Raw genomic sequence first — 288358 nt, 5'->3', positions numbered from 1 at the left:
AGAACATCATAAGCACTTAAGTGTTGAGATTAGAAAAAAGAACTAAATAATATGCTAGTACTCCAATAGATTTTAAAAAATAAAATCTTTTAAGCCTTTAATATTTGACAACAGCCAATCATTCAAATGTATTTCTATTGTACTTAACAAATTGTCGTTATACCCTCTATAGAAGGTGGAAAGGGATGGTATTAAAACTTTGTGTAGGCTGGAAATGTATATAACAGGCAGAAAGAGGCATATCCGATACTACATACAAAGTATATATACTCTCGATCAGGGTCGACGGACGAGACGACATAGCCACTTCCGTCTCAGATCTGAGAGAAATAAATATATTTTTTTTCGACAGCACTTGTTCTGTTTGCAGGCTGGTCAAATTTTTGCCAAAAAAAAAAAAAACGAATACTGCACTATTGGATGTTATTCAAAGTGGGGTAGCTGGTATCTTCCAGTCGAGCGCACTCGACTGGGGCTTTCTGACTTGTTATTTAAATTTACAAATAATATTCCTAGCATAATCAAATTATTGTCTTCTCCTTAAATTACTACAATTATAATATTATTTATGTGAATTAGCATTTTTAAATCAAATCCACAAATTACGGAAGAATAATTATATTTAAATAACATAGGACCATATATTTCCTAATTATGAAATAATCTAAATAAAATATTTCTTAAATCCAATTAATTCAAATTGATATGACCTGACCAAATTCGCAGAAATGCAATATGCTTAATTGTATTTATATAATTTGTATTTGAAAATGATTTCTATATACACACGTAAAACTAGAATATATAAACTATTATCATTTGACACTCACCCTTTCCACCAAGGCTCCTGAGCATTGCCGAACCCGAAGCCACCGAACGAGTTGAAGAATTCATTGCCGAAGAAGGGAAACGATTGCTGGAAGAACACAGCTGGATTGGGAGAGTTTATATCCGTAGTGATGGTGTCGACATCTGTACAAGAAGACATATCATTACTAAAACATTTAATGGCCTGAAGAATCTGAGACCTACTGAAAGGTTTCTGAGCCGAAGTGTGCTGCTGCGATGTGACGGCTGTGGTAACTGCATCCTGACGTCCTTGTGGTTGTTGCTGTTGTTGCTCCAGAGGAATGAACTCGGTGTCGGTGATCCCGTCGCTGCCATAGCTGCTACTGTAGGGTGGTAACAGTGGGGCATTAAGTTGCGCTTGCGGGCGTTGCTGCTGGACCATCAGCGAGGCTGGTGGTGGTGCAGTCCAAACGCTTGCAACACGCTGAGATGGCTGAGCACGTAGTGGTTCTAGCGGTGCAAATGGAATGGGCCCAAAGAGCGTGCGATGGAGTGGCAATGGTCGTGTTAAATGTTGCATAAAGCTGTCGAGGAGGAGAATGAAGTGGGAGTCGGGTGTTTGTTTAGTGTGTGTTGCGTGTGGTGTTTCCTTTGTGGTTAGATTGTGTTTAGTTTTTAATATGTGTGTGTGTGTGGTAAGTTGTGAGCTGTTTCATGTATGTAAATTCAAACCCACGGAACTTAACCCTAAAACGGATTCCGCTCATAATTCATATGCCTTCCATTGTTTCTCTCATAAAAGCAGAAGCTCCGGTCTGACTTAACATTCTATCTACATATATATGTATATACATATACAATATATAGCAGTATAGTATACAGTATATGCTCTGATCGTGCCCATTGTTTAGCAATTGTTTCGCGCAGCATTTCCATGTGCTGCATACCAATTATTTGACTCCATTAACTGTGAAGCTAACATAATAAAAATCAAATGAAAACTAATTTTTTTCAAATTCCCGAAACAAAGTTGCAAAATTGGCAAACAAAATGCGTTGCATCCCCGTGTCATTTAACAAATGGGATTTATGTCTCTTGTTTTTAGGAGTATAAATATAACTGCTTCACCAAAAACTCCCATTTATGTACATATGTACATATTATTATACATATTGTTTCCAACTTTATCGCAGGTGATTCATTTGAACGCTTTAGGCAAACTAATTTTTTTTACCGCTTTCTATTGACTTTGTCACTTAACTTTTCTTATATCTCAATGTACGCACCCACATACAAGTATACACATATTCTTGAATACATAAACAATACACACATCGCTAATATATAATATAAATAACTTTTGTTTCTTTGTAACATATTCGGGACCTTCTTTGTTGATCACCCTCATTATAAATGCGCGCCACGGAAGTTCATTAAAACAAAAAGACGTTAAAAAACAACTGAGTAAAAAAAAGTAAATACGCTTTAAATAATATGCTGGAAATGGCAAACATAACAAATTTTTATAGTATCCACGGTCGGTTTGCTGCGATCTTACTTCTGCCTTCTTGAAATGTTTTCGTTATTTTATGACACCTTCATCTTGTACTCAAATGAGTCATGTTTTGCGTCGCGACTCGCGAACAAGGGCTTAGGCTTGAGTTCGCTTGATTCCAGTGTTTTTTACTGTTTTTCATGAGCTTGGACACGTCACGACCAAGATTTGAGATGAGGGAAATAATTGGTTTGAACTTGCCTTGGACTTGCTTGCTAATCAAGAGTTGAATCTACTAAATTTCATCAGGCTGTTGAAAATGAAAACCTTATTCACATAGCTGAGACATTTAATAAATTTTGAAAATTTTCCATTTACTGAGAATTTTTTTTTATATATTTCTTTCTATTGAAACCAAACCATTCGAAGAAACTTTTAGAACTTTCCGTTGGCCATTAAAAAATGCATATTATACCAAAGCGAAAGCTATTGACCACAACAGACCGTCAATGAGCGATCGACCCGAATCTGGTTAGGTCTAATTGGCCATAGCTGGGTGATTTAATTAAAAATGGACCATAGAGCGCAACGTGTAGAACAAATCAGTGTTGAATGATTATTAATGCATTAAATTGGGGCGAAACCTAGTCTGAAATTGCATCTATGGAGGTGTTAAAAGATAATTGGGTTTGTGCTTAGCAATTTGCGTGGGCAAAGTTATTATTGTCACCCAAAAATGTGTCAAAACGAAAGTTAACTATCATTAAGTTAAGTTACACACTGTACTCTTAGGGTCTACAGCTTGTGTTGCCACGTTTGCTACGTGGTTAGCCATGTGGAATAGACTTACGTATGCAACCGACGATCTGAAAGATATACTCATCATCTATCAGACTCCATCTGCATCGCTAACTCCATCGCAGTGCCTTGTGGATGCCCTTAAGTCGATGACCTACTTTTAGTGGGCATTGTTCTCATCGAAGTTGTTTTTACTGTTGTAATTTGCCTTTCGTAAAAACTTGAACTGTGGGGTTAAATGATCTTTGCGGCGTTTTAGTGTGCCACATTTCGATCGAAATTCTCTGTGTTTATAGTTACAAGTATGTGCAATTTATTTCCATTTGCTTTAACTATCTCTTTTTGGGCCCTAACAAAGAACTGGCTTTTTGATTTTGACGTTGAGATTTGTAAAAGTCAGTCTAAATAAAAGAAGTTGTAGTTTACGGTGTGCAGGGTATGCTTATAGTCCAACACCCTTATGTCAATTCTTTTTTGGATTTAGTCTTTAAATTGAGGTCAACAAAATTCGACTTTCTTTCCGCGATTTCGGGGGTTTCATTTCTGTTTGTTTTGTTCTCTGTTGCTGAAGACTCATTTTTTTTTGCTACACTATATTTGCCTTATCATTTAGCGCTTGTTTTTTGCAAAGTCAATATTGTTGTAAATGAGAAAATTTCTCTGAGCAAGCACTTAAAGTGCTTGTACAAATATCATAAACAACTGAACTCGCATTTACCTCAGTTTTATGTTGTGTCAATGGGCACAGAACTATAAAAATGTTAAAGTTACCATTTTCTTATTTGAATAAAATGTTAATAAATATAGTCAGTTGATATGGTTTGTTTCTAGATGGTTAAAAATGTCGCATTTGGACTGCACCAAACTTATGATAATAACCAAATAAATGTTAAAAATATTATTGCTTATATTTTTAATTAGTGTGATATCCAAAAGAAAATGTATTTCTAATTTAGTGATTTGTAAAACTCTGAGCAGCTTTATAATTCTGAAGTTAAACTACTGAAAGACAAATACCAAGCTATGTTAAATTGAATGTACATGAGCTATTATAGGGTGCAAACGGTATGGTATGGTACTAGATACTAAAGGTCGGACACAAAAACCACACAAAGATTTCAAAATGTGAACCCATTTAAGTTACTTACTCGCTATAAAAAGGCCCAGCTTGCACGAAGCTGACCAACAGCAGACATGCCCACAGCTTTGGCATCCTTCTCTTTGTGAAATATAAATAAATTACCTTCTTTGAAGCTAAAATTAAATAAATATAATAACAGAAAGTGATATCAATGCATCTAGCAATCTCTGGATCGAATGGTAAACTCGAGATATGAGACTAGACTCAAACGGAAAATACTGGTTTTCCACGGTAATGTGCACTCTGTCTTAGAGTTGGGTGAATACTCGTATACAACATTTATGTAGGTGAATGTGGACAGTTGGTCGGAAATTATAAAAGAAAAATTTCTACAGTCTTCATACATTAATTATACGTTTATCACTATGCGCATCTACAATGCTACATTAATTGCCTTGCAAAATTGCCACACATATAACATTTTCATCGAAGCAAGTCGTATTATCCAGTGGCATTTGTATTTATGTATTTATGTACATACAAAATATAAAATACTGCCTTTGAGTCCTCTTCACTAAAACGCAAAAACGCTCACTCACGATTACTAACAATTTGCCGTGTTTCCCGACGATGTTCACGTTTTGAGCGACAGTTGAAGACTAACTGACATAGAATGCGCACTTCTCTTATTTATAAGCTGCGATCGGATGTGTTTTAAAACTCAAGAGTATTGCCGGCTTGAGCTTTGGCTCTCAGTCTCTCTCAATAGAACTTTCAGTGTAAGCTTAAGAGAAAAAATCGTGTTTGAATTGTGAAAGTGCGCTACGGTGATAAGTACTTACACTGTCGAGCACAATATGAGACGAGTAAATAAATATTTACTTGTGTGATATTTGATAAATAATTCCACACTATAAAATTTAATAAATGGCATAGAAAATACACTAATCATTTATTTTGAATACCCCATGTATAGTATATGGATATATCCATATCTTTTATAAAACTTACCATTTTCGGAAATATATAGTTGAATAGTTGTTATTTAATTGACACAAAAGTTTTCGATTAATGTCTACCTAACAACTTTCTACAAAGAAACAAGTAAGAAAGCTACAGTCGAGTGTACTCGACTGTGAGATACCCGCTACCCATTTTAAATAAAAGCAATATATTTTGTGGTATTATTCTCAAAATATACCAAATATATTGCAAAAATACTAAAAATATACCAACTGGTATATGTGGTATATCGGAGTAGTACCGCATTTAAAATATACCATAGACGGCGCAATATACCAGATTGTCAGCCAAAGCAACTAAGACCCCTAGTAAGTAGGCGTTTTTGCCCATACAAAAGTATTTCTTTAAAACCTTCCACAATTTTTATCTGATCGCAACCAAATTTTCAGGAATCATAACTACTACAGTAATTATTGCATATACCAAAATTCGAAACTCTAGTTTAAAAATTACGCTTGTTATTCGATTTTTTTGATTTGCGGGGGCGGAAGTGGGCGTGGCAAAAATTTGAAACAAACTTGATCTGCGTGCAAACATAACAAATGCTTTCGAAAAAAAATTATAGCTCTATCTCTTATAGTCTCTGAGATCTAGGTGTTCATACGGACGGACGGACAGACACACAGACACACAGACGGACAGACGGACATGGCTATATCGTCTCGGCTGTTGACGCTGATCAAGAATATATATACTTTATAGGGTCGGAGATGCCTCCTTCTACCTGTTACATACATTTCCTGTCGGCAGAAAGTTATAATACCCTTCTACCCTATGGGTAGCGGGTATAAAAACAAGTATGAAAGGTACAGTTGTTTGTGCTCGACGGTGAAATACCCGCCACGCATTATAACTTCATGCCTCTAGGAAATTTTTGTATATACATATCTAACTTTCGAGCTCACTCCTTGCTTGCTTGTTATTAATTGTTTGGGTTGCCTACCTGATTTATCTGTTTTCAAGCAGAGATCGACTTTCTTCGAATTTCATTGCTTATTCTCTATTCTTATGGTTCGACCTTAGTTAGCTGAGGTTTTTATACCCTCTATCTAAGGTACATAGTAAATATAACTTTGTTGTGTGCTGGTTGAAGGAATCGTCGACTCCATCATGTACATATGTATATGTATGTACATATTTATGATGATCATCAACGGCTGAGATGGTATGACCTGTATCTACTTTATGATACCTAAAAATTTAATTTAGCGATGAGAAGTTATATAATCAAGCCGCTACCTCTTTCGTATAAAAGCAAAACTGTGCGATATTATTCTGAAAATACATCAAATTAATATGCCGCAAAAATACTGCAAATATACCACTGGCTATATTTATATAATACTACATTAAAATATACCATAGAGTACAAAATATACCTGATTGTCAGCCAAAACTACTGCTGCTGTGGGTCTTAGTTTCTTTCGTTGATAATATGCTTTATATTGTACTCTATGATAATATTATGAATATAATAGTATATCTATATACCAAATATAGATCTTAGTATTTTTCCAATAAATTAAATTGGTATATTTTCAGATATTTAATTTTTGTCTTTTATTAAAAATGGGGTCTAGTTTGTTCTTTATGTAATATGTAATATTCATGGAACCTTATACGATTCTGCTTTAAAGTTATTTTTTTTTTTTTTAATTATTTATTTCTTGCTGGTTATTTTAGCATATTTTTTTTTAAATATCTCTTATGTTTTTTCATAAAATACAAAAATAGTTTAAATTGAGTTTTAAACTGTTTGTTTATTATAATATTTTTGTTTTTTTTTATTACCATTCAATATTTACAATAATAAATTAGTTGTGCTGTAAATATAATAGGTCTTTTATATTCAGTATATACCATTTATATATTTTTACCAAAAATTAATTGAAAACAAATGAAACTTACATACGTTTTCGGGAAATATATTTAAGGTACATATTAAGATTTAATTTTGATTAATTTCATTTAAATAGATTTGTAAATAATTTAATTTTGTTTTACATGAAGCTAAGCCCCACAAAATGTGATGTCAATTTGATTTACATTACTCTCGTTAACATTACATCAAACTATAGAGCTTATGTTAGATAACAGAGAATACAGAGTCTAAAGATGAATGTACGTAGTTTGTGTGTTGTGCTGTGTATATTAAGTTTCAAATAATCCCCAGCCCAGTGATTATTTAAACATTTATACAAATTTTGCCTAGTTTAAAAGGAACTTCCGACTATCAAATGTAAATGAGGAAAGCGCTCGCCTATCTTTGCCACCAGTTGTGTTTACTCCTCAATGACTGCATTTGTGAAAGAAAGAAGGAAGAAATATTACGTGGTTTATTTCAAAATGATACTAATACTAAATACAGAGGAAAAAGTTTGATAAGTTGACAACAAACCTGGACGTTTGCCCCTCATGCCAAGAAAGCCGTTGGGCGCGCGCTTCTCTCCGATCAGATAGACCCAAGGGTGCACCACATTTGCTCCAAGTCGTCGTCAATCATCAGATCACTCTTCTTTCCGCGCACAGCCACAAATTTGTTGTTAAGATCCGCGTACCGTTGTTTTTTTCCTCGGACATCGTAAGCCTTTTTAAAGAGTTTGCGCCACAACTGGCCACAGTTAGTTCCATAAATGTTTCAAATTATAGTAAGTGAGGTGTTTGTGATGAACAAATGACAAATACACGTATTTTTTATAATTGTGAATTTGGAATTTTCCCATAGAATTTAAAATCGGTCCAGGGCTACATTAGATTTGCTTACCTCTGATAGTGCAGCTCGCTTGTAATGTTGATGCGAGACATCCTTTTTTCCGCGTACACCAACAAATGAGTTGACTGGAGCGCGTTTTTCAAGCAACTCTAATGCGTCGACCTCATCATCAGAAACTTCACCATTAGCCATTGTAGGTCGTTTGCCTCTCATGCCGGTAAAGCCCGTCGGTGCTCGTTTCCCCACATCCCCGCCATCGATCGCCAAACGTTCAAGAAAGTCTTGCAGGAATGATTCGCGAATGCGTTCCTCCTCCATGTTTTGAATTAAGTCTCGCAGATGACTGTTGCCAGTCGAGAACTTCTTCCCGCGGACCCCAACGAATGCCATTGGTGCTTTTTTCAATCTCTGCCCATTCTCATTGTAAAAGTTGCTTTCACCGTCCTCACCATAGTCTATCGGATCCGGGCCCAACCAATTCACATCAGTTGCCGCCTCTTGTTCTTTTTTACCTCTCATACCAATAAAGCTGGAGGTCGGTGCACGTTTAACCAAATTTCTTGGCAACTGATGTATGCCAGGCGTCGATGTGCTGATTGTGTTACCATCTGAATATGCTGCTTCCACATCAACATCACTACTAACAGCGGCTGCCGCTGTTAACAACAAGAATAACACAAACAGTTTTTGATTATGCATGGCCGAGTTTTTCGAGAGTACCGATAGATGGCGTTTAAATCTGTAAAAGTGGATAAGGCAATATGAGAGTTTTATTAAAAAGGAATTAAAACATGTTAATTACTGGGTATCATTTAATCTTTATTATTAAAAAATGTATATATATTAAGTAAATAAGTTGACGGTATATTAAGTGAAGAATCAGAGCAGATATAACAGTTCCTAATCTGAATACTAATGTGACGAATTAATCGACCTCGAATCGTTTTGGCAAATCCATACCGACGTAAAGATCTTACAGGTAGAAGTTCTCTTACTGCTGGAGTGAATCCCGAATTTATCATATTGAGGAAGTATGTGGAGTGAGGAGCCACACACATACCATGAACAGCTTGTGATTTCAAATTTTCGTATTTCGCTCGCCCCTGACTGCCAGACAGTCCAGTAGTCCACTGGATGACTTGATATGCCTGACGGTATACGCTAGAGTGACTACTGTACGCCCCTTTTAACTCAACGCTTAATTTCCCAAACGCCTATTTTTTGTCGCTTGGACAACTCAGTGGTTGTTTATCAGTCATTTCAAGTGTATACACAGGATGCCATTGCGCATTGTCCCTTCTTTTTGCCTAATATGCGGAACTGAGATTTTACCAGACTCGTCATGCACGATGTCTGTCAGAGGGAAATTCGAATTGCCGATTATGCTTGGAGAATAAATGTAGCCTACTCTTAGGGCGGGACTTTCCCGGATAACAGATAGTTGAAGCACCATGGTTAGTGGTCAAACCGTTTCTGAATTAGTAGTTTTCATCGATATGAAGTAGACTTCGGTTATAGCGACTTTCAAGGGACCGACGATTTTAACCGAAAGACGCACTAACCAAAAGGAGTAAAAAAATTAATTTTTTTTTATTTTATGGTTGCTAAGTTCGTGATAGGATTTTAAAATAAAACAAATTAATTTTTTAATCAAAACAAAAAATGTAATAAATTTAATTCAATAACATGATTTTTTTATAATAAGTCGTAATATGTATGTATATTAGTAAGCATAAGTTAAGGCGACACCTAAAATTAACAGAGAGTAGTGAGAATGTAAGAACCTTCGTGCCGTTATCACTGATAAATACTAACAGCGTCGTTTGATGCTTAAATATGTTGGCATTATTTCGCTGTATTTGTTTTTCGTCGCAATATCCGGTTGAATTTTGAAAAATTGGATAATATTTTTTAGCGTTGAACAACAAGTGTGAAAAGAACACAGATAAAACTACATCTTAAGATATAACACCTTAGAGAAATGTTATTCCACTTATTTTCCTGAGCTGCTTAGTCAATAATTAAATTGCATGTATGAATTGAAAATAACATGTGAATAAGAAACTTTTCTTTTAAGAGGCATATTGAAGTACAAATTACCGGAGTCCAACATAAATGTTGTGTAGAACTTCTCAACAAATTGAATTGTGCTCTACAGAAGAGTAGCATAACATGCCTTAGATGTTTTGTATATTTTAAAGTTGCTTAACTTACGGATAACCGATAAATTGCGCGAAGGCAGCACCGATTATAAACGTGTAAGGGCGTTGTCAAAAAACAACAAAATGCAGTCCACCTTATGGGTTGAACTTCTAATGGATAATCGATAGATGGCGCTGAATGCTGTGTTGGTTAATATACGGATAAGACTATTCTCAGATAATACTTGAACATCTACAAAACTGTTAGATTAGAAAAATTTTATATATCCATCGAATATAATTGGTAATTGGTAGTAATATAGTAGTAGTAGTAAAAAATTTAACAGTTCCTGACAAAGATTTGTATAGTCGTAGGCATTGTATTTCTCCAACAGGACGCATTAGAATGATAACGACAACTATAGTATTAAATAATACTCACAATATTGTTGATTTAATTTTTTTCTAAAATCATGGCGCTGTTAACGATAACAGTATAACAAATAGCTGCTGATTATGCTGGGGAGAGAAAAAGTTTAGCATATTTTAAGGGTTGCGGTTATAACCGATCGATGGAGAGAAATAGTGAAGTATATCTTAAGGGTTGCGATTTTAATAGTTAACTGGCAGATGGCGCTGAATTTTGCGATAGTTTATAAACAGATGAGAATATTTCAAGATTAAACAAATTATAAATCTCCGCTGCTTACCATAATTACATAAATTTGATTAGCAAAATAGTATGTATTAGTCAAATAATATGGTATGAAAGATTTTTTATAGTAACACGTTTAAGTTTTAATAGTCACAATGTTTATAAAATTTCTAAAAATTTCAAGGTGTTGTCAATGCTGGATAAGTCTCTTGTCAAACGAGGTCTAGCATCTACAGAACGGTAAACAAATTGTAAATCTGGGCTGCTTAGAATTATGTTGGACAGATAAGTGAGCGGTTCTTACAGGCAGTCAATAGATGGCGTTGAATGCTGCGATCGATCAGATAATGCAAGCGCATCTATATAACTGTTAAACAAATTAAATAACTGCGCTGCTTACGCGAGTTACAAGAATTTGGTGGCTATCAACCGCCCCATTATCAACCGCCCCATTATCAACCGCCCCATTATCAACCGCCCCATTATCAACCGCCCCAAGATGAATAACATTTTCAGATAAGGCTGTTAAAAATGTTGTGCATCTGTCAACAACAGAACATTTAACACTTTTTGATAATGCTGAACGGAAGACTATTGAAATTTTTAGGGATCTTCTTGTAATAAAAATATCACCAATAGGAGGCATTATTAGTAAAAATAATATACAACCGAATAAACATTCTTTAAAATTAATTTACATATTCTGATTATCGCTATCAACAAAAAGTAGCATTAAATAACATTCAGAATATTGTAGATTTGACTTTTCCACAATCATGCCGCTGTTAACGACAACATCGTCGATTATAGCTGCTGATTATGCTGGGGTGAGAAATAGTGAAGTTTATCTTAAGGGTTGCACTTATAATGGTTAACCGGCAGATGGCGCTAAATTTTGCGATGGTTTATAGACAGATGAGACTATTCTCATATAATACTTACGGGTCTACAAAACTGTTAAACAAATTACATTTTAGGGTGGAATAAATGCTGGATAAGTCTCTCGTCGAGGTCACGTATCCTCAGAACGTTAAACAAATTGTATATCTGGGCTGCTTAGAACTATGTTGGACAGATGATAAATACGAGGTTCTTACAGACAGTCGATAGATGGCGCTGAATGCTGCGATCGTTAATAAACGGTTAAAATAACTCAGATAATATATGCGCATATATAGAACTGTTAAACATATTAAATAACTGCGCAGCTTGCGCGAGTTGCAAGAATTTGGGGTCTATTAACAGCCACATTATTAACAAGATGAATAACATTTTCAGATAAGGCTGTTAAAAATGTTGTGCATCTGTCAACAACAGGACATTTAACACTTTTTGTTTATACAGGACAAAAGACTATTTAAATCTTTTGGGTTCTTCTCTTAATAAAAAAAAATATATCACCAACAGGAGATGAGTAAAAATAATATGCGACCAAATAAACATTCTTTATAATTAATTTCATATATTCTGTTTATCGCAATCAACAATAAAGGTAGCATTAAATAATATTCTCAATGTTGTAGATATTTCCACAATCATGCCGCTGTTAACGACAACAGCATCGATAATAGCTGCTGATTATGCTGGAGAGAGAAATTATGTAATATATTTTAAGCGTTGCGCGTATAATTTTTAACCGATAGATGGCTCTGAACTTTCGAATGTTAAACACATAAGACTATTCTTCGATAATACTTGCGTATTAACAGAACTGTTAAACAAATTCTATATCTGAGCTGCTGACAAAAATTACACGAATTTGATTATTAAAATAGTATATATCAATCGATTACATGGTGGAAATAAGTCACTAGTTTTAATAGTAACAAGGGTCAGCAGTGCTGACTCAGCACCCCCACCATTAAGATGATTAACAACATTTTCAGGTAAGACTAAGAAAAAAATAATGCATCCGTTTAAATTTTTAAAAGTTATGTTAGAAAATTAGTGCTCCTAATAAAAATAAATATAATTTGGTTATCACCAACATTAGAGCATAAGTAAAAACAATATGCGACCAAGGCAACATTCTTAATAATTTCTAAAGTTAATTCTGATTATCGTTATCAACAACAAAAATAATATTAAATAGTATTCACAATTATGTATGTTGATTTGATTTTTCCCAAATCATGATGCTGTTCACATTAATAACAGTGGCTGATTATGTTGGAGAGAAAATTAGTGTAGTATTTTTTTTTTTAGGGTTGCACTTCCAATGGATAACCGATAGATGGCGCTGTATACTGCGATGGTTAATTTACGGATAAGGCAAACAAAGTTAAACAAATCGGGGATGCTCACAATTATGTTGGACAGATGATAAGTGTAGACTATTTTAAGGCCTGCGCTTCTTACAAGTATTACACGAATTTTATTAGCAAAATCGATCAATCAATCAAATAATATGATGTGACCAAGTCAAAATTTCTTATAGTATCATATTCAAGTTTTAAGCTTTAAGTTTATTTAAGTTTTAAGTTAACAGCTACACTATTAATAAGATGAACAACATTTTCAGATAGAGTTGTTGAGCAAATTTGACACATGACATTAACAGAATATTGAACAGATTCTGATTCTGAAGTATTTACGGTTTTGCATTTAATGTATAACTAAAACTAGGCATTCGAGGCACTCACAGATATTGATCGGATGAAAGACTTCTTGAAATCATATTTCAAGGTACATATGGTATTATTGAACTCATTTATCTGAGCTGTTAAATCTTATGTATCTTGTAAGGAGTAAAATTAGAACTAGTCAGTGTTAACTAATTCTGTAATGACGACATCTACAAAAAACACTCGGATTAAATAACATTAATAGAATTTCTTCATACTTTGTGCTGCTAAAGATCATTAGGCGAAGCATTAGTATAGCCTGTTTTTAGGGATCTCACGAAAATAAACAGACGTGTCATTGGAAATTTGTAGCTGAACAATTTAGAATTTATGAATCAAGTCAATATTATTATAGTTTTAAATATCAAATTCATCAAAAAATCTATAAATAAATAACATAAACAAAGTTGTTGAATAAGATTATTTCGCAAAATGAGCAGCTATTATCGAAAAAAGCATCAATTACAGATGCTAGTTTTGTTAGCCAGAAGAGTCTAGTATATGTAGCCTGCTTTTTGAGTTGAGCTTCGTATGGATAACCAAAAAAAAATGGAGTTGAATGTTAAGACGGTTATTAAACAGATGTGTCAATTATTTTCATTGATCATAATTCTTTTACAAATTTTACCGCTGGAAGAAATTTCAAAATTAACAGTTGTTTTTTATGCTGGAGAGAAGATTAGCCTGCCTTTTGGGATGTGTTTCTAATTGATGCCTGATAGATGGCGCTGAGTTTAGTGACTCTAAAACTATTGTCAGATAAGTCCCGCACACAAATTTAACAAATTAAACAATTAATTTTATTATAAAAATATCATATCCCACTATATATTAACTGGGACGCCTCTAGTTTGGGTTTCTTGTGGAAGCTTAAGTCGCTTGAATATTTTATATGTAAATATACAATAAAAGTTCAAACAAACATTTACACTTCTTTGTTAAATTACAGTATTGCATTGGATATAGGCATAAACATATTGAGGCCAAATTGAGCACAGCAACAACAAAAGTTGCTGAATATAACAGAAGATTATTATAACTTGACTTATAGTAGTAATTCTCTTGGCCTCAAAAAGTCGTTAGATGGCGCTTAATGATGTGATAATTTATAAGAATTACAGTAGTCTGATCAGATTGTCATAAGTTGAACAGAAATGTTATACTATTATTTATATCACTGATAATATATGATAATATTTATTAAAAATAAGATAAGGTTATTTTTATAGCTCTAGATAAGTACTTTAATTAGAGCTAAGAATGGTTTTCGAATTTTCTTTCTGTTTTGTTTTCTGTTCTGATAATTTCAAAAATTAACAAATTCGTACACAAAACCAAAAAATGATCGAATTTATATATTTTATCGTAAAACAGATCTAAATGTAGTGCTTATCTAAAGCTTTAAGAATAACATTCACTTATTTTTAAAATTTTTTCAGTTTATGTTATTTTTACTGTAAAGAGTCTCACACGGGACAAATTCCGTCCCATATACATACATCCTTATACTTTGTTAAACTGTTTTATTAATAAACCCAATTAGTTATTAATTGAGATTTAATTATAAGGGTAAATCATACAAGAATTTTTGAATATTTTTTAATATACAATATACAATATACAATCTTACGGAGTCTCCTCTTATGTAAAACGAAAACCCTCAAAGTGAACGCTTTCAGAGCGCATATACGACTGCGATAAAAAACGAAGGGCTGTTACAATAATTTATAGCCACTAAAACAAATATTTACAAGCAACCATACACACGCGAACCCACCTTGGAGTTGAAATGGGTTGTTGCAACGATGCAACTGCTTGTGATTGCCATTGCCATTGATTATGCTTAGAAGTTGTCAACACCCTTCGGCTCGTTAAGTCAAATTGCCAAGCAAATGCTTTGGCAATGCCTCCGAGGCACTCTCGAGAAGACATCTATGCATATCCAAAGATAGCTAGGCAAATGGTGTCAGAGCGCACAAGACTGGCAACAGCAACAAATGAGGATGCCATCGTCCATCACGAATCGACTACAAAATACCCTGAAAACTACACAATGAAACGGAAAAATGATGAATTTGCTACATAAAGAGTGTCATAATAGTAATATAAATTAAAACTTTATCTCATCCTATTGCATACCTTTTCAGTTTATTCTTCTATGAGAATATGTTCCAACTTAGTACCGCAAGAATTGATCTTAGCGTGGAAGACGCTTTCTCAAGTAAGTGCCCTGGATGATGTTTGAATTTTGAGGGTATCTTAGCACTAACGATGCGCGCAGAGAAAACTGGAAACAAGTAATTCAATTGATTGTCGCTGGCGACGGAATGAAGCCGGCAGAGAGAGAGAGAGAGAGAGAGAGAGAGAGAACGAGACCGATAGTGTATAGGAAGTGCAGACGCCAAGTGGCAATTGAATTGAATGCAAAAAAGTATGCATTTGAATTGAATTGATGTTGAATTTGTGGCAATCAACAGGTTGGCGAGGAAACCGACCACTAACAGTTTGTACACTGTTCGAGCATGTAGTTTTTGGTTCTGGTTTTGCTGGCTCTCAGCTTAAGTGCTTTGTTCTGGCAGTTTTTAAATAAGCAACCCAACACTAATGCAATGGAAAATGTCAAAGCGTCTTGCTGTGGCAGGCGGACACTCAAACCCCAAGTATTATAGGACCAAAAGTTTCAGGCGCAAAATTAGCAGGCAGCAAAGTGTGAAGCTTGAAGCTTCCTGTTTGCGCGCCGCTGTCGTCTCTTCGGGCGCCTCTCATCATGACATGAAAGTGACAGCAGTCCGTAGACAGCAGAGAGCAGCCGACGGACGGTAGAACAATAGCTTAGAAATAGGACCAGACTTTAACGGTCCTTAAATGTGTATGTGCAATATGTGTGTGGCCTAAAGCTAAGCTGTTAACATGAGCTTGTGGGTGAGTGTGTGTTTGGACTGTCTAATTGTCTATGCGCAGAGTGTGTGTGCGCCTTTCTGTGTGTTTGCTTTGTGCATCCCAGCGGACATTTTAAACTGCCATCGGGCGTGTGAGCATTAAAGTTGTGTGAGAAGCTGCCGAGTGAGATTTACATTTTGGACTAGAACGTGCCTTGTCCATCTCTGTGCAACTGTATGGGTAATAAAAGCCCATTAGCCCAGCTGGTGACCCGCAATACAAGAACGACGACGACATCGGCAGCAATAACAAACATACAAAATTAATAATAAAACAACACAGAATAGAATAGTCACTTTTTGGCCAATTGGCCCATCTGCTTTTCCGGCTCCGGCTCCGGGTCCGGGTCTATCTCGCCCTGTTTCAGTTTGGCCTGCGGCTGCATTGTCAACTCGTCATCACCCTCAACAACAACAACAGCAACAACAACTCGGCGAGGGGAAACCAATACAACATTTATTTGAGCAACAGTTAATGCATAGAATATGAAGCGCGTCCGTTTTGTTTTTTTCATATCCTTGCCTTTTCATGGCTACCCTGCAGCTGCAGCCTATTTTAAATTTTGTTAGCATATCAATCAGACTCATAGGAGTTATTGTATGAATACCCGACCATCTTATCACTGAGACATTTGAGTCAATCGAAATGTGTTTACATAAACACAGGATGGCATATGTGTCTAATAAAATATCAAATTATTCTTAATTTCTTTTACAAACGTAACGCATTCAATGCTAGCTTTCAAGAAACTCTGACAACGACTGAGATTATGAATAATGACGGTTATTAGCGTCATTAATGCAAATAAGGAAGTATTTTTAGAAAAATTATGCATTTAATTAGAATTTCTACATTTGTTCTTTTATCTGAGAATCGTCAGTTTTAACAATCTGATTGCTGATTCGGTCACAAAGAGATTGATTATATATTATATATTTTTTTCGTCATATTTCCCATTCGAATACAAATTGAATGCCGAACACGCTTACACACACAAAGGATATTTCTATACACTTTTTCTAAAATCCAGTACAAACCGTAGCATTTCACTCTATGTATGTTCACATTTATGTAGTCCAGAAATATATGTACATACATACACACAAACGTAAGCAAGCGCATTCGGCGAACAAGTAGGTCGAGCCCACAAATACGAGCACTCAAGAATACCGACACATGTTGTCTGTCGAATAATCCATATATAATCATACATACATACATAAATGTTTCTTCTGTTCGACTTCTAGCTGCATTTATCAACAGCTCGTAGCCAACGATCGTTCAGTGAGAGCTTAGCTTCGAGGCAGAACGCACACGCTTGGCTTGCTTCGTGAAATGTGCCCAGCATTTATGCGGAAAAACAACATATGAAGAGCACAATACAATCTGTTACCAATAGAATACAGTATATAAACAAGAGCTATCCTGGTGGACATTCTGTGACGCGATTCAAAGGAAACTAGAGCGAGAGGTGAGCAATTGTTATAAGTGTGCCATTAAACTGCAAAGTAGGCTCTGCTATCATTAATGGAATTTTGAAGCGAACCCAGCGTGAACCCTCGGCGTGAAGTACCGACTACTACTAAGCTGATATTCCATAGACATTTCGCTGATCTTTAGCACCTCGCAACAATACGAAGACGAACAAGAACGAAAACAAAAACAAAAACAGCGACAATGGCAACAAAGTGAATTTCTTAAGCAAAACACAACAAATTACTTTCTTCACTGCCAGTTCAGAGTAGGGGAAAACTCTTCAGGGAACTGGGACTGTGCTGAGGCATGCAAAATAATTGAATTGGATCAAATACTTAAAATGCTTGTCTCATGTTGTGCGATTGCCCGACACTGAATAACATTCGAAATGTTCCTGAGAATTTATTGTGGTTCTTCATACACTTACTGCACGGAAATGACGAGCTTCGTTTCGTTTCATTTCGGCATATTGTACATACTTATATGAATGTTATGTTTGTATGTGATGTAATGGAGTCCGAGTACATAAATGAATATACATATGTATGTACATATAGGGGCAAATCATTTTAGTGATTGCATTAATTTTGGACAGGTCTATGACATTGGCCCAAGTTCACGGACGGAAGTTCACAGATCATTTAATTTAATCTCAATTAGGCACAAGCATTGCATTAGTTCTGATACACTTCAGCAGATCCGTCCATAACACCACTCTCAAATGTACGTATATGTATAGGAAGTAGAAGGTGGGATTTACAAAATGTAATGTACTTAATACGTTTATGGTAACAACACAGCAGCTATTTGTAGACGGATCAGATTGAATTCTGATATAAGAGCTGTCGACACAACTATCAGTAGCTAGTCTAATCATTTTCATTCTAATTGTGAATTTTAGGTTTTTAAAATCAATTAATGTTTAATAATTTGTAAAAACACAAAGAGCTCACGCAACGAGAAAGAGAAAGATGAATAAAGTTTTCATTCTTTATACCCGCTATCCATAAGGTGGAAGGGTATTATAACTTTGTGCTTTAAGGAAATGTACGTAACCGGCAGCAAAAGTCACCTCGGACCTCATAAAGTATATATATTCTTGATCAGACGAGACGATATAGCCTGTCTGTCTGTCCTTCTGTATGAATCACTCAGAGAAATAAAGTAAAGCTATAATTGTTTAATTTGCCTGCACTCAGATCAAGTTTGTTTTTTGGAATGTTGAATACAACGCGTAATTTTCATATTTGGTTGAGATTAGTTAGATAAAAATTATTGAAGTTTTTGTATGGCAAAAAACGGAACTTAGTCGTCGGTTTTATTGACACTGGGTATCGGTTTTCTCGAGCACACTTTCGAATATAGCTTTCTTACTTGTTTATAGTTGTGGCGATATAGTGAACGCAATAGCCCAATTTTGTAATCACCAATATTTGCATTCCTAGCTGATTAGCTTATTTACTTGCAATAATGCACGTAATTTTCAGTTGGATTGTCAATAATAAACAAGAACGTATTTGTGAAAGTGAGAACTCGATTCGCTTTATTTTTTTTTTTTTGGTTTTTTTGGTTAGTGCGCCCATTAAAATTCCGAAAAGATATACACAAATTATGTATATGTTACATATAAATTCTTTGATTTTTATTGTGGTCTTAGTAATTATATGAAAGAAATTAAGTACATTTACGAGATCAATTTAAATGTATAGAATGTCAGTGAACCATGTCCCGAATATGAGCCAAGTGGCAATTACAGTGAGGCATAGCTCACGTACCTAATCGTCTGCCAAATTGGGAATATCAATGTGAGTACTCACTCATGTTGCAATAAAAATTAATCTAAGAATTGCCGCAACTTGATGAAAGTAGACTGCATTGTAAGCTAAAACAACAACAGCTGCCTAGAAATGTTCCGTGCTCAAAAGCAAACAATAAATATTTAACAAATAAATATGAAATATGAGTACGCATAAAATTAGTGCTGGTGAAAATGTCACATTCTTCTTTCTTATTGAAGTTATTAAATAAACAAAAGCCGCATAAATTCATAATCGAGCTTATCAATCGAGACGATGTATTAAATTTTCCGATTTTATAAGCAAGACAAACAGCAATTTTAACAGTTTTCCGACTTTTTGTCAGGCCGTCACTCATTTAGTCAGGAAAGCGACATTGTTGACACATTACTTATGACGACGACGACGCTAAATAACTAATTGAACCATGAACTTAAATTGAGGCATCTCTTCTCAACGTAGCTCATTTGGTCTCGTCTCAACCCATCTTATCTTAACTGTGAGATTTACGGAAGTAGCTGAATACATTCACTGCATTCACTCGGACTCAGGAAATAAAGTGACTTTTATTTCCGAGTGTGCACACGGATATTTCTAAGTGTTTACGATTACATTGTAGGCCAAACAATGGTATTATGACATGTATATAAATCACTTACGTGGAGGGGCTGCATTGCAACTTATCGACTTGTTTGTTTTATTTGCTTTTATACTCAAGTAATTGAATTAATAATAAAGGGTTAAATATGACTCAAATTAAACCGTAACTCAAATGGTACATTGTTGAGTATCGGTTTGGGTGTCAACTTGATTTTAACTTCTGTTATTAATATAGATTAGCTTGTAATCATTATTCTCTTTCTAAACAGAGATATATATGAATACTCATATTTTTTGTTTCAGGACATCATGAACTTAAAGCTAAGTTTTACGGCACTCTTTTCGCTGCTTTCGCTTGTAAATATCGTTACGTCTAGTCGGACGTTTGAGGTGGATTATGATAATGATCAGTTCCTAAAGGATGGACTACCTTTTCGCTTTATATCTGGTTCCTTTCACTACTTTCGCGCACATCCAGACACCTGGTCACGACATTTGCGAACAATGCGTGCCGCCGGCTTAAATGCTGTCACCACGTATGTAATATTACTCAGAGGGACGCCCCCTTCGAACGTTATTTGATTTGATTTAATCGTACATAATGCAGATACGTTGAATGGTCGCTGCATAATCCACGAGACGGTGTCTACGTTTGGGATGGCATTGCAGATCTGGAGCGCTTCATCCGTCTGGCGGTGAGCGAGGATCTGCTGGTGATACTACGCCCGGGTCCCTACATATGTGCCGAGCGAGACATGGGCGGTTTTCCCTATTGGCTTCTCACCAAGTTCCCAGGCATTCAATTGCGCACAGCCGATACTAGTAAGTGAGGACTACGTTAATCCAGTGGAACATAAACTAACTATCTCTTTGCAGACTATCTGAGCGAAGTTCGCATCTGGTACAACCAGCTGATGACCCGAATGGTGCCATATCTATATGGCAATGGCGGACCCATTATCATGGTTCAGGTCGAGAACGAATACGGCTCGTTCTTTGCCTGCGATCTCAACTATCGCAACTGGTTGCGCGACGAGACACAGAGCTATGTGAAGGACAACGCTGTCTTGTTTACCAATGATGGACCAACAGTGCTGCGTTGCGGCAAGATTCAAGGTGTTCTGGCCACAATGGACTTTGGTGCCACACGCGATCTTAAGAGTATTTGGGCCAAATTGCGTCGCTACGAGCCGAAAGGTCCGCTTGTGAATGCAGAGTACTATCCTGGCTGGCTGACCCACTGGACCGAACCGATGGCCAATGTTAGCACGAATTCAATAACTGGAACATTTATGTAGGTGTTGCAAATGCTAGTGCCAAACTCAGTCATAAGTTTTAAGTTAAACTTATTTCAACCTCTTTCAGTGACATGCTGAATAGCGGAGCAAGCGTCAATTTCTACATGTTTTATGGCGGCACCAACTTTGGCTTTACGGCGGGGGCTAATGAGAATGGTCCGGGCAACTACATCGCAGACATAACCAGCTACGACTACGATGCACCCATGACAGAGGCGGGCGATCCCACGCCCAAGTATTGGGCTCTACGCCGCATCATTGGCAGGTATTTGCCTTTGCCAGATGTCCCAGTGCCAGATCCGGTGGCAAAGCGCGCTTATGGATCTGTTCGATTGACTAGCTGCTGTACTCTGTTCTCCAGCGAGGGGCGACAAAAGCTGGCAACGGGTGTGGTGCGCTCCAACAAACCAATGACCTTTGAGGCATTGGAACAGAACTCCGGACTGGTGTTGTATGAAACCTGGTTACCGGCCCACTTCCAACGGGATCCGAGCGTCTTGTATGTGACCGGACTCGCTGATCGGGCATATGTCTTTGTGGACAATGATATCGTGGGCATACTCGCCAGAGAGACGCCTATCTATGAAATGCCGCTGAGCGCAAGCTCCGGCAGACTTTTGCAAATACTTGTGGAGAATCAGGGTCGCTTGAACTATGGACGCCAATTGAATGACTTCAAGGGTCTGACAAAGGATGTACGATTGGACAAACAGGTGCTGAGCAACTGGAATATGACCAAGTATCCGTTGGAGTCATACGAAAGTCTGGAGCAGTTAATTCTTGAGTCAACTGAGTCGGCACACTTTGGCTTCCAGGACCTTAAGAAACCACAATTATTGCTCCGATCCGGCCCTGGCGTCTACCATGGTGTACTGAACATCAACAACAGCGATCAGCTGGCTGACACTTATTTGGACACGACAGGCTGGGGAAAAGGTATCGTGTTCATAAACGGCGAGAATCTGGGACGATACTGGCCACTTGTGGGACCCCAGGTAACCCTCTACGTGCCTGCTCCAGTGCTTAAGATGGGTGCTAACCAAATCGTTCTGGTGGAGTATCAAATGGCACCCACCTCAATGGAACTGCAGTTTCGCGATACGCCCATCCTGAATGGCAGATCTTAACATTAGCTTAGCTTAGACTAGAATTAGTGAGTGCGTTGTGCATCATGTAAATGTTTACTGGATTAAGTATTTTGTGAGGCATTAAAGTATGGTGACAGCGTCTTCATTTCTTTTGTAAACTTGTCGCCAAAAGACTCATTACAGCGGCAGCAGCAAAAACATGTGTGGCATGGGGCACACATGTGACCTTTGTGCGTGTACCGTGTCATGGCCTGTCACGGAATGCTTTGCCATGCTGTACCGTACCGTGCCGTGCCGTGCCGTGACTCCTTTTGCCAAATTAATCCCAAATGATTGAAGTCCACACAACAGCTCAAACGCTGATGAACTGAAATCAGTAAAAGTCCAAAGTCAACGTCTTGGCTCGTTGGTTTTAGGGCCCAACTTTTAATATGTAAGTATGTTCACTCCCGTATGTTTGTATGTCTTGACACCACACACACACACATACTTTTAGGACTTTTAAGTCATGTCAAATGAATATATAATGATGTACTCCTTAAATGCAGCGCAAATAAAACATACATTTTTTTATCAAAGCTATCCCCTTTGGTGAATGTAGGAAGCAATATTAATGTAATATGTAGCATAATAAACTAATTTGTCTGTAAGATTTTATTGAACCAATGCAGAAAAATGTGCTTTTATTTTAGAATTTGTTTAAAAAATTCTACCGATTATACAGACGCCTGGAAACTCACAAAGTTACTTAATATGGTGGAAGAGTCTTTTTGTGAACATTTCAATATTTTAAATCGAGACGTTAGTCTCAAAATATGTGTTTTGGGTTTCTAAAATTATATTTTAGTAAATTGAATTAAAATATATTATCTTTTGTAGAAATTGAAGAAATGAGTTCAGTTTCAACCAAGAGGACCCTAAAGAGGTGTGTAAAATAAATCAAGAGTATTTGCTCGTACCGTAACAACTCCCAATTTGATCATATTGCCTCTGCAATGAGCCCTTTAAGAACAATTATTGTTGCCCTTGATGTTTAGGTTAATTAGGACGCGCTCAAATCCGCACAGTCCATCACATATTCTCGTTTACTATTGGACATTCATTTATTTTATTTTTTTAAGCATCTTTTATGTTAGGAGCATATGCGACTCGAGTACTTCCATGTCACATGCATGTGTGTATAGGCGAAGGTGTGTGTACCGTGTACATACTTAAATATATTTCATTCTGCTGCTTGCTACATATGTACGAGTATTTATATACTAATTGTGACTGTTTGTTGTCCGTGTTGTTCTTGTTGTTGTTGTTGTTGCTGTTTCTGTTGCTGTGTCCAAGTTGACATGAAACAAGTAGAGGCCCTGGGGCAGTTTAAAAGCTTCGCCTGATGCTTAGTTTACACAGCGACTCTGGTTTTTTGGTCATGTTCCGAGAGTCCCATAATAGACTCCGTGCTGCATGCATCACATCATAGCACCGGATGCGAGTGACTTTAAGTTGTGACAGGCGTGCCAGAAGTGTGTCTTTACATTGATGTGGCTTTTTATTAGCTTGCCGCCGGCGTGAGCTCAAATGCCAGCAATGTAATGAACAATATTACAAACTATCTATCACATACTGAATGAACAATGAACATTTCTTTATGGCTCTTAGTTTTATTTCAATTTTATTTGTTTCGACCCTATACTCAATTTTTAAAATCGCTTTAATTAGCATACTCTTCTTTTGGACATCGATATGTAATTCGATTGAAAAAAAATTATTAACGTTAAGATCATCGCCAACATTATAAATACCATAATGTGAGCATGGTGTTTTTTCCTGGGTAATCTTGGTTAGATCTGGCTCTAACAGTAACAGTAAATAAGATAATTTGTCTAAAATAAATTACAACTAAAATAACCATTCGCACCTTTAATTATTGACTTGAAAATGTTGAACCCACTTTAACTTTTTATGTTATGTCGATGTGATAAACATTTCATAATGAAATGCTTTGAAACATCCAAAAAATAATTTAATGGGTTTCACTAAAATTTCGTGCAAAGTAACTTCAGGAAACACAAAATTATATGTGTTGTTGAAGCTTGAAAATCTAAATTTTAGTATATTTAATGACTCTCATTTCGAATGGACAGCTTCTTAAACAAAACATATTTTCAAACTGTTAACATTTGTGCAACTCACCAATCGCATACAATACAAATTATTGTTGATTAATATTGCACTTTCAATTAAAAATAGTTTAGGTTAATAATTGAATTGAGAGATTTGCTGAACTGTTGAGTTCAAGCTCGATTTTCTGTGGTGCGCGCCGAACGAACACGCCGAGAAGTATGCAACAACTGAGTGACAGATCAAAGCGGGAATGGACTTTATAACTGCTCGACAGGCGGCCAGCGAAGAAGAATACAAGTACAACCACAATTACACGTTTCTGATACGCTACGCTTTGCACACACACACACATATACACACACTCACACACACGCCGAACAGGAAACAACAATCACGAGGCAGTTCGTGGGCTGTTCGGCTTTCGCTTTCTCCATCTGTGTGTTCGTGCATATCAACAATTGGGCGAATAGAAATTCAAGTGCGCCTGTATTGGTAACTAGTATGTGAGATTGCGTAGTGTATGCGCGTGTATGTGCTGTGTATAGATGCTGGCATGTTTTCATGTGGGCGCCACTTTGTTGCAAAAACAGGCGAAATAATATGGGATGCATACTTTTAGGTCGCGGCGCGCAATTGAATTGAACGGAAATTCTGTTTGCATATGTGAATAAAACATTAAACGGGAAAAATTGAGGCTACTCTTTATGTGAAAAAATTATGCATTGCGGCAAAGTTACTTTTATTTTTAAATTAATTTTACAACTGGCGACTTTTTCTGGCGAACTCTTCACGTCAAAAATATTCATCATATTTGTTTTTTACTTGAATACAAAATGCCTGTTTACATTTACCATTATGTATTTACATTATTTTCATTTGTTTAATAAATCTTTTTATTGCGATGAACAGCAAACATTTATTGCCACTTTCGACTAAGTACATGCGTTTATGGTAATTTTTATTATTTTTTAGTATCTGCCTCAAATTGTTACATCCGTAACAGCTTAGTAAACTTAAACAGAGGCATCTTCCATGTACGTGCGCTTGGACTGCATTTAAACGCTGCTCGGCACTTGAGTCGAGGCCAGCTTTGAGAACTGCAACACCAAGACATAGACCGAATAACTTGAAGCTAAGATAAGATATACTGTGGCAAACCACTCATAAAGGCCAAGTGTACTATATGCAAACACATCCGCGAACTTGCACAACATCCCCCGAATTCACATCCACATCCACATCCGAGCATCCTTTGCCTTTAGCCGAAAGGCATACGGTTATTACTGAACGCAGTGGCAAACAAGAATAGTTGAAAGCAAACCTTTAATATTTATACGAGTATAAATAATAAAAAGCATATCATGATCAGTTAATAAAATCAGAGCAGTTTCAGTTCTTCCCATGCCATTCCTGATATTTTTGTTGATTCTTTAGTGACCACTGTAGACAATAAAATTAAACGAGCAAAATGGAGATGTTTGGCGCTTCCGTAAGGTAGCTTGTCGCTCATCCGCATACTTGAATCTGGCATCCTTTGAATTCGACGATTTTCGCGGCCATAAAACTCGATTGTGCAGAACTGCAATTTGCATTTAAATTGCCCAAGATACGCTATGCGATTCCGTGAAATACACAGATTGTGTTCTATTATAGTCGCAGTTGGAATTAACAACATTCAACGCATCATTCCGAAACTAAACCCCTTCGGTCTTTTAAGCACCCTATTAAATATTTACGCAGGCCATGACAAACATAATTAGCATTTAATTAAAATAAAATTGCGCAACGCTTTCGCCAATAGACAGGCAATTGGTTGATTTGATTATTGAAATCAAACAGAACTGCCGCAAAGCCTACGCGCCTTTGGTTGTGTAAATATAGTCATATACTCTAACTATATCGGGAATACAGATAAGAATCGCATGATTTAATCATGGCTAGGCTTGATACGTCGAGCGCACGCCAATTTTCTGATGTGTCATTTTATCTTTGTATTGTTAATTACATTATGGACTCTGCAAATGTTGCTTTGTTTTCTGCCTGCGATAAGAGCAGAGCGACCAACTAAACTTAAACGTGGCGCCACCTGTTGTTCGAGAAAGTATTCATTTTCCAACTGCAGCAGTAGGTGGCAGAAATTCAATTTAAAATTGCATTGCAGCACTCATCACATAGGAATGGGAAGAAAGCGAGAAAACGAAAAAGTTCCACGCTCTCGAGGGACACTTCAAAAATTCAATTCTTAATCCATTTAGAGTTGAATTGTTGTGCTATTATGTAGTTTGTATATAATGATCCAATCTCTACTTCAATAAAAAACAAATAATAATCATACTTTATCAAATGATAAATTTAACTTCAGATAAAATCAATAATATGATGGCTAAGTAGCTAATAAAGGTAGTTTCATATATTAGTTTTTATATTATTTAATATATATAGCAAAAACAATTTAATAAATGTAATTATGTATATATGTAAATGCTTATTAAGCAACAAATACAATTTTTTATTTATTTGTGATTATTGTAATTTCAAATCAACCCATGTCGAAGATAGATTGTAAACTCTTGGAGCAACTCGCTACATCGAAAAAAGTGCAACTGCTGGTTGCATATATTTGCAGTGTTTGCCAACCGTATACATTGTTGAACAAATAAAGAGCATTTGACGCACATATGGAGAACAATTGATTTATACGATACGCGGCGATATCAGATTTATGTATGGGAAACTGGGACAATTGGATTACACACGAAAGCAAATGCAATCTAAATCTACAAATATAAGTTACACAATTTCGAGGTATTCATATGTCATTGTATTCAGTTTAATGAGTATTACAGGATATGGTTATATTACGAACTAAACAAAATATACAATTGGAATGATAAACACTTAACAATCTGGATCTAAACGAACAATTTAAAAATAGAGCTGTGACCTAAGGACCACTAAAGCTTAGTTGCAAACGCGCATATACTATAAATGTATGTATAAGACCACTACACAGATTTACTAATCAAATAACTAGGAGCGAATTTTTGGCTAGTCAAATCAATCAATACGTATAACGCCGGCTCCGACGCCTCCACTGTGTGCACACATTGGAGGCATAAAAGTCCATTTGTCTGTCTCGGGATCGTACACTTCAACAGTTGACAGATTCGATTCACCATCGTACCCGCCAATGGCCCACAATTTTCCCATGTTGGCAGCTAAAGCAACTCGTGATCTCTTGCAGTTCATCGGCGTAACAAGCTTCCAAACGTCTGTCAGCGGATCGTAGCATTCCACAGAACGCAAAAATGAATTGCCGCAGTAACCGCCGCACACATAGATCTTGCCATTCAGCGTAGCTACGCCCAAACGACAGCGTCGATTAAGCATCGGTGACATCTTTATCCAGACGTCTTCATTTTGATCGTATCGCTCTACAGAGTCAAATATGGACAATCCATCGTGCCCACCTAAGGCATAAACGTAACCATTAAGCTGTGTAACTCCGCCCGCTGATCGATACTTCATCATTTGAGCAACCTAAAGAGTTACAGACAATGAAAATTGTAACCAAGATTGGGTAAGGTGTAACGCACCGTTTTCCATGTATTTGCTTTGGGATAGTAAACCTCAACAGTATTAAGCGATGTAACGCCGTCGTAGCCACCGCAAACATAAATGCAATCATCTAAAGCAGCGACCCCAACGGCACTGCGTTTGCACAGCATAGCACATCCCTGAGACCATTTGTTCTTACGTGGATCGTACACTTCGACTGTGGACAGACGTTCAGTGCCATTAAAGCCTCCAAAGGCATACAGTTTGCCATCTAAAACTGCAACACCGACTCGCGAACTGCAAGTAATGTGAAACGTTCAGATAAAGAAGTACAATTAATTCATCAATGACTCACCGCATCATGGACATTTGTTCGCCCATTTTCCATTTCTTGGTGATGGGATCATAGATCTCTACAGTGCTAACAGACTCCCCGGTACTTGCAAGACCACCAACGGCATAAATTTGACCTGTAAAGAATTCACCACAACGTTGACGCGTGCGAAAGCTCTGCAATAAGCCACGACGCTCAGGCATTAGATGAAAGTCCTTGGCTTCATCGAGGAGATCTCTGCATTGATGCGACGAGCGTATTAGCTCCTCTCGAGCAACACGATCTGCTAGGAACTGCGGAGACAATAGCGGCAGACGAACTGCGGCCAACACTTGTGGAAATAGTTCAGAGCGTTTCTCCTCGGCATATTTAACCCAACGCATGCACGCCTCAAAGATAACTTCCTCGTTGCGCACGTTAAGCTCATCGCGGCGCATCAGCTCCAACAGCTGCTCACAGTCTAGGGAAAGGAACTCCTCGGACTGTGACACTTTGGCAAAGTTCTGATCGATATATTTATCGGCAGCATCGATCAACTGGCGGCAGATCATGGAATCGGCAAATGTTCGAATGCCCAGAACATTATGTGGATGGAATCGGGATATCAAGAAAGTGGCGCATGCATCTCGCACATTGGACAGCTGCAGAAAAGAGGCGCCTACCATAAGGCTTTGGACATTCTGGTTATCGATGCGCACTTGTCCACTATAAACATAATTGATAAGACTCTCTAATGCACTAGGTTCAATCTCCTTCATGGTAATTTCCTTGATGCGGCTCTCTGCCATATTATTCGTAAACATCGCATAAAAATATGGTACAGTGGCAGCAAGAACAACTCGATGCGCTGAGAATGTTTGATCTTCAACCTATTACGATTGCAAAATGCAACAAATTAATTGAAAGTGTGTTTATATTTAGACACTGACTGACAATAGATAATGATAATACTAAGATAGCTAAATTATTAGTGACCAACCTTCAGGGTGACATCACAAAGTTTACCCAGTCTCCGTATCTCCTTGAACAATGGAAAACTTTCACTAAATAGCTGTTCGTGTTTGTATACAAAGGATTGATCCTCCAGTTGGTTATCGCTCAAATCCATGTTTATGGTCGCAGGGCACAATGCCAGCAGCAAACGACCAAAAACAATTTTTCTAAACAAAATGCTTCACAGGCAGGGTGACCGCAAGTGAGATTTTAAAATGAACTATTTAATGTCGACCAATATACATACGTGTGTAGCATAGAAAAATATACCAAAATAACAAAACCATAGCGATGCGCACAAATGCGATTAGTCAATGGTGATTCTGAAATATTAGTGATTCAAATAAACAACACACAATCTATACATTCATAATATTAATCATTTTTTTAAGAGCTTTCACAAATAATAGCATAAAATTTTTATGTTTTACATAGTTCCATCTCTAACGAAAACAGCTGATTACCCTTAAGATAGCCAACACATTCGATATTTAACGTAAATGAGGAATTTTAGTGGTGTACTTTGGCAAAGTCAAGTGAATTTATCACGTATTAAGATAATTAATATAACAAATCATTATTTCGAAATTTTTGAATTGCCAATAGTGTGCGAATTGCATGCTTTAACATCGATAAGAATAATCGTCAATCGTTAAATTATTCATCTGACTACTTGTTCTATTTGTATTTGCCTAATTTTTTGAAGAATAAAGGCAATAGGAAACCACTGAATATCGCCTGATGATAGAACGTTCTAATATTTAGCTTATAACAGTAGGAAAACAGTATTGAAAATGGACACATCACATAGTAGAGACACACAGGTATGTACGAAAGTGAAACGAAAGCAAAGCAATGACGTTTCCACCACTGAACACCTTTATGCTAACGTGTATGTGTTGTGTGTGTGTGTGTTTTATGATTGCAGAAGAATCCAATCGAAGCTCTGAGCAAAGATGAACTCATTTCCAAATATAAAGGTTTGCTTGGCATTGCCAAAAAAGCAAAGCTAGCAAAAGATGGTAAGCCTACTACGAGATAAAATGAAATTAAATGTTTAGTTGTATTTAATATCATTGCTATGTTTAGAGCTTACCGAAGAGAACCGCCAGTTGAAGGAGGCGTTGGCAAAGCTGGCCACCAAACAGAGCAGTCTGCCCGCGATGCAGGAGATGCTGCAGGACTTTACCGACAAAAACCTGGTATTGATGGAGCAACTTAATAGCTTACAGCGTAGAACCAAAGAGGACGCTGAGCGCTTAGAAATGTTCCAGATCGAAAATGAGAGCCTCAAACGTCAACTAGGACGCTTAAGTGATGAAAATGATGATCTACTGGCAGACGTAGAACGCATGGAGCAGGCCATGCACCAGGTGAACAGTCTTAGCAATGAACAGCGAAAGAATCTTGAATTTCTCGAGGAAGACATTGTTAAAATAAAGGAGGCCGAGTCTGAAAATGGAATATTAAAGCAGCAGGTTGAGAATGCTGCAGAGGAATCGAGACTGCGGGTCAAAGAGCTGAATGAACTGCAGGAGAAGTACGAGTCAGTGAAGCAATTGAATTCGGAGCAACGCAAGAAGTTCAATACGCTCAAGGATCGCTTTATCGATGTGCATCGCAAGCTGAAGAACCTCAAGGAATGCAAGTGTGTTTTGTTGGAAACGCAACATGAATACGCAGCATCGGTTTCCAAGTGGCAGCAGGAGATTATCAAGGCTTCTCAGCTACTTTGCGGTAAGATGACAACGTTACAAGAGGAGAATCTACTGCTTAAGCATCAACTTAATGCGGCAAATGCAACTCCCAACCAAGTGTCATTAAATAGTCAAAAAATATTGCAGAAAGTATACGAGATGGAACGTTTGGCCACGCTAGCAAAGCAGCAACAAGCACATAAGCAACAAGCGCAGCCTTCAAAAATCCCTCTAGACATAGACAGCTTGTTGAATAAATTAAACAATGTGGAACGGTTGACAAATATAATCAGGGAACAACAAATCACAGCAAAAACACCAACTATGAAGCCAGAAAACTCTTCTATTAACGTGTCCCACATCAGTGAGAAAATTAATCAAGTGCAACGCTTGGTTCACGTTATACAGAAGGAACGGAGTGATCAGCTGAGTACACAGACCTTAATGCAGCAAAAATATGAGCGCGAGAATGTGCAACTGGAGACGAGTTGTGTAGAGCTACGACAGCATAATGACGATTTGCAGTCGCGCTATCAGCTGAAGGAGCACGAACATGCTGAACTCTTGGCAGAGATGCGAGAGCTTAACGAGGCGTTGAAGGCACGAGGCGATGTCATTTCCCGTATGCAGGAGCAACACGACAAGGGCCACAAAGAGTTACAGATTTTGACCGAAACTCTGACGGAAAAATCACAGCAACTTCAGCAAGCACAAAACAGAATTGATGAACTAGAGCAGCACGAGCAGAATGCTGATGCCCAGAGTGATGTGTTGTCTACATCAACGATTTCACGCGCCGAGGAATTGAGTCGCTTGCGCGAACTCGACGATGGATACGAAGAAAAATATAACAAGCTGCGAACGCTGACTGTTAAGCTCAAAAAGAAGCTTCAAGAGCAGATGCAGCAAATTAAAGACATGGAACAGGCTGGTTCAGCTAAACTTGAAACTGAACTAGAAGCTATTAAAGTAGCACGGACGCAGCTTCAACAGGACTTAAATATGGCTCGTGCAGAAAACCAAAAACTTAAGTCTAAGGACAAGGCGAAAAGTTCAAATGTATTGAATTTGGAAATTGAGGCTGCTGAGAAATCATTGGCGGAAGTAAGTAGTAAACTCTTGGCAAAGACATCGCAATTAGATGCATTGACGGAAACACTTGTTAGCAAAGAGAACACCATAACGCAAATGCGGCAGGAGATCAGCATAATGGAGGAAGCGCAAAGGGGCGAGGCAGCGCATAGCAAGCAATTGAAGCAACAAATCGACCTGATGCAGGCGCAAATTAAAGACGCTGTCCATGGCAAACAGCAGACACTGTCGGACAACAAGGAACTCGAGCAGAACGTGGAGCAGCAAAAACAGCAAGTGGAACAGATGCGTCTTCAGTTGGCCGACAACACGAAGCAATACGAATCTAAACTTAAGCATTCACAGGACATGCTGCTCAACTGCACTCAACAACTGGAGATGCGAATGAACGCACTTGCTGAGCTGGAAACATCGTTGCGCAATACTAATCGAAGCAATGAACAACTGCAAGCTGAGTACTCGGAGTACAAGATTAAAGCACAGTCGGTGCTGCGCAAGCAACAGAATCGAGACACTGCTAAGGAACAAGACCTCGAAACAGAATTAGCTGCGATGCGTACAATGGAGCAACAATTACGCAACAGCAATGAGGCAAGCACCAAGCGAATCACGCAATTGGAAACGCAATTAGACGACATACAACGCGACAACTCGCAATTACAGCAACGCAGACAGGAATTGGTGACGGTCTCCGACGACTTAAGGGAGCAAATAGATACTTTGACTCAGGACAATCAACGGCACCTGCAACAACAGCAACAGCAGCTACAACAGCACCGCCAACAGATTGAGCAAATGGATGATGTACACCAACTGCAAGTTTCCAAGCTGCAGCATCAAATCGAACAGCTCGAGAAGACATCATCCACATCTATTCAGACCGTGGCTCCAATTGCTGCGCCAATTTCTAAGGCAAGCGACGATCCCCCAAGTACTGAACAGAGCAAAATAGATTATTTACTCGACCATGACGGCAGTGGGGAGACTCTTGCACAATTGGCAGCACAACGCAAGATCTCTACAGCGTCACGTCGGTCTCACGATTTTATACCATTGGATGAGCTGCTAAATACATCCATACATTCAATCCACAGCGATAAGGTAACTACGTTTTCTAATTTCGGACGCAGCGTTAGCATGCAGGACGATGAATCAGAATTAGATGTGAGTGGCGAAGCGCAGGCAGCGCTTTTGGCCACCAAAGAACGATTGAGCATACAGGAAAGTCGTGTCCGTCATCTAACCGCTCTATTAGCCGAGAATGAACAGGATCTGGCCAAGCTGACACAAATGAATGATATGCTCAAGGAAGAACTGCGTCGTCAGGAACGTTCAGAGGAGCGGGAGCAGCACATGCACAACTCGGAATATCTTAAGAACGTATTCTTGAAGGTATACCCAATGGTTTTTTTTATTTGTCAATTTCATACATAGTATGTGTTTTGCAATACAGTTCATCACACTAAGTAACACGGATGAGCGACAACGCCTGGTGCCGGTGCTAAATACAATTTTACGTCTAAGTCGCAATGAAATGGAAATGCTAAATGCTGTGGCAAAAGGACAGAAAGGTAACCACTTTACCACTCCAACTCAAACCTTTCATTTCTGATCATCTCTTTTCTCCGATGCAGTTTCCAATGATAGCAGCAATCGCAGCTGGAGTGGATTTCTTAGCGCTTGGAGCGGAAGTGGCAGCAACACGTCAGGCAATAACAATTAACTGCCGAACTGTCTTTTCGGGTTCATTGGTATTAAATATAATATACCAGTTAACCAGTTTGTGTATATTGTATAAATCTTGTATATGGTTATTGTCCCCAAAAATTGTTTGTGTATTTTCCTTTCAATTAACTAAGGATGCCACTTATCTCATGCTTTATCTATTTACATCAAAACACAGATGTACATAATTAATACTGAATAATATATGGAGCGCCCTATACAGCATTCCAGCCACAATATATGTATATGTAAATATGAGTGTGAAAATAAAAATACTATACGTACATTTTATCCAACGGTCTTTCAATGTTATAAAACGAACGAATTCAATCTTGGTATTGTGATGAAAATTACATGTATTGATAAATATTTATTTAGTTCTATTCCCACAGATATCAGACTATAAAATCAATGTTCGCGTTTTATCTATGTTTAAACGGTAAACTTAAATTGTAATTACATGTCAATTGTATGTATAATTTTAAAATTATATAAATACGAACTGTAATTGGCTAAGACTATGCGAAGTGAATGCATAAATTTACACTTAAAATATTTATAAAATGATGCAATGTATAAAACTATAATAATTGAGAAAACAAAATTCAAATTCAGTAAAGAAATCAAGAATCACAATTTCGCACATCGCAGCAAACGAAGGCAGGGACAAGTCTAAAAAAACAAAATACATACTATTGCCTAGTTACTCTTACTAATCAGTATCAATTTTGTGACAGAATCAGAGATAAAATGCTCTGTGCTCAGATTCTATTGCCAGACGCCCGCATAGTTGCCCACCAGAGTTGCAGGAAGCGGCCCACCAGCCGCAAACAGACGCATCCTTGTGCTATCATAGCAATGCGTGTAAATGGCGGGGACGTATTTCACCTGCTGGAAGCCGTCCATTTCGTCCTCAGGATACTGAAAGATATATGCATTTCAATGCATGTCGAATTTTATACAATTGACGCTAATTACATACCACAATTCCTTTGCTGCACTTGAGTGCCACAGTTCGTGAAGCATTTACGCTACTCTCCAAATACTTGCCAGCACGTATATCATAGAAGAGAAGCATGCCCAGACCTGTGCCTACGGTTAAGAGATTGCCCTCAAACGATGTGGCACGGATTCCGCAGCCACTATATCGTGATGTGATCTTCTTGATGGTCTGCAGTGTTCGTGCATCCAATAGTATTGTGTAGGAGCGACATCCGACGGCATAAAGACCATCGCTGTGGTATGCGATGCTCACATTGTCCTGGCAGTTGGGCAGTTTACGCGAGAGCGTTTGTTTAAAGGTCTCTGCGTTAAAGATGTGAATATACCCGTTCAAAGATAGTGCTGCGATTTCTTTGAACTCTTTGTTAAAACATAACGAACGTATCTGCAAGATTAATATTAAAATTATGATTAATAATTCGAAAAAATAGTCCGTTCTTAGCATACCCTTTGCGCTGTCCGCACTTCTTTAACGCTAAGTGGATGAATGGTGGCAAAAGTCGGGCAAGACTCTTCGCCGCCATCAGGAAAATCCATATGATCCTCGTTGATACGCCACAATGCCATGCGCGAGTCCTTCGAGCCAGAGACGAGGAACTGATCGTCTAGCCAACACATACCCATTATCAAGTCCCGATGACCGTTCTCGCCCACACAAACTGGATCCAAAGTTGGCAACCGATAGACTGCAATATCCGATGAATTTCTTGCACCTGTGGCCAAAAACGAACGACTGGGCGACAATTCAATGGCATGAAGGCCGCCCTGAATCTCTGGATGATTGGCACGACTATTCGATAGCGTGGGTATGGCGTCGACACGACGCATATTCACATCATACACGAGCAGCTTATTGCACTTGGTTCCGAACACCACTTGGCGATTGCTGAGCCATTTGGAGCAAAATACTTTATTAATATAGCCTAAATTGATTTGAGTCTCCCGCAACATGTCGTGGGTGAGAACATAGCGACTAGTATACTCCACATTAACGCTGCGGTGCTGCAATTCAAATAAAGCATTCGTGTTTTTAGCGAGAACAAAAACAATACGTATGTGTTTTTTACTTACGTCGCGCAGTTCACTTTCTCTGCTGCGTAGGTAGTCACATAGATTGTAGGATGAGTTAAGGACCTCGTACTGCTGTTGAGGCGTCTCCTCATCGCTGCCTGAGTCTTCGTAGGTAACAAAATCGTCGGGTTTGTCGGGTTTTCGCCTTCGCTCCTGGCGCATTGCTCGATGCTTAGCCCGACGCTCTTCCAGACGGGAACTCACATGACAAGAGGGATAGGTGCCTACTATGCTATCACGTACCGTCTTTACCATGCCGTTGAACATTTTTGCGGCGGTGAATAAATTTTATCAATTCTAAAAAATTAGTGAATTCTCCATTAGAGTTAAACTTGGTGTGGCTACATTTATCAAAAAAATATCTAAATGCTTGTTAGCTAAATTTTGGTATTTTTTTAGAAAATAAATGATTACACTTGAAAAAAAAACTATCGTATGGATCTAATGGATCTAGTTTTTTTGCGCTATTTACTTTCAGACTTTGCTTAATCAATATTTAGAAATACATATTTGATAATAATAACAATTTTTAAATTATTCAATATGTTTTCTATTCACTAGTTAAACACATCAATACACAATATTTCGCTGGCTAGTTTAAAAGAACAAGTTCAAATGGGCAAAATGGTATATTTATTCATTTTCAAACTGCGGTCACACGGTTACACGGAGTATTGCAATTTTTGATTCTTTTATTTAGGAAGGATTTTAGTGAAAAATCCTGGCAATGAACTATCAAGTCAAGCGTACTATGCGGCAGAATTCAGTGTCGGTTGCAGCCACTGATATTGGAGGAGTCGCATCACCCATTATGGCTACCACATCATCGGCGCCCAGCACACCGCAATTGCAAAATTTGGAAGACAACAAACCTCCAGTGAACGTTCATCGTCAGGTAATTCTGGTGCAGAGCGGCAATGTGTCCCAGACGCAGAATCAGGTGCAACTCCAAGCTGCCACAACTGCAGGAAACCAAAATACACAAATAATGGCCGCCATTCAAATGGTAGACGATGCGCCTGTTTCATTACTCACTGAAATTGCTGACATAATGCGTAGCTTTGGTGACAGTGATCAGCCACGAACGACAAGTGTTAAACTGGTGGAACAAATACTGCAGCAGCAGCTACGTGGCATCTTCAATGAAGCCTCACTGGTTGCCATGCGACGCAAACAGAATCCATGTCCTTCGCAGGCAGATTTTGAGTTCCTAATGCGAAATCATCCCGTGAAAATAGCACGAATGCGGAAGCACTTAAAGGATATGCGCATTTTGAAACGATTTCTTAGCATACGCACTGGTCGACCCCAGGACTTTATGGACGATCTTGAGCAGCAGGAAGAGGATGAAGAACTGGCTATTGAAGTTCATGAATTGCACGACGAGGATCGCATGCGTCGCTTGTTTCGTGCCGATCGCATATCTCAAATACTCACAGGACAGCAGTACCTAGAGTTTAACGAGGCGCGAAAGACATCTTTTTACTGCCGACATGGCGAGAAAATTAAAAACAAATTCAGACGATTTCTAGACTTACCTGCCGATCTCCGCATTCCGACGCCCACAATGAATATTTTGGCGTACCTAGCGCACGAAACAATTGCGGCCATTGTCGACTACTCGATACTAACGCGCCTGAATTCAGAAAATCGCGCCACCGAACCGTATAGTCGCGTCACCTCAGCTGGGGGAAGTCCTGCAATGATGCATGTCTGTCCAGAGGTGACACAAGGCCGCGGCATGGAAGTTGTCAAGCCCATTAGTGTTCAAGAAATACACGAAGCAATGCGACGTTTTCGTCAAATGAGCAATCGTAAAATAGGTCGATATCGTAACTCCTGCGACATTGACTTTAGGCGTAGTTTTCTTGCCATCTAGATTCGTCAAAATTGGGAAAGATGTTCCTCAAGATTGAAAAAGGGAACTAGATTGAAGTATAAGCGAAAAATCTATGTAGCTGGGGCACAATAAGATATGTCGGTCTTTTCTGAGTATATTAATTAAATTAAGTTTAGAAAAATATGTATCTACATATATACATATATAAACATTAATGTAATGTAAATTACTAATCACATTAGTAAAAAAAATTGGTAACGACGCACAAAAAGCTTTTCAATAGATTTTGGCCTGTAAGACTTTATAAATTTATTCATTATTTTTAATAATAAAAGCTCGAACATTAAATTATTTACAATTATGATCTACAAAAAAAGAATTTGGAAATTTTCTATTTGCAAAAAAAGAAATCCCAAAATATTCCATATTAAATTTGTGTGAAATTCTGGGTACGTTGGAGTAAAAATTTATTTTAATCTTAAAAAAAATGACATATCCAAATGCATTGATAAAAAAGTTGTATATTCTCAATTTCATTTAATTAAGAATTTTATTAGGTACTCTTAAAGTTGCGATTAGTCTAAGAATATGAAATGATAAGACAAATTGTGAAATTCAACAAACATATTGATAGCTTCGCTTAGCTGCAATTGTAAAAGAAAGAAATATATTTATCAAAGTAAATATTTTGAATCTAAACCACAATATTGAAATGTTATTTACATAAAAAGCTTTGCCAAGAAAAAGGCAAATATTAATTTATTAAACTTGTTTATAGTTTGTTTGTATTTTGTGACCTATGTGAGAGTTAATGAGAAAGAGAACAGAAATACAAAAAGCTTTAGCGAGTTGGGGCATTTAACAATATTTGAGTGAACAACAAACAGTCTATGTCTAACAATCAACGAGCGCAGAACGAGTCTTGTCAAAATGCTGATAATACGCAATTGTATGAGCATTATAAATAGACAGAGAACGGGCGTCGCTTTATTCGCAAATGGAAACGCACAAAATGTAAACAAGGCACTCATACATATATATAGCAGATAACATCGGAAAATTAACTTATTAGTTATAATTGTAGCGCTCTCAAAGTAGTACTAACGCTGAAGTTAAGGAACAAAGGGTAACAAGAGACGATGTCGAGTGGCAAAATGCTCGCTCCTTCGATAGTATTCCAGCCGCCAGTGGATTATCTCTTATCTATAACATGGCGTTCCCTGGTGGAAAATATAAGAACATGGACTTGACACAACTGGTATTGGGTATGCGTAACGACTACGGTGAATTCTTTAGAATGCCAAAAATTTTCGGAAGCGATGCCATGGTGATTACATATAATCCAAAAGATTTTGAAGCCGTCTATCGGCATGAAGGCATATGGCCGCACCGACCCGGCAGCGATACTTTGAGGTATCATAGAGAGTCATATCGAAAAGACTTCTACAAAGGTGTAGAAGGTCTGATTCCTAGTCAAGGAAAATCCTGGGGCGAATTTCGCAGTATTGTGAATCCAGTGCTGATGCAGCCCAAGAATGTGCGACTGTACTACAAGAAAATGTCGCAAGTGAACTGTGAATTTGTCGAACGGTAAATACAAACAATTCGTAATGCCCTTGTAAAATAAATGATATTCCTGACTTCCTATACTAGGATCAAGACCATTCGAGATGCGACTAATCAAGAAGTGCCGCATAACTTCATTGAGGACATTAATCGATGGACTTTGGAATCTGTGTCTGTTGTGGCATTAGATAAACAGCTGGGCCTTCTCAAGGAATCCGATAAAAGCGACAATGTTATGTTGCTTTTTAAGAGCTTAGATGAATTTTTCACATATGCCGGCGACCTGGAAGTTAAACCTTCTTTATGGCGTTATGTTCAAACACCCATGAAGAAAAAGCTAATGAATGCATATGATAACATACAGAAGGTGACGTTGGAGTTTGTAAATGAGGCTCTGGTTCGTCTTGAGGCTGAAGAAAATAAGGGAATTGTTAGGGCAGAGAACGAAAAGAGTGTCCTCGAAAAGTTGCTGAAGATAGACAAGAAGGTTGCCACAATTATGGCAATGGACATGTTGATGGCTGGCGTTGATACAGTAAGTTTTGTTAACGTATTTATACATTCTAAGGCCACGTTATGTATCCCTTTAGACTTCGAGTACATTTGCTGCTGCAATGTTGTGCATTGCGACTAATCCAGTGAAGCAGGACAAGTTAAGGGAAGAGGTAATGCGTGTGCTACCCAACAAAGACTCGGAATTTACGGAAGATTCTATGAAAAACGTGCCTTACTTACGTGCCTGCATTAAGGAATCACAGCGAATGTATCCTCTTGTGATAGGCCACGCCCGGACTACCAATCGAGACTGTGTTCTCAGTGGTCACAAGGTGCCAGCAGGCACATTTGTGTCGATGATGCCCTTGAGCATGCTAAGTAATGATGAATACTTTCCAAAAGCATCAGAGTTTTTGCCTGAACGCTGGCTGCGAAGTGATGCATCCACGTCCAAATGTCCGGCTAATCCGTTAAAAACTACAAATCCATTTGTATTTTTACCATTCGGATTTGGGCCTCGTATGTGCGTGGGTAAGAGAATTGTGGACATGGAACTAGAGCTCGGTATTGCTCGGATTATTCGAAACTTCAAGGTTGAGTTCAACCATTCAAGAGAAAATGCTTTTAGATCAGTGCTGATCAATAAGCCTAATATTCCACTAAGATTTAAGTTTACGGACTTGGACCATTGATGTGATATGTGAGTTTAAAAATAAAAGTTTGTCTATACATAAATATATTCAATAATACAATGATTAAATATTTAAAGTGAAATAATGTTATGTCAATGTGATCTATGATATTATTACAATTTATGTAAATTTATATGTTCAGAAATGATTAATAAAAATTGTCTTCTATAACACTTTGGAGTCTTGATTTAATAAACCAAGAGAGTTTATTTATAAACTAGTAAAAAAATTTCGATCCTAATTCCAAATTAGGTAATTTTACGGATATACAACTGTCAAAATATAAACAACTTTAATAAAAAAAAGGAAAGGGGTTCCTTTTCTTCTTTAATGGTTCACAGTATTAGAAAACTTTCCTAATATTCCAAACATGTTTAAATTAAAATATATCACCTTAGCCAATGAAAGTCAACAATATTTATTTTTTAAACATTTAAAGCTATATTTCCTTCAGTTTATTACACACACACTATAAAGAGTACATGGGAGAATGTTAAAATATTTGTATGTGTGTATGGTAATTAAGTATGTATGTATATATTCATATATTTTCATATGTATGTATATGGACATCCAATAAATATTTGAATCTACGCATATGTTGGAATAAATTCAATATGCTTATAATAATGTACAGTTTAAACATTGTACAGTAAATAGAAATTTTTAAATTTTGCAATTAGTTATTGGCCAATTTCAACAATAAATAGATTGTTGTATTTTCCATTTTGATTAATTTAGTTTAACAGGATTGTAAATTTCATTAGAATCATGTAGATTAAATCTTCATGATAGTTTATGCATTTATTTATATTTTTCAGTTAAATGTTATTTTATGTATACAGTGTATTTATATCCAAGTAACAGTTGACTGCAAAACTCTTTACAATATACAAGTGTAGATCAAATTCTATTTTTTTCTGATTGATGTTTTTGGTCCGATTGCCCAGAATATTGATATATCATTGAATTGGTTCCTTTTGTTTTGTTTTTGTATTTTTCAAATAACATTTAGTAATGAATGTTTTTGTGTTAATTTAGTTTTAAAATACTAAACATTATTTAAGTTTTTTAATACGGGTAATTTAAATTGGAATTTAACCAATATATTATTTTTGATTTCTTTATGGAAATGATTTTAGTTTCGTTTTAAAAATTTATATCAGTTTACATATTTTGTTTATTATCATTATTAAAATTTATTTATTTAAATGATAACAAATTGAAAGAGTTTTTTATTATAACTGTATATATAAAAAATGTAATTCAGTCCTAAATGCGGATATGAAAAGTTGGTGATAATTTGCAGAAAACATTTTTTAAAAAAATTAACACTTTAGATCATAATATATTTAAGAAGACCAGTTAATGAATTATAATTGAAGATTTCTGTATATGTTTCATGTTTTGAGTGGTACTCCTTGGTTTGTCTACATAAGCACATATGTAGTTAAAAAGCTCAATCAATATGTGAAGACATACACCACAGAGAACACAACAAGCTGTATAATCTAAGTATAACAATGCAAAAGTTTTACAGCTGCTCCAAACATACATACTATGTACATATGTATGTATGTATGTACTGTAAATGGTCTATTTGCCTAATGCATCTCGTCCTTTGCCATATAATGTGTATAAGGGGGAGACGCAATAAAATAATTTGATGCATGTATCAACACTCAATCTAATACACACACACACACTCGTACAAAAGTCGTTAAAACAGCAGAACAAAAATGTTAAATATTACGGCGAGACTGCAAAACGACGGCAAGTTACGAAAAAAACATTGCCTACTTTTGGGGCTGAAACAAAAACTGAAAACGTGACCGGAAGTGGTGTCGAGGCTGAACTTCAGGGCGTACACGGTACAACCAGAAAAAAGATATGTAGGTAGGGAGATTAGAAGGCAAAGCCGCAGATAACGCGGCAATAACAGTAAAAGAACATGTAATAAACATGTGCAAAAAACGTCTGCCCCAGGACCTCAAAAGGCACTTACCGCTGTCTACGTTGTCTGTGCCGCTTCCTGCTTCGCGTCAAGTAAGTGTTTTTATGTGTATGCGTGAGTTTGTTTAAATTGTGGGTACGGCGTTAATTAGTTTTCCTTACTTGTTGTTTGACTGTGTTTTCTGTTTTATTTTTGGTTTTTTTGTTTGTAATTTTTTTTTGCTTTGCGTTTTTTAGCCAATTAAAGTTTAATTAGCAGCTGCCAGAAGTACAATTTGTAATGCAGTGTGTTCAAGACTGACCTTTAGACACCACTTGACCTGCTTGAGCCAGGCAGACCTTCAAGGTATTATGCATAAGTATATGCAACTATAAATTTCAATATCCAAGGACATTCGGAGGGCCTCACAGTCAACGTTCTTGCCTGTAACTGTCGCTGTTTCCCTGCACGGTTTTGTAAATCAATTGTCGCAATGCCTGCAACTGACAGCCGCCAGGGCCATCCAACAAATTGTAAATTCACGAACCTCCACGAAGTGTGTCTATCCGCGTGTTAGTGTGTCTATGTGGGAGGCGGTACTTGTGTGTGTGTGTGTGCTAATTTTTCAGTTAACTTCGCACTCCACAACGAAATAGACGCATACATACAATATGTACATACGTACATACATATATCAACAAATAGTAGTGATGATTTCAGATTAATGCTTCAAGCAAAAAGCAACACAGTGTGTATGTTTGTTGGCACTCGCAAAAGAAAAGATATAATGAAAAAACATAATAAATAGGTGTCATCATTTTTCAAAAGATCCAACAATAAACCAAATACAAAACAAATAATAAAATAAACAAAAAGAATTCTACAATAGTAGTACATACTGCTATCCATCATCAATTATGGTGCGTCCCACTGGGACGTTGTCACAAATAGATAGATGTTAACCATAAAGATAGGCGTACCTTAAACTAAGCGCAAGAAATATGCAAAAGGACTCTGTGCGCTACAACCGTCTCAATATTTGCGGTTAAAGTTTGGCGTGCCCGGATTTAGCACACGACAATAATGCGAACTGGTCACGCAATAGTCCGTTGGGGCAACTTCGGTGTCATCATTGCCGCCAGTCGACATTTGGCGATACTGCTGCTGCTGATTATGTTGGATTTGCTGGTGGTGTGGCTGCTGCTGGTATTGTTGCTGTTGCCGGCGGCGCATCGACATTGGTCATTGACGCTGTTCGGCGCTGCTGATGAAGTCACCGTGTTTTTGTACCTGCAAGTAAATGGTTGCGAATAAGTTGCCTTTATTATGGCCATTACACAACTTACCACATCGGCCACAATAGGCTCCTCTATCTCTAGTCCTTGCAGCGCCTGCTCGCGACTCAAATGCAGCTCATAGGAATCTGTTGGGGTTACAAACACAACCCGATGTTTGCGTGTCTGCAGGACGTTGGCAATCACCAGCTGCATATACACATGAATCGTGAAAAGATGACAGGCAAAATTGTTTTGGTAGCTCACCTTGTGCTTGTATTTGTTGAGGCTATCACGTGCCTTGACGATCAATAGATTTTCATCCGTTTCAAGCTTGAAAGACACCACAAAAGCATGTGGCACCCACAAGCTGGCCAACGGAGCCAACATTTTCGGCACCAATTGCAGTGAAATCGTTGGTGCGCCATCTCCCGATTGCATTTTGTGGGTTGGCTGAAATGGCGGCAGTGGTTTAGCATAGTAATGAATTGAAAAGCCAGCGATGCGTAAACGCTTCGCATACAGATTGTGCCCACTGCACAATGGAGCAACGGATTCGACATCCACACACACACACACACACAAATAAGAAGACTAAACAGACAACCCATGTGTCCTTGTCAATAGGCAACCTGAGCGAAAGGCCAGGGTTGTCTTTTGCGTTGACTGTTCTCATGACGTGGCACCCAGCAAACACACTATGGAACTAAACAACTAATTGAAAGCATAACTCAGACATAATGAGATGGATGATGGAAAAGAAATCTCGTTGCGTACGCGAGTTGCCTTAAAGCTTTAAATATCTCACATACAGCATGTGCACTTAAGTTATGTGCTAGTGCCTCGTGGATGCTACTTGTTGAACATCGCACGTCAACGTTGATTTGCTGCCCACGCTCTAAGCTAGAAGCTCACAGCTGACCAGCTGACCATATTCATTTATTCAGGGCACAAAGTTGGCCAACACACGACGGGCAGAAGGACGCGCATAAGTAGCTGGCACATTGTGAGAATGCTGAGAGAAATGAAAAACATAGCTGCAAAGCATTAAGCTGACAACGAAGACAAGCTAAAAGGCATTGACAATTGTGCAACGCCAACGCCAACGCCGACGTCAACGTCGCGTCGTCACAATCAACATTGCTGCTAATTCAAACTTTAAGCTTTTGAGGCAATAAGTTTTTATGCCCTACACTTCAACCAAATGGCAAAAAAAAGCATATTGACTTTTAAGCACCATCGGATTTGTTATAAACTAATGCTTTGGAGAACATTAAAATAGCCCAAAAGACATGCAAATAATTTGGCGGATATATAATAAAGCCAGTTTATATTCATATATCTTCAGATAAATGCATACTTTTTAAATTATCTAAATTCTTTTCTAAGCTTATTGCATTTGTTACAAAGTTGAAATTTTGATAACAAAATAAAGCAACAAAGCTTTAGCATTAATATATACTTCAAACAGTCAGAAAATTAGCTAGAATATAGAGCGTTAAAACACTTTATATATATATTCTTTTCTAAATTCCGAGATAGTGTAGGGTATCTTCTCGTCGATCAATCGCGACTTGAGCATTTAAATTTGTGATTTCTTTTAAGAATTGCCAGCAGCTGTTGACATTGAATTTGACTTCTCCCATTAACTGTCTCGCTCACTCTCATTGCCCTACAGTTGGGTCATTGTACTTACTAAAACAGTATGAGCTTGTGCTAGTGCGTGTATTTGTATTAGTGCTATATAGTGTTTCGATATTAGGGGATAAATTGGTGTCTTTTTATGCGAGCCTTCATTCGTGCTCGTGTTGAGTCTTTTGGTTTGATTTAAGGATTTCATCACGTCGCTTGCTTTGTTTGCTTATTATGTTCTCTTGATTTTTCTCTGCGTTGCTGGTTGTAGTTTGCATTTATAATTTCTTGTTGGTTTTTTGGCTTGTTCGAATTTACTTTAGGCACGCTTTTTATCGTCCTAAATCCAATATTAAATTTCAGCTTGTTTGCATTTCTTACTTAAATATATTTACCCAAGGAATATTTAAATTGAATTCCTGCCCTTTTCACAGGTTTGCATAGTTTGCAGAATTTATAAAAATGATCTAATTACAGATACAACAGTAAGGAGCTCTGAGGACATGAGAAAAATACATGGTTAGAATTTCGAGTAAATGGAGCAAAGATTTACGAACAACTTTAGATATAAAACTCATCATCACCATCAAGAACAATTTTTGATTGTTGTGGCGAACCAAGAAAACTGGAAAAACGTGCCATCTAGCAATTCAATCAAGCCAACGATTTGTTGCTAACGCCTCACAGTCTACAACCATTGACACTTAGGACACACGACTTAAGCAGGAGGCCGAGTGGAAATGCACGAGCTGAACGGAAATAGAGCGTTGAATGTGCCAACCCGAGAGGCTGAGAGACCGAGAAGCAGAGGCGACAAGTGGAAAACTTTGTGTGTTTACCTGTCATACCATAGTCCAGGTGTGCCCAAGTACACTATGTGAGAGTGTGTGTGTGTGAGTATGAGAGATATGGTAGTGGGGGTAGAAATGACGCGGCGACAAACGCCCCCAGCAAATGAACGTTTGATGTATGTTCTTGAAAGCCTTTTGCCGCTGAGCTCTGAATATATGCACCAGTAAGTCAGCTGACAAGCGACGGGCGAAGGGCGACGGATAACGGGCGATGATATAGAGAACGAGAGCGAGAGTGAGAGAGCGAGAGAAAGACAGAGAAAGGGAGAGTGGCAGGGGGAATTTTGACAAGCTCAGGATGCAACCAGAGCTGCATGAACATGTAAATGAGTCTAGAAGTGAAGTGAAGTGAAAATGAAATGCGGCAAAGCGAATATAGGTTGGCATGGGGACAAAAAACAAGCAAAATTATGCAAATCAAATTAAAGGCATAATGAAAAAGAGCCCTGTTAGTGATGTGGATTTATAGATACCGTAGTATGCCTTGATTACACTTGACGCCTAGAGTGACGAATCATTACATCGTCCGAGCCAATGGATAGAGATTTTGTTCATTGGACTATATAAAAAAATAAAACCAAACTCTCAATTTTGATAACTGACTGTCGACAGTCAAATTTATAGACTGATTATTTAGTTTACGCATCAATAATAAAACTAATTTTAAAGTTATTTAACCGTCTTCATCGCACATGTACGCTTATACATTGGAATTAGTTCATTTTATAAGATAATTCTAGACAAAATGGGATTATATTTGAGTTGCTTAATTTCACATTTCCTCACTTAATGTCTTATTGAACAAACCTTAGTAGACTCTACTCAATGGATTTTGAGAGGCATTTGAGCTGAAGGACTTTGCTCAGCTTGTTAGTAGATAACCAAAGCCTTCCGCTGCTTCCTGTTGCTACCTTCTTCTATAACTCCTCCGCAGACTAACGTCAATTAACGGAAATTATGACAAACTCTGAAGCGGAGATAAGATGAGCCGACGGCGAACGCAGCCGGGCCAAGAGAGGCAATCAACATTGCAAATCGATAAAAAGCAATTTTCAGACAACTTGAACTGGCGACGACGCCAGTCATTGAATGACGACTGCAATCAATTACAAGATTTCCCACAAGACTGCTGCGACGTAAAGGGGAGACGACAAAGCCAGGTCAGGCTCAGCAAACAACCGACATATATACGCATAGAATTGGGGGAGCTGACTCACCATCATATCCTCGGGTATGTAAAAATCCGAGACAGCAGCTGCCAAATATAAAACTGCACGCTCATCGAACGCAGCCAGACACTCGCAGGCTGCGCGTAGCAGCCACATGTAGTCGACCACGCTGGTGAAGTTCACATAGAGAATCATTTGGGTCTCCCTCGCTATTTTGTACTTGGCCAGCACCGGCGCAAAGACATCGACAGAGTCCGGCTTGATGGCTATAGTGGAACTCTGGCTGTTGTCCGCAATATCCAGCATATCGAAGAACTGCTGACCAGTGAAGTGGCGCGTAAAAGGCTCCAATGATTTGTGGCGATGCATAAAGATGACCGCATAGTCGTGATCCAAGAAGTATTCAGCACTCGCGGAACCTCGTGTTCCGGCGCTGAAATTATCCACAAAGCGCACCGTATTATGCTCTAAGGGAACCGTGGTGCCTCCAGACTTTAATAAAAAAAGTGTTAAGAAGTTGTCAGTTGGATTGGGAAGTTGTTGTTGGATGGGAATTTTAGGGATAGATTTACCGTGACGAGGACAATGCGATTCTGTAGCTTATTGTGTCGCTCGCAGAATTCCTTGAGCAACGAGCGATTATCCTCGAAATCTGCTGGCGGCAGATGTGTATTGTAGAAATCCTCCCAGTGCGTCATTCCGTTAGTTCTAATGTCCAGGGATGGGATGGGACAGGGCGCGGGTCCAACGTAGGAAAAGGAAGCACGCAAGGAAGCACAAAAACAATGGCACCGGAAACGATGCTATGCTTTTTACGTTAATTGATATGACAGCGCACAAACACCTATTCACACAGTTACCTCCAGCTACGCACACAGACGAAGCGGGCGGCAAGTTTGGCAAAGTAATAACAGTGGCGGCGACTTTAACAGTGCAATAACAGCAACAAAAATAAGCATAAACTAATGAAATCACAAAGTGGGCTGCATGCTGCGTCGTCTATAACAAAATATACATACGAATAGTCTTCGCACTATTCAAATACACGCAACGCGGCGTCAATGCAGCGACGTTGACAAGCAATTGTGTACTGAGCTAAACCGAAACCAAAACCAAAACCAGCTCGAGACTTTCACTTGCCTTCTTATCAATGAAACTCTGTGCGGCAAGAGTGCGCAATCGCATTCTAACGAAAGCCTTAATTAACTGAACATTGAGAGGAGAGAAGTATACTCTCTCGACCCTGTTGAAGCGCAAAATGGATGGTGACTTGAACGACCAGTCAAACTTGATAAAGGCTAAAAAAAATCCGCAAGTTGAGCAATTCTAATATTCTGTGAACCCACAACACGTTCACGTGCTCTTCACAAAGTTGGGACGAATGTAACAGGAAAAATGCATCTACCTTTGCAGGCATGCGTGATTATGTGTGTGTTCATAAAACTTGCGCTTTTTGCCGGTCATACCAAAGCTCTGCACCTACTTACCCAAAATCAGAGAATTCTACGAGATTTCTAACTCGAATCTGAATGAAAAATTGAGCGCAAGCACCACTAAATTGGGTCCAGGACACGCGCACTCAACTTTGACACAGTTTAACAAACCAAGTACAAGTTCAAAGTGTAAATTATGGACATGAACAGCTGATGTGAGGGTTTTCTGTGAGGAGCTCAACATTTTGGTGAGGAGTAAATCTATTCAATGAACAGCAACTTTAATGCCATTCACAACGAACAATGTAAATTTCATATATTTACAGGCAGCGCTACAATACTTTTGTTAAAGCGTATGGATTTACTTTAAGATTGAATAAATATATAATTTCTAATATACCAAACATGGAATTTTCGACAATGTGACAATTTACTTTTGTTATAAATATACTAAAAAGTACTAAAATTGACTTTTCGGTATTTTTCGAACTTGAAAATAATGTCTCAGATTGGAAAATGCCGTTACCTCGGTTAAAAAAAATAGAATTTTGGAACATATTTTTAAAAATTTTGATGAAGGTGCTCCAGATGTTTAATGAATCAATATTCTATTTATAATTTACAATTCCAGTTCCAGTCCCCTATACAAATAAAGAACATTGTTTTTATGCAAAACATATTTAGAAAAACACTACCAAAGAGGTTTTTACTTTGCAGTTTCAAGGTAAATACATCGGTCCCCAGAACTTGTATTAGTAGTTTATGAAAATAATAAAATATACACATACATATGTAGATAAATTTGTTTATTATAATATATTTTAATTCTTGGCTCTTAGCATTTTGTGCAAAGAGCTTTTATTTAGAACAATATCACAGACACTTATAACTAATTGGCATGTTCAGTTGATCAAGTATTCTAAAATGACCTTTAATATTTGTTTTGATGTGTGACTGTATGTAGTTAATTGAGAATTTGCAATGCACATGAGAGAACATGACAATACACAGGTGTGTGAGTGTAAATTAATTCATATTCGTCATACGCTCAATTAACGGTTTTATCAAGTGCAATTTAAAACAAACTTAAGCGTAACTGAAACTCTGACAACAGATTATGCGACTACGAATGAGTCGTTGTAGTTGTAGGTGCGTAGGGGCTAAGTGTGTGGGGATATACCACCCGATAGTCCGTATCTTCAACGCCCTCCACGTCATCCACATCCCGGTTGACAAGTCTCTCGCGCATGCCATAGCGTTGCCTGTTAAATAATGTTAGCATAAATTAGCACTTTCGAAATTAACTTCAATTATTAACACCATATTAAAATGTCACTCACTCCAAGTGCGATCGCCATATAACCAGTCCAGCATAGAGACAAACCGATACCAGAGCTACCACCACAAGTATAATGCTAAGCAGCATATGGCTTTCACTAATAGCACTTGCATTCACATCCACGGATGTCATCTCAATGTTTTCGGCCACAAAAGTCTCGGGGTCTGGGTTGAACACACCGTGACCCTTAAAGCGCTCCTCTCGTTCCTCGCTGCTGTCACGTTCTGTATCTTCACTCTCATCGTCTCCAGACTCCAGAATTTCCACATCATATTTGTAGTTTCCCGCTAGCACTAGATTGGTTGCAGTGTTTAACTGAAAAATTACATAACATAACATAATTAAGAATTTAATTTTAATATTTATAATTAATAAGAATAAGAACTTTTTCTTGGTTTGTGATTTTATACCGAAATAATTTTAAAAAAAATGTATATATATACTGTTTGCATAATACCCAAGGTAAAAAATTATGCACTAATTTACAATTAATTGAGATCATCTGCATGTAATACATGATATAAGCTATTTGTTATGTATCTGTATATAATGATATTCAATATCCGCGGCACTAGTGCTTATACTTTCTAGCCATATATCGGAATTTCGTTATTGTCGTATAAATCTTAAATGTCAAGCATAAACAACTGCCTTTCATTATAGCAAATTAAATGTCTAAGCCTTAAGTTACAATAGACGGGGAAAGTTTAACGAGTAAATAGTGTTTGATCAAGTTGGATAGCATTCCACACGATGACAAACAAACCTGGCAAGTATTAAAACGTCACAGAATTGCTTAGAATTTAGATTGAGATTTTCATTGCTCCAGCATGAGTCACAATCAATGACGACGAGTCAAATATTGCGGTTAAGGTAAATACGCGGGGCATCCACCAATATAAAAAATCCCTCAATACGCTGGCTTGTTGTCTGTCTGACGATCGAATTGTCAGTTTCAATTATAACCCCATTTTTTGGAATTTCGTGACTAAGACGCTATAATCATTTTTAGCGAGGCCTCTTGTCACTTGTCTTTAATTTTATGCAAATGTTGCGTGTGTTTGGGCCTCAAACTCGTAAGGCAAACAACGCACGTGTCTTTCTTATGGTTCTTGCATTTAATCAAAGTGAAAATAAATACAAATTTCCGGTTCTGTTTATAAATAAAAATGCCCCAACTGCATAGCCATCGTCTCGTATTTCATTTTCGGACCCTTTTATACATATGTACTTGTATGTATGTGTGTGTGTATGTACATATGTATGTATATGCATTATGTATAAAATTTAAGGTGGAATGCGTCATTGATTTTGGGTGACAACCGAGTTTTGTTAAGATTTTCTCTGTTTCTCTTGAAATGATTTGCTTACCTCTTCACCAGCAGTGACAGCTGTTTTATTTTTGGGTCCCTGGCCACTCGGAAGACTTGGCACTGCATCAGCGTTGCTTAACTCCTCTTTCAAAGACTTGGCATGGGCTATAAAAAAACAACAACAACAAACGCAAATATGAGGATCATGACTTCAAATTTTGCTGCTTTTCAAATACGTCTTCCTGTTAACTAATGTGTTTATCTATATAATTAATTTACTGATGACTGAATTATTTGATCAATTTTGCGGCGTTAATAAACCTCACACCTTTATTTAGTGGGTCAGTCAAATGTTTACCCTTCCCCAAAATTACGAAACTCTCAACAAGATACATTCCCAGCTGCTTATCAGAAGCTATCATTTTTATTTTTTAAGGCCACTTGACAGCAAACAAATCAGCTAAATGTGTGGAAACGACAAAATCAACCAGGCAAGCTTAAAGCCTAAAACAACAAACAAGACTATTACTCACACTTGCATACTGCTCACATACAAAGTCGCAAATAAAACTCGCCAGTAATGCGCAAAAATTAAGTTTTTTTTTTTTTTTTTTTGCAAAAATTCCATTCTTTGTTTAAAGTTTCCCTAAAAAAGTGTCATTTATTTTCGTAGAAATTATGTTGTTTGCATTCATTATCAATCTTGTACCTTTCAATTTACTTAAAAAATCTATTTTGCTATCAACGTTATTGCCATGCGTTATCACTTGCAATTCCTTATCAAACCTAAATTGGAGTAACTTTAGAAGAAAATTGATATAGCTACCATACTTGGACATATACTGTACAAACACAATATTGTTCAATTTGGCGAATCCCTTATTCCACAAAGCAGACCTTGAAGAGTCGATTTATAGTTTTATGACCCCTCTTCTTATGGTTGTTTGCATTCTAAAAACCGTTATTTATACGCTATAAACTTGTCTTTCGCAGTGGCTTCGGACTCAAGCCAGGCCGAGGCACTTAACGCTTAAGTCAACAGTTGAGGCAAAGGGTAACTCTACATGACCATCAGTTCGTCCAACAGTGTCATTGCTGGCTTTTTGTTGTCTTGCCTCGCTTCAGTTCAGTCTGCATTGAAAACTAGTTTTCAATGTTCGCGTCAAGCCCCAATTTAAAACTGAGACGCTGTATCTCCTTTAGTCAATTAAGTAGTCAATTCCTCTTGGATTGTACTTATACATAGAGACTCATATGAGCACTTGAATATACTTACAGAAAACAGAGAGCAGCACCAAAATTAACAGACAACAGAATGATAAACTTTTATGGACACGCATTTTGATTTTATTTTGCAGCACACTTTTTACCATCAACAGTGTATTAATTCGCTTATCACCCGCACGTAAATTCAATATACTCAGCTCTGTCGTTAGCTACAATTTTAGCCAGGTGAGTAAGTGTTGGAATAACCACTCTCTCAAATGAATTTATGTATAAAGCACTTTATGAGTAAACCAACACGTTGAAGTCCGAGAAGTTCACGACGTGTGCGTTTCGATCGAGTTGTGTTTTAAGACTGAGCAAAAACTCTCTTAGCGAGCAATGATAAAGCTTTTGCAGCACAGAGAGCGTGCGTCAAGTTCAAAGTTAAATCCCAGTTGAGAGTGAGTAAAATTAAGAGACATACTTTACTCTCTGGATATCTTAACCGGTTCAACGTCGTTTATACCGACTATAAATTGATTCAGTGCATGAACCAGTAGTAACATATAAACTACAATTATTTGACATTGCGATTTCATACATTTTTTGTACATTTTTATTTGTTGCAAGACTATTAACGTGTAGCAACATTTTACGTTCTGGTTTTACAAATTTATTGTGTGGCTGTTTTGTGAATGTGGCTTCTTCGTTTGTTTTAGCTTTTCGATACACTGAATTTATGTTCAGAACCGAGATAGTGGTTAGACAATTTTTATATATAATGTATATACAAATAGTTTAAAATACGTAACAAATCTTCTATACTCAACAATTTGACTTAAAAATTACTAAATTGCTTTCACTTTTAGCTTTAACGTTTTAAATTTTGGGCCATACACTTTCGGTTCGGTATTCGAGCGCCGCCAGCCACACTGCACACTGAGGTCCGGCCCAATCTATCAGGATCTTATACAGCAGATAACTAGATAATTTAAAATATACAACGAATATAACAGCCCGAATGGGCGGTCAGTCAGGGTGAATTGTGGCTGACGATGACCGATGACTGACGAGGTCCGCCAGAGTCGCATGGTCAGGTCTATTAGCAAGCAAGCAACCAAGCCAGTAATCTGCTGAAACACAGATGAGAAGAGAAGCCGATCAGCAGCTCTGGCTCGGCAAGCTTGCAAAATAAAAGCAGAACATGCCAGCGACTTCTGTCTTTCTAAGTGGGGTTGGTTATGGTTATAAGAGCGAAACTTGTGCACGTATCTAAAACCTACTTCTACGGTTAAGTAGTGTTTGTTCTGTCGAGAGTCTGTCTAGTGTCTGGGGGGCAGGGGATTTATGAGAAACTTAGAAACTGCTTACGAGGTAAATAGGCGCACTGCGCATGCTACTAAACAAACTGCTCCTGACTGTTTGCCGACAGTTCCATAAGCCGCCAAGCAGCCTTGGGATTGAGCTCATTCCGATCGCGGCAAAGCACCCAAACGTAGTGGACACGCATCACTTTCTCAGGGTGGCCTTCGACAACTTGAGCCTTCTGGTCGCGCACACACATTATTTGCTGCGCTTGGAACGTAATAATTAGCACTGGGCCCTGCTCCATGACTTTGCCCATGGCGAGCTCAATGTTCTCAATGTCCAGGATTTTCGAGTCCAGATACAGGCCAGACTTTTTCGCTTGTGTTATAGGTGTAGCAATTATGTTGTACGTGCTCTCGAAGCACCAATCCTTAAGGATCTCAAGATCACCGCGTACAATGGCCTCTAGAACATTGGGTATGATATCCTTTTCGCAGTCATGCAAAAACTGTTTCTGATCAAAGTTTGGATCGATTTTAACCAGTTCAGTCATCGTCTCAGACAGTTCGGTCTTTGAGAATAAACCTCCCATTACATCAGAGACCTTGTCAGTAAGTAGACGGGAGGCTCTGATGACAGGATTTTCAGATTCATCGTACTTAACTTTCCAGTCGAGAACTTTGTTCACATAGGTGTTATTGTTCTTAAAGTTCTCCCAAGACTGGTAGAATTTTGAATCCTTGTGAAGTTCCAATCCTGCAAATTAAATAATTCGTTATTTTTTTTTTAACCTAATTGAATGTAGCTAGTGAACCTGTTGCTTCCGTATTTGCTTCTACAACACGAGAACTGTCTGCCATATCGATTTGGACACGTTTCCGCAACTGAACCGGCGATCTATAGACACGACTCTCTATACTCGTCTCGTTCATTTCCTTTTTGATCATTTTTGTCGTATCCGAAATAGCTTGAAAGGCGCCGGATTGTCCCAGTTTACCGCTCGTATCTGTTATCGTATCACTGACGCCTTTCGCAGTTTTCGAAAGCTCTTCGGAAACCTTTTTGGCCAAATCAGATTTGGAAGCATCATCAATGACATCGCCAACTTTCTCCTTGATTGCGCCCAGTTGCTCTTTCAATATGCTAGATGATTTTTGAGCCTCCGACTCGACGATGTTAAACTTTTGCCGGGCTGACTTAAGGGCATCCGATTGTTCCAGTTTCTGGGCTTCTTCGCGAAACTTTTTGATGCTGTCCTTCATCTCCTTGTTTTTATCCATTTCGGTGCGCACATTATCAATGAATTGCGAGAAGAAACCGGGCCGGCGTCCAGGGGCACTGTAGAGGCGTTGCTATCAAGGGGAAAGCACTTTGAATAATTCTGATACTAGTATAAATGTAGATATGTAGGTGTGTATAACTCACCGGCTGTTGCTGAAGATTATATGATGCCAATTGATACGTAATGTAACAGGCGCGCTCACGCGCTATAGCCGACAGCTTATACTGCAACGGGAAGAGGATTTAAACGCAAAAGATTAGCTGGACTTGCTTCCAAAAGCATAGTTTTAACCTCGAAACGGTCACATGTGAAGTGCAGGCTATTTTATAGGTAGTTCTGCTCAATGCGTTAGCCCAAAATGTATGAACCTACCATGGTAAAAGGTTTTGCAACTAAGTACGATTTTCGTCGGACTTTTGCTCTGTGAATAATGCGTTAAAAACTAACGACAATACTTCGAAATTTATGTAATTCGCACCCTGAAACACGCACGTATAAGAATCTCAACATCAGCTGTTTATCGGCAATCAGTGTTGGCAAACGATGGCAGAACAGTACGTAGTATTGCGCAACGCAATTTGAATGGACAACGATGGCTGCTTAGCGCAATTCAATCAATTCGAATTGTGAATTGAATAGATTTTTGTAATGTATGCAATTTGTGGTGTACTTATTGTATGATGGTCGATGTAGTCGCCACAACTGTATTTAGAGGATATATTTAGAATTAATAATATAGTGATAAGAAAGTCTGAGCTGCTATGTTGATTTTGTTTTTGGTGCGCATACACTTCAATTTTGTTTTTTTTTGTAGTTAAGAATGCAACCATCTGGCAACTCTTAAGAGCGTGTCGCGCAGTTGCAAACCGTTACTTGGGCTTCCAGGAATTCAGCTATAAGAACGATTGTATGTATTCGGATTTCGTTTATTTGCTTTTGTAACTGGCGCCAGTGTCTATCCTTTGGGCTTTGACAAATTGATCGCGCCAATTTTTTTGCACAAGTGAATTGAAGTAAATACACGAACAACGTAAATCAAAAGAAGTAGCGCATATAAATACTTCAAATAATTCGATTTACGCAAAACTTCATACATATTGTGTAAATTTATGCCAAAGTTTGTGCACAACGAAACGAAAAGAGCAATAACGGCATTTGGCACTTTTGACATTCCAATAACAATTATTTTTGGCAATCGTCATGTTCCGTAGTAATAGCGTCAGCAGCAGCAGCCTGGAAGGCATTGGACCAATTGTTAGTGAACGCCATTGTTAATTTTATTAATATTTCCAAACTATACGAATTTCTCTGATTTTGTGGTTTGATTTCGCGTACAGGATAATTTTTCAGCCTTTCATGGTCTGGCGGGACTCAATATGTACCTGGATACAACCACACAAAGCTTATCGCCACCCGTCTCATCGGCGACACTGAGTCCACCAAACACGCCATTGACTTCAGATCCAACTGCGATGTCATCGACTCAGTTTCCTCTCCTGTCGGACAACAACAATGCAAACAAGCTTAACATGGAGGCTGCCAGCACACTGTTGCTTCAGCGGCAGTATCAATATCATTTGCTGCTACAACAGCAACAACAACAACTTGCCTTGGCTCAACATCAGTTGGCTTTGGCCGCTTCGGCAGCTGCTGCAAATCATCATCAGAAGGATGAGATAGCGCATTCCCTAAAAATGTTTGCACTTCTTACAGCTTGCAATGCAGGTGAGTAAGCGGGACGGTTAGAGACACTTCGCATATTTCTGTACAGTCATCATTACGAAATTGCAACTTACGATTTGAAGGCTAGCTTGGCCAATCGATAACTTCTTTAGTGATCGATATACATATGTATATATTTTTTATGTTTTATTGTCTACAGATAATGGCACTGGATCTATACAGGATGCAATGCAGGAATTTGCTGCCAACGGCTTTGCGAGCGATGAGAGCAATCCGTATCCGTATAGTAATCCAAGCTCAGTCTCTATGCCAGCACCATCGCCATTGCCAGCACAACAGTTTACCATTTCCGCTGGTAATTCGATGGCAGCAGCAGCAGCTCCAGTACAGCCGTCCTTGGCTGCTGTCCACTGGATGAGTCTCAACAACTATAGAGAACAGTTAAATAATATGTGGCGCAATATGTCTATGTCCTACATACCGAATGTGACAAACAATGCTGGACAAACTATGACTACCACCAGTCAAAAGTGTGCAGCGGGTTTACCTCTGCCACCGGATCAAAATGTTGTGCATAATAATTTTGCAAATAATAAGGTGAACAAGCGCTACGTTAATGCGAAGGCCAAGGACTCGGTAAGATTTTTACCTGAAGCTACGATAGTGTCATTTACAATCTCGCCTTATTTCTGAAGGTCTCCCGACACTGTGTTTTCTGTGAGAACAATAATGAACCCGAGGCTTTGGTCAACAGCCACTCAGTGCGCGACACATTCGGACGTGTGTTGTGCCCCAAGCTGAGGACCTATGTGTGCCCAATTTGCGGAGCTTCGGGCGACTCGGCACACACCATAAAATACTGCCCTAAGAAACCCATCGTCACAATGGAGGATGCCATTAAGGCAGAATCATTTCGACTGGCTAAAAGCAACTACTACAAGCAGCAAATGAAGGTTTAAAAATGTGTCAGAAACTCTGGCAGTTTCTCGCAAGCATATATATGAATATATATGCGCAATCGTCTAAGAAACCACAATTTATCTAGTTTATCATAAGCTGCAATCACTTAGCGCCTGGGGCGCGTATTCGTTATATGGAAAATATTTTTTTTTTTAAATCTTAAATTAGTAGTTTCCATAATGCTAACTAATTCGATATTTTAACTTCGAATATCGTTTACACAATCGTGTAGTTCTATAGCATTTAATACTTACAATATCGTAACATTTGTAAAATCGCATCGTTCGATGAATACGTCTTAATACTGGCTTTTTGTTTTCTGCCAGCATATTTGCAAAATTGGTCTAGTAATTTTGAAAGAAATCAATCTTGAATTTCGATGCCAATAGTTTAACGTTTAATTTGAATATTTGATACAGAAAAAAAATGAATATTTTCGTTGGCAACGTTTTCACAGTATAAGTTTTTAAAATTGTTGACACATATTTGATTAACAAAGCATTTTTTTATATATGTTCTTTTTTAATTTTGTTAAAAATGGTAAAATGTATATACGAGTTTATATATATTTATTAGTTCATTTCATCAAAGCGTACAAAAATCAACCTCGTATTTAATTGAATAGATAAAGATATATATTTTTTTATAAAAGTGCCAAAGAACATAGTAAATGTTCACGATAATTATAAATTCATATAAGTTGAAGTTGAAATTACATGTAAAAAACTCTCGAATAAAGTTTTTTTGTAAATTTACAGTTTTCGTTTACATATTTTGAATGTCTTTAATCCTCATTAACCTTCTCAAACATTGCTAGGAAGATGCCGTCAGTAAGGTCCTGATCCGGAAGGCAGTACAAACAGTTTTTACCGATTTTAACGTACTCTTTGTCACCAACATTTGTCCACTTGTTGCGCAGGGCTTTCTTGCAATTGAGTAGCTTAAATGAAGGATTTAATTGGAGACAACGCTGAACCACTTGCTCATTCTCCTCCTTCCAAAGCGAGCACGTACAATAAACAATACGCTTAACATTGGGAAAAGCACTCATTGCATGGCTCAGGATTTTAATTTGTAATCCGGCGAGCTTGAACAGACGTTTGTCATCCTTCTGTTCCTCACAAACTTTAAAACGATTTTGCATTCCGTTGCCCGAGCAGCTGGGATCCACAAGAATATATTCGACATCTGGACACTGCTCAGGACCTAAAAATGCTCTTTATTTAGTCATTCTCTATAGTGTATAATGTGTACAACTTACCAATGGTAAGAGCATCTGCAAGTATAGGGTTAACTATCTTACAGCCAGCTAGCTCTGTTATATCGCAAAGAGCTTTAAAGCGGTCTTTGGATTGCTCAACGGCATAGATGCGACCCTGGTTCTTCATTACATTGGAAATATGCAATGTTTTCATGCCTGGAGCGGCGCACATGTCCAACACAGTGGCCCCAGATGGTGGTGCTAGCAGTTCAGCAGCCAAACATGTGGCCTTGTTTTGCAATATAAACATTTTGCTCTTAACTAGATCATGACAAGCCCAGTAGTGGCTAGTTTTATGATGGAATATTAACACCCCCTCCACGTTGAGGTCCATCATGAATTCATTCTCTTCCAGTGTGCGTATAGCAGCTAAGAAATCAGCATATGAAATATCGGAATCAAATTCCTTGCGCCTCCACTCGTTGCGTGCCAAATACTCCAGGGCTTCGGGCACGCTGTGCAGATTTGTATTGATGCGTACATAGCGTGGATTGAGTTCTGTGTTTTAATTGAAATACGAGTATTAAGAATCTTCTGTGTGTGGTTTTATTACATTTGTTAAACTCTATATATATATTTCTTGCTCCTACATGCAGAGCAGAAGGATCTTTTCTTAATCGCTTCTTTTAATAGAAATACAAAACGATTGTTGCGAATCTTTCGTTTGTATTTATTACATTTGGTAAAATCTACTGATCTTTCTTACTTTCCTGATTTTCTTCAACGGGCAGAGGTGGAGGATCTTTTTCACGAATGGCCTTGAGCACATACATAGCTACAATGGCATTGACAACCAGTACAGCTGTCAACACGGAGTAGCAGTTCTTTTGAAATGTGTCAAGGTCGGGAAACGATTCATCCAGCCAGTTCCGCACTCCATAAAAGCCCAGAAAAGGCAGCGTAAACATGAGAACACTATATGCAAATAGCCATAAAAATACCTCTACACTCTTGTCTATAGATTGCTCTTCCACTGCAGGCGGATTCGATACTTGCAAACCATCTGGCTCTGGCTTTACTTGTTGCTCGTTTGGGGGCAATGTCTTAGTCTGACTTTTAGTTTTCTTACCCATGCTCTCTTAATATTCAAGTTAACACTAATACTGTTACAGATACTAATACAGATACAGATTGAGTGGACCTGCCTTTCTTCTGGAATCCGGTGCCACTTATCGCCTGCTGTAGTCGCTCTTTAAAGGTGCGTACTGTTTGCACTGGTCTGCTGTCCCCGTTCAGCAGTCCGCGTCCAAAAATCAATTCTGTAACTAGCACTTTGGCCAGAATGGAGTCCAGCTTGGGGTTTTCTTTCAGCAATCCCGATTCTTCAATAGCTCTATCAACTGCGCCTCTGTTCTCGCTATAAATCCTTAGCACCGCGTGTAAGCTGCCGATACGCTATGATTATGTGGGAAAACACGGGTAGTTTTTCTAAATTGTAATTTAAAATAATTGTTTGATTGCGTACCGCATGCTTTTCCTCAAATATGAGCGACTTTATTGATTTTTGTTTCTCAAGAGCTGTTCTCAAGATTTTAGCTGCAACTTTATATTGTGTAGGCACTTTCACAGAATGATTGAATTTACTCATGTTGTATATCACGTGTGTATATTAGAGATGGTAGTAGTGTTGGATTGCTCAATGAGTGTCCGAACTAGAACAAGTTGTGTTCGCTGAACATGTTCTCTGTGTATTGCTCACTGGTTCAATTCAAATGAGCAATCATATGTTTTATTTTGGTACATAGTCAAAATTATTAAAATTTATACATTTATATAAATTTTATATATTTTATTATATTAAAAATATATCAATAAAATGAGCAAAATATTATTGATTTTTTATAATTTATTACAGCCGAATCATATGTGATGAAAAAATGATTCTGAAAAGGTGGCCGTATTTTGGTAAATTTATTGAAAAAAAGTGCTGATCTTTAAAATCAACGAAATTGCAATAAAATGTGCTTGGGATATTGTCGCCATAGAAATAGGCAATTGCATTTATTTAAATGGCAAATGTTTGAGTGGCGTGCTCATACATTTCTGGTTTTCACCATTTCCGTGCCAAGTTTAATGTCGTTGGTAAAACGGTCACTCTAAAAATTGTGGAACTTGCGAAAAATATTCCATTTATTATTTAAAGTTTTTTTGTTTTTAGTGCCTTCAATGTTCTTCTTCCTGGGTACATAGGATATAATTTATATCATAAAAACATGGTAGTAATTGTTGTGGTGTGACCATACGCAATTTGTCTTAAAACGTTCATTTTAATGATGATGGTATATCCCAAAATAAAGAGAATGCTACTTGGTTACACTTCCCCCGTATATAATCAAACTTACGAGAATATGGGCGCCTAATTTCAAAAGGTTTCTAAATAATTGTAATCATCATAAAAATCTTTTCGGTAGAATTAGTATAAAAACAAATGTAAATTTGGTGAGTTGTCATAAAAGGAATATGTACCAAGACTAAAATGCTCCTCACAGATACTCAACTCCATCTATAAAAAACAGCCGCAGTTTCCAGAAAAAAAAAAATTTAGGGATTGTGTGTGGATGCCAAATCAGCAGTTTCACACGCGAAAAAATAGACAACCTATTATTCCGCTCTCATATCGGCAAAGTGAAGTATCAGTATGTAGAACTTAAACAATTTAAAAAATTGTACAGTTATAAAGCAATAAATAGGACATTTTCTATGCATAGTATTTTTATTCCATAGGCAACGACTATAATGCAAATTACACATAAACATAGCTTAACTAGTCGTGTAAGTAAAATTGTTGGTTGGCTAAAATTTAAAGCGTCAAATAATAAGTTTTATTAGAGAAGCTTATATCTAAATACGGATTGATTATTGTATATTTATGTATGTTGAATGGTTATGAGTATAAATTCAAATGGTAACTGCTTGCAGTTAAGAATGCTTACCTAATCAATGAATTAAACTATTTTACACCTGTATGCCCAACTCTACGTGCTATTCTTGTTAATATCGGGCTTAAGTAAGTGCAACTTGGTTGATATGGGTCGAAGGGATGATGTTAATGGTGGTGATGAGGGCGATTGGGTTTCATATGGGCTATCTGCACCAGGAAGCACAGAAGTACTGCTTGCACCAAAGGCAACCCTATGATCGTTTGTGAGGTCCGTCACTGGCTGGCCCACCGGTTGCAATGTTGAAAGGAAGTCCTCTGGTAATTCTCCACGATAAACACCAAGTTGAGGGGTGGTGCGAACCAGCTTCTCTGATGCTGTAAGTCCGTAGTCTGTGTGCCGTGATAGACTTACATCAGGTGCATCCAGTTTGGGTGGCAAAACAAGAGTGCTGTCCACCACAGACTTGCCATCGAAAGTGTACACAGCCCCACTGGGGATGCTGGCATGCGGGATCTTTCGATTATCTGGTGGTAAATAGTATGTGTCAATGCGTTCAGCAGCTTGCGCTATCTTGTCATCTGGTTCAGTTTCATTATCATCAGCTAATGAATCTTGTGCCTGTGCATGCGCTTGCCGGTTCTCTTCTTCCTCGGTAGCGAAAAGGTTGGCCAAATCGTCGTAGTCTGAATGTGCGTCGAATAATTCAACCGAGCTTTGCTCCTTTGAAACCACAAATGGCGGATTAGTAGCTTGTAGTACGTCTTCCATTTGGTCCGCGGCATCGGTTAGAGTCTCCGCATCATCACTATTCTCTTGGAAGAGCTCTTCTAGAGAAGGTTTACGCAATTGAGCCGCCGATGGCAGTGAGTGAGTCAGTGCCGAGGAGGGTAATTTTAAAGGCGATGCAGAAGCAACTGGATCAACAACTGCTTGGGGCATATTGGAAGTAGTCAATCGGGTGGCATTGGTGCTGTCAAGTGGCGATGGTATAAAAATAGGCTCAAAGCTCTGAGTCTCACTGCCACCCTGCTGGGTGGTAAGGAAAAGTGTGTCTGTTTCCATGACCTCATCGATTTCAGTGCCAGGATCTTCGCGCCTATGGGCCACCTGTTCGATCAGCTCTTGCGGTAACTGCACTCCGGTGCCATCGTTGCGTACGATTGGACGAAATCCACTTTCTACGACGACTGAGTCTGGTTTGAAGCCCTGATTGATTGCTGGGCGCATGCTGGCAATTTGTTGAGGTGATGGCTCATCCGGTATTGGGTGTTTGATAAGTGGTATTGTTATCGTGGTTGTGTTGCTCATTGTTAAGAGTGGCTTCTGGTCCACTTTGCCATTTACATTAAAGAGGGAGGTACTCTTATAAGATCCCTGTGGTTCGAGGTCAACATATGGGACTGCGACTGGGACGGGAACAATGGGTTTTGCCTTAACATTAAAACGATCTATGGCTTCTTTAATGCGCTGACCTTTTCCGTTAAGCTCGGTGGGCTGACCCAACAGAAGCACTGAAGCGGCTATCGGTTGTATGGGGAAATGTTTTTCTTTGAGGAACGGCTTCAGCAGTCCATGCACTGGCTTATGATAATGATTGACAATTACCGATGACTGTGGCAGAATGCCACCTATTGGAGAATGCTGCTGTGATAGCACAGGCACAGGCACGGTGCCAGTGCCTGACCCTGGCCCAGGCAGAGGGCGGGAGGCGGGCACCTTCTTAAGGGGGCCAGGGTATGGTCGACGTCCCGGTAGCTTAACGGGGTGGAACAGCGGTGCGTTTTGAGGAGGACGAAGATACTCCGAGAGGCTAATAGTTTTCTGTGCTAGTGCTGGAATATTACTAGTAAGATTGTGATGGTGTATGGTCAAATGGGTATTGTGATGGTGATGATGTGCATGTGCGTATGCATGAGGCAGTGGAAAATTTGCATGGTGCATATACGGATATTTGAGACGTTGATGCAAATGGGAGTTGACAATGACAGACGGTGAATGTGGAGCAGCAAAGATGGGCAGTTTTGGATGGACCGATGACGAAGATGGGGATGTTTGAGATGATGATGATTTCAATGAATGAGTTTGAGTTTCACCATGTAAAATCTCGGGTCTGGTTTGTGCCAGCAATGGTATCGATGGTATTCTTGTAGCGGCATTGTTGTTACTAATGTCACCGTTGTTGTTAGTGCCGCTTTTATCGTTATTGTGAGTCGGTGGTTCAGCGGCTTCAGAGGCGATGGACTGGTTCCTTAGTAGGCTCTCCTCGAGAGCTTCAGCAGCGCGGATGCCATCTGAAATCAATTTGGTTATTTCCGAAGATTTTGTTATTTCAAAACTCAGTTTAGGCGGTGTTCCGTTCATATTGTGATTCTTAATCAAATCGGTTTGGTGCTTCAATAAAAAATTATCGTTGGGGCTGACCTTGGTTTCGTGACGTATCGATGACTCGGCGGTGTAGTCTTCTCGGATGGGCGCCGGTTCACGTATCTCGTACCGATCTGAAGCAGCACCTATACCATCACCACCACTAATGCCATTGCACGAGTCGTGCACATGAATCTTCCAGCCCAGATAGCGATGCGTAAAACAGTGATAGTAAACGGTGTCCGGCGTATTTTTATCCGGCTTCCAGCTGATCACACCTGGTTCTCCTGCATCGCATTTTAGTGTAAGTGTACGCTGGTACGCGCCAAATGATTGATAATCATCGGCTGGTGGTCCTTCCACATCAGGAGTCCAGTTGCACAGACGACCCACTCCGGTGGGAGTGACCTGTCCGGATCTGGACCTATGTACACCAGCAAAGATGCGAACGGCCTGCTCATCAAAAAAGGTTGGATATATTCATATTGAAATTAAATTCCATTTTGAATTACCTTTTTTTCTTCCTCTCGCTTATGCTCGTAACCTCCAACAGGATCGTCACTGATGTAGAATGGATGATACTTGGCGGGTATGTCAGGATTATTGCCGCCTTCCACCACGAATGTGTAAGTCCTGCCTCTCACTACATGGAGCTCGGGAATGAGCAAACCATTAATGTACCACGAGATGCCCCACCCAACGTGACCTGATAGCACATAAATACGATATAATGTTGATTATAGTTGCAGATGTGAACAACTTAAGGTCTACGCACCTGTTATTGCCGGATAGCCATGCTTGCCTCCTGTTGGACCCATTTGGGCGTAGAAGACGCCATCTTCGGGTTCGTGGCACTGAATAGCAGGAATATCCCAGGCATCCTTACTGTTGACCGGCTTGGGCGTAGGCACTGAGCGATGTTGTGTGGATAGCGCGGTCACCTGCTGTTTTTGTGGAGCATGTACGGGAGTTGTGCGATGAAGTGCTTGGGCCCGATTCTCATAAAACTCCTCGTCGGGCTCAACGTTCAAGGGACGGCCGGCGGGAGGATATCCAGCACCACCAGCGAAGCTGTGGGGAATTTGGGTGACTTCATCCTCCTGTTCGGCGGAATTGATGCCCGACTTGGCTCCCTCAGGCAAAGGACAATTCCATTTAGGTTGACGACCAAATTCAATATGATGTAAATGTTTGTTGTAGTAGGTATGGAAGGAGACCTCTCTGTAGTCATTCAGTGGTCCAATGGCCCAGACAGCGGATTCTGCATCAGTCACTGAGATGGGCAAGTCCAGACTATCCGTGGCAGCAAGCGAACGCTGATAGGTAACAATTGAGTAGCCATTTACCATAGCAGCATTAAGCAACCGAATAGAGTTTGTGTTTGGTAAAATCTTGACATCTGGGCAGGCACCGCGTCCACCTGAGCATTGTGCCTTTCCTTCCAGATAATAATCCTGAGCGAAGCCGTTGCCAGTTTCAGGATCAACCCAGGCCACTGCAACGTCGGCGCCAATCATTTGACTTATATTTTTATTGGGTGAAATGCCAAAGGACATGTAATTGTTGGGATCTGTGGAGAATCAACAGGGGTACTAGCATTCATGATCAGAGTTCTCAGAAATCCAAAAGCTATTGCGATTATTGCAATCAATGAAAGTTGTTAGCCCCATTTCTGGTCGCCGAACAAGGTGCTCATAATTGGGTGGCCAATCAAGACCAGGAATTTCCTGTTGGCATTCTTAGCGGTTCCAAATTGCCCTCGCATCCCACATCCTCAACAACGTCTACATTCAAGCATACAACATAAGACCAGTAGCTTTTAACGCGTGCCATCAGAAGAAAACGCACTCGTATATGGGCAAGCTCCAAGACTGTGTGTAGAATGCTGAATGCAGATGCTTGCTATCGGCAACAGCAACAACCGCAGCAATAGTCGTAGTAGCAGCATCCACATCCACATCCACATCCATATCCATTGAATACCCCTCGGTATGTTGGTTGCGCAATAAACCAGTCGTCATATTTTGCAACTTGTTATTCTACTAACGATGCTGCTGCGGCTGCTGCTGTTGCTGATCGGTATATTCAGAATTGCTGCTAACTGGATTTTTGTTGTCTTCGTGGTGATACTCCTTTATTAAATTAACTGTACTCGCTAAAATGTCAAAGCATCATAAATCCGATGAATATGCTGGTTTTCAATCAATTCGTGATCAGGAATAGAATTGTCTTCAAAAATGTAACTATAATTCTTGGATTTTATACAATTTAAACACTTACTTATCCGTATTTAATAATTTACATTTATAAAAACTACATCGATTTTGTGACAATATCACAATGACTTTAATGAATCGTGTAATCATGTCTGTTTTTGGACACAATCGTAGTCACAATCACTTCAGGCGCTGCAACTTGCGAATTTGCCAATCAATCTTAATTAGTCTGTCACTTTTTTAAAGCTTTAATTTAACCACTTTTCGGCAATTTGTGCTACAATTTGTGTGACTTTTTGAGTGTCAAGATCGTAGTAAACGTTTCCGCATCGCTTTTAGCGCTAAAAACTTACCCAATTTAGCAACCAATTGCACGACGATGCTCTCACCGGCCACGGCCCAGCGTACTTCAAAAGCCAGATCATCATAAAGCACCTCACAGTTTAGCTTCGACTGGAATAGAATTATTGTGCTTTTGTATTGCAGATAGAAAGGCTCTGGGATAGACTTGGAATGGACGTGGGATGGAGTTTTTACGGTCGGAATATTTATGATGTTGATGATGAGTGTACTTGTATGTGTGATATGGAATGTTGTAGGGGGTAAGGGTAAGGATCACGATTCACGCTTGCCAAAAAATTTTGTGTATCAAATTTAGTAGAGTTCGACTTTTCAATTATGTACTTAAAAATTTAGCATTTCAAGAAGATTGAAGCATATACAAAATGAAAATGTTTTCGGCTGGTTCCAGGATAAAAGTAACGGCAAGGAGAGGAAGGATGAAAGGCTAGCTCATATATAAGGTTTGTCAAAAGTAATCAAAATAAATATAGTAAGGCTAGACTTTGAATTTTTTCAGAATGTTCACAGTGTATGCATGTGTGTATGTGTTGTATTGTGTGAGTGTTATTTGTGGTTGTATCTGTGCCTGTATTAATTAAGGGTTTGGGTAAAAGGAGAAGGGATTTCTTGGGATAACCCAATAAAAGGTATTGCACAAATTTCATTTCATTTTGTATAGGCGCTGCTCTTAATGAAGAAAGCAAAGTTTATCAGTCAACAAAATACAGAAAACGGATCAGTTGAGTATTGTATATAAAAATGTGCTGCACATATATTTTATACTCGTATATTAAACATGAACAAATTCGTTATATCAATCAAAATTTTATATAAAGAAATGCATACTTAGAGACTAGAATTTTGAAAGCAACCAGAAAGTACTTGTATTCGTATTCGTAATTAGATAAATATGTTGCATACAAATAAATATGAATATTCAATATTAATGTTATTAACTTTTATTAGAATCCTCGTACACGTAAAATGCTTGGCAAGTGCGTATGGCGATCAGGATTGCAACTCGCTTAGTATTAGATTTATCGGCTTCTTTACCTGTGGACTTATGCCCAGCATTTTTAGCGAGGGCGGCACATTGAGACCTTCAGGCAGACGCACATGACCGAAGTCAACGGTGAATGCCTCACACCAGACACCAAAATGACCGATATCAAAGATGGTCAAATCTTCGGGAAGCGTTAATACAATTGTCTTCCGGTCGTAGCGACGCAACGGATTCTCCTTACCGTTCTCGTCCGGTATTCTTAGGCCATCTGATGTCGGACGCTGACCACGACCTACCCAGAACTTAGCATCTGCAAATATTCAATTGGGTACCAAAGTTGCACCACATTCACTATATTTCGCTGCTCTTTGCAGTAAATCTCCAGTTGTAATACTTACCTGGTGCTTCACCATCGTAGCTAAAGTTTGGAACCAATAGAGTCTGGGCATCCACGATGACAATGTTGTCAGAGGAAACGCCATGAACACCTCTCAGGGCGCTTATTTTTTGCGGGCGTGGAAAGTCCAGGCTGTTTGGTATAGCCACATCTCCGAAATTGACTGCAAACTCATCGCACCACACCGAAAACCACTTGACGTCACGAAGCGTCTTGCCTTCAGGCAGCGATAGAGTAATGTCCTTGTTGCGATAACGGCGCGTCAGTGCAGCGGTTCCGCCCTTTTCGTCTCTAAGGCGAGCAGCGCCTTCGTTGCTGGGACGTGCTGTGTTGCCGACATAGAAGTATGCAGCTGGAGCTTCGCCATCGTAATTAAATTTCTTTATGAAAATAGTACGCGAGTCGACGGCATAAACGTCACCGGAAACGCCATGGTGAAGTCGTGTAAGTGCGCCGATCTTTGTGCCATAGTATGGGTAGGCGGCATGACAATGAAGCTGCAGTGCTGATTATTTTACCGAGAAAAAATCAGAAAACAAAAAAACAATGTCCGACTATTAGACAAATTAAAACAAAAGACTTAGGCAACAAACTTGTGGCGGCATCTGCGCACAACTCACACGAACTAAGGTGAGCTGCACTGTAATGAAAATAATAAAGTAATAAAGAAACAATTCTCCAGCACCACTTAGCAGCCACTTAATTATTCGCATTAAATTTACATATTAACAGCAGTTTGGCTTCGAGTTTGAGTAACAACAATCGCGCCATATTCTTGCCTGGCAATTAATGTTAATCCCCTAAGATGAGAGCAGAGCAAAATAGAATACGACAGAACAACAGAAAAGAACAAGAATAAGCTAAACAAAATAGAACACAAGAGAACCGAATTAAAGAGACGAAACTATGGCTGACCATTATTAGTTGCTTTGGGATTTATTCAGATAGCTTTATATATTTAAATGCTGCCTGCAGCGTAGCTCTGACTATTATAGCACTTTGTTGACGATCAAATAGACTATAGTTTATTGATGTTAGTCATAAACTTGCTAGCGTACAGGAAGTTTTCGCTTCATGCCAAATAAAGTTTTCACAACAAACTTTTCAAACAATGCCATAGCGTATGATATGAACAAAGTTTGTGATGCGTATAACACAGATCTTTTGTATTTTGACATTTGGGTAAACAAAGCAGAGCAACAAATCTCAAATCGCTAATTTCAAAGAAGCTAAGCTAATGGTTTTTGATGTGCTAATTTGAAATAAAAATGAATAATGAATAATAATAATAATAATAATAATAATAATAATAATAATAATAATAATAATAATAATAATAATAATAATAATAATAATAATAATAATAATAATAATAATAATAATAATAATAATAATAATAATAATAATAATAATAATAATAATAATAATAATAATAATAATAATAATAATAATAATAATAATAATAATAATAATAATAATAATAATAATAATAATAATGATGATGATGATGATGACAAGAAAGGTCTTCATAATAGATCATATATTTTGCTTTGCTCTGATAATATATCTTCAGCTTCGATCTTTACCTTCGATCTTGCCTTTGACCACAGTTGCCAAAGTTTGGCAGCAAAATTATCGTTGTCACCGTTTCAGTTTTTTGTTGTTAAAATTCAATTAATTTTTTTATTACTATGGTTTGTCTGGTTTTCAGGGGCTATAAACACGTTTCAGTTTACCAGTACTGCCTCTACCAGACCAACTACAATACTACTACTATAAATACACACATGAACACTCGAACTACTAAGTTGAGGCGGCCACAACGGGCTGCAGGCTTGGCATTAGAGTTTACTGCTGCTATACTCCGTAGAGCCAGCCCACCCGATTGATCGATAGGAGCGTGGCCGTGGCAATTGTTGCTCTACTTTTTGAAAACTCACGCCGACAAGTCTTTCCTGTCTGCGAGTTCAAAAATCTTGACAATAGTTAAATTAACCAAACTTAAGTGCCGCTTGGCATCATAAAAAAGTATATCAACAACTAATACAAATAAATAAATGGTGCAATTTGGCGAATATTCATGTCTTATAAATCAAACAGGTCACTGGGCTTTGGACGCCCATTAGACAACACGATTTCGATCCTGATTAGCATTGAGATGCCGATTGTCATGTCCAATCCCAAATTATTTACTTTCAGAAGTGAAAAAAAAACATAACATAGAGGTAAGACAAAAGCCTCAGAGTCTGACTCAGAGTCAGCAATTACCAGTATATGCAAAATGCCAAAGGTGTAATTATAAGTTAAATAAAAGCAACGCAAGCACTCTGCGGTCGAGTGTTTTATTAATGATGCTCGGGCCAGAGTTAGACAGAGCCATTAGGTAGGCATTGGTGGTAGCCAATTGAATGCCGATGTGATCAAGCAACTAATCACCAAACTTCATATGAAACTGTGGGCTCAAGTGGAACTGGTTGTCGGCGATTTTGAGTCCGGCCAGTATTGGGCCGATCAATAGATATATTCGTAATATGTACATACATGTATGTATACATGTGTATATGTGCATTTGCTGGTGATGCGAGCTCATGATACTGGATCCATGTGTGTAATTATTCGCGAGTCCCAACAAGCAATATTCAACCTAGAGACCTACTTTCACGATGCACACACAAATTCAAAAGAAGATGGCGATAAAGAAGAAGAGCTCCGGAGCAACACAGCGGCGGATCACCAGACAGCAACAGCTAAAAAAGTCGACATTTTCATTGAAGCAATCGCCTGATGGAGGTCTCCGAATTGTATAAAGGAAACGCATACACATAAATTTATGTTAATCTGTCAGGCAATGCTAATGCAGTCAGTCCGTTCAGTTGGCAGTGGGTTACTCTGGCAGTTAGTCTTTCAGTCAGTCAGTCAGTCAGTCAGTCAATCAGTAAGTTAGGCAGTAAGTCAGTTGGCTAGTTGGCCAGTTCAATGGTCAGCGCCAATCATAAAACGTGGGCAGACAGTCGCCGCAAACTGTTGAATATTCATTTAGCTTACTTTGCATACACATACAAGAGATGATATATTTACTTTGTGCTAGCGAACGTTAGCTGGCTCATTGTCTGCGCCGCCCTCCGGGTCATTAAAAGATACATTTATTTACACCATACAAATGAATACCACTAATCTAGTTTCTTTTTTCTATATATTTTTTGTGTTTGTGTTCGTATTTGTTTTTTTTTTTCATTTTTGGCTAACCTACATTAGCATTACAATACATGACGTTTGTTTCATAAATCAGAGTTTAATCTACTTACAGCTTAATGCGGCCAAAAAGGCGACAAGCAGCAGCGATGATTTATCCTTCGTTGTTGTCAGCATGGCTGCTAACTGAAACTCCAAATGGAGCTGAGGTTATGCTCTTGTTTTTCTTTGGCAATATCGGTTGAGGATCCTTGCACTTTGCTCACAATTCACAGCTAGTTGATTGAATCCCATCAAAGGCTAATACTAACACACGTTTATTTGTATTCACACAATAACTAAAACACTCACACACACGCTATTGGACGAATTGCTCGGAGTTTGGGGGATTGGTTTTCCGACAACGGCACGATCACGACCAGAGACTACGAACTCCAAAACCGCACTGAACGACGTTGCGTCTGCGCTGTGCTAGTGAAGTATTCCAACGCTTTGGGTCGAGGTGTCTCTGTTGAAGTTGCTGTCGATGTCAGCAGCGACAGTGGCAGCGATAGCAACAGCAACAGCAATAGCGGCTGGCTGGTTTTTGCTGTTGCTTCCAAGTGCTTAGTTGTAGTTGTTGTTTGTCCATAGTTGTTGCTTTCCCCGTAGTTGTTGCTGTTATGGCTGTTATTATTAATGCTATTGTGGTACCCGTCTCATCAACGTCGGCAATAATTATCAACAGTCAAAAGCCTCATCTCAAAAACTTCAAACGGCGATCGGCCGATGCCTTTTGGTTATGCTCAATTTTGCACATCTTTTTTCGCATTTGTTTTTGGTATTTTGCCAATTTTTATGTGCTTATTCAAATAATCTTTTGCGCTATGAACTTGTTTATTGTTGCAATGGTTTCCTTAGCTTTTATGTTGCGTCAACAAAAGCAATAAAATAAATAAAAGCAAAAGCAATAACAAAAGCAAAACAAAAAGCAAAAACTTGGACACATTCACACTACTTTCTTAGAAACACCGTGACATTGGCTTAAAAAATGCTAAATTCAAACCAACAATAATCATTTCAATTTGGCTCATTGACTTTCAGATCATTTGTTAGAGTTCGACTTCGTCTTCGACTTTGACTTCGAGTTTGAGTTGTTCCAATTTATTTTCGTTATACATTTTGTGTACAACTGGACGTCATGAAGGCATTCATGGTATTGGGTTAGATAATAAGTCTCTATCAATTTTAATTGTGAGATGAGATGCAATGAGATGGGAAGAAATAGCATTAGCAATAACGTTAACGTTAAAGTTAGGGCTAACATTAGGGTTTGTGTTGGTGTTGCTGTTGCGTTTGGTATTGGCAATTCGTGAGTTTCCATCTCCAAGTTCACTGCTGGTGGTCGGTTCGTGGCTGCCGTCTGCCCCGCAGCTGCTTTACACAATACAACTCTCTCGTGAAAAGGGTTCGCAAAAGGTCAGCCAACTGTTTGAAGCTATCATTTTATGTTGCTGCTCGTACTATAATCCGTTGGTTTTGCTGGTTGCATAATTTCATTAACATGAAAGTTATTATTGCGTTCCAAAAGAAAATCAACTTAAGCGTAATTTGGCAGAGGGAGACAGCTACATTCTGACTTTGAAATTTGTTCGCATTTGATTTGCATCTTCCTAAATTTTGGATCCCAATTAAATTAATAACACATCAAATAAGTCGATTACATCATTTTGCGGACCCATCTAAAATATTTGTGCCTGTAAAATATCATGTAGGTCAGTCAATAGATGTATTGACAAATACCAGAATATTTTAATAATTTCAGTACTGTATATTCAACGTTTTAGAGTCCCTTCATCTACTTAAATAATGCTGAAAAGCTTTTCAAACCACACAAAATGAAATTTCATAATAATGAAATAATAAAACAGAAAGTTTGAGCGCTTCTGACTTCACTTTTTTAAAAGATCAATCACGAATAATATAAATTGTTTATTTGTTTTGAAATATTTAATAAAGATCAAGCTGTGTGATCTAATTAACATCTAGCAGCATTCTTGCCAACTGGCCAAATCTCTTTTACCCTGCTAAATTCGTCTTGTCAAGCCTTATTTGAGTACTTTCGCAGACGCATATATAAGTATACCGCTGACAAAGCACCAGCCGGTAGATTTATTGGTCGAGTAGCTCAGCATGCAAATGCGTTGTTTGCTTCGTTGAGTAGATTCGTTGGAATACGAGTAATAACTTCATGAGATTCAAAACAAAACAAAAAAAGATAAACAAGAGTGCAAAAGACTCTAAAGCTTATAACCGGTTTCAATATCTATATCTATATCTATATCTATATCTATATCTATATCTATATCTATATCTATATCTATATCTATATCTATATCTATATCTATATCTATATCTATATCTATATCTATATCTATATCTATATCTATATCTATATCTATATCTATATATCTATATCTATATCTATATCTATATCTATATCTATATCTATATCTATATCTATATCTATATCTATATCTATATCTATATCTATATCTATATCTATATATATCTATATCTATATCTATATCTATCTATCTATATCTATATCTATATCTATATCTATATCTATATCTATATCTATATCTATATCTATATATATCTATATCTATATCATATATCTATATCTATATCTATATCTATATCTATATATCTATATCTATATCTATATCTATATATCTATATCTATATCTATATCTATATCTATATCTATATCTATATCTATATCTATATCTATATCTATATCTATATCTATATCTATATCTATATATCTATATCTATATCTATATCTATATATCTATATCTATATCTATATCTATATCTATATCTATCTATATCTATATCTATATCTATATCTATATCTATATCTATATCTATATCTATATCTATATCTATATCTATATCTATATCTATATCTATATCTATATCTATATCTATATCTATATCTATATCTATATTTATATCTATATCTATTATTAATTTTCTTTCTTTCTTATTCATTTTACAATTATCATTACATTTGTATGTGCTCTTACTTGGCACCTCTTCCTAGCATTAATGAAATAATCATATCAGGCTTTTCGAATGGTTTCGGATGGTTTGCAAGCAAGTCGGACACACATTCGACTTGCTAAGGTCAACAAAATTGCACAAATCCGGGGGGCGCGTCTATAAAAAACACTAATCAAAATTATACATATATGAAGTGAAGATCTGTTAAACGTGTCAAAGTAGCTCAGTGAAGGATGATGAACCATTGGTTACCCAGTCTTTAGTAAGGCATCCATCAAATATTTAAAGCAGAAATGATAATATTTTACTATTTCAAAATGCCCGTTGAGGGTATTGCTAAGGGTATTTAAAGTGGAAAAGCAATAAATAATATTTTGTGAGTGCATGACTAGGCATATTCTAATCAGCAATCGGCATTAACAAAATAATATTCCGATTTTGCCGAAAAACAAACAACTTTCGAAATATTATCAGGTTGTTGATGTTTCAACGAATCGCGTGCCTTAAATTTTTAATTAAGTTAATTAGTCGCACAAAAGAGCTCAGCTCTGAGCACAATCGGCAAAGGTGGCAACAGCTAAGATATCCCGTCCCTACCGCCTCCCCCTCAGACAAGAAGAGCCCAAAGCTTTCTGACCTTGGCTAGACATCTCATTGTTTTTGCTGTTATTGTTTTTATTGCTGTTGTTGTTGTTGTCGTATTTCTTGTTGTATTTGCAAGCACTTTGGAGGGGCGTCTATTGGCCTGTTGGGACCTCTCGGCTGCACATTGTTTATGAGTTGATTGTTCAGCTACGGTTGCTTGTGCGACTGCGACTGTGACTGCGACAGTGACGGCTATTGCAGCTTCTGCTTCTTCAGCAACAGCTGAAGCCATCGTATTCTACAATTCAAGGGCACGGGAGCTAACACGGTCATTACGTGAATATTGCTGAGCTGCTGGCACATTTGATTAAATTGAATGGTTTACGTTGGCTGCCCGTGCGGTGGCCGCAATGATTTCTAATTTAAATTTTTACTACCATGCATTTGCAAATAATGCTTCGGCTCACGACGTCTGTCGTCTCGCGTCTGTCGCTTGCCGCTTGCCGCTCCCAATAACTGACTCTTGTACGATACAGACTTGTACTCGTAAACATACTCGAACTACAAATGTAGGTATGTTGTACTATGTTGTGTGCTTTGCTTGTTTGTTTTATTTATGGCTAGCGCCTGTGTAATTAATCTTATGTAAAGCTGTAATACTTAAATACAAAAGCTACTAGCCAACTCAAGTCTCAGTGTCACATTATCCATTTGTGCCATTTGTTTTAGCCGCCTTAATTTGCATGCATCTCCAATGTAAATCTTTATGACACTTGTGTCTCACAACTGAGATTGAAGGTGTCGAGAAGTTTTGGATGACTGGATCTGTATGCTTAGTCAAAAGCATTAAATATTTAATGACTAGCATGTTGATTGCAATACTTTGGGAAATGCTTCAGATTAATACATATATCCATTTACATATTGATAATCTATTAGTCCCATATAAATATTATTTGAAATATCTCCACAGTCTGTAACTATTATTGTCGTAGAAACTATGTTATTCATTCAGATAACGTCCATGAATCTACGACAACCAGGAATAAATGTAAAAAGTTAATAAGGAAAACAATAGCTGCTTGAAATTGACGAAGCAGTATTTTGTTTTGAAATGCACTGCTTTAAAGTAAACGCACTGCTTTCTGAAAATTTAGGGTACGTCAGAACTGTAATGGCCATATTGGTTTATACCGAAGTAAGTAAGTTGTAAGTAAGTAAGTTGTAATGCAAATGAAACCTAATTACTAAAGCAAATTAATAACTAATGTCTTTTCAGGCGTTTCTGAGTTTCACTCAAATTTTTTGGTATGGTGTAACAACAACATTGCAACAACGAGTGTCTCGACGAGCACCCACGCATAGACAGTAATTAACTATACCCATGGCAACACACTAACCAAATCAGTGAGAATAATGCGCTTATGACTGCGATATACCATGTATAAAATGACTAAGTCAATTATATTCCCATGACAGTTTCAAAACTATCTAAATGTAATGCGAGATATTTGAAATTTCTTACATTAAACAGTTCTTACATACATATGTACATATGTATGTACTGAGTAGGCATGTTCATAATATGCATATCAATATGTGCCTGAAGTGCCATATGTATCGTAAATTTTCCATACTTTATGTCAGTAGTCATTGATGCGAAAATTTTTAAAGTCCATTGTGAAAACCCTGAACCATCTGGAAAACTCTACTTTTATTCGTCTTATTCGGCTTAGTAACCATGTTACTTTTGATATTAATATTTGCCTTTATTAAAGTGATGATGATTATAGGAATGCAGTTTCATCTCAAGTTAGTTTTAAAATTTTTTTTATTAATGTGAGTTATGCTTTTCGTAATATATGAATTTTAATCGTATTAGTTAGCTTAAGCAATGTAAATTTAGAGGGAAAATAGCTAAATTAGCAGCACTGTTAAGAGTGCCGGAGACCGAAGCAACAGCGGGAGAGCGATCGAGAGCATATTCTTGGAACATAGTCCATGTGCTTGCGCTTGTGTCGGAGAGTGTCTGCTTATGATATAGTCGGCATTTTAGAGAACTTTCTGAAAAGCAAAACAGTTTCGAATCACCCGTGAAACAGAGCAAATCGTGGACAGTCGACGGATCTACGCGTTGATTGAAAGTGTTTAAAACTTGGAGAGGAAAAAAAACACTACAAAAAACATTTGCTGATTTATTGAAAAAGAAGTGATACGAAACGAAATCAAAATGCACAACAAAATATTGGACGAGGTATGTACTATGTTGAATAATTATAGAAAAGTTTCTTTAATAATGCTTAGCGATTGTTATTATACTGTCGGCATCTGTATCTATTTTGGTGAGCAAATGTTTTACCTTCACTTGGCAATTGGTAGTCAAGATGGTTCCCCACGTCAGAGGCTGCCGATCCCATTGTTAGTTGTGTACTTAGTCATCATCTCATGCTTTCTCGCGCATCCAGTGTCATCGTTTTATTTACATCCAAGCAATTCATAAACATTGCCAGCCAATGCGTCGCCTTTGGTTTTCCGACTCTTAGCTAACTGCGGAAAAGCATTTCTTTATTGTCAACAAAGCCTATAAGGAAATGCTTTTGCTTTCCGTTTTCATATAAGCTGGACATTAATTTGACTGAATATATACAAAATTTACATGTATGTTATGTACGTATGAATGTTTAACGAAATATTTGGAAAGAAACACGAACTTATCTTAGCATTCATTCTAGACGAGTTGTACTTGGAACTAGATTATACCTATGCCGTGGTCAGACTTGTTGAGAACTGAACTGGTTATATGTATTTATAATCGTATGTATGTATGTGATATGTATGTAGTTTGTTTTGTTTAAATAGAACTCGTGCTCAGTTTCCGAGTATTACTTAATTTCTAACTGTACGTGTGTTGAACTTTTGCAAGTTCATTTTCTTTGTGATTGGCTGTCTGGGACTTATGCAAATTCTAGTTCAATACACGATTACTTAACAGCCAGCGTTGCTGTTTCTGTATCTGCCATTCCGCACTGCATCCCTTGCCTTCATGCCTTGTACACGAGCGTAATTGCAATTGCTATTATCACATGCTGAGTTTGCTGTCGATTATAGAATCAGCTGCACGAGCATGTTATACGAGTACTCGCACTTACCTTCAATTGTTCTCCTTACTCGTGTAACTGAACTGTTATACCACTGCTGACCCAAGCTGTCGTTGTTGTTGTTGCTGCCGCTGTCGCTGTAAATTTCCATGGGCTCCTGTGCACTAGACCCACAAATCAGCAACAGCTGATTACAATGATGCTTTCAATTTGTCCATCCAATGACTGATACATGTGCAAACGTGCCATTTATTTTTGTAAATTTGTTGGCGCATTCGTCAAATGGTGGGGAGCTGACCCCTCTACGATCCAATCTATGCAGGTGCAGGTGTGTTGGTGCTTTTGAATCATTGCGACTATTTTTACTCTCGATTTTCATTTTGTTACTCAAGCAATTCGAAATATATCTACCAAAATAAACTCTAAGAGCGCCCACAACAATAACATAAATACAAATCATTTTTCGTTTGTCGAAAGTTCTATACGCTTTCAATGGTTTATAGCTGTCAATCTATACAGAATGTTTTACTAAACGCATTACAAACTGCTAATGCTCTCATATGGTACATAAAAAAAAAGAAAAATGTGTGATTTTTCAATTTAACGTTGAATGAATTCAATGAATGAGCACGAGTAGCGGACTTTTGCATGTCAATTTCAAATGGGCACTTTAGCATGTTGAGGAATTCGTTAATTAGCTGACAAAGGAAAACGTGTATTAACAAAGGAGTGACTTTGCGCTTGCATGATTAGCAATCAGACCCAAGGGAGAGTCATGCCCACAATTGAGCGCGTGTTCCCATTAAACACACTGTCGATTAGTTTATCGGTCAGTCAGATAATGTACTCTACTATACAGCTACTACGGAATTCTCAATGTACTGCACAACCAGACATTGTCGCAGACCAGACGTCGCGGCTATAGACGATAGGCGATAAGAGTCGTAATATGAAATGAAATGAATGAATCACTTCAAACCTTCCCCCGCTCAATTAATACAACATTAATTTAATTTTGCTTCATTTTATTGTTTTTAGTTCAACGAGAATGGCTACCTTGTAATAGAAGACTTTTTAACTCCCGAAGAGGTAGACACTCTATATCAGGCAGGACGCACTCTCTGCTTGGATGCGCCCCAGTCGAATCGAAAAATATTTAGTACTCTCAAAGCAGAAGATGCTCACAGTAAAGAGCTGTACTTCATAGAATCTGGCGACAAGGTTCGCTACTTCTTCGAGCAGGGCGCAGTCGGTGATGAGGGTGAGTTGATCGTGGATCCGATGATTGCACTTAATAAAGTGGGACACGCACTGCATGTGGAGCATCCAACTTTCAATGCCGTAACCTTTAGCAATCGAGTGCGAGAGATTTGCTGGCAGTTAAACTATAATCGCCCTGCTGTATGCCAGAGCATGTATATTTACAAGAATTCAGGCATTGGCGGTGAGGTGACACCGCATCAGGACTCTTGGTTCCTTCACACAGAGCCCAACTCCGCGGTGGGATTCTGGTTTGCGCTCGAAGACTGTACGCTTCAGAATGGCTGCCTACAGTTCATAAAGGGCTCTCACAAGAGTGGGGTACATCGACGTTACCTCCGCAATCCCGACAAGGATGCCAGTGAGCTGATGATATACGATCGCGCGGCGCCTATTTATCCGAAGTCCAGCTTTACACCTCTACAAGTCAGTAAAGGTAAGTCGTGAGTGGCGAGAGTGGCAACAACACATCACACATCAAAACAACAACAATAGTTTAATAATGATTATTATTTTTGACAGGCACATGCATAGTTATCCATGGCAATGTGGTGCACAAAAGCGAGCCAAATCGCTCACAGAAGAGTCGCCATGCTTATACCTTCCACGTAATAGAGACTGAGAATAATGTCAAGTATTCGGAGGGCAACTGGTTACAAGCGCCACAAGATAAGCCCTTCCCTTTGCTGTTCGATCGCAAGGCTTAGAAATTAACGGAATCGGTTCGAGATTGTAATCTTGTTACTACTGTTTTCGGTATTTTTGTTTATAAGATTTGAGTGCATCATTTGTCATTGAAAATGAGACCGCCATATGTTTTAAGTTCATGTACATGTCGAATTTTATAAAATTATAATAAATAAAGTTGTAAATTAATGAATACCATTTTAGAAAAGTAATGTGGGATGTTGGTCAAATTTAAGACCAAAACTATTTAACCGGATTTCAGATTTCTTAGAATGCTATGTATTATTATTTGTTGAAAAACTCCATTTGCAACATCTATTAATATATTTAAATAATTATAACAATCATTCTCCTTAATTTGTGTGTTGACGTACGTTAAGAATGGGTGCTTTCTTTTGCTTGACTAGTTTAGTTTCACACTCTTCTACATATAGACGAGTGGTATAAGAACTATTTTAAAAACTTGTATATGATTGTGCATTTTACTAAACTGAGTTTCCAACCACTGTTCCAATTTCTTTGATGCGCTGAAAAGTATGCAACGTTTAGTAATATTCGTATTTATGATATATTTTGCATAATCCAAGCCATCGCCAGTTTTCAGCTAAGCCGAAAAGTAGGCAACCATATATATGCAAAAGGGATGAAACAACGCTTGGACCAATTTTTGTACAAGGATGTTTGAATAAGTTTGGTTTAATTATTATATTAACACAGATGAACAAATTAACTTAGGATACGTGATAAAATATATTTGTAAACTTTTGTAAGCTACCCTAACTTAAATAAATGTAAATTTTATAATTAATTCGTTAAATTATATTGTCATTGTATATTTGTTCAGTAATTATTTGGCCAATTTCAAGCATCCCTTCCATAATATACCTTTATTAAAGCACACTGATATAATTAATGTGACTAATTTGTGAAAATCGACATGGAATCTTGTTTATTAAACGTTTTGGGAAAAAGAAGCAAAAAAACAAAAACCCGCAGCGCCCATAAGAGAAGCTTCCACATTGTTCGGCATCCACACACAAGCGCACAGTTTTTGCTCCTTAGAGAGTTTTTTGTCTTTTCTGTAGATGTTGTTATTGTCACTGGTTATATGTCTGTATGTATATATGTATATATGCATGTAATGTTCCTTCATGTTGCAAAACGATTTGTTGGGCGCAAGATTTATGAACTTGTTTTCCCTGACAGCCGACAATGGTTAAGGTAACACACATACATATACACTCACACACAAACAAACATCGCTTGTTTGGGAGTAAGTGTGTGTGTGTGCGTGAACATGCCGCTAATTAGAAGATTTTAATTATCTGTTTTCAATCAGCTTCCACTCAGATAATGATAATGCTGCCTTGTTCTCGTTTGGATTTTTTGTAGTTTGTTTTATTTGTATACGCGGCATTTAAGCCAAGATGCTGTTGACATTTGCGCGGGTCGACATTGTTGTTGGTCAGCACGGTTATTTTCGAAGGTGTTTTTGGTATCGCGGCCACGCGAATGCTGCCAATAAATGCTGTCAAAATGTCCTAAATCGATTAGAATTGATTTTGAGAAGCTCGCTGACAGGCCAAACGAGCTTAGGGGCAACTCAGACCCTGATCCACATTCACAACACAATCCTGGGCTTCTACAAAATCACAATAGCAGATTACAGTTGTATTTCGTGTTCTGCGGCCAGCCCCGTGTTTGACGGCCTTTTTTGCAGAGCCCCTCGTTGCGTGTTTAAGGCCCAAAAGGAGGCGATGTCGCTGTCATTGACGATTTATGTCACTTGCCGCCGCGGCACAATATTCAAATTCTTTGCATTCACTCATCACTTGTCGTCAGCTCGTTGCCTGCTCCGGCTCCTGTTCCTGCGCACTGCTGGCTGGACCGTGGACTGCAAGCTTGGTGGTTGATTGACAAGAGGGCAAGGGGGTTATCAGTTCACGAAGCGCTGAGCTGCAAAATTATGGGTCCGGTATGAACTACCTGGCGAGGGTGACTCGATCATTCGCTGATGTTATAGTAATAGTTAATATTTATTGATTAAAATATAATGTTAGAAAGTAATAAAAAAAAAATGTATGATGAGAAATGAACTATCAATATTTTATATAAAGCAATTAGAAATAGAAAATCAAAAGAAAGATCCTGAATTTGTTTCATAAGTTTCTAGAAGTTGTCTAACCACCTATTTGCTTCACTGACATTTGTGTGTAGTAAGCTCGCAACTCAATTCGCTTCGCAAACACATAAATTAAATTCAAAAATACAAAATTCACTTACCTCTAATGCATTTGGGCATCTCGAGCGGTTCACTTAGCTGTCCCTTTTGTATTTTGATTACTGTCGATGGGTGTTTGGAGTGTAATCTCACTGGACCATTCTCCAGCCTTATCTGGTTGTTTTTTGCCACGTCGTGCTGAAGAGCGTTGTATTACTTGTTTGATAGGATTCATTGCCTCCGCCACTTGAATGACTTCAAGCTTACGCGCCGCTGCTTAAGCCTCCGTCTCTGTCTCTGACTGTGTTTCAGTCTCAGATTCAGTTTGAGAGTCAATCTCAGCTTCAGTCTCAGTTGCAGACTCAGCCTCATTTTCCGTTTTAGTTTCAGTGTCAGTCTGAGGCATGGCTACATTGTTCGCATCGTGGAATCCATCGCCATCCGAGGTCTGAAGTCAATGCGTATTGACATTTTAAATGCGTCCATCACTTTAGGTAGACTTTGGCTTCAAAGCTCGCAATGCTCGTTGTCAGAATTGATTTAAATATATTTCGGTCCCAAGGGGCCAGAGTTTCGTGGTCGCGTCAGAGGTTTAGTGGGCATGAAAACAAAATTGGTCGTAAGTTGGACACCAAACTAAAGAGCAACCAAGCGCAAGAGCAATCGTCAAACCAAGGCGAAGACCAAGACGAAGACCAAGTCCAAGAGCAAGAGCAAAAATATGGGCAATGGAATTTATAAGTGACGCGCATTTTGGATGCTTTGATTGACTTGTGTCACTTTGTCTCATTTGTCAGATGAACGCCTTCATCCAGTTGCTGGATGTGGCGCTTGGCACTTGGCGCTTGGCGCTTAAGTGTCAGGTGTCTCATTGGCCACTCAATTGAAATGTTTGCCATACTTTGGTCATCAATTCAATTGGCTCTGAGGTCTGTATACTGGAAGAGGATAACACTCTGCCATACCGGTTGCCACTCAAGGCTTTTGTCCTAACTAAATGACATGCGGCTGCATTCATATGCCCATCAAATCATTACACCGTTGAGCAGGCAGCAAGCTGAAAACGGCAGCGCATCCTTTTGGCAATATCCTGCCGCAAATCCCAACAGCAAATCATACATGCGATATATGACAGCTATGTATATATGGTGGCCAGCCCAGCCCAACCCAGCCTAGCCTTCAGCTTCAGCCCCTACCTTACTTAACATGCGCTCAGGAAATGTCCTGCCTACAGACCGGAGATATGTTTCATATCCTGCAACACTTTGCCGACTATCATGATACCGTGTGAGATTCACGCTCATTTCACAATTGAATACCACTGCTGAGACCGTATGACAGCCAAGATTTGTTTGTTGCCTTTCCCCTCTATCCTCCTCCTCCCTGGCTCTATTACAAATCAAATCCTACTACTCCCCCTCGCCTTGTCCAGCTTTGAGTTTTCTATAGAGAGAAGGGTTTGCTGCTCCTATAATGAGCCATCAAATGAATGCCTGAATTGGTTTGGATAAATTGAATTTCCAACGCATATAACGCTTAGGGATAAAATACAGCCCGTAGCATTAAATTCTTACTGAATCGACATCGTATAGTCATTCAATTTAAACCATCTTGAAAAGTTGAACAAGGAGAAGTATATTTTGGACTTTTATTTATTTCGTCAATCATTATGCCTCACGATGGCTGAGCGCAAGCAAAATTTTTATAAGAACAATTCAATCTCAAAGTCGGAGAGAAAAACAATTATTTTGCGATCGCACGAATCGGCCAACAGTTATTTGCAAGCGATTATTAACCAATTTAACCAAAGATGAACAAACTCGGATTATGAATTAGTTAGTGTCTTCTTAAATTTAAAGTTTTTTATATTATTTGAAATTATGGATTGTTCAAAAAAATATTTTGTTTGCCGTCAAAATTGAGTCTCATGATTTACCAATGTTTATATAATATATATAAATATATATATATGTATATATATTATATATACATATAAATATAACCAGAAATTAAAATGTGTTTTATTTCACCAATCTTTGCTAGAGGAGTGTCTATCATATTCGCAGCAAGAGGAATTAGAATTGCTTAAAAAATATGTAACTATGTTTGACAAGATATTAGGATGGATTTATTTGTCTTGTCTTTGCACCAATGTACCTGAATCTTGGTTGTAGCGTTTCGGAACACAATCATGTTTATTTAATATTTCATGTGTGTTTAGTCTTTCCTTTGAGTCTTTCCTTTGAATAAACGTTTTTTCTCTGAAAGTCTAATCTTTCCCTATGACTCTCGTAAAACGTTCTTAAAATAATAACAAACTTACTATAGTTTACTTAATTGTTTTCCTTGAATATAATGCCACCTAAACTTCTGATTTCTCTATATCAAATATCATGAATGACTGGGCACAGATAGTCCTCCTTCTAGTTGCAAGGGAGAACCTCTTGCAAATATGATTTGTTTAAAACTCTTGCTTGCTTTTGCCAGCTGCATCTGCATCTGGAGCTGGATTTGGCGGATTGGCAACGCCCAGAGGTGTAGTCAGGTCGATTGTAAATTGAAAGCCAAAGACGCCCCCGAGCAACACGCCCATGTGCTGTTAAAGATTGCAACTGGGAGCTGAAACTCAAGCCATATCCCGCTTTGGCATTTGCCACAATTGTCTGGCACTTTGTAACTGTCGGCGGCTATTAAGAGGCTCATTTTTTGCGACTGCCGGTGCGCTATGTTCGTCGGTGTTGGCATGCAAATTCAGATCCAAAAAATGCTACCGGCAACTTACAACTGGCATCTGGAAATATTACAACTGGCAACTGGCAACTTGCGGCAGCTGTAAACTCTTTGCGCCTTGTAACAATGTGGTCAAAAACAAGAGCTGATCTCGGCAAGTTGCGTAATTTGCAAAAGGCAACAACAGCGTCGAACAACTCACAACAACAACGAGAACAACAGTAACATCAACGGCAACGGCAACAGCTCCAGCAACAGCAACAGCAACAACAAGTAAGTGCAGGATACGTTGTCGGCTGAGTTTTTGATTTCTTTCAAATTGGCAAACGGCGCGCAATCAATTCGGCCAATCCACCACCACAGTTACTTCGCCCCCTCGGAATGGCCAACGGCCTTTTGAATTCAATTCAAATTTCAATGCAATTTTGCATATCCAAGCGCATTATAGCCGCTTGCCAACTTACTCTTACTCTTACTCTTGAGGCCAAGGCCCCTAATCCCCAGTCGCCACTTGCACGTCCAAGTCTACAGTCCCGACACAAAGCCTATTGAACTGTGAGCCATTCGAAGCTTTTTGATCTGCCGCCGCCGGGCGGATCGCTTGCCTTTGTGCCCAAGTAAGATTGAGCCTCACTCGGAGTGATGCCCGCCATTTGTAAGTGAGTTCCTCGATTGCAAGTGCTGCCATCTGCAATAGGCTGCAACTGAGTTACGCAGGATTCGTCGAAGAGCTACGAACATTGCAAGGGTCTCTCCTGGAGATGAACTGTAGACATGCCTGTATATCCATCCCTTCATTTACGTGAACATTCACATTCACATTCACATGCACATGAACAACCAAAGCCACGTCGTCAACGAGTTGGGATGTGGATGCATTTGGCTTTTCGTGGAATCAGAGTATTGACATTTTTGTTCAACAACAACAACATTTGCTACAATTCAGCAGCACCAGCACCAGCAGCAGCAGCTTCCAGTATTGCTTGGCCTTCGTCGCGAAGAGAACAATGGAGCAGAATATGCCAAAGTGGGCAGGCATCATGGGGAAACAAAGCTTAAGCTCGAACTGAAGCTGACGCTGAAACTCTAGCTTAGCTTCAGAACAGCTCCGGTCCGTTATGGTTTCATTTAATGCCGCCAAGGGAAGCTTAGGCTTTTCTTTCAATTAAGATGAAGATCTGTAGTTAAGTTGAGGAGCCGAACTTGTATCGGGCAAGTCAGCCCAACTTCACAGCTGAGCTATATTATCCGCAAGCATTAGCCAATTCAATAATTGATCACATTCTTAATATACTTAAATATATTATTATTAAACCCGCTACCCATAGGGTGGAAGTGAATATGTAACAGGCAGAAGAAGGCGCCTCCGACCCCATAAAGTATATATATATTCTTGATCAGCGTAAACAGATGCGACGATATACCCATGTCAAGATTGTTTCAAATTTTTGTTATTTAAGAAACGCCCTTTATAGATCTTAGGGCTGTGGTTGTGGTGCTGACTGTGACTGCAGATGCTTTTTATGCCTGATTGGCTTTTGTTGCTGCAGTTGCCACTGAGACTGTATGTTAGTCAATAGATTCATGTCCATGTTATAAGCACTTAATCTGATCTGAGCAACTGGCCTTTGCTTGCCGCAATCAAAGTCGAACTTGCAATCGCAGTATCCGTTCTTCTCGTTTGGGAATCTGCTTAAATTCGTTGTTGATTGCAAAATTATTTGGCGGCTTTGACAATCGTAAAGCGACTAATTTGTTGAAAGCAAAGCTACGATTGTGCATCAATTAGACGTAAAACATTTGACTGAAAGCCTTCGGACCCTACTCAAGATTTCTATCTCTGTATAGGTAAGGCTCATGAAAAATCAGCACAGGATGCTCTTAGGAAGTCGTAAATCGCCTCACAGTTTGTATCCCCAAAACAAAATCAGAGCGGTACAGAGCCTACATACATTTTAAAAGTATTAATTTGTGTATGTATTTGTTTGTTGGTTTATACAAACTGCGGTAGGTTAATGGCTTGCTCAAGTGCCCGCAATGCTTTCACTCGCATGTGCATTTCGGGACCGTATGATCGGAGACCACACACCGTTAGTGTGTGGCACACACTCGTGGTATATGTCACACATAAACACATCGAGCAGCAGCGAAGGCGGCGTAGGCTATCATAATATTTAGAGAAAGGCGAGGAGCGGTCGGACCAAGACATAGACTAAAGTGAAAGCAGTAGTCAAATTTTGAACGCACAGCAGGAGCTGCCTAATCTTAGTCAGCGCAAGCGGCATGCGGCAAGCGGCAAGAGGGGCAGGCAGAAGAGGCCGAAGTCGACAGGCGGCATTGACTTTGCGGCCTAAACACAAAGGAAAATCCACTGTGACTGCGAAAGACAACAGACGATGGACACTGGACTTCAGTTCCTTTTGCCCACCATTTGCATATCAGGTCATGTCACAGCAAGAACTATAGATGTGTAGTATAGTACTTGCCTACAGGATGCTAGGTAAAAACCAGCTTTACCATTTTGACATGCTTGATATTTGGGTGCTCCTATTTGAGCGAAGCTGGACGACTGATCGGTTGTATGTATATGAATAGTCAAAACAGTAGCCGAAGTCAAACCAATATGCACAATATTTACAACTATTTCCACTAATTAGTTTATCCAAAGTTATTATTCTATTTCCCAACAGATCATTGTCTAATTGTTCCAATTTAGTTTAATTGAGGAAACTCAATAATAAATGTAGTCTCATCTTTCCCTGAAGATTTTGTTGATATCGGATGAAAAATTGTATTCAATAATACAATAATAACTCACTCTCAAATATGAAAATGCAGAGATGTTTCGTACAGAAGAATCGTCTCCTAGAAGAATGTAGAATTCAAAATTCTTATTGTATTGACAACAGTGGTCAGTGGTTCCTCGATGCCAATTTCAACATCTCTTACCCCAAGCGAATGCCCAAATATGGTGCAGCAGTAAAAGAAACGGCAACGGCAACGGCAACTGCAAATGCAACCGCTACGGTAGCTGCAATTGGAGCTGAAACTGATGCCGCACCGACTGCTTTGTTTATTTCGCTGACGAACGATTGCAATTTATGTATTGTTGCATTGCCGGCATTTGGCAATGCATTTTTGATTATGTGGACTTATTTTGGAGGCATCAAATGGCTTTTGCCGACGAAACTTTTGCATGGGACAAGGAATCGATACGGATACAATAATATTAATGCTGCTCAATCGAGAGCTATAGCTAGAAATTGTTGGCCCAATTTGTTCAGCATGCCTCGTTGTTTATTTATTTACATTCGAAAAGTCCGCCAAGCGTCTTGCTTCTTGCTTCATGTTGCATGCCTCTTGCTCATGTTGTCTTTAAGTGGTGGCGCCAATGACCACAGCGCCAGCTAAGGGTCTGCATCCCACTCCCAATCCATACGAGTATGTATGTATTGTATGTATATGCTCCTAGAGGGACTGGCAATGGCTTTTGGCTGCATGGCGCAATTTTGTTTAGACATAAATTTTTCATTTTTTTAAATCAATAAAGTGAAAAGCGCCAAAGCCAAACAACGCCACGAGACCAAAAGCCACAACAAAAAAGATATTTACACCAAAATCAGTTGTATGCGTACGCGCATGCATGTGATTGTGATTGAGATTGAGATTGTGGTGTGTATGCGTTTCTAATTGAGCTTGACTGAAATTATATAAATAAACAAATCAGTCGCAGTCGCTCTGCACTGCGTTGCCTTGCCTGCCTTGTTGCCGTCATCATCGACATCGACATCGACATCGTCATAGCCATCGACTTCATCTCCATCTTCTCGTCTTCAGCGGCGAAGTCGACATTGTAGTTTCTGTACGCATCTCACACAGATTGATTCTTTGGTTCCAGTTGCGTCTCTTCTGCAAACATAAACAAAAATGAACAAATTAGCCAACACTCCATTCTTAACTCACACATTTCGAAGATCTCAAGTCCCAGAGTCCAGGGTATGAAACAACAATGATAGATTTGTTGTTAACTGATGGATTGTTAAAGTGCCATATGTATTCTAATGCGATCAAGTTGCTGGAGAAAGAAACGATTTAAGTTTGGTGGTATAGACTAAACAAAAACATGATTATATTAATGACATGTCAGCAATTTATTTAAATTCACTAGCTTTCACTTGAAGTACACTTTTATTGACAATAAGTCATCAATTTGAATTAAATGCATTTATTTTTCAATTTCATAGGTGATAAATAATAACAAAAATCCGCATCAATTTCCATAATTTACTATATACTTATATTATTCAAAAATTAGGCTTGAAATTTCTACCATCGTTTTTTGACAATTTAATGAGATTGAAAATACTTTTGAAACTACCATTATAAAAACTTAATTGCTAAAATATACCACACATTAATATACAAAACAAGTGAGAAAGCTCCAGTTCAGTGTGCTTGACTGAGCGATACACGCTACTCATTTGCAATTAAAAAGCAAATATGTGGCATTATTCTTTTTATATACAAAAACAAATTTTATAGAATAACATTTTTAAATATATCGAAGGCTATATTTGATATATAAATACTCTGGTGTATTCAAAACATAACATAGAGTATAAAATATAACAGTTTGTCAACAACTAAGACCCGAAAGCTGAAGACTTTTTAGCCATATACAATTATTTCTAGAGTAACTTCTATAATTTCTATCTAATCGCAACCAAATTGTATATGTAGCAAAAATCTTGCGCTTACTCGATACCATTTTTTTCGATTACAGGTGCAGAAGTTCGTGTAGCACAGATCTAAAGCAAATTCTATCTACGTGCAGCAACGACAAGTGTTGTCGAAAAAAATTATAGATCGATCTTGTATAGTTTCCGAGATCTAGGTGTTCATACGGACAGACGGACATACTGACAGTTGGGCATAGCTATGTATATCGTTTCGGGTGTTGACGCTGATCAAGAATATATATACTTTATGGGATCGGAAATGACTGCCATGTTACATATTTTTGTTGAAGAAACAAACATGTAAAACGGTTTTATCCTATGGGAAGCGGGTATAAAAAATGAACACAATTAAGTATAAATAGTAGAATTGGTATATTCATTCTTGATTGAAAACCAAATCAACTAATTGTGTCTTTATTAGCAGGTTCTTATAGTATTATAAAGTCCGGAAAAACTTTAAGTCGGCCAATATCTAACCTACTATAAACAGCTCGATGTGGATCTTACTGTAGCTCTCTCTACCTTCGTAGTTTTTCAAATCAAGCTGTTAACGATAACGTTCCTAAAATTCTATATATATTATACATATATAAAATAATGTTTTCTTTAAATCATTATTTGTGTAAGGTAAGCCGCAAGGTGTGTGACAGTTATCATCAATGATAGAACTAAAATGTTTGGATTATTTCATCTTTGATTAATTATATTGAGTTAATATTTTTTTGTTGCTACTTTTTTTCATAAATATAATATTTATATTTCCTCCTTATAACTTTAAACTTACTATATTCATATCAACCTTTATTTCAACTGTTATGAATATGCCCGTAATAGATGAAGTACGACAGTATGCGTGTTCTCTAATCGTGTACAATTCGCTTCGAAGGATAGCAAGCGAATTTTTAGTATCGGGCAAATTCCATTTCAATTTTCACTTGCACGTAACATGGCATAATTATAGCGTAACGTTTATATGCGCAATTTATCAATTTTTCAGCGCCGGGGCATTTATCAGATAATTGCTGTTTACACACACTCGAACGCACAACACACAATTTTTCAGAATGCTGGGGGAGAGAGCGTGCAGTGCGGTGTATTGTATTGTATGATGCAGTGTGAAGGGGGCATGGGTATTGGACATTGAGAAAACCGCAAAATCATCGGTCGAGTCTTGGGGGCAACTAAATTGCAACAGCAACGGGAACATGCTAGTTAATTGGCCCAGAGAGCAACTAACTGACAGCTAAATTGCAATATCACATTGCGTTGTGTTGCCTACTCAAGTTTACTTTATATAAGTTTGTATGTTTGTATGATCTGCTTGACTGTACTGTACTGACTGACTGATGCCTGTAGGCATGTCGTTGGGGTCAATTTGATTGAACGCAGATGGCAATTCAAAGTTATTCAATGGCAGTCGACGAGATTTGAGATATTTGGATTCGATTTCATTTTCGAAAAATCCCTTTGCTATATTAAGCGCACTTGTTGCTTTTGCTCAAGTTTTAATTTGCAATTCAAAGCTTATTCGCCGGCACGCCAAGTCCCATGCATGACCACCAAAAGAGCAGGCACGCCCCGCGTTCGCAGTCAGCCAATCAAAACGGTCGCCATATTTGAAGTGAGAGGCCATACGTTTGTCAGTTGCTAAACGCGAGCGAGAGAGAGCGAGATGGAATGCCAGAGAGAGAGCAACCACCAAGGCGAAATCGAAACAAATGCCGAGTGGGAGCATGTTATTGCTGAGAGTACTCTCGACTCTCGTTGCTGTTGCTCACTGTATGCAGCCTGTGGCTGATAATGATACCGAGAGGAAGACTGAGACCAAGTCTAGCTTGCCTAGTTCTGTTGCATAGTACTACTACCCGTCACTTGATGGCGCTGCTGCGTGTGATCTGTTAATTACCTACAATACAATGCAAATATTGAGTATTTGTTTTTGCCACTGCGCTTATTTTAAAAACTGTATAATGAAATACTTAAATATAGAACTTTCATAAAACTCGAGTTGTCCATCAAAAGCGTTGACAAGGTTGTGAAGAATGTCAGCAAAAAAAAGAGCAAAGTGGGTAAAATTGGGGAAACGAAGAAACGGGAAAGCGCTAAAACGCTAAAATGCAGCCTGTTACTGAAGCTATTTGAAAATTAACTACTTGAGATGTGTTTTGGCGATAAGCGCGCTTACACGAATGCTTACCAGTCCCGATGATTAATTGCGACAGAGGCCGACAACAACAAAAACACAAGAATACTCGTAAGGCTGGCAGCTGGGTTTTTTCTTCTCCATTTTCCGTTTCTGTTTTTGCGGTGTGGGACAACCTTCTAAATTAACTTGCTAGTTGCAATGGGCTTACTGCAATGTAATGCAACGCAAGGCAGACAAAGTAGAATGCAGCAAATGTCTCGTGTCTTGGCTGGCAACATGACGACAACGCTAAGGGCACCTGAATGGTCCGTTGCCGTTGCTATTGCTGTTGCTGTTGCCGTTGCCGTTGACGGCAAGACATGCAAAAAATGTTACGCCATTTACAGGGCTCAACTACCCCAAAAAATAGGGTCAACATCGGAGCCAGCTCAAAAGCTCGGTCTGCCCATTGTTGCGTGGCGAAGGCTCATTGGCCCGAACCCGATCCCAATCATTCCCCGCTCCGTTTCCCACTTCGAGCTGCTCCCCCACTCACATAACTCAAAAGAGCGCGCACACCGTTAGTTTGGTGGCTGCAAAATGCGAAAATTGCATTTGCATATGGATGCAAACAAAGCTAAAGAAAAGTCGAAAACAAAACAAAACTAAAAACAAACCGCGCCCAGTGTGCAGCAATGGTGGCGGCAATGCCGCTGCTAATGGCGATGGTGATGGTGATGGTAATGGTAATAGTAATAGTAAAATGGTAATAGTAAGAGTAACAGTAATACCAATGCTAGTCGTATTAGTAATGGTAATGGTAGCATGCATGCATGCATATAGAAAATGCAAAGAGATTGCAATAACTTTAGCTCGGCCTCAGGCCAAGAGGCCTAAGGCTGAAGCGTGGCCGGGGAGCCGAGTTGGGTTGGGTTGGGTCTAGGCGCAATGAACGACGACACAATGGCCGACGGAAGTGATAAATTAAAATTATTTTTCGCAAGATTTTCCCCAATCTAAAAACCTCCCCCTTGAACCGTCCATTCTTGCTTTAACCTTTTTTGCTACTGCGTCTGCGGTCACCTCACAAAAGATACGTTAAAGGTGCTTTGATTGCATTTGATTTTATATAGCAGTTGCATGGGTTGTCGGTGTTGGTATCAGTATCGGGATCGGTTTTGGTCTCGGTGGTGGGGGATAGTGAGTAGGAGGGTTTCTATGCCGGCGCATTTTCAAAATATTTTTATGCACTGCCGCACATTGCGCTCGCCTCGACTACAACAATGCTTTAAATTTTCGATAACAATTTTTTTTATTTTAGTAAGACTTCAACTCATTTTCTTTTGAAAATGTTGTCGAAAAAATATCCAGATTTTGATTGAATAAATTTAAATGAGGTATATTTTTAAAAATACTTAAATTATTTTTTTAATAAATGATTTTAATATTTTATATTTAATAAGAGTCATCATTACGCATATTACTAAGGCAATTGTGAACTTTAAATTCATGTTTGGCAAATAATGTAAAATTACATCATGAATTTGTTTTGGTAACCAACGAATATCTGAAATATCGACCATTTCCAATTCAATGATATCATATTCTTTCATTTAATTTTGTTCTTTTTTCACCATAGACTAATATCTATTTATGTATTATGAATAAAATTAGAATAATGTAATGGTAAATTGACACATTTTGCAATTCGCCGATAAAAATTTTAATGATAGGTAAGGAAAATTTATTGAACTCTGCTGGGAAATTGAAATAAATTGCCTATCTCCTTGTATATGATCACTCATAAAAACCTATGTCAAAATTGGTTTAACCATTTATTAATAGCATTTGCGACAGTATCCATTCTATGATTCGTTTAGAATGTCAATTCTTGTTAAATAACTCTTATCGTTCACAGTGTGTTGAGTCTTTGAGTAGATGCACAAATCAGATTTGATCAGTAGTATATAGTAAGTGGAAGTATAACACTGGAATTTTTAAATCGAAGGTGACTCTCTTGATCATAACTATGGCAGTCATGGCCATTTGTAGGCGTTAGGAAAAAAGTGGCATAGTCAGCTTAAATCGTGGCCTCGGGCATTGGGTCAGTGTCAGAGGCAGTGTTAGTGTTAATGCTAGTGTCAGAGTGGGACTCGGAGGAAGCACCAAAGTCTGAGACAGACTCAGTCTCGATGCGAGCGTTGGCCTTGGCTCTGGCCGAATGTAGCCTAATCGCAGTTTATACGTGCTTGCGGTGCACACCTTCTGTCGAGTTTTGAGCGCAGTCAGAGGCAGAGATTCGCAGTCAAATTTGAGAGTTGTCTGGGATGCAGCAGCTCGATGGCAGTGCAGGCGCGATTCCAGCCACTGGTTGGCTACATAAATTCGACGATTTAAGTGCCGCATGCGAATATTGCACAACAACAAACACTACTACTACTACTGGACTACTGCTGCCTACCGTCTTGCCAGACCGACAGACAGACATACAGAGAGACAGGCGGACAACCAAGGAACCAAGCAGCCGACCAACCGGCTGACGGAGCTGACCGGCTGACCGAAGCTTGGGTTTGGTTGGTGCATGAATTTATGGCTCAGCGTCACATAACTTTGCTGGCGCGCGTAACAAATTGCTAAGGAAGTAACGAGATTTAGTGGAAATTGTTTAATTGTGAATGCAGATGCAGTCGACGTCGACTTCGAGTTCGAGTTCGAGTTCGTCGTCGTCGTCGTTGTCGAGGCGACAAAATACTCCTCGTACTTGTTGCTGCGTCCCATTGGCCACATTGGCGACCCTTTGCCCGAAAGCGGCCCGTAACGCTGCATAAATTAGGCTTAAGTCTAGCAAATTTATGCCTTATGAGTGTCGCACGAAATGAAGTTGTTAGCTGAGGCAACATTATTCCGCCGTTCTTGTTGCCGTTGTTTATTTTTCTCTTCGTTTTTTTTTTTGTAGTTTAAGTTGGAGCTGGAGCTGGAGTTTCAGTTGCGACTCTGGCATAATATACGATTTGATTTTTCTATAACTTTTATGGCCGGGTGTTTGTCACCGCATCGTAGGTGGCTTGTAAATTGAACATGCAGCGACATGTCGAGAGTTTTCTCTTCCATTTTATCCATTTTGTTGTTGGTGTTTTTTACTTACGCTTTGCCTACATCGTATTCGCTTTATTAATTACTGCAAATTTTCCGTGTGGGCTGGAGCTGGGAGCGCACATTGACATAAATTGCGTGTTGCTTGTCCAATTTTTGCTTGTCGCACAGCTGCATAGTTTGCGTAGTGCCAATGGCCATCGGCCATCGGGCATCGGGCATCGGCCAATGGCCAGCCTTACAAATGTTGGCCAGCTCATTTGCTTCAATTCCATTATCGCCTTAATTTTTTATCGCATCAAAGCGCAAGGCGAACTGCGGAGGAAAGCAAGAGACCCCACCATGGGTCCTCCACATCAAAGGAGGATACACGACACAGTTGGCGGCCTCAGCGGGCAGCAGTCACTCATAAGACCAACACGCAATGCAATCCCCTCTCGATCGATGGGCCTCTTGGCCCGTTTTGTATAAATGGCAATGGAGCAACAGCATGACGTTATACAGCCTTAAATTATCATATGGCCACGGCCTCGGTTTCGGTCTCAGTCTCGGTCTTGGTTTCGGTCTCGGAATGGGTCTAAGTATCGGCCCCATCCTCATCCCCAGCCTCATCCTCACAATACAACAACAATTGGGAATCGGTTGGTCGGGTGGTCGGCGGGTCGTCTGGCTGGGATCGCCAGGAATTGAAATCAAGAATTTAGCCTTAAGATTGAAGCCTTCTCTTTTTCTCTCCATATTGTCTCTCTCACTCTTTTTCTCGCGTGTGCTTACTGCCTCTCTTGAATACTCACGTCCTGCTGTGCGCCACATTTACGTTCGATTTTTAATTTGAATAGTGCCGCGGTATTTTTTTGTTCCCTTCCTATATTTTTGCCTCTCCACTCCTTTTTCCATTTGGTTTCTTTTTTAATTATGAGCAAAATATCAACTTAAATAATATTTATGCATATTCGTATTCATTTGCATATGAGCTTTCGATTTAAATAAGTTTCCTCATATCGCTGTCCACCAGCAGATTATTCTTTTTGGATCAATCCGTTTCAGTGGTTGTAAAACTCATCATTAAGTTGTCTTAAAAGTTCCAGTTGAGTCACGGTCGCGAGCAGTCTTATAATTTTCGTAAATAAATTTTGTTTAAGTTCTTTTTATATTTTTTTGTTCAATGCAGAAATTCTCAAATACTGAATGTTTGAAGGGTTTATCAACGGTTTATTTTATTAACCATATAAGAGCTTGGTAAATTAATATTTGAAGCAGGAGAGTAGAAATTATGCAAACTGTGTTTTGTATAAATTGCAACCTCTTAGCCCTTACCATGTTGGGTGTGTGTTATTACAGACAAAAACTTGTATATATATATTGCAATAAATTAAAAAAAAAACTTTAGTATTATTTGTTGAGTGTTGAAAGTTTTCTATATTTAAGCAAAGATCATCTACTTTTTTGAGAGAGCTGTCTATAAGGTATTTGCATAACTTAGTTTTATCAGCAAAGATCGTCTCACTGCGTATACTCCAATGCAGTGTTTTACCAATCTATTTATCTGCCAAGATGCCTCAACAATAAATGATAAACAATAAAACAGAAAGAATAATAACTTTCTATGCGCTGATCTGAATTGATTTTTAGATTGCCAACTGCAAAGCTATTCCTTATTCATTCTATATCACCTGCTGACCGTCCACTTATCATGGTATGCCAGAAGCTCTCGTAATCAGACTGTTATCATGATTTAAGCTAAGCATCTAAAACTCGAAAGCGCCACGCCAGCCCCATGCAAAGATCAAATGCGACTCAAATATGTCAATAAATGCATAAGTGCTATTTAAACATCTTGTACAACAGTGCCTACTAACTGCCATTACCATCAGCATGGTAATTGGATCACTGATGACCGACAATGATGCACCGAGGAGCGAGACCTCAGGGCTTTGGACCCCAAAGCGCTCGCAAACCCGCCACATTAACATAAATACAAAACGAAACGAAAAATTGTTGTTCGCTTTTTTCTTCACTTTTTTTTTTAGTTTTATCAAATTTGAAAATATCAACATAAACATGAAATAAATGTGTTCGTTGATAGTCTTATACACAATTCAGATGCGTATCTGAGTGTCTGTCTCCAACTGTTTGGTCTGTCTGTGATACCACACAAAAGGGGTCGTCGTTGAGGTCAGCTACGGTCTGATTCGATCCAACTTCAATTCCAGATCCCACTTGGATTCCATCTTGAGGCACAGCACGTCGTTCAATGTGGTCGACTAGTCGACTGGTCGAGTGATCGCTTGGTCGGCCAATTTGAATTTCGTTTGTGACCACATTAAAATACTCAATGTGTAAGGTCTTAAATTTAAATTTGAAATCCATAAGCGATTGAATGCCACATTCATAGTTCGCTTATCGTCAGTGTTCTCGAGTTCCAACTTCGAGCTGAGAGACGCGAGCCGCGAGCGTCTCTGGGTCTTGTATCACCAATTGTTTCGGCATTTTTCCGGGTCTCGATCTTAGTCTCGGTCGCTCTTGATTTGATTTGCATCTAAATCAGTAAGTGAAATCACACGCACACATTCTCGTTGCTGTTGTTTTCCCGGCCATCCATCGATCCATCCATAACTCTTGCCACTTGTTGCCGTTGAGTTTTCAACAGGGTCGCGTCAGTTTTTCCTTAGCTGTTCTGAATTTTAATACGTAATTCTGTGCTTTGATTTTAAGTGTTGCTATGATCACTCTGCCTTTGCCTTTTGCCTCAACTCCATTGAATCATTAATATTTTACGCATAGCCACAGAGATAAGTTATGGGTTCCTCCTGTTCGCCCCACAGTGCTAGACTCGCCTTTGTCTGCGTTAACTGCATGTTGAGTGCATTTTGGTAAATGGTAAATACCACATACAATTATATACATATATATATTTATATATATACTTAGCATGTATGCCTACTTATTGTTATGTTTCGATTGCAGCAGCTGTGCCTGCGCCTTGAAATTTATTTCGATATCGCCGCTCACCATTGAAGCAACGACATTGGCAATGTTATGGCGATAACCTGCTGTTTGTAGCTCTTATGCTGCGAATGCCGATGACCCTTAGTCCTCCGGCGCCTTTTACAATTGATGCACATGTGTCTAAGCTGTTTGAGAATTGCGCAATGTCAAAGAAAATGTCGTACAAATGTGACGGAAACGTTGCTATGTCTTTGACTCGGACATCGTCGCATGTTTTAGGCGCACTTGAGAGATTAAAGCGATTAGTACCATGTCGGACGTTGAAAGTTGGAAGTTGTTCCATGTGTCATGTCCAATGTCCGAAGTCAAATGTCCGACGCACATTGCCCTGCAGGTCGCTGCGCATGCGTCGACGATTGCTCGAGTTCTTGGTAAGCGTGCGCATAAATCACACTTGCTGACACTTGTCCAAAAAGTTGTCAGTTTATGGCTTGGGTCGACTCGGCGGCTCGGTGAACTGGATCCCAATCCCTGCACCTGTCCAGCTGCCTTCTTCCAGCGTGCAGGTTGAAAGTTCATTTGCTTTACGTTTTAGTTTACTTTTGATGTCTTACATGGCCCATTACGCCTTGTTTCCGTTCGTAAAGATAGCTCGGAAGCCCAAATTCTGAATAGTAATAGTTTTAATTGCCATTTAAGTTGAATTTCCGCCATTCGCGGCCGGAAAGTTGGTGCCCCACGAGTGTCTGTTCAAGGGTGTGTTACTCTGAGTGTTATCATCTCTGTGTGTGTGTGTGTGGCCTTCCCATCCCATTCGATCTGAGTCATGGTGACATTTATGTGAGTTTTATGAACTGCTTCCACTGAAAGCTTTTGGAATTGGCATTCTAATAGCCACAGCACTTCTCAAAACAGATACAAATCGTTTGAGTTATGGCCATCAAGAGACAACCAAAAGCCATCTGATACGGTCAAAACTCATAAGCATTCTTATTACTCTTTGTTGTGTTTTGTCTGCTTTACGAGAGATTAAAGCATTACATCGTATCTAATTTAATCTCTACTCCAGTTGGACTTTTTAATTAATATTATGCACTACAGTTTTTATGACATATTCAATTGATGTAACAGCACATACAAAAATATTTCTAATATTACATTTATTATACCCACTACCCATAGGGTAGAAGGGTATTATAACTTTGTGCCGGCAGGAAATGTATGTAACAGGTAGAAGGAGGCATCTCCGACCCTATAAAGTAAATATATTCTTGATCAGCATCAACAGCCGAGACAATTAGCCATGTCCGTCTGTCCGTCTGTGTGTCTGTATGTCTGTCCGTCTGTCCGTCTGTCCGTATGAAACACTGGATCTCAGAGACTATAAGAGATAGAGTTATAATTTTTTTCGACAGTATTTGTTATGTTTGCACGCAGATCAAGTTTGTTTCAAATTTTTGCCACGCTCACTTCCGCCCCCGCAAATCAAAAAAATCGATTAACAAACCTAATTTTAAAGAGCTAGAGCTGCGAATTTTGGTATATACAATAATAACTATAGTAATTATGATTCCTAAAATTTGCGATCAGATAAAAATTGTATGGGCAAAAACGCCTACTTAGTAGGGGTCTTAGTTGCATTGGTTGATAATCTGGTATATTGTGCCGTCTATGGTATATTTTGAATGCGGTATTATATAGATATACTAAATATACCATTTGGTATACTTTTAGTATTTTCGGTATATTTTGAAAATAATACCACATTATTTTGCTTTTATTCAAAATGGGTAACACACTCGACTGTAGCTTTCTTACTTGTTTTTATTTTGAGAATGTGTATTGCAATTGTAAATTTTAAAAGGTATTGGTAATATAATAATATTATATATTTGTTTTAAATGAATTATTGTGATTTCATTATGCATATCATAATTATTTTAATATCTAACAGTCTACAGAGTTATTGAGGTGTGATAAATAAATAAATTCATCAAGTAACACACATACATACATATATGGATAATTCTCTGGTGAAAATATCACTTGCGAAGAAGAACACACCATAGATTAGCCACGCCCACTTCCGCCCCCCAATTTGCTTGCGATCAGACAAAAAATGTCTCTTTTTATAATTTTAGTGTTATATTATTTTTGTATATTTTTAAATAAATGCCGCGCTGTTTTGCTTTTATTCAAAATGCTTACAGTAGCTTTCTTACTTGTTTTGAGTAAAGATGAATCTCATAGCACTTGATTAGCATTTCAAGAATGATTTTGAAATTATTTTTTTGCTTTAAGATAATTCCAAAAATGAATATATTTTATCGCAAAAACAGAAAGGTTCCTAAAATCAATCTTAGCTCCCAATATAGTGTTAATCCAGAGCTGGAAGAACAACCTTTATTTATTTTAAAATTTTTGTGGTTATTAATGTTTTTTCACTGTGAATTGTGTAGCACGAGACAAACTCCGCTATAAAATTACTCATATTTTAATTGCGTGTGCTTTTTAATACTTAGTGGATTTCGAAGTATTATTATAAATGCGGCCTTAAAAACTATATACTGAAATCATTTATGTTTGGCACGAATCTTATTTTCTATGTCTCAATGTGATTGAACTTATGTTCTCACTTTGATTTTGTGGCATTTGTTTTTTTTTTGTGTTAATCTGCTAAATAGCTGAAAACAATTTAAAAAGAAGGACGACTATATTTGCTGGTGAACGAGTTGATCCTCAATTCTGTTGCTGTTGTTGTTGTACCTGTGAGTATATCTGTACCTGTGCATCTTGCGGCCTACACATGCAGGCACGCAAATGTATCTAATGGATACACTTTGTGAGCGATCATATAGACAACGCAGATGCCGCTTAGCCTTTTGTCGAATTTGTCTGTCCCAGCGGCTTTTCTAGAAAACAATTTAAATTGATTTCAATCAAAAAATGCCTTTTTGTTTTCTGGATTTTTAAATTTTTGGTTTCTTTCTGCCACTATTCCACTTGGCGCGGCAATGGATTTGGATTTGGATTGGATTGCTCTCTTTTGTTCGGATTTTTGGGAAAAAAGGGACACACACTTTCAGCGTAAAGATCGCATTTAAACGAAACAAAATTTGACTTTATAATAATGCCAGTGCCTGTGCGCATGTCAGCCTGCGTCTCTCCGTCTCTCCGTCCGTCAGTCAGTCTCTCTCTGTCTGTCTGTCGACCAGCCTGTATGGCTGTGTGTACCACCTAAGCCAGCGTGTCCAGTCTGTCAGTCAGTTAGCGAGCCAAACGAACAAACGACGATCCGTAGATACAATACCGGATTATGTGCCTTTGTAAGTTGTTTACTGTTGTTGCTGTTGCTGTTGTATGTAGATATGGCGGCACGAAGCTCCACGGCTCTGCGACTCGGCGACTCTGCGGCTCTTTTTGACGGCTTTGTGGGCATTCATTCTCCTTTTTGTGTGCGTGTTTTGTCTTTTTTCGTTTTTGACTTGATTGAAAATCTAGAAAATCAGGTTAATAGCTTAGGTGACAGCCAGCAATGTATATGCGGTTGAATTGTTTAGAACCAACACATACACATGAACGAGAAAACAAGATAGACCGAGGGAGACAAACACAGAGTAGGCGAGAGAGAGAGAGAGAGAGAGAGAGAGAGAGAGAGAGAGAGAGAAGGTTGGAATCGCCCGAAATCGAAATGCATGTGTTATTTTCTTTTATTTGTGTCTGATAAAATTGATTTGAGCCAGAGATACTTTTGCAATGGGGCTCAGAGTATGCGTGTGTGTGTGTGTGCCGTCTGTCTATAAAAGCGTCATATGCTCACATTAAAGGCGGTGTTGATCCCAGAAGAGATCTCTGATCTGGAGCTGTTGCTGTTGCTATAGCTGGAACTGGTACTGTAGGGCTCATTGTACTCGCCACTCAATTAGTTGGTTTGATGTAACTTTTGTCAGGCCGAAGCTCGAGTGCTGGGGATCACTCGGGAGCTCGGGAGCATTAAAACGGCAAACGACCTCAAAGTTGACGATGACAAAGACGACGTCCAAAGTTGTCGAAGGCGACAGACAGTGTGTCAGTGGCGGTGCTTTTTGAGCCTTTGTGCTCATGTCTACAGCATGAATACGCAGATTTGCTTGGGATCGACAATCTCGGCACATGGCTTCATAGCTTTGGACTGCATATTCAATAGCCAAGTTAAATTGCGCGCTTGCTCTTATTGTTATCAAGAGAGAAATCGTAGTTTAATTGATTTTGCTGTTTGTATTTTGTATCATGCCATGCTTCATTATTATTGTGAGGTCTTTTTTTCTATCGAAAATATTATTGGCATCTATTTGATATCTGTTTGTCGGCAAAATTCGTTTTGTCTTGGCGATGGTATGTGCCGAGTTACAAATATATTTGGTCATTAAAACGAAAAAAAGTAAAGCGAAATAGAGTGGAATGTAGTATGGTGTGCATTAGTTAATGCTTCTCAACATTACTGTGATTGACAAATATTTTCATCAGAAACACAAAGAGGACAAATCATTCCCACTTCTGATCAAACATTTAACCAATATAGTCGTTTTTCATTTCAATAAAAAATATAATGATTAGAATTACTCAGGAAAAAGGGTATACTTTACTCAATAGGTTTTGTCTTGTTCCATAACCATATCAAAAATGGAAGTATGTCATTTGGCACTAAAACCATTCTTGACATAGTTTCCTTTAAAATTTCTCGTCGTGGTCAGTAGTCAATGCAAATTCGATGTCGATGCAAATTTGCAGAGAATTCGCAGAACAGATTAATAATATAGAGAAGATCAACATGTTAGAAATAGTCGGCGAATAACGCTACTTACCGGGTATCTCACCACCGAGGTTGATTAAAATTAAATTAAGCGTAATTTTGAAGATAGAGTTGTGCATTTTGGTACAGACATAATAACTGTAGTTTTTATGATTCCTGAGAATGTTGTTGTAATCGAATATAAATTGCAGAAGTTATTAAAGAAAAACTTTTGTGTGGCAAATTACGCCTACTGATATATTATTGTGATATATTTATTATTTAGAAATAGTAACACTCTATTTTGGTTTTATTCAAAATGGGTAGCGGGTATGTTATAGTCGACCAACTTCGACAGTAGTTTTCTTACTTGTTTCTTTATGAAATTTATCAATATTGAACGACGCTATCTGAAGACATATATGAATATTTGAAGTGCTTCATAGATTTTCAATCAATCGATGCTGTGAAGATATGAGCAGGTTTTCATTCTCCATTAATTGATTAATACAGCTAGAAAAGTGCACATGATGAGTATTATGGTATGTGTGGGCATGCTGATTACAGCTATATTTTCTATATGCTAAGCTGAGCAATTACTGTTAGCCAGCGGACATATTTCGTATACTAGTTTCCCATTAGCCATTAGCCATTAGCCACAATATCTTAACAGGCAATTAGCAGGTAATGCAGTTTTCAAAAACATTAAGACCCCGGACGTCTAAGTATGTAGGCGCTGAATAGTTGTTCTCTATGTGTGTGCTTGTGGTAGTCAAGCCGAGGCGAGATCTTTCACTGCATTTAAACACATTTCTAATTATTTTTCATTACTTTGGCTTGTCGCGTTGCCAGAGTCAAATACATAAAATCGTTTAGTTTATTGGCCCATCAGTCACTTTGTTGCTGCGCTTTTGCGGTCGCCGAGGCCATTACATTGAGTTATGAAATGAATTTCAAATTTCGCGCTAGAGAGTTGAAATAATTACAACTAGCTAAACCGGGCACAGCACAGCACAGCACAGCACAAAAACAGTAGCCCCAATGCTGGAGGCCAGTCACCAGTCAGCAGTCAGTAATGCCCCGCCAGGGCTCCTCTTCGGCCACTCTCTGCCAGACTTCGCCTCGCATTGATACGCGCTCAAATGCCTCTGTGATTTATCAACCGGGCAGGCGGGCGGACGGTCATTTGGCATACAGCATACAGCATACAGTATAATACATTTGGTATTCGGTGTTCGGTTGCCTGTACAGCATCTGACCACCAGTAGCTCATCTGCCATGGCCAGCTACTGGCCCACAGTTGCAGAAAACATGGCTAACATGGCCACTTGGTTTTGGTTTTGGTTTCCACTGCGTCGCTCAGCGTGCATTCTTGGCGTTTGTTAAATTGAAAACTTTTCGTATTAAGTTTATTGCATGCTCAGAGGCGTGGCAAGAAGGGGCATCAGGAGATTGCTGTAACTGTTGCAACTGTTGCAACTACTTCTGCTGCTACTGCTGCAACAGAAACAGTTGTTGTTGCGGATGCTATATGCGATATGTTTTCGCATATGTTTTGTGTGCCAAGTTACAAATCAGTTTTTACAAGAATTTGCTGTGTTGGCGCTGATATGATCAAATGTCTGACATTATACACTGCACCACAAATTTCGCTTATTTTACTGCATTCACTTGGGAAATATCATTTCCAAAAGGGGTAATTTCGAGCATTGCTTCATTATTCATCTTAGCTTAGCAGCGATTAATTTGATATTTATATTCTATCCCGAAGTTAATTTATTTATGTTTAATTATAAACATTATATTTGTCTTCAATGCCAAGTTCAACGAATAATACGAGTATAATATGAATTCTATTGTATATGTCACACAGTTTTGTTATTTGATTTGGAATATAACATTATTTGTTGAATGTGCGATTACATTAAGTAGAATATCTATCAAAACTTTAAAGTCAGGCTTGGCAAGTTTAATAATTTATCCTAACTGTAATACAAGTAATTTAAATATTATTATAAGAGTATATTACAGATTGTACGTATTCTCTTTTCTACCATTAAATAGTCTGACATTATATATAAGCTACAATTTCTTTAATTACGTTGACCTTCTTTTGTTTGAATTAGCAAGATTCATTATTTCTCTTAATATTAAACAACAATTATGAAATAATATAGATTTTACTCATACTTCTTTTATTGAACACAGTTTAAATTTGTCAGAATTGAATATAAAACGCATGAAATTATTTGCCAAATGGGTAACTATAATTTCTTGTCTCAGACCCTGGCTCAGCCTCAGTCTCAGTCCAAGTCGAAGTCCAACATGCAGTTCGATGCAAAATGCGCCCCGTGGAGAGTCAAGGCAGCAAACAGCGACATTATAAAAGGCAGTTGAGATCTTTGAATTCAGGGGTTGGGTCTGACTCGGCTCGGATCGCATCGGTCTGTTCATGAGATGGTTGAAATTTATCCAGTTGCCTGCAATTTTCATGATAATTAAATGCAAAGAGCGCGGAGAAGAAGAATTTCAAAATTATTATAATTAAATGCACCCGCCAAAGCGCATTTCAAGCGAATTGTTTTATAATTTCCAAGTGTAGCAAAGTCAGCTGGCCAACTCGCAATTCGTGATGCCGATGCACCTGATCTCTGGAGATATCCATGACAGGACTCAGTTGCAATAAACTAAATATTTCCGCTCTTAAATTATTTGTATTTTGATATTTGCTTGAGACAAGGCAAACAAATGTTTAACAATATTTTGATAGCAGCCGTTTGGGCATAGCAAATTAGCATCAAAAGGCCAATGACGCAGTGTGATCTCGATCGATCCAAACGACAATGATGATGATGATCATCATCATCGTCATCATCATCGGTGGTAACTCTTGCATAAATGCATGTCATGACAGCTCGCTTATGGCACGGGCATGACGTGTAACACCTTACGCAGTTGTCCTTTTGGCTCTTCAACTCGAAATGAATATGTCAAAATTTACAATTCTTATGAGAGGATCGCATCGCATTGGATCACATCAAATGATTACACGATGACAGGCACAACATTTTGCGTGTTGCGCACCGAAAACAGGGCGATTTTCTTTTGAAAAATCCTTCACAATTATTTTCTGTTGATTCATAATACTTGTGAGCCGCAGCTAGAGACATAGTTAACGTCACAGCCAGTGTCTGAGCCAGAATCAAAAAACCGCAGCCACACTTCAGAGCCAAAAGAGACGATGATAATAAATCAAGGCGTATTAAAAGTGTTTTCAATTTTGTCGTAACTCAGCTGCGGGGCATTCGTACCGTAGAACGGGGAACGCAACCTGACGACGACTCTCTGATTAAGATAAAGTCGCTGATGTTGATGTGGCTGTGATGTTCTTATGGATCTGTGGCTGTGGATGCGACTGAGGCTAAGGCTCAAAATGAATATGATTTGCTTGGTTGTCCCACGTCATGTTCTACATGTTTGTGAGCATCATTTGAACGTTGCCGCATACCGAACCAAAACGGCCCATGATTTATGCCTATTAGCCAGAGCATGGCTAAAAAGTCAAGTAGCCTAACCATACACCATAGAAATATTATGCATGTTGTTTTTATATTTTTCGTGGAGATTTTATTTTATTGATTTTGTCATGGGGCAGAGGCTGGCGCTGGCGCTGGGGTTGCCTTTTGTTTAACGCTTTAACGTTCTGCCAAAGTTTCACAATTAAACAGCGATGTGTGGTGCGGCTGCCTCCTGCGGCTTTTCACGCATGCGCCCAATTTTATTTGGAAATTTCCCCAAGTGAATTCGTCACGCATTCCACTGTGCGCGCCATTTCGTTACGCAAAGTCGTCGCGGCGTCTCGGACGGACATCAGTTCAGCCATCCAGATGGGCCGGTGGAGGGAAGAATTGATGGAAGGCCGATTGACGAGTTTAAGATGGATCGTGTGCCTGCCAGCATTGCCAGACCTCGAGACGACCGCCAGAGTAGCGTCTGAGGCCATTAAGGGAGCCCATGACGCCCCTCGGCGGCAACTGCTTCCCATTGCTTGGATTCTTCGCTTAGCTAATTAAACGATTGACAAATGATTTGACATATTCATTTGAGCAAATGCTACAATCATTTTCATTTTCATTTTCACTTGCATTCTCGTTTCCACGCTTTCACGGCATTAGGATTAAGTAGTTCTATTCAAGCAACAACGCTGACAGCGCATGCGGGCCCGAGCCCGAGTCATTAAATTGGTCTAAGCGCCCAGTAGTTCTGTATGTCGTGCAAAAATATGATGGTGCTGATGATTCTCCGCTGATGAGTAACAAGCTGTTGCTTAGATCAGCTTTAGATTGACAGCAATTTAAAATAAATTAAGCGATTAAAACAGCGAGATTTGAATAGCTTCTCATCTTAGGATGAACTTTAAAATAGCGGGCAATAAATATTCATTCATAGTGCGACTACATCTAAGCGACTAATATGTATTATCCAAGTTAAATCATCAGCAATGTCGTTTAAAGTTATTTACTCTTAAAAATCCTATATTGTCTTATTGCGTTCGCAGCAAAAGAAAGTCTTTCTATTATACCTAAATTCTCACAATAAATTTTTCGTAAAAAGAGGATTGAATAAACACCGATGTAAAATGTTCAAACATTCAATTTTTATGTTTAAAAACTAGTTTTACTATACTAGAATACATTTGAAGATAACTTTTTTTGACCTTTATTCAATTTTTTGGGCGGACCTTCACATGCAATGTAATGGCAAATCAAAACGAATTTTTTAAATTGATTGCGGAATTTTTAATTAACTAAAATTTTTAGTGAAATTTTGACTTTTTTCTCCAAACTCACAAAAATCAATATTTTCAAAAATCCGTTCGACATTCTCTAGATATACCGATTAAATGAAGATATTTTTTTCTTCACCCGATAGGTTTAAATTAGCACCACTTTTGGTGCGTGGCTCGGAGGTCTTCCAGCGAAACATTTCCATATCGCCGCCATATTTTTTTTTTTTTTATATTGAAAAAAAAAATCGCAAAAAAGTGCTCTAAAAACAAGTCTTACTGTGATGTTACCCCTTAACATACAACTGAATAACTCAATGCGCAAATTAAAATAAAAATAATAAATGAAAAATATACAAAACTAAAATATAAAATTTTTTTTCTTATTAACGTGAGTCTTATGTCAAATGTACTTGAAATGTTATAGATGTTTTTTAATTTTGAGATTTTCAAGTTCTTGATGCAATTTTTAGACCAAAATTTCTTAATAACATACTAAGTCAAAAACCTTGATTTTAGTACTTTTTCAGTGTAAAGAAAAACGCAATGTGCAGGACAAAGCCAATTATGGGTGGCTGTGTAATATGGGTAATTCCAAAACGGAATTTGTCCCGTGCGAGACTCTTTACATTGAAGATAACATAAATTGAAACAATTTTGAAAATAAGAAAAGTTTATTTTTATAGCTCTAGATAAGTACTTTAATTAGAGCTAAGAATGGTTTGGGAATTTGTTTTCTGTTTTGTTTTCTGTTGTGATAATTGCAAAAATTAACCAATTCGTACGCAAAACCAAAAAATGAACGAATTAATATATATTATCGGAAAACAGATCAAGTTCCTAAAATCAATCTTAGCTCTAAATATAGTGCTTATCTAGAGCTTTAAGAATAACATTCACTTATTTTTAAAAATTGTTTCAGTTTATGTTATTTTCACTGCAGTGCACTGTAAAAAGTCTCGCACGGGACAAATTTCGCCATGGAATTACCAATATATTGTAACATATATTCTGTATTAATATATTGCCTTTGCAATAAAAAGATAGTTAAGTCATTAGAGTAATCAAAATTGCTTATATAAAAATACCTTCAAGTTTATTTTACCTCAAAGCTACCACTCTTCCAATCTACTGAAATCGAGATTTGAATTTTGGTACACTTGTTAGTACACTCTGAACTATTTCTGCAATTTGATGTATCTCAATATATTTATTTTATTCCTTTTGCAGTTGTCTCGCAATCTGATCTATGGCAGATATTCTCAGTTAAAGTAAAATTTAATTTAAAAAGTAAAACTGTGCCAAACAATAATGCTCAAATGGTTAGATTGAAAATGAAAACTGCAAGCAATGAGGAAATACAGACCATTTAAGTTGGGTGAATGAATGGGAATTGGACCGCGAGATGTTTGTGTACCAGAAAACTATGAGTACAAGTCCTATATACGATAAGAACAGAAGGCGTCATGTCCCTAATTCAATGTGTCAATTGTGTAGCATCGTCGTCGTCGTCGTCGTCGTCGTCATCGCCATTTGGTGTCTGTCGGTGGTTCGAGGGTTTTCTCTACAAGCTGCCGAAGAAAAAGGGAGTTTGATTAATGTAAAAGCTGCCACTGATATGTCACACGCATGTCAAATTCTGACATTTGACATTTTGCAAGTGAGAGACGCCAACGCCGCTCACACGGTGGCTGACTGGTTGGATGGTTGGATGGCTGGCTGGTTGGATGAGCACCACACACATTGTCAGGCACAGAACGGCAGGCAGCATGTCCAACCACCAGCAAAAAAGTAGCTTGAGTGCAAGCGACGAGTTTCTCGTCTGGTTGCTTATTTAAAAATACATCGAATACGCGGGGCGTTAATACATCTGTTAGAGTGCCATTTTGTTTGTCAGCCCTTACCCGACCGAGAGTCGAGTCCGTGACTGAGGCAGAGCTGACCTCCTCCTGTTTGCATCCCTTTTCCATCAGCAGATCCACATCCTGCGTTGTTGTTACTGCTGCCTGCCACTTGACAACGACGATATTTGCGCATAAAAAATGCAGCATTATTTGACTGCGAATTAATGTTAAATTGTTGTAGGACGCTCTTCAACTTGGTCGGAGCTGTTTGGCTTGTTCCGTTGATGTGGGAAATGTCACTTTGTGACAGGCGACGCCGACAAGTGTACGCATTGTTGTTACTCTACATTTTTATAAATATTTAATTATATTTTGTTTCCATTTTCGGCTGCAGGTCAGAGAGCCCGCCCTGCTTCCATTTCCCATTTCCCAACTCCTATCTTCCTTCCTCCCCCTTTTGCCCTCTTTATAAACATTTGATTAATCACACGCGCACAATTACAATTGCACTCACACTCACACGCACACGCGTTTAATCACATCACACTCTGGTAAAGATCAAAGCACTTTGGGCCTTCGGCAGACGCTATAACAGTCCGTCAATTCGTCCAGAATGAGGCCCCAACTAGTCAGTGAGTGAAACTATTCGCGCATTATGTCCAAATAAACAAACAAATCGCGACCCAGCATCGAAGAAGACCAATCGAAGAGGGAAAAGGAAATCTATTGAAATCGTTTGCCATCTTTCGATAGTTTCTTGTGGAGCATCCGAGGCGTCTACTTCTCTGTTAGTAAGATGTATGGCGCTGAGAACAACATATGTGGGTGGAAAATTTATTTGAAAAAGAATTTTCATGAAAAGTATGCGCATACAAAACTGACAGCTTTTGCTTTAAAGAAAAATCAACAAACCGACCGCTCAGCATTATATATTGCAATCTACTGACCCAAACATAATATTGTTTGTAGAGAAACACATGGGCGGGTTCTGTTTTGAGGCGGTCTTCAACTTGAGAGGCAGCCATAAATAAATGTTAATTTTCTTCATCGCTCCATTTAGAACATGCATGTATGAATATGATCAGGCTCAACAATAATAAAACATGCACTCGAAAGGGTATTTATTTAGTTTTAAACAATGAATACATGGATGTCTAAACAACATAACATATGCTTATATGTTCTGGGTAAACTGAAGTTGATAGAAAATTATTAAAATTTGAATAAAGTGCAATTATTAGCAAAATATTTTAAATGTTATTATATTCAATTTATTTTGATTTTAGTATTCATAAGTTGAACTATCATGAGAAAGCTAATTACATTTTGCGGTTGTTATATTAGTAAATATGTTTAAATGTAACACTTAATACATTTTTTACTTTAAATACAATATAAAGTCAATAATTACAGAGAGAAAATAATATAGATTGAAAAGTATATATTGAGTTAAGAACTTTTTAATTCTAAAATTAATATTTTAAAAAGAATTTGAGATTGGAATAATGTTCAAATTCGAGAATTTTGTTACTGTTTCTTAAAACAAGAATTTGAAATATTAGAAGTGTGAATATTCTGGTTGCCTTTGCATAAAATTAGAAACTAATTTCCGGCGTTTTTGCTGTTACCTAAGACAATATATAAAAAAATCATAAAAAATATTTGTTGTTATATGTTATATAAAAAAAACATGAAAAACATTTAACAAAAATCTAAATTTAAGATCGTTTGATCTTAGTTGGTGATTTTGGTTTCTTGGTTCAATTTTGAGTTTTTCTATTCTTGAAGCAAGATTGCAATCGTGTACTTCAATAATAGGCAATCTTTGATTTTTGTAAGATTTTAATCGTGATTTAAGAATTGTTCTTATTTTTTCAATTATTTTATCATTTAATTTTAATTCTAGATTTTCTTCCTGACTTCAACTTTTTTTTTTTTGTGTATACAATGCGCAATTAAAATAAATATATTTGTAAAGAACCGACAACTTAAGGCCGTTTGCATATGTTGTTAAATAAAACTCATTATAAAATGCATCAATCATACAATATATGATATTTTTAAAATCTATTTCACAACTGTTGTGCAATAACTGGGTATTTATCATTAAGAAATAAAATCAAAAAACAATGACTCTTTAAAATTATGTATGTAATAATCAGAAAAAACAGTGCATTAAAGTAAGAAGATTTCGAGCTCATAAACTACTAAACTATTTGTAAAATAATAAAATTATAATATAGACACTAGACCCTAATTATGTTATACAAGAAATATTAATTACAAGCCATCTTATGCACTTAACGTACCCTAAAATAATGTTTGCTTTCGTCTAACACGTAAGTATATCATTAAGAGTCAATTTGGCAGTCATATCTGGTGCCAGAGCATAAATTTGCATCTACCGCAATCCAGAACCGAAAGCAGTCGAGGACCGGGCAACCATATTCACTGGCAAAAATGTTGAGGTGCTGAAAAGTGCCAAAAAGTGCAGCCATCAGGTATATGAGTATTTACGACTTCGATTGTGGTACTTCCACTTGCTCCCCAAATGAGTTACGGACAGTGCACAGTAATGTGGCTACCGCCATCGACACCATCGACGCCAATGAAACCATCGGACTCCATTGGGGCGGCTGCCGCAATGGGAAATTTATGTGATACGCTGCGCCAGCCGAAATCAATGCCAGCTAATATGAAGTGCTCATAAATAAATATCGGTAGTGGTGGCTAAATCAAATTTGATTGCAGTCGCGGGGCAGTCGCTGCCCACGTCCCTCTTTCATGTCTAGCATCTGATGATGTATCTGCTCTTACTGATTAGCTGTTCCTAGTTTTGGATGCCATCATTTTAGACTGGTCACACGTGCAAACGAAGCACCTTTCGTCTTCTTCTTCCTTTTCGCTTAGCCATCCATGTAGTATGCGAAGTGTTTGCGAGGGTGTGTTTCTCTGATCTTTGTTTTATTTTATTTTATTTTTTTTTTTTTGGAGAGACCTACAAAATGTGAATGTGTCTCGGCATGCCGCAGCTTATAATTTGCATATTAATTACATTACCGGTGAACTGAACTGTGCTGAACTTTAACTTCGACAGCATCTAATCGGTAATGCCGAGAAATTAAAAAAAGATTAATTTAAAGCGATCAGTGAACGCCATTTGCTCATTAGGTAGCTGTAGCTGTAGTCCGTAGTTCGTAGTCTGTAGTCTGTAGTCCGTATTCCATAGTCAGTAGTGGATCGGCAAACAAGCTTGCTGCTTTTTTGGAAGGCCAATCAAAAATTTAAATGAAGCTGCAAAGTTCCGAAACTAAGTTGAAATGCTTAACTCTTTTTGTTTTCTTTCTGAATTTTTTGTATTTCGTATTTTTAAATTAATCCCAACAAAATTAAAATACGCAGCCAGCCTCAACCTTTGAGAACCAAAATAACAAATACCAAAAACTTTGTTGAGCTATTTCCGAATGCTGACGTATATATTTGTATGTCTAACTTATGTATATATACGCATTTATATATACATCTATGTTAGATATATGTGTATCAAAGTCACATCTGCAACACTGCTGTTACTGTCTCCTAACATACAATTGGAGGGTATTCACAAATTATATAACATGTTGATTGGCATGTTGAAAAACTAAAGCAAACTAGATTTATGAAAGATAAAAATAAGACAAAAACGTTAATCCATTTTGTAGTATTTCCTAAAAATAAATTAAAATTTCAGTTTTCTCTTGGTTGTTTTTAGGCAAATTGAAATAGCAATACTGCTGGCACTTTAATTCAAAAATAATGCTAGTATAGTAATATTAGTAATAATAATAATTTAATTTGTATAACTTGCTCAGTTATGTTGAGATCTGTTAACCTCAGTAGCTATAAGAGTCTTCAAATTGGGTATATGGATACCAAGCACTCTTGACAAGGCGTTCGTTCATCAATGTTTTACATTAATTTCAAATGTATCTTTGTTAAAAAAAAAATAGATAAATGTTTGTTGAAAAACGAAAAAAGAGTCCATGTTTTAATTAGCAGATTCATGGCATTAGAAAACATTTGGAGCAAATGGCAAAAATAGTGTCAACAAAAGAAAAAAATCAAATGTTCATCGACCTTGGTTATCTATATCGACATTATCATCCATAACGAACGCTTCTTGAATAGTCAAATGTCGAATCAAGTTAAAGTTCCTAAATGAATTTATTGTAAATGGAATGGAATCGCGCGAGTCAAGAAACTTTTACATTTGACTTTTAAATGATCATTTGGCTTAAAAGCTAACTATTTATAAGACTGATGCATAAAATATAAAATATATTGAGAAGAAAACGGTGACGAAAGATTGATTATGTTATTGACTTTAATATTCCAAAGTTTGAGATCTTACGGATTTTTTTTCTGTGCATGTGTAACAAACGAAATTGGCTAGTTGATTTAATATCTTCATAAAAGCGATAACTTCACTCTAATGCATTTGGGGATTAAACTTAATTCTAGTATTAATATAAAGATAATAGGCTTATGAACGTACTTACTCATATTGAAAACCTTTCTTTATCTTCAATCGTTTTCAATATTAGCATTTTTGTGACCTCTTGCAATGTGATACCCATCTCATATTGCATTTCGGATTACATAAAATGGATGTGTGTTTCCTGAGCTAAGAAAACCGCATAATTCGATCAACGCTCGCACATGGTAGGGATGCGGATGCAAAAGCTGACCCTTCTCGTCGTCACCCAAGAGTCGACGTCGTGATGAATAGCGTGCTAATTGTTGACAGACAGGCAAGACTGTCGCTTGAATATCAAATGCATAACAAATACATTGTAATGCGTTGCGAGATTTGATTGAGATAGTTGTGGCAGAGGGCCAGCCGCTTGGCGAAAAGGATATTGTGTATGCTCGAGGATATGAGAATAACAACTAACAATACAATTGTCGCAGAGCTTCTTCCTGTTTGTTGTTGGTGGTGGCAGAGTTAACTGTGACACAGAGCCGGCGTAACTCGTCATCATCATCAGCGTCATTATGAACAGAGAATTTCAATTTGTTTTTTTTTTTGCTCTTACTCATTCACTTACCCTTTGCTGTACATCGTGAGTCTGAATCCAAAATTGACTTTGACTTTTCTGACAATTATTAGTTTAACGCATGTTCTGCCTCTCTCTTTTATTTGACTTTTCAAGCGCGAAATTATTTGTTGTTTTTACTGCTGGCACTTTAATTCAAATGCATATGGCCGGATTGCCCTAAACCTGGGACCTGGGACTGGGTATGTGTCAGAGCCTGAGCCTTCCAGGCTGTTGTTCTTTTTTGTTGTTGCTCGAACTTCCTGCGATTGTTCGCAGTCTCGCTTTTCTGACAGATCTGTGACAGGCCAGGCTTCACTCGACTCTTTGCGGCCCCATGGATCATGTGGGGTGGTTGCTTCCTGGCTGCTTCTGTTGCTGCTGCGTTTGATGGATGCTACTTTAGCTATTGTTTGTAAAGTGTTAATGTGATGCTGTTTGCTGTTTGTCATTTGTTGTTTGCTGATTGCGGAAATGTAACATTTTCTGCTCGGCTTAGTCAACTGAATGTGGCCCACTGAAATTCATAATTTTTGGCATGCCGTGACTGCTGCGGTTCTCATTTTACAGATTGAAAATGTGTTGATTGTTGAGGTATTAGCATACTACCATATCTATTGTCCTTTATGGGATGGTGTAGCATGCGATGGGATGGGGTACTAGAGAGAACTATCTGAACAATGCGCCTTCCTCAGTAATCCCGGAGACATGTGCAATGTGCCCATCATGTCGCCGATTGTGTGAAAGTCAGTGCGAAGAAAGAGCAACGAAATGAAAGCAAACACAGAGGGAAAGAAAAAAAAAAGAAAAAGGAAAAAGAGAAAAAGATTTAATGTCGACTTTAGGTGATTTATTACCAACAAAATTGCGTCCAGAGAGTCGTTGTTGTTGTCGTCGTCGACGTCGTTGAGTGCAACGCGGGGCTGCAACAAAATACGAAATACAAAATAGAAAATGGAAATGTATGGAGAAAATAGAATGGAATAAAAGGCGAACGCAAAAGGACTCACAACGAGTGAAAGAAACAGATAATTTGGTTCACTTTAAATGTCAGGCAATTGGAAAGTAGAAGGAAAAATACTATAGAAAGGGAGAGCGACGAAGACCACGGCGATGAAGAGAGATGGAGACGGGGCTGGGATTTTAAGATGGAACTAATAGCATTAAAAACTTGCGTAAATGCACAAAGATAATTTCTATTTTAGAGGGTGTGAAATGTATACACACACTCGCACTCGCTCTCACACACATACATACACATACACTCAAGCATTCACTCGTACAAACACTCAGATTCAGGCCACGGTGAAAGTCATTTCGGGGTCGAGATTCAGAAAGATTCGAATAGATATTCATAGATACACATATACAGAGCGAAGTCTCGCAGTCAGGCATTCAGGCAAGCAGCGTGAGAAATTTGTTGCTGTTTTTAATTTCTTTTGTATCGATGCGACGATTTAGATTTCGATTTCGTTGTTGTCGTTGTCTAAAATTGGATTTGTGGACTTGTGTGGGGGGCTCCACTGTATTAGGCTGAGGCAATAGATCAAAATCTTTGCCGGCAGTCGTAAGGGATGTCGTCTCTTTTGGGGAACGAATCCGATTTAGGGGATACAAATACATTCATACTATATAGAGGATTACCATTTTAATAATTTAATCACCAAATTGCGACCAAGCGAGCGAACTAACGCTTTGGTCATATTAAATATGCATTATTTTTCTATTAGGAACAGTCGTTGCGTATCTGTAAGATACATTTTGCACTTTCCACATTGCCATCGACCTACTCAATTATTTATGCGGCTTAATTAGTCGGGAAATTTGCTCCATTTGTTGAATTAAACTAATTAAATAAAAGGTAGCTAAAATATAAATTTTTTGCTCCAAGCTCTGAGTTTAATGCATGCGACAATTTAACGCGCTCCTGTTGTCCATTTCCCGAGAATTAAATCTTCTTATTTGTGGACTGATTTATGTGACAAGAGCGTGACAACTCGGACAAGTGGTTAATTAAAATGGATTCGATTTAATGCAATGACAAATATTTGGAATGAAGTTACTTCTGGTTCTAAATTCAAAAATATATCAGATTGTTATGTTGAATATATTTTTATACTTACCTGCTACCCTTAGGTTAGAAGGTGTATGAACACACAGATCTCAGAGATCAAAAGAGATAGATATGTATATACTTTTTTCCGACAGCATTTGTTATGTTTGCAAGTTTGTTTAAAATTTTTGCCACGCCCACTTATGCCACCACGAATCGACAAAAATCGAATACCAAGCGTAATTTTTAAGCTTGAGTTTCGAATTTGCGTACATACAATAATAAATACAGTGTTGTTGATTCCCGATTTGGCTGAAAATCTGGTATATTTTGCACTCTATGGTACATACTATATTTATACCCGCTACCCATAGGGTAGAAGGGTATTATAACTTTGTGCCGGCAGGAAATGTATGTAACAGGTAAAAAGAGGCATCTCCGACCCTATAAAGTATGTATATTCTTGATCAGAGTCAACAGCCGAGACGATCTAGCTATGTCCGTCTGTCCGTCTGTCTGTCTGTCTGTCTGTCCGTCTGTCCGTATGAACACCTAGATCTCAGAGACTATAAGAGATAGAGCTATAATTTTCAACAGTATTTGTTATGTTTGCACGCAGATCAAGTTTGTTTCAATTTTTTGCCACACCCACTTCTGCCCCCCGCAAAGCCTAATTTTAAAGCTAGAGTCGAATTTTGGTATATATAATAATAACTATAGTAGTTGTGATTCCTGAAAATATGGTTGCGATCAGATAAAAATTGTCGAAGTTATTAAAGAAATACTTTTGTATGGGCAAAATCGCTTGCTTACTAAGGGGTTGCTTTGGCCAACAATCTGGTATATTGTGCCGTCCATGGTATATTTTGAATGTGGGACTATATCTATATACCAAATATATCATTTCGGTATATTTTTAGTATTTTATGGCATTTTTGGTATAGTTTGAGAATAATACCGCAATATTTTGCTTTTATTCAAAATGGGTAGCGGGTATCTCACAGTCGAGTACACTCGACTGTAGCTTTCTTACTTGTTTTTAATGTAGTATGGCCTTTGGTATATTTTTAGTATTTTGTGGCATATTAATACGGAATATTTTCAGAACAATATCGCACTGTTTTGCTTTTATTCAACATAAGTATTGGGTTTCTTTCAGTCGAGCACACTCGACTGCAGCTTTCTTACTTGTTTTAAGCTTGCCCAACTATTGATAGGTTTGATAGCTTATTAACTTCTTAATGTTCCGTTCCACCTACGCTTTAATGCCTACAGAAGAGGTTCAATCAATTGTAAATTACATAGAGTCAAGGAGATCAAATGCCAAAAAGGCATTCGAGGGGAATTGCCAAAGTTAAGCAGTGGGAAGTGGTGGGGCAGCAGCTGTTGACCAGCTGCTCAGAGAACTTACGAACAACGTATGAGAAGACAGAAAGCAGAACGAACACGGGAGCAGCAGCGGATGGCAAAAACCAAATCCCACTAATGTGCTTAAATAAATTTTGCCAGCGTTTAAGCCAATTAGTCCGTCGGACATTTTACTTCTTGTCAACTTTGGTAGCTGGCCAGCCGCTTTTGCCCGCTTTTGGATGCTTCTGGGGTCGGTTTGGTTATCTTGCTGAACTGTTGGTTACTCGTGGGTTGGCCCACTTGCTGCTTCATGCGGTGCGTTGGCTGCTGTTTCTGCTGACAATATAGCTCGGGGTTTTTGATTTTGTTTCTTTTTTTGTGCGTTGTGTTCTTCTGTCCTATGCATGTGTGTATGTATGTGGATCTGTAGTGCTTATGCAGCAAATATCCGTGGGATTAAAGTTGTATGTGCCTCTTGGTCTTCGGCTACGTTGTTGTTGTCGTTGTCGCGGCTGCCGCTTTTCATGCCCTTTTACGCATTTTTGCCTTTTTGCCTTTAGCTTTTTTCGGGATTATTGAAGTGCAATTAAGCTAAAATGTCAACGTGAAAAAAATCGTTATACTACCCTTTTTATGGCAGCCCCTTGGAGCCAAGTTGCCAGCTATATTCCTCTCTCTCTCTCTCTATCTCTCTATTTTTTGGTTTCTTCGATCTTTGCTTCTGCTTATCTGCTGCGTTTTATCGGGAGTTTTACAAGCAAACTCATTTACCGGCAAGTCGCCGCCGCGGCGGATTGAACCTGAAGCTGCGTCTTCTCTTCAGTCTTCAGGAGACTGTCCTGCAATTGCATGTGGACAAGTTTTTAAAATCTAATTCATGTACATGTCAAAAATGGACTTGCATTATGAGGCAGCAGTCCAACCTAAATTGACTGTTTGTCATCCAAGCGGTCGACGTCGCAGTCGCCGTCGCCGTGGCCATAATGATTTGTAATTTATGAAATGCGGTCGCAGCCAAAGGCTATCTGTGAGAATGTTTCCAGTCTTGAGCAATCTTATCAGACAAAAAAGAAAAGAAACACAACGCAACGAGACTGCAATTGTTTGCCCACTGCACTGCATCGGCAATGCAGACAAATTTTGCTTTAGTTTGTTGTTCCTTTTGGTTAGTTAGGGGCACATACGGTCAGTCGGACACACTTCTACGAGTATCTGTATCTATATCATAAACAAATGACAACGGCAAGGCAACGTCGCTAATCGTCGAGTTAACATTTTATCGCTACTGTGCTGGCACTAGGCAAATATGTGCTCTGGAAACTGAAAACTGAAAACTCCAAGCTGAAGCATTTCAAATATTTTCGTGTTTACTGCGCGGATTAGTCTGGTGACAGATTTGCGGCCCACACCAACAAGAGCAGTAGTAGCTACGTCTCCAGTTTGTAGCTCAGTTGTTGGACTATTTTACTATTTTGAAATTGTATACGCTTCCAGCTAGTGTTCACCACTTTAACTGTTACTATACATACAATACACAACTCGTATATTTTTATCACAATATCTGAACAGAATGTTTAGTACGCAGTAATATTGTTATCTTGGCAGCGCACCACAACCGCTATTTGTACAATACGAATCCGAGAGTATTTTTGGGCAATCTGGATGACATCTGTTGGCAGCGGGAATGCCAAGGGGCCAGTGGGGAAGTGGCTTGATGAACCCCGTTCATATCTAGCAATCTGACAGTTATCTCAAAAGCGTTCTCTCTGTTGTCGCACTCACATTGTCGCATTATGCCAATGACGACAGCGACGCCAACAGTTCCATCAGATCCATCAAGACTGCAGTGATTGTTTTGCGGGCATTTATTGGTCGATCAGCGTCGTGGTGGATTGATGGTATCACACGAGTCAATGGGTTTATGCTTATGTGAGGTGCAAATATTCATCAAGTACTTGATATAAGATTACTCAAATATTTGGAAATTTGCAATGACATTTGTGAGTGAGTCAGTAAACTGTTCTATATACATTTGAGGTATATTTATGAGTATTATTAGATTTATGTATATAAAATATATCTTATTTCAAATATATCAACGACGCCAGCAAAATAGTGCTCATTATATTTTGGGGATATTTAATACAAAACTCGTATTTTATGCAATATAATTGATTTATACTTAAATACATATATTATATGTATATGACACCACTTAAATTTATATTTCAAGTGAATGATAGTTTATTTGACAATATTTGCATATTAATTTGAGTCTAAAATAAAGTGTAGCAATATTATCTTTATTTACATTTTTCTGCAATAAATAATAATTCGATAAAACACCATTGTATGTAAATATAAGTAATTACTTACACTCCACAAAAATATTTGCACAAACCCGTTTTTATTATACAATATATTATTTAATTTACTTAAATTTTTTAAATGTATGTCTGTTTTTCGAATTTGTTTAAATCTTATTTTAAAATATTACGTTGAGCGAAGGAGGTTATATAATATTAAAACAGGAAAGAAAGCTACAGTCGAGTGTTTTCGACTGTAAGATACTTTTTACCCACTTTCAACAATTCGAAATAATATAAATATATTGAAAAATATTAAAATACACCGAAGGCCATATTTGGTATATCGATAATGGACTACATAAAAAAAAACACCATAGATAATTCTTTTTTTCTCTTCCTTTATTTACAATCTGTCTGTTTAAACAATAAATAAATTATTTAATTAATATTAATATAACAGAAACATCAGTTTTCTAATGAGCCCTGCTTGGTTGGATTTATCTATCGGGGAGATCGATTATGTGGTATCTTTTCAGTCTTCTTACTGTCTACTAAACTTAAGGCTAAATTATTTTCGGGGTTATGGAGTCTATCAATTTATTTCTTACTAAATTTATTCATTTCTTCTTTTATGATTGGAATATTTACAAAGATCTGAATATTTGGATTAGATACGTAAAACGGAGCATTAACAATTTGTCGAAAAAATATAACAAATTGTCAGCTAAGGCAGCTTGGACCCGATTGCAGTAGACGTATTTTTTTAATAACTTCTTTAATTTTATATTTAATTGCAACCGAATTTTTAGGAATCATCATTAATTTTGGGCGTGGCAAAAATTAGAAAAAAACTTGATCAGGGTGCGAGCATCAGAAATGCTGTCAAAAAATATATAGCTCTATCTCTTATAGTCTGTGAAATGCAGTGTTTCAGTCAGACAGACGGACATGGCTCTAAGGTCTCAGATATTGATGCTAATCATGAATATATACTATAAGGGTTCGGATATGACTACTTCTGCTTATTAAATTATTCCCATTTCCACTTTCAGGCACATACATACCCTATGGGTAGCGGGTATAAATATATAAATTTGACTATATTTCTTCCAAAAAAGAATAAAAATCTTTAGACCATCTGGCTTCCATTTCGCATTAGATAGTCAATAAAGAACTTCACCACACATGTCTCAACCGCAACGCGTACGTCACAAGTTAATTTCCAGAGAAATATAGCCATCAGGCTAAAGTTAGAAGGATCCGTAATCGTAATCACGCTACAGATATGAATGCGTACTTGGTTGTGATGGATTCGTGCTGTCCACTCGGACAGCAGATATAATTTTTTTTGCACCTAACAAATAACCCCGAACACCACATTGCCAACGTCTCTTATCAACGGATCACCATCAGCTTGTAGGCCAGGCGCACCTCGGCCTGGCCTATAGAGTAGTCTGACCTGGCTTGGGTGATGATATTTGGTTGACATCAGTCTGGCACTTTAGCTTTTGCCGAGACGCTTTGTCTTATGAGTGGCAAGCACGCATATTTAGGAGAGCACGGCACTTAAATCACGTGTCTCAATTGTTTTTGGCGATTTTAATGGGCCCAAACATGGAAATATCTATTAGGCCACAAAACGAGTTGGACTTTGTTGTATGGAGGGCTGAGCTGTTTATGCTTTTGGCTTGGCATAAATTTAATTTAAATAAAAAACCAATTCATCTTCGTTAGGAAATGCGTTGCCGACTCGATTTTTACTGGGGCCGAGGCGACCCAGAAAGTGGTTATGACATTTGTGCGACACGACCGAAATGAATACAAATGGCAACCTGGTCAGCCTAAGTGGCCACAACGCCCACACCATACACGATACACGATGCGAGAAATGGGAAAATATGAGAAAAGGCAAATAGGTAAATGGGTAATTGCTTAATTATGAAAATTCATTTTGCAACGCCTGCCCTGTCGAGGCTGAGTCTTTTTTTCCGTGTCGGTGTCCGTGTCCGTGTCCTGTCGGGTGCGTGCGTTGAGGATTTCCAAGGAGTGAGTTGAGCTGGGATTGGGCATTGGGGCGTAACGCATTTTTACAAGCAATTGGTCAACCATCTGGCCGGCACTCTAATTAAATTATCAAAAATTCATAGTAAGAAGGTGGAATGTAGAATGGGTTCACTGTTGATATGATGTGATGCGAGTCTGCTCGACGCCTGCTCATTAATTCTCATGTAATTTAGCTCATCCAGGGCGACACTGTTCCCTGTCTTGTGTGACATTTATTTGCCAGCTAAATATTTGGTGACATTGTTTAATTGCCATGGTGCGATCCAAGTTCCGGCGACGCCATCGGCTTATCTGCTGATGAACCCGATGGACATTTGATAAATGAACGTGTATCGTCCACTCTCTTTGTTGCATGCTTCCTCCTGCTTGCATTTTGCATTTCAATTTGTTTACCTGAGTTACCTGTCGCTTGTCTCTTGACTCTTGTCGCGTGTCACAATGTCCCCTGCCCACGGTCCATCCTCCATCGTCCATCGTCCATCGTTCGTCGTCCGATTGTCAGATTGTCACTGCTGCTGCCGGTCTTTGGGCCCCAAAGTGTCATCGCTGGCGTGTTGACAGCTGTCAAAATGCAGCGCTTTTGCATGCGCATTGGCGGTCTGAAAATCGATAGGCGGTGACGTCGATGGCGACAGCTTTTCCCTGTCGCGCACGTTCCATAAAAGCTTCGGCCGCAGCTTCATGAGGGCGCGATGCGATTCAATGCGATGCGCAGTGAGTACGTCTCTCAGCATCTCGTTGGCAGCCCTGAGAGCATCAAAGTATCCTTTGTTTACAATGATGGCACAGCACAGAGTTTCAGCTGCTTCGCTCTGGGCTGCAGGACATACGTTGCCAATGGCCCCGAGCGTTCTCTCCAGAGTGTGCCAATGCAGGAGAGCAAACCAATGTCCTGACACAGCTCTTTCTCTTTCTATGTCTCTGTCTCTGCCTACGAGTGTCGAAGTGTGTGTCTGTGTCTGTGTCTGTGTTGGTGTCTATGTATATGTAGATGTGTTTGTGAGTGTTGAGCGCAAAGTGTCAACGCGTGCTTTGGCATTTTTTCGTTTGGCTTTAGACAAATATTTGATTGAGCATATGGGCTAGCTAATACTGTTCTTTAAATTTCTGCCATATAGGAAAATGGCACTTTTTAATTTTCTTATTGATATAAATAATGATAATTTTTTTTATTTATTTTGAAATTACGAACAATATTTAACATAGTTTGTCGAGTTTGATGACAGTTAATAATTTTCAGACTGTTGTCCTTATTAACCATTATTAATTATTAATTTCAAGAGATCATATTCTCATTAGAACGCTTGAATGTATTTGGCACTTAATAAGTATTGATAAGTTCATAGAATTTATTTCGGGATTCGCTTGTGTAGAGTATAGACAATGGCCACCATTGCCTAAGCTCCAGTTAGAGCTTTTTATTGTTTTCGGTTTTTAGACGCAGCAGCAGCATCAGCATCAGCAGCCATTGAAGAGCGGCCCACCGCAGAGGGGTTACGCTGGATTGGGGTTTGGCTGCTGCGCCGAGGCGCCACCTCACCTCACCTCACCACACCGTACCGCATCGCATTGTACATGACACTCAAACGATGTTGGTGGGCTGTTGGTCGGGTTGAAAACTATTCTGTCCCGTGCGCTTTGATGCTCACTTCACTTTTTCTGTTTTCTGTTTTCGGTGTATGTGTTCATGTTCTTGTTGTTGCTGTTGCTGTTTTTTTGCAATTGCTTTTGCTGTGCTCGTGGATTTGTTGTTGTTGCTGCCTTTGGTACGCTCGATGGCGGCAACGTTTGGTCCTTGTGTGGCAGCCTGTTTAGCTGCTGTGTATGCCCCCGGTCTGGTGTTGGTCGATGCTCGCTGTGAGATGCGAGATTTTGGCTTTTGTCGCTCGCTGCTCTGCTCTTTGACAAACGCGACGCTACGCGAGTGAACAGTCAGCCAACTTTTTTGTTGTGCACCGCATAAAAAATAATAAAAAAAAAAACCAAAAACACAAGAGCAGCACGCAACTATTTTTCTAAATTTTTCTAATCAATCGTACCGAATTCGCAACTCAAGGCAATCATGTTAATTGGCCACAAAATGTAACGTTGCCAAATCAAAAAAAAAAAAAAACTTAGAACAAAAACAACAAAGCGCTTGTCGTGTTTCTCGTGTCACAAAATCGAAGTTGTCGCGAAATTAAAAAATTATTGGTGTCTGTCGCCAAACCAGGAAAAGGAAAAAGACCAGGACCAGGCCCATAAACAGACTGAGAGACGTCACCAGGGCTGGAAAGGAACGTTGAGCAAGCCTGCCATGCTGGGGACCTCTTGTTGTTATTATTGTCGCCGCCGCCACGTTGCAAACGATGCCGTCGTGGTCATGCCCAGGATGCTGATTTCACAAGGACGAAAATAGTGTCGATAGACTCAAGTTGGAGTCTCGACGCGGATACCTGGGTTGCTGGCCCCAGTGGGTGCCATGTGGGCATGGAGCTAAGATTCACGCATTTAAGTATTGGACTTGGATGGCTCTGATGTAAAGGAAAGGAAGCGCGCGCGTGCAAAGAAAAGTAGCGTAGTCCGCCAGCCGTGTCCCGCACTTTGCCCCCACCCAATTTTGATTCCCTTCTCGCAACTAACGTATTCATAGTGCCGTAGTGTTTTAATTTGAGAGAGATTCTCGCTCAATCGCTCACCCGCCCGCTCTCTCAAAGTGTCTCTCTCTCTCACAAGGATAAGTTCACGCGTGTCTATGTGTGTGTGTGTGTGCGCGTCCTCTTACTCTCCTGCTAGTGCGTGCTCGCTCTCTAACTGTCAGCCGCTCTCGCAGTTGACATGTTTATGTTTTGGCAACAAACGGCTCTCTCTGTTGCAAACTTTGACAGCTGCAAGTGTCAGCACAGTGGTACAAAATGATGAAAATCTAAGTGCAACTTTAATATGATTCGATACAACTTGATTTGTTTTGCTTATTCAATGTAATCAAATGGCTAAATAAGACTAACTAATGGTTCCTAGCTAACACTACACTGAGACATACAAATATGCTGTTGACACAAGAGGACTTGGAATGATAAATTGATTGGTAAGTTTTAATGATATATGTAGATTGTATAAACATACTTAAATGTAGGTTTTGGAACTGTTGGCGTCACTCAGAAAATATATTCGATATAAATTAGACATATTCCTTTCATTATGAGAAATATTGTAAATATATATACTAAAATAAAATTACTATTATAATAAAATACATATATATATATATATATATATATATATATATATATATATATATATATATATATATATATATATATATATATATATACTATAAGTATATAAAATTCAAAAATATACCAAAAGGTATATTTCTTTTATCGATGTACTATATTACTTCTTGAATAATTTTCAAAATTTTGTTTCATCGCAACCTTGCTTCTTTTTTTCGATTTGGATGGGCGAAAGTGGAGATATTAATAAACTTAATTTGAAAAATAAAACAAAAAAAGTGTGTTACATACATTTCTTATCGACACAAAGCTATAATACCCTTCAACTCTATGTGTAGCGGATATAAAAAAAGTCCGAAAACAATTCCAAATGTTACTAAGGAATCTACGAGTATCTGCAAATATACACTCAACTTTCCTTATCAAATATCCACAGTAACGAACTTTTTATACCCGCTACCCATAGGGTAGAATGGTATTATAACTTTGTGCCGGCAGGAAATGTAAGTACCAGGTAGACGGAGGCATCTCCGACCCTATAAAGTATATATATTCTTGATCAACGTCAACAGCCGAGACGAAATAGTCATGTCCGTCTGTCCGTCCGTCCGTATAAAACACTGGATCTCAGAGACTATAAGAGATAGAGCTATAATTTTTTTCGACAGTATTTGTTATGTTTGCACGCAGATCAAGTTTGTTTCAAATTTTTGCCACGCCCACTTCCGCCCCCGCAAATCAAAAAAATCGAATAACAAGCCTAACAATAACAAGCTAGAGTTACGAATTTTGGTATATATAATAATTACTGTAGAAGTTATAATTCACGAAAATTTGGTTTCGATCAGATAAAAATTGTGGAAGTTATTAAAGAAATACTTTTGTATGGACAAAAACGCCTACTTACTAGGGGTCTGAGTTGCTTTGGCCGACAATCTGGCACATTGTGCCGTCTATGGTATATTTTGAATGGTGTACTATATCGATATACCAAACATACCATTTGGTATATTTTTTTAGTATTTTTTTTTAGTATTTTCGGTATATTTTGAAAATGATACCGCAATATTTTGCCTTTATTAAAAATGGGTAGCGGGTATCTCACAGTCGAGCACACTCGACTGTAACTTTCTTGCTTAAAAATGTAGTCTGCAGAAAATACTATAACAACACAATGTAGTATAATAAATAGGTTATTTTTGTATTGCACAATCTCTTAAATAGTTCTGGAAAACATTAATTTCAAGTAAGGGATCACCACTCGTCCGCTTCCTTTATCTCAATTTGAACAACTCAACTCCAATGTAGTCTTAAATGTAATCGCCCACTTATCTAATATTGATAGTCAAACCACACGAAATCTAATTTAAAAGCCACGCAATGCTGACAATTTGAAATCAATTTAGCCCATTAGAAATGCCCACAGGCCCCAGAGCGCCCGCCCTCGGTGATGTGGGCCAAAACACAAAACACTAAGGATAAATCCGCAAATGTGCAATTTTCCAGAAATGCTCGTTGATTTGAATGCAGTCGAGCGAGTTTTACATTTAATTAAAAGTGCATTATTATTATATTATTGCCATACCCGTTCTGTAAAACAACACCAACAGACAACAAACTCGAAGTGGGACTTTAGCCGGCTCGGCTCGGATTGGTTGGATAAGGCTGGCTGCCTTATTTGACAGGCCAGACATTCATCAACACAACGAATGGCGCACAGCTCGTAACATTTGCACGAAAACTCATTATTTTAATTAACTTTCTCTTCACAAAACCATTCGGTGCGGTTGCCACGGACATCGACATTGCCACCAACACCGACATCAACTCCGACTCTGACTCCGACTCCGACTCTGACTCTGATTGCGACTATGACTGAGACAGCGACTGTGGCACCGACAACGTCATCGACACCGGCAACTACAACAGTTACGACCGAGATGAGGCGAGTGTTTGCGATTCTCTGACACTAGGCAAGCTTCGGGAGAGCAATAGAGATAGATAGTGTGCAAGTGTGAGGGACAAACAGTGCAGCTGCCTTAAATGGCTCAGAAGCCTGTGGCTGTCCTTTATCCTGCTAAATCGCATTACTAAACTGTCATGTGAAATGTCAACCGTAAAGCGCTCAGTGATTGTTAATTTCACTTTTATTACCTCTCTCGTATACCCTGTAGAGCATGTTGCTGCTGTTTTAAGAGACGCCATCGACATCGCCATCGCCATAGAAATCGTCGTGCTGTTCGCCATTGAAAGCCACTGCCCAATTGCCAACAGCATCAGCGAGAGCATTGTCTTGAGACTTATGGAGCCGCTGCCACTCTGCTAGAAATGGGTCTGTCTATGGTGGACAATCGCTTAAGCCGCTCTTTGGCACTACGATTTCGAATATTGTTGGTCTATTGTTTGGTTGCCTATCTTATGCCATGATTGTGGGTGATAATCCGTTTCAGAGAACTCTTAATTGATACTATATATGACGAGTTACCAATCCAAATATATTAAACCGTCATTCTGGATGATAGTCGATAAATTTATTTATTATGGTATGGAATGAACGTAATTTAGGTTTACATTTTGTATTGATTATTCTGAAGTTTACACTCTTTGCAATGACATGTCTTGATTCAAGTGAATTGATCTTAAGAAAATTATTTGGTATTTTCTTACTTACTTACTACTTACTACTCCTTTAAGTATACTACTTTTAACGCATCCATTTAGATTAAATGATGGAGAAGTTTACATTTTAAAATAACATTCAGTCAAGAATAATTGGATAAATATTACACGGTGCTAATTTGTTGTTTATGACTCAATCCACCTGATGCCCTACAAGAGAAATGTTGTTTCAGCAATCAAGTCACAACAAGCTCTGGGCAACATTTGGTCAATTGTTTCGTTAACAAATTGCACGACGCAGAGCTGCAGCTCATTTTCATAAATGCAAACCTCGTTTGTCTCGCTCCTCTCACTTCCTCTCGCTTGCTGTGTTGCATGCGACCGTTGGTCCGTTCTGTGGGTCACTTTAGTGGCGAGTAGCGAGTAGTGAGAGTCCTGTATGTTCTTCTGATGCCCGCTCTCTCCTCTGTAGCTAGAGCTAAGAGCTCTGAGCTCAGAGCTCCACTCATGCGACGGCGTCTGTCACTGGTTATTCCCAAAGGTGCAAACAAAGTGATTATACTTGGCCATTGTTCCGACTCTTTGTGGCATGGGTCGTGGGAGTGTGCTGCGTGCTTCTCGTACTGACACTTGTACTTAGGGGAGAGAGGGGCATGCGTATGATGGTGGTTTATTAATTGAAACGTTAGTGCAGCAGCTACAAAAGCAGCTCCTAAATAATAGATTTGTATCGAGAATTGTGGCAAGCAGATATTTGATGCTCATTAAGTAAAGTGGTTTTAGTTTTCCCTTCTCCCAGAGCTCGTTGTGCAATTTATATGCTCGTGCACTTGTGGGCCAAGCACTGACAAAAACAACGGCGATGACGATGACGACGACGGCGACGACGACGATGGCGGTGTGTAGAGCTTGGTGCTGGCGGCTCAACAAAAAAGGTCCAAAGATGAATTGGGTCTCGTTTATTTTAATGCCCTGTCGCCGCAGTGGGTCGCACAGATGTCTCGGCGCAGATGAGCGGCTCAGTTGGGCTCACTTATTAGACATTAGCTCAGTTGAAGTTCGTGACTTTGTTGTGAGGCGCTTTTGTCCCCCATTCAAGCTTTGCGATCCCATCCGATGTGATGCGATCCAATCCACTCTCATTCGAACTCGGCCTCCGACTCCAACTCCGACTCCGACTTCGAGTCAGTTTTTGAGGCCTTTGTGTAAGGTGCACATTAGTAGTAATTTTTAATGGTTTACTTTTTCGTCCACTTTGTTCGAATGCTGTGAACGGTTTTCTATTTAAATTGCTTGTGTTGTTTCTGTTTCTGTATCTGTTTTTATTTTCGTCTTCTTCTAAGGTTTTTAGTGGTTTATTATTTAAATGAGTTTTTAGCTCTCTTTCAAGCTATTGTCTCCACAATTCCTAAGTCCCTCAGCCGCTCAAAGACTTCCCCAAGCTAGATATCATTTTTGGTGTGTTCGAATTTAATCAATTTGATTTATTTTCTTCGTTCATTTTGTGTTGAAAATATTGTACAAAAGCATTGTGCCCATGCGTATCCATATCCACAGCCACATACACTCATAGTATCATATAGCATTCAGGAAAAACAGATTTTAAATTTTTGAAACTTGGAATTCGGTTGGCCGTTAAGAGGGGAACCGAATTAGCATAAACAGTTGAGGGTAGGGCAATACTCCGATATCGATTGCGGACAGACTCCTCCTACCAGAAATTGTGTTTGGGTTATTTGAAAATGAGCGACTTTGGTATTAACTAGATTCTTCAGTTTGTCTTTCCTTCAGAATATTTATGAAGACTTTGAGTTTCCTTTGCATGAAATTTATAATAAGAACAGTCTGCTCCCAAATATTGAACATGGCTCGTGTGCTCGACTCTGAGATACCAGCTTCCCATTTTAAATAAAAGCAAAATAGTGCGGTATAAAGTATATATTTTTCGACTTTTGTCCACTAAACTTATTAAAATTTATTTAGCTTACACTCTTCTTTAATTATTGTATTTTAACGAAACCACTTCTAGATTTTTAATAGAAAAAACGTATTTTTTCTATTTAGCCACACTTTCTCTTATTGATTAGTGAGTGGCCAGAAAATGACAAATTAGACTTTGGTAACAAGCTGAATCGGCTACCAGATCCACTTGCCATTTTACTACTTTACTATTTTCATCAGAAACCCCAGAGCCACCCACTATTATTTAAAATAGCATATCTATCTTGATGACCAAATACGAGTACAATTGCTGAGAAGAAACATATCGAGGACCAGAACCAGAGCGAGGACCAGGACCAAACCCAGATTATCCAGAGGCACAACACACCCAGTCAGCCCAGTTTTGTTTATGAGAAATTACATTTGAACAGCAAGCAGCAGATGCCAATCTTATTAATGTTGCTTGCTGCACTGTCTGTTTGGTTGTGTGTTCCGCCTGCCCGTCCGGCCGTCTGACCGTTAGTCCATCTTGTTATTGCTGGCTTGGCATTTGGTAGTCTCAGCCGAAGTCTTGTCGACTAGCCAACATTTTTGCATACAGCAACAACTACAACAACATGTTGCCTGACATCCCACTCCGTTGAGGCTAAAATGTATCAAATTTCAATGCACAATCATCACAATCAAAAATAAAAATTCTGAAATCAACTTTTGTTGGCTCTGCTCTGTTGTGCTGCTGCTCCGGCGATGACTGCAGCCAACCATGTGACTGCTTTTGTTGTTGTTACTGTTGTGGTTGTTAATGTTGGTGTTGGTGTTGGTGCTGGTGCTGGTTATGTAGCTGTAGCTTGTTGTTGGTAATATAAGATACGAAATCAAAAATACATCATTGCCAACAAGCTGAAGCTGAAGCTGGCTGGCCCAGCGATCTGCAGCTACGACTGGCCATCGGCATCTTCTTCTGCTCCTCCTCACTACTCTCTCTCTCTCTTTCTCTGCCTCTCTCTCTCTCCTGATCCTCAAACTGTTGCTCCTCGATGTTCATTTGTCTGACCAGCGCTGATTGTATGCATGTTTCGCTTTTCTTCTGCCGCACGCTAAATGAAGTAAGCAAACGTTGATTACATGGCCTCAAGTGTGCGCCGTGTCTGCAGTCGTCTTGTCCCAGGATCGTCGATCTGCTCCATGCTGCTGGGAACGCTGAACGGGTATATTTGTCCGTCTGTCGGCTGGCTGTCTGTCTGACTGGGAATCTGCATGTTGGCGCATCGCGTCGTCGTTTTTAATGATGACTTCAAATGAGACGCTGTTTCTCTACACGTTTCTCATGTGGCCAATCTGTGGTGTAAGCCTGGCCATAATAGACTTGATTTTAGCCTGATTAAACGAATGCTCGTCTCTGCCCGCATCGTCGTCCTACGAGAAGTGTGTTAATTTTTAATTAGACCTGTACTGTTATTTGTTGTCGCTGTTGCTGCTCTTGCTGAGTTGCGGTGGGTTGCAGAGTTTTGCTGGCTTGTTGCGCTGTTTGCTGGTCGATCAGCAGAATGGGTTAAGAATGCAATTGACTTTGTCTCGCCCTCTTGACTTTGGCCGCCACAAATTTGCAAATGGGAAAACGAGACACGAGTCAGAAGACAGGAGACAGGAGACAACCATATAAGGTGGGGCCCTCGATGAGATGCGACACAAACAGCTACGACGACTCCTCTTTACAACTTACATGTTCTTAATTACAATAAAATGTTACAAGCTTAAGGTGAGGTGAGGCTACGAACAACACGGCACAACAAGCGAACACAACACAACAACAACAAGAACAACAACGGCCACGACGCCAATTCCAGCTTCAATTGCAGCTCCACGCTTCGGTTCACTTTGATGTAGGCAACAACAATGGCCCTCAGCCAGAACCTCAGCCAAAACCCGAACTACTCCAACCATGGCCATGGAACTGTGCGACGCGATGCGGTGCGATGCGATGGTGGCAGGAGCTGAAGTGAGTGGGACCAGCCCACGGTCCATTTTCAATATTGTATTCTTATTATTATGAAATCAAGCAAGCGGGCTCAGTGCCCCGGCCAGGTATGATATGCATATAAATAAATAAAAGGAAAATTGACAAGCTCATAAACTCGCTCGCGCCTCAGAGAAATTCAATCTTGTAGATACAAATGAAACGCAATCATATTTTATGCATGAGCCTGACAAAAAAAAAAGACGTGAAAATAAAACCGAGAGAAAAGAAAAGAAACCAAAATGAGAACAACAAAAGTGCAAAGATACTTACGAGCTTATTCGTTGACTATACAAAATTGTGTGTCCCTCACATGTCTCCATGTGCATTTGAGTATATGGACATGTGCAAAATATAGTTATTTGTGAGGTGAGGGTGCTTCATAATCGAAGAAAAACAAAATATCGTATAGTACATTTGATAATGATAAGAAATGGCAATTAAAAAAGCAAAATAATTAAAATAAATTTGTTTCATATTTATGCACTTTTCAAATCTATTATATTATTATTATTATTATTATTATTATTATTATTATTATTTATTTGTGTTAATATTCCTTGGTCTACAAATGAAGTATAAAATGTTTGAAATTGCGATACAATAATAAATTTGATTTATATAATACTAGTTAAAATAATAAATTTAATATTAACTATGAGACCAAATTGGCATTTAAAAAATCGATTTGATATCGTAATTTTTATATTTATAGAATTAACTTATCTTGAGCAGCCCTCTTGTATACGCGTGTTGTATGTTTTCCCTTTGCGTTTGGGTGCAATGCCACAGAGTCGAGCGAAGGTGTTAAGTTATGGCACAGTCCTCAGCTACACACAGCTGGGCATCCAATTTGCTGGCCAGTGGCCACCACGCTCGAGCCCCGTCTCCTTATCCACAAATTAAGCATCAGCATCGTATTTCACTCTTCTAGTTATTATTCCTCTTATTTTTTGGTTTTTGTAGATGATGTTGTTGCATGAAACATACGTGAACATATGTACCTCAAAGGGGGTTCGGTTAGTTCTCCTCCGCTGGAAGTGCTCAGTGTCACCAGTCGCTGGTCACCGTCACCGTCACCGTCAGCGTCAGTGTCGTTGTGAGAATGAGAAGCGAGAGAGATAGAAAGAGAGAGAGAAAGAATGAGGGAGAGACTGAAAACCACACGCCCTGTTTGATTTATTGCGCATTGTCAAATTATCCTTGATAAGTCATTAATATATTTTTTGGCCACTCTTCGCAATGGTCTCTTGGCCAGGCTTGGTCTTGGTCTCTTGGTTGTCGTCATTAATGCCGTCTGTTTGCTTTTGTTTTGACGTTGACTTTTGTGTAGTTGTTGTTGCTCAGTTGCACAGTTGCACAGTTGAACTTTAATGCTCAACACTTTCGGGATCGTAACGCCCAATTCACATTGCCATAAAAAGCGCTAAGTAACCATGGCTACCAAGGCGCCCCACACACGACACACACAAACACACACGCACAAACAAAGTGTGGTATAATTTATGTCTTTACAAGCTCTCGAATGAAGTGGCAAATTCACACTTTTAACCAGCCCGTAAAAATGTAATAGTTGGCTCATATTGTATTGTAGGACAGGCCACAGCCACAAATAACATCATCATAAAACGCAGTTCACAAATCATAAATATAAATAAAATTCGTGTGGCGAACCAACAGCAACACCAACACCACTACCAATCCCATTCATCCCAATATTCCTGGCAATCCAATTCAATCCAATCTAATTGAACGCTCTGCCCAGTCCAGCCCAGCCACGATTGCCCTCATCTCGCCACGTCGCAACGATCATCATCGATCCATTTCGCATACAATAAAGCAATCTGATTTTCGTATCATAAACTTAAAATGTTCTCAGTCCGGCTTCAGCATTTGCGTTTGCCAGCCGTAAATCTTCTTTAGCCTTTCTGGCTCTGGCTCTGGCTCTGACTTGCTCTTGGCTCTATCAGAGCCAGAGTATGCTACAACATGCAAGAGATACCATGCCACCAGACCTTGCAACCGATACCTCGCATCGCGCCGCTCTCCAGGCTCTGCTCAGTGTTTGCGCATGCGCACGCGCGTTTGCTGCGTTGATAGATTTATGGCGCCAAATAAACTGCCTTAAGACAACAAGGCAAATCAGCAGAGAGAAAAAAGAACTAAAAAGGCAGCAGTCAAAGGAAAATCGGCAGGGGCTCTGGGATCTACAGAGTTTGGTTAATCAAATAGTAAAAGCTAAAAGAGATCACTAATTATGACCATTTGGCACTTTATGAAAAAAATAAGATTGCCATTTGTTATTCATTCTAATTAAGAGGTTATTATGAAATAATTGTTTCCTTCAATCTCATAATAGTCAGTTGTGAAAAAGATTTACAATACTTTCTACAACAGTGAACATTCAGATCGATATACGAAATACGTAAATAGAAAAAAGCTAAGAGAACGAGAATGTTTTTATTAGATATGTCATTTTATTTTTATAGTTTATAGCTCAAGTTCATAGCTTATTTAGGAATATCTATTACCGAAAAGGGATGTTGAGTCCCAATTTTCAAGCACTCGAACAGTATTTGGCAGTCGACCAATTCCAACTCGGAAACGAGTCGAAAACTGCGAGCACGCGATTTGCAAATCGCGTTCATAATAATTCTCAGATACGATAATTAGTCGCAATGCGATTATAAGAGGTGGCTCTTGCCGCTCCGAACGCTCAGACTGACCAGACCGACCAGATCAGGCCAGCGGCTATGAGGACAGTGCGCAATGCGCATGAGTAACGCCACCTAGGCAAGAGATTTATGAGCACACAGGACAGGCACAGGCACAGTACAACAGCCTAGACGAAGGCGAGGGGGCAAGTGCAGAGTTGACGTTCATTTGAGCAGCTAAAAATCTGCGGCCGATTCAATCCGAGCGCGATCCCTTGCTCTTGGCTATGCGCTAGCCCGCTGACATAATTGCGGCAGGAGAGTAGAGGAGGAGGAGAAGGTGGGTGAGAAGGGGTTGTCTTGCAAATTGATTGAAAACTTACAACAACTGCAGCACAAATTATGTCGACGGCATTGAGCGACATGCGACGATGTTCGTCGTCAGTTGGCAGCGAGAATTTTATTAAAAATAATTACACCTTTGTAGTTTGTCAATCAAACCGTAAACGGGGCCAAAAATAAGCCACACCAAGAACCAGGCCAGGCCAGGCCAAACGAGCAGCCAAACATCGAATCGACCAACATGTTGAAAAATCGCTACAACTTTTCGCTGAGTCAACACAAATGTTGACCAACTCAGCAGCGAGCGAGCGAGCGGAGTAAATCTCATTTGAGCCTCTACTGACGTGTCGCAGGATTAAGTTGTCAATTGGTTCAGCCATGGAGCTGGCAACGCCTCTGTTGTCGTTGTTTTAGCATTGCGAAAATATTGAAATTATTTTGTATCTCAGTATCTGTATCTATGCGCAAGTGCGTGTGTGTGTGTGTGTGTGTGTGTGTGTGTGTGTGTCTGTCGGCTCTGTCCAGCTTATTTACAATCTCAATACAATGAGCGCATTTTGATGGATTTTCCATTGATTTACGATGCAGTTGGCCCCGCCCGCCTCCTGCCGACACCTGACACCCCGCTGGCCCCCAGAGCTGGGAATGGAGCTCTTCGAGACCCCGCCTGCAATTAACAAGAATCATTTTAGGCTGCGGTTTCCCTGCGCTGTGGCGTGGTGTTAATAATGCCACCGAGTAAACGCTGATTGAATGACTCGATCTGGCCAACGAGAAGTTGCTCAGTTGTCAGACGGACAGCAGGGACAAATCGGGACACCTGGACAACAAGCCAGTAAAGATAATTTATGTATATTCAAAAGTGTGATGGGACGGCTGCTTGAGCTGCTTGTGACTTGGGCTAAGGTTCGAGATTGGTTTAACTTTGAACGGAGTGTTGCTGCGTCACTTAATAGGCGACAGTGATTACTGTACAAGTTTGTGTTGCTGTTGCTGTTTCTGATGCTGTGGTTGGTTGCTGCTGCTGATGTCTGATGTCTGACAGGGCCTATAAGTCAATTAGTTATCCGAGTCTAGTGCTGAGCTGTGTGGTGCTGGGAAACCGATTTGAGATAAGAATTCCGAATGATATGCAATTGATTTTATGGTCGATAAAATCACTCAGGAAAACTACACAACAGCAGTGTTCATTGCCATATGTAGCTCACGTGACTTGTTTCGAGTTGTGTCCTTTCAATTACGCCAATTAAAGCTCTTTGAAGCCAGTCCGAAAGCTGTCTTTAAAAGTATTTCAATCAATTCATTGGGTATCTAATAATATCTACGACCATTCAAATTTAGCACTGAGAAAAAAAGTGGATTGCAAATCTTGATTTAAGAACTTTTTCATAAGTTTGAAACAATCATCGTTTTAAAATTGAATAGTGTAATAGTCTGTGAAATACCCGCTACCCATTTTTAATAAAAGCAATATTAAGCTTGATATTCGATTTTGTGGGGCGTAAAGTGGGCGTGGCAAAACAAACTTGATCTGCCTGCAAGCATAACAAGTGCTGTTCCAAATATCTCTATGTCTTAGAGTATAAGAAGGGTATAAGGGTATAAGAAAAATCAAAATTTTACAACGTTTGATCTTGATTTAATATTTTGCCTTCTTGGTTACATTTTTGAAAATCTTCGATTCTTGAAACAAAAATAATATCTTGGCAATCTAGATTTGTAGATTTGTGATCTTGCTTTAAAAATGTACCTTCTTGGTTAAATTTTAACATCATATAATCTGGATTCAATATTTTATTCTTGATTTTAGAGTTTTTTTTTCTGAAAAGGTGAAGAAAGACATTATAGAAACCTATCAGAATGCCTTTTAGTTAGAAGACTGGATTAAACATAACCTACTAAATTTTTAAAATTAGAGTTACAATTGAAATGCATCCAGATCATTAAGTAATGATTAATGATATTTAAAAGTTTAAATATTTATTTTTTTAAATTGCTTTAAAGACTTTAAACATTGTATTTTACTCAAGGTATAAATATCGTGTGTCTGAATCCTTGGCAAATTTGAATGCTATTATTTTTCAATTAGAACTATGAATAGCATTTGAAATAAACGCTTCGTTTAATCAACTTTGCCTCCATCGCAGTTGAACACTTGGATCTCTGACTATTTGGAAAACGCCAAGTCGCAACAGACTCTTTGGATCACAGATGATTGATTGCAATTTAAAATAAAAATAATTTCTTTGAGAAAAGTTTCGACGAACGTTGTTGCAGCTTAAATGTGCGTTGCCAAAATGTGCAACACGTGAACATTTGTCATAATCAAATCAAATTGTACACACGTGAAAATGTATTACAAAATTTCATTTGCATGTTGCCGTTGTCGTGCTCTCAGCTGCACGTTGCACGTTGTTGTTTATGCTATAAAAATGAATCGAATTGATGATGATGACGATGACGATGGCGATGACGATGATGATGGGTCGATACCAATAGCCATATCCATATCCATATCCATATCCATACACATAATTGGGCACGCGATGTAATAAAATTGGCAAACCAGCCTTGTTGTTATTGTGTTGTTGTAGTGGGCGATAGACTGGCAGCACCCCAGACTTGGTGGTGTGTGGGGGGGGGGGGAGGAGCAGGGGTAGGGTAACTGCATTTACAGTTTGCATATCATGCCCATGACGCAAGCTGTCAACTTCCCGCGGTGTTCATAAAAGTCTTGTTTTGTTTGAATGTCGCATGGCTCACATAGAGTCGGACACCCACAAATACACACACACACACACACACACACACTCACACACATGCAGAGTTATTGCATTCGCATTGTTATCGCATAGATACGGATGTCCGACCGCCAGACATCCACATCTATGGCCACAGCCAGCGGTAGAGCTCTTCACATTCCCGTTGTTGTGCGGCTGGTGTCGCTTGGGTTTCCAGTTCTGTTGAGTTCGGTTCAATTCAGTGCAAATATCTATCAACTGCACATTCCTGTTGCTTTTGGCTCTCATCTCTTGGCTGTCGGCTGTCGGCTCTGGGCTATTGCTGTTGCTGTTGCTGTTGCAGCGGCACTTATCACTTCATTGCAGTTTTATGGCGCGTCAAAATTGATGCTTAACGGTTTTTCGCGTTTGCCACATTTAGAACCCGTCCCGCAACTGTCGGTCATGCCCCATGTGGCATACAATGAATTTGATTTTGATTTTGATTTTCATTTTGATGCTGCAGCTGATTTGCATGGAGGGTGAACGCAACTGTTGCACATCCAGTAATCCAGTTATTATCACGTGCTGCATGTCCACTTTATGACACTGTGTCCGAATTTTTGTTGGATAATGCTTTGATGCAAATCCATTAGATAAGGTGAAAGTCCAAAGAATACGAGCTAATGATGCTTTTCACCGAAAATGAGACATGCATTTCATTACTATGTGGTTAAAATACGAAAATATATTATATTAATATAGTATTACATTCAAAATATACCATAGATTACAAAATATACCAGATTATTGGGCTGTCAGGCTAAGACGCGTAGTAAGTTGGCGTTTTTTCCATACAAAAGAATTTCTTAATTTTTATCTAATCACGAGGAATCATGAACACTGTAGTTGTTATTGTTAAAACTAAAAATTGAGGCTTCAATATTGTTGTTATTTTTTACGTCTTACTGGGGCGGAAAATTTGAAACAAACAAGATATGCGTGCAAAATTAAAACAAGTAAGAAAGTTACAGTCGAGTGTGCTCGACTGTGAGATACCCGCTACCCATTTTGAATAAAAGCAAAATATTGCGGTATTTTTTCAAAATATACCAAAAATACAAATATACTAAAAATATATGAAACTGTATATTTGTTATATCAATATTGTACCACATTCAAAATATACCATAGACGGCACGATATACCAGATTGCCAGCCAAAGCAACTAAGTCTATACAAAAGTATTTCTTTAATAACTTCCACAATTTTTATCTGATCGCAATCAAATTATTGTATACATCAAAATTCGCAGCTCTAGCTTTAAAATTGCGCTTGCCATTCGATTTTTTTGATTTGCGGGGTCGGAAGTGGGCGTGGCAAAAATTTGAAATAAACTTGAAATGCAAACATAACAAATGCTGTCGGTAAAAATTATAGCTATATCTCTTATATTCTCTGAGATCTAGGTGTTCATACGGACAGACGGACAGACACACAGACGGACATGGCTAGATCGTCTCGGCTGTTGACGCTGATAAAGAATATATATACTTTATAGGGTCGGAGATGCCTCCTTCTACCTGATACATACATTTCCTGCCGGCACATAGTTATAATACCCTTCTACCCTATAGGTAGCGGGTATAAAAATATATCTGTATGTCTTATAGTCTCTGAAATCTATTTGTTCTTGCGGACGGACGGCAGACAGACAGAGCAACTGACATGACTGACTGCTCAGGAATATATAAGAATATAAAAATATATTAGAATATTAGAATATATATATATAAGAATATATATTATTTATAGGGTATTCTGCCTGTTACATACATATCCTACAGATGCTAAGTTCTACCCGGGTGTAATAAATATTTATTCTAAAACACATTTACTCGCATGTTTTTTAGTGAGTTGCATTAATTATGCTGCCCAGTTAAATTTTCGACGTGACTAAGTTACAATTTTTCGAACAGTATCGAAATCGCCCACGCACGTGATAAGACTTATCATATATATGTTATTGTTTGGCATTCCCTGTCTCCCTTCTTCCACGATGAATCCCTGTTGCGTATTGTATCTCAATCGATTTGAATCGAGGGGAAGACAGTACAGGTTCGATTTTATTTTGCGCCGCTGATTTTATTACCGATTTTAGATGATTTTTATGTTCTAACAACAATTTGAGAAGTTTTACGAGCATACGAGTAAAACTTCAAGCTATTTTTTATGGTATTCCTCAACTGAAGTCAACTTTCCAGCGATTGAGTTTTTACGATCATTTAATTGAATCGTGAACATTTCTATTTGGTCAGTTATATGGCGTCAGTTGATTGGGGGAAATGCACATAAAAATGCCCAAACAAATGAGTCTGTGAAATATGAAATGGGCTTGATAAAAGGGCATTCAAAAACGAGTATTTATAGGCATTAGTACTGACTTTAATATCAATTAGAATTATTACTTATTTCGCTGGTTATTGAATTAAATTGAGTCATTCTCTTGCTTCGCTCCCGGGGGAAAAGTGATCGAATGAGATGAGATGGCAGCTGAAAGTCAAAACTGTACAACTGTCGGTCGAGCCACATGGTTTCCTAGTCCTAGTTGTCCTACTTGATCGTCCTGGCGATGCGCATCAGTCACCACACACAACTCAACACACACACACACACACATGTAGAGGCAGCCGCAGGCCTGAAATTACTCAAACAAAATGGTCGTAAATCGAGAGGTTGACTTCTTGTCGTCAAAAAAAGGAGGACAGTAACAACCACTAAGCGGATTTTCAGGTACCGCTGAAACCGCCGAACAGGCAAAGCCAACCTTTTTCCTTTCGTTCTCGTTTTCGTTTTCGTTTCGTTTTCGTTCATTTTGTTTTCCTTTGAAAAGTGCAGCTGAACTGTCTGTGCTTCGGGGAAATAGCACATGTAGAAGAAGTATTGGAAGGAGGCAGAGGACAACCAAAAGAACAACAACAAGCCGACGGCACTTACAGGAAAACTGTGCCCAGATAAAGTGCGAGTATCTGTTTTGGATTGTCTCAAACAAAACAATCAGCGAAGCGCAGCAAACTATGCGTCCTTAATTTCATTACCCAAGAACTCCAACTGTGCGTCACTTTCGCTTTTCCCTTCAGCCCAGCAGCCCGTGGAAGGAAGAAGGGTCCTCAGAAGGATTCAGCAGAGGGCGAGGCGAGTCAAGTAGATCCTTGCCAGAGCTGTGCACATGTAAGACGACACCTTGCACATTTTTGACTAGCAATACATCGAGTCTCAAAGAGGATCAGGCAGTCAGGCAGTCAGCAAGCTAGTTAGTCAATTTGCAGCCTGCGCCTGCTTTATACTGAATCCAATCTGGTTGCGGCTGCCACTGCGAATGGGTCGCGAATTTAATGCTTGCGCATTAAAATAAATTCTTAAAATAATCAAAATTAAAGCGTTGCCTCGTTGCGACTGCATTTTATGTTGGCCCATTCACGTTTTTCATGTTCGCATTGTTGTTGCAGGATCGCGGCAATTTAACACGTGATAGTTTATTTTGCTAATAGAAGCCAATCATAAAAGCCAACTTTTATATGCAATTTAAATGCCCTCTTCTCTTCTGTGGCAAGATATCAGTATTTTAGCATCAAATTAAAAGTTAGCCTCACTCCACATGAGGGTTTTATTATCGAGGTATCGTCGGATCGCGATCGTAAAAGTTTACACGGTTTGATGGGATTTATATGGGCAATCTTAACAGTAGTTTTATCTGAATACTTCGATTGTGAATAATACAACGTTGATTGCGTTTGCAAAAAACGAAATAAAAAAGAAAATGGGAGAGATTCTCTTTCCCTGCTCCTCTTGATTTAAGCAAGAGCACGAGTCAAGTACTTGTATTTTGAAGTGAACAGCACTTAAGATTCCGATTATCGCTTTGAACAAACGAAAATAGCTTGGAAAGTAAGGTAAAATTAGCTCTTATTTGATTGCATTTACCACCATTCTTAATTGATATATGGTATATGACACGATCTGGCGCCGAATGAAGCGTCTGTCACAAAATATTGAATGATGATTCATTTGCGAGTGTTTGAATCTTTTGACACATCGCTTTCATTATGAAATTGATGGGGTTTCTACTTATCTACGACTCGCTCTCTCTCCCTCTCACTCTCTCTCTTTCGAATAAGTGGGTTAAATAATTGTAATGGGTGTGATTAACCGCCACATACCTGCAAATAATGCGGTATCATTGTTGCTTTCCAATTTAACCGTCTTAAGAATAAGATGATGAAAGATCAATTGGCAAACATGGAACATGATGGAATTCAATTCTACTAACATATTTATGTATTTCAAATTTAAAATCCAATCTTATTCTAGTTATATAGACAATAGAAGCCATTTATGTTGACCTTTTCTTCGCTTGCTCCCATTGCTGCTCATCAATAACCATTAATCTGAATTTGATAAATAATTCTTCTAGGGGTTGCCTGCTGACCTCTCGCTGGCAGCTTATCAACTAGACTGACAATCACGTGGGTGACTTTAACACAGTCATGAAACTAACTATCTCAAACTGAATGCAGTAGGTTAGTTCGGGCTAAATGCTAGAAAGAGGCCCCTTGAGGTCTAGGGAAAGAGGGGTCTGGGGCAGTTAGGCAGTGGGGGTCTCCTATCATATGTCTCTGGGTAGCAGCACCTGAAAACTAAACGGAACATGAAAATATCAGTGATTGAGCGATCAGTTAAAACGTTTATGAAGTGAACGGGAATGATTGAGTGGATATTGTAGAGCGGCGCGCCCGATTGGACTCGACCCGACACGACTCGCCTCGCCTCGACTCTCCTCTTCTCTCCTCTAGCTGTTGCAGTTTTTGGGTTGGGTTGGGTATTTTGTCTATGCGTAGTACACTCACTTGTGGCCCCCAATGATAAACGTCAAGCGTCGAACGCCGAACGGCAAGTGTAACGACTGAAACGAGAAAATACAAACAGCGGCATTATGTGGCATTAGGTTGTGTCAAAAAAAGCATTTGCAGAATGTTGATTTCTGTTTACCTTGTGGCAAGCAATTGATATCAATTTGGTAACGATACACGCATGACATGTCCAACAGTGCGGCTCAAGGGGCTTAGGGACAGAAAGGCCCAAAGACGAACGCTTCAAGTTGCTCTGAATGATCGCCTCGTGATGTGGATGGGGGGAATTGATTGCGGGCGTACAGAGAGGGAAGGAAATACAGACAAACAGAGAGAGAGAGAGAGAGGGAGAGGGAGAGAGAGAGAGAGAGAGAGTTGCTCAAGGATCGCGACTGGGCCATCGAGTGGCGAGTTTATGTGGAAATGGTCGATAAGTTGGATGAGTTTATGACGGAGCACTTGTCAGTTTTGACAAGCTTGTTAATGGGCCACGTTTGCATCTACTCCTTTTGGGCCAACAAGTGCAAGACGAGCTGAGCTCAGCTAAAATGAGCTGAGCTGAGACGAGGCGTGAAATGCTCAATTAACACGAAATTTACGAGCCTCTCGATGCTAGTGCGATTGGGTCCTCAACCCATTACGGCAACCTGTTATTAGGAAAGGTCCTTGAAGTCTCGCCGAAAAAGAGTCGAAGCAGCGAGCAGTGAGCAGTGAGTTTACCTACAGCAGCAAGGCAGCGAGGCAGCAACATTATTTATGGCCATTTTCTCGCCTAGTTCAGCTCTGCGCTCTGGCCAAGTGTAAAAAGAATGCTCGTAAAAACTTTCTTTTGTTTCGACGTGCGCAACTTTACGACTTTTCCGATTCCTAGAGAGTGTTTTCCCGCTAAGTAAATACAAGTATTCCATTTGGGAAAATGCACAGAGATGGAGCAGAGAGACGAGGCGAGGCGAGGCAAGGCAAGGGCAAATCACAGTCGTAGACACGACGCGTCGGCAATGAAATATCAATAAAAGGAGCAACAATTTAATTTACACAAGCAACTTTGACAGCTTGTAAACGGGCCGAAAAAAGACAACTCAGCGTTGTCATAATGACAACACTTACTGGGCCATCAAACAGACGCATCGGGAATTTTTACGAGCCTCTTTCGTGTGTCACGGCCGGTGAAAGGGTCGACAGCTATGTATGGAGAGACAGCTAGATAGATAGATGGATGGAGTGTTGCCCGGGGTCGATGATGGTTGCTCTAGCTGTTCTCGGTTCCCAATTCTGTTCTGAGTTCTCGGGGGTCGAAGTTTTTGTGGTCGCCGTAGACAACAGCCGTGGATTGTCATAATTTTGTATTTATCGTGTAATTTGTAGCGCAATTTGTTGCTCGTAAAATGTTCAAGTGAAAATATCATGAAATGCCGGGTAATGTGCTCGTTCATAAATGTAATGCACACGATGGGCCATATAAAAATCGTAAAATATTCCAAAGAAAGTTGTGTAAACATCAGCAGATGACACACCGCAACGACCAATTTATAGACTACTTTATGAACTCACCAAAAACATTGCTTTGGGGGCAACTTTATAGTCGGTTAATCAGGCGACTTGAGAGTTCTTTAAATTGAGACAGAGATTGAGTTTTCCCTTTAGATGAATCTGTATTCGAATTTATGATTTCTTTGAGCTTTCAATGAATAAGATCATTGCATTCACCATATACATTTTGTACGATTTTCAATACAAGTCGTTTTTCTTAACTAACACATCAATAAATAGAAAAAGATTTTAATTTAGTTTGACAGAGAATGTTCTTAGATGCTCTCGCTTCTTTGCACATGAAATTGGAAATAATTCAATGCCAAACTGAACAATTCAATCTACAAATTGTGGTCCAATTGCTCGCATTATTTATTCACAATTTTCGTAATTTCTTTGGCCACTAAATCACCTGCAGCTGCATACATACATTGTATAGAATATATTGTAGCTCAAAGAGCAAGTCTGGGGTGGTGAGGAGAGGAGAGGTGATGCTGAGCAATGTCAATTTCGAAAAGTGCCTAAACCGAGAATATAAAACATCTAAAATTGCGGTGACTACGTGGCGTATGCGCAATCGAGTGCCCGTTTTGGGCATATCCATCATCATATCTGGCCATAATCGCCCACACACACACACACACACACACACACATACACGCACACAAAGAGCCATGGCAGAAGCATTCGAGAAGAGGCGCAGACACATGAAAGTATTTTGCAAATTTGCGCTCAATTAATTGCATATAATTCATTTGTTGTTTGGCAACGCACGCAGGCTTGACTCCCAGACTCCCAGCTCGCCGAGACCCTTGGCCAAGGACCTGCACCCAACATTGGGGTATTTTATGGCATTTTGATTTGATTTTTGTCAAGCGTCGACGCTGCCAACCACGACGGCGACGACGCAGCTGCCGTCGCTGCTGTTGCCATAGTCCAGCCAATGTCCCGTTTTTTCTTGCTGCTGTTGTTGTTGCCGTTGCCGTTGCTGTGCTGTTGGTTTTGTGCAGCGCCTCCCCTCTCTGCCGCTGGCCAACGTTTGATTTATTGCCGACCTTGTTATGTGCAGGCGCATTAGCGATATATCCATTTCACTTTCCATAATGGTGGCGGGACCCAAAGTGACAGACCCCGTCAGCTCGTCAAGCTTCAGCAGACAGAGCGAGACGACGATAGTGGCAATGGTTTACACTTTTTGCTCGCTGTAAGCTCGCTGTCTTGTAATTGGCAGGGGAAATGTGTGTGCGCTCTCTTTCGTTTACCCCTCTCGGTTTATGGCAACTGGAGAGTGGAGAGCGAGAGTGCAATGCGACGGAGGGGAAATGGCGATGCCATATTTATGGCTTGCGCAATTCGCTTCTCCTCAAGCGGCGGCGGACAATTAATCGCGATTTATGGATTTCGATAATTAGGAAATGCAGTTGAGAGTCATCTGCCGAAAAAGGAGACGTCACAATCTTTTTGCATTACTCTTAAATAAAACCCTTTTTCGATCTGCGTCATTCGCCCCGCTGTCGTCTTAAGTTCATATTTATTGACGTTTATTATGTGGCTCGAAATGAAAAGAAAGGAAAGTCAAAAGGAGAACAGAACCCGAATAATATTGTATTTATTTCTCGACTGCAATGACAATTAAATTTAATTTGACGTAAATGCCAGCATTCAAAATGTAATAATTCGCCGAAAAGTCGCTAAAAATCGCCAAGTCGCAAACAACTCAAAAAGCAGCAGCAACCACAACAACAACAAATTGTCAACCCGGACCAGACTTGCAACAACACCAACAACAACAACAAGTCTGAGAGCTTTTCCCTTTAGCTTCGCTTTGATCTCTGCTTTGTTTTCCATTTGTTGTTTTTATTTATTTTTAGCGAGCAACATTTTTGCATTTGCCAAATAAAATCAATTTATAAATTTCGATGCGAAGCCGCTTTTGTGATGCAAATTCGCAGCGCGAGCACAGCTCCAACAACAACAATAAATGTTACATTTTTGGGGGATTAGCAGCAAGTTAGTCAGAGAATCAGAGAATCAGAGAACTCGGAGAATTCAGAGATTCAGAGCTCTAGCCGGTTTGGCAGCATTTCCGCGCTTCGATCGCATGTGCGAAATGTAAGCTGTCACAATAAAGGTCAATCGGGTCACTGCTTTGGTTATCGTTGTTGTTATCGTTATCGCTCAGCTATATCGATAGCAATCTGTATGTGACATCACCAGAAGTCTTCCTCACCCCTCTCTCCCTCTCTTAAAAGTATTAAATTACCCTGAAATATATATTTTCTGACAAGCTACATTGATTTTCACTCAGCAAACGAAAATAGCAATAAAAGCAAAAGATTAAACATCAACAAATTCACAGCCATAAATTGTGCAGCAATGAGTTAACAAGATTTCAAAAATGAAGTGCACAACATTTAAATAATTTATGTTTGATCCATAATTTTCTCATTTTTTAAACTATATTAAAATCAAATATGTATTACAAATGTTTGGTGAACTTGTTTAATACGAAAATGAGGCGTGAGAAACATTAATCAAATTAATATTTACAATCAAATATAATAACACTTTAGAAATTCATGTTATTTGTGCACGCACGTCAAGTTTGCCCCTCCCACTTCCGCCCCCGAAAATCAAACAAAAAGAATAGTTATCGTAATTTTAAGACTAATACCATATAATAATAACTACAGTATTTATGATGAAAAGTGTAGAAGTTATTTAAGAAATACTTTTGAATGCAGTACTATATTACATATGTTCTAGTATGTTTGCGATATATTAATTTGGTATATTTTGAGAGTAATACTGCACTGGTTTGCTCTTATTCAAAATGGGTATCTCACAGTCGAGTTTACTTGTTTTACTTGTTATAACAGAAATTGGATGAAGCGATTAGATTAATCCTATTGTCTTTTATACTGGTTTATATTTCGAAAAGTGAGCCTTATATTATATATTTATGGAAAGTAGCTCTAATTGTCAGTCTTTTTTGAAGTATTAATCAGAATAGAACTTAGATCGACACAAGGCTTTTGTGGATTCTTCTGAGTGACCTTTAAAAAGAGAATTTGTATAAGTGGAGCCTGACCTTGAGCTGCAAATAGAATTTGTTGCACATTGATTATCATCTGTGTGTCGCTGTCGCTGTCGCTGTGTTGCTGTTGTTGTTGCTGTGGCTGTTGCAGCTTTTGTTTTCATTGTTTGGCTTATGGCTAAACAGATTGAATTTTTGGCAAGTTTTAACAAGCCAAAGGCCAGCGCCAGTCGAGAGTCCAGAGTCGGGAGTTGAGAGTGGAGAATTGCGAGTTTCCACAATTTGGTTGCCCCACTGCTGTTGTTGTTGTTGCTGTTGCTGCAGGCGGGCAGATAAAGGGCAGCCTCGCAGGACTGGACTGCGAAGTGGAGTGGAGAGGAGAGGAGTGGAGTGGAGTGGAGTTGACTCCTTATCGAAATGCCGACACACTCGAAACAACGTTTAATTAGAGTTTGTTGTTTATTTATTTATTTATTTGCGTCCCTCGCTTTGCGTGTGTGTGTGTGTGTGTGTGTGTGTTTTGGCCGTGTTCAGCTCCTGGTCTGCTGACCATTTGGTGACCAAGTCGCCGTCGCTGAACTGAACTCGAACTCGAAGTGAGCTGCAGTCTTCGACCATTAATAATTTCATTGAGTTGTTGTTGTTGTTGTTGTTGTTATTTTCGTTGTTTGTTCTGTATGTGCAGACCGCAGTTGTGTTGTTGTTGTTGTTGCTGCTGCTGGCGTCGGCTTCCGTTCTGGCTACCAGCAGACTCAGCACCCCTCCCCCTCACCACGCTAGTTGCCCCCAACTGGCACCCGGATGGAGTGTTTGTGTGTGTGTGTGTGTGAGCCGCCTGTCGATGTGGATATGAATGTGGTTGAGAGGAGGGGGGAGGAGACAGGGATGGGAAAGGAGGGCGATGGGGATGTTGATGTTGTTGTTGTATATTTTTGAACATTTCATAAGAAATCGTTTGTGGCATTATTTAATTTTGTTGTTGTTTGGCTTGGCTTTTCTCATTATTGTTGTTGCTCTTCCTCTTCCTCTCTTTGTTATTGTTATTGTTGTGCACATTTTATTTACTTTGTTGTCGCTCAACTGACGAACTATTCTCAACTCTCAATTCTCTCAATGAGAACTTGGCTGGGTTCCATTGCACAACATTCCTTCTTTATTCTTCCACCATCCTCCTTCCTTCTTCCTTCTTCCAACTCGGCCATGGCATGTCCTTTCTTCCTCTGCTTCTTCCCTGTGGCTCCTGCGGCTCCTTTTGGCTTCCAGCATTTCTTTGGCTGTGGCCAAGCGATAATAATATTTGTTATTTACTTTAACGGAAGGAAAAAACAAAAACGGAAATGCACATAAATTTCTTTTTCGTAGATTATTATTTACTCTCCCTCTCTCTCTCTTTCTTTCCCTATTTACCGATTCGTTGCCAAAGCTAAGGACAAGACCAAGGCAAACTTTCATGTTACCTTTCTTAGAGAATTTATTATATTTCAACCAATAAACTTCAAAATTAAAACTGCATATTTGCAATTCCAAGATATTTGTTTTGATATTCAAACTGTCTTAATTGCATCATTTCAATCCAAATATCCAAAATATAGATTCACCCATTCTAGTTGCAAGTTTTAAAAATAGTATAAAATATGTTTTAAATAAAAGTATTCATTTTATAAAATAATAAATATTAACATGCTGTGAAATACAAAAACAAATTAAAAGTATTGGTCGATAAAAATGAATTGTAGTGTTAAGAACTGTTTTAGTTTTGTTCAAAGAGTAACAAATATAAAATGCTTAGCATAGTTCGAAGAAGAAAATTTAATTTGAAATACAAAATATCAACATCAATTATAAATATTGAGGAATTCTCTAAAATAAAGTTATTTTGTCGAGTATTATTCCTTTCAAAACTAAGTGAGATTTATTTATAATTCTGTTTGATACTTAAGAGAAATCTGAATATCGCATTCAAATTGTTGTTCCCCGGTCTCTTGCCCCTAAACTTAATTTAGTCATGTTGTGTTTTACTTAGAGTCAGAAGAAGAACATCCTGGAGTATCATGCGTAAGTAGTTTTTCAATGGAAATTCCCTTGTGCGAGTGTGTGGAAGTGATTTTCACTTCATTCGCTGTCGAATATCCCAATACCTCCTCTCTTTCTCTGTCTCTGTCTCTGGCTCCTGCTCTAGCATTCCAGCATCGGCCCGTGACAGTTTCAAGTGGGTTTTCTGGGCAATCAATCAAAAACGAAAAACATTTTCTCTGTCCGTCTGACCGAAAACAAAGCAGAGAAAAATGTGCTGTGGAAGATCATTTAACCGAGAGTGGGAATGAGAATGAAAATGAGAAGAGGCTAGATGGTGGAGGGGCTTGACATCGACATCGACATCGACACATGTGGCCAGGCTGCTGAATTGTGGCATGCATCTTAATCCCGCCTCGAAGGCTGCAGACATTGCCAAATTAAAACTCAATTCTTTTTCCTCCTCTTTTGTATTTGCAGGTAAAGTATAATGACGAAATGACAATGCCATCTTAGTTTTAAACCCAGAACATGCAAGGTAAGTGATATTCTACAAATTCAAACTTGGCGCTTCAACTTAGCACAATTTTACCACATGAAATTGCCACGCAGTGGCTTAAAGAGTCCTCTCAAACAATTTTTGGGGGATTTGGGGCACAACTTTAATGACGCCAGCCGTCGGCAGCTGAACTTGGCGCCGACGGCGACGGCGGCGTCGACGTCGTGCTGTCAAAAGCAGACGTCCCAGTGACGAGACGACAAGTTGTCAGCCTGTTCTCAGGGATGGGATGGGATGGGGCGTGTGTATTGGGCGCCGTTTCAATGACCGGCATATTTATTTGAACATATTGATCGAATGCGGCCTAAAATTTGCAGTTTGTTGGGCCACAGAAAATACATAGAAGGCAGCTAGGAAATTAGCTGGAAATCCTTGGTCAAGTCACATTTGCATTTGTGAGTTGAATGACTTGGCCAACATACAGAAAAGGGTCTAAATCAGGTATAAAGGCAAACAGAGCCTTAAGAGAGTCTTAAGCCATTTATGGTTGCACGTTGAAAGCGTTGAAAGTCACAGAATTTCGCTGTAGTCTCACCTGAAGGTAACGTATGAGATCTACCATAAGCAGGAGGCGTACAGGTAAATATGCAGGTAAATGCAGGTAAAATGTGTAGCGAATATTCGAATATGTACATAGAGTAATCAATGTTAAATACGATGTGAGAAATGTGACAGTGAAACGTGCGTTAAATATATGCTAAAATGTTGTTTGTTCCATTTGTGTTGCGATGACTGCGAAACGAATCCAATGCCTCTCAAACTGTACGCGCCTCGTAAACAGCTGTTCGCGATGCCGATGCCGATGCCGACGCCGTTGACGTTGCTATAAAAAATAAAGCGAGTGCGCGTTTATCATGCTTGCCCATTCGCGCAAATGCGGCGAATTTATCATCACATCGTGCGTTGCTCGTTTTTCGTTTATTGCTTGCTCTCTTGCTCGTGTGCGCGCAACGAAAACAAAAACAAACCATTAAAATTGCAGCGAAATGGCCGTTTGAGCGTGAAATACGAGCGAAAACAGTGCGGCGAAGAGCGGCGTGTGCTCAGAGAGCGAGAGAGAGTGAGAGAGAGAAATAGAGCGTGTGTGTGTGTGTGCTTGTGTGTGAGAGAGTGTGCACTTGTCTGTCAAGATTATGGCGACTTTTCAGGAACGCCGAAGACCAAGTTGGGGGTTTGCCGTCGTCGTCGTCGTCGTCGTAGTCGACGCTGTCGCCGTCTCTGTTGTTATTGCTGCTGATGTTGTTGTTGCCTTCTCGGTCGCCGACGGCAACTCCTATATTTCTTCATGTGCCATGTTCATTTTCTTTTCGTTTTTATTTGGCGCGGCAGCGACAGCGGCTTTTGCATTGCACTCGACAGCGCTCAGTTCTACTTGAGCTTAAGCTTGAGTGAGTCTCGTCACACACACACACACACACACACACGCGCGCAGCTTCAATTCACACACACTCTCACACACAGACAGAGAGACAAAAGCAGCCACATTCGCATCAACTTGATATCGTGTCGTCGTCTTCATCTTTGCTGTCGCTCGCTCGTCGTTTTCATTTGATAAATTGCGTTTATAAGAAAGAGATGAATTGTCATGCACAGCAGCAGCAGCAGAAGCAGAGAAGCAGAGAAGCAGCAGCGCCAGCTGTCGTGGGGGATGTCTACTTGTGTGTGAGTGTGAGCGAGCAACGGTTGGCGCTCATTTGGGGCTGCCGCTGCCGCCGCTTTAAATCATATTGGCTGTGCCTCGGTCTGTTTCTCAGTGTGCCACTGTCTGTGTCTGTGTGTGTGTATTGCTGTGTACGTACGTGTGTGTGTGTGTGTGTGAGCTTTCTCATCGCCACATTTTTCGCTCGCACACAGTGTTTTCTTCGCCTCGCCCCTCCCCCCTCCAGCAGAGTGTCGCCTCCACTCTCAGCGCTCGTCTGGGATTGGAAGTTTCCAAATGCAATTTTGCTGCCTTGAGCTTTTCGTCTTATTATCAAGCTGCCGTTTCATTTTTTCTCCTTTTTTCACTTTGTTTTTTGTTTCGTTCTTTCGCCTTGGTGGGTGGAGACCTTAACTCACTTTGCCTTTGCTCCTGATGCTCTTTGCTTGGGGTCTTGGCTGATTTAAATTTCATGGTCTCCTCTATTTGCCCAAGTTGTAATGTGAAATTAAATTAAATTCCCTTTGCATGCTTCTCGTTCTTAAAAATGCAATATTCCGATTCTACCAATCGGAGAACATTTCAAAATACATTTTTGGAAAGATAAATTTCTGAATTTATTATTTCTAATTTGTAGTCGATAACTGAGAATAAAATATTTCTTTTTATTATTATTGAATTTCAAATTATCTGCATTTGTCTCTTTAATGTCCATTCCCGTTTAAATTCACTAAATAAAAATAATTGTATATCGTCTGCTATAGATTAGTTAGTTAGTCTCAAACTATTCACTTGTTGTATAAAAATAGGATTTATTTTTGTTATTTATTCTCTTATCGGATCGAAACTATTTAAATCGTTTTAAATCCTTGGGATGCTGCTCACAGTGCAACATCCTTGAACTTGGGTAATAAATTAAACGCATCGCATTTTCATCGGCTTTCGCGTTCAACTGAATTTGGCAACCGTGGCCCGTTAGTTGCTCTGTTGCCCCCTCGACCCTCTGGCGACCTCATGCGATGGACAATTAACGAGCTCAAATAAATTAGCAATTTATTACTTTAATTGAATTTGCAGATGAATTCAATTGTTGTTGTTTTGCTTTCACTCCCATTTGGCACATCAATTTGCAGTTGCAAGATTTAAATTTAAACGCCTTCGCGTTGCAAACAGCAGCAACAATACCAACAACAACAGCAGCAGCAGCCTCAACAGCAACATGAGCAACAGTTTTGCTGGGAAATCGAAACAAACAAGCAAAACACAAAAAAAAAAAAAATGCCAAACCGCAAATCAATCAACGTCTCATAAATTTGTCATGTCGGCGACAGTTAGACGATAGCAGCAAGGAGAAAGAAAGAGACGGAGGCAAAGAAAAGAAGACAAGTGCCTCTCGAAAATAAGAATAACAACAATATTAAGGAGAAAGGAATATGAACAAATTATGATCAGCTGTTTTTGAAATGGAAACCAGACTAAGTGCAGCATCATCATCACTGTTATTATTGTAACTGTTTGTTCTGGTTGTTAGCGAGCACAATTGGCAACATCTCAGCCAGGAGCAGGACTTCGACAAAGTCCAAAACCAGTAGCGGGTGCCAGTTTGAGCTTAGGTTCTTTCTAGTCCCAGTTCCCGTTCCGAAATCCATCCAAACAAACAACAGGATAATTTTTCATTTCTCATCTCTTTGCAATTTTTTGGTTGCTTTACTAAAAGCGGCGCAAAAACGGCGGCAACATTAAAACGAGCGCAGTAGCAGCAGCAGCAACTGTTGTTGCCGTTGGCTCGCCAAAAATGAAAATGGCGCCGCTCGCCGGTAAAAGCACGAAAATAAAAAAAGGCGAAAGGGGCAAGAGAAACAAAAGGACGCACAGCCCAAAAATGCGTTGTTGAAAAATTGCCACGGAATATGTGTTAACTGCTTTTTAAACTGCCACGAGGACGACGACACGACGACGACGTCGCCAACAGCAGCAGCAGCAGAATCAGCAACAGCAGCAGCCACAGAAGCGGCAGCAACAAAAACAGATATGAAAGGATATGCATTTTGGGCAGTTGAATTTATCGGCGCGCGATTTATTGTTGCACACAAAGTTCACGGTGCGAACAGCTGTTCTCCTGTTATTGTTATTGTTGTTGTTGCTGTTGCTGTTGTTGGTATTTTTGCAGGATCATTGCCTAAGTGGCTGGATCGCAATGACGTCCAACGACGACAAAGCGAAGAAAAGAACAACGAAGACGAAGACAGTGATGGGGACGAAGATGAAGATGAAGAGGGCGATGGCAACGTCGTCGTCGCTGCAGCTTTTGAAGGCGTTGCTTATTTGAATGCGTTTGTATGCGTGAGCTTCTCTTGGCATGCGTGTGTATGTGTGTGAGTATGGCGAAAGAGCGCAAAAAAAGTTGAGCGAAAGTTGAGCGCGCTTGCAAAGTGACGGACAAGCAGGAAAGTCAAAGCAAGGCGAAGTGAGGCGAACGTCTAGAATGGGTAAAGACTAGAAAACACCTGAAAGCACTCACACACATACAGACAGTGTATTCACTCAGCCCCAACCCCTAGCTGCAAACCCACCCAATGCCGAATGCCCAATGCCCAATGCCTGCGCACACAGGTGGGGCGGCCAAAGAAGACTGAATGGCAAACTGATGCAAACTGCCACTCACTCAAGCGAAAATAACAAATGGGATTGGTTTTTGCTGATTTTCAACGCACGCACAGCGACGTCAACGTCGACGTCGACTGCTGCTGCTGTCGCTGAGGCAGAGAGAGGCGATGCGACGGCAGCAGCAGCACAGCGGCCAAAACCTATAAGCCATCTCCTTTTTGGCCAAAGCCAAATAAATTTCAAACGAACGAACGAACGTTGAGCGAACGCCAACGACGATGACGACGACAACGACGACGACGTCGTTGCGCAAAAAGAGTCGAAAAACAAATAGCAAAAACAAAAACAAAAACAGAAACAAAAGCAAAAAGGCAACACAACTGAGTTGCGCTGAGCGCAGCAGAGTAGCACAGCAATGTAGATTGTGACAAGTGTGTGTATGACAGAAAAGGCGTACTAACAAATCAGTCATCATCCTTTGCGCTCTGCCTTGCCTTTGGGCCCCATTTTGTTGTAGCTCGCTCAGAAGAGCGCGCCTGCGCTCTCACAGGCCAATTCGCCGCGTTTACACGAACAGAACTAAACACAGTACACACACATGCACGAACGCGTACCCACCACAAACACGAACACACACATACATGCGGAGAAACACACTCGCATTCACATTCACACTCACACAAACGCACGCACCACAATTCGCCGGAGCCAAATCTGTATGTATAGCTATCGCAGTCGCACTGCTGCGAAATTTATGAGCCTCCGCTTTGTACAACCTTTTTTAATGGCACAATTGTTGCGTCGCCGCCGTCGTTGTGCACGAGTGTGTGTGTGTATGAGTGAGTGAGTGAGTGTACGATCGGGCAGACAGTGGCGTGCAAGCGTGCATGAGCATGATTGACAGTGTGTATTTGCCTTCGAACCGCGTACGACGTGCTTGTGCTTGTGCTGTCTGTGTTGTGTGCGAAGCGAGAAGCGAAGCCGAAAACGCCGAAGCCGTCGCCATCGCAGAGCCGTTGAGAAAAATTATTATTATTATTATTGCTATTACTATTATTATTGCTATTACATAGCGCTATTATTGTTATTGCCGCACAACAACTACAGCTATCACAATTCTCTGCGGGCAGTAAGCGCAACAAACTAGGACGTCGCCAACAACAAATAAATATTTCCAAAAACAAAAAAATAAGAAACAACTCGTCGCGATCTTTGGCAACGTTAGCTGCAAAGAAACCAAACCAAAACGGACAAACAAATCACAAATTATAAAAACGCGCGCGCGTCTCGATACGCGACATTCGATCGGTCGTTACGTCGTTACGTTACATTACGCGGTACGAAGCATACGTTAACGGTAATTTGTGAATTCGTGGAGCCGCCGCCGTCGCGTTGCCGTCGCTAAAACAAATCTTTTCATTGAAACATTTTCTCATTGCTTTGCACGTTTCACGTTGCACCAACAACAGCAACAGAAACAGAAACAACAACAACATCAAACTCAAACTCAACGTGCAGCAAAAACGTTAGTTTAAAGTTGATCATTCGCTGCAGTCTTCAGATTGACAACAAGTTTTTGTTTTTGTAGTATATTATAGTATGTAGAAGCAGCTGTGATAAATAGTGCGCATATTATACGAAGATTATACGAAGCAAGAAGTATACGAAAAGCAAACAAGCGAATATAAAGAAAGTTAAAAAGTCCTCGAGCTGTGGAAGAAGAAGAAGAAGACGAAGTCTAAAGCAAAGACGAAGAAGCAGCTGCTGCAAAAGGCTCGAGCAATGGATTTATGACAACGAAAACGACAACGAGATCAACATCAACAACAACTGCAAACTATGTTGTCTGGCCCACACAAGCAGCAGCAACAAAAACAACAACAACAACAACAACAACTCTATAACAACAACTGTATACTAAGAAGAGCAGCAACGGCAACTCTAACAAAAACAAATTGTATACGATTTTTATAAACTACAAAACAAAACAAAAAGGAAGAAAATAACATCAAGTTATATGTAAATATTATATAAACATTAATTTATATATCTAAATCTATATATATATATGAATATATATATATGTATACAAAAATACAACAAATACAAAAAGATCTCCCGCTAATAACAACAACTAAAACGCGCGCGTAAAAACAACACCAACAACAACAACAAAGTATACCAGCAACAACAACAGTAACAAAAACAAAATAAATACATAAATCTAAGCAAAAAATAACAACAAATTTAATGCGAAGATTTTAACAAATGTGCCTGTGTTAAAACCGAAAGCAAGAAAGAAGAAGCGAATTGGTAGTGCAAGAGCATTCAAAAGTACTTCGTCTATACAAAATAAAAAATAGAGAGAAAAATATTACAAATAAAAATACCCGTATTCTAATAATATTTTTGTGAGTGTCAAGCAAAAAAAAAAACAAAAAAACAAATACAGCAACCGACAAACTAAATCGTCAAGCGTAGCAGGAGGCCCCAACAGATTGACAACAAATCTAGAGATCCACAGATCTTGAGAGATCAACACAAGACAACACAACGACGACTAGGACGAGGACGCAAGGGACGCGGGCCCCTCGTTTTGTGTTGCGCCGCCAACTGTCGTCTGTACACCACTAAAAGTGGCACAAATCGGGTTAGACGTCGCTCCCAGAGCATTAATGGCTCAGCCTAGGGTAAGTAATAAAATAATACCAATAAAACCCCATCCCCAACCCCCTGTCCAAAACTCTACACTCAGCGTCAGCTTTAGCTTAGGTTTTCAGTTCGAATTAAATTTCCTCAAAGATACCGTAAAGCGGCGGCATTTTTTGGCGACGGTTTTTTGTGTGGTGCCCAAAAATGAATTGGGTAAATTGTGTTCAATATGTTTGTGCTTTGATATCTTTTGAGAGATTTTAATGAAATACAATTCTATATTGTTTTGTGTTCTCTAATGTGAGATTTGAAAAGTGATTCCAAGTGAATGCCGTCGGCAATTGTGTGTCGCTACTTAATCCTTCTGAAGTGAAACAAACATTATATAAATTAATATAATATCGTACAGTCGCTGAGATAGTTCTTTTGTTAAATGTGATTATTCGTTTTTAATTCACACGAATAAAATGCTAAATGCTGCAATTGAGCAACTCTGTCTCTCGTTCAGTCTCAGTCTCAGTCTCGGTCGCAGTCGCATACCAAGATAATTTCAAAGATTACGATTATGAATTGATTAGCACAGATGTGTGAAGCGAACTTGATTTTTCCATGGATCGTTAAACGAGAGCAAGTCCGTAGAGCTCCAATAGCGTCGTCGCCTTGTATAAGTAATGCTATGTGTATGTAGTTAATTAGCAACCATTTGAGTTGAGTTTCGACCGACTCACAAAATGTACACGTTCATATGTATGTTACACATCACATACGGCATACATCGGCAACGAATTTAAGTAGGTTCATCTATTGGTAGGCCCCGTCTCTCCAGGGAGAGAACAGTTAAAAGCGCGATAAAGAAAAATAATACAAACTGCCCGCGGGAATTTTGTGGTGATTTTAATATGTTACCGTTCCGTTTCGTTCCTTTCCATTCCGTTCTCCACTCTACACTCTATACTCTACACTCTACACTCTACACGACAAGTCACAACGATGTATGATAGTTGTTGCTGGTATATAAATTTACGCTTGTGGTTTAATACGCAAAATTCTCGTGTTCTCTGTCTGTATCACAGTGGAGATTCTCCATCCTGCGCTCGCATTTGCCTTGAAGTGTGAGTCTCAGATTCCAATTTGTCTATGAAAGGCCCATTCGGATGCGCGGATACGGGCCCAGGTTCATTGTGTGTGTGTCTGTGATTGTTTGATGCGATGCATATAATTTTATTGCACATTGGCGAGGCCATGCAAAGAGAGCAGTATAGTAAAATGAAGAGTCAGAAGGCAGGCTGGCATTCATTGAGCATTTCAGCAGCAGCAACAGCAGCAGCAACACGCTGTGGTTTTATTATTTACAATTACAATTACACATTCTCTGTTTTATTTCATTTCATTTTATTCAACTATAATTTTCACTTTTGTCCAAGAACAACAAACGGTCGAGGCGACAAGCCATTTAAATATACAAAATACAAATATAATTTGATTATTTTATGCCTCGCAGTTAATGAAAAACGATGCAAAAATGATCGCAAAAAGCGAGCAACATCAACAGCAACAGCAATTGCAATTTGTGCAGCTGCTGTGCACACACACACACACACACACACACAAGCGACGCTGCAATTCAACATTCAACACAAAAATTGTTTTGGTGTTATTTTAATTTAAAGGTTAACCGCAGCGTAATTTGTGGCATAAAATATAATTCGTCTAGTGTGCGGCGTTGTTGCTGCTGCTCGAGAGAGCGACGAAAAAATAAATAAATAAAAATAAAAACGCAAAATGCGAGAAAAACAAAATGAAATGAAAATGCACACACACTCTCGCAAAATAAAAATAAAACTCGAACTGAAAATCAAATAAAAGTGCATTGCAGAATTGGCATTCGCCACTCCGCCCCTCCGTCTTTCCGCCTTTCCGGCCCTCCGTCCCTCCGTCCGTCCGTTCGACATTTTACCATTTGTTTGGGGCTTTGGGACTCGAAATGTGCGGCCGTTTTTCGATTTGACTTTAAATTGTTTCGCCGCCTTTGTGGGTTTTTATAGTGCAGTTCTATAGTAAATACATAGACTCGGTCTTTGTGGTCTGCCTTACTGATCCGTTGACTTTTCGAATTGTAAATTGCGAATTGCGAATTGTGAATTGTAAATTGCAAATTGCAATCTGCGAGCTGCAGATACTGTGTGAACTGTGAGCACAATTACTATACTGTATTTTGCATCTTCTCTAATTAATTTCAACATTAATTTTCGACCGTGTATACATATGTAGATTTATCGCGATAGCACTGTTATCACTACCATGAATCATAGTTAATGGCCAACAAAAGATTCCATGACTCACTCAGGCTGTAGTTCAACTTTAGCTTTGACCCCCTCTCTCTTTTCTTCTTGAATTCGGTTGTACGACAAACAACTTTTGAGGAATTTATAAAGAAATTATACAACTCATAAACTTATGCGTACACTGTTCTCCTCAGTCTTGTTATATCGGTATCGGTATCGGTAGAGGTATCCACTCTCCATAGCATACTCTCCACTCTCCACTTTTACTCCTTTTCTACTCGACGCTAGGGTTGTGTTTATGTTTTTCGTGTGCTAAAGAGCTTCATGTTTAATGATCAAATTGCGTGCCTCGTTTGGTGCCTGGTGCGTTTTTTAGTTGCTGTTGTTGTTGTTGTTGGTGTTGTTGGTGTTGTTGTTGTTGGTGTTTGGCAAGAGGCCTTTTGGCATTGCCATTGCCGTTTGCCAGTGGATGTGTTTTCATTAGTTTCATTTCTTTTTACATTTGCGCGCTCTCAAATCGTCTTTAAATTTTGTTGTTTAAAAATTATTTCGCACAATGTAATTTCCCCCGACATTAGTGCTAAGCGAGCGTTAATTTTCGGCAAGTTAAGTGAATTCCATTACATCTCTTTGGCGCTTTTTGACTTACGCCAAGCACAAACAAAGAGTTTATCCCAAGTACATAAAAAAAAGCGAGCAACGAAGAAAGACGGAGAGATAAAGAGAGAAAGAGAAGCAAATCTTCCTGATACAAGCTGAAAATGTTGCTGCCGCCTTCTTCCATGGGGGCCAAAACAACGAAAAGACGAGGAAAATCATTTAGACAAGTTGCACGCCGCTCATTAAATTAAATGAGCCATCAGCACGCAATTTATTTTAGTATTTTTGAGTAACTTTTGCCATGCCAGACGCAGACGCAAACGCAGACGCAGCTAGTCAGCTACTCAGCTCAGCTCCGCTTGATTCTTGTAGCCGCTTCTTCTTCTACCGCTTCTTACAATTTCTAGCTAGTTGTTATTGTTGTTGTTGTTGGGCCAGCCAATTTAATTAAATAGACGCCGCGTGCTGTTGAAAATTTGATAGAAAATGTGCGATAATATTAAAAGTTGTTCTTTAAATATATATTTAGAAATTAATACAATGTATAGATACAGATACGGATGCAGATACACACTATAAAAATATACTTACATATGTATGTATGTATGTATGTATGTTCAAATATTCATATGCTCTCATATACATACAACATAACGAATACAACATTGTATAGCAAAGTGCCTTGAAAACGTGTCTAAAAGCGCCAGCAGATAGTTAATGATATTCGTATATTCAGATTGTAGCTACAGATAGTTCATTTCATATGTATTTATACATAAATTAGTTAAGAGCCAAATGACTAATCTAATTTGTATAATTTAGCCAGCATTTTTTCGACTTTGCCTTTTGCTTTATTAGTTTTGTTATTTGAGCATCAATAAAATTAAGACAGAGAAATATAATGCAGTATTAATTTTTCGAATCGCTGATCGCAGATCTCAGATCTTAGACATAAGTTACACTTCGACGGAAACTTCAATTCCAATTTCATGGATTTTAATTAGCTATTGATAATAAGTTTCTGGCAGGTGGTAAATAATTTAATTTCTCTATAGAGACTGTTTGCTATTTTTTGCTTGTTTTATTTTTATTATATAAATCGTCATACTGACGTCATTTCATGTCATTTTGTGTTATAGTAAATGCTAAAGAGGCAAAACTTTTTAGTTTTTATTTTATTCTTTTCGATTTTTTCGTTTTGTTCTGCTTTAAACATTTGAGTTGTTGGTTTTTCATTTGATTAATTCAAAGTTTAGAAATAAATGAGCGTGTGCGAAGAATTTAAAAAGAACTTCACAGGGTACGGAATACCAAATTGTATTATTATTATTATAACTATTACTTTTACTATTACTATTACTGTTACTATTAGTAGCGGCAGAGTAATAATAATACCAATAAAAGCGAGCGTGTTTGAATCGACTTGGGCTGCAACTGTAAATTAAAACAACACCAAGGCACGCAACAAAAATTAATTGTCTAACACCAAATAAACTATACGAAACATCGGCTTCGACCCCAAAGCTAAAAGAGAGATTGATAGACGGGGGAGAGAAGAAATAAAAATGGGCGTGTGTTCGGCTTAATGAAATACTCCGTCAACGGATCTAGGCTACGGGTATGAAAATATTTGGAGTGGACTGCAGGCTCGGGATTGCGACAAACTCACTTCTGTGGCGACTCATTGACACACCTACAATAGCAATTCAAATTCCAATCCCAATCCCAATCCTTATCCCAATCCCAATTCGCACTCCAATTCCATTGGCATATCTCAGGGTCATAGTTTTTTTTTTTTTTCTGCGGCTCGTCTGTTAATTAAGCAAGCAAAACACAACGAAAGGCAATAATAAATAAAAAGAAATTCAGATACGACATGATAAACAATTAATTTTGATTAGGAGGCCAGTGTAGTCGCAATTAAGAATGTGAAAGAATATGGAAAGCAAAAGTGTTGCCCGAATAAGAAATCAATAACACATTGGGCGCAACTCTATGCATAACATTGGCGTTGTTGGTGTTGTTGTTGTTTTTGTTTTTGTTGTATGTGGAGCAGACACATGTGTGGAGAGTTTTAGGGCTCGCTAAAATGGCGGCCATTGTCACCCACACACACTAACACTAACACAAACACCGACTCACATACGGTCACACTCATAATTCTTGCAGTCTGGCGCTGGTCAGTTTTAGGCGCCGTTAGATAAACTCCCCACCGACAACACAACAACAACAACAACAATTGCCTATTCTTCTATCTCCACTACATTGCACTGGTTTCTCTCTCGCTCTTGCTCTCGGTCTGTCACCGTTTTAGCGTATGGTTGTCTCTGTCCTGTGCGCCGTTTTGTTGCGTTGCATTTTGCTACAGTTTTCGTTTCAAGTTCACGCCAAAAATGTTTGTGCAAATGTTTTTCGGCCAGTTCAGTTCAGTTCAGTTTCAGTTTTTGTTTGCCGCCCACATTTTCGGTGGGCAAAAGAGGTGGAGCAGGCTTTACCCGTTACCAGTTAGCTTGACATATGTGGCTGGAGAATAACAACAATGGCAGCCATATCATCTGGTTGCTGCCGAGTTAAAGTGCTGCCCAGACTTTTAGTAGCATTTAAAGCACAATTGTGTTGAGTGAGTTGTCGTTGTCGTTCTCGTTGAAGTTGAAGTTGTCGTTGTCGCTAGCTCGATGACTTAATGTTTCGTAAGCACGACATAAACACACACACACATACAGACATATATATACATATATACAGATTCATAACAAGGACAAGGCCTGAAACTCTCGAGCCCTTCTAGGTGGATGTCCTGGAGTCCTGTTGGCCATGTGCTCGCTGCGCCTGTCACTGACAGCTAGTAATATCCCCTCACTCTCCCTGTGTGTATATGTATGTATGTGTGTGTGGCCCACTCGTATGTACATAAATTTTTGAAGGATTTCGGCGTTGAACTTGTCAAAATCAGACGACAAGCAACACAACAGCAACAGAGCCATGTTTGCTGTTGTTGTTGCTGTTGTGTTGTATTCGAGTCTACATTCACGTCCAGTGATTGTTGGCTGTGGGTTATTGATTCACAAAAGTGATGTTGGGGGGAGATGGGGGGAAGCATAACAGAGCATGCAGCAATCGAATCGACATCGCGTCGCTTCAACAAGGTCATTGGCTCGGTCTCGTGCCCGTGCCCGGGCTCAGTCTTGGGTTCGGTCTTGGGTTCGGGCACAGTCTCAGTCTCAGTGTCGGGCTCCACAGCCCGCAGATGATCATCAATCAAATGGGAAAGCCTTAGGTCTTCAGTCTCAGGTCTTAAGTGTGTTTGCCTGTTCGATTTTTGGCGCGTTCAGTTACAAAGAAAGAAAAAAATAACAAAGCTAAAAACCAAAAACCAAGTAACAAAAGTCCGTTCATTTGGGGACTGGGACAGGCGCTCGCTCAATTCCCACATTACTTATGTACAAGTACAAATTGTGGTAATTTTCAGAGATCGCTTTGTTGCTTTGCTTCAGTTTTATTTTGTTTTGTTTTGTTCGCTTTGCTTTGGTTTGGTTTGGTTTGGCTTGGTTTGCTGCTCCACAATTTCCTCATTTCTAAAAGCAAGCGCTGGGCTGCTCGGCTTCGGCTTCAGCTTCAGCTTCGTCTGTGCCACCAACACTAAAATTAGCATAACAACTTTATAGTTTAACTGCTCGACTGTGTGTTGGCCAGGTCCCGGCTTGGCTTGGCTTGGCTTGCTCTTGGTCCGGTCTGACTGTATCTATAAGTTTGTATCTTTGCTTGCATGCACACTGCGCACAGCACATTGCATATAGACGCCAACGCCAAGAATGAGTGACAAAAATAAAAGCCAAAAAGAACTCAACCCGAAGCTCGAAAGTCGATTTGCTTGCTCTGGGGGTCTCTCAATAGCTGCTGCACAGTAACTAATCTGCTGTGTGTATCTTTGGGATTGCAGCAAACCCAAATGGCAAAAGGTCTTGAAGCGTTTTGCAGGTGGCAGTCAGCCATACAACAACAACCTGCTAACCTGTCAACAACAGCAGCTGCTCTCAGCACTCATATTCAGTGCAGAAAGAGGGCAAACAACGTCAGCCATTGATAGACCCATTTCATCATACAATCGCTCGCCTGCAGATTCTCTGGGTTCTGCAAGTCAAGAGCCCAAAACACTTGCCGTGTATAATACAAACTTCAGCTTCACCATCAGCTTCAAATTCAGCTTCAGCTACAACTTCAATCTCAATGGCAATCCCCAGTCGGCGAGCGTCACTCAGTCAATTGCTCATTTAGTGTCAAAGATTTTTCCAGGCTGATAACGAAATCCGAGGGAAAACTTCAGTTGAGTGTTCGGCAGCAAAAAGTGCCATCATTTCTTGACGCTGCACAAAAATCTTGTCAACTGATGGTGCTGCTTTACTTTGTTTTGCTTTGCTTCAGGTTCAGGTTGCCAGCCAGATCCTCGGCTCCAAAATTATGCAGTGTGAAGCGTTGACGACGCCACTTGAGTATAAAAATGATAAAAATCTTACACAAAAACACCAAGCACAACAACAACAACGCCAACAACAGCAACAACGCCAACGACAACACCAATAACAGCAGCAAGAATCACAAAAGGCAGTAATCACATCGCGTTGAACTTTAAAAAATATTTGTGTGTACTGCTTGGCGTTGTTGTTGTTGTTGCTTGTAGTTGTTGCCGTTGTTGCTGCCGTTGCTGTTGCCGTTGTCGTTGTCGTTGTCGTTGCATACAAAAAACCAGTTTGCAATTGCGAGAGAGACGCAGCTAGCAAAAGAGATACGCTGCTATTCATTCTCACACAGTCACACACACACACACATACACACATTGAAACAGATTAACTGATAACATTAAAAATTACTTTTTTCTGCGCTTCTTTTAACTGTATTGCTGCTGCTGCTGATTTTGGCGCTTAATTAATATGCAAAAAACGTTAAAAGAAAAGAAGCAACCGCGACAACAACAATAGCAACAGCCTCAGCAGCAGCAAAAGCAGCGGCAATAATAAACTAAAAATACTTATATCTGTATATAAAATATATAGATATGTTTGTGTGTCTGTATATATCTATAGTCGTGTATAATGCCGCAGCCAAAGTAATCACAAGGTCAAACACAATGCGCACCGTATTATTTCTTTCTTTCAGTATTTTTTTTTTTTTTTTTTTTTGTGGGTCTTCAATTTTGTTGACGTGCTTGGAAATAATATATGTAAATAAGTATGTACTGTATGTTGTGCTATATACACAGGTACAATTCGTAGCTGACGCTGAGCGTAATTAAAATTTCTCAAATATGAATTGCCATTTTTGTATGTTGAATCTAATTTACTCTCTCCCTCTCTCTCTCTTTCTCTCCAGTATGACGACGGCCTGCATGGCTACGGCATGGACTCTGGCGCCGCAGCAGCGGCGATGTACGATCCACATGTCGGCCATCGGCCGCCGGGACTGCAAGGCCTCCCCTCGCACCATTCACCGCACATGACGCATCCAGCGGCAGCGGCCACAGTTGGGATGCACGGCTACCATTCCGGGGCTGGAGCGCATGGTACACCTAGTCATGTATCACCGGTTGCTAATCACCTCATGGGCGCAATACCCGAGGTACACAAACGTGATAAGGATGCGATTTATGAGTAAGTTTCTACTAACTATGGTAACTTCAAGTTATAACTGCAGAGACCCGATTGATGAAGAAGTCCGATTGACGTCAAAATTTGTGAAATCAACTGTGAATGAACCAGTTCAAGTTGTTGTTCTTGATATTGATGTTGTTATATTGGCATTTTGTGATAACGCGTAGATCGTAAACTCGCGCGGTCATTCATAATGTGGAATAGAATCTAGAATATAGAATCTAGAATCTACATTGTAGATTCAAGTGGATCGAGCAAAACAAGCGATTAACACCAATATATATCACGTGTGTTTCCCAAACTGATCATCGCTTTTATAGCTAATCAGTGATCGAGCCAATTGCTTGATTGAGAAGATCGCTCAACAAGCAGCCGCTATAATGAAATCTAATAATCACTTCATGGCTTATAAAATATTTCGACACTATATTGAACTCAATCCTTAATTTTGATCTTCTAAATTTAATTTAATTCGCTTGGCTTTTATCTGCCTAATCCCCTAAGATCACCATTGCAATTTGGGTTTGATCAGCCCCCACTCGCATATTGAATACCAATTTGTTGTGATCGATCCCTGGGCAGAACCTGAGGCCACCTGTTGACGCCTGTTCGCACCTTTCAAGCATCCGAGAAACAAAGATATTTCAGGCGAGGGAGTATCATAAATTAAATGCACACGCGACTCAATGCCTGGCGATTCTTGGGCGCAGCAAGAAAAAAGGCTAACCAGTCAAAAAATGAACAGCTAATAAAGTGAGGGCCATGTTTTTCCCTTTCCACTTGGGTTTTAGTTTTTTTCGTGTTCTTGGCATAAATGGGCGTGACCTTCTTTGTTTTGAGCAAAGTACAAAATTATGGGTTTCCTTTTTGGCAACAAAATTTCTTTTTCAATTTTGTGTGCGTTGCCTCACGATTATCGGGGGGTGTTGCGCGTGTTTAGTGACGGACTGATGGACTGTCAGACAGAAGGATACGGATACGGGACTTGAACGTGCTTAGGCATTAGGGAGTCAGTCCATGTCAAATGAGCAGTCTTCCTGTTGCTTGGTGTTAATTTGCCAAAATGTGGTTTCGGCTTTTTGTTTTTTTAAATTGATCGACCTGTTGATCGTGATCGTGTCATTCGTTGTTCGGTCATCTGCAGTTGCGTGTCCTGGGCAATGGACTTGAGCGACTGCCAATTTTCATTTGCTGCAACTGACGCTGATGACGATGACGATGACGAGGACGATGACGAGGACGCGGACGCTCCCTTAGGGACAGCTGCTTGAATCTTGTTTGTCTTTGGCTTTTTTGCGCATTTTAATAAGCAAATATTTGTTTTTTGCTTTGTTGTTTACTGCCATTTTATGAATGAGTTACGTTGAGTTTGAGCTGCCGTCAATCAGCTGTTGTTTGTTGGTTTTGACGACTTGTTTGATGAGTGATCGTCAGTCTTGTGTTCGTCATCGTCGTTGTCTTCCTTATCATCGTGTGTGAGTCTTAGTCTCAGTCCCAGTCTCAAGTGTATGAGTACACAAAAGTATGGCGCATGACTTCATTAGCACACTTTTGGATTTGGACTCGATTGCTGCGTTACTGCGATGCCACCTGCAACTTGGTTTCGTGAATAAGACTCGAAAATGCGCTTCTTATTTGTACAATTCACACCTTGAGAGAGAGAGAAGCAGCAGTCGGAGGGGCACAACAACAAGCAACAACTACAACAAAAGAGAGAATAACAATAATAATAAAATAATAATAATAATACGAAATAATCGAAATGAAAAAGCAGCCGCTACAATAAACTGAGCAGGCGCAGAACTCTCTTAACACCTTCTCGACTCAAGTGCAACACCAAACATAGCAGCAGCAACAACAACTTCAGCTGCCTTTCACAAATGCCAAGTCATGGCAAATGAGTGCACACTTTTTTTTCGTTGTGGCTGCTTGATCCTGGCCAACAGCAATGAGAATGGGAATGAGAATGGGAATGGAGGTGGAAGTGGAAGTGGAATTGGAGTAAGAATGGAAATGAAAATGGAAAAGGGAACTCGCCATTGCGCACTAGAGTGTAAAGAGTGCGAGACCCCTTGGCATTAAGGTAGTCGAGTAGTTCAGGGTTTTAGGGTTTTAGGGTTTCAGGGGCTTCGGGACATGGTTCGCTTATAAATAGTTGTTAAGCGCATGGCAACACCCTCAACTTCGAACAGTTGATGGCCAGTTGTGTGCCATCTAATGGCTAAAATGAAGTGCCTGGGCAGTTCCTTGGCAGTTCCAGTTTCAGTTCGAGAGGGTTCTTTGCCTAATTTTGTTCAGGTGCAATTTGTGCTTGGAGCGTGAAGTGCCGAATTGCCATCAACAGCAACAAAAAAGGGCGAAAGAGAGAGAGAGAGAGAGAGAGACAAATGAGAATAGAATAAAAATGGTCAAATCATGCATACTTGCCAGACTAATCCGTCAAAATGTACGGCTGTGAGATTAGACGTAGATGTAGATGATTCTTTTTTTCTGCTGTTGCCCTGCCCAGAAACGAAGCAGCTGCTGTCCATTTGTGTGGCAGGAAACCAACCGAAGTAAAAAGGTCAAGGAATAAACTGAGACTGAAAACATGAAGCGGAGTTTCAAGAATAAATTTAGTTAGTTTCATTTGAAGTGGAGGTTTAGCATATATATGTATATATATAAACATGCATTGTACTAACCAACTTTTTTCAATCCATCTCTTTCCTTTGCAGACATCCGCTATTCCCGCTCTTGGCGCTAATATTCGAGAAATGCGAATTGGCCACATGTACGCCGAGGGAGCCAGGCGTCCAAGGTGGCGATGTTTGTTCGTCGGAATCGTTTAACGAGGATATTGCAATGTTCAGTAAACAGGTAAACAGAAAATACTATACAACATATCGCTCAGCTGGTAATTGGAGCTACTGCTGCTGATGTTGCCGCATGCGGCACAAGCTGTTCTCTCAATGCAACAACATGGCACACGATTCTAATGTAGCAAGCCGTTAAATGATCGGATTACGTAGCTCTTCATCTCGATTTCGCTCTTGATGCTGATCTCTCTCTCTCTTATGTTAATTACATTTGCCGCTGACAACAACAATGCCTTGGCTTTGCCACATGTCGTACGCATGGGATGCCACAATTGACACTTCCCCTACCCTACCACCTAAAATCCCAAAACACAAAACCAAATGACAGCCAAAAGCTGAGCTCATAAAAAATAACAAGCATCCGAATGCGAATATGCTTCACTGACATTTAAATAATTTACGATGCTTTAACATACAAATTATATTGTTGCAAGTCGTTCTCCTCGCTGCCTCTCACTGGCTCTCACTCCAGCCTCATACATCCTGTCTCCCGGTTGCCTCTTCCCCTTACATCTGCTGCTATTTTTATGAACGCGATGACTTTAAATGCACAGATGCTTCAAGGCGCAGCAAGAGCAAGCATCGCAATATTTCTGGAGTGCAAATAATAATTATAACAACTGGAAGAGACACCCACTTTTATTTTTGTCTTTTTTTTTTTGGCATTTTGGCCAGTTAAAATGATGTTTTTATTTATGGTTCATGTGCCAAAGAGCAATAAATGCGAAAACGACAACCATTCATGTTTATCAAGATGCAGTTTGAGGGCCCTTGAGGCGAGGCGAGATTTTGATTAACTTCTGCCAAAACTGCCAATGAAATTGCAATAAAGTTGAACTTGCAAAGTTGCCAAGCCCAGCTTTAACTTTTGCAAATGGTTTCCTCTTGTTATCAGTCACTGCATTATTAGTTCACACTTTGCACTGTGAATGAGGCACCCCAACAACCACATAAACACATAACCAAGATGCAGATGCAAATGCAGATACAGATACAGATGCAGATACAGACGCCATCAACAACTAAGTTGTCGCTTGCAGTTCATTTGATTTGATTTGAAGTTGTTTCTTTTTTTAGGTAACATTGCCTACTAAATTGATGCAGCTCTCAACTGCAACTGCAACTGCGACTGCGTCTGCGACTGCACTTGGGGTCGTTCAATGCAGGCAGTTTTCATGTGGTGCCGTATCTTCGTCTTCGTGTGCTTTCGGCTGACAAAAATAACTCAAAAATGTCATTCGCCCATCGAATTTTAACAAACGAGCAAAGCGCAGCCAAACCTGAACAGAGGGTGGGGACGGGGCGAAGAGAGTCAGATGGAGAAGAGCTGCCAACATGGGCGCTAAAAATATGTGGCGATACTTTTTTAGCTGCCCCACTGTCGATGCATTTTATATAGATGGATGGATAGTTTGCATCTACAAACACATGCATCTGCCTCTATGTATATTTGTATCTTTGACTAAGCAACTGCGTAAAATGCGCCAACGCCAACGCCACAGAACGGGAACCAGAACAAGAACAAGAACAAGATCGAGATGTGAACAATCTGTGAACGGTCGTCGAATCGCTTCGTATCATATCGTATCGTTTGGCATATGCTTAGTTAAGGCGACTTTTGGTGTTGGCGCTGCTAATGATGCAGCTAAGGAAACACTTTATAATTTCTCTTTAAAAGCAGCATTCATATAAGCATGTATTCATATATAGTTATATGGTATATATTTATATACATATAGAATATACATATGTGTGTACTTATAAATAAGCAACAAAAGCTGAAAATGTTGTTGCTCCCAAAACGACTTGCGACGTCTCTTCAACTGTCTGTTCATCTGTCTGTCTGTCCTTCTGTCTGTGGTTGATGTTGTTGTCGTTGATTTCTCCCCATACAAAAATTGCTTAATGTGCTGCAGCCTTTGTCTCCCGATCTCTCGGTCTCTCTGTGTCTGTTCCTCTGTCTGTTTGTCTCTGCGTGGCAAAGACAAAGAATCCAAAAGTCAGCCAGCCCCATGCTGATTGCCCAAATAATTTTTATGATTTCATTTTAAGTAATTTTTAATGAAAATCAGTCCCCTCACAATGGGACAAGTACAAGGCGAATAACTCGTTGCCTCGTTCCTCTTGGCCAGTCTTTTGCTGCCTGACAACTTTTTGGCGTTTTGGCTAATAGTTTGAACATGCGATGAGTTGATCTTTGTTTCGCTTGGCGTTGACAACGTCCCTCCATTGTCTTGCTCTTGCTATGGCTCTTGCTTTTGGTTTTGTTCTTGTGGTTGATCACTCTGACATGGTTGCAGCATCGCAGTTGAAGTCGCAGTCGCACTCATGCGTATGCCTCTCGCTGCTTCTAAGTTGTTGTGTTTGTGTGTGCTGCACACTCAGACTCAGATACACCACCAGTATGTTTTGGGGCTGTCTGTTTTGGCATGATGATTAATGAAGTGCGGGTAAACTGATGATCATGATGCTGCTGACGATGGCGATGATGATGATATTTCAGTTTTCTGCGTCAGACCCAGCATCTCTATTCGATTCGCCTTTGCTGTTTTCCATATGAACAACATGCATCAGTTGTCTGTTGTTGTTTTCAGCTTGTGTATCATGTTGTCAGTCCTCTGTAAAAACAAACAGCAGATTTAATGCGACTGTCCTTGACATTACAATTTGAGCAACTTTCCACAAGATGAATAACTCAACTAACTGGCCAAAAATAGTTGGAACAAACGCCTCTGGCTTTGAATCTGGCTTTGGCTCTGGCTCTGGATTAGCAGCTAGGTAGGCAGTCAGTTCGAGGCAATCAATGCAAGGCTGCTACCTGCGATAAATATAGAGAAACCTGAACAGGTTAAAGCGTTAATACCAATCAATGTTTTGGCCTATGGCTTGTCTCTCTCTCTCTCTCTTTCTCTTTCTCTCTCGCTCGCTCGCATTGAGGCCATTCCATATGACCCCGTTCCCGGGACTTGCTTTTCCTTACAGTCTGTTTTTGTTTTCGTAAATTGCATTTTCTGATTTCGAATGAAACGAGTCGAGACGAAACGAAACAAAACGAACCGAACCGAACTGAACAGAACAGAAGAAGAAAAGAGATATTTCTAAAGAGTGCCCAAATAATCAGGTATGAAAGGTTACGCTTGCGCAGTTCTTCTGGGCAGCCTTTGGTTTGGTTGGTTTGCCTTTGGCAGTCTTTGGAAGGAATGCTCACTTGGATTCGGGGCAACTGTGGAACTGTGTGTCTGCAGAACTCTACGCATTTGCGTGTGTGTCCGTCTCGTTTATTGAAAAGGAACTTAATCTCCTTTTTGTGCCACATTCCCTGGCTCAGTTGGAGTTGGCTGTCTGTGGCACAGCTTTAGTCTTTGTTCTCTGAATGATAAAAAAAACACACACACACACACATTGAGGAACCTTTGCCTTTTTATTCGGAATTTGGTACCTTTTTAATCTCTCATGCCAGCTCTCTTCCTCAGTCTGCAGCTATGCGCAGTTATATTATTAAAGCATTGTTCTTTTATTTTCTGCCTTCAGTTGCAACCCTTAGAGGCAGCGGGTTTTTCCAATTTGGTTTTGAATTTCTTTTAGCTGCAAATCAAACAAAAGGCACATCCATTTGCCCAACTTGTTAGCCCAAAAAGACAAGAAAAAAATATAAAGACAACTGCGAAAAGAGCAACTGGAGTTTAGATTCGAATTGCGCAGCCGCAACTGTTGCCAAGGTGAGGCAACAACGACTTCGATGCCTTCCCTCCTCGACACTCCTCAATTGCGACGCGGCAAACGGAGATGCTGATGTTGTTACCGTGACTGCGACTACGGCTGCTGCTCGGCAATTGCAATTCACAGCGTGAATTGATTTGGCACAGCCTGCCACCCACCAGGGGCAACGAATATTTACTTTGCCGTAGTCTGCAGTCTGTGGCATGCAGCTGCATCGGTTTTCCCGCGAACGAAATTAGAATTCCGCTGCTTTTGGTGTATTCAAATATTTGTTTATGGAACCACTTGGCGCCTTTTAAATGTAATTATTTAGTTTGTACAATCTACAATTGCTCAGCCTGCACTCTCTGCGTATCTGTTTATTTCTGACGGGGTCGTTAGTCGGGATCGGGAATAGAGAATAGAGAATCGGGTATCGAAACGTCTGCTCAGCTGATGACTTTCAATATTTGTATAGAAGTTTGACCCTTTTTAACAGCTCTATATGCGATATACGATGTATCTGGCAGCAACATTATCGCAGTGTGTGTGCCACATTACCTAGTCCCTAATACTATCATCAAATACTCTCTGTGTGTCTGTCTGTCTGACCCATTAGCTGGCTCGTTTTTTGATTATTTTAAGTGGAGATACTCGTTGTAAGCATTGGTAATGCTCAGCTCTCAGCTCTCTTCTCTCGTGCTCGTCCTCACAGCCGCCCATTATCATTTGGCATCCGAACTATGTGTGTTTGAATACACGTTTGTCAGAGTCTTTCGCTTCGCTCTTATTTATGTGCCGTTACTTATGAGCCAGCATGATTTATGGCCCTCTCCCACGGACTAGACGTGTGCTAAACGCTTTCAATTAAAAGTCAAAGAAGCGTCGAGCAGAGCTGACGCCCTGACAAATTGTGGCCAATGGGTGTTGACAATCGATGGCTGTCTAACACTTTTCGAATTCAAATTGCAGTATCTCAGACTCAGAAAGGATGTGGCACCGACAATTTCGATGGCTGTTAGTATGTTATCTTCATTCCAACCATGCCGGATGTTTGCTCAGCCCTAAGAGCAGACGTCGCGTCGTTACATGTGTGTATCTAGCTATAGGCGCAGGTACCATTGATATGCGCCACAAGTAGTCAACGAAATCTGTAGCTGTTGCTGTTGGTTCTCCTTTTGGGCTGTTACATTCCACTGCAAATATTGACATTCAGAATGTTGCTAATGTCTACTACGCGCTTCTTCGCTTCTTCGCCTGATAATTGTTAGAAGTATCTGTGTCTCTGAGACAGCGGCCGAGCTACCTCAGTGAGTCGTTTGTTTTGGCTCTTAAATAGGTGGCCTGTACTCACAGTTGAAGATACAGCAACAGCTATGGTATATCTATATCTGTAGCTATGGCTCTATGGTAGATACATGTGCGTTTATAAACATGACGATGAGGGTCATAAAAAAAGTAAATCGGCCGCAATGCGCGGCATGTAGAACTGCTCCATTATGATGGAAGCACTCTGCTGTAGCTTTTACTTCGACTGTCACCTCAATTGTCGTAGTTATAGTTGTACTATATGTAGTTTGCTTTTTACTACCGATATTGTGTGCCCATTGTAAAGATAAAAACGATGACTCTCTGCTGTGTAGATGGAGAGCGTTTGGGTTTTATGTTTATGTTGATGTTGATGTTGATGTTTATATTTTGTTTTGTTTTGGTTTGGTTTTGGTTTTGTTGGCTTGGTTTGGTTTGCTTTCCTTTGCTGTTAATGTCGGTTAAAGGTAATCAGCGACATTAAACAAGCACTTTTACAGCAACAGCAACAACAACGACGACAAAGACAACAACTACATCGAAAGCATTAAGCAGTGAGAACATCATCATGAGGAACAACCACAACATCATCAGCTAAGCAAATAATATATTTCGTATTGCATTACAACAAAATTATTGTTCAGCCATTCAGTCCATGTGTGTGCGGGAGTGTGTTCTTTTCGGATAGGAACTGCAACTCGAACTGTGCCTCAACTGTGGTGGGGTGCAGAGGCGGTTGTGCAAGCTTTTAGGTGCCTAAATGTGGGTGTTGCAACTGCTACAGTTACCACTTGTTGTTGTTGTTCTCTTGTTCGGCTCGCGTAGGTGTGAGAAATTTGATAGGTTTGCTGCATACTTCGGTTACTGCGATTTTCAAGTGAATGATTTTGGTGACATACGCAAAGTTGCTGCCGCAACACTCCACACACACACACATATGTGTAACTTATTTCAATTTGCACCATTTACTGTACAAGATAAAACCTTGATACCTTTCGACAAATGCTCTTTGCTTCACGTACTTGTTGTTGTTTGTCTTTGCTCTTTGTTTATGATAGCAGCCCGCATGCCGCGCTGGCTAGGGAACGGGGAAAGGGGAAAGGGCAGAGCAGGAAGCGTTGGCGCCGTGGCACGCAGCGAATTACAAAAGTAATAACGAAAATTAGTGAAGCTACGTGCAACAATTTAGGCGCCACAATGTGGATCAACAACAACAACAACTAGAGACGAACTAGTTTTGGTTCAAGTGAACTTTAGCTGCAGTTTCGTGGCAATGTCTAGCCTGTTATCACTGCACTTTTTCAAGTGCCTAAACTGTGAGTGCGATAGGGTGATAGCGAGAGAAGGGGGAGGGGATGTCTTGTGGGCTATGATCGACGTCCGTCTGTTTGGCTACTGTGCGCGCTGATTCCGAAAGTCGACATGGCCGGGTGCATAAATTGCTTTATGGCCGTTTGTTGGGCGCGCTTTATGGCCATTACTCAAGTGCTCAAGACTGCGAGCCACACACTTGCTTGCAGCTCTCAGTGCCCCCTTCCCTCCCCACTCTGCTAGACTCTACACTCGGCGAATAACAGCCCGCCCGCCCGCACAGGTTTATTGCCAACACAATGCCAGGGCTATAAACGCGGGCGGACCCGGACGAGCAACTCCTAGCTATTGGCATAATAAAAACGTAGCAAAAACAAATTCTCCCCATACACGCACACACACACACACACACACACGCACACACACACACTAGTCAGCCAAAACATTTGAGGCGTTTTATGGACTCAGCTCTTTTGTGGATTGCGTTTCGATTTTTATTTCGGTTTTTAGTGTCTCAAATTTCTATAAATTTATCATGTGAGAAATTAAAAGCAGTTCTGATTGAATCATAATTCCAAGTATGTATACATACGTTTCTATATACATATACTTTATGGCGATAATATTGTTGTTCTTCTGCTGCTGTTGTTGTTGCTGTTGCCATTGCTGTTGCTCAGATAGCACGTGGCCGAGTTGATGAAATGAATTTGATTTGAAAATGCCATACAATTTATGACAGCGATCTTGCTGCGTATCTTTTGTGCATGGAGACCCCACGAGATACACCCGAACTCGAACTCGAATCCGAAGTCATAGCTATATGTACATATGTATAGCCGGGGACAGACCCCCGAGGACGTTGTTGTATTGTTGTTGTTGTTGTTGTTGTGGGGTATTGTGAACAACGCTGGTTGTATAATTGCATTTATTGAGGCATCATAAAAGCGCTTCAAGAGCAGTATCTAAACAGTAGTGATTTTATTTAGTCGCCGCTGGCTTGCGAAATTTATGAGCTGCCCATGTGAAACTGATTAGAATTGTGTGTTCGGTGGCAGGCGTCAAGCGTTAAGCGTCAAGCGTTCAGAAACCAACACAAAGTAAACCCAATGACATGACGCGCAATTTTCCATTTTATTTTTAAAGTGCGTGTTGTTGTCCGCGTGTGAGTTTTGTTCTTGTTGTTGTTGCTGTTGCTCTTGCTTTTTTAGTTTAGTTTCTGTCTTTTTTTATTTCGATGGGTTTCCGCATTGGAAATTGAAATTGAAAATGAAAATGCGCCTCTTCGCAGGGCTATAAATAAGAAATTGTCAGCTGCAGACGCCCACGCGGCGGTGTTGACAAAATGTTCTCTCTAAAATAAGTATGTACATATATGTATCTATATAGTAGAGAGTTTTCCCATTTTCATTTTCATTTCGTTTTCATTTTGATTTTGAATTTGATTCTCATTTCGTGTTGATGTTATTTTCACGCGCATCTTATTTATAGACTTGTCTCTAGACACACACACACACACTAACACTGTGTGGGTCTTTTTGCTTGTTGCCAATGATTTATACATTTTTAAAAAGTGCAGCACACACTGGCTCAAGTTGAGGCGTTTATCAGTGAGCTTGGACTCGCAATTAGCGCTGCGAATTGAGAGAGATGAGCGATGCAAGCTGGCAGCCATTTTGATTTCATTTCGCCTCTGACAGCGAAGTGCGTGTGTGCAATATGCCAGCGCAGCTCAATGCTTCCTCCCTTCTCCTCTTCCTCCTCTGTCTTCTCCACTCATGAGTGCGACCCTCGTGCTTTTCATATCAGCTAAAGTTAAAGCGCGACCTGATCGCCATCCAGTCAGCCATCCAAACGGAGAGTTATCATGCAAACCAGTTTGACAACTTCACGGGCTACTGCTGTGTATAAGTGTGTGTGTGACTTGCTGCGACCAACCAGCATTTGAAAATGCAACATTAAAGCCAACTGGCAGCGGGCAACTTTGGCACAACTCTCCAACTCCAACTACAACTCCACACGCAACTAGCTGCGTTTCATACTCTCTTCAATGATTGTGCCTCATGTACAAGGGAATTGCTGTTGTGGTAGTTGTTGAAGTTCGCCTCACAATGGGGCGTTTTTCTCATGCTTCATTGTTGGACTCGGCTCTCAACTGTCGACTGTCTCGGCTACCCACATATCTGCAGATGTCTGGCCAAAGAGTCAGACTTGGACTTGAACTCCTTGCCGATCTGATCTTGTTTGTGTATGTGTGTTGCACGCTTCTCTCTCTCTCTCTCTCTCTGTCTTTCTGCAGCATGATTATTAGTCGTCCATGCCACATTTCAATTTCAAATTGCCGTTACTCGCATAATGCATTAGTATCGAGTATCGAGTGTCGCACATCGATGCCTTGATTGATAGTTCCCTTGCGTTGCTTCGAATATCTGTGCAGATCCGTTGAGCTCACCTGCAGTGCAGCCTTGCATTGACTGCTGTGTGGTCTTTTGTCATGACACTAAAAAAAGGCAACAAAATAACCCAAAAGAACACGCAAGGTCAACTGAAGATCTTGCCATGATTATAAAATTTCGCAGCGGGTGTAGCTACATTTTGTGTGTTGTGTTGTTTATCTAACGATCTATTGAAGAACAACCCAAGCTGGGTTTCTAGTTCCGTGAGAGAGTTGACACACCGAACTGAACAATCTTCAGTAATAGCAACAACAACAACAACAGCAACAACATTAATAAAATCAAATAATTCGCAGCATTTATTTGACCTTCTGTCGTCGGTCGTCGGTCGCGGTCTGTGTGGCCATTTTTCCATTTTTTTTTGTTCTCTTTTTATCTAGCCACATATTGCTTTTGTGATTTTTATCTAAGTGTGTGGTTTATTTCTGTTGCCTTTTGCAATAAAAGCAACAGCAACAACAAACACAAAAACCAGAATCGCTTTTATGGTCACAGCGAGTCACCTCTGCTCTGATGAGCAACAACAGCAAATTTTACGCAAATGTTGAGTTTCCCATGCTGTGTTTTGGAAACCAACATCAGTTGTTGTTGGCGTTGCTTTTGCTGTTGCTATTGCTGCTGGTTTATATCGCTTATCGCTTGGACTGTGAGTTGCCATCATAAAACGGCGACGACACAGACAGCAGACAACAGACAGCAGACGACAAACGACAGACAACGGACAACTGAAAATACTAGGCGACCTAGTCACGGAGTAGCTCGAAACTGCAGTTACCACCTGCCTGCGTTCGTCAAGATTCAGCACAGCAGCAGCAGTAGCAACATCAGCAGCAGCAGCAACAGCAACAGCAACAGCTGCAGCTGCAGCTTATACATATTTGCAACGATTTCAAACTAGTATAAAATATACATATACATATATATGTATTTGTTTCTCACTCAAACTGATCTCTTCTTCTCCTTCTTTTCAGATAAGATCACAGAAACCCTACTATACCGCAGATCCCGAAGTCGATTCACTGGTAAGTAAACAAAACGTAGCAACAATATTGCCAGCAACACTACCCAAGCAAAGATCATGGCCTTACAGAGTGTGCGGGTGTGTCTGTGTGTGTGAGTGTGAGTGTGTGTCACCTTGACCCAAAACAATGACAACAATTGAATAATTTTCTTTTATTTAGAATAAATCACAGCAAATTTAGCAACAGCCAAAACCAATTTATGAGCATTCGTTCATTTGGCGTTGATGAGGTGTCTGTTTTGCTCACACACAACGCGATCCACAATGCGATCCACAAGCAGAAGCCAGCGTCATCTTCATCTTCATCGTCCGTCCACTCAGTGCATCAGCATTTTATTGCGCAGCGTTGCCACACTTTTCTTTTTCTCGCGCACGCATTTTGATTTTTGCATGTTACTGCAAGCGAAAGAAAGGGGCGACATACATATGTACATACACATACATACAACGAGTGAATTCAACGTCTACAACGACTACAATATGAAGCAGAACGATTTAATGATGCATATGACATTTTTGCACTCTCTAAATGGGCAGTCTTTGGGCTGTTGCGCAGAGAGAAGAGCAACGACAACACCAACAGCAACAATAAAGACGACGTTGTGCTGCTGCGTGTGCTGTGGGTTAGTCAAATACATTGAGATCTGGGCAGCAGCAGTAGCAGCAGCAGCCCCAAGGCAAAGGCAAATGCCATCAAGGCAACCTTGACGGCGATCATGCCGTGATCAACATGATCATCATCATCATCATCGTCGGCATAATGAAGATCAGCTGTAGAAAGAATGTTTACATCAAGCATTGCGATATCTAATACAACATTTTGTGTGCGATCATCGCACAGCGGGTCAGTAGCTGTCTTTTGTTCCAGTTCATCTGGACATGGGCATAAGATGAGTCAGAGAGTCTGACTCCAAATCTGAATCTGAATCTGAGTCCAAGTCCGAGTCTGAGTCTGAGTGCGAGTCCACCGACATTCCATGTAAATCAAGACGGAAATGCTGCGTGCAAAAAGTGCAAAACGAACCATGCAATTGGGCTGCACAAATCGCGTCAACTCATGTGGCTGCTGCTGCTGTTGTTGCTGCTGCTGCTGCATATAAAGAGATTAAGGGGCAAAACTAATTTTAATTGCAACTGCAAGACAGCCTCAGTTCAGTCGTAAATGTGTCACTCACTCGCACAGAGGCTGCGTATTCTTACTGCCAGTGTCTTCTTGCCACTTGCCAGCGTTTAATGTCGTTGGTTTTATGGCGTATTAGTCGCCAGCCACAGCAACAGCCACAGTCACAGCAACAGCAGCTGCAGCTGCAGAGAGAAATCTCTGGCGGTGGCCCTAATTTTATGCACTTGCAGATTAGTTTATTAGTTGTAGAACAAACTGAGTGAGTGCCAGCCTCGAACAGGCTCTGCCACTGGCATCGACAGACAACTGCCAACTGCCAACTGCAGACTGAACACTTGCGCACTGATCAGCTTTTGGCTCTGGCCATGGCCGTGTGCGCCTGCGTACTTTGGCCATAAATCATTTTGGCATGCCACAACTCTGCGGTGGATCGAGCAGAGACTGAAGCTGAGGCTGAGTCCCCGTTCCCTATTCTCCGCCCCACTCTGATATTCTCTATCCCACTCCAGCCATAGACAGTTCATGTTTGAACATTTAAAAGTGCATTTAGTAACACTTACTTAAAACGGAGAAGAAGAAGCCGATGGAAACAAGAACGTCTACTCTCTGGACACACACACATACATGTATATAGTACATATGTACAGCGAGATTCATATGGCCGTGCTATAAAAATGTTTATAGCATGTTTTCTCTATGTTATTATTTTACTATGCGGTTCAGTTTGGCCGCGGTCGAAGCATTAAATAAAATTCTTCAAAGTTTTTGCCGGCCACTGTTGCTCATTGTTGTTGCACCAACATCACACAGCAGCAGTAGCAGCAACAACAAGAACAGCAGTGGCCGCAGCAGTTAGCAGCATCGTAAAAATGTCAAATGTCAAGCTGACGTTTTAATTAGCATCTGCTCACTCTACTAACAGTTGGCGCTCTCTGCTTGTCTCGTATTTGTGTGTGTCTGTCTGTGTGTGTGTGTGTGTGTGTGGTTCCGGGGCGTTAAACGATTTGTTTGGAAGCACTCTTTATGGCTATGAATTTTATTATTATTTGTGATATGCATAACTCATGTGTTCTCTCTCTCTCTCTCTCTCTCTCTTTATCTCTGTCTTTGCAGATGGTGCAAGCAATACAAGTGCTTCGGTTTCACCTTTTAGAGTTAGAAAAAGTAAGTACAAGCTCCATTCATAATCTATTATTTAATTCACACAATTAAGGAGAGTCAATCCAAAATTAGTAAAGCATTGCAATACATGATAGGAACCTGCCGAAAAGTAAGCTGTGGAGTCGCCTCACTAATCTACAGGCATTTATCACCATCCCGAATGACCACCCATAAAACCCATAAATCATCGCTGAATATATCCATATCTTTGGGGTTTCACAGGGTTTTGCAAAAGTAAGGCATAGTAGTTGTCAAGTGGTCACTGCAATTGCCAACCGAGTTGTGTTGACATTTTATTGAGCTTGTTTCGGCTTCAATCGGAGCACAGCAGGCGGTTTGTATCTCTCTTTGAAAAATATCTAAATTAAAGCACAGCAATGGTAACAACTTTGGGGGCAGCTATGCACAGCTGGCTGTGGTCAGAAAACTGCATTAATTGCCAATCAAAATCGTAACATGGAAACTGCTTGGCATAGCTCTGCTCTAGATATAGATAAGTCCAGCGACAGGATGTGACAAGGCATTTATTCAATGCGAGATACCACAGATAGCACAGGGACAAATATTTCTGTCTGTTTGTCTGAGCAGGTGTTTGTCCAAGATACTTAACGACAACAGCTTGGTTGTTATTGTCTGCTCAAGGGGGGAGGGGGAGGCGAACAAACATATTTGCATCGCGCTGCAATGCGCCACACAATGCAACGCATTCATTCAGCGGCGCTGCTTTGTTGTTAATTCACGAGGTGTGGATACCCCCTCAACTCAACTGCTGTCTGCACATGAATAATTTTGGGAATGCAGCCCACAAACAAGCAGCAACACCTACTTTATTATTGGACACTTTATACTCTAAATGGAAAAATTACAGGTTGCCTAATTTGTTTTAATTTCAAATAATATGCAAGAGCTCGACTAGTCGTGGTGCGTGTGTGTTTGGGTTTGGGTTTGTGTGTTTGCCAGCCGACAGTCTTAATGGAAGTTGTTCCTCAACGTGGTCGTAATTAATGCCTTGCCCGCTCCCCACCTCCCTCGGCACCCATTGTCCACTCTATCTGCTGCTGCTGCTGTGTCGAGAAAATTAATTAGGCAAATGCGCAACGAAGCGTGGAGCGTCGACCGAAACCGAAACCGAAGCCCAAAACGAAGTTGAGCCGGGCTTTTGAGCTAAACTCGTCATCAAGGTATAAATGTGTGTGTGCGTGTGTGTGCGTGTGTGTGTGTGTGTATTTATTTTTGTTTTCTTCTCGTTTTCAATTAAGTCTTAAGTAAGAAATTATGCAAAACATTATAAAAACAAAAACAGAAAAAGAAAAAAAAAAAAGAACAAACGCTAAGAGAATACGAAGCTGAGCCCCATTTTTGCTGGTTCGCTTGGTTGGCTTGAAGGCTTTGAGACTTGTAGGCCCCTAAGTCATTTATTGTCGGGATTGTAACTGGCACGCTGCTATTGGGCTAATGACAACGATCACAAATACAACAAAAGTCAATCAATGTGCAATTAGCGTTGACCAATGTTAATTACAAACTGCAGCTACAAGCGCTTTCTATTGAAAGTAGTGCAGTAAGCCAGGCCAAGCAACTCAGTCACTCGCTCAGTCAGTCTGTCAGTCAGTCAGCCAGCCAATCTGTCAGTCAGCCAGGTAGCCAGCTGCTGCAATTTGTTGCATGCGGCACCCTGTATTCAATAGTCGTTCTCTGAACAAGAGAAGTACTCTCTGCCTACCGATCGAGATCTTTATCATCACACAGCCCACGACAGGTTTTTGTTTTGTCATTTGTCACTCACACAGCTTGCGACACACACGAACCAACAATTGGCAACAGCAACAGTAACAGCAAACAGCAACAGCAACAGCAACAACAACAGCGACCAGCAATCGGCACAAAGAACTGTAGCAACTTGTATAAAAAAGATACAATTCATTTATATGCAGCCAACAAAATGCAGCGGGCGATTTTCGGGGTAAAAAATAAATAAAAACAAAAAGAGAAAAAAATAAATAAAAAATAATACTTAAATAAAATGTGCGGGCTGACTGGCAAAAAGTATATATATATATATATTCTGTATATGAAGATATTTGATACTGCTAAAGAACAAAAAAAAAAACAACAACATACAGAATCAGTTAAAAAGACGTTTCAAGACTTGTGTCTGTCAAAACTGGTTTGCCAGCCCCAAGTGCCCAGTCTGCAGTCCTCAGCTCAGCTCAGCTCAGCTCAACTCAGAGCTCTCAGTTCCCATCCAGCACGGAAAATTCTCGTCACAGTCACATGCAAAAAAAAAAACGAAAAAACAAAAATAAAAAGAAAAAACACGACGACAACGACGATGGCGCATTGCAATTGACAAACAGATAGTGGGACAGCTGGATAGACTGACGGACACAACACACGTTGGGTCAGTTGCACACTCACAGGCACACACAAACACATACACACACACACCCTGGCAGGGGGTAAGCAGTCACAGCTCACAGCTTGGCGGCTGTACCGGCATCAGCTTCAGCTTGAGTTTGAGCTTGAGCTTCAGCATCAGAATCAGCATTGACACCGGCATCTGCAGCAACATCGGGAGCGGAATTGAAACTGGGAACGGAACGGTGCGGGAACGCGGAACGCGGAATGCGGAATGGGGCCACTGTGAAATAACTCTATGGTTGAGCACTACATGGAATTGGTGTTTAGCTAGTTGTGGCTCTTGAAATACATTTCATTTTCATCTGTTAAGTCAGTTTTACTTAGCGGCACTTATTCTCGATTAACAGTCACACAAAAAGAAATTTAAAGAGACTGCACTTAAGGGCCATTTGGGGCCGTTAAGTTAGTTATGTGTTTACACAAGAATCGATTTATTTTATAGTTGAATGCACTCGCTGAACAATTGAGTTTTCTGTCTATCAATTAGATAAAGCGTGTTTACAGTTCGTCTTGTTCACGTTTCGAGCATTTCGCTCAGATATATGTAGATATTTATTTTTATTTTTTTTTTTTGCATTTATATTAATTTTTTCAAGCACTTTAGATTCAACTCGAAGTGTTTGTCGGCTGTCGCTGTTGTGGCTGTTGCTGTTGCTGTTGTTGCTCTCATGGCTGTTGCTGTGCTTGTTATTGTTGTTTATTTAGTGTGTGTTTTTTCTTAATTACATTTCATTTAAATGTCAGCAGTGTTGTACATTTTTTTGCCGCACGCTTGTTAAACAAAATGCAAAAAATAAAACACACAAAACTTGTTGCTAAGAAGCTGGGGAGCTTGAAATTGGCGGCACTGTCAGTCGGCAACCGGCAGGCCTCAGAGCTTAGAGCTCAGAACTGAGAACCGAGAACTGAGAGCTCCTCATCTCTGTTATAGAACATTTAACGCTATCTATGAACGGAAATCGAAAATTACCACTGCGCAGATTGGAGCGATTTGCATGAGATTAGAGAACGAGACAACTGCAAGCCACTGCAAAGTGCAATATATTTGTATGTAAGCTGGACTTGATGTGTAGAGCAGAAGGGGGAAGATTGGGACTACAATAGATGTTATCGAGTGCTGCGAGAGGAAGCTGTAAAATGTGTCGAGGATGGGGACTGTAAAAAGTTTTGTTTAACAGGATGTACAAATGACTGTAACATTTACAACGTTTGCAACAAGCAACGCCCTCAGTGCTGTAGCTTGGGGTTCCCAGCAGCAAGCAGCAAGCAGTAAGCAACTGCTGTGCCCACCCAATGTGCAGCAGCAACATGGTCAGCCAGAGTGGCAGACATGCAGTCAGACAGTCAGGACTGGCAACCAGTCATAAATATTGCAAAGAGCTGCTTAAATGTCACACACAACGCTGACAAATTAATCAAAAATTATCAGCGTCCAAGCATCGCTGCAACAGCAACAGTAACAGCAACAGCAACAACATGCCACAAAGGTCCGAGCCGGGCTGTGTCCCATGTCCCTTGTCCCTTGTCCCGTGTGTGTGCCCAGACAGGCATATAGCCGCATAAACATATCAATTTAGTAAGTATTTATGCCTTATTGTTGCTGTTATATCTGCTGTTGTTGTTGCGTGTCAGCGGTTGCAGTTGCAGTTGGAGTTGCTCGCAACATGATGCCGGCGTGCTAATTGTGCGCTTTATGTGCATTGTTATGGCATCTTTGACAGCCATACATAGCTGCAACATGTTGCTGCCGTTGCTGCTGCTGGTGCTGGTGCTGTTATCAGCGAGCGGCAACGACAATTTGAGTTCTCCAATAAACCAGTTGATGCCACTTTTTATCATCGTCACATTTTTGGTGACAATAACATTGAACACAGTCGCTGCAACAGCAGCAGCAGCAACAACAACAACAACTGTAAGAGCAGCAGCTTTAGCCTGGAAACAAGTTTAGCAAGTTTTGGCAACAAGTTAATAGGTAGCCAGGCTTTTAGCCGCTGCATTTTTTGTGAGCCCAAAAAAAAAGGAAAACAGAAAAAAGTAATCGAGAGCCACGTTGCAGAGGAAGAGAAGAAAACAACAAGCAATTTGCATAAGCAACGCGCACTTTTTCGTAAATTAAATGCATGCCCCGTTTAAATGAAGCACCCTGTTTGTTGTTGCTACTCCGTCAGCCCGAGCCCAGTGCAATTAATTTCTTTTTAGCCGTGTCGGCGGCTGCATTCCTCTTTGGTGCGCAGCTTTTTTGCATATTTGCATATGTTCTCCGCCTGACTCACACTCACTGGGCTCTTATCGCATTTGTTTTATCATACACACACACTTACACACACATACTCACTGAGTTTTTGGTACCAACAACAAGAACATGGCTTTAAAAACGCATTTTGTTGGCACATTTGGCTGCTGCTGCTGCTGACGCAAGCGATCGTATGCAAGTTGCACGTGCTGCTGATTGTTGTTGCTGTTGCTGTTGTTGTTGCTGTGGCTGTTGCTGGTTTAAAAGTGTGCCCTGCGGCTAAACTCGGCTGGCCACCATTTCCTTTCCGACCAATGCTTTCGACCTGGTCAGCTCTCTATGCATATTTATGTGGTCGGCATCGCATTTTTAACGCCTGCAAGCGTGTACACCTTCTAAGCTTAGTGGTTGCTGTTGCCGTTGTTGTTGCTGACGTTGTCTACGCCATTTTTGAGTGCCATCATCAACCATTTGCGTGGCTCGATTCCAGAGTCAAGTCTGTGCCTGCGTCTGTGTCTGTGTCTGGGTCTGGGTTAACGCATAAAAAGCAATTTGCATGCCATTTGCAGCGGGAGCAAAACAAGTTTTGCTTACTATGGATATGCTGATGTTGCTGTTGGCTTGAAGAATGCAATGGCGCTAAGTGTCTGCAACTGTCTCCCTCTCTCTTCATCTCTCTGTTAAGTTAAACGTCAAATGAAGAAACTGAAAGCCTAATGAAGTCCCGATTGTATTGCAATGCTTGATTAGAATGTATCCACATAATGAATATGATTAGTTGCATTTATTATTAGCAAAATGATTTATACCATTTAAGAATGCATAACATATTCAAATAGCTCAAATTAAATAAAGTATTTAGATGATATGTTAAGTTAAGTTTTATTTTTACCTTGTTGACGTCACTTTTCTCACATACGAAATCTCTCTCTCTTCTTTCTCTCTCTCTCGTACTATGTTTATGCGGGTCTCTCTTTGCAGGTGCATGAATTATGCGATAATTTCTGTCATCGATATATCTCATGTTTAAAGGGTAAAATGCCAATAGATTTAGTGATCGACGAACGGGACACCACCAAACCACCAGAATTAGGTTCAGCAAATGGTGAAGGAAGAAGTAATGCCGATTCAACATCGCACACCGATGGAGCTAGTACACCAGACGTTGTGAGTACCCCCTTCGCGGGAGCACATGGTCCTATATTGGCGAGCTACAATGCGGTGGTGCACCCATGTTCGTAGTACGATAACGACCTTCTTGCAAAAACGAAGCGGGTGCTCACAATGCCCTGGGATTAAATGAATCAATAATGATAACCAAAAAAAAAAAAGAAAAAAAGAAAGATAATAATAATGAGAATGTTGCAAAACTGCATAAGAAATTAAGTAAAATTAATTAATTTTGCAAAACTACAACAGAGCAAAAGCATCATGATTATTATGATCACAATAACGATAAATATAAAAGAATATTGATGAATAAAATCCAATCAAAATACGCAGAAGAAGTTGTACGTAATTATGAACAAGAACAAGAACACACACACATTGTAAATTAGTCAAGAGAATTAATTCATATACAGTACAAGAGTGCAAATATCTAGCGAGCGCAAAAGCAAAAGCGCAGAAGCGCAGAAGCAAAAGCAGCAGCAACAACAACCACCAGAACAACAACAACACCAACAGCGATGACAACACCATTAACAACAACATTGACAACAACAATAACAACAACAACAACAACAATAGCTAGCAGCAAGAAATGAGCATCAACAAAAAGGACTCAACGCCAGTGGCCAAATGACAACGACAACGACAACTTCACGATGACAATACATATATAGATATATATTTATATATATATATATATATATGAAGAACAACGACAGGACTGGACCGACAGCAAAGAACAACTACCACAAACGAGCTTCCAAGCGGCCAACAGGTGGCGACACTGGCTCCAAACTATCGGAACCAAAAATATATCCTGACGCTGATGATGTTGCTGCTGCTGCTGCTGATGCTGTTGCTGTTGCTGCTGTTATTGTAACGGCAACTGCGACTTCAACTGTTGCAGTTGCAGTTGTCGTTGCTGCTGCTGCTGTCCATTGCTATTGCTGCTGCCGCTGATGGTGCTTCAGGTGCTGATGCTTTGGCCGTTAGAAATTGTCTGTTTTTGTACAGTAAAAACGAGAGCCATAAATTTAAGTTCCAATAATCAAATAACTAAGAAGTAAAACGAAAAAAAAGTAATTCAAAGCAAAAGTCATGTTATTTATTTTTGTGCTCTCGCAGCAGAGCATGAAAATGGAATGCATTCAACTTGTAAATTACTTAATTCATTCAATATGATGATTATAAAGATTATAAAGAGATGAAGAAGAACGAACATACAGCAACTGAGCAACAATAATTAGCGCAAAAATTTGCTTAATTTGTAAAAAGTACCAACAACTAAAGTAAAAACAAAAACAAAAACAAAAAAACAAAACTATGAAAATGTGCAAAAGAGAAAAAATAAGTAAAAGTTCCAGTACTTCGTTTTTGCAAGAGGCCCATATAGCTCGCCAATATATTATTAATTATTATTAAAAACATTTAACAACTTTTTATTATTTTCACTTACTTAACACACATAAAAAATCAAAAAACCCAAAAAAAAAACAAAACAACAAAAACTAAATAATTTTTCAACTGCAAAAATTACAGAACACTATACGTATATATTACAAGAAAGTTTACTAACCCAAAACTAACCATTTTTAACTATTTACATATGCACATAATTCTATATAGAAACTATATACATATACATTTGAATAGGTATATGTATGTACGTATATATATATATTTATATACATATATTTATCTGATATTCAAGTTAGCCTAACATGCATGGCACCGACTCTGCTGGTGCAAAGTCAAGTGCCGATTACTTCCGATAACTTCTGATATAAATATATATGTATATATATCGAGTTATATATATATATACACACACGTTATCGTTTTGAGTTTGTAAACTTGTAAATATTGCCTCCTAGCCCCTCAACAACCCAAACAATGACATAGTTGCAAAAACCCAAACCTAAACCGTTCCCGATATCGAAATCGAAATCGATCTCAGCTCAGAGGCGATACGATACGATACGAATCGAGGAACAGGATAGACAAACAAGCACACTTGTACATCAAATTTTGATCTACGATATCTAAAGACCATTTCTTTATATTACAACTTTGTGCCAATTTTTCTAATTCGGAACTTGAGCACAGGCCCACTCCCAAGACTTTGCGCCGCTGGAAGAAACTTATGCCAGTTATCGCATCAAACACGAAGCAGACTATTAATTCCGCCAGTCTGCGATTGTGTATGTGTATGTGAGAGTATTTACGCGAGTGGGCGGGTGCGTTCTAGGAGAAACCAAAAAAAAAAAAAACAAAATAATGAAGAAAGCTGAAGGAAAATTGACAAAAATAGCAATAAACCGAATCTGATCACATCCATACAGTATACATTGCATTACACTGCAGAGCAAAGTTTTTTATATATAAACTCTAATATAAAATATACCACTAGCATGTAGTTATACGATCAAGCTGCTTACAACGGCTGCTTACATACGACATGATGACAAAGAAACAAAAACAAAAAAAAAAACAAAAAAAATAAGAAAACAATGAATGATGAAAAACACTAAGCGATTATTCTCATTTAGTTCGGCTTTTCAATTTAATCACTTCAGAAAACGAGTATACGATTTTTCAATACGTCCCTTTTCAATGTGTTTTACAACACTGGAAAAACTTGCCAAAAAAAGCAAATTTATTATCGTTTCTTTATGAACTATAATTTAATAATTTTTTGTTCGTTTTTTACAACTCTTATTTTGATACGTTCTTAAAGAGAATCGAAAAACAAATGTAACTCATATACGTAAACGAGAAGATACATAAGTAAATAAAAATCAACCTAAGTTCAAATGCAAAGTATACGAATAAAACATAAAGTAAAACATATGTTTTCCTATTATTGTTTATTACAAAACTATCTAAAACAAAACAAAGAAAATACAAAATTAAAGTTAATTTAATTAATTGAGAATTGAAACGCGCATATACGATGACATTTTAAATGAGCTAGAAACAGTGCGAAACTTAACTAAATATACGTAATGATCGAGAGACACATTTTAGTTTACAAGGAGGTAAAAGAAAATATAATGAAGATGAAGATGAAGATGAAATAATAACAACTTTAAGCATTTACTAAGCAAAATTTTTAACTAAACAAATGAATACGTAAAATGCAGAACACGATACTATTATTATAAATAAATGTAATTAAAAACTAAAAAACAAAACAAAAAAAAATTTACTAAATACCTAGTAACAGCGCAGCTTTTGGTGCTCAAAACAGCGGTTAAGATGTATGAGATGGATTTTAAGCCAATCCCACACTATCCCATGCATATTTACAACACTAATCTAGACCCAATCCAAAACCCAAACACGAGGAAATTCTGATACAAATACAACTATTTCGTTGATTGTAGATGCGTTTGGGTTTCCCCAACTTAATGTATACTATAGCGGTCTAACTAAATGTACGTTATATAGTTCTTAGTTTCCGTAACGGAAGGCTACGTATTAGTATGTATGCTAAGCTAAACTTAAACTCTATGTTTACCCATCTAACTAATTTCCCAAGAACTCTTCCCAGCTCTAGGCACTTCTATCTCTATCGCTATTATATACCTATCATTTTCAGTTAAAGCATACTAAAAGAAAAACAAAACAAAACAAAACAAAGTCGAAAATAATATAAAAATGAAAAAGAAAAAAAAATTACCAAAACATTGTACTTAATGGAACTGCACCGTGTTGCAGTCCAGCTATATGGGCAACCACTTGTATTTATGAGTAGACCATTAAAAAAGATGAAGATGGTTTATTAGTGAAAGAAACCAGTCAACAACCTATTAACTAAATCAAGAATATGTCAAAGCTTTTGTACTATTTTTTCAACTTCAGAATAACGAAAACACAAAACAAACACAAAACTACAAAATAATTATAACAATAAATTAATAAAAGATGAATAATGAAGGAATAGTTGTTGTACTTTGTCTTATAAAAATGATAAATATGAAAACAACAAAAATGAGTAATTGCTGTAATTATAATGTAATTTTAGTATAAATCTGTGGCCAACTGATCTTAGTTGCTTTTTAGTTAAAAATAAAAACAAACAGCAAATTTACCGCTATACATATACACCCTAAAAATATATTAAACAAAAACCTGTTGTAATTTTGTCTGCAACAAATTGTTTCCTATGATTTTTGCAAGCTTTTGCATTTTGTTGAACACATTTGTTTAATAATTTTTCTTATAATTAGTTATGGGTATTGAATGTTTTGCAAATTAAGCAAACAATTTTTATTGTTGTAAAAACAAAAAAAGAAAAAAATACAAAAACAAAAAAAAAATACAAAAAATACAAATTACAAAACTGAAACTGAAATACGTAATTGCTTTAGGTGATATTTTATAAAAATATAACAAAAGAAAAATAAATAATAAAATGAATGCAAAAAAAATATACGTAAATCTATTTTAAAAATAATTGAGACGCTTTTTGCTTTTATTTTGAAATGTGCACATAAATAAAATTAATTTCTTTTGTTTCGTATATACATTTTTTAATATTGTTTTACGATACATTTTATTTAGTTTTTAGCAAAATTGTAAAATGAGAAACATGAAAGTGAAGAACCCATGATAATGATCTGTCAGAGAAGAAAACGCAATCAAAAAAAAAAAAAAAAAAAAAAAAAAAGAAAACAAAATGGAATGAAACTAAAAACATTATTGAAAAACCAACAACAAGCAGCAACTTCTATACGATATACGAATACATTTTAATGTAATATTTTTAATTATTTATATGTATACTAATAATATGATTAAATGAAAATGAAAAAAAAAACAACAAGCAAACAAACAAAACAAAACAAAAAATTAAAAAAAAACAACAACTGCAGAGTAACGTTTAAAGAGTTAGCCAATAAATATATGAAAAAAGTATATTTGAAAAATACACAGAATGTTTTTTCACTGGCAAACGTTAGGCTCTAGTTATTAAGTCGCAGCATTTAGGCAAACTTCTGACGATGGCCAAAACAACTCGAAATCTCACAATAAGATGAAAACTGGACGTGATAACTCACCTAAATGGAGGAACATCGATGTCATCCAATTCTCTGGCAATTCTGAATCAGTTCATACGTTTCGCGAGAACTTTCTATTTCAGGAAATTTTATTCAAGTTACTCTCGGATCTCACCGCCTGCTCTGTTGCCTTATACTCTGACACATTGTGGGCAATATTTTGGCGCATTGTTTTAGAGTATCAAGTACCTAAGAAAGAGTGGGATGCCTGAGCATTTTTGTGATTAATTTAAGTGTTTATAATAAGTGCTCAAAAAGTGTGTGCGAAATATCTGTGACTTTCAACCTGCAAACCTTAACTCTCTAAATTTAGTAGAGTTAGTTATCGAGATGCCTCGTTGTATTATACTCTCTTTTTTCCTTATATAATTCATAATATTCATATGGAGCTTAGTTCCAACATTGTCAAAGGAACTGGCACGTGCAAGCAACCGACGACGACGCCTCCACCTACAGCTCAAGTGTCAACTGCAGTGCGATGACAGTTAAGAATCAGGGCTCGATTCCCTTAATTCTCTGCCTGCCCTGCATTGCTGTTGTAGCCTGATCTGCGGCGGCACTTGGTGCGTGCGCAGTGCCTGTAACTTGAGAAATCCGACCTGACTTTAGCCCCGATCAAATTGCTGGCCCGCAATATGTTCAAATATTGCCCTGGCCCTGCTATCGGTCTGAGGCCAGTTTCAGACCAGTTCCAAAATCGCGTCCGTGCTCAGGCGCGGCATGTGAAAAACACCTTAAATGGTTACTTTTTTTTCTTGTTTTTTGTTTTGTTTCATTGTGCCCAAGTCAAGTTGGAGGCTCTGCGTGTTAGATGATTTCGTTCTGTTAATGGTAGCTACATGTAATTTGGCATTTTGCGTGATTGCCTGGGGCGTGTAGCCTCTTAGACTTTACTTTGTTTCTTTTCTTTGAGGTTTTCGTTTTTGTTACTTTTTTATATTTACTTATTTATTGTGTTGGGCATTTTCCCCACAAGAGGCTAAAGAAAATGCTTCGTGCTGGCTGCATTTGTATTAATTTTTTGGGCAACGCCCCACACAATTTTCCAGTTGAGACTGAGAAACCTATAATTTTATAGGCATTAAGTCAAAAGACCGAAGTCAACTGGTTTTAGGTGTCTGCTTGTCTGGCTTGCTCGCAGTTGGGTCCGTCCCGCTTTATATCGAGCAAAAAAGGATGCTCGCTGCTCGATGCTCTGTGCTCTGTGCCCGCTGCTCTCCAGGCTCATTAGCCGCGCTCTCACCTCAATATTCCGAAGCTTGAGTTAGCTTCTTTTATATTTCCTACTTTTTATGCTTTGCTTATGCGAAGCGAAGCGTCATACTGTCTGAGACTCCAACCGCAGGCGGCTGTCTGAAATTTGTGCATTCATTTGTGAGCAAAAAAGGCCACAATTAATAAACCAACAAAGCCCTACAAATGCCGCCGTGGTGGCTCAACAAAGACGTTACCCAAAAACTTAAACCCCAAAAGCCCAAGACTCATTCCCAAGTCCCAGCGTTTGTTCGATGCTTAAGCCCCCTGCTTCAATGTGGAACAGATCGGATCGGCTCGACTCGGCTCGGATCGTGTGTGAGAGAGAGAGAGAGAGAGAGAGAGAGCCAGTTTTTACAATCGGATTCGTCGCTTCGAATTGCAAACGACAAACGACAAGCGACAAACCGCGATCGTCGATCGGCGATCCAATTTTATTATGTATGTAGTGTCGCGTTGTGAAGAATTTTTTTGGAAGCGGCAAGAAAGCGAAAACCCATCAGGCCAAAAAGCCAATGGCCCAAAACAATGATGAAACAGAGCAGACGTATCACAGACACAGACACAGGCACAGACGCTGACACAGACAGGCGGGTGCGGTAACCAAAAGCCAGGGAGTTGAGTAGACTGAGATGGGTGAGGAGGGAGGACACGACGACCACAAAAATGTCATCACTGCTAATGTTTCAATGCAGTTGCCAATGTGCTCGACAAGTTTTTAAATGTGGCTGATCTTGTTTTATTTTTATACCCGCTACCCATAGGGTAGAAGGGTATTATAATTTTGGGCTGGCAGGCAAAAGGATATATTCTTGATAGGCGTCAACAGCCGAGACGATATAGCCGAGTCCAACTGTCCGTTTCTTATAGTTTTTATGATTCCAAAAACTTTGGTTTTGTTAAAGCAAAGCCGCCTACTTACTAGGGATTTTAGTTGCTTTGGTTGACAATCTGGTATATTTTGCACTCTATGTTATATTTTGAATGAAGCACTATTTCAACATACCAAAAATAGTCGTTGACATATATTTAGAATTTTTATGGTATATTAATTGGATATATTTTAAAATGAATACCGCACTGTTCTGCTTTTATTGGAAATGTATAGCGGGTATCTCGCAGTCGAGCACTTTTAACTGCAGCTTTCTTACTTGTTTCTTATTTTTTCCATGTTTGGTATATTTTTTCCGATCAGATCTGCACTGATCTGCTCTGTTCTGCGCCTTTCTTCTCTCTTCTCTGTTGTGTGCTGCCCGGTTGAGTTTTGTTAGGTTTCAAGTCGCGTTCAAAGACAAAACTTTCAACAATTTTTGTTGCACTGCCGATTTCCGATCGCCAAGGGAATTGTATTAAAAGCCAAAAAGCGTTGAATGCGATACCTTAACCCATTGGCGTGAAAAGACATGCCAAAGTGACGACGATGGTGAGGACAACGGTGACGAAATTGCGACGGTTCCATTCATTGATGCCTTTCGGGGTTATCATATTGAAATAGAAAACCATTCATATTCCGATCTTAGATAAAGAACAACTTCAATGTGACGTCAAAATCTAATAATTTTATTATTCCAGAGTATAAATATTATCGAGCAATATTTCATAATTTTCTTGTCTGCACTCTTACCAATGATTATCATCACTTTTTTCCCTAACTCATACTCGCTTCAAATATTAATCAAGACCCCGTTCACAACAGCTGTTCCCTTCCAGGAATTCTATCCATCAAATTCAATCAGAAATCAACCGAATAAGAAGCAAAACAAAATAGAACTAAAAACAAATATTTGGCAAATAATGAAATCCTAATGAATTTCTTTCATGTATTTTAAATGTATAAGATAATTTTTTTTTTATTTTTATTGTGCTCCATCTATGGCCGAAGTCAAGTGTTGCTTCAAACGGCAGCCGCCGCTCTGCTTCTGAAGAACGCGATTTATCGAGCTGTGGCTTTTGTCGTATTCATGTATATATTTTTATATACAAAACTTGAATACGAAGAGCTTCGATACACTCATATCTACCTGGTTGTGTCAACCTCTTGGCTTAGCCACAAAGTACGAAACCGTTTTTAAAGTATTTTTTATTTTTGTTTAATTTTTGTGTTTTATTTCGTTTTTTTTTACGGCAAATTCAATGGAAATGTATGCCGTAAAAATGCCGCAAAAAGCTTAACAGACACCTAAAATAGCTAAGCGCATCTGAGTCTCAGTCTTAGTCTCCGTCTTCATCGCAGACTCAGACTCGGGTTCGGACTCGGATTCGGACTGGGACGAGTCGAAGTCTCTCTCTTGTGCCACAGCGATTTGCCACTGAAGGCACACCGTTTTGTTGGTTTTGTTATTCGAAATATTTTAACGCTGCTTCCCGACTAAGCTGCAAATCGGTTTAAAAGCTTACAAATTATACAAAGTCCGCTGTGTCATTAGGCAAATGCAGGCGAGAGTGCTTAGCGCACATTAGCCCAGCCGATCGGGAACAGTTTTGCCCCAAGGGGGAAGCCATACTGTGGGGCGTTGGCTAGGCTTATTCGTACCTGTGAGTGCTTGCACAATTACCATTAATTACCAGAACCGTCGTAGAGCTGCACTTTGCACCGCAAATGCAATTGAAGTCAACTCAAATATCAAAAGGACAATTTACGCTTGTTTCAAACTCGATTAGCCAGCCAAGTGACTCCCCCGCCGGATAAGAGCTAAGAGGTCTTTCAATTATCATCGATGCACTAGCACGCAATGGGGCTTAAACTGTACGGTCTCGCGACCACAAGGGAAGGGTTGCTTCATTCATCGTTCATCGGTATCGGAATCGGAGTCGTCATTCGAAGTGGACACGGGATAGGGGCAGCACTTAAGTCCGCTTAGCTTGTATTGGCCACTTGTAAATTGTAATTTAATCCGCTTTAACGAGAACTAAACCATAGCTAGCAGGCCTATGTTCAAGTATGTTCATACAAGAAGTAGACTAAAAGCATTTCCTCCAAAAGGGGTTAAATATCAAAGGGGCCTGGCCCACTAATACTGACCGACCACTTGTAATTGAATTTCCTTTATACTGAGCTCTTGTCCGTGTATTCAATATTTAATGCAACTCGATGTACGACATTCGACATTCGACTAGTGACTTTCGGCTTTCGACATTTGATTGATTTTACTTGTGGCCAGAAACCGTTTGGCATTTGCAATTTGGCGCATACTTTTTGCCCGCCCGCATTTCGCATTTATGTCTACATCAGCTAATTTTCATTTGTACCCCCCTCCCTCCCCACACACACACACTCGCACTCTTCCTGATAGACCCCATAAATCACTTGCACTTAAATTCGCTGCTGGCGACGTCTCAGTGTCTGTCTGCTGGCCATTAGAGAGAGAGAAAGAGAGATCTCAACCGACAACCCTAACCCTCAATACTATGCGCTAAGTATACACATCTATGATATGTATTTGTGTGTGTGTGGAGGGGGTTGCTTTGTTTGTTATGCTGGCATTTCTATTGGCCCGGAAGCAGTGCGGCCAACATCTACAAAATAGTCAGCCAAAAGTTTTACCCACTCTCTTAGCCCACTACTCTGAGCCAGGCCGACAGACCAAGAGCCCGACAGTCGGACAGTCCGACAGACCGACAGGCTGCCTGGCAATTTTTATTGCCTTTTTGTGCTTTATTTCCTGCACACTATTTGGCCGCTTATGGGCCTCGCATTGCCGAGCAGATTGGAATTGGGATTGGACTCAGGCTGCGACTGAGACTGTGACTCTGACTGGGAGGAGGCCTGCACATTGGGGGCTTTATGCCTCAATGGCGCGCCAAGCATTAGATAATGGTGTTCCAGCTTATTGCTTACATTGACTTTTCTCTCCCGCACTTAGCCACCCCATGCCATCTTTGTCTGCTCTTCTTTGTGGCATTTTCGGTTGGGATTGTGCGATGGGATTTTCTATAATTTGCAGGCAGCTTAGCAATGCCAAGCGAAAAAAACTACCAAAAATAATTTATTGCATATTTAATAGCGCACGTGCCGTACACTATACAAAGAATACAGGTCTTTTGGAGCCAAATTGCGAACGTGTAGGAAAAACTTGAGAATAAACTTATGGTAAAGATCAAAGCAATATAATAAGTAGTTCACACAGTTTTACTACTCATAATAATTTTGCAGAAAATTAAATTTAAACTTGTCGATAATCATGTGAGTGGGGCTGTTATTAATTAGAGAGTCGAGTTTTCGAGGATTTCTTGTAGGATTTGGCCATTTTGATACATTTTTAGCATCTCTCTCCCACCTCGATCCGATGTGACCCCAATAGAATTCTATTAGGCAAACGCCCGCCAAATGCCGCATAAATCTCTAAGCTACTTTACTTTGACGCACTTTACTTTGAGTTTTGTTTGGCTCAGACTTAGGCAATTCCTTCGTTGGCAGGCAATTCCCATTTGGGCAACTTCCACGTGCTTCCCTCTGCATATGCCCTGCATTATGGGGCATAAATAAAAATACTTGTCGAACTGCCGCCAAGGCTGCGTCGCAGCCGTCTCCTTTTCCTTTTCCCTGCTAATAAATGAAATATGATGCTCAACGCGGGCAACCCTCCATTTGCCACCACAGCACATCACTCTAGCATTTCCTTATCACCCACTCTCCCATTCTTCTCGCAGTGTTCGCATTGTCGTAGCTCCTGTTTATTGCGCTCGCTCGAGCCATTTCAATTTGAAGTATTTCCAAGGCGGGCGACACAATTTTCTATATTTGGCAAATTATTTTTCTGTGTCGTATTGGATTTCCATGGCTTAGCCTTGGTTTCCCCTTGACTGAATGTGGTCTGGTCTGGTCTGGTCTGGGCTGGTGTGGGAGTTCTCTCTTTTGGTATGCGCGGTGCGAAAACAAAATTGACGTCAATTACGCAATGCACACAGTGCGCACATCGAAGCCAACCAGTTGGCACCAGGCACTCCACACCCTCTACCACATTCCTGTCCTTCTGTCGTCCTTGCCATCCTTGCTTTCTACTAATCCGCTTCAGGGATTTTGGGAATACGCGTAGCATACTTTTTGGGGTTTTAAGCGCAACGCCTCAGATGCTCTCAAGTTGCGCTTGTTGATGTTATATATGTGTTTGTGTGTGTGTACGTGTGTGTGTTAATATTTTTGTTGTGCTGTGTTTGCACCCTCAGTTAGCTGCTGTTGCGTGGTGCTAATTAACGCATTAAATCATATTAATGTCGCCAAATGTTTCAAAGTCAGTTTCCACAGCAACGAGAACAGCATCTGCCGTCTCTCTTTCTCCTTCTCTCTCTCTCTGAGTATCTTTCTCTGGCTGCTTTGCATACACTTATTGGCGGCATGGAGGGAAGCTTCGGCTGTCAATAAGCCGGCATAAATTGCGACTAATGCTGATGTTGCTGATGCAGAAAAATCACAAATTAATTAAAGAGCTGCTGGGTCCGTTTGACTGGTTAATAAAACTTATATAATAATTGTTCATAAACTGCACAATATTATGGGCTTTCAAATTAGTTTGTCGTGCCAGCAGTCGCAGTCGCAGCCGCAGTTGCAGTTTCAGTCTCAGTCGGAGTCTCAGACTCTCAAGTGTTGTTGCATGTCGCTTGTTGCATGCAACAGCAACAGCAACAGCAACAGCGCATCACTCGGCATCGCGTCTGCAACTGCCATGCCGTGTTGTCAACTATTTCTTCGGTTCATAAAAATTGTTATTAATTGGCACTTAAATGCTCAAACGCAAAAGTTGAGAGACGTCGTCCGAGACGACAACAAACTCAACATCAGCAGCAGCAACAACAACAACAACAACAACGACGTCGTACTTATTACTGTCGTTGTTGTTGCTGATGTTGATGCTGTGCCTCTAGCTGCACGTTGTTGTTGCTGACGCTGATGCTGTTGCTGTTGCTGTTTTTGTTGTCGAGTGTGTTGTGAAATTTAAGCTTTTTAGCAGTTCCTGTTGCTGTAGCCGTTCGTTGCATGTTAACCTTTGGCTCGCTTGTAATGAATGCAACTGCAGCAGGCGTCGAATGGTGGACGCCTGTAGTGGAGTAGAAGGGGTGGAAGGGGGGCCGCAAGCATGCGAGGATGGCAATGGCAGCAGTTGGCAGACTTACTTAAAGCTTTCATATAAATTTCTTAACTTCATGGCACTTGTTTAAAGTCCATTTGGGCACTGCGTGAGTGTTTATTGAATGCATCTCTCTTTGGCTTGTCGTGAAAGTTTGACGAGTCTGACAACTCGAAGAAGAATGAAGAATGGAGAGCTAAAATTAATAATTGGAATTAAGCAAAGAGATTCGAGTCTCAATCACATCAAGTTTATTACTACTTAGTCAGGTGCTTATAGAGATTCTAGGTAATTACTTCGAGTATGTTCGGGCACGCCACTCGATGTTGGCTTCAAGTTGCGGCTTTGATTTAAGAAACCGTTTAAGTCTAAGTCTCTTCTCGGTCTCGGTCTCGGTCTCGATCTCGCAGTCAGACACAGTCAGTGATAGAGTTGAGGTAAAGTGCCTTATCATTGCCTCACACACACTCACACTCGCTCAAATTTCACATTTAATTTCGATTCATTTTAAACTCGACACTCTTCGCACATCTTCCACCTCATCTCACCCGGCCTCAACCGTCTGTAGTCCATATCCCGGACCTCGCCCTGTTGCTGTTGTTGTTGCTTTTGCCCGGCTAACTGGTTACAATGCAGCCATTAAAGAAATTAATAAAACGCCATAAAACGACAATAAAATACAGCTTCGTACATATGAAATCAAGCAGAAGCGAAAAGCTTATTAACTTTTGTTAAACATTTATTATGATTTTTTTCTCCTCTCTGGGTTTTTTTTTTTTTGATTATTCAGCTGTGTGTTGTGAATGCGAATTGCAATTTTAAGCAGTAACAACAACGGCAGCATCGGCGACGTTAATTAAAATTAAAAAAAAAGCATCAGAAATAAGAAAAAATGTGCAAAAGAACACCTTGAAAATATAATTTTGTTATTTGCGCGCCACACAGCGCCAGCTTCGGACACCTGCCCCTACACACCTACCCACCGCCAAAATACCCCACGAACACCCCGTATACGTATTCATAAATACAAAACAACAAAAGGCAAGTTGAACCGTATAGTGGCCTGCTGGTTGCCATTTTTGGACGACCGACCGCTGTGCGCGGGTCGAGAATCCATGTCCCAGCTCTGAGTGTAAATGATATATGTATGAGGGCAGGAGGCAGGCGGGCGGGATGGCGGGCGGCATGATTGGTCAGCAGGGCGGGGCTGCATTGAAAGTCGTAGTCGAAGAGGCAGCGCAGCAATCGCTGTCTTGTCTGTCATTTGGATCCACAGAAACCACACCAGAGCGCAGCATAACACAGCACAGCTCTCCACACCACACGACACGGCACCAAACCTCGGACTCGGACTCAGACTCAGACTTGGATTCAGATTCAGATTCAGACCCAGGCACAAGCACAGGCACAGCAACAACACCAAACAGACCCAAACACAAGGCAAAGACCGAGTGCAAATGACTTATAAGAATTTAATATTTAACAACACAAATCAATTCAAAAATCATCAGAGGCCGGACACAAAAACTCATTTGGTGCAGTCGCTGATGTTGGATTCCAGTCTCTTGACTCAAACTCAAACTCGGACTTGGGCTTGGACTTTGATTTCGACTTGGACTTGGACTCGAACTTGGGCAATGGCAAAAAGCCAAAAGAGCAGATGGAACAGGGAAGCTGAGTCAGGGTCCGGGCCCAGACAAAGTCTCATTTTGTTTCGATGTTTTTCGCATTTCGGTATCACTGCGCCAAAGGTAACAAAAATGAAACTTTTACGTTAAGGAAACGATGTTGCCGGCAGACAATGTAGAGAGAGAGATGATGAGACGGAGGATGGAACCAACCTGAGACTGAGACTGAAGCTGAGGCTGAGGCTAAAGCTGATATTTGTTGTAGTTGTAGTCTTAATTGTTGTTGTTGTTGTTGTTGTTATTGTCGCTACAACCAAACCCAAAGTCGTTAACATGGAGAATTCGTGGTGGTCGGTGTTGTTGTTGTTGCTGTTGCTGTTACCGTTGTTGTCTTTTTGTGGTCAGCGCAAAAATTATGAAAATCAAAAAGTTTTCGGCCCTGAGTCGAGTTGCGTCTTTGTATGATTTCTTCACAGCGCGCTCTTCTTTCACCCTACCCAACGCGACTCGAATCGGCTTGACTTGTGTTTCTCTTTTTTTTTTTTGTATCTTATTTTTATTTTCATTTATATTTATTTTTAGTGCGCCCCAAAAACGTTAACCTCCATGGCAGTACCTTTGCTGTTGCCCCTGTTGTTGCTGATAGTGTCGTTGTCATTGTTGTTGTTGCTGTTGTTGTGCACAAGGCCATATGAAAAATACAGCAGACATAAAATTAAATCTGAAAAACCCCAAGAAAGATGCATTCTGCATTTCAGCATCTCCCGCTGTGTCGTAAAGTCATTTCGATTTCGACTCCATAGAGACAATGCAATTTGGTAAACGTCGCGCTCAAAGAGCACAACGAACATACGAAACCAGAGTGAAAAAAAAACGAAAACGAAAACTTCAATTGATGAGAAAAAACAACAAAATTACCAAAAGATGTGCTGCAGGAAAATTATTAAGCATTTAAAACCGACAATCGACAATCGACAGATCGAGAACTCAAAAATTCGAAAAGTCGCTCGCAATGCCACAACGCCATGTTGCATGCAATTGGGGTTGACTGGGTTGCGGTTCAGCGGGTACAGGCAGGCGTCAAGGGGGGCGGGAAAGACAAACACTTTGCACTCAACACCCATTTAGCTAGCTGATCCTCATGATGACGATGATTATGACGTTGGGGCCGCCAGCCGTCGTCGACCAGCCAAATTGTTTACAATAAAACTAAAAGAAATTTGCGATCGATTGAAGCAGAGTAAAATGTATGTGTGTGCCTCTGATTTGCCTCTGCCTCTGTCTCTGTCTCTGCAACAGGGGCAACACTGCAACTGTAAACTATTTACAGGCTCCGTTCATAGTGAATTTTTTTTTTTTGCTGTCGATTGCAGTTGCTTTTGTTGCATTTGCAGTGTTTTATACAATAAAATTTATTTGATTTCTTTACGCTGCTTTCATGCCTCAGTATTTCTCTTCATTTTTGCTGCACTTTTCAAACGTTTCTTGTATTGTTTTTTAGTGTGTGTGTGTGTCTGTTTCTAGTTGCCTGCGTGAAAAGCGGGAAAATGAAAATACAGCGACGGCAGCGACGCAACGTCGCGACGACGGCTGCTTCGTTTCGCTTTTATAAAAATAAATTGTTCGCAGACGTAATGATGCGAAAGCAATTGAGAATTCTATATATGCATTTGTCTATATGCCCACATGAGTGTGCGTGTGTGTCTCTATTCGTGTGTGTGTGTGTATGTTTGTTTGTGTTTGTCGGAATGCGTAGAATTTCAATTGACTGTGGCAAGGCCTACAGCGGGAGAGAGTGAGACAGAGAGAGTGAGATCGAACAGTCTAACACTAGCTCTGTCTTTAGATGCGCAATAGACAGAGATAGAGAGAGAGAGAGAGAGAGTAAATGAGGTTACAGCAGTTGTTGTCTACTGACTAGTTAGTAACATGTTCTAAACCCAATCTCAGCGAGGTGATCGCAGCTGATCCTCAGTCAGCCCCGTCTGTTATCGATGGCTGTTTTGACACTCCGCTGACAATGTAGCAGTGTAGTGTTGGTAAACGTGTGGTGGTCGCACACAATACTGAACAAATGCTCAACGGGAGGGGATTGCTCGTTTCTGGTTTGGCTTTTGTCTAACTTCAGCCACGCCTTAATTCACTTTGTAAAAAAAAAAAATACAAAGCGAAAAAAGACGCAAAGAACAAAAACTTAATTGTTAGAGCTAACCCTCCCCCCGAACCCACCAAACCCTCAGAAATATGAATCGGAATCTGAACCTGAATCTGATTCCGAATCCGAATGGATGGAAGGGAAGCACGCCTTGTGCGCCTGCGTGAATCTCGCTTTCGGGTGGTACAGTCGATGTGAGTTAATCCGATTTGTTGTGTAGCCCAAGTATAGGGTGTTCAGGGTGGTTTATGCGAGGCTGTGATTGATTGCCTCAATATTTGTGGACCAGGGGTTGGTTTACTTCCTCCGCTGTTTCCTCTTCCAGTTCGAGTTTCTCTCGTGACGTGACTCTGTTGATGTTTGAGGTGAAAATTTGATTAAGCAGCTCACAAAATAAAATAAAAATAGCAGCAGCGGGAGGGCTACTCTCAACTGCAGTTGAGAATGGGAGAGGAGGCAACATTTTAATTATTGCAATTACAAATTGCATTGCAAAAATTACAAAAATCACGCATTTTATTGATTTTTAATTGCAGCTCGTTGCATACCAAAAGCTGTTGCTGTCCCGAGCTCAATCAATCCGTCGGGAAGCAGAGTCTGGCATGGCCAAGAGCTCGCGACATGCGCATTTGTGCCGTTAATTATGTTGTTGATTCCGTCTGTCTGATTGTCCGTCTGCCGTTTGCCTGTCTGCGGCTGTCTCGTTGTCTCGTTGGACCATTTAGGTGCGAACAACTGTTGGCCGACTTGTAGGGAGCAAGCACAGTTGTGTGTCCACATTGTTAGTCAAGTTGAGTTGTCATAATTTCTGTCGTTCAAAAGCAGCAGCAACAGCAACAGCAACGGCAACGGCGACAACAGCAATAACAACAACACCTGCTCAAGTGCTGTCGTGGCCAAGCCAGGCGAGTGCAGGCGAAGTCAGAGCGCGCCAAATGCCGCAAATAACTCAGTTAATATAATTAAGTTTTGCACGAAATGTGCAGCAGAAATATGTGAAAAATTCCACGCAATCAGCGGCAGCAACAAAAGCAACAGCAAGAACAACAGCAGCTAAATTAAGCACACACGCCCCAACAAAGTAACAATCCAACTATTTATGAGCTCCTTCACCAATCTAGGGACCAAAAACTTAAACTTTACTTTATGAACTTGTCCAGGCGACAACACGTGTAAATGACTTGGCCACTACAATATATCACGATTTCGAGTCCCAGTCCGAGTATGTCGGCCAAATGCCACAACGCATGTAAATGACGTGGAGGCAAGCAAGGGGATTTATGAACTTGTCGAATGTGGCCAATGTGGCAAAAAGTGCCAGTAATGCGAGTGCTAGAATACCGAGCCTTTTGAGTTCTAACACCTTGACTGACTTACGTTTACATCATTATGTTACGTCAAATTGCAATCGATCATCTCGTAAGTTGATTGCAATTAGATTAACTACGCGAATAACACTCAAGCATTTGCTTACGTCAAACAATGATAGAGAAAATACTTCCATTTAGGATTTGTATTAACTTGAGCACAGTGAAACGTAATTTGATTATGTTCCATACTCGTAATTGGCTTTTCACATTCAGAGCACATCGCGCTGCCCTTTTGCCCATTGAGCAGAAGAGAAATCAAATTTCATAACCCCTTCACCCCTCCACCCTGCACCCCGTACCCTGCCCCCTCCACTCGCCCTTAGAGGAGAAGCATTTGCATACAAATCACGGCGATTCGACGATTTCGCCATTTGCAAGCAACCCTTCAACTGCGCATTGGACACCGCAGACAGCGCAACAAAAAGAAAATGGAGACGGGGAAAATACCAAAAAGCGCTTCTAATGTTATTTTGATGTTGTCTCGATGGGTCTTCAATGGGTGCTACTGATTCGCACTCACACTCACATTCACATCCTCTGGCAGTTGTGCTGCAACTGTTGGAAACCCGCAAAATGCGTGTTTTAAATCCAATTTAGACATTATCTAATTTAGGGCATCTCACCGGTCTCAGTGACTGGCTGCCTGGCTGCCTGCCCGATTGACTGGCGGACAAACAGACAAGCGGACAAACGGAGAGACGGAGAGACTTTTATGCAAATCTATGGAAATTTCATTACGACCGTAATGCACCCTTTTTCAGTTGTGACCCGGCAAAAGTGCGACTACAATTTTTGGTTAAATGCTGTTAACGGTGAACGCTAAAAGATGTAATAAACTCATTTAAACGTCGCTACTCTTGTTGCTCTGCGCTGCCTCATCCTCATCCTCCTCTCTCTTCCCTTCCCTTGGCTTTTAATTTTTGGTTAGGGTAATGAAATTTTTCCGTTGCATCTTGGCACGGCCTCATGATAATATGCAAATAGCGGGCACGAGGCGAGACGTGTCGGGCCCATTGCAACCCGGTCAGCCCAGTGGGATATCTCGAATGAACTTGGCTTGGGCATTGTGTGGCAATAATCAAATTTTCTAATTTTTATGACTCTCTCTGGGCCCCAAAATGAGAGTTGAGTTAAGGAAACAACTGAGAGAAATTCTAATTGATTTTGCATTTCGGGCGTTGTGATTTTTCGACTGATTTATGCCTCCGAAAATGGAGTAAATGGATAACGAAATATTCTCTCCCCTTGGCGAAGGGCGACTATGCGGCTTTTGGCGACTTTTGCCATGTCATCGCGATGACGAAGGCGTCGTCGTCTTCCAGTCTACTGCGATCTGGCCTGGCATGATGGGACACTTTTTGTATACCATAGAGAGAAAGAGGGAGAGGGCCGCCCCTTTTTAGAAGCCTTTTAAGACAATAAACGCGGCGTGCTGAAGTTCGCGGCAAGCGTGACGCAGCAGTTCCAAGCTGGACTCGTGGCGTTGTTTTTGACTGAAGTGTATTTTCGGCATTTTGTAGAGACTCAGACTCAGCGTCAGAGTTGAGTTGAGTTGAGCTGAGCTAAAGAGACCATAACAACAATAACATAAAGTGCGTGGCTGCGAATCTTTTGATCTACTTTCGAGCCGCCACAAGGTATTTATCAGTGCATTATATCAATATATATACTCGCATAGTAAGTACTATACGTTGGAATGTTTATTCGAGAATGAATTGGCAACTTTGCTTTGGACTGAAATCCTTGTAATGCCGTGTCTATGGCCATGTATCCGACGGCCCAAGCTAATTTCAAATGTCAGCTTATCTGACTAACAAGATGAGCTCAAGGTGATAAGCAATCGTGAACGCGAACGCGAACGGGAACGGAACGGGAACGAACGAAATGTCCAACACCTTGGGGCTTGGCCTTATCGTGTGCAAAGATTGAGATTTTGGCACGCTAGCCAGACCGAGCTAAACTGACTGACATTGCACATGGCGCATTGCACATTGCACATGTCATGAGGCAGTCCAAAAGCCCAAAAGAGAAAACCAGAAAGGAACGACGAAACAAAATACTTGTTTAAGGAATGCAAATCTATAAAATCTCTCTGCTCGGCTTAAACGAAATGAAAATGTCCGGAGCGGGCGCTGACAACGAACCGTCCACGTAATTTGCAAATGAGCTAAGTTACGAGTCAGGCGAGTTAGGACACTTTGGTCTCAGATATCTGGCCACGATGTGGATAATCTGCATGGCATGGCGCTGTCTTTATATCAGCCAGCGGAATCTATTTGACAATGTCAGACGGTCAGCCAGTTGGCCAACTGACCAGAATGTCTGTCCGTCTGTCTGGTCTGTCTGACTGTCTGTCTGTTTGTACGTTGTTTGATTTTTGTCTTTTGCACGCCATGTAACCAACATTGAAAAACTCCTGACGTTCTATTCGGTTCGGCACTTGGTTCGGGACTTGAGACTCGGGAGGAATCGGGAATGGGGCGGGAGTGACACTTTACATGAAATTACTTTGCATACACATGCATCAAATTAATTACACGATTAATGTTCTCACATGCAACGAACGGCTCTGCGACTGGGCATCAGTTTAACCCCAGTCTCAGCTCCTTTCTCTCCCCACTCTACCCCGTCCCCGACCCTCTCACTCGCTCTCTCTCTGTCAGCTTATGCAAATCTATTTCGCGCGATCATTGCAGCATTTGCATGTTGCTATCTTGATATCTTTTGCCGGCAAGAGAAAATGATTCCATTGCCTTTCGTGATTCGTCTCCTCGTCTCCTGCCCCGTTGCGTTTCTTTATTGGGTCTCGACTCGTAAGAATGAGTGTTGGAATTGTGTGAAACATGCCATTTGAATAATTATCTTATTTGCATTGCTGCGGCAACAAACAACTGCAGTCAGTTGGAAATTAAAAAGTGCAAAGTCCACTTGCTTCTCTCTCTCTCTCTATCCCTCTATCACTCTCTTGCATCCGTCTCTGTCTCTGTCTCTATCTCTATCTCAGTCCGTACTGCAGCACACATGTTAATCTCTTTTGGCTGGGCTTTGCGAAAAGTTCAAATTGATAGCTGAGATTTGCTGCGCAGATAAATCCCTATGACACTCTGTGTGAACATTGTCCAATACTAAATCGCGTGCAACGCCAACCCCAGATCCGTGCTCCATTTCCGTCTATGCAACATCCATAGTCAAGGCTCTATTTTCTGTCTTCTGTCTTGAGTCTTCGAGCTGCAGTCGAGTTTGTGGCGTTGCTGTTGCGGTGGCTGCCACCGCTTTTAGCTACTTTTCCACTGTTTGTGTAACATAATAACAAAGTCAAACAAACGATAAGTTGATAGAGCCACAATTGCGCTCAGCTCGAAGGCGGCGACTGAGACGCAGAGGGAGAGATAGAGAGAGAGGGAGTCGCAGCCGGAGCAGAGATCGGGACAGAAACCCAGTCCGGGGTCTGCTTTGCTTTGCTTTGCTTATCTATTTGATATTTCTTTGTTCATGCTTTGCTTCTATTTTGCTATTGCTCTTGTTCTTGTTCTTGTTGTTGTGTGCTTTAGGTAGCTTCTGAATTGTTATTATCAAAATACTAATTTCTTTGTTTGCTCAAGATTTCCAAAAAGGTAGTACTCGTACTTTCCTTACCACACATACCTTAAGTCACCTCGCCGACGACGGTACCTGCTTAAATTCGTTATCAGCTTATAAATATTTAATCACAGACTTGTACTTGGGCGTGCTTTTCGACTGTGCGATAGCAGCACATAAGATTTCCTGTACCTCAAGCGAGGAGCGAGACAAGAGCACTGCCCGACAGAGACAGCTGCAACGGCGAAGAGAGCAATAGAGAGAGGGAAAGAGAGACAACGTTACGTATGAGTAATGACGACAAACTGATCACACAGCCAGGCAAGCACAATTATGTCAAGTGCTTCAACACGAAATTAACATGTTACCACTCGAGTGCTACCTCCATGGTCAGTTCGGCTATGCAGCATTAGGTCTTTTAATAGATAGCACTAAAAAGTGAGCCAGCCCAGCCGATTATTTCGAGTTGAATTTAAGTGTAACGAGATAGTAGAAAATATTGTTTCGCTTTTGTTGAAAAGAAATGTATGAAATGAATCTGACATGGTATTGAAAGAGCTTGAAATTTATATTTTATTTCATTTCAATTAACAAGTTTTACAAGAAAACTAGCTGCCATTCGAGTTGCTGTCAAATAGTGTCTTACGTGTGAATGTGTGTGTGGAATAATTGTTTGCAATTAAATTGCAATTTGATTGAAATTATAGCCTACAATGCTATCCAGACGGATGGACGGACAGACAGATAGACAGATATTCGTTGCAGAACTGAAGCAATTTGCGTGTCATGGTTTAAAGCAACCCCAAACCTCCGGCCATACATTGTGGATTGCTTCAACAGCAGCCCATGCTCTCCCACACTGCAGTGTGCACCTTCCACCATGGCTGTCTGATTGGTGTTGCAAGGAGCAATGCTCCTACGATGTCAGCCACTTTAATTAAAAATTCAACCCTCTAACAAAATGGCATATAGCGCACATATGAAGACGCTCACACGCGCTCACACACACACACACACACACACAATGGGGAGCAAATTTCATTTCATTCAGCGAACATTTTACAACTTGAACAAATTTGAAAAACAATTAAATGCCATGCGCGCAATTAAATACACAGAAGGTGGCAACAACAACAGCAGCAGAACATTAGGAACAGCTCAAGTGGCACACTGGCTGCCAAGTTGGTGGGCGTCAAGTGGGTGGGGTTTGAGCACATATACCGTTAATTAAGCAGAAGCAGCTGAAACGCAGTCTGACAATGGGATTGGGATTGGATTGAAGCAATGCGGACCGGAGCGGAGCGAGGCAGGGATGGCAAACAAAACAAGGGCTGCGATTGGGGTTTGGCTAAGCTGGGCTCCAGGGCGCTAAACCACAACAACGGCAACAGAAACTGCGTCAGGAACAACAAACACGACATAAACAGACAAACAAAAGCTTTTTGCGCCGAGGCATTGCCAAACATGAAATCCATCAAAACAAACAGCCGACGGGGTTTTTGTACGGATTGGAATGTTGGCAAGGGAAATGCGAGAGGAGAGGAAGATAGAGAGAGAGAGAGAGTTAGGGTGGAGTCAGTCACATCTCCCCTCGCAGCAATCGCATGAGAAACTTTCCTCGCTGTGCGGTGCGACCATGTAAAAAGGATTTAATTATTTGTTCTAAGGATATGGATTCAAGTGTTGTTCTGTGCTTGCTTTGTGGTTCTTGCTCTGCCTGTTAGTGTAGTATTTGTGTTTGTTTGTTTGTTTGTTTGTGTGTGTGACTGGCTCTTCACACAGAGCAGGAAAATATGTTTCACGTCCAAGAGTAAATACTCCTCAATGCCATGAAGAGAGAGAGAGCGAGCGAGAGCCACAAGAAGACTCGGCAAATGATTAGTGGGACTTGTCCTTGGCCTAAGCTGCAGTTTTTAATTGTGAAACGAGACTGGCCTAATCCCTGCTTAGCCCTCAGGCCTCAGGCGAAATACTCATCTCATCTCAATAGCAATCACAATCCCTTTCTCGCTCCCATGCGAATGTCAAATGCACGCGGAAAGTGCTGCAGGGCAATTAGAGAAACTAGAGTCGCTGCGTGTCGTTGCCAAATGAGTCACAGTCATAATAACAGCGGTGGCAACAACAAATTATTGAGATGGCACACGCGCTGCCACGCCTCTTACGCCCAATAGCCATCACCCAAAAAAACACAAAATTCAATCGCTTCCCACGCATTGCACAACAACTTCTTCTTATGCTAAGAGAATCAAACGCCTTTCGAGTTGTTGCCATAATTTGATTGTTCGTGTGTGTGTGGCAGGATCTATGAGGAAGAAGGGGAGCGGAAAGAGCGCGGGAAAGCGGCCATCAAGCGGGGTGGTTGGGCAGGTCTACTAACTGTTGATTGTAGTGATTAACTCGCAGAAGCAAAACCGTGATTGCTAGCTAACAAATTATATAGCCGAAATCTCTAGCGAAAATTGCATGTTTTGACTCCTGCAGTTGCCCCGGTTTGAGGCATGCCACGCGGCATCGGCATCGGCTACGGCAACAGCGAGACTCAATTATGTGGCAGCTGAGCCGACTTAGCCAAGTCACTTGGAAAGCCAGAGCTGACCAACATAATGAAGTGTCCGGGCAATCAAACAAAACAAAAACTTCTCGCCCAACTTCAGCAATTGACCAAGTGTTGTTCGTGTTTGTTGTTTGTTGTTTGTTGCCTGTTGTTCATTTGGCGGGAGGGAGAAGGAACGCGATTACGTTTTACGGCACGTTTGGCATCACAATTTTGCGGCTGTTTAATGTTAGCCACGTCTAAATTTTTAAACAACAGCACGATTGTTGTCATGTTTGTACAACATTGAGTTGAGTCGAGTCGAGTTTCGGTTTCATCAAAAATTTAAAGAGCTACAAACGCCATTTTGCTTATTGACGCAGCGTTTAGTTGATAAATAAATAATTTGGCTGGCATGTGGCATGTGGCAGGCAGGCGGGTCCCCAAACTCCAAACTCCATCAACCCCAAAACAGAGTCAGTCCCCAAGCCCCGCAGCGCCAAAAAGGTAAACGAAAATTGTTTCTTGATCATTTTAATGCACCCAAAGGGACGCAAAGTGAAAAAGTTTGGGGGCACAACATTACGTGATGTGAAGCGGAGAGGACGGGAGAGTCGGAGTCGTCTCTGGCCTGGAGTGTGGCAAGGTGTAGCCACTGCCTCAGCTCACTTTCATTAATATTGAAAGCGACAGGGAGACAGGGAGACAGAGGGAAGGGGAAGCCAGAGCCAAAGCGACAGCAGCCTGAGCCTCATCATTTAAATAAAAACCAATATTTGATAATAATTGTCGCAGGACATGCAACACGATAAGTGGGACAAGACAAGGGGGTAAAGCGATAAGGCGGCAAGGTGAAGTGAGCTGAGTCGTGCCAATGGCAATTCGATAGCTTAATTTCCTGGCCGCTTGCTAATTGAAAATGTAATTAATGCACGCATCGATGAGCTGGACAACCCGGATCCCGATCGTTGGGATCCTGACCAGCTAGAGCAATACAGCTTGTCCTGTTGGGCTCAAAGGAGCGCGACTGGCATTTAGCACGACGCATGCAGCATGCCACAGCAACGCAGCGTCTTCGAGGCTATCTGCAACACTCGCAGTGTTCAGGTAACTCGATACAATTTCAATAGCTTTCAGACCGCCTCTCACTCAGTCCCAGAACTCAAAGTGTGCGGCAAGTGTGAAAGATTCAAAAAGTTCACCGAGGAGTTGTGGAGCGCTCTCTCTGTCCACTGTTCACAGACCGACAGAGCTATCGAATTTCGCTCTACTCGAAACTCTTATGGCACAGTATCTTATAGTCACTCATAAAAGGAAAGTTTCGTTTTCGCTGGGGAAATGTGCAGCCCTTTGTTTTCATTTATGTCTTCAGTTGATTCTCTTGCTGGGTTTAATGCAGCTAATTAAATAGTTTCATTTGCTCGCTTTAATGAGCCACAAATTACGCTGCGGTTGCCCTGTTTTTTTATAGCCCATAAACTTAGCCAACGAAACATAAAAAAAACGACAATTGCTACAATTGTGCCTATACTCTGAGCTTATCGTGGTCCCAGACCAACGACTCGATTCATGTCCGTTTAGCTTTGAAATTGTTTATGCGTCTATCAAGAAACACCTCATAGCTCATACTTCGAAAGACTGCGACGGCGACGGCGACAGCGACAGAGGAGGGAAAGGGGCTTGGGACTTTTTAAAATGCTGACAACGTGTCTAATTATTAATACTTTGCTATTGCCCAATAGGGCTGGGAAGAGTGTTTTGAAATTAAAAGTACTGCTGAGGCAGGAATTAAAAGTGTGCTGACAAATGAGTTTTCATGCCGAAAGCAATTTCCACAACAACATTTTAGTGAAATGCATTATTTGTTGACTACAGTTGAAGTTAAATCTATACATTAACTTTAAACATATTATTTAAACTCTCTTGCACTCTCGTTAGCTCTTCTCTCTGTTTCCCTCCCTGATGATTATTGCCCAGTTCATTGGCATTCATTGGCATTGATGCGTCTCCTATGATTTAACATCAGTCTAAGCTACTCAATTAAATTGTCCACACGCCCACACATCAACACACACACACACACAGATCGACACACGGTCACACACTCGGTTGAGACTCTATAGCAGGGCGCTATTAATATGCGATTTAACAAATATTTAGCGAAAACACATACGATGCGCTCTGCATTCCAAATGAATCAACAAATTTGTTGTACGCACACTCTCAATTTATTGTATTCGAAAGTCAAGAATTTTTACGAGCTTGAGAAAATAATAATTTTATGGCCAAAAGTTGTACACTGAAACGAAAATGTATATATAGATATACAGATGTATATAGTATATTTCATATGCACGTGCATGAAATTAATGACAAACTTTAATATATCTGTTGAGCTTGTCGAGCGACAACAAAATCGTCGTTATTAGCAGAATTTAAATTGCTGTTACCAATCGATTTCGAGCAATACTTCTTGATGGCGGCGGCGGTAGCGGAACGCAGAGTCTGAGTCCGAGTCTGAGACTCAGTCTGGACATTGACATTTTTGGTATCTGCAGGCCAAAGCTGAGCGCTTAATATGCCGCCGTCGTCGCGGACGCCGCAATGCTAAAGATGACGAGCCTGTTGAGGTTCTACTCCTAGTTAGAAAAAGTCCGACCGAGGAGCTTCAGCCACAAACAAAACAGAGACAGGGACAGAGACAGAGACAGAGACGGGGGCAAAGCCAGCTAGCTGCTGCATATTAATTTGATAACTTATAGTATATACGTTTATAGATTTTTGCACACGATTGTTGGCGTTGCCATTACTGTTGTTGTCTAGGCCTAGACCACGATCGCCGGGGCATTTTGTTTGGCCATAATATGGCCAGGCTATGGCAGTTTTGACAACTTGACAGTCGTGCAGACCAGCAAGCCAGCTCGGACGGAGCGGACAGAGTCATTGACATCAACATCGACATCGTCAGCGACATCGACATCGACATCGTCAGCGACATTGACTTTCTGATGTCTTGGTCGTTGGAGACTTTATATTGATTGTGTGTCCAGTTTTATGTGGCTCATTTTATGGTTGGCGTGTCAATTTAAAGCGACATTTATAAGCAATTTGTAACTAATTCTAACAAACACCTAACACATGCTTTGCCAACTTGATCTACAAGTAGTGCACAGATATTATTATATTTAGCGATGCATGTCATATCAGAATATCGAAAGTATATATAAAAATACTAATGAATCCTTCATCCTTCTTTTCTTTTGCAGCGGCCGCCAAGCTCATCGCTCTCCTATGGGGGCGCAATGAACGATGATGCTCGCTCGCCGGGCGCTGGTAGTACTCCCGGTCCATTGTCACAGCAGCCACCTGTCTTAGATACATCAGACCCTGGTAAGTCGAACGATCATAATATCACAACATATTCGCTTAAGGGCCAGTCTTTAAACCACTTGGTGGCATATGCAACTCGGTTACACACAGTCACAGTTTCGATGGGCAAAACTAAGCACAAAAAATTAATGTTGCTTTTAGCTTAACGTTGATTCGATCGCAGGTGATCGCAGGCCGTTAAGCGAGATATAGGGTGTCTTGCATCCTATGATTGATGGCAGCAGAGCTTCGAGAGTGTGCGCTCTTCACACCTTTGGCGGTTTTGTCGCTTTTCCGCTCTTTGATTATGTTGTTTGCTTCAGCTTTAAGAGCTGCTGTTTGGCTGCTTGAAGCCCAAAGTCATGAGCAGACAACTGCTTGAGCAAATAGTAACGCGGCTTAAAGCTCAAGTACTCACACACACACACACACACGAGTGAGTGTGGTGATAGTAAGTGTGAGGCAAAGAGATACTTAGATACTTAGGGACAGCCCTAAGCTCGGCTCTTTGTAGACTGCCTGTCTTTTGCATGTTGCAGACTCTTCGCTGCGACTCTTCACTCCAACGCCAACTTCAAATCATCGTTGTTGTGTGGCAGCAAAAGGCTTTTTTGTTTTTTTGTTATTCTGTTATTTTTGTTTTTGGTATTTTTTTCTTAATATTTTGAGTGCGTGCAACAACAACGGCAACAAGAGCAACGACAACAACAACAATAACTTCGCACTTGGCGCTTCTTTTTGAAGATTTTTATGATCGCAGCTCGCAGCTCGCAACTCGCAGTTGGCAGTTGGCAGTCGATGGCCGATGCTCGATGGTTAGCAGAGTCACTGGGGCTCTACGTTGAATTATTTATGGTGATAGGCAAAATATTTTTATGTATTTTTCCCCAGTTTGTGTGCTGCTCTCCGTTGCCGGCAACAAAACAAAAGCCCTCTGCGCAAATACCACTCGAAAAGAGACACTCTCGGGCCACTCGTGGCAACGTCTGCTGCTTTGCTGCCTCGAGTGGCCCATGGTGATAATGCAGTTTCAGATTTGCTTTTTCGAGGAAGGCGCAACATTTTGGCCATGCTCCACACTCCATAGACCAAATGACGCGCTCTCAAGCCTTTAGCGGGCTTTTAAGATAGAGAGAGAGAGAGATGGAGATGGAGCGAGAGAGAAGCAAAGGAACCTTGGGTGTTCACAGCTAACACACACAGCTGAAGGCGACAGTGGGACCATTGGACATATTGGGGAGGCAGCATTGATGCTGCACACGCCTCACTCAATACACTGACTGGCCTCGACTGACGTTACATTTTGTTGCAATCGCAGCAAGAGCAACAACAACCACACCAGCAAAGGTTGTATTGTGCCTTTAAAGTACGCCGACAACAATAACAACATGGACAACACTTCTAGTCGAGTTGTAGCGCTTTTTACGAGCTGTTTTCTTTTTTTTTCCTGACACCATTTTGATTGATTTATCTACACGTCAAGTTACTTTGTACACAAATTAAATTTTGGCATAGTCGTAGTTGAGTAGTTGCAAGCTCTCTTTCTCAGTGTGAGTGTGAATGAAAATTATCTACAGTTGAATAACTTTTTGCGGGCAACGAGCAAATTTTAATGTTAATTTCATTTTCGTCATGGCGATAAGAAAATTTTGCCGCTTTCGGCGAGTTCACTTCGTTTTCCTCAGCTGGGTAAATTTGCGACGCGTATTTCGGGCGTAGCAGAAATATATTTTCCACATTTTATAAGTAGACAGAGAGACGGGCCAGACAAAGACATGAGAGTCAGAGAGATAGACATGGAGGTAGCCAAGAATGTGGTTACCAAAGAAATTCGGTGCTGCTGCAGAAAATTCCACTGCACACACAAAGCCAAAGGACGTCAGGGCGACTGCGGAGAAAGCGAAACAGAGTGTCGAGAGGGGAGAGAGGAGAGAGGGACAGTGAGAGAACTGGGGCTAGGGTAGCAACCGCTGTCGAGGGTTGCCGTAATTTTATGCACGAATTCGTAAAATGTTATTCAAATGGAAAATGTGATTTTATCAATTTTGACAGGAATTTTTCGCAGAAAGCATAAAGAAAGCGGCACAAGGATGTGTCCTCTGCACTTCGAAGGCTCTTAACATTCAGAGTTCAGATGGTGTGTGTGTGCGGTGTACTCGAAGTTCTCAAAATGGTCTAATTTATGAGGTCTGGCAATTGGCAAAAGACAGTAACGTAATGACAGAACGCTTGAATTGACTTAAAGTGAGCGCATCGCATCCTCGAACTTCAATTTGAATATAGTACATTTGAATTCCCAGAAATATTAAATATTCTCAGCTAAAATGATAAAAGAATACTAGCTGTAGGCCATTATGTATATTTTTCAAATTGATTTTACAATCTTAAATGCTTGCAGTTGTATGTGAATAGCTCTAGATCACCTCACTTAATTGCAGACCTCATTTTGTGATGATCGAAATTGTTAGGGGCGTTAACACGACGACTTCGACTTTGACTGCGACTACGACTACGACTTTTTGGCCAGATAGATTTCCATAAATAAATAATCCCAGCAATTAGTCTGTGGAAAGCCAACCAAGCACAGTCAGTTTTTGAGTTACGTGTCAGTCTTAATTCGTTTTTCGAGTTGCGAGTTGCGAGTTTGGAGCCAAAGCCTTCGGGTCTATTATTATAGGTTACCCTCATCAACGTCGCGCTTACTAGCGATGCATTCAATTAAAAAATATTTGAGTTGCTTTCGTCTGTGACCTGCCCAAATCGTTGATGGCGTTGGAAGAGGGCAATGGTAATAAGAAAAATGAAATGAAAATGAAAATGAATTTGTGAAATAGTCGTGGAGGTTTTCCCCGAACCTCTCAATCCTCAATCCTCTCAATAACAACAACAACAGTTAATGCGCAATTAAAGAGGCAAACCAGGCGATAAACGTCAGCAAATGTCAGACTAGGAAAATATGTTAAGGTCCGTGTGTTTATTTACATTGGAGAGGTCGGTTCGTCAAGTGTCGCTTAAATGCAAATCAAAACGAGATCAATTTGATTGCCTTAGCTGCGAAAGTGAAAATAAACAAGAGCAGCGGGCGACCAACTTCTAGTTCTCAACCCTCCGATTTGCACAACCCTCAACCCTTCGAAGGCAAGCCCTGCTCCTTGCTCCCTTTCCCTTCCCAACTTTCCAACTCTCATTCTCACTCTCTCATACTGACATTGATTGAAAATGCTGCGTGACGTAAATTAACTTTCATGGCGTGGGGCAGCCTCAAAACTGCGTGTTATCCTTTCCGAGTCGCTCTTTGTGCCTCTTGCTCTACGCTCTACGCTCAACGCTTGTCAAGCCGCAAGACCCACACAATTGCCAATTGTTACAGTTTTAAAGTTGCAAGGGGAGATGTGTTTGTGTGTGCTTGTGTGTGTGTGTGGCAGCTTGTTGTTGTCATTGCGGCATTATAATACCACCCTTCCACATTCGCATTCTCATTCTCATCCACATCCATATTAAGGCATGACCTGAAGTGCACTTTTCGTTTTCGTTTTCGGTTTTTTTTTTTTTGGTTCGCTACTAAGGCGATTATCTTTGCTGTTGTTTTCGTTCTTGTCCAATTTTTGCTTATTTACATTGACGAAATGTGTTACGGCTGCAATAAAAATAACAACAACAAACGCAGGAATAACAATAGCAATAACAATGACAATAACAGGAAGCTTGGGCCTTAGCCGTCGGCTGTTTTGTTATCTTACCACGCACAATTAGACAATTTTCCTGGCCTAGTTGACAGCCAGTTTCTCTCATTCACATTCTCATGGTCGTCGTCATCGTCAGCTAGGGCCTGAGAGTTTTTCTCTTTCCCCCATTCAGTTTTCAGTTTTGTTTGCAATGGGAAAAGCATTTCTCTTCGTAGTTTCTTGGCTTGCTTTTAATAGAATTACCTTTCGTTTAGCGGAGAGGAGTTCACGTCAAACTATCCGGTCTAGAAACGCTGATTTACCGCTGACGATTGAAAATGTTACAAGTTGATTCGCAATCAGAAGGAAACACATTAACCTGAGGCATCGATTTCCAAAAGCGAGTCTCAAGTTGCTGTAATTTAATAAATTCATAATAATCATAATTTTTAGTTGACATTGGGAATCCCTCTTTGCATGTTTTTCGTCACTCCCCGATCTCAAGCATCCATTCACACCTAGGCATCAGTCAATCTGATGATGTTGATGACGACGGTGCCAAGCATCTGCCTTTCCCACAACTTTTTAACTCTTTTGTCAAATACTGACACAATTTCCGCCACCAACGTGGCATAACAGCAACACCAACACCAACAACAACAGCGACGATAAAAAAATTAAAATTTTACGCATTATACAAGTTTTGAATAGAAACTCTCATGCTCGTCTGCCAAAAATTACCCATATCTCTTGTACGCATCTACACCCCGAATTCAATCCCAATCTCAATCCAAATTTGAGACCAACCGAAAAGCAAAAAAAAAAAACATAGAAATAAAAACCAATCCCAAAAGGGCCACCAGCTGCCACACGTTGTGCCCTCTCTCGCTCGTTCTCGCAGTCATAAAAGTTGAAACAGAAATTCGATGTTGCCTCAGCCCGTTTTCCATAAGGATCTGCTCAATCCATCCGAACTGAGCCAAGAGAGCTTTTGTAACATTACGTCAAATTGCACAAAAGGCAATACATCTTCATCCCCTAACACAGCAAACACAATGAAATTTTACGAACGGACTGTTGCATATTTGGTTGCCACATGCCGCACGTCCCTTGCCATTGCTGTTGATGTTGCTGTTGCTGTTACTGCTGCTGTTGCTGCTGCTCCTCTCGCTAGCACATTATCATATTTCTAGAACCGACACGCCAATGAATAGAATGCGCATCGAATTTCTCTAGGATTGGGCCAGGTTTTGTCGATGGGGGTACCACTGTACAGGGTGTACTAAACGAACAGGGTGTTGCTTGCTTCTTTGCCTACAACAACCAACTCAACGAGCACATCAACAAAATCATCAACACCAGCAACCGAAGTAACTGAAGCAAAGGGAGGCAAATGCCTCTTTTCGAAAGCCACGGCCAGAGGTCGCAGCGAAGTTGACAAACAAGCGACACCAGCAACGGCAACAGCAACAATGCTTTTAGGAGGGTTGCTGCGGCCGCGTGCTGACAAAATGCAAACTTCCTTTTGCTACGTTTCGAGGCATGAAATTTTCATATACAGTTTGCTTTTTTTTTTAGACCATATCTTTTGTGTTGATGGGGCGGAGGAAGAGCAGAAAAAGAAGCCGCGACTACTCGATTTACATGGGTTGGGCTGGTCTTATGACTTTGACTTGAATTTGTCTAGCTTCAGACTTATCGCCATAATATAGTTATGATCTCTCAGCGAGTGCTACACTGGCCGCCGCATAAATTAGTCACAGCTGAACTCTATCAGTACCACACAGTAACCATATGCTGATAACAACTGTCCATTAACTACACACCAATGTGTGTGTGTGTGTAGATTCAACAGACAGTGGCTTTTGCACTTTTTGTGTTTTCGGTTCTTTTTGCTTTGCTTTTGCTCTACTCGCACTCGCTGTCGCTCTCGAGTTCGTCCATTCAACAGTCGTGTCGTGTCACTCATAAAAAATCATGTTCTTCTTGACTTTTATTATTCATTATTTTCACATTTATTGAGACCCCAACAAATTTGCAACTTCAATAAATAAACATAGCACTGCCATATCGCCATTTTGTGAGCAACATGAACATTGCGAATAAGAGGAAGAGCAAGAGGAAGGGGAAGAGGAAAAAGAAAAAGAACAGAAAGAAGCCTCTGCCTTTAATAAAGCTATCAAAATGGGCAGCCTACTGATGACAGTGTCTTATCAAGTCGCCAGTTGCAATCTGTTGCCATTGCTCCCCGCTTAAAAGTGCATTTCTCAACACACAAATCACAAATCACTGCAAGGCATGCAATCTCTCACACAAATCATTCCATTTTTGCTGGCTGCGCTGCCGACGCCAACGCTAACGTCGGCGTCAAGTGTCATTAGCGTCACACGTCTCTGTCGACGTCGCCGTCGCCGTCGTCATTGCCGTCGTCATCGTTAGCTTCATGTTGGACGTTCGTTCGTCGGACGTTCGCTTTAAGTGTTTATTAGTATGAAGCATTTATCAGCAATTATAATTATATGGCTATATGTGTGTACATTAAATGGTAGCGAACTTTGCGACCCGAGATAGCAAGTGGACACGCTTTTATGGCCGCCACTGTGACAGTGCGAGTGCCAGTGCCACTGAGTCTCTCTTTTCTGGCTTGCCGTCCAACGTTCTAAGAAACTGACTAAATGCTTTTTAAATGTTGCTCGCAAATTAAGCAACAAATTAAATAGGCTGGACAACCACATCTCGAGTGGATACACACACACACGCACACACACATTGACACGCCCATTTGGTATAGGACTGGAGCAGCTCTAGTTCCACTCAAGAGGGTGGCAAATACAGTTTTTTATGCAAACAGGCAACACCTAAGACATTAGCAGCGCTGGCCAAGAGGCAGTCCAAAACCAAACATTCAATGACAAATTATGCGCTTTTACTGGGCGTAACACAACCTGCCAAAAAGCCACCCGACCAAAAACCACCTACATAGTATGGCATGGTGACTGCTGACTACCTGTCCGACTCTACCATTAGCATTACCATGTAGTTATGCCACCTACAAACATTCCAATTCCCTTCTCCATATAAAGTCGAGAGCGTGTCGTGGGCGTTTTGCTCGACTCCACTCCGCTCGGTTCGGTTCAGTTCGGTTCGGGGGCGTGTCGGGTTCGGTTTTTGGGAAATTTTTTGACATTTTGTAATGGGAGCACAGACAAACGAGGCAAATTATCTTGCGTCAACAAGAGGAAAATGTGTGGAAAACATTGTTGCCGTCTCAAGCCTTAATGATATACGACATTAGTGAAACTTATAGTAATAATAGAGTAGTAGTCCAGGGGGTAGGAAACATTCAAGTGCATAATGAGAAACGAAATACCATAAAAAATACCACCAAAAGGGAAATGAAGCTGTCGAACTCAGGTTACTTTGAGTGTGAGCAACTAACGAGCCAGATACAATAAATAGTGAAAGAATTGCTCAAAGTCTTCTGTGAAATAATTCTGTGATTTAAGGAGTTGCACCCGCATACTATATTCTTTTATAGGTGTGATGAGCAAGAGCAATGGCATTTTATACAGGAAAATACATTAACATTTCGCCTCTAGTTGAAGATCGTTGAACTTGTCTTTGTGCCATTGGGCTGTGCTCCTCCTGTGACGCCTCTGCAATTCGAGTATCACATCCAATTGTCCCATGTCCGAAATAAAAGCGAAAAAAAAAGAATACAGAAATGATGACAAGAACGCAGTGAAGAACGCAAATGTCTCGCACTGCTTTATTTCCTTTCCTTCTTTTTCCATTATTGTTTTTTATATCATTTCTTTTTTTTTGTTTTTGTTGTCTTGACTCCCATACGCATCTCCCCACCCACTGCAAGCACATGTGTCGGTTGCTAAATTTAAACAACTTTTGCCTTTTGCAATGCTTTCAATGGAAAAATATCTTTTGTAGCGCCAAATGGCGCCGTGGCAAAAGTTTCATTTTGTATGGTTTTTTTTTGGTTTTTTCATTTTTTTTTTAGGCTGTTGCCCGTTGTTGGTTGGTGTGTCGGCTGCTACTTTTGCTGCCTTTTCAAATATTCATTGAGTTTGAGTAAAAGACCCAAACAGCAAAAGCAACAGCAACAGAAACAGAAACAGGGACTGAGGTTGAGGCACGCAGTCATTTCATTAGCAGAGACTGCGCCTGAGCCCAAGCAAAACCAACATATGGAACTTACCAAGGGCTCCTCTTCACATTTAAATGCGCACATAATTTCTAATTTGTGTCTCTAATTTATGTGCTCCAGCAGCAAGACCTAAACTTAGCACAACAAACTTGCCAATTTAACGGCGCCCAAACAAAGCAACAACAGCTCCAAGAGCAAAAGAAAAAAACACGAAATGAAGAAACCAGAAGATGGCAGGGAAAAAGTTTTGCCGCCACTTACATATAAGAAATAAATAAAGCCATTTCTTCTAATATACAAAAAGCCTCGAACGAGAACAAGAAATGAGAAAATTACTTTTTTATAAGTACGACAGGCAGCACGCGGGCTGTGGGGTAGGTGTTGGGGTTGGGATCGGGATTGGGGAGTGGAGAACAGAGGACAGAAGAGAGAGGAGGGCGACACCATCCACCATCCACCAAAGTCGAAAACCAAACGAAAAGGACAACGTACTACAGCCAAGTTCGACTAACATCGCCCCCTGAAACACCTTGACAACAACAAGCATTGAGAGTACTTGGCCCACATAGGAAAGGGCCAGATAATGGAGGAGAAGGAGGAGAGAGAGAGAGAGTGGGGGCAAGTACAACATTGGCAAATATTGCCTAATTTGGAATTGCCTACAAAATGTGCATTAAAATAACTAGAATCTACTGTCCCTCCTCCTCCTCCTCCTCCTTCTCCCTCCTTCATTTCTATCTCTTTTTCTCCCTGAGTTTCCCTTCAGAGTTCCACTTCTCGGTAGGATAAAGTGAAAGCCCCAAAAAGGTGTGTAATAAAAACAAATGTCGGTCGTTTGTTTATATCAGCAAGCGACAACTTCTACTCTCGTCTCTTTATATTCCACTTTTTTTTTGCGGCTCTGTTGTGCCATTTTTTTGGGCTTATACGATGTCGTGCTGTATGGTGCGTGGACTGTGTGAAATAGTAACCCTTTGGAGCACCTGGTGTGGTCCAAGAGACAGCAATATTAATCTAAGGGGAGGGCAGAGCAATGCTAGTTGCAATGACATGCAATGAAATCAAAAGGCATGCAGCAAGAAAGCTACAAAAATCACAACAACAACAACAAAAAAAATAACAACAACAGAACACAAAAATCGAACTAAATTTTACGACATAAACATAAATTTTATGACAGACGAACCTGGAACCTGGAACCTCGAACCCGTTCGAAGTTAGCTGAGGAAATCAATTTTATGTGTTGGCCAAAATAGCAAACAACAATAACAAATAATTTCCTTCAAAGCGCTGCTGGCACACAGCGAATGCCGGATAGCGAAGAGCAGCCCCGGGAAGAAAGACCGCAAGAAAGCGGGCGTAGAAAAATCTATAAAAAATATGTGAGAACTATTAAAAAGTCGTAAACTCAAAACCGAACTGAACTGAACTGAACATCCCCTCGTAGAGAGGTTTGGGGGAGCATAAAGTGTTTGGTTTTTGCTTTTGCTTTTGCTTTGCTTTTGCTTTTGCTTTGGGCTTTGCATGTCGTAAAGTAGCCATCAGCAGAAAGATGAGACGGAGATAGAAGCACAGACAGCAGATAGAGAAAGCGATAGTGTCTGGAATAGTTATAGTTATAGTTATAGTAGTAGTAATAGCTATAGCTATAGCTGAGGCCCCGGAAATTGAGTAACGCGTCGAGGGAACATCTCTTGGATCTATTTGAATGTGTGAGTGTGCGGCATTAATAATGCCATTAATGGTCGCATTACAAGTGTAATAATAATTGTCCTTGATAGATACTTGCTCCATACATACTACATACGCTCCTCGCACACGTCAGACGTTCAGGTGCAATTAGGCCAGGTCTGTTGTCTCTTGTCTGTTGTCTGATGTCCAACTTGTCCGACTTGGCTTCGACTGCATTTCGGGCTTAATGTAAACGCATTTAAACGCAATTACTTTTCACTCCGTCTGTGTGTGTGTTTTCTTGCCAACGGACACGTACCAATCGTCTTTGTTTTTGTTTTCGTTTTTGTTGTTACTGATGATGATTGCCGCCGTCGCTTGGAGTGTCGTCATAAAGATCCTTTATCAAAATGTTAATGGATTGAGTTATATGGACAGGCCAAACACAAACTTGCCTTTGTCGTTCTGTTCACGTGTTGCCTCACTCGAGTGTCTAAACAATTGCATTACGTCGACGAGCAAGTTGTGGCCTTCCTCTCGGTTTAGGCCCGTACATCGCACTTACATACATTTAATGTAAAGTTAATGAAACGAGCCCGGCCTCATGTGCGTAATTGTTGAGCATAGAATGAGACGGAGGTATTACAGATATTAATTATGACGCACCCCAAATTTCTGGGCGACAACTGAATGGGTCAGTGCCTAGAACCGATGTCATAAACGTGCTGAAAGCCTATATTAATTGCATTTTAATGAAACTAGGAAATTTGTGTCCGATACCGATACGAACCCTTTTTCCTCGTCTTGTACTGTGTGCTTAAAAGCAGATCAAACTACTCGATACGACAAGTTGAATACAGTGAATTACGCATATTTATCAGGCCATTGTTAATGAACTTAATATATGTTATGTTCTGTTATGTTGTGTTATGTGACAAATGGTTCAAGTTTTCAATGCTGGCAGTGAGAGAGCTTCAAGAAAACCAGTTAAATAAGTAGTCTCTTCAATTAGCATATGCCATCAATTGCACAGACTCGTGGAGTGTTTTGCTCTAGGTTTTTGCCTCCTTCTCTCTCTGTTAGCCAAGCGACAACCACAAATGAAATTAAATACATATAGTCAGAGACAGAAAAGATGGGCATAAAAAATACATAAATCCAATGAAATAAATACAACGGGAAAAAAACAAACAAAAATCGCTGTGGTTGGCGCGGCTTTTTTGTTTTTATTCTATTATCAGTTGCCATGAAAAAATAAAATGAAATGAATTAAATGATGACTGCGCTGTGTGTGTGGGGAAGGGGGTTAAGGGGGTATAGCTTATATTGCATATTTGAGCAGATGGAGGCGGTGCAGTTTGCAGCGAGTACGTTTGCTGATAAAAAATTCATTAATTCATATGCAAAATGCAATTAAGCGCAGTGACTGCCGCAACAACAAATACAACAGCAACAGCAACATAAAAACATCAAAGCAACAAAAAAAATGTTAAATAAAATAAAAACAACAAAAATGACAATTAAAAAATTCGTGGCATAAATAAATGCGAAACAGCAAACGCAGCAGCAGTTAAATTAACAAATTGCATGCATATTTTAAATAAATATAAATATTTTAATAAGATTAAACTATAATGCAGCCAAATGTCAAATGCGCCACGCCAAACCAACTCGTATTCCCAGTGTGCATAAATTGCATTTTGCTTAATTTATGCGGTTTTCAATTACCCTTTTGATATGAATTAATGACCGCACTGGACATTTTTTGTTTCTCGTATTTGGTATTCTTTTTTTCTAGTCACATAATTTAATTAAACACAGCCCAAACCAAAGCAAAGCCCCGATTGACCACCCAGCAGGTGAGCCTCTCTCCGCGATTCTCAATTATTCGACATAAGCGTGGAGCATGAAACTCCGTCTCTTTTCATTCTTCAGAATGCTTTCTTTCTTTAGCGCGTTTTGATTGCATTTCGAATATGCTCGAATTGTTGTTGTTGTGTTGTTGTTGTTGCATGCTGCACTCAATCATTTAATCCAAATGTTTTGCTTGCAACTACTTTGAGCTATGCGCATTCCTTGAACAACACAAACACCAACAGACGATGGCAACAACATTCTTTTCCGGCCTGCACAATTTCATGCCCGTGTAAACTATTTGTCGACAATTTTGTCTGCTACAAAAAGTCGGCGTGCCACAGTCGTGCCACAGAGCAACAACCAACAACCAAGAGCCAACAGCCAACAGCCAACAACCAACAAGCCAACCAAGCAACATCCAACCAACCATGCCAAGAGCAAGCCTGCAATGAGTTCAAGTCCATGTCCAAAGCGACTGAAGCTGATTCTAATTCAGAGTCCAGCAAAGCGTAAAAGAGCACGCTAGCATGCTGATACCAAAGCTCGTTTAGAGTCTGCTCAATTGCCGCTCTAATGACTGCAATTCAGTTGGGCATCGAGTATTGAGTCTCTGAGTATCGAGTCGTGTAAGTTATGTGCCACAGAGCACATCCTCGCCATGAAAATGCACAAAATATGCAAAAGACAACGATTTAAATCAATTCTAAGCGCTATCAGCAGTCACATTGTTGCCCCACCGAGGCCGAAGCTACCATAATCAAGAGTTTACGCGTGTAAAGTAAGTTTACGTGTAGCTCGGCAAAGTGCATTGATAAGCCAGCCAATTTGACTTTCGGTCTCTCTGTCACAGCTCTCAACTTTCTTTGCACACTGCCCGTGTAAACCCGACCCAGACCCCGACGTTGCTTCTGATTAGTCGACGGCTCTGAACGAATTCAGACCTTTTAAATATGGCAAAGGAGTTGTGAGCGAAATGAAGTAAAAGGTTGGGACAGGCATTAAGAGCCTCTCAAGAGCCAAAGTGCGAATTCTGATGCTTGTCTCTCTGGTTCGGGCCTGGCCAACACCATTGTAGCTCATTATCGCGCCGAGCAGCGTCTTACATTATGTTGATGGGTTTCTTCTCTTTTCTCGCCCTTCTGCTGGACATTCAAATAGAAAAGCCGTTTGCTAATTTCTGCGGCAAAAGAGTCAGAGACAGACAAAGGCAAAGGCTTTTGCGGTAAGGGGCTGTTCATTAAAAGGTTGCCACGCCTACAAAGACTTTCATTAATTGTTGACAATAATTACCTGGGGCGATGGCCCCAAGAGCACCAAAACACAAAGCACAAAACGAGTAAAGAAAAAGAATCGAAGAACAGAGTTCGAGCGAGCAACAAAGCAACAAAAAAAAACAGGTGAAGTTGGACAACAACAACTGTCGAAGTTAAAGTCTAAGTGGAAGACATGACGACGGTCCCAACAAAATGCAATTTCAATTTCCAACGACAGGTGATAAATAAATCGAAACGCAACGAATTGAAATGAATCGGCAATGGCATCGGCATCGGCATCGGTGGCATCGCCTCAAATCGGCAATCGATTCGATACGTTGCGAATGAAATTGCGCCATATTTGGGCGTTATTTGTGGCCGTCGCCACTGAGTTTTCGACTGGTTCTGAGCTCTGTTGAGGCGTTGGCAATGCAATGAGCGACCCAAGGCATTTAATTGCCACCACGGCGTATTTGACGTCCAAGCATCAGAAGTCTGCTTGAGTGCATTTAGAAAAGGTGTTGTTGTTCTCGATGTTCGGTCTTTAGTCTTCAGGCAACAGTCTTCAGTCTTCAGTCATTCATTCTTCAGCCCTGCTGCGAGTGCGAATTTGTATTTCATTTTATTTCGATTGGCATTTTCGGGAGCGTTGATCACTTAGCCATGTTTAGCGTCCGTCTCTGCTGCGCTTTTTCATTTTCATTGGCCGCTTGGCCAAGTGTCAACTCTCAGGTTGGGAGAATCTCGTTTCTCGGTTTCTTCTTTTGGCCTGTGGAAAAAGGAGAAAAACGAAATGATTTAAGATGTTCGACTGTCAGTGCTGACAACATTGACAGTAAAATTGTTTATACCCACTGCAGCAGGTTAATTATCAATGATTTATTTACAACATAAGCCAAAAACAGTTCGGCCCCAAATTCATGTTCGACAACATCGAGATGCCAACATCGATGGATTCGCTTTGGATAAGAAATTTTATGCAAATCCCATAAAATAATAAAACTTTGGAATAGCGACGTATGATTGGCTTAAATTGCCATTTAATGCGTCATAAAATGACAAAAAAATTATGCACAAAAACGAAAGCAAATAACAGAAAGAACTAAAATGAAAATTAAATAATTTATTTAAATGGAATGCGTGCAAACCTAACAAAAACAGCATCGAGCGAGAGTGGGGAAGAAATTAAGCATGACAGCTATAAATATTTTAAAATAGCCAACGAAAAAATATAAATCTGTGCGTTAATTTGCATTTTTGTTGCATGATAACATAACCAGCAGCAACAACGATAACTATGGAAAACAAAACAACAAAAACAACAACACAAATAAAAGCGCAGAAAATTGCCAGCAAAATTAAAACACGAGACAATGTCAAAATATTAAATTAAAATTAACATGTGGAAATGGGAAAAGCACTGCGTCAGCTTGGGAAATGATGTGGGCGTTACGGGTTGGAAGAGGGGAAGAGGATGAGGAAGAGGATGAGTAAGAGGCAATGTGGTCAATAAAATTGCTTGTCAAAGTGAATTTAAAATAATTATTGTGCATAATGCGGCGTGGCGCGTATTAAATTAAATGCTGCACAATAAACGAATTAATAATAATAAGTATTATAAGCAAACAAAATGAATAAAATATGAAAAGCAGCGGAAAAGGTGTGCAAATTGACAAAAGGCAACGCGATATAGTAATTTTTTTACATTATTATTATTATTATATGTATATTTGAAGTCTGTAACTGGTTTTTCATGAATTCCTTTTATCGATTTATTTCGTTGCAGATGGTAAGTTCTTATCATCACTCAATCCTTCAGAACTAACATATGATGGTAAGTCACATTCACATTAAGTCATTTAACACATTATATTGAATACATCGTATCGTAGTAGCTTTAGGTAACCCCTCCCCCCTTTCTCTCTCTCTCTCATCTCACTTTGCGTCAGTTCGCACATTAATCAACTAACCAACTTGTCATGCGATCAAACTTTAATACGTCTGACTATCTGTCTGTCCGTCTGTCTGTCCGTTTGTCTGTCCATCATCTTGTCTGTCACGAATCCAACAGCTTATTGTTAGCTGCTACTGCTGCTGCTGCCGATCACGTTTCGGCCTGGCCCACGCCCAGTTTACGCGCCGTTGGCCGCATCCTGTTTTGCCGCTGCGCTCAAAATGAGAAATTTCTTTTTAATTTAGACTTAAACAGACTTGGCGGCTGCACCGCAATGAAGGAGCTGCCCAACAGCAGCAGCAGCAGCAGCTGATAAAAAATCATTATAAAGTTAAATTTTAATTAAAAACTACAATCGATTATAAAAAGGGACAGACTGTCTGCGGCTCATAAATTGAACACTGGCGGTCTGAGAGCTTTCAACGTTCATGTTACGCCTTCCCAGCCTCCAAGACCGAAGAAAGAGAGCAAAAAAAAGAACAGCACGCTCTCGCTTCTTCCTCTTCCTTTGACGATGATGAACTTGTGCCAGTTTCTGACGTGGAAATCGATGTCTGCTTTATGCTCAGTGGCAGATTTCTGCCAGTCGATAGCCGCCCCAGATTGTGATTATACAATATAAGCAGCGCTTTTCGCTTTCATTAATAAGTAGCAACAACAACAGCAACAACAGCAATAACAACAACACGATCAACAGCAACTGTCAGAGCAAATGTTTGCCTGGCACGTGATTTTTGCTGGAAATTTGATTTATGGCTCTGGTTGCTGTCTCGGCTAAGTCGGCAATCATTGACCGACCGCCTGCAGTTCATAAAAAGAAAGAAACAACTGGTAATGCAGATGTCCGGCGTGTTCTGTTCCTCGTCTTCGTCCTCGTCCTCGTCCTCTTCATCATCTTCATATTCAGAGTCATCATCATCATCTCAGTTTTTATGACGTCACGCTGTGTTAAATTGAAAAATGGTGTGTAAAATCATAAAACTCGTTCAAATTAGCGATAGTTGTAAAAAATGTACCCCAGTAGCTGATGTCCACTTATGGACAATACATTTGCTCCTCTTCTGCCGTTAGGCGCAATTGATTTGGGGACCAGAAAGAGGACCTACTAACCCAGTAAACGCAGCCAGACACATTTACTCACAGCGCAGACAGTGCAAAGCAACAACCACAACAACAACTGCGACTGCGAGAAGAAGTAAAATGAAAATGATATATGCCAAAAAGTGTAATTTGTATTATAAGCTACGTAGAATGGAAGTGGAACAACGCTTTTGTGTGTGACTTACATGCGCCCCCAACAACAACAACAACAACGACGAAGAGAGCAACAAGAACAACTGCAATAGCCATGACCATGGCCAGACACAAGTACATACACAAACACACAAAGGGAGAGAGAGAGAGCGCGTCTGAGAGCGAGCATTTAAGCACAACTTTAAATAATCGTCTGTCAGAACTGTCAAACAAGCCGGCGAGCGCTAGAATTAATGGCACAGCGAAAGACAAAGAGAGAGGGACAAAGACAGCAGTTGAGTGTGTTCGTGTGTGTGTGTGTGTGTCTGTGTTTGTCGCTTGCAATTTGTTTTCCATGCGCAGGCGCAAAGCGTGCATTGAACCTGTCCCTGTGACTGTGACTGCGACTGTGACTGTGTCCGTATGTGGAGCACACACACACACACACAGACATACACAAGCATAGTCTCCAGCCACAAGTTGAATTATTGTTTTTGCGCGTATTCGTTATCCATTGAACGAGAGTGAGAGGAAAAGGGCAAGAGCGAGAACGAGAGCGCGCTCTGTAACGGGACACGGGACACGGCGACGCAGTCGCAGCGATGTTAAAAACAATGTCTGCCCAGGCGTCGACTGCGCTGCCAATGTCGCTGTGGTGCTTTATCACTTTTGCTGCGCCTCCTCCCGTCTCTCTTTAGCTCCCTCCTTACTACTCTATGTCCGTGTCTGTGTCTGCGTCTGTGTGTGTGCGCGCGTGTGTGTGTGTATAAAGTTTACACAAAATTAATGCGATGTGCCGCAGCGGGCGAACTTTCAACTGTTGCTGCTGCTGCTGCCGATGTTGCTGCTTCTGCCTCAAGATGAAAAATTATTGCTTTTAATTTATTGCATAAACAAAAGCGGCGTGTGTTTGTATGTGTGTGTGTGTGTGTGTGTGTGTATAACGGCGCTCAAGGTCATGGTTAAACTGTGCACACAAATACTTTGACTGAATCGTCGCCGACTGCGCTGCTTGGGGCTTTCCCCGGCGTCGCTGTCGCCGTCACCGTCGCCGTCGCAGCGCTGCCAACTGTCAAAAATGATTTAGTAGTTCAAAGCCACGTTTTGTGTGTTGTTGCCCCGCCGTCGCCTTTGCTCACTTAATTTTTCGCACTTTTGCCGACCACTGCCTGTCAGAAGCAACTCCAATAACTGCAGCAACAACAACAACCACAACAGCGACAACAACAACAACATTTGACACTTGCAGCGAACATTTTGACAGCTGGCAAAGGTCAAACTGAAAGCAAAAGTGAGACAATTTTTTGACAGATTGCCGTTTAATATGCGCGTCACTCAGGCGATTTTAGAGTGTCCGCGAGTCGGTCACTCAGTCTACCTATCCATCAAGCATTCATCCCATCAGGCCATCATTCCATCAAACCATCAGTGAGTTGTCAAGTGCAGCGCAGTTTTTGAAGCATTCGCTGTTTTTATAGTTCATTGCGCCCCCCTCGAATAAAAGCGAACGAGCAATGACAGCAGCAACAATAAAATGCCAAATCAAAATCAAAAACAGGCTAAATTAACTAGTCATAAAAGGCGAATCGAGGAGACGAGCAAAAAGCCATAAAAAATAAATATGCATACATCACACATAGCTCAACAAAAGCAAAAGCAAACGCAAAACAAAAACCAGAAACATCAACGCCAAACGGCAACTGTTGATAGATCATTTCAAAAATAAATAGATAGTTGTTGGCGTTGTTGTTGTTGCTGCCATCTGCCAGCTGACAAAGTCAAATTCCAATTCAAAATCAAAACTGAAACCGAAACCGAAACCGAAACTGAGCTAAAAACTTTGATTTATGATGTTTGATAAATGATAATTTAATAAATTTGCTTATTTGCTCGCTTCGATTTCAGTTTCAGTTTCAATGTTCAGCATTAAAGTATTGAGTTTGAAAACACAACTGAAATCGAAACATCAATTAAATACTGCTTGAGGTCGCTCAGACTGTATCTTATGCTTGATTTGATAGACAAATGATGGCGCTTATTTCAATAGATTAGCAAAAGTCTTAATGTTGTCTGTATTCATTTGTTTTTCCCTGTCTGTTTTTCCATTAATCGATAATCTTTTCTTCGCCAGTTACTTGATTTATATTATGAGTTTTATTGGGGATTTAAATATCTGAGTTTAGAATTAAGGATGTTCGCTTTAACTCATCATAATTCCATGACATACGCTGGCCAGAACTTATTTCAAGTGGGGTTAACAGACACTCTCACAAATAACGGCTGGAATACATAAATCCACCGCAATATGCGGCTGATGCTCACTCTTGATGCGTCCGAAGTCGAATCGACTTCGGCGATTGTCCTACTGAATTATGCATGCAACAAATTGTATAAAAATTTGTGCAACTTTGCGAAGTTACGTGCCGAAAATTTGGAAATCAAGCAGAGAACCCCAGCGAAATTTGAGGCATACTTGTCAGGGCAGAGCGGACAAGCACCCAGAAGAGGGCAGAGAGCGGCGAGCGGAGAGCAGAGTGAGACATAGACAGGCATACGCCTTATCCTCATCGTAATCGTCAGGTTTAAGCTTGGGATAAGTCAACCCCCCCGAGGAATGGAATCGACAAGGTTGCTGGGGACTGGCTTTTGGAAGTGGAAGTGGAGTGGAAGTGGTCTCTGCACCGTTTACAAAGTGATTACTCGTGTTTAAAAATTGATGACTGCTGTTGGACACGTTTTCAATTTGAAAACGGTCTGCATCTCCATCCCCACTTCTTAGGAGGAGCGGCACATTTACCGAAATTGAAACTTGTTAGAGGCATGTTTCTTTCTTTCAGGTGAAATTGTCCCATAAAATCAACTGATGCGACCTTTAACAAGTCGTTAAAAGGCGAACAATACAAGTTTGCCCTTTTCGGTCTCTCTGTCTCTCTGTCTGTTTGCTTGTTTGTTTGTTTTGGGAAACTGGCAATTAAACGCTTTGCTGTGGCATCGTTAAATCATCACTGACTCACTGATCCACTTGACTCGTGGCTGCTGTCCGGCCTTGAAGATTTACGGCCGTTAAATGCTACACACAGTCGATCCACAAAACTCGCATTTCGTTTGTCACATCATCGATACAGTGTCGTATAATCGATAAGCGAGCGCAGCCTTTTATCATTGTCCATAAAACTAGCTTGTCAGCTCGCTTCGCTTCGGTGTGGATTAGTGAACCGGTCGACAGAAGATGACTACTATGGTAAATGGTAAATAAATATGTTAATCGAACGAAGAGCGAATTGTTAAGTGTGCTATATAGAAATAGCACCCAAAGGTAGGCAACGATTTTGGCGAAAGAGTTTTTGAAGTTGGATTGAAAGTTTAGACAGGTTTTTATTAGCCAGCAGCTGGCTTAAAGTTTGATTAAAAACTTCATGCATTGATACGAGGGGAAGCAACAAATTTATAGACAAGCGAGCAAAGTATACATGACCAACTTTGATATAGCTCGACAGCGAGTAACAATGTGGGAGCTAGCAAGAAGTGGGGGGAGTGCAGGGAGGAGGGAGTAGGAATGTGGCGTATCCATTTGCCAAAATAGCAAAACTTGCATAAAAACTTTGCACAACAACTTGGACTTTTTCATCAAACAAAACAACAACTAAAACTAAAGCGAAATGAAACAAACTTTTAATGCAGCCAGAGAGTCATAGAGCCAACCAGAGGCAAGCAGCAGCAGCAGCCACGTAGAAACTCACACACACACACACATACATTGAGAGTGAGTGCACTTTGTTCGGCGCCCTGGCACAGCTGTCAGTCAGTCGAAAATATTTTCACTCACACAGAGACAGAGCTTAGAGACACACAGACACACACAGAGAGAGAGAGAGAGAGAGAGTGAGAGAGGAAAATAGCAGCCAACATGGCGAACAAAAGTTTCCACGCTGCGGCAAAAAGCGGAAATGCATTCAAAATCTAATATGGCAGCCATGGTCATGAGCAACAACAACAACAACAACAACAACTGCGACTCTGCTTGCCGTGGAAAGTAGCAGCTAAACAAAAAGACTAAAGAGTGCCAAAGAAGAAAATGCAATTTTCTGAAAAACCCATTAAATGTTCGCCAGCAAAAAAGAACACAAAATAGAGGAAAGGCAAAGGCAAAGAAGAAGAGGACTATGAGAACTGCAAATAAAGCAAAACCCCAATGCAAAAGCCGAAGGCAAAGCTGAAGCTGAAGCAGAAGCAGAAGATTGGGGCGCTTCTGAAAGCGTGAAGTGGACAGCTGGTAGCGGGTTGTGGGTGGGTGGGAAGAGGGGGTAGGGTGGAGGATGGTAGCAGGCGGAGCTAGTGATAGACTGGCTATGTACAGAAAGTATTTAGGTATACGTATATATATATTTCTGTATATATATAGCATCGCATGACTCGTGTGTTTTTTTAAAAGCGCCTTCTGCATGAAGCCATTAAAAGCACTTTAAAGAGACGACCTTAAAGCGAATAACCGCTCACACGTCATAGTCAGGAGACAGGAGACGGGAGAGGAGAGAGGAGAGGAGAGGCGACTCCTAGAGCAGCAGCACACAAAGCGCTGATAGAGCCATTTACGCCGTCAGCACATAATGATGACAATGCAGGCGACTCTCGGCGAGCATTTTGTGGGTGTAACTCATGCAGCCAAAGCAGGAGAAGCTTGAGGAGGAAGAGGAGGGAAGCTGCATTGTCTGCTGACGGATTTCGATGGCACATAACAAACAGTGCCTCAGGCCGCGGGGCGCGTCTGGCAGTGAAAGGCGCAGACGTTGCTGCAGCTGCAGACGCTGCCAGCCAGAACGAAGGGACAAAAGGACGAACGGACGAATCGATGAGTGAAGCAGCCTCCCAAGCAGTCACAGATACAAACACAGACACAGGCAGAAGCAGAAGCATAGGCAGAGACACTGACACAGGAGCAGCTGTTGTTATTTCTATGCCATGTCCTCTGACTGTCTATCCATCTCTACCATGTATGTGTACGTGTGTATCTGTGTGCGTGTGTGTGTGTGTGCATGGCAAGGATATATGTCTGACGATGAAATTTAATGGGGTGCTTTGATGCGATTGGTTTTCATATAACGCAGGCGCTTAAAATCATCGAATCATTCAAAAGAAAAGTGAACTGACTGCTCCACACACACACACACTCTTATACTCACACACACACACACTATCACGCAGCTGGAGCAGGCGCCAAGAGAGCGCCGAGTACCGAGCGCCAAGCACCAAATGTTGCCTGGAATAAGCGAGGCGAAAATAACAAAAAAAAAAAAAAGAAAAAAGGAAAAAAGCACGCAGCTCTCGTGTATAAGAATATTTTTCTGCTGACTGGAAATAAAAGAAATGTGAAAAGGAAAAAAACGAAAACGAAGTATAGAAAAAATGCTAGCTGCTGTATGTGTGTTTATGTGTGCGTGTGCGGCATTCTCCTTGGCTGCTCGACTCGCTGTCGGTTTTATATAAAAGGCACAAGGCAACCACGAAGCTGACGCTGAGTCTGAAGCTGAGGCTGATGTTGTAGTTGTTGCTGTTGGTGTTGCTGTTGCTGTCGCCTGACGCTGATGACGACAACAGGATTCAACTCAGCTTTGAGCTGGAGCTGAGCTGAGCTGTAGATGAAGCTGAAGCTGAAGCTGATGTTGGGCACGACGAGCACAACGATGTTCGAAACGAAGAAGTCGCTGTCCCTCTCGTAGTCGAAGTCCTCCTCGCCAATACGCACACAGACAGCTGCCACATAGAACACACTCACACTGACACTCACACATACACACACACTCACAGTCGCATACTCTCACTCTCACTCACTCACAAGAACAGTGAATGCGCAGGGAAAAAGTTGTTCTTCATTTATATGGTCAGCATCTGTACGTATACGTAATTTTTGTATGTATCGCAGCTGTTTCATTCATTAGTGATGTACATTTTATTTTACGTTTATTTTTACAAATATTACAAATTAATTGAATTAAATGTAATAATAAGAATTTAGGGAACCTCTTGAAAATTAAAATCGACATTCTTAAGATTAATAGTTAAGTTCTAAGCTGAACGATATTCGTAGCCCAGTCCACAGATCTGCACTGACAGCCTCTTGTAAATGCAGCAACTTGACTGCAAGCTAAAAACTCTGGAAGTATTCCTTATTGCCAAAGTATGCTAATATTGCAATATGTTAAGAAATTCGAAATATTCTTTTAAACAAAATTGTATTCTAGCAAATAAGATAGATACAATCGAGTGTGCTTGACTGTGATATTTCCACTACCCATTAAATTTACCAAAAGGTATACAGAATATACCATATACAAAATAGATTAATATAACTAAGACAAATATACCGAATATTGAAATAATAATACATTCAAAATATAGCTTAGACAAAATATACCAAATTGTCAGCCAAACAATCTAAGACCCGATGACAGAAAACGTTTTTTGCGATACAGAAGTACTTCTTAAAGATCTTCTACAATTTTATGTGAACGCAACCAAACTGCAGTTAAAATTTATTTGATTTATTTGTATTTGATTAATGTTATTGGCATCTTTACAGTTTCATGTTTTGTTATAGTGTTGGAAACAAGTTTATCGGGAAGAATAGAACAAATTATAATAAATCGATTAAAGTAAGAAAATTTTAAAGCGCAGTTAAGCAAAGTAAAGTACAATTCAGAGTTAACAGCTGTTAACTATATTTTTGGTCTGTTGTGTAGCATTTCTGTTGTTGAACTGATGTCAATGCTTTTCATATTGTTCTCGATTCATCCGTCAACTAAAAGCTCGAGCCTAGACGCGACTCAAGTCCTCGATTTGCCGTGACAAATCACATAGCTTTCCTCTGTGTGTGTGTGTGTGTGTGCAGTCAAGCAACACACATTACATTCACTCTTAGGGCGCGCACTTATCGATTATTGTAGCATAGCATACTTTCTGGCGTCATTTTGTGTGCCTTAAAGCGATGACGACTTGTTGTGGCGGGGAAAGGGGAAAGGGGAAAGGGCTAAAAAGTCGGCAGAGCTCGCAGAGTTTTGCCTCGTCATGCCCGACTGCAAGTAATGGCAATTTGTTGGCCAGTCTAAAAATGGCAATCGCCCACCTTTCGCACTTTTAAAGCCGCTTGCCGCACATGAACTCAGCCAGGAGTCTGGTCAAGAACTCGGCTTAATATAATACACACAATAAGCAGCCACAACACACTCGCACACACACACACACATACAGAGGATGGCAAGTTGCAGGCGCAATGACAGCGACTATTTAACACGCATAAATTTTATGTGAATGTGTCTCTCTCTCTCTTTTTTTGTGGGTGGCAACACAAGTGGGAGAGAGAGAGAGGAATACTTGTGTGTGTCTGGGACTGTAAAAAAGGAAAAACCAGTGTCAAGGTTAACGACCAATGAATTTATTTTGCTTGAATAAATTTTACGATAATGAGGAAATTGTCGTTGTCGTTTTGGGTATTTTTAATGGTCGTAATGCTCTGGTGCCTGCTTTCGTTGTTGTTGTTGTTGTTGTTGTTGTTGCTGCTCTTATTGCGCCTGCGTTTCGCGTGTGCAAGCGAGATGCCAAATGACGCCACACACGTACATAGAGACATGTGTGTAGGTGAGTTTCGTTATTAAAAAAGTGCCAGACAATTAAGCAAAATGATGTATCTTGTATCTTGCAGTGAGTTTGCTTTGCTTTGCTTTGGTTTGGTTTGTTTGTTTCGTCTGCTTATCAGAAATGCCGCAAAGGTTTTTCAATTTCCGGCCGGCACAGTTTCCTCTCGCTTCAAAAAGCAAAAACTCTATTTTGATTTCTGGCTTTCAATCCAGTTTTGTGTGCTCTGATATCCTGCGCGAATGCTTGAAGGAAGGACCCTGCACAACTCCATTTTACGTAACATTAATTCCGTGATTTATTAGGGTCACGTGACCGTCGTGACGGACGACTGAGTCACGAGGCATCCAGACGTCCGCTGACCACAAGCCGCTAAGCAGGGACAAGGAAAGGGAAAGGGGAACGAGAAGCGGAAGGCCAAAGGGGATGAGAAGGAGAGTGGCCAGCAATTCCTCATCATCAAATCGAATTCATTTCAAGCAACACAAAGTTATTTTTCATAGATTAGTTGACTTTAATCTTTTATCTATATACCGCTGTGAACTTTAAAATAGCAGTGCTTAAGAATTACGCGACTACGAAAATACTATTTCGAGACAACATTTAGTTATAACAGCTTGATTTATTTATTTTTTAAGTAATTCAATTTCTTAGCATGATTTTCTTTGAAATAACAGTATACATATGTATGTTGTGTTGGTCATATACTCTTTGATTATTTAATATCATAATCTGTGCAATAGTTAAGTTGATTATACTTAAATAATAATAAATGACCGCTGCTCTTGCTACTGTTCTACTTCTCACGGCTCACGACTCACGACTCACGACTGCTACTACCGATAGTTTAGTGCCTATCGACTTGCTAATGCCAACCGATACCGATAGGGTCTATCGGCTTGCCGCCACCTCTGTTACATATGCATACATACATATAGTATTTGGAGGCTTTTATGCATATATACACATGCCATTATTTTTGTACACGGAATTCTTAGCAGCAAATGAAAACAAGTTTCGCTGTTGTTGTTGTTGCTGTTGCTGTTGCCTGTGTAGGTGTCATAAAGTGCATTCACATGAATGCGATAAAGTTTATTGTCAGCTTGCAAGCGGCTGGCAACAAGAAAAATTAATACCAAAACATTTGCCTCGCAACGTTGTTGCTGTTGTTGTTGTTGCTTTTGTTGTTGTTGTCCCGGAGATCGCACACGCCTACGCAAACATGTCGCAACTGTCATTTCAGCTTAAGTTGGTCCATTGTACGTTTATATTAGTCGCGCTGTCCCCTGCATACAGATAAGGGGGAGAGAGAGAGAGAGATGGAGAGAGGCGGAGACTCCTCCAAGACGTCGACCAAGTGCTGATGATGCTGTTGTTGCTCGCCGTGTGTGTGCTCGCTGTGTGAGAGGCAAGAGTTACGGTCTGCGTGTCTGACTTTCAAATTCATTTCAAGTGTAAAGCGATATGTCGTCAAGCAAGCAGGCAACGAGACAGACTGAGACTGAGGCTGAGGCTGAGGCTGAGAGTGAGGATGAGGCTGAGGCCATGAAGATGAATACCAAGGTGCCAAGGGCCAACGAGGACATCAGAATCTTGTCGAGCTGGTGACAAACTTTGCTTAAGTTACAAGTCATGTTGTTTGCCTCTTCCCAGTTTATTTCGACTACGACTTGTTTCACTTATTCTTTTTTCGCATTTGCCGAAATGTTATTGAATTTGCAAAGCGACAATCGAAAATGCCATCAAAGCCTGGCCATATGCCAGTAAAAGCTGCCACGCCCACTTCCAGCACTAAAATATAAATGAAGCCTAAGCTCTCGAAATCCAATTTTTTGGGGCGTTTTTTTAATGCATTGTCAGCCTCTCCCCCTCTCTCTTCCTCTCTCTTCCTCTCTCTTGCTCAGTTTAAGCCTGCCATTATTTTCATAACTACGCGCGAAAAGGTTTTTCATTTAAATTTAACAAAAATGTAGCGAACGTCGCGTCGCCATGGAAAACGTTGTAAAAATTGCAACGGAAAATGCCAGCAGCAAAAACAACAGTGACTCATATAGACAACTCTGGTTGCTGTTGTTGTTGTTGTATTTGTTGTTTTCGCATGGTCATAAAGCAGCTGCAGCAACGCCACCTTCCGGCCACACACAGCACATACATAGGTGCCTGAACACAGGGTGTTGCTTGCTCTGGCACACCCTGTAGTTTAGTGTATTGCATTAAATGAATATAAACAACAGAAAATAGTAAGTTTAAAATGAGAAATTGAAAAATAGTTTGCTTTGAATTTAGTTCAACACAAGTAGCATATACCCCAAGCACATAGGTGAGGTTACAGGGTATGCGAATGAAATAAACAAAAAGTTACGAAAACGTTGCTCTTGCATTTTAGTGCTTAAAAAATGGCGAGCAACAACAGCATATAAAATTCGTTTGTGCACGTGAATAATTACGAAAAAAGCGGCAAAATGTTGCAGACAAATACGAAAAGCAGCAACATGTCCACAGAGCGAGAGGGAGCGAGAGAGAAAGAGATGCACTGAGGAACAAAATGTCAGCTCATTTCAATTCAAAGTTGTAGAGATTTTTTGACCAAATTGCAATTTGAAATACTCTAAATGAAACACGTGAGAAGGAAATAAAGGCTATTAACACTTTTATTTAAATAATAAAAACATTCTATAAGAATTAAATTATAAACTACAAATTCTTAAAAATTGAAAATATAATTTAATAACACTTAAGAATGAACAATTTGAAAATTAATTTTTTGAGACAACATTTGTTGCAATCATTTGATGGCGATTTGCCGTCGGCTCTTGCAACAGATTCTGGCCAAGTTTGTTGGCTTTTTCCGTAATTTTCTCGCCAGACTGCTAAGTAAATTCATAATGCTGGCCACGCCCCCTTTAACTACCCGCTCAACCCCCTCCTCCACCTGTATTCAAAAGTTGGCTCGCATTTCACGCGTTCAACCAATTGGAAAATTTACACGTGCAAAATCATGAAAAATTGCTGCGGTTTTCCTTTCCATTTTCCCCTTTTATTTTCATTCGATATTTGTTGTTGTTGTTGTTGTTGTCGTGTTTTGTACTTTTTACGCTGTTGTTTTTAACGCGCCGCCGTCATTCGAAATTGTTTGGCATAAAATTGGAAAAGCCAACAGATATTTTCTCTGCAACATTTTCATTTAAAGTTTAAAGCTACACACACACACATACAGACAGACAGGCAGACAGAAACTCACACACACACACACACACAGAGATACATTTGAATTTTGCTGTTGCTTTCTTTTATTTGTTGTGTTCATTTTGTGTGTTATTTAAATGTGCACATTGTTGTCGTTTTGTCAATTGTTGTTGTTGTTGTTGTTGTTGTTCTTACTGTTTTTGTTGCTTTGTAATATTTTTAATTTTGCGCAGGCAGCGACATAAATCATTTTGTCGCGCATTGCAAAAATTCCAAAAGAGCAAGGCGAAAAAATTACAAAAATTTTTAAATTAGCTCGCAACACACACACTTACACACACACACACACACACACACATGTGTAGGGAGAAAGATAGAGAAAGACATGAAATGGAAATGGGAATGGGGCATCGGAATGGAAATGGGGCGACTGGGTGGCCAAGTTGGGGGCTGGAATTAAATTTTCATATGAAAAACTCAGAATAAAGCAACAACATTGTTGTTGCCTACTGTGGTGAATGGGCGGGGAGCGTGGGGCGTGGGGCGTGGCGTTGTGGGGCCAAAACAAAGCCAAATAGTAGAAAATTGGAAAGATGAAGTTGATTGTGATAGCAACAATGTTGTGGAACGTAGGGACTGAGCCAAGGAGGCGCTGTGCCGGAGAAGAGGGTGAGGAGGAAGGGTGAGGGGGTGAGTATCCACTAGTGCTGTAAACGAAAAAAGCAATTTTCAATTTTTCTACACAAAAATGCGAGCGACGCTGCTAAAAACTTTGACGACAGACAGCAAAGACGAATGGCCAGGGGAAGAGGAGGGATGTGAGAGAGCAGGAGAGAAAGGGAGAGTGGGTAGGGGGAGGAGTGGGGTGGGGTGGCAGACATTTGCGCCTTACAGTAGTCGCTGGCAAGTGATAAATCATTTCAACTGTCACTTTCGAAGCACAATTTTATCTAAGCACAAACACAGACACACACACACACATACAAACATAGAGAGACAACAGAGAAACAGAAACAGAAACAGAAACAGACGATGGCAATGGGGTTCAATTGTTGTTGTTGTTGTTGTTGTCTGGGGTGGCTTTCACTCCTGCTAAATGTCGAATTGTCGGCAATATGGAAAATTCGATGTTTACACACAGACACACACACACATCTATTAATGTGTGTCACTCGCTGTTATTTTGAATGCATTCGAACTTTGTCCCATTGATAAGAGGAAAACACATTGCACTTCGATGTCGATGCCGATGTCGATGTCGATTTCGATGGTTTCCCCATTTCCCAATTTCTCATTTTCGGCTCTAATCAATGCACAGGCCAAAAGTGTCTAGCGCCATTTATCAGCACTTGAGTGCCAGTGTTGCATAACACGCTGGAAGGGAGTGGGAGAAACTGACTGAGAGTGGGGCGGGGCGGTGCGAGACGGGACGGTATGGGAGTGACTCAAAATAGTTTCACTATAAATAGCGACAGAAAAATGGGGCTAACAAAATGTCGAAGGAGAAAAACCATACAAAAGTATTAGTTATGCTTTTGTTGTTGTTCTCGCTCTCAATATTGTTGTTGCTCCGAGTATGTGAAATTGTGACAAAAACGCGCCGGCTATTTAAAATGTCATAAATTCAACAACAGAAACAGCAACAGCAACAGCGACGACAATGAGAAGCAGGAAACTATTTGGAAAACATTTCTTTATGCTTTTTGGCGCTTGTTAAAGTTGTGGCGCGCACATTTTTGTCAATTTATTGATTTAACATTGCATAATAAACAGAAGCAACAACAGCAACAACAACCACAACAATAACAACAACAGCCAAGTCAGTTCACAAAATCATTAACTTGGCTTTGACATCCACAAACAACAACTACACACACACACATACTTGCAGCAACTGCGAAACGAAAACGAGTCAAAAAAAAACCTTAATATTGACTGGTCGCTTCGTCTCGCAACTCAATTCGCCTTCAATTCGCCTCGCCTCTCACACACACACACACACACGCACACATTCGGCCGAACGTATTTATGAGCGAACACACAGCTAGACAGAGAGGGAGAGATAGCGAGTGCGAGAGCGAGAGCACGCGCGAGAGTTCGTATTTTTGTAGTGCCGTTTCAGTTGCTCAAGTGTGACAGCTGCAGCAGCTAAGCAATGGCGCTGCCTTCTTACGATATAAGCAGCCACAGTGAGCGTGCTCAACTTACGATATGCTTACGATACGACGACGGGGAAATTGCTTGTGAATGCAAGTGTGCGTGTGTGTGTGTGTGTGTTTGTGTATTTGTGTGAGAGCGCTTCAGCGCAGACTGTTTGGCTGCTGTTGACGTCGCTGTCGCTGTCGCTATCGATGTCGATGTCGCCGCCGAAGTTTTCTGCTGCTGTCGTTGCGTAGTTTGTGCCGCTGTCGCCTTTTTATTTTATTTTTTAACTATAAAAACGACAATAAAATTTTTAGTGCAAAGATTTATGTGCGAACAATTTGGATTCGGAGTCTCTGCCGACGCCAACGCCGACGCTAACGTCGATGCTCGACTCAATTAATTTGTTTGATTATGAATTTGCATGGCGCGATCGCAGAAGACAGACGGCAAGCGGCAGTGATTGGACAGGTGCGACAGCTGTGCAATTTAATATGCCATTAATAATGCGATTTTAAAAACTAATTCGCAGTCAAATTGTCAACCCTCGACTGCACTTTGTGGGCATGGCACTGGGCCTGAGAGGGGGTCCAAGTTGGGGGTGAAGTCCATCCCCTTGTGTGCGCCATAAACACCCCACAAAAGCGTCCATAAAACGTGCCCATTACTACCAAGAAAATTGCCCATTAAGAAAACGAAGCAGACGCCTTCATCTTGTTATTCCTGTTGTTGTTCTTGTTGTTGTTGTTGTTGCACTGGCCAAGCTTGAATTTAAATAAAGGTGCGCCGCCCTCGCCAAGTACAAGTTTAAGAATAAGAAGGAGACGGATACGGGGATAAAAACACAAAATAATAGAAATCGCTGCTTGGCACCCCTCGAAATACAAAAAAAAAAACAGAAAAAAAAGAAACGCCTTGCCACTTGGCCCAGTGTCTTCATTGTGCTTTAGAGCCAATAAACCAAATTATTATTAGCGCCATTTTCATTCAGCTCGTTTTCCATGCTTTTTCTCACTTTGTTCTTTAAGGTACTGCGTATTTCATTTAAAGTTTTATGCCCTTAAAGTGGTCATTAGATCGCCTGAGGGGGGGGAAGTGCGGGGTGAACGAGCAAGAGGCTTAACGCGTTCCGCTTGTGGGCGCACCTGTCAGTCAATGTCTCTGTCTCTCTCTCTCTCTATTCCTCCCTCTCTTTTTGGAGGCTTAAGATATTTAACATACTGTCAATATGTTTAAGTTGACAACTGCTTCAAATGTGAATTGAGTTTGTGGCTTTGTTTTGGCCAGCAACACACGGCTTAAGCACTTAAATCGATAAGAGATAGCGACACATTGCTATCTCTCTCTATTTCACTCTATATTTGTTTATATTTACTTTGAATTTGATTTCTAATGTGCGGCTTCTACGTTTCCCTTTCAGGACGATGGTGTCGAAGAGAATGGTCCTCACCTGCCGATGCTCGCAATGCAGACGCCTCGCGGCGATTGTATTCCTCAGTCTTCCTTGGTAGTCCTGGTAAGTATCTCTCTCTTTCTATCTTATACTTTAATTATATATGTGTTATATACATACAGCCAGTTATCGTCGAGCAACTGACGTCAATGTTTCCATTAGATTTCAATGATTTACAATATTGATTTCAGTTTCATTTACAGTGTTCTTTTTTTAGTTTTTTAGGCGGTTAAATAGAAACCTGCCACATGACACTTGCGTAGCATTGTTGTTTCTGTTGTTGTTGTTGTTGTCGTTGTGGTTGTTGCGATTGTGCCTCGACCGACACAAGAGAGATCCGTCGGCCAGATTGTGCCAAAGAGTTAACGTTAATGGCAAACTACTAACAATGGCCGCTGCCTCACGGCCCGGCGCAGTAGGTAATTTCTATAATGATATACGAACTTGCCACAGGCCACAAAAATGCCAAACAAAGGCAGCTAGTCAACCAGTCAGCCATTCAGCCAGAGAGGCAGTTGGCCAACTGGCCAACTGGCTGCCAGCAACAACCTCCACAATATGATGCCGATAATGGCGTTCGCTAAGAGAGCCAATGGATCAGGATCAGATCCAGACAATTCGCTTCTACCATTTACCATTTGCCATTAACCATGGCCAACTTTGTGGCTAAACGCACCACAATAGCACTGGCCAACAAAGTTGTGGCTCAAGACTAAGATTATTTAATGCAATTCATTGATGAAAAGAAAAGATAAAATTCCCAGATTTCTGAGCAGTGAATTCTGCGGGGCGTAGCCAGTCTTGTCAATGGCAATGCGTGCCAATTATGATGCAGCTTTCTTCTAATATTCCACACACTCGCTCCTCGCCCTCTCTCTCTCTCTCTCTCTCTCTCTCTCTCTTTCTTTCTGTTGCAGCTATGTGTATATGCTGTAATCAAAATTCCAAGTGCCAGCAGGTTGCTCACTCGAGCAATTCGTTAAAGTCAATTTGCAAATCATTTTTCCATTGAAACTCAATCTACGTCCACGTGAAAATACCCAAAAGGAATGAAGTCGCGGCTGAGACTCAGATTCTGTCTCAGTCTCAGTCTCAGTCTTTGGCCCAACCTCAAGCGTCTTCTGTCTTCTGTCTCCTGACTCTCTAGTCTTCAGTCTCTTCAGCTTTCAGCTTCACATCCACATCCACAGCTACAGCTAAAGCCACATCCGCGTCGTTGCCTTCTCTGCCGCATTGATAATAATGATTTTCTTTGAAATGCATACTTGAGCTTGGTCTTCGTCTTGGCCTCGTGGCTAAGACTGTGGCTTAAAAGAACTGAAAAAATAACTGACAGACAAGTTTGTGTGTGCTCCGGCTTTGCTGACTCCTTGTCCGTCCGTCCGTCTGTCCGCCAGCTTAGACTTCGATGGCTTCGAACGTGGTGTAATAATACTAAATTGTTGCTGATTATCCTTTTGGCGGTTCGCCTTTAGACAAGTTCTTCGACATCGGCTTCGTCTTCGGCCTCGACTTGGATTCTGTCTACGCTTTTAGCTCTGTTTTTGACTCTGACTCTGACTCTTTTGCATACTGTTGTTCATTCTGTTGTTGGCCTGCAAATGGCGTCACAGTCAAGTGAACAAGAAGCAGCCAGGCAAGCAGAGTGGATCTGCATCTCTATTTTGGCTGGAACTCCGCCTTCGCCTCTGCTGTTGCCCTTGGTGTTCGGTTCAGTGTTTTGGCTTGATTTTGAAAGAAATCAAGCAAAAATCAAAGCCAAAGCCGCCAAGACACAAGCCACTTCAATAGAGTCGAGTCGAGTGGATTCGAGTGGAGTGGAGAACCCAGAACCGAAAGCCGAAAGCCGAGAACGAAGAACCGAGAAGCCTAAGACCACTTCAATGGTCACATAAATAGACTTCGAGTCGCGCGTTTGAGTTTCTGAGTCTTTTGACCAGGCTTTCGGTTCGGCATTGGGAAAATCGTGTGGTCCGATGGCTTTCCTACCATATTCTATACGCTTTTTGGGGTGCTTCATTTTTATGCTTCACTTGGCCGGCTTTGTCGGCACTCGAGATGGAGTTGTGGTCGGAGTTGGAGTACAACTTGAAACACACACACAGACACACACGTTTTTCGCGGAAAATTGTATGTTGCAGTGCTTTGGTAATTACCGTCAAATGACCCAAGTTGCCGGCCGCTGTCAAACGGGAAAATGAAAATGGGAGAAAATGAGAGACTAGGAAAGAAAACGCTGCAGCTGCCAAGCGAAGCGACTTCAAGCAGTCCTTGACAATTGTCAACTTCTCTGGCAGCCTCAAGGCTGAGAGCTTTAACTTTGCCTCAACTTCGCTGTCTGCAAATTAATTGCGCCCAACAACAGCAACAACAACAGCAACAATAACAGCAACAGCAGCCCAGAGAGACCCACAAGTTGTCCAAGTCGTTGGGACCAAACAAATTTTGCATACGAAATGTTATTTACTTTTTGTTATTATTTTGTTTTTTGCCTTTGGTTTTGGATTTTGTGCTTTGCGCTCGGTCGAAGTTAGTCGAAGTTGCACTTTGCATTTTAACAGACGGCGACAACTTCCAGCAAAATCAATTAACAAACAATAAACGTTTGTTGGCCAAGCCAGACACGTATTTTATTTAAGTATCTAGAATATTAAAATGGGATCAGACACGACCAGTTGTTGGTGTTGGTGTTGGTGTCGGTGTCGAAGAAGGGGCAGCAGGAGGAGGGACAGGGACAGCGACAGCGACAGAGACAGTGACAGGGACCAAAATTGAGGCACTGCGTCGGCGACATTCATTGAAACGTTTTTGGAATATTTGAGAGGCTTCAACAACGCGTCAGTTGAGCTGAGTTCAGTTCGGTTCGGTTTGCTTTCTTTAATGCACAACAAACATCAGCCGAAAGATACTTTTTGTAGTTGTTGGCTCGTCTGTCTGTCTGTCTCGGGGTTTGTTGCATTGATGGGCCAACCAACAGCAAGCCGAGCTTAATCTGTCGCAATGCGAGAACCACGAACCACCCAGAGGACCAAGAGACGAAGCGGCCAGCAAGCAGAGAGACCAAGCGACGACCGCCGACAGTCACCGCATCAACTTAAGACGATTATTTATGAACTGCGCACCTCTGGATTGCAATGGAGACAGACAGAGGACAGAGAACAGAGGGCAGAGGGCAGGGGAGAGCGGACTGCAATGTCCGCTGCAGGACACTGACATCCAACTGAAGTTGGTCATCGACACCAAGTGCGAGGAAAGGAAAATGAGGAGGCGAGGCGAGGCGAGGCAAAGCAGCGTCACCTCGATGTGCAGATACATGTGTGTACAATGTTGCAATGCGTGTTCGATGACTTAAATGACATAGCGGCAGATGCCACGCTGCAGTTGTATTTTTGTATTTCTGCAGTTCACAAAACACTCTTAGCCATGTTATTACAAAGTGACTAAACGACTGCTAAAGCATGAAGGCCACCACACAACACACAGCACAGCGCAGAACTCAATCAGCTCAGCTCAGTTCAGATGATTATCTGGCATCTCTTGCTATATTTCTGTTAGTGGAGCTCCCTCGAAATCAGCGACCATAAACTAAACACGAAATGGGCCAATAGCAAATGGCCAATGGCCAATGGCCGGACTTAAAGCCGAAACCAAGCTCTGCTCAGCTCAGCTCAACTAAAAAAATAAGCAACCTTTAAACAGATGAGGTTGCGAGACCTCGAATAGGAATTTGCATAATACCCCGCGGCTGCAAATGGGCTATAAAAGCTGAAAGCAACAGAAAACTGACGGAAAAAAAAACACAAAAAGTTCAGCAATTTGATTTGCGTGTGAAAATGCATAAATAAAAATATGTATTTCAAACAACATTTAAACATCACATGCAAATAGTTGTTGTTTTATTTATTTTGTATTGTATTCACTATTATTTTTGTATTCATTTTTGTTTTTGTTTTTTTTTTTTTTTTTTGTTTTCTTCGCGTCGATTTGCTGCATTTGATTTGCTCCAAATATTTTTGGTTCACACTTCGGCTTGATTCCGGAGGCTCTAAAGTTATTTGATTGATTGCCGGCGAAGCCTGCACAATGCGTGCGAGAGTGTGTGAATATATATCATATTTTTATGGCAACAACAACAGAGACATGTTGTGGTCAAATTCTGCATGAAAATTTAAAAAATGTTGGACTTTGGTTTTGTTTTTTATGTTGTTTGTTTGGAGCCTGTGCCTGGGTATCCACACTATCCACAAAAAAAAGAAGGAAAAATATGAAAAGATTTATTGTGGTTAGGATTTTTGAGGCCTGAGAAATTTTGGAATGCCAACGGATTGAACTTGTTGAGAAAGATAATTCATTTGGTGTTGTGGTTTCTCATCGTATTGAGTTAGGTTCGCGATTGTTTTAAGCTAGTTAATTAAATAAGCGTCATCTCTTAAATGCGATATTAATTTTGTATTTTCTCTCTTCATTTGCAGACAATTTCGGAACGAGTGCAAGTGGTAAGTTTTCTATATATCCTAATTCTATGCTATATAGTATCTGCGATTGACCAATGAAAATCCCCCAGACGCCGTTTCAAAATGGCCAAAAAGAAAAAAGAATGCGAATCTTGTCGAGCAAGAAGAATCTGCAGCATAGCGTAACGATCATTCTCTCTCTCTCTCTCTCGCTCTGTGTGTTTCACACACACGTGTATCTCTCTCGCTTTCTCCCGCATTGTCTGTGCAAGCTAAAAATTGTACGGCTTGTGACTTGCTGGGTGCCTTTTGATGCGCCCTTCATTTAGCATTTGACAGGACCCATAATTATAAACGGGCATAACCCATCATCAGCATCAGCATCAGCATCAACAGCAGCATCAGCAACAGCCAGAGCAACAGCAAGAACAAGGGCAAAGGATGGAACTACAACAAAATGCTGGGGCCATATAAATTTTCTGATTAAGAGCCATCTTATCATTATTATAGACTGTGCGCACGCTCTCGGGCCCTACTCCGGACTCTTCTGCTGACTTTGACTGTGGGCTAGAGAGAATTGGGCGGCATGTGGAGGGTAGAGGTAGGGAAGCCAAAAGGGGGAACGAATAAAATAAAATACCAAAACATACACTCACTCAATGTGTTGTGTGTGCGGGTCTTTTGGCTGTCTCCCCTCCTCACTCACTCACTCACTCACTCTCTTTCTCTCTCTCTCTCGAAGGCATTATAGGGATTTAGTTTTTGGGATTTCGATTTCTCACACAACGCAGTAAACGGGGCGAGCATTCAGCCCAACAGCCGCAGCTACAGCGACCAGAAAAAGAAAGAACGAAATAAGAAATGTGTAGAACATATTGTTGCCTGGGTCTCGTTTCCGAAGATTTCCTGTGAAATACTTTAAGCCCCGGCCCTGGGCATGCCACCGAGAGACCCAACGAACAAGAACAAGAACAAGATTGTGACTGTGACTGCGACTGAGACTGAGACCCGGAATAAGAAGAGAGGCCTGCGGTTCGGTGATTCTGTTCTGTTCAGTTCTGTTCGATTCGGTTTTGGGTTAAGCATACTTGAAATTCTTGTTTCAACTCAGCGGCGAGTGTTGCGTGGAGGGGACTGAGTGAGGGCGGGGGTGCACAGTCGATGGTTGTGTGTGTGTGTGTGTAATTTAATACGCTTTCGAAATTAACAAAAATACATACAACATATTTTTATATATGAGTGTAGATATCTTCAAATGTGTACAAGTCCCGATATGGTTGGTAGGCATGAAAGGTCACAGAGAAAGATTTAAATTTGAAATTAGTATGGCCGCATCGAGCAACATAAATAACACCACACAACAACAGCAATAGCAACAGCAACAACAACATCGACAAGCATGTCTTACAAAGTCTTTGTCGCCGAGAGTCTGGGGGCATCTTTTAGGGAAATATTTCATTATTATTAGACAGTTGCCGAACAGTCGAGCAGCGACTTCTTCTAACGAGACTCACAGGTCATTGATTTGTTTTTTGTTTTTCTTTTTTTGAGATTCCTAAGATCCATCCAATTTTTATTTCATCTCTTCTCTGGCATTATTTTGTTTTTACTTTATTCCGATTGTTTTGATAATTTATGCAGCAGTTGCTTCGCATTATTAACTCTAATTTGCATATCATAGTTTAAAGCAGAACAGACTTATTAATTTATTTTCCATTTCGATTCAATTTTTCTTACTCGTTTTTCTTTGTGATTCATTTCGTTTCTTCTTCCATTTTCTCTCGCTTTTTGTTTTAATTTCTGCTGAGGTTTCTATTCCCTGAAATATAGCTCAAACCTTTGGCGAAAATGTTTTACAATTTGCCGTTGAAAGATTTTCTCATGCCACAATGAGGGGCAACAACACCGAAAAGTGCAGCATGATGAGGTATCGTGTCGTGACTGATGCTTTATAATATCCATGCAGTTAAAAAAGTATTTTCAGTGTATTATTAAAGAAAAGAACACAACAACAGAAGCATACAGTCTCTGTTTTTTTTTGTGGGGTCCGCCTTCAAGTTTTGTTTGCTGCAATTTGGATGTCAAAAATCAACGGCAGACATTTATTTTCGATTTTGCATTTTTTTTTGTGGTAAACGAAATTACACGCTTATGAATTGTTTAATATCATGTTGAAAATAATAATAAGAATTGTGTATGGAAAGACGCCAAATTATTATAATGCGTCATAGATCCCAAATTAATGCGATGTGAAGATAAAAGTCTTCTCTTTTAGTAAATAATTGTTTATGGATTTCTTTAGTATTGTTGTTATCATGCTTGTTGCATTATAGTAGTAATATTTAATATAAGAGAAGTGCCCTCGAAACAAAATACAAATTTGACATCTTAAACTTTTCAAAGTCTCGTCACTGATTGCAATTCACTGTGATTTTTTCAAGATGTCATTCGTAATGTTAGTATATTCTTAAATATACATGTAAGTATATTTTACAATATACCACAGTGAATTGCAAGCAATCATTGTGTTAAACAACACTACACTAAATTAATCGATAAAGATTTCGATGTTTTCAAGCCGATAACTTCCTTTGCGATGCGGTTTATAGTTTCAATTGATTCTAACTCCTTCGAGTGTGATAAGTATGGAATAACTCAGATTGGGTCGCATTTGCAGATCGAGCAGTTCCTTTGCTCGAGGAGACAGAAAGAACACCCAAAAACAAATTAAACGCGACTCCATTAATCTTTAAGCTTGCGAGACGCACATCATCAGGCAGGTTTTGCTCTGTGCAACTCTTGGGGTAGACGGGGGCGGGAGACGCAACTATGTTTGCAGAGTCTTTGGTGGCTCCATAATCATGGTGAGATGCATTTCAACATGTCTCATAAATTCGTGCGGATTGAGCGCACAGCGCAGCGCACAAAAATCTTGTCCAGGCGGTTCGTTCGTCGTCTGCGGATTTGCATAAAGTCCGTGAGCGTTGCCCAGGAGAAGACTGCAACTCACGCACGCAACACGCGAGTGTGTGTGTGTGTGTGTGTGTGAGTTTGAGTGTGCCCATATACATTGTATATGCGTGTTGTGTTGTTGTGTATACTTCTCTGAGTGCGTTCATAAATTTGCCAAATTTGACAATTATGCGCATTAATAATAAATAAAATTGACAATAATTGAATTTGAATAATTTGATTTTGCATATGTGAGCACGAGTAAGTGGAAGAGAGACACACAGAGAGTGACAGTGACTGTTATAAAGACAAAGACAGATATGTACGTGCATATATTGGGATGGGACTGAGGGAGGGGACGACACTGGGAGGGCTTCATACGATACATATGGCTAATCTGCATATAAGGCGGTTGCTCTGACAGCCTTTTATTCTGGCTGCTGTTGTTGCTGGTGTTTTTTTTTTTTTTTTTTTTTTGGTGGTAGGCGTGAAAACATGTGTTGAGCTTGTTTTTTTGTTTTTCGTTTTTTTTTTCATTGTTGCTGTTGCCATTTACGCTCGGAATTTTAATAAACTTTTGAGCACTTTGGGCAGCAATGTTTTTTTTTGTGAGTTTGCTGCAGTTTTTTGTGCGAATTTTGTTCAAGCAAAAAAGTTAACAACAGCCTCAGCCTGAGAACCGATGCCGAAAGTACAAGGCGACCAACCAATCTCAGCGGACCGCAAAAATCCGTATAAAAATAATGAGGCATGAACATGTTGCAGCATCCAACCGACAGCGGCAGCGGCAACTGCAACAGCAAGCAATGCTATTATTATTATTATTATTATATTTTTTGTTGGCAGGAAAACAATGCAATTGACGCTGTTGTTGTTGTTCGGCCACAGACTCGGCTCAAAATATTGCAGGGGATCACACAAATCTGCCATAAAAAATACATGCGCATATAGAAATAAGAGAGTGTGTCAGTGTGTGTGTTAACTGGTCAAGCGAAGAGAAAAAAAGCTAAAGCCGCTTTTGTGTTAATACTTCAAAAAGTTTCTTTCTTTTCGTTTTCTCTCACTCGCTCTCTCTCTCTATCTCCATCTCTATCTCTTGGTGTCTCGGTTATTGCAGCCTCCGCTTGACGGCGATTGGCAAGCACAAAAAAATGGCTATATATGAGTTGGGCTCTTATTGACTTGTTGCCGCTTTATGGCGTTGCCCGATTGGTGATCCATCATCATTCTAAGGCCAGCACATAATTTGCAGGTTTTCCGCACATGAAAATCGTTTGGGAAATTGGGCACATTTAAGTGAGTGCCCATGGAAAATAATGGCGGTTGAAAAGTCATCTATTGAAGACGAACCTTGAAGAGCCTGGGAAAGAGTTGAAGTTTCAGTTTGCCAAGAAATATTAATCTATGCTACAAGTCAATTGTTTCTAAGCCCCATTGGCCTCATCAATTGCAGCGCAGTCATAAAATAAAAAATAAATAAATATGAAAAACAAGCTGACAATGTTGCCCATCAATTATTCAGGCGCCGTGCAAATTTTCAACATTTAATTAAGTCATATGGCAAACACTTTAAGCTTTATTAATTTGCCGATCGTATAAAAGTAATAGCTTTTTATAATTGTCGTCACTCACTCTCCACTCTCCACTCCACTGCACTCAGTTCGTGAGATGTGCGACAAATCCGAGCGAGCAAAGTGTCGGGAAATTAATTGTCGATGTTTATCATTCGCGTAATATTCAATAAACTTTTCATAAGCAATGAAAAGCGCTTGGCTTAAAGCAGCGCAGGCGCATAAATCATTCCCCAGACAGCAGCGACTCGATGTAGTGTGTGTGTGTGTGTGTGTTCGTGTGTGAGTGTGTGCTTAACTTGGCTAATAAGCGAGATCAGGCCAACACAGAAGCAACACCTTGGAGGTCTCACTTGGCTAGCGAAGCCAAGTGGTTCTTGTTGTTATTGTTGTTTAGCCACCCACTTGAACAAACCTTAACAACAACAACAATGACATCGAAGACGCCCCTTTTTAAAGCTTTTGTCATGCGTGAGCTGGCCGCGTCTTAGCTTGAAGTGGGCAAGCCGAGATCTGGTCTGCGGACTCTCTTGGGTCTTGGCAGCTTCTTGGCAGCTGCTTTTTGTGCCCACACTTGAGGGCACATGGGGTGCCCTCAAGTGTTTGCATTTCTCGACTGTTGAACGCTGAATGCTGAATGCTGAACACTGAATGCTGCAGCGCTTCTTCCGTGGCTCCGTGTGACAAAAGTAGCTAGGATGCCACCCAAGGCGTTGACTGCTGATTTCTCTCTTGACATGTTTTCAATTCAATTAAACGACTCGAGGCACGTCTCGCAAAAGCCGCAAGTCAATTGCCGCCCGCCCGAGTTTACGAAAGCCGCTGCTGTTTATTATTATAAAAAGCAAAACTCAATTAGTTCCATCCCTAGCCAAATGCTGCTCGCATTCTGAGCTTAAGCAGACTTCCGCCATGTTCTCTGTTCAGTGTTCAGTCTTCAGTGTTCCATTGGAAAATGATTGACAGACGATTGGCATGATTTTGTATAAACAAAAATGCGAGGCGAAGGCGCAAAAATTTATCGCATCGCACCTCGCGTGAAAATGGAAAGTTTTTCGTGTTACTTTTCATTTTGTGTGAAGCACAGCTAGGAAAAAAGTTTATTTAAAAACTAATTGAAAACTGCTTGGCTGTCTGTTTCTCGTTGTTGTTGTTTCTGTTGTTGTTGCCACGGTTCGTTTCAGCTATGCTTCCCCTTGCCACAGTCAAGTGTTATGCGTCTTTAGGCCAAAGAGTGAAAAACAAAAACACCAACACAACATTTTTGTATTTGTATTTTTCTTTTTTGATTTTCATTTCGATTTTTTTCGTATTGTTGTCTATTTGAAAAGCAATTTGTTTGTTTTTCTTCTGCCTCGTCGAACAGTTTGTAAAAGTGCATTTTGTTAATGAAATGTATAAATGCATTTATCGCATATAGTTATTCGATTTATTTTCTTCTGGCTTCTGCTTCGATTTGTTCACATTATGCGACCATTTGTTTCACATTTAACATGCTCAAAACTGTCAAATAAAAATGCACATACCAGATATATATGGAAGAGTTTTTGTTTAATAAAATAAACTCGGAAGAATGTCACCTCTTAAAGTGTTTTCAATTGCAGTCGTATTATGCTTTGTGGCCCAGAGTTAAATCACAGGCTTGTCAAGTGGAATCTCTTAGCAAATGGTCAACAGTCTTGCATTAAACCTATTCACAATATTTATACGCAGTCGACATGCAACTTTGTTAGACTTCTAGTCCAAGATGGGTTCCTCCTTTCTCCTAGCTCTGGGTTTAAGGGGCGACAGCTGTGAATGTGGGTGGTTTTCCTGCTTTCTCTGTGTGTGTGTGTGTGTGTGTGTGTGTGTGTGTGTGTGTGTGTGTTTGTGTGTGTGTGTAAGAAAAGCCAGCAGGAAACTAAAAATGTTTTGTATGTCCGTATAAAGGAAAAATCGCAAAATTTACTGCAAATTGGAATTTTGCGCAATTGTAGAAAAAATGTGGCAAGCAGAGCAACCAAGCAACCAACCAATGGCAACTGTAGCTAACGTTTTCTCTCTTTGTCGTGAGGTGGGGGACGTGGAAGGGGGAAGGGGAGCGGAAGAACTTGGGGTATTTGCTGGCAATAATAACAACATACGTCTGTCTGTCTCTCTGTCAGTCTGTCTGGGCCAAAGACGCTCTGGCTCCTGCATCCTTTGTACTGGACTCTTCTTGCTGATGCCAATGCTATGGCTGTTGCTATTGCTGTTGCTGTTGCTGTTGCCGCCATTTTAAGCCAATAATAAATAAAAATGCTTGTTACAGCACCACCCCAAACTTCATCTGCAGCTCGAACTCCTTCCGTCTCCTATCTATCTGCGGGTGAACCACCCAACTTGCCACCCGCTACGAAAATTGCGATGGCTGCGAATTTATTTCCCCAACACAAACTTATGAAGGAGTCGTGATGGGATGATGGGGGGATGGGGGATGGGGCAGATGATGTTGCCATAAAGTCGCCAAAGTTATAGTGAAAATTAATTAAGTTTTGCGCTGCGCTTAACAATTCAATTAAAAAATGCTCGTCGCTTATCGTCGCGCATAGTAAGTACTACAACCAAAAGCACTTTGGATTGGATTGCGTTGTATTGAAATGCGTTGTGTTCCCTCCTACCTCCTCATACCTACTCCCACCCCCCAAACCCCTCCATCATCATCGTCATGCCTGACCGATATGCTCTCAATCTCTGTTACACGAGTGTGCCGCCGCCGTTCAAGTGCCACAAGTGCTTTTGCACATCGTTATTATAACAATAATAAGCAGCGAGCAACGGAGCAACAAGAGCAACAAGAGCCACAACTAAGCGGCTCTGGGCAGAGATTAATTGTGTGTTTTGGTTTGCCAGATCCCTGCCACGAAGTGAATGTAAAATTGGAGCACACTGCCAAAGAAATGACTTCGTTTGGAAACTCGAGAGTGGAGAGTCTTTGGCGCAAAGTGCAATCCACTTGAAGGAATTTACATATCAGCAGCAGATACCGACGGCACCATCGCAGCCTCCTCACTCAACCACAGAGAGAGGAGGAGAGTGGTGACTTCTCCTCTTTCTGCAGCAGACTCCACCTCCGTATCTGACGTTGCCTCAATGTTGCAGCCAAATGCATTAATCAATTTCATGTTTTCTTAAGCGCGCGCCCGGGCGCGATTTGAGTGCTCCGCCTGCTCCCCGTCAGCCTCAGCCTCCCCTTCTCCCTACCGTCTTCTGCCTGCTGCCTGCTGTCTTCTGTCTGCCGGCTGCATCTGGGGACGCTTTACGTATGAGTGGAATAATCAATTTCGAGGATCATAAACAACTTTTAATGAAGTTGTTAAGTGCCAGCAGCTAGTTGCTCAATGCTCCTCAGCCTAAAGTGCAGTCACAATCGCAGTTCGATAAGCGAACCGCCAAACCAAAGACTGCATCCATAATGGACTCGAGCTCTTCACATCTGAATGCTCTCTCTCTCTCTCTGTCTCTCTATCTACGGTTAAAGCAGAGCTAAAGAACCATCACCATCACATTCACGCATTTCCATAATTGCTAAATTATGCAGACTCCATGCCAGGGCCACAAGTGGACAACGCATCTCTAAGCTCAATAAAAAGCCCAAGACCAAGACGTAGACGAAGACCAACAAGTGCTTACTTTTTGGGCAACTTCTTTTGTTTTCGCCTGGTTTTCCTTTTTATTTTAATTTCTACTCTTTCTGGTAAATTAATTTTACAACTCTGAAGTGTGATGTGCGTCGGGCACATCGACTCCAACACATCGTTTGGCAGCTCGAAGAGAGTGATTTGAATCTGCAGAGCACTCTGAGTTCGTTGCTATTGTCACGCTGCTGGATTTATTTTTATGGTCATGTTTAGAGAATCAGGCAAGCAACCAGTCGACTAACAACAGACCAGCAGACCACTCAGCGAACGTCTCCATCGGCGACTAAATTAATCAAAACGAACTTCCGGTTTACGCAAAATGGCGTGAAGTCTGCCACCAACAATGCGCATGTGTGTGTGTGTGTGTGTTTGGGGCATGTGCTACTGTGAAATTTTTCAGCGGTGTTGAAAATTAATGAATGAGTTAACTGAAAAATTAATGAAAAGCGGGCGCAAAAAGCAAATGCCAAGCGAAAGCAACAACAGAAGAGTGATTGGTGAGGGGATTGGAAGGGGCCATAGGTAAAGGTGTTGTGCAAAAGATAAAGCAGGGAAAATTTATGAAACAAACCCATCGAGAGGAACTCGCTGCTATAGCTTCTCCAAGTTAGACATTCATAGACGCACTATGTTTGGTGTTGAGAAATATTTGTTTTGGCACACTGTGCAGAGTGGAAAGGAGGAAGGTAAAGAAGCGGGGGGAAGGGAAGTGGGTACAAGCGTGAAATTATGCAATATTAGGGCAGTGTTGCTAGTCGTAGATTGGGAATTTAGAGCTGGTTTATTTTGTTTGCATGTGCTCAGCCATTTGGGGCTTCCTGTTTGAGATGGCCAAGAAGAAATTGGAAAGGGGAACCCAAAGGCAAAGGCGAAGGCAAAAGCATTTGAGTTACTTAAGTGTAACTAAAACTTTAAGTAAACACACAAATAACATACTTAATATTAAACAAAAATATACAAAATCATCGCGCTTCATGATAATGATTGATGATGATGACGATGATGATGATGCTTTGGATGCCATGAACGGAAATGCTCTAGAAAAAGGCTGTGAGAATGGAAGTGGAACTATGAGTTGGGGTTGCTTTGACTTGTTTCCCAAGCAAACAATAGATAAAAGCTATACAAAATTTAAATTAACCAAAAATTATGCATGAACATTACCAAAAGCCAGAGGGGGAGGGGCAAAGCCAAAGGCATAGAGACTACGTATGACAAATATTAATTTTGTTTATAAACCACAAGCAAGGAGATAGATGGAGCAGGCAGGAGACTCTGTCTCTTGTCTCTTGTCTCTTGCACTGACCTGGCTTGTCTTAAATGGCAACCACAAACAATGTCATTCATACGATTATCATTATGTTTAAGCAGCAGCAGCAACAGCAGCAGCCCAGAGTTAAGTAAAGTTATTTTATGCCCACTTGACAAACAGTCATAAACCAGAATAACAATCACAACAGCAACAACAACAACAACAACTTGTACTTTTAGACATAATGAGTACACAGATGCGATGCCTAGAAGAAGTGCTTAGTACCTAGTGCTGTGACAATATTGACTTAGACCACAAACTGAACTTGAATTTTCTCCGTTTTCCACAGGTGATGCAAGCAACGCCAGCATAGGAAGCGGCGAGGGAACCGGCGAGGAGGACGACGATGCGAGCGGCAAAAAGAACCAAAAGAAACGTGGCATTTTCCCAAAAGTTGCAACAAACATATTGAGAGCGTGGCTGTTTCAGCATTTAACGGTAAGTCTCTATCACAATCGCAATCTCGATTAAACCATTTAAAATCAACACAATTATTGGGGAAGCGCGATAAGCGCTTAGCCTGGCCCACATTTTGGTTTTGGCCAATTCGGTTTTAGTTGGCAGCTCGATAAGATTAGCGACAGCCAACCAAAGTATCAGTTATCGAGGGGCATGTGGGCGTGGCCACAGTATCTGTAAAACAATGCAAATAATAAGAGCACAACTCGGTATCGGTATCGGTATCTTGAAGAGAGATAGAGCGAGTCTACTACAAGATAAGATACTCGCTTAGAAGATGCGAAACAGTGAGTCAACTACGCAGTTAAGGTTTATATTTTATAGTGTCATACACTTGGGATACGGACGACTAAATCGGTAATGCCGAATGCTGTGCTTGGGCAACCATTTAGACCAGTTTCGTCTCTGGCTTATTGCCCGGTCAACGCGTCCAATTAGATTTCCATTTGGCCCATCAAAGTGCTCAGATAAATGGCATTTCGACTGTCCCAAATACAATAAAAACAAATTGCAACTGGCAAGCAAATACTAGATACCTAAACCAAACAGTCAAATCAAAGTTCAAACTGTTTGCAGGAAGTCCTGAGAATACGGAATACAAAATACTCGTAAACAGATTTGTTATGCGCCACTTTATGTTAAGCAGACTCGTAAAGGATTGTCCAGCACATCCCAAATAAAAAAAGGGAAAAATAAAACTATAAGATTTTATGCGCAACGGTCAAGCGGCTGTTAAGGAAGTTCAAACTGCGGGGCTACGTTTGGGCCATTAGCCACTTTTTTGTAGTCTCTTTTGCTGGCCAGAAGTTGCGGCTACTGCTGCGTATGTAAAATGATAAAAATCTAATGGAATTTTCTAAATGTGAGCGAGTGTTTGCAAGTATTTCAGTGTGTGTGTGTTATGGAGGGGGGTGGGGGAGGGGAGAATACCTAACGACCAGGCGTCTGCAGTGACCAAGACCTCAGGCTCAGGCTTAGCCTCAGATTCCAAGTGAAGGCGATAAGCAAACAAATCGGAAATTAAAGTTGAAGCTGCCGCTGTTGGAATGTTTATCTGGCTTGGTTTCTGAATGTGTCTGTGGCGCAGTTTTAAAATAGCCAAGCTGATATGCCACCCCCAATAGTCTCTTCCTGCTGCCTGCTGCCTGCTGCCTCCTTCCTCCACTCCCCCTAAGTAGTGCCCACCCTCTGACATTGATGGATTGCCGTTTAAATCAGCGCATCACTCATGTTTACCCAGCGAAGGCAAAGGCAAAAGCGTCGACGACTGCGACTCGACTTTCACAGCCTTCTCCGTCAGCATATCCTGCATATCCTTGACGCATTTTTTCCATGTCCTTTTAGCTGTTTAATGCCATTAAGCAGTTTTTCACAGGGGCCGAGGGGGAGTGGGACACATTAGAGAAATTGTTTTGCGTTCGACATGCTCTGGAAATTGAGTCGACATTTCTGTATGCCACATTCTCTTTGGGGCTTTTTGGCTAATGCAAATGCCGAAGCCGAAGCTGATGCCAATGCAATGGACAGCGAATTTGATTTATCAAGCGCCTTTTCCAATTGGCATAATTAACAGTGGTATTTTTTTGCTGCCAAGAGAAACTCGATGCCAAGCTTGGCACGTCAATCTGACGGGGGCAACAACTACAGCTATAACTACAAGCACGGCCATGTTGACATGGTCGATGCGACATCGATGGCGTTTCCAAAGTCGTTAAAAGCCAGACCCCAAATAAGACAACCTCGACGACGACGACGATGGTGCTAATGAAGTGCACTTCAGTTCGTAGAGACTGCGTCTGGATGGGGAGGGGGAATGCAACGGGGGCTGGGTTAAGCGCACTCTCTGGCCAACCAAAAACAAAGGAATGCCTGATAGGGTGAGGAGAGGAGCGGGAAGAGGGGACACTGCAATGCATGGCTGGTTTGTTGTTTCCGATTGCTTGCATGCATGTTGTAGTTATGGTTGTTGTTGTTGTTGTTGCTGTTACTGTTGCTGTTGCTGCTGCCATAATTATGGCAGGCGCGCGAATATTTTGTTTACATTTGGCGCGCATTGCAGACAGGCAACGGCAACGGCAACGGCAACATGCAGCGTGCAACGTGCTACATAAAGGGGGAAAAAGACTCATTTCGCGTGCTCCGCCTACTCTTGGCTCATGCGTTGCCAGATCCCTCTTGTTGCCCCACTCCCTCCCTTACTCCGCGAATCGCATTTGCCAGCTCCCATGCAATTTTCTTCGTCTGGCTTCGCTTGACGTTTGCTTTAGTTGCCGGTGCGCCGGTGCAGTTGCCACAGTTTAAAAGTAACCCCCGAAAAAAACAAGGCGCAAAATGGCCTAAATGGTAGGCGAATGGCAAATGACTGGCACGCCGAGGCGAGACAGACAGCGGGCAGCTGGCGGGGGGAAGGCGCTGTGGCAAGACCGTGGCGCAAAAAAGTTGCATTGTTGTCAGCGCTCATGTTGCATGTTATAGCCCACAGCGACGGCGGCGCTTAGTGTGTGGCATGTGTAGTCAACAGACAACAGACAGTAAACAAAACATTCGGACAACGACGAACCGTGGATACTCTGCAATAATTAGTTAATGAGTTACGAGTGAATTGTGGACTGTAAGAAACGAATGTAGAATACTTTTCTTAATAAAGATGCAGTTCGAAACTTCGTTGCTTACCGCAAGAGCCAAGAAGCAGTCGCCAACTGCTTGTGGCACTTACTCATTTTAACCCTTGGCCAAGTTGCCACAATGCCTGCTTCCTCTTCCTATTAACTGCAGTTTGGTTTGCATACGTAATTCTCTTTCCTACCTTTGTCAGTTTCTTGACCCTATCGCATTGTGGCAATGGCCACAGGGCATCTTATAACTTTGTGCAAATTATTTTTTTCCGTTGTTCGCTGTTCGCTGTTTTCTGTTTGCTGTTCGCTGTTCGCTGTGACGACGTCGTACTTACTTTGAGTATGAGGACCGAGTTGCGATTAGTGCGACACTCTCTTCCTCTCCCTCTGGCGCCCGCACTCCCTCACTCGCTGACGCCTGTCGTCTATGCTTCTGTCCCTTTCTCGCTCCCTCGCCCAGTGGATACACTCATTTGGCTCTGTTTAGACATGTAGTGCAACTGGAAAAAATCTTCATAATGGCTGCCACAGGCCGACGTCGCAATGCAATTTTCACCGCTGACGCCGTCGACGACGACGACGCTGACACCGAAGCAGCCGCAGCCGCAGCAATTTGCAGTTAGTTGTTGTTGCTGCTTGTTTCACAAATGGCGTCGCATTTGGCGTTGTTAATGGCGGCGGCGTCGCTGGCGTCGTTGTACGTGTGCATTACCGAGCCATGCTCTTGTAATCGTTGTTGCTGCTGCTGGAGCTGGAGCTGGAACTGGAATTGGAGCTGGTGCTGCAGCCGACGTCTTGAGCTTGTTGTGCCATGTGTCACGGCATTGCAGTCATGTTGACATCATGTGACCAGAGTGGAGAGTGGAGAGTGGAGAGTGAGGGAGAGAGAGCGGGACAGAGACATAGGCCTATGCCTGTGGTTTACTTGGCACTTGTCGACAGGCGGCGGGGAAGAGAGCAAGAGTGGGACAGAGTGTATGTGTGCTGATTGTTTTAAATTCATTTGCCAAGTTTAAATAAACACACAACACGAGCGAAAATATGTGGAAAAAGTGGAGCGAGTTAAGCGACTAGACAAAAGGCTCAAAGAGTAGCAGCTGGGGAGTCGCTACTGGGAAAGAGGGAGCGGAGGGGCTTAGGGGACAAGCTGCAAGTTGACAGCAAAGACACAGAAGAGTGCAAAAGCAACTTAAAGGCGTGACAGTAATTAATTATTTTGCCGTATGGTAAATTAATAAACCAAATGGACTTTGTTTCACTTGACATGTTTGCACTCGTTTGCTTGGTTAGTTTCTCGACTCACTCTTTGCCCGTTCTGCTGTCGATTGAATGAGTGTGAATGCGAATGAGTGTGAGTGTGAATGTGAATGTGCTGGCCAAAATGCATAATTGCTTACATTAGCGTAATTAGAGCTGAATGAAAGAAAGAAGCACCTCGAAGATTGGGACTAATGCATTCTTGATGCGCTCCAGATGCAAAAATCAAAAAGATGTACTGAGGAGGGCGAACGAAAATCAATGAATAGTTAGGAAAAAAACAAATTTTAGGGAATCATCTTCTCCAACTGTTGTCTTTATTAATATCAAACAGGTAACTCAATGATTTCATATTGTAAATCTCTGTTAATTAGTCAGGTTTCTATAATACGTTGTTCCTAATTTTATGCTTATTCCATCTGTGTGGCTAATCAATGAAGACTAGTCGATTGGAATTGGGTTCTTAAGCAATCCAATTCTTAAATGTGCAGGAAACTCGATGTCACTATCAATTCTAGCCACAATAATGTTAGCTCGGGGCAACTGGCCCAGACTCTGGAATGAAAGCATTTCTCTGAATAGATGAGCGCCACAAAGTATGCAATAAATTCTATTTTAATTTACCTGCATGTAATTTATGCATTTTGACTTCTTAAACATTTTATAACCCTGCCAACAGAATGGGCATGGCAAGGGGATGACGGGGGTCAAGAGTCAGGCATGTGGCTAGGGGAGAACATTGCTTTTGGCATGTCCATTGTATTTACATGGACATCTACGTTTATTTGTCAATACACAAATTTCATATAGTAGTTTTAGTATTGGCTGTTGTCAGGACTTGAATCGAGGCAGAAGCAGAGACAGTGGCAGGAGCACGGTATTGGGCGTGTCACTGCAAACAAATATTGCTACCGGGCATACACACACACACTAATACACTCATATCTATAGTACAAGAAGGCAACACGCAAAATTTATTAAACACAAACAATAAGGAAAATGCATTTAAGGAGCGTAGGGCGGGATCGAAAGGGGAAGTCGACAACAAAATGGGTGTGCACGGCAAGGACAACAAGGCAACTAAATTGCATTACAGACACTACGCAGGACATGCGGGCAACCAGACAGACAGACAAACAGACAGACAGACGGACGCACAGACGGACGGACAGTCAGAATCGTCGGTTGGCAAGACATGCGACAAGGATGTTGCAGCGTTGCACATTTCGAATGGAATACCAAATTCCTGCCACTTGAGCACTTGCATATTGAATACCGAATGCACAAACTATATGGAATACTATATATATACCGCAAAGCAATATATACATTTATATACTCATCTATTCGAGCACATGTATGTGTGTGTGTTATTATACATATACTAAGCAGCAAGTGACAGTCCATATATTCTGGGCACAGTCTGGTGGGTGTGGCTAAGAACGGTAAATTTCTCAGTGCAATAACAGCAGCAGCACAACAACAACAGCAACAGCACTTGCTTCCTGAGTGTGTGTGTGTGTGGCAAATTGCATGTGCAGACAACTGCGAGGACATTGCTCAAAAGTTCAATTGCCAGCAACCGCAAAATGACAATAGAGACAGAAGGCAGAACGTTTGATGGGGCAGAGTCCTTTTGTAGAGAGTGGTGGCACGATTAAAACGCCCACAGCTGCCGGAAATCTGTAGTCGCATCACATCACATCACAAATAAATAATAATAAAAATACAAAACAAAGCGCCAAAATGAAAAGGGTTGAACAAAAGCGATTACAGACGCATGCGCCAAGGGATCTCGAGAGCTGAACAAAAGGCGAAGCCAGAGATTGACAGCGATTTCCGCTCTGAGCTCTAGAGGAATTGGGCAATCCAGGTGTCAAGTCTGGCTTCCCTGCTTTTGGTTTCGTTGTTGTTGTCGAGGACTCGTTAAGTCAATATTGAAAATCCAACACTGCGACTACAACTAAATCAAATAGAAATTTGTAATAAGCGCCAGTCGCCGATTAGATTAGCTTGCCACTGCCACTGCCACTGCCACTGCCACTGCCACTGCAACTGCACTCCTACACATGGGTTGGGAGGTATGTTTACTCACTGACGCCACTGTGGCGGCGTGCCGGCTGCAAGATTTATGAGGAGCAGCGGACAGCTCTCACCATCGCACATCACCCATCACGGAACCCCGCCTCCGAATGTTGTTTGCCCATTTGGCGCTATAGAAAATGCGTTGCAATTGCAGACAGAGACCGAAAAATTGAGGACATTTTGAGTGGCAGTGGCGATAAGGGAGAAAGGGGTTGGGGCTGCACTCACTGGTCAGAGATCCAGATAAACATTTCGAGTGAAGAAAAAGAGAACACGCGACTATGACTGCTAGTGCGAGTGCGAGTGCGAGTAATAAAATAAACACCAAGGGGCAACAGTTTTTTGGGTGCCACATTTCAAGTGCAGCAGTTCAGTTCCGACAGGTCTCAAATATGTTCTATTCTACGGTTCCCCATATATGTTTTATTAGAGTCGCAGCCGCGGCCTAAGCTGGCAATGATTGATCGGTGGCTGGCTTGTTTAACGTATTTCATGTGGCTAGATTGTAAATCTTCGTTGTCTTTGTTGTGTTAATTGAATTGTGCCAGCAGTAAATTTATTTACGTGATTTTTCTCCTCTCTCTCTACTTACATTCAGCATCCCTACCCTTCCGAGGACCAGAAAAAACAATTGGCGCAGGACACAGGCCTAACGATACTGCAAGTAAACAATTGGTAAGTGTTCTTCACCTTTTATTATTATTAATTTAGAATAAAATGTATTTAATGAGACTACTTTCTCATTTAAACTAATATAAGATCAAGGCAAAGCATTATGAAAAAAGTTAGTAGGAACATTAGACACATGCTTTATGCTACTTTCTGTTGCTGATGGAAAAGCGAATCTCACGAAAGAAAAGAATCTGAATCAAAATCAGATCTCAGAGCCAGAGCACACACAAATAGATATCAGCTTACACCAGTAAATTTATAAGGCAGCTTGCGCCTACAACAAAATTTACTGCAGTTAAGAGAAGAACTTTGAAATAACCTGTTCAGGCAAAACTGCAGCATAGCAAATGAAATGCAAATAAAACTATGGCCATGATGCCCTGGTTTGGTTGGTTGGTTGCTTGGCAATTGGCATGAGGAGAGACAAACAGAGCTGAAGCGTAGAGCCGAAGATCTGCAGACTTGGCATGAGCTTGAAGGCGACTTCATCAAATTTTGCACATTATGCGACATGCTGCAGAACTTGACACCTGGCAGCCAATGCAATGCAATGCAGGAAAAAAAAGAAGACTAGGCAAGCTTCTAAGCCGTCTGCAGTTGGCTGCTCTTACGAGTAGTTGTTGTCGCACGAGTTGCAACCAGATCCAGGAAGCCCCAAGATGTAGAGATGTAGAGATGCTGAGATGGAGGGGCTGGCAACGAAAGTAAAGCAAAAGCTTGCAGAGAGCCAGTTAAAAGCGTTGCTGAATATTTTATGCAGTTGCCGTTCGGGTAATGATGCGACAGGGCGGGAACTGTGTCTTGTGCTTTTGCTTGTGTCTGTTTCTGTGGCATGGAATGCTTTTAAGCAGAGACAGGCCATAATAAAATCTAGCGAAAAATGTGTGAGCCACAGGAGCAGGACAAGGATACGGACAAGGAGATGGAGATGGAGTGGGTATAGATTGGGTTACTGAACTGGTAGGGAGGAAGTGGTCCTTCCACTGCTGCTAACGGTGGCACTGGGACTGGCACTCAGCTCAATTAAATTGAATTTCGCGCTCACTGAAGCACACTGCAAATTAACAAATACTAGCAGAGGCAAGGACTATGGCAGGGCTCTTTGGGTGGTGAGGGGGGAAAAGGAGCCCTGCTCGCTTCGCTTAAGCACGCAACGCTGCGTAGACAACACAGCTTCAAGGAGAAGCAAATGCTGACAGAGAAGGAACGAAGGAGCGAAAAAAAGAATACAAAAAAATAGAGGGAAACCTTTGCAGAAAATAGCAAAATAAAATGTTGACACTTTTGGTTATTTATGGGCTGGCAGACGACACCTTCGCCAAAACACTAATCCATGGGGAATGGCCAAGGGCTTCTTCAGCTAAATGTGTATTTATTTTGCGCAATTTGAGGAGTGGCAGGCGTAGAAATAGGACAGGAAACTGCGTAAGAAGCAATTCAAATGACCAACAGATAGAGAAGACAAGTCCTGGAGGGAAAGTGTGCAAGGAAGATAGAAGGAAAGTCCATTAACACCCAATAAGAAGGAAAAGTAAAACTCTTAGACAGCCAGACAGACGGACAGAGTACACTAAGAACTCAGTGAATTCGGTTCTGTTACTGTTCTCTGCTGTAATCGAAAAAGTTTTGTTGTAGCCAAGTTTTAAATATTAACGCTTACTTACAGCTGCAGAGTGGAAAAAAGTTATAATTATGGCGTAAGTACATAAATAACGCCGCAAATGTGCGCCGTTCTTGTGGCATTACCAGTGCATGCCGCTTGCCACATGCCACATGCCACATACCACATTTCTCTGCCACTCGGTTCCTTCTCTCGCCATTTGCAACGCAGCCAATCAAGTCAGCAGCCAGCGGCCAAATCGATTTGCAGCTTACAACATGGCAACGTCTCACATTCGAATCTTCTTGAGCCAAAACGTTCCCCAAATCGTTTGCAACGGAACTCAATTCCATTTTGTCGTTTTGATAAACGATTCCAGGGCGTTGCAACAATTTCCGCCTCAAAATGAGCAACAAAACTGAACTGCAAATTGAAAAAAGGCAACACAACGCTCGCTCCCAACAAAGACCGAAAATCGAAAATGAAGTGTCTTCTTATACATATGTAAGGAATGAATTTCAGGGGCTGCTTTCAGTGCATTAACCTCTACTAAATCGCAAAGAGTTCTGTTTTTCTGTGTTGCTTTTTTTCATTTTTGGCTAATGTCTCGTTGTGTTCCTGTTCTTATAGTATAGTTTTCCCTTCATTTTTTCTGCCTCTTTTTTTTCCTTAGTAAGTGTCTTTGGGTATCTGTTTCTGTTTGTGAGCTTTCTGTGTCAACCCAAGCGGCTAAGATCGCTTGAACTGAGCTGACTGTCACTCCTGTGACGCGACGGCTGCGACGATCTCGATCTCGAGCTCGAACTCAAGCTCGAACTCGATGCCGATGCCGATGTCGGCTTTTTGCTTTAATCATTTCATTTCTTTGGTTGATCCTTCACGCTGCGGAAGGATCAGCAACTGCCTGCTTATTATTTCTTATTGCATTTATTAAACGACAATCATAACCAAAGTCGGCACTGGGCTTTGTAAACCAGGCAACCATTCCCAGCTCCCATTCCCCATGCCTCATGCCCCATGCCCCATGCCCCATGTCCCATTGATGTGGCCCGACTCTCGTTTGGCGAGCAAAAAGTGTGACTCTGGCAAAGATTTGGTTTAGTTTATGGCTAAGTTGCGCACATAAAGCAGGCTGCTGAAAATCTCGGCAGTCACCGTCTAAAATCATTTATAAATAATTCATAAATCCAACTGTTGTCTTCTACTTAATTAAAAAATAAGAAAAAACTCAAACTAATATCCATTGCTCTCTGCTTTTGTCTCTTACAGGTTCATCAATGCGCGCCGAAGAATTGTGCAGCCAATGATCGATCAATCAAATCGAGCAGGTAAATATCACAACCAACCAACCAACCATGCCCCCAATCCAAAGCCCCATCCTCCCTCCTTAACAAACCAAAAAAATATCCATAACTATGAAATGGCGCAAAGCAAAGAGAAAGAGCAATTAGGAGCTTTGTCTAATTTCGAACGCAATTTCTAATTATTGACATTTTTTTCTCTCTCTCTCTCTCTCTCGATCTCTGTCTCTCATTGCAACATCATCAAACGCAACTCTCAACAGTTTATACACCGCATCCAGGTCCCTCCGGTTATGGTCACGATGCCATGGGCTATATGATGGACAGCCAGGCGCATATGATGCATCGTCCGCCCGGCGATCCCGGCTTCCATCAAGGCTACCCCCACTACCCGCCCGCTGAATACTATGGCCAGCACTTGTAATGTAACGTTAGCGATGGATACGCGACGCATCCCGAGGCCACAAACGCATCGCAGTCCGTTGGTGGAGTTGAAGTTGGAGCTGCAACCGGAAGCGGAGCTGAAGCTGAAGCTGAAGCTGTTACCAAATCCATCAACGATGGACGAGCGGATGTGGAAGGGAAACCAAATGCAGACGGAAACCAATGTTGAGCAGCAAGCTGATAGCGACAAAGCCAAAATCATAGCTTAGAATAACTACTACATAGCAGAGGAACTGGAATAGGACTCGGAACCGGAGTTGGAGTCGGAATCGGAGTCGGAGCTGGAACCGATCTGGACAGTTGAACAGAAATGACAAACCGTGTGGCAATATCAATCATGTAATAGATCGCAGTAAAATCGTAGTAAAATCATAAGAATAACAAAATTATAATGAAAGTGATGATGATATTAGCAAATAGAAAGAAAGGCATGCGCAACAACAGAACCAACAGCAACAACACCAACTGCAGCAGCAACAATATTACCAACAACAACGTTAAATGAAATTTTTGTGTATACCTTAAAATTAAATAACTTCAAGAAGCAACAATAGAAGAGGACGTCGAGCACGAAGATATTTATGCATAAAGCAAAATGAAACGCTTAGGTCTAAGTTAAATGAATACAACAACAAAAAATACAGACATCAACAACAACAACAACACACACACACATGTACACACACTTAAATATTTGACAAACAACATGGAAATATTTACTAATTGAATTCTTACATGCAAATCAGTACGTCAAAAGCTACAAAAGGCAATATTTCGAAGCATGAATTTAGGCGCAATCCAAATCCAAATCCAAAACGAAAACATAAGCTACAGTTTGAACGACTGCAAACAATAAAATAATAATTGATTTGTTTGTTTTATAAAACTATTTTTTAATTTGAATTTAGTAAAGAATGAATTTCTTAGCAACCAAAATTGACCACAAGCTGCGTACAATTCTTTTCAATCCATTTTCAAAAATGCAACAAAAATAAAAATAAATACAAAACACAACAAACAGAACAGAACAGAAAAGAACGAATGTGAAGCAGAGGGGGGAATAATGTTCTCTAGATTTAGTTTCTTTGTTTATTAATGTAAGAAGTCAGTTGAAGTAAACGCTTTTGTTTTCTTATATGTAGTAGATACTTACCTTGTTTGTACGTATGCATACAAATGTACATATATGAACAGAACGATAACTAATTAAAACTAATGATAATTGATTAAATACCAACTATTTACTTACATATATATATATACATATGTATAACCACGTATCTATATATGGAAACATATATCTTAGTTTTAACATTACATATTATTTAAATTAATTAAATTGTTTTCTAATTTTACGCAGTGCAAAACTTACACGAAAGCAAAACTGAAATTGAATTTAAATTGGATCACTACAATTCTTTGATTATTTTTCTTTGTGGAATGTATTGAATTTCCTATTGTGTGTGTATTTTGTAGTATTATCTCCAAGAAAATCGCATCTTCGACAATGAATAAATACACTAAAAACCGAACACACAACTGAGGAGCTACACATAAAAAAATTGAAAAACAATAAACCATAAATAACAAATGATAAATGATAAGCTTGCGAGTACACATAATCATATGTACACACATACATACGTATACACAAACATACATTTACATAACAAATACAAAATAATAAATAAATTATGTATAATTTTAAATTCTAATTTAATTTATGTATTTTAATTTGTATGCGTTATATTTAGTTACTATTATGATTATTATTATTATTATCATTATTATTACAATTACTTAATTTAATTTTAAACACAATACAAAATGGAAAGATTAAATGATGAAAATACGAGTAAAATGCATCTTTGATAAATAATTGCAAAAATAACATTTCTTGTGTTTGTATTTGATTTTTGATTCATACTTTCTGCAGCAAGAGGTCATTTCCAGTTTCTTATTTTATTTTTCCGACTCGCAATGCAGCTTTGGGTGAAGCTTTGGGGTTCGCTTTCCTAAAATATTAAGGCAATTGAACTGATTTCAACTAGAACAAGTGCGTTTAAATTGAATTTACACAGTTGAAATACCAAATCTATGAAAACTAATATCGAAACGAATATACGTAAATGTAAAGAGAAACAAACTGAAATTTAATTAAGTGTTGTACAATTTCATTTTGAATATACGAGCACTGCTACCATACTATTAACAATGTGTGTGAGCAAGTAAGTACCTTTTTATAGCTCTAAAACACGAATGTACTATATGTACTATATCCTTTGGCTTTTTACAAACAAATTAACCGAGAGCTTCTTTCCTGTAAAAACTCCTGATTTCCTTATACTATTTACATCACACATAATAGTATTGAAAACACACGCACACTCATCTAATTATAACTACTATACTGGAAACAATCATTCAAACGTATACGAACTTCTTAAAGAATACCCCTGGACAAAATTATATTATTGTTTTGCACGAAAAGCAACAAAAAACAAGCTATACAAATTTATTTACAAATTGCTAATGGCAAATGTTTTTCAGCCAGACCTAAGTATTTAAAATTAAAAACAAAACGAAACATGGAAACGCAAATTGCAAAATTTTCATTAAATATATACAGAATTATACGATTTATGCATCGATAGTAATATATTAGACTTTATGGTAGTTATCTAATCAATAAAAACCATTGACTTGAGAAATAATTAAACGCAAATTGTACAGAACGCCTTAAACGAAAACCCCAAAATTAATTGAGCGAAAGATGTATACGAGTACTATATTCATATATATAACTTATATATTAATATATATGTGTGAATAAGAGAATATATTGAAAGCTATAAATATTTAGATATATTATTGCTAATTTTCGAAATCCAAAATAAATAATATAAAATATGTATGTATGCTTAATAACCTAAGCACAAGGAACCAAAATTCAGTAAGGACGAAGTAGAGCAGGAATGCGAACCATCGGTTAACATGTTGAGATCAAGAAAGAAAGAAAGGGAAATGGATTAAGAAATAGTTTCTAGAATTGACTGTTTCCTTGCTTGTTTATATTCGTATCATCTACTGAGTAGATTCGATATTCCATTCTTGTCCTTTCTCTCTCTCTCTCTTTCGCGATGCCAGCATGTTAACTTCTACCAAGACACTTTGAATTGTAACTAAAAGCTTGTAAATTAAATCCTCTGCACGAGAATTAATTTTGTATGTGGTGACCGCTTGGCTTGGCAGTGTCAGTTGTGTCAGTGTTGATAAGCGTTACTTGCAAGTAAGTAGTATAAAAGGAAGAAGAAGGGTTGAAAACTAATTTAAGAAAACCCAAAACACAATTAATTATAATAAAAATATTTAACAAAAAATTCAAATATTGTACATGAAATGAATTTTAAAGCTTTTTGTGTTTCAACCTTTTTTCGTTTAAGAATTTAAATTAAAATGTGATTTTTCTCGAAACTTTAATGTATACGCCGTAAATATTTAATATGATTATTAAGAACGACAGCAACATTTAATACGATGATTATATTTACATACTAATAATATATTTAATAATTATTGTACATTTTTGATAAACTCCCATTGAAAATATTTTGTAAATAGCGGAGGAACCCGCCTAAATTATAAAACCATCATAATTAAACGCAAAACTGAAACAAAAAACAAACAAACAACAAAAAACAAAAAATATACTGTATTTAAAGCTAGATTTTAATGACCGGAGACAAATGCAACCCTGAGCATAGACTAAAAGTGCATAAACGATCTATACAACTTACAACATACCCACGAGACAGCATATGATGATCTATGTACATAGCGTATGTAGAAGAGAGCAAAGAAAAATAAAAAAGAGTATGTGAGAGAGAGACACAAATACTCATAGAAGAAGAGAGGTGCGGGTGAGCGATTGAGCGAGATAGATAGTGTGCGCTCGATGAACGGAGTTAGAACAGGAGAGAGAACTAGCTCTGTAGTTGCAATAAATAATCAGATTAAACATAAAACACTAAATATTGAATCACAAAGCAAAGGCAAAAGCAAAACAAAATAATACAAAAACTAATATTTATATGAAATAAATAAATCAGTGTTTGTGCGTGTATAAATTAACTTTAACCAAATTTTTAGGATTAAATATAAAGGAAGAAAACAAAAAAACAGGAAGTAAAAGAGAGATGAAAAGTAAACTTGAATATATTTAAAAAAAGATAAGTATCATTAAATTAATAAAGTAATTGAAGCTTCTATGTAAAGAAATAAAAAACAAATCTTAAGATTATGAGAAATTGGAGAATTAACTAGATCAACTCGATGAATGTAATAAAAAAGTGAACGAAATAGAGATGGCAAGAAGAAGATGAAGAATATGAAGAAATAGGGAGAGCAAATGAAATGCAAAATATGAGAAAATATTGAACATAATTTTCAATTGTAATAAATTATGAATAAAAGATAATGAAAACCACAAATGTTCTTTCTGTGTTTCCATTGATTCTCAGCATGCGAATTCCCAGCACTTTATGCGATTTGCACTGGACATTTGATGTGGGTGTCTTTATGCCATTTGCCATATGATAGTCAGCTGGTCAGCTGGACAACTGTATACCAACACTTTCGTATGCCCCGATGACCAATGCGTTGCGTGCAGTATCTTCTTGAAAGACCCAGCCAATATAATTGAACAATAATTGCCGCGAACTTTCATGAGGGGCACACGCTTCATCGAGCTTCCTTTGCTCTCCTTTCGTGAGCTGGAGTTGGCATTAGTTGGTCATCAGTTGGTGTGAAGTGGACTCTTCTTAAGGCTTCCTTTTTTCGGCAGCCACTACTAATTTCAAAACAAATTCAATGGCACAGCAGCTGTGCAGATTACCACGCACCCTGCCACTACACTCACTTACTCACACATAGAGACACACGCACACACGCTTGACCAACAAATTCAATTAATATTAATTAGCCAAGGTGCTGAGCTGGTTGGCTGCTTGGCCGCACGCTGCTCTGGACGCTGTTGCTTCTCTCGCTCTTCCATACAAATGGAGTTTTAATCATTTTCCAAGTGTGAAAATTAGTTGCGTTTAAGTTCCCTATAATTAGTGGCTGGCCTGCTCGGCACACATAACATTAGACATTAGAAAGACGGCAGAGGGAGGCTCATTTGTGACACCACCGACGCAACGCAAACACACACACACACACACACACGCACATACCGCCATTTAGGCTCACCCCACTGTCCGCTCTGTCTGCAGCTGTAATTACTTTTACGAGCTGTTTACAGCTGCTCCAAGTGCCAATTATGCGGTGGCGTACAACATTCCGAGCTGTCAATTTATGCAAATTTCTTATATATTTGCCCAAAGTTTTTTCCTTTTTCTCGCTCGCGCATTGTCCACCTACAGAAAGTTTTTCTTATTTTACATTTGTAGGAATTGCAGTCGACTATCCACCCCCCCTCCATCCTGCTGTGTAGCTCCTCACCTCAGCGGCATCGCAGCAGTTAACGGTAATCTCCCAACATCCATCCCCTGGCAGTCAGTCTACTTTGAACTTGTTGTTTCTGAAACTTTAATTTATTTTCATTGCGCATTTTGATGCTCGTAATTCCCTCGTTATTGTTGCCTCCTGTCGCCTGCTGATGCTGCCCCTTCCCCCTCTTCCTTATCCTCTTTCCCCGTAGTTCTTGTGTTGTTATTGTTGTTATAATGTCACGCTTGGTGTTGGCATCATTACTTTTTACCATTGTGTTGTTGTTCTCGCTTTGCATATGAATATGATTTCAGAGAGACGGAGACAGAAACACAAAGTAAAAAATATATTGTAAACTGCGCTTACAAAAGCCACAGTGCCTCATCCGAGTTCCCATGCCCTGTCCTTGCCTTTGTCCCTGTTTCTGTTTCTGTTCCTGTTCCAGGTCCCGGCTGCAGCCTGACAAGCCCAAACCCAACCCATCCCAGCCCATCTCAGCCCAGCCCTTGCCTTAGTCTTTCCGTGGTGGTTGCTATTTTAATTTCATATTTTTTTGCAGAGACTTTACTGCGTACACTCCACTTTTATAATTTCAAAACAGATTAATGTTGCGCATATGTGACACCATTTTATGCGACGGGTTTATCTCTTTTATGGCATCATCATCGTCCTACTCTGAACGAGCCATATATACCAATGTGTCGCATATTTATTCCCACGTCTGAACAAGGTTCTAGACAATTCTGGACTAGATAATGTTAGTCTTGCTTCAATCATAATACGCGATTAGTAAAATCATCTCATTTTAGTGAAATGTTCAAATTTGTAATTATTATTTAAAATTATGCAAATGTAAAAGGATTAAAAATTTAAATGTGATATATAGTTATAATTTACTGTATTTACTTATAGTAAATTTGGTGCGAGTATTGCACAAAGTATAACCCAATTCTTATTTGTAAATATATACAAGATGATTTTAGGAGAGCATCAAGATGATTGTCGTATATATCCTAATGTTAGCAATTCTTTCGTTACGGTATTATGTAGAAAAGTATGTTTACAGAAGAAAGTGCTAAAGCAAGACTAAATTATTAATCAAGATTGTATGACTTCAAAATTGAAGCATAGACGGCACAATAAACCAGATTGTCAGCCAAAGTAACTAAGACCCTTAGTAACTTCGACAATTTTTATCTGATCGCAACCAAATTTTCAGGAATCATAACTACTATAGTAAATATTGTAATTCGCAACTCTAGCTTTAAAATTACGCTTGTTATTCGTTTTTTTTGATTTGCGGGGGCGGAAGTAGGCGTGGCAAACAAACTTGATCTGCGTGCAAACATAACAAATGCTGTCGAAAAAAATTATAGCTCTATCTCTTATAGTCTCTGAGATCCAGTGTTTTGTACGGCCAGAGGGATAGACAGACAGACATGGCTAGATCGTCTCGGCTATTGATGCCTCCTTCTATCTGTTACATACATTTCCTGCCGGCACAAAGTTATAATACTCTTCTACCCTATGGGTAGCGGGTATAAAAATTCTACAAATTCTAGATGCACTTATTATGTTTGCACACAAATCAAGCTTGTTTCAAATTTGTTGCCACGGCCACTTCCGCCACCGCAAATTGACAAAAATCAAATAACAAGCGTAATATTAAAGTTTGAGTCGCGATTTGCGATACATAATAAAAATTATAGCTACAGTATTTATGATTCCTGAAAATTTGATTAAAAACACATACAAATTGTAAAAGTTATTTACCAAATATAGCCTTTGGTATATTTTGGTATTTTTGCGGTATGTCAATTTGGTATACTTTAACAATAATACCGCACTGTTCTGGTCTTATTAAAAATCGGTAGTGGGTATCTTACAGTCGGGCAGAGTTGACTGTAGCTTTCTTACTTGTTTAATTTTAAAACAATGATTAAAGACTGAACTTTTGACTTAAGATTTTTTAAATCTGAAAATCTTGATTCAAGATTCTTTTTAAAAAGACCGAAAAGATGTTAAAACAAGATTTGCAATCTAGATTTTTTCCTTACTGCAACTTACGCAGAGTTTTTCTCATGGGATTTTAAAATAAAATCGCTGTATATTACAAACACAGACTCCAATAATACAATTTTATGATGAAATGAATAAATTTTAGAACATCTAATGTAGATTTGCCGAACAAATTAACGCACAACAACTGCATTATTTCATCAACAATAAAAGTCTTTTGTGCTGCGAATGAAATTTATACCCAATCAGCAAAAGCTAATTTGGTTAGCTCACTTTCAGTCAGAGCTACCAAAGAATTGTTCGGAGGCAAAAGCTATTGTCTTTTGTAATGCGATATGAAGTCTATTCATGGTAAAGCTGTCAAGGCATCCATCCTCATTGGAATTGCCTCGAGCTATGAATTTGAGTTCAGTCCAGAGCTCATTAATGCACTTTACATAATCGCAAAATCATTCAGACGACGATAACAATGGAAGACAGCGACTATTCAGGGACTATAGTACAATAAGAATGTGCGCCACACAGTTGGAGTCAAGTTGGTTTGCATTTTGAGAGTGAGTGTCAGTGTGAGTGTACTACAAGTAAGTATGAATCTCAATGGGAATGTGAACGTAAGTATGCGCGTGGGTGCAAGCTACAAAATGAATTGAAATGTTTTCGGATAATTTAAATGACTTAAATTATGTAAATTGTCGCAGCAGACAAAGACTTTACAATGCGTGATGGCGCGTCTCGTTTGCCCCCACTTCCCTTCCCCATACCTTTCTCCATCTCCTTCTCATTGCCGATCTCGATCTGAGTTACTAGTTGGTCGCATTGTCAACTCTTGTGTCGTCCGACGTCTGTCGTGAAATGCATCGCACTCGATATAAATAGTGTGGAGAAAGAGGGCAGAGTCGTAGCCGCGCTCATTGCCATCAGCATCAGCATCAGCCCGCACTAGATTCACTTACAAATTTAATTAAGTTCAATTGAAAGTAACACCACGGCAGTTGTCGTCGTCGTCATCGCCATCACTGGCATCGTTGTCTGAGAGTAAGAGAAGAAGAAGAAGCAGAAGAAGAAACGAGATGGAAGCGACATAAGCTCCACGCGGAATCGTCGGCTTGGGCAATGTGGCGACAATCCAAAAACTTTGTTTTGACAATTGATACAATGAAAAATTTAGTGCAATAAACGACGACTTGTCTGTCCTCTTGCCGCGTGGGCTGCCTGTTTGCTTGGCGGCTTTTCAGTTTGCTAGTCTGACTGGATTGTAGTTGCAATATCGCATCATATGCATGAATAGTGTGGCATGCGGCATGCGGCTGCAACGATCCGCTTTACACTTTCATCTAAAAGCGCATTGCATGTGTACTTGCCCCATTTAAGCGTTGCGTGAAAGCTCCTGGCATTGCTGTCATCATTTTTATGTATCTGTTTCTACGTATCAGTTGATGTCTAAATTTACATAATTGAATTTGTTTGCTTGATTGTCGAGCTGTCGATGCGCAGACCCGCCGCGGAGGCCACTCACAAAAATGACAATTACTAGTTCCGGTCGTTTGCAGTTTGAAGTGCCATTGACACAGGCCACAAAGACTGATGCTTAGTTAGACGAGAGTGATACGAGAGCCGGAGGAGGAAAGCGGAAGGAGGAGAGTACACACAACAGTCGGTAGTCGGTAGTCTGTAGTGAGAAGAGGGCAACCCTCATGCCGAGAGTAGTCAACGAGAAGCGCAAAAATCAACGCAATTTGTCAATAAAAATGTAACTCGAACAGATTGTGAAGTGTGCGAATGTGCTCGAAACAATAGCAGGGCATAAATTATAGTCCGCATACTCGAATGCGAGTTCTAGTAAACCACACTCGGATTGGTCTCGTTACTGGCTGCGGGCTTCTCATTCAATGCATTCCCCTGGCGGCATTTGGAATGCTCATTCTGCTTGACTTTAATGAGTATAATGATTTCCAATGCAGATTAAATGATCAGATTATGCGCTTCTTCAGATTCTCAAGTGGACTTTTGGGCTTGGATACTAAGTGAGTTAGTTTCGCTACAAAATTGTATCTCGATTTATAAAACTTTTCTAGTCTATGGATTAAAAGAACAACAAAAAGTTTAAGCGACATATATAATTCTGAATTTAATAAAGAAGGGATTTAAAAGGAATATTTCACAATAGAATTAACAACGTAGTAGATTTTGTAATAAAACATATTTTTTCGAGCGAAAGTGAGAAAATCCATTGAATCATTTTAATTAAAGTTAATCAATTGCAGTTTTATACAGAAATTAGCTCTCATTTGATATGCCATAAATAAAATTTGCAATCAATTTTAATGGATTTGACTGCAATCAAATGTGTTGTCTGCCAGTTGACTTTTAGACTGCCGTTCTTACTCGTAAAATCTTGCAAGAAGTTTTATACAAAACATTCGTAGAATGTAGACTAAGCCCCACCCTCTTGGAGTAATTTTGTGACGCCCACTTTTAGTTCGAGTGCCAGCAAAAATACAAAAGTAAATTCTATTGAAAACATGGCAGGCTGAAACGACAGTTGAGTTTTGTTGGAATGCATCTGCATTTGTTAAGATATTGCAGATGCGGCTAGCACAGATACAATGACTTTTACAATAAAGTAGAATACTATTGAAAGAGTATGAAATGCATGTACAAACAAATAAATGCGTCTAAACCGACTATTGGAATATTTCACAACAAATTTGTACAGCAGTTGGAAATGTGTGTGTTGTCTTGTGGCCAACATTTTGCGCATGTCAACAAATTTGTTGCAAGTGGGCAAAATTATAAAAGTCGCAATAATTTCTTAAAATCCTTGAATATTTTTGGCTGCCATGTGTGTGAGAGGGAGGGATAGAGAAAGAGAAAGATAAAGACCCATATAATACTTGAATATGTTGAAGGAGTCTCAGACTGCATTGTTGTTGCAGTTGACAATGATGATGATGATGACGTTGTTGCTGCATTTTATTTTATGCTTCCTTCCGTTTTTAAGACGAACGCAGAACTCAAACTCAAACTCTAACTATCCCAACCTCGACCCACGCATACATACATATTTCGGATTTGTGTGGGGTTGTTTATATATCCGCACTTAATGCTTAATTCAGTTACATCTGCTCTGTGCTGTGCTGTGCTCTGCTTTGCTTTTGCCGACTCGTCGAGTTGGTGCCGTAGCATTTTCAACGTTGTTGTTATTGCCGCTGTTGGTGATAGCATTGACAATGACATCATCATTATTGCGTGCTCCGAGCTTCTTCAACTTTAGCTTCCTTGCGAAAACATATTTGTACACATTCGAGTGAGTATATAGAATGTATGTATGAGATTGCGGTCGTCGTCTTCTTCTGTTCTTCGACGTCACATCTTTGTTATATTTTTGCACAAAATAAATGAAGTAAAGTAATATTATTGCACTTAGACCACATTAAGCTGTACGTGGCAATATGCGATGCTGCCACACTGCCACGAGGCGAGGGGTGGAAAGACATTGGGGCTTTACTTAGTTTTCAAATTTAAGTGCCAAGGATTTTCTACGAAATTAGCCAAAGAAATGCCAACGGCAGGCGAGAGACAGCAAGTTGCGACATCTTGCGCAACCCTGTGCTAATAAAACCATAATCAAGTATACGCACTTACGATGCTGCAGTTATTCCACTTCTGCTTCTATATCTACTTTCCTCTCCCAGTCCCATTCCCATTCGCATTCACAGCACTGAAATACAGAGACAACTCTCCTTCGCTCTTTGTTAACAATGGAAAATTGCTGTTGACATGATTTTGCACTCTGCCATCGACTGCATTCGGCAATTAGATTTCTCTCTCCTACTGAATTTGGTTTCAGATGCGAATCGTTTTGGTGGACACCATTGCAAAAGTGCAGCGTTGCAGTTCCCATTGCGTAATGTGCGGCTGTCAATTTGTTTGAATTATTTGCCAACCTCTTCTCCGTCCTATTCCTTCTCCTCCTTCTCCTGCTCCATTTCCATCGCCAACACTTTGTTTTGCTGGCGAGAGCCGACTCTCAAACAGCAAATCGAATCTCCTCAAATTTACCCCGATATTCCGGACTAGATTCCGGAGCTAAGTCCGATACCCAATGCCTGCGGCATCTAGGTGTCATTTATGCAACAGTTTGTGTTTTATGACTCACGGCCGATGCTTTGGGCAGGAACACTTGACCATTTTTGGTGGGTTGGTTACTTTTGCAGACCATAAAACTAAAATATAATTATTGCCAAACCTTTTTATGCCAGCGGGCTTTTCAAAAAGCCTGCCACATTCAGTAAGCCGGCAGGGTAAAGAGAAAGGCAGACTCCGACTGCATCCCAGACTCAAGCTTTCAAATGAGGTTTTAAGTCTTAATAAATATGTGAGGCGACGGACTTACCATCGTTAAATGATATATGCATGTGTCCGAGTATCTATAGCTAGCTGTGTAGGGTATATCCCTAGATTTAGCTACCTCAAGTACTATGCTAAAATAAGCGATTACTCAAAGCACAAAATTGAAAATGTACACTAAAAGCATAGTTGAAGAAGAGACAACATTTTCGACTACATTACAAGCATTGAAATATTATTATAAAATAATAATTAATTAATAAACATAAAAGTAAAATCACAATGTTCAAACTGCAACTATTGATATTCATGGTACACTTTCCCAACTTAGTATCAATATTGTATAAGTTAAATACCTTAACAATCGAAGAGTATACTTCAACGAACTAGCTGACTCAGGTTGTACTACTCTCCGAAGGGAGCTCAGAGGAATGGAAATAGTGTACGTAAGTGTTACGTCCAAAAAGCCACAAAAATCTCATAAAATCGCAAATTGAAAGAGGGCCCAAAGCGGCCAACAAAAGAGCCGCTCGAAGCAGAGCTAGGCGCTGAAAGAAGACAGAAAGAGAGAGAGAGAGAGACAGTCAAGACGGGCTCAAACACTTGAGTCTTGACCAAGTTCTCCAGATTGCGGACTGCGACTGAGATTCGTTGTGTATTTGGTAGGTGGACACCACTTTAATTAGCCTGTGTTCGCGCTCGCGCGTTGGCACTGAAATTGCTGACCCACAAGCAGATGAACAGATGGACATTCGTCTGGTTGGTTGGTTGACTGACTGACTAACTGTCTGACTGTTTAGTTAAATAGCTGGTTGCTTCATCATTCGATTACAAGAATAATGAATGAATGTTCAATAAAAGTGAACCAATAATGACTTGCTTTGGGTTTTTTTTTGTGCATTGCTCCGTTCTCAACTCTGATTCCATATCCTTGTGTAATGATTGGCTTTTGTGATTCTACATGCCTTTGGCGCGTAATTAATTTTTGCAACAATTTTTCATTTCGTATCACTGAATGAAACAAACAACCGCAGGAGAAGACCAAACGAAGGGAAAAGGAAAAACAAGCAAAAGAAATGCTAAGTTTGCTCAATGAAAAGTGCCAAAAGTAATTAATTTCATGCGAAATGCAGCGATGCGCACTAAGATCTCTCTTCTCCTCCCCACCTCCCGTCTCCGTCTCCATCTTGCGGCTGCTCGTTCTTTTCCTGCTGTTGTTTTACGAGTCGCTCCGACTGTTGTTTGCCACCGTGTTGCATGTTTTTGTCATCTGTGTTCATGTGGCGAAAAATTACTCATGCAGGGCAGCCAAAGTCGATTTCCTTGCCATATTTTCGCATTTACACTGATAATTGCTTTAATTTTCTATTAATAAGCATCGGGAGGATCACGGGAAGCTGCTAACAATTAGCCGCTATGTTGCATGCGACTTATGACATGGCACGGCCAGACTGCCGGACTGCCAGACAGCCAGACTGTCAAACTGCCAGACGGCTAGAATTCTGGGGAAAATACTAAGCGACGACAGCGTCAGGTTCGTGTTGGTTCGCTTCGTTTGTGGCATGCCCCTCCCCCTCGGTGCGGTGGAAGTGGCAGTGGCAACAAACATGGCGACAGTTGCCAGTTGTGGCAATTAATAATTTTGCGCCGCGCACACACGCGATTAATTATGGGGCTGGGACGAGCAGGATAAGAGCCCAGGAGGGGCGAGAGCGAGCCAACGAGAGATGAGGATTAATTTTTCGGCTTGCCTGGGCTGCTGAGTTGCCGAGTTGCCGAGCTGCCAGCCAGCCAGTCAGCCTGCGATGCAACAACTGTGCTGCAACTGTCACGCGTTGCATTTTCATTGAGCCGTTGGCCGAAAATAGACAATGAACACTGTCCCAGAAGCAAAAGCGGAGACGAGCGGAGCGGAGTGGAGCGGGGTAAACGATAGAGTGGAGTTTCATTCATTTTCCAATTAATTGAAGCACGCGCGTTACTTTCACTACCACTTCCACAGCCATTTCCATAGCTGTCATAGCACCATTTCCATCGTTTCGCTCTCACTTTCTGCCACATGCGGGCAGCTTCAGCTCCCGTCTCGAGCTCCGACAGTGGATGTGGATGTGGCTGCGCTGTGGCTGTGGCTGGGGGCGTGCCTGGCTTAATGGCACTTGAAAATCAAATTGGTAAAAGCAATTAAATGACGCCCCAAGGACACATTACAACAGCAGCCGCTGCAACAACAAAAGGCAGACACCCACACAGACACAGACACACACAGACGCACACATATGCGCGTGATTGCCTATAAAAAAGAAATTCTAATTATAATTTAACGCAAATATTCGCTGTCTGTGCAGCGTTTCCAATAAACGAGAACTGCTTGCCTCAGAGTGTGTGTGTGTGTGTGTGTGTGTGTGTGTGTGTGTGTGTTTCTGCTTGAATGCTTTATTTTTGCTTTAAAGGTACAACGCATCAAACCAACCATGGACAGGCCACCACCCCTCAAAAAAGAAATGAAATGAGTTGGGCGATCTCAGTATCTCCGACCCAGTCGAAGAGCCAAGACCACAAGCAGACGCAAGTTCCTGTTGCGCGACGCGTCGCTCGCTTTTGTTAGAAAATCCTAAAAACAGTCGCCGCACAATGCGCCCGTCAATTGCAGGCAACATCGCCGAGTGCTGTGGATGACAGCTCTTGGCTCAGCTCTCGTTTCATCCGTTCATCCATTCGCCTCTTCTCATTTTGGCTGTGCGAGTCATCGTCTCATCCAATTCGACAGCCACTGCTGCTTCATTCACTCGTAAAGTTATTCATTTTGTGCCAGATTTGAAGTTCATCTTACCGCTTTTGCCAGCTTCAACTCCAGCTCCAGCAACTGCCCTCTTTATTTTTTTGATATATCATTTTTAGACTTTGTTTCGCAAATTGCTACTATGACCACTTCTTATTCGCTCCTTTTCTGGTTGTCGCCATTATCGTCTGCCACACAGCTATGGCGCCATTCTATCTTATTTATGAAAATTAAATATGCATATTTATACCCGCTATACATAGGGTAGAAGGGTATTATAACTTTGTGCCGGCAGGGAATGTAAGCTTACAAGTAGAAGGTGGCATCTCCGACCCTATAAAGTATATATATTCTTGATCAAAGTCAACAGCCAAGACGATCTAGTTATGTCCGTCTGTCTGTCTGTCCGTCTGTCCGTCTGTATGAAAACCTAGATCTCAGAGACTATAAGAGATAGAGATACAATGTTTTTTAGAAAACATATGTTAATTTTGCAGACAGATCTAGTATGTTTCAAATTTTTGCCACGCCCACTGCGGCCCCCCGCAAATTGGCAAAATCGAACAACTTGTGTAAGTTTATGGCTAAAGTTGAATTTTGGTACATACAATAATAATGTTTGTTTCCGATCAGATACACAATGTCAAAGATATTAAAGAAAAACGTTTGTATGCAGAAAACTGCTACTTACTATAGGTCTTAGTTACTTTGGCTGTCAATCTGGTATATTTCGCACTCTATGTAGTACTGTATCAATATACTTAAAATATTATTTGGTATAATTTTAGCATTTTCGCGGTTTGAAAATATATCAAATTAATACTGCAATAATTTGGTTTTATTCAAAATGGGTAGTGGGTATCTCACAGTTAAGCACATTCGACTGTAGATTTCTTACTCGGTTATGTTTCATTCAATTTTCGCTTTCTTGCTCTTTAACCAATTAAATTTCCTGCTGTTGCCCTTTAATTTTATTATTAAGAAATCAAACATATTTTATCGGGGACAGCTTGGTGTACAACTTTAAATTTGTACAATCTAAATCATTATTTTACTTGCATTTTAATTCATTATGTTTTCATTTTAATCATGGTTCAGTTTAATGAAACTTACACCAATTAATATGGCATCAAGAATATACATATATCCGTGCAATCTGTCTGTCCGGATATTTAAGCAGCTTTATATCAATGTACAGATGTACATAAATGTTCAGTTATTATTTAAATCATTTTTTGTTTTAACTTATATACGATTAGATATTATTATAAATAGTCAAGGGCTATTAATATTTGATATACACAGGATGTACTTTCTAATCGAAATATTTCTATTCTATGCTGATATACTTCATAGTTCACTTTGTTGTTTTGGGGTCAACCTATTTTGTAAGCTGAAAGTAGTTCATTCCTTACTCATACTTCTGGAAAATTACAAAAAAATAAAGCAAATAACTTGCGATATTAGTCGTAGTGTATTAAATTATAGCACATACCGACGAAGGTCATGAATCCTTATTTTCCTTATTTTCTCATTTTACGTATTGCTTTTTGGAGCCGCACGAAGAGCAGCTCCAGCAGCAAATAAATGAAAATTGTCTAAAAGCACAAAAATAAACTAAACTCATATTCGCATTTTTGTCAAGAGGAACGTAGCAGCAGCGTTCTCCCCTCATCCCCTCATCCCTTTGCCACATTCACACATCCACTAGAAGCTATGACGAAGAACTCAAACCCAGATTCAGGGCCATACCCAACTTCAACACCACCAATGCCAAAGCGAAAGCCAAAGCCAACAACAATAAGGACACTGAAAAAGGCAACAAACAGCACCCAAAATGGGGGAAGAGAGAGAGAAATGGTCGAAGGAGAAGAAGGAGGACGAGGAACAAACAGAAAAACGCAAAAAGTAGCGGAAAAAATAAGAGAAATTGTATAAATTGAAGTCCTTTCGGACCATATATCACTTTACTTGACAGAGCAATTCCCTTATCTTTGAGAAATCCTGTCGACTGGAAAGTGCGCCAGGACGCGGTGCGCAGGCGACGGCAACGGCAACGGCGACGGCAACAGCAACGCAGGCACAGCAATGGCAACAATGCGAACGACGATGGGGACGATGAGGACGACAACGACCAGAATGAGACGAACGACAAATGCGGGCCATGCCCAGCTTGGAGCGGTCCTGACGATGCCAAAGCTGCTAAGCTCAAGTTTAGCAAAACCCACAATGGGGAAAAGTAGCGCCAACTGAACCTGAAGCTGGGATACTCTGGGAGCTCTGCAGCTGAGATGGAACTCAAAATGGAAATGGATGTCGAAACGAGGGCGTGGGCCTGGGCGTGTGCGTGGGCGTGGGCGGGGGTGTGTGTTGGTAGAAGGCGTGGCATAGCTTAAGATGACAGCGCGCGGTTTATTTGAATTTCTTATTATGGCGAATGCTGGCTCTGGATCTGGATCTGACTATGGCTATGGCTATGGCTTCAGGTCTGCATTGAAGAGGGGGGCAGGAGCCTTTTTTAATTTTCTCGGCATTTCCTGTGGGGCAAATCCTTTCGGCGAGCCTTGCATTACAGGGCCAGGCGTATTCAATTACAGCACCTTTTTATGCAAATGTTGTCAGTAAAAGTTCAATAATTGGCGATGTTTTACAAGTCGTATCAATGCGTCAGGTGAGCCAAATCATCCCAGTGAAACCACGCCCACATCCTTCGAACGGATGTCCTACAGATGGGTGCATAATTCACATCGGAAATTCAGACTCACTCCTGCCATGCCCAGAATGGAAGGGGGTTGCTTTGGAATTAGTTTTCTAACCTGCGGGCTTCGCGCTGATAATTAAAAATGCAATTTTTTATACTCTCTGAACTGAGTGAGTTGAGTAAGTTCAGTAAGCGAGGCAAAAGAGAACTCAAGACAATGACGGCGGCATCTTTTGCGTCTGACGCATAAACCAAAACGCAAAATGTCGCCCCAGGGATTTTTGGATGGGATTGTGGGTAGCACAACCCTTTGAATGTGCCACAATGTCTGTGGTGTATATATGTGTATGTGTGTGTGTTTGTTCATGCCACACACCAATCGTGGTAAACAAAACAACTTCATTTTGACTGGGGCTCTGCATTATCCTTGGCACTGCAAGCGACCTTATCTACCTTTCGCATTGCCTCGAAAATCTTAATGGCAATTTGAGCTGATTTTCAATGTTCCAATTGGGAGTTGGATTCTACTTGGAGTTGGGCTGTCCTCTTTCTTTTATCCCCTTATCAAGCCATTATTTTCGTCAGTGTTCAGCTTACTCTTAGACTCAGAACCTAGCCAGTGAAACATTCAAGGTGATTAGGCCATTGATAAGTTTTTAACAGTTATGTGACCGAGCTACCTTTCTTCAACATGCGCCAATATGTACATTTGCCTTGCCTTTACCTTAAAGTATCTCACAGTCTCAGCATCGTTTAGCAAACAAATTCACCGTATCTGGCATTTTCTCACATTTGCTGGGAAAACACACACAACAAAAAAAAAATGAATAAAAGTTCGAGAGTGTCCAAGTCGACCGACTGCGGCTTCATTTTAATGAGGCGTTAATTAATTGCTCCGCTTGCGAGTTTTGGCATTGGCCATCCAGCCCAACCGACGCGTCGGCCAACAAGATTTATGTCTTTCGCATTTTTAGCCCTGTCTTCGTGAAAGTGTTTATTAAAATATTACATTTGACATAATTGGAATTTATGAGATACAGTCCCAAAAATAAAGAACAATAATAATAACATCTACAGCAAAATAGAAACAATAGTGCGAGAAGAACTTTTTATATGTCTATAAGTTAGAGCAAAAAACAATAATATAAGCATTTTTACGTTTTTAACTTTTTAGCAATTTTAGTTTAAGAATGATGATCAAATTAAGGATGATACAAATCAAAGAAAATAAATTTTCAAACTATAAGTCTAATAAATTATAATAATAGTTTACAATTAAATCGATTGTGAATATCTCAATCCAGTTTGATACATAAAGTGGGCAGCTTTTATTATATAAGTACCAAATAAATATACAGAATAAATGCAAAAATCCGCCGAAGGCTGTGTGTCGTACATAAATATACTATAATACTTAAAATATGTCATATTATCAACCAAAGCAATTAAGACCAAAGATATGCAGAAGTGGCTTTTAACAGGAGGCATCTCCAACCCTAAAAAGTAAATATATTCTTGATCAGTGTCAACAGCTGAGACGATATAACCATATCCGTTTGTCCGTATGAACACCTAGAGACTATATAATAGGAGATAGAGATATACATTATTCGGTAGCATTTGTTATGTTTGCAGGCAGATCAAATTTGTTTCAAATTTTTTGCACACAAAATTCGGCCTCCTCAAATTGGGAGCAATCCACTAACAAGTGCAATTTTATAGCTAGAGTCCCCGACTAGGTATATACAATAACATCTACAGTCTTTACGATTTGGTTTGCGATCAGAATCGCCTTCTTACTAGGGGTCTGACAATCTGGTATATTTTGCACTATACGGTATATTCTTAATGTAGTACTGTATCAATATAACCAAATTCGGTATATTTTATAGTATTTTTATATTTTTCAGTATTGTATTTTTACATTAATTTGGTATACTTAAAAATCATACCGCAATATTTTGTTTTTATTCAAAATCGGTATGGGGTGTCTCACAGTCGAGCAAACCCGACTTTATCTTTCTTATTTGTTTCCATACAAAACTATATTTTGAATAATATTTATGATTTTCAACTAATCGCAACCATACTTTAAATTTATGGATCCAATGTAAAATATAATTCATCATCCCGGTGCTCATCCTCGGGTGACGCCAATTAAGAATATACATATGGGTAATTCTCTGAGGGATGTCGCGTGCGACCAGCTTTTCAGTTAATAAAAAAAACATATTCTGAAACAATTTTAATAATAAGTAAAGGTTATTTTCATAGCTCTAGATTAGTACTTTAATTAGAGCTAAGAATGGTTTTGGCATTTTTATTCTGATTTATTTTCTGTTCTGATAATTGCAAAAATTAACAAATTCGTACGCAAAACCAAAAAATGAACGAATTATATATTTTATGGTATAACAGAATAAGTTACTAAAATAAATCTTAGCTCTAAAAATAGTGCTAATCCAAAGCTTTAAGAAAAACCTTCACTTAATTTTAAAATTGTTTTAGTTTATGTTCTTTTTTGTCACTGTAAAACTGTTCGCACGCGACATTTACCAGAGAATTACCCATATATGTATAGTTTATGGGGTCGAAGTTACCTTCTTCTCCTTCTTTCAGAAGGATAAGAGGTATATAAAAAACTTGTCAAATGGACATTACTGTTTAAATACGTATTATTTTAATAATACAGAAGAACATTTCGATGGGCTACAAATTGTATGATAACTTAGTTGATAGTTATAAGCTATTTAACTTCTCTACCATTCCATTTCGCAATTAGAAATCATTTTAAGCCCCGTAAGCCAATTGAGATGACGACCACACAATGAGCATACAAACAACCTACAAAGCGAGCGACAAAGAACCAAAACAAAATAACCAGCAGACAACAATAAAACAAACAACAAGCCCAGACAACCCCATGGCCATCTTAAGCGTCTGATCTGTTGTCTAAACGCATATAAAAGTCATCAAATTCACTGAAAACAACATTTGGCTTTACGTTTACGGTTTGTTGTCATTGTCACCGGGAAACTGTGACGGGGCGCGTTTGGGCTTTTAACTTTTTTGCCAACCCGACGTGACCCCGCCCGCTCTCTTCCACCATCGCGCTGCCCTTCGGAGTAATCAACAAGAGTGGCA

The 288358-nt window shown here is 40.1% G+C and overlaps 19 protein-coding genes and 2 long non-coding RNA genes across 28 annotated transcripts in view; 7 read left to right on the top strand and 14 right to left on the bottom strand.

Annotated features, from left to right (window-relative positions):
- LOC117575034 (transforming growth factor-beta-induced protein ig-h3) overlaps window positions 1–4815 on the bottom strand; it is a 9742-nt gene extending 4927 nt beyond the window's left edge. Inside the window, 4 exon segments of the mRNA XM_034259113.2 lie at window positions 831–972; window positions 1033–1373; window positions 4231–4336; window positions 4763–4815. Coding sequence (XP_034115004.1) covers window positions 831–972; window positions 1033–1373; window positions 4231–4295 — 548 coding nt within the window. The 5' untranslated portion in view covers window positions 4296–4336; window positions 4763–4815.
- Window positions 4816–7468: 2653 nt separating this feature from the next.
- LOC117575039 (tachykinins) lies at window positions 7469–24873 on the bottom strand. The gene is given in 5 exon segments (XM_034259120.2): window positions 7469–7482; window positions 7585–7665; window positions 7668–7797; window positions 7951–8638; window positions 24702–24873. Coding segments are annotated over 4 exon segments (873 nt in total). The 5' UTR covers window positions 8599–8638; window positions 24702–24873.
- LOC117575035 (beta-galactosidase) lies at window positions 17534–22662 on the top strand. The gene is made up of 5 exons (XM_034259114.2): window positions 17534–17730; window positions 20435–20667; window positions 20739–20953; window positions 21008–21425; window positions 21497–22662. The coding sequence occupies exons 2-5, from the start codon at window positions 20441–20443 to the stop codon at window positions 22554–22556; spliced, it is 1920 nt and encodes a 639-aa protein (XP_034115005.1). The 5' UTR covers window positions 17534–17730; window positions 20435–20440; the 3' UTR covers window positions 22557–22662.
- Window positions 24874–27440: 2567 nt separating the features above from the next.
- LOC117575036 (kelch-like protein 18) lies at window positions 27441–29729 on the bottom strand. Its single transcript, XM_034259117.2, has 4 exons — window positions 29504–29729; window positions 28546–29393; window positions 28229–28487; window positions 27441–28172 (listed from the first exon to the last, which is right to left on the bottom strand). The coding sequence occupies exons 1-4, from the start codon at window positions 29630–29632 to the stop codon at window positions 27690–27692; spliced, it is 1719 nt and encodes a 572-aa protein (XP_034115008.1). The 5' UTR covers window positions 29633–29729; the 3' UTR covers window positions 27441–27689.
- Window positions 29730–30039: 310 nt separating this feature from the next.
- On the top strand, window positions 30040–34322 carry LOC117575033 (GRIP and coiled-coil domain-containing protein 2). Of its 2 annotated transcripts, XM_034259112.2 has the most exons (5): window positions 30040–30341; window positions 30446–30539; window positions 30607–33698; window positions 33760–33877; window positions 33941–34322. In XM_034259112.2, exons 1-5 carry the CDS (start codon window positions 30312–30314, stop codon window positions 34027–34029), a joined length of 3423 nt encoding a protein of 1140 aa, XP_034115003.1. In that variant the 5' UTR covers window positions 30040–30311; the 3' UTR covers window positions 34030–34322. The 2 variants fall into 2 exon arrangements, with proteins under 2 accessions (XP_034115003.1, XP_051864164.1); XM_052008204.1 differs by lacking the exons at window positions 30040–30341; window positions 30446–30539 and having other exon boundaries at window positions 31046–31254; window positions 31362–33698.
- A 73-nt stretch (window positions 34323–34395) lies between these two features.
- Window positions 34396–36463, bottom strand: LOC117575037 (DDB1- and CUL4-associated factor 12 homolog). The gene is made up of 4 exons (XM_034259118.2): window positions 36105–36463; window positions 35481–36035; window positions 35014–35418; window positions 34396–34952 (listed from the first exon to the last, which is right to left on the bottom strand). Exons 1-4 carry the CDS (start codon window positions 36369–36371, stop codon window positions 34800–34802), a joined length of 1380 nt encoding a protein of 459 aa, XP_034115009.1. The 5' UTR covers window positions 36372–36463; the 3' UTR covers window positions 34396–34799.
- A 275-nt stretch (window positions 36464–36738) lies between these two features.
- LOC117575038 (transcription initiation protein SPT3 homolog) lies at window positions 36739–38300 on the top strand. The gene has a single exon (XM_034259119.2). It carries the CDS (start codon window positions 36832–36834, stop codon window positions 37981–37983), a length of 1152 nt encoding a protein of 383 aa, XP_034115010.1. The 5' UTR covers window positions 36739–36831; the 3' UTR covers window positions 37984–38300.
- Window positions 38301–38848: 548 nt separating this feature from the next.
- Window positions 38849–40838, top strand: LOC117575741 (probable cytochrome P450 12a5, mitochondrial). The gene is made up of 4 exons (XM_034260094.2): window positions 38849–38958; window positions 39029–39534; window positions 39598–40045; window positions 40101–40838. Exons 1-4 carry the CDS (start codon window positions 38875–38877, stop codon window positions 40695–40697), a joined length of 1635 nt encoding a protein of 544 aa, XP_034115985.1. The 5' UTR covers window positions 38849–38874; the 3' UTR covers window positions 40698–40838.
- Window positions 40839–43662: 2824 nt separating this feature from the next.
- On the bottom strand, window positions 43663–43869 carry LOC127566209 (cAMP-specific 3',5'-cAMP phosphodiesterase 4-like). The gene has a single exon (XM_052008120.1). It carries the CDS (start codon window positions 43867–43869, stop codon window positions 43663–43665), a length of 207 nt encoding a protein of 68 aa, XP_051864080.1.
- On the bottom strand, window positions 43772–49182 carry LOC117575115 (phosphopantothenate--cysteine ligase). The gene is made up of 6 exons (XM_034259214.2): window positions 49044–49182; window positions 48129–48359; window positions 47605–48048; window positions 44172–44357; window positions 43977–44114; window positions 43772–43920 (listed from the first exon to the last, which is right to left on the bottom strand). The coding sequence occupies exons 2-6, from the start codon at window positions 48252–48254 to the stop codon at window positions 43873–43875; spliced, it is 942 nt and encodes a 313-aa protein (XP_034115105.1). The 5' UTR covers window positions 48255–48359; window positions 49044–49182; the 3' UTR covers window positions 43772–43872.
- A 598-nt stretch (window positions 49183–49780) lies between these two features.
- Window positions 49781–58419, bottom strand: LOC117573638 (uncharacterized). Of its 2 annotated transcripts, none has more exons than XM_034256948.2 (4): window positions 58335–58419; window positions 51700–51806; window positions 50330–50643; window positions 49781–50251 (listed from the first exon to the last, which is right to left on the bottom strand). In XM_034256948.2, exons 1-4 carry the CDS (start codon window positions 58345–58347, stop codon window positions 50113–50115), a joined length of 573 nt encoding a protein of 190 aa, XP_034112839.1. In that variant the 5' UTR covers window positions 58348–58419; the 3' UTR covers window positions 49781–50112. The 2 variants fall into 2 exon arrangements, with proteins under 2 accessions (XP_034112839.1, XP_034112837.1); XM_034256946.2 differs by lacking the exon at window positions 58335–58419 and adding an exon at window positions 52918–53335.
- On the bottom strand, window positions 53425–58480 carry LOC117573634 (mitochondrial import inner membrane translocase subunit TIM44). Of its 2 annotated transcripts, XM_034256942.2 has the most exons (5): window positions 55916–56145; window positions 55810–55858; window positions 55581–55661; window positions 54970–55507; window positions 53425–54911 (listed from the first exon to the last, which is right to left on the bottom strand). In XM_034256942.2, the coding sequence occupies exons 1-5, from the start codon at window positions 55945–55947 to the stop codon at window positions 54247–54249; spliced, it is 1365 nt and encodes a 454-aa protein (XP_034112833.1). In that variant the 5' UTR covers window positions 55948–56145; the 3' UTR covers window positions 53425–54246. The 2 variants fall into 2 exon arrangements, with proteins under 2 accessions (XP_034112833.1, XP_034112834.1); XM_034256943.2 differs by lacking the exons at window positions 55810–55858; window positions 55916–56145 and adding an exon at window positions 58335–58480.
- LOC117573637 (protein nanos) lies at window positions 56383–58337 on the top strand. The gene is made up of 4 exons (XM_034256945.2): window positions 56383–56691; window positions 56775–57162; window positions 57320–57756; window positions 57816–58337. The coding sequence occupies exons 1-4, from the start codon at window positions 56638–56640 to the stop codon at window positions 58077–58079; spliced, it is 1143 nt and encodes a 380-aa protein (XP_034112836.1). The 5' UTR covers window positions 56383–56637; the 3' UTR covers window positions 58080–58337.
- On the bottom strand, window positions 57372–60978 carry LOC117573636 (28S rRNA (cytosine-C(5))-methyltransferase). The gene is made up of 5 exons (XM_034256944.2): window positions 60807–60978; window positions 60487–60736; window positions 59342–59839; window positions 58335–59286; window positions 57372–57548 (listed from the first exon to the last, which is right to left on the bottom strand). Exons 1-4 carry the CDS (start codon window positions 60927–60929, stop codon window positions 58865–58867), a joined length of 1293 nt encoding a protein of 430 aa, XP_034112835.1. The 5' UTR covers window positions 60930–60978; the 3' UTR covers window positions 57372–57548; window positions 58335–58864.
- On the bottom strand, window positions 59865–60488 carry LOC117573639 (uncharacterized). The gene has a single exon (XM_034256949.2). The coding sequence runs from the start codon at window positions 60412–60414 to the stop codon at window positions 60031–60033; it is 384 nt and encodes a 127-aa protein (XP_034112840.1). The 5' UTR covers window positions 60415–60488; the 3' UTR covers window positions 59865–60030.
- A 1338-nt stretch (window positions 60979–62316) lies between the features above and the next one.
- Window positions 62317–64164, bottom strand: LOC117576849 (protein Skeletor, isoforms D/E-like). The gene has a single exon (XM_034261941.1). It carries the CDS (start codon window positions 64162–64164, stop codon window positions 62317–62319), a length of 1848 nt encoding a protein of 615 aa, XP_034117832.1.
- A 214-nt stretch (window positions 64165–64378) lies between these two features.
- On the bottom strand, window positions 64379–72203 carry LOC117575315 (protein Skeletor, isoforms B/C). Its single transcript, XM_034259469.2, has 8 exons — window positions 71851–72203; window positions 68547–69050; window positions 68199–68458; window positions 67157–67256; window positions 65363–66157; window positions 65100–65293; window positions 64645–65040; window positions 64379–64514 (listed from the first exon to the last, which is right to left on the bottom strand). The coding sequence occupies exons 1-8, from the start codon at window positions 71912–71914 to the stop codon at window positions 64473–64475; spliced, it is 2355 nt and encodes a 784-aa protein (XP_034115360.1). The 5' UTR covers window positions 71915–72203; the 3' UTR covers window positions 64379–64472.
- A 5245-nt stretch (window positions 72204–77448) lies between these two features.
- On the top strand, window positions 77449–80607 carry LOC117575427 (phytanoyl-CoA dioxygenase domain-containing protein 1). The gene is made up of 3 exons (XM_034259631.2): window positions 77449–77627; window positions 79510–80167; window positions 80254–80607. Exons 1-3 carry the CDS (start codon window positions 77604–77606, stop codon window positions 80436–80438), a joined length of 867 nt encoding a protein of 288 aa, XP_034115522.1. The 5' UTR covers window positions 77449–77603; the 3' UTR covers window positions 80439–80607.
- Window positions 80608–88736: 8129 nt separating this feature from the next.
- On the bottom strand, window positions 88737–103289 carry LOC117576290 (uncharacterized). The gene is made up of 3 exons (XR_004572932.2): window positions 103120–103289; window positions 89335–89444; window positions 88737–89278 (listed from the first exon to the last, which is right to left on the bottom strand). It is a non-coding gene; the product is annotated as an uncharacterized LOC117576290 (long non-coding RNA).
- A 22287-nt stretch (window positions 103290–125576) lies between these two features.
- On the top strand, window positions 125577–272120 carry LOC117576137 (homeobox protein homothorax). 5 transcript variants are annotated; one of them, XM_052007774.1, is made up of 15 exons: window positions 125577–125594; window positions 155919–157020; window positions 165235–165512; window positions 168230–168371; window positions 178113–178163; window positions 180399–180449; window positions 186082–186267; window positions 213187–213310; window positions 227684–227731; window positions 243462–243557; window positions 247967–247990; window positions 257732–257880; window positions 264457–264533; window positions 267400–267458; window positions 267695–272120. In XM_052007774.1, exons 2-15 carry the CDS (start codon window positions 157006–157008, stop codon window positions 267853–267855), a joined length of 1461 nt encoding a protein of 486 aa, XP_051863734.1. In that variant the 5' UTR covers window positions 125577–125594; window positions 155919–157005; the 3' UTR covers window positions 267856–272120. The 5 variants fall into 5 exon arrangements, with proteins under 5 accessions (XP_051863734.1, XP_034116590.1, XP_034116589.1 ...); XM_034260699.2 differs by lacking the exon at window positions 125577–125594 and having other exon boundaries at window positions 155221–157020; window positions 267713–272120; XM_034260698.2 differs by lacking the exon at window positions 125577–125594 and having other exon boundaries at window positions 155221–157020.
- Window positions 249236–250306, bottom strand: LOC127566138 (uncharacterized). The gene is made up of 3 exons (XR_007955430.1): window positions 249686–250306; window positions 249463–249611; window positions 249236–249387 (listed from the first exon to the last, which is right to left on the bottom strand). It is a non-coding gene; the product is annotated as an uncharacterized LOC127566138 (long non-coding RNA).
- Window positions 272121–288358: the final 16238 nt, after the last annotated feature.

This window comes from Drosophila albomicans, chromosome 2R, assembly GCF_009650485.2.
Source record: "Drosophila albomicans strain 15112-1751.03 chromosome 2R, ASM965048v2, whole genome shotgun sequence".
Taxonomy (NCBI): Eukaryota; Metazoa; Arthropoda; class Insecta; order Diptera; family Drosophilidae; genus Drosophila; species Drosophila albomicans.
Note: the sequence above shows the minus strand (reverse complement) of the source record. Positions and strands in the feature narration are given on the sequence as shown.

Excerpts from the sequence above, each read along its gene's own strand:
- LOC117575035 (XM_034259114.2), top strand. The coding sequence starts at position 20,441 with ATGAACTTAAAGCTAAGTTTTACGGCACTCTTTTCGCTGCTTTCGCTT. Across the intron at positions 20,954-21,007 it reads ATTGCGCACAGCCGATACTA|ACTATCTGAGCGAAGTTCGC; the intron begins GTAAGTGAGGAC and ends ATCTCTTTGCAG. Across the intron at positions 21,426-21,496 it reads TCAATAACTGGAACATTTAT|TGACATGCTGAATAGCGGAG; the intron begins GTAGGTGTTGCA and ends AACCTCTTTCAG.
- LOC117575036 (XM_034259117.2), bottom strand. The coding sequence starts at position 29,632 with ATGGATTTGAGCGATAACCAACTGGAGGATCAATCCTTTGTATACAAA. Across the intron at positions 29,394-29,503 it reads TTTGTGATGTCACCCTGAAG|GTTGAAGATCAAACATTCTC; the intron begins GTTGGTCACTAA and ends CAATCGTAATAG. Across the intron at positions 28,488-28,545 it reads GAACAAATGTCCATGATGCG|TTCGCGAGTCGGTGTTGCAG; the intron begins GTGAGTCATTGA and ends CATTACTTGCAG.
- LOC117575033 (XM_034259112.2), top strand. The coding sequence starts at position 30,312 with ATGGACACATCACATAGTAGAGACACACAG. Across the intron at positions 30,342-30,445 it reads CACATAGTAGAGACACACAG|AAGAATCCAATCGAAGCTCT; the intron begins GTATGTACGAAA and ends TTATGATTGCAG. Across the intron at positions 33,699-33,759 it reads TTAAGAACGTATTCTTGAAG|TTCATCACACTAAGTAACAC; the intron begins GTATACCCAATG and ends TTTGCAATACAG.
- LOC117575037 (XM_034259118.2), bottom strand. The coding sequence starts at position 36,371 with ATGTTCAACGGCATGGTAAAGACGGTACGTGATAGCATAGTAGGCACC. Across the intron at positions 36,036-36,104 it reads GAGAAAGTGAACTGCGCGAC|CACCGCAGCGTTAATGTGGA; the intron begins GTAAGTAAAAAA and ends TTTGAATTGCAG. Across the intron at positions 35,419-35,480 it reads AAGTGCGGACAGCGCAAAGG|ATACGTTCGTTATGTTTTAA; the intron begins GTATGCTAAGAA and ends TTAATCTTGCAG.
- LOC117575038 (XM_034259119.2), top strand. The coding sequence starts at position 36,832 with ATGAACTATCAAGTCAAGCGTACTATGCGGCAGAATTCAGTGTCGGTT.
- LOC117575741 (XM_034260094.2), top strand. The coding sequence starts at position 38,875 with ATGCTGATAATACGCAATTGTATGAGCATTATAAATAGACAGAGAACG. Across the intron at positions 39,535-39,597 it reads AACTGTGAATTTGTCGAACG|GATCAAGACCATTCGAGATG; the intron begins GTAAATACAAAC and ends TTCCTATACTAG. Across the intron at positions 40,046-40,100 it reads TGATGGCTGGCGTTGATACA|ACTTCGAGTACATTTGCTGC; the intron begins GTAAGTTTTGTT and ends GTATCCCTTTAG.
- LOC127566209 (XM_052008120.1), bottom strand. The coding sequence starts at position 43,869 with ATGTCGATGCGCCGCCGGCAACAGCAACAATACCAGCAGCAGCCACAC.
- LOC117575115 (XM_034259214.2), bottom strand. The coding sequence starts at position 48,254 with ATGACGCACTGGGAGGATTTCTACAATACACATCTGCCGCCAGCAGAT. Across the intron at positions 48,049-48,128 it reads ATCGCATTGTCCTCGTCACG|TCTGGAGGCACCACGGTTCC; the intron begins GTAAATCTATCC and ends TTTTTATTAAAG. Across the intron at positions 44,115-44,171 it reads TCAACAAATACAAGCACAAG|CTGGTGATTGCCAACGTCCT; the intron begins GTGAGCTACCAA and ends GTGTATATGCAG.
- LOC117573638 (XM_034256946.2), bottom strand. The coding sequence starts at position 53,014 with ATGGTAAAAAGTGTGCTGCAAAATAAAATCAAAATGCGTGTCCATAAA. Across the intron at positions 51,807-52,917 it reads GGTGCTGCTCTCTGTTTTCT|CCCATGCCAAGTCTTTGAAA; the intron begins GTAAGTATATTC and ends GTTTTTTTATAG. Across the intron at positions 50,644-51,699 it reads CTGTCACTGCTGGTGAAGAG|TTAAACACTGCAACCAATCT; the intron begins GTAAGCAAATCA and ends GTAATTTTTCAG.
- LOC117573634 (XM_034256942.2), bottom strand. The coding sequence starts at position 55,947 with ATGTTGAGATTCTTATACGTGCGTGTTTCAGG. Across the intron at positions 55,859-55,915 it reads TTATACGTGCGTGTTTCAGG|AGCAAAAGTCCGACGAAAAT; the intron begins GTGCGAATTACA and ends CATTATTCACAG. Across the intron at positions 54,912-54,969 it reads AGCAAATACGGAAGCAACAG|GATTGGAACTTCACAAGGAT; the intron begins GTTCACTAGCTA and ends TTTAATTTGCAG.
- LOC117573637 (XM_034256945.2), top strand. The coding sequence starts at position 56,638 with ATGTTCCGTAGTAATAGCGTCAGCAGCAGCAGCCTGGAAGGCATTGGA. Across the intron at positions 56,692-56,774 it reads TGGAAGGCATTGGACCAATT|GATAATTTTTCAGCCTTTCA; the intron begins GTTAGTGAACGC and ends TTTCGCGTACAG. Across the intron at positions 57,757-57,815 it reads ATGCGAAGGCCAAGGACTCG|GTCTCCCGACACTGTGTTTT; the intron begins GTAAGATTTTTA and ends TTATTTCTGAAG.
- LOC117573639 (XM_034256949.2), bottom strand. The coding sequence starts at position 60,414 with ATGGGTAAGAAAACTAAAAGTCAGACTAAGACATTGCCCCCAAACGAG.
- LOC117573636 (XM_034256944.2), bottom strand. The coding sequence starts at position 60,929 with ATGAGTAAATTCAATCATTCTGTGAAAGTGCCTACACAATATAAAGTT. Across the intron at positions 60,737-60,806 it reads TATTTGAGGAAAAGCATGCG|CGTATCGGCAGCTTACACGC; the intron begins GTACGCAATCAA and ends ACATAATCATAG. Across the intron at positions 59,840-60,486 it reads CACCGGATTCCAGAAGAAAG|AACTCAATCCACGCTATGTA; the intron begins GCAGGTCCACTC and ends ATTAAAACACAG.
- LOC117576849 (XM_034261941.1), bottom strand. The coding sequence starts at position 64,164 with ATGCACCATGCAAATTTTCCACTGCCTCATGCATACGCACATGCACAT.
- LOC117575315 (XM_034259469.2), bottom strand. The coding sequence starts at position 71,914 with ATGCTGACAACAACGAAGGATAAATCATCGCTGCTGCTTGTCGCCTTT. Across the intron at positions 65,294-65,362 it reads TGGCTATCCGGCAATAACAG|GTCACGTTGGGTGGGGCATC; the intron begins GTGCGTAGACCT and ends ATGTGCTATCAG. Across the intron at positions 64,515-64,644 it reads CGATACGTCACGAAACCAAG|ATGGCATCCGCGCTGCTGAA; the intron begins GTCAGCCCCAAC and ends AATTGATTTCAG.
- LOC117575427 (XM_034259631.2), top strand. The coding sequence starts at position 77,604 with ATGCACAACAAAATATTGGACGAG. Across the intron at positions 77,628-79,509 it reads ACAACAAAATATTGGACGAG|TTCAACGAGAATGGCTACCT; the intron begins GTATGTACTATG and ends TATTGTTTTTAG. Across the intron at positions 80,168-80,253 it reads ACCTCTACAAGTCAGTAAAG|GCACATGCATAGTTATCCAT; the intron begins GTAAGTCGTGAG and ends TATTTTTGACAG.
- LOC117576137 (XM_052007774.1), top strand. Across the intron at positions 247,991-257,731 it reads TTTCGGAACGAGTGCAAGTG|GTGATGCAAGCAACGCCAGC; the intron begins GTAAGTTTTCTA and ends CGTTTTCCACAG. Across the intron at positions 257,881-264,456 it reads GGCTGTTTCAGCATTTAACG|CATCCCTACCCTTCCGAGGA; the intron begins GTAAGTCTCTAT and ends ACTTACATTCAG.